This window comes from Ambystoma mexicanum, chromosome 5p (genome assembly GCF_040938575.1).
Source record: "Ambystoma mexicanum isolate Mex_15411 chromosome 5p, UKY_AmexF1_1, whole genome shotgun sequence".
Lineage (NCBI taxonomy): Eukaryota > Metazoa > Chordata > Amphibia > Caudata > Ambystomatidae > Ambystoma > Ambystoma mexicanum.
In genome coordinates this window covers 1,240,246,429-1,240,534,786 of record NC_090930.1, presented here as the reverse complement: position 1 = coordinate 1,240,534,786, position 288,358 = coordinate 1,240,246,429, and the positions used below count along the sequence as shown (strand labels likewise).

The following is a 288,358-nucleotide window of genomic DNA, read 5'->3' as shown; positions in this document are numbered from 1 at the left end:
GGCAACCAAAAGCAATTTCTTTAGACTAACAAGAAGCACAAGGTCATGGGTGACTAAAAGCGATTCGGAAGTAAATATAGTACAGGGGTTTTGCGTTTTAGAGAAAAATATGAGAGTCAAATGTGGCCAGGTTTTAAATACCCTAGACTCAAGTTCATACACTGACATTGCATCACGCATGCATACCTACAGCCAACCATATTTGGTAAGTGTCACCAATCATACTCAACCTAAAACCAATGTATTCCCACGCCCGACAGCTGAGCAGACTTTTCGGGATTACAATCAACCTGGTACTGCTAGCAAAATAGAGTCTGTGCTCTGTTGCAAGTTTTTTATTTTCTTCTTGAAATATTTTCTCCTGAGCACCACAGCCCAACAGCACTCAGCAGGGCATTCCTCATGTAAGCGCTATATAGGCGTCCATGTTGGTGGCATTGGAAGGGGCCTCTACCAGCTCAGTCAACGCAGCGTCCCCCACTCCCCCACCCCTACATCCTTATGGGTTGTACTTGTAAAGGAGTCCATCAAGACTTTATGGTGTTTTCCATTGCCCCTAGTGATGTTGGAGAGGTTCCAAGGCCAGAAGTGGCGGAGGGGCAGATGCAGTATCGTGGTACCAAGCCTCACTGAGCGCCTAGGACTATGGTAGTTATGCCAGAGGCCAGATTGCTCCAAGAACACTTCACTGTGATGCTATCATTAGTATACTCAGGTGGTCCGCCTATAGGGGGTCCCAGCACCAACCACACATCTGAAGGTCTGGACCCCTCAGGTTCAACCCAGAGATTGGCCTCATCAGCACTGCAAGCAGCGCTTCAGGGGAGACCAGTGGAAGTATCCACTACGTGAAAGGATATGTATGGGTCCTCAGCAGTTGCGCCACATCTACTGGCTGTACACACGTTGTTTTGCAGCAGGGAGATCAGTTCAGCCTTTCTATCATGGGCCACCTAAGAGCACGCACATTCCAGCCGCACGTGTGGCAGATTTAAGGTGATGGGTCTTTGGGCAGGAGTGACAGAGTGTCTACAGTGGATGGGTTATGGAGGCAGAGCTTAGGGTAAGCAGCGTTATGGCAGTCGCAAATGTGACAATTATCAACTTTAGGGACAACGGTTATGTTTTTTTTATGTTGCAGTTGTTTGTTTGTATCTCTGAATGGCTGGAAATAGTTGGGACGCTTCATGAAGTTCAGATAACAGTAGTGGTAATATCAGACCATCAAGCCTGAAAATAATGTTGTTTGTCACTCTCAAAGTCTTGTGGTGACCGAGGATAATACTTGCTCCCTACTGCTATCTGGCTGCACCAAAATTAAAAGCAGGGCTTCTGCAGCACACCACATTACCTGCCTACATTTTAAAAGCCAAAGCCCTGAAATTCTTTGTCATCTGCAAGACACATCCTAATATTTCCCCTATTAATATTGCTGTTTTGTTCACAATAAATAAAAACTATGTACACACATTTGTTCAGTCCAATTAGTAAAGAATCCTCGATTTGATGGCAAAACAGGACTTGAGTAGTTTGAATTAGAGCTTGTGCAGGTAAGGCACTGTGCCCAGGAACAAGTTGATCAATCAAGTGCCCAGGAAGAATTGAGCACCTCTTCCCATGTCTGGTTGGGACTAATCTAATGCGTTAATGTTTGGATTTGGAAAAAGTCAGATTTACAGAGATGATTTATAATGTACACAAACTAAAATAAAGGAACGTGGCAAATACATGAACCTTTAGGGAAATAATGTAAGCAAAAGGAGTATAATGTAACTTTGATCATCCTTCCCCCCATCGTGATTGGAGCTAATTCCAGGCAAAGTCATGCCTATCAGGTGACCAGTTTATGGTAGAAACAGGCATCCTTGGACACTGCTTTTTGGAATATTAAAGGCTGTGGTGGGGAGCGCGTGTGTATGAAAATCCCCCTCACCAAAATGTGCTCACAAGCCTTTATGTGGCAGCGGACAGCAGGCTGTTGGTGAGGGCAGTCATAAATGAGTGCTCCCAAGCAGGAGACAGCTTGGCCGCTCGAGCGCCCCTCAACATGCTGCGACACAAACCTCCTCCTCCCTGCGGAGGGGCAGGGTGAACAACATGCCTGAGTCGCCCTCGCCCCAAACACAGACACTACAATTACTTACCAGATATGGTGTGCATGCATCCACTCCACTCGCTCGGCGCTCCTGTTTTCGAATGGTGGGGGCTGACAACAACGCCAGCAGCCAGCACCAATCGCGCACATAGCCTGAGGGCACACGTGCGCCCATGGGCCTGGCTGGCGCCAGAGCCATGGAGCCCGTGGCGGGGGGAGGGGAAGTGAAAAGCAACCAACAAATGTTGCTAATTGCTAATATATTAATTGCTGCTGCCATGCCCCGCCTGAGGGCAGAGGCTGCAGCCTGAAGCAGTGCTCAGTATGCTCACTGCTCCATACGGCGTCAAAATCAAGGCCTGGCTGCTGGTGCGTGTGGCCCAGCCTGGCCTGGCTTGCAGCAGGACTCAGAGCACCGCTGTGCAGCGCCCCCTAGAGGCTGGCTGACACAATGACCGGCCCAGAATGGCTGCTATTACCTAGTGCACCCAAGACCTCAATCCGTCTCCCTCTTCTATAAACCGGGAGATACTTGGATATTTCTTCTCCATGCACTTTGTGATGTCAATGTCTTTTGCTAATAGATAACTGCTGAAAGTAAATGAATTGTCTCCTCAAAATGCAGATGGAATGACTTTGGAGATATATTTTTCTTATTGCAATATGCAAAGGAATGTGCACGTGAAATCATTCACAAGTGAAATAAATCAGCCTTTGCTTTCTAAGAACCCTGTTTTTAGTTTTTTTCTTAAAGATTCAGTCAGATATTTGAATAACCAAGTGTACAATCACAATTTCCGATCAGGAACCATCCATTGTTTTATGTAACCACTCACACCCATCAGCTGTCTGTGTACCTTACAGTGGATATGTGGGACATAAATGCAGCCAGCGTTCCCCCTTGTGGGGAGTATGTTGTTCATGTGGCCAGATATTCCTCAAAGATGCCCCAGCCACACCATCAGTTGTTTTCAGCCTTACAGTGGATATTTAAGAGACACAAGCAACCATCTTTCAACAATCTTAGCAGTGACATGGCCATATGACAGGTTGTCCCTCTGGACGACCCCCACACCTTTATTAGGGGACACATGCATTAGGTGTACTGCAGTGCTGATAGTGCCTTGGCCCTCTGACCAGATCGGACTCCCACCTGCTCCACCCTCCTCCATTTGTCAGTGTCGGGAGTGCCTTGGTCTCTAAACTTCCCCACCCACCTCCATTAGCTGTTTTCCTGTTTTACCCTAAATGCATGGGGGACATATGAAAACAGTGTTGGCAATGCTGGAAGTGCCTTTGACTCATGACCAGCTCTGTCTACTGCGTGCCCCACCAACATCCATCAGATGTCTCTCTACATAAACTCTTTGACCAGCCATTCCTAAACATCCCCCTGAACGGAAACCTCAGCTAAGGATGTAAACAAGGGAATGTCTGTTTTTTCTTTCTAGGATTGAAGGGCAAGAATTGCTGCATTTTCTTCGCTAGTAAGGCATCACCATGTGCCTTCTACAGCCACATGGCATACCACACTCACAAGAGCATGAGCTTACAAACACCCACCACTCCACCCACTGTGCTGTGAATCCTGTTAACCTCATTCACATCCCTCTGACCTTCACACCTCTTTGACCACTACTCCTTTTACACCACCTGATACTTATAGAATGCTCAGCCAGCTTTCCTCCATGTTGCTGACATCACCAACCTTATCTACAAAAGTTTGACTCTCTCTTTATTACAGGTACATGGCATCTCTCCCATCGCCTTCCATGTGCTAGACATGCTTATTCCTTCTAGGTGTAGCATCCAACACAGCAATCACATGGGGACATTAGCACAAGGCAAGGCAGCACAGTTATCAACAAATCTGACTGGCCACGTTCTGTACAGAACCATGTTACAATGGATGGCATCATTCTTTGCAGATGCCATAATTCACTATCTCAAAGAATGATCATAGCATTTCACCTTATCTCTCGCCTGCCTCACAGGTGTGGGACCTGTCTTAATAATATCACCTACCTAATCATATCAGCACCATTTTCAAAATCAATGACCATCTTCCTTTGAGAATTTGATTTACTAGGATCCTGCACCACTAAGTATACTGGGAACATTCTCCTTAACCACACCGTGTTAATAGACACAAACATGTTTATACTGAACATGGTTCATGTTACGGGCAACATACTCACCCTATCTTCTCTGCCTCTCCATTAGTTGAATGCCTCTATCCCCTCCCACTTTACTTAAAAATCCACACACACATCCCATCTATCTCATCCGCACATTCTCTACTAGTAAGGTACAGGGAACGCCCTCAATGTCCCCTTGCCACTCCTCCAAGAATGTTCTCATGGAAGCTCTCAAATAAGGTCTCAAAACAACGACCTCACTTTATCCAATTGACTCTGATGCTGGTATCATAATAACAACTTTTAACTGCACCAGGACTACACCCGATTGTATGCTATAGTCAGGAACTAAACAAGACACATATCATCAGAACACATTGACGTAAAACACACAACAAGAGGACCTAATTACAAAAATACCCTCTGCAGCACATGCCAGGCACTCATAATGTCCAAAATTGGCCACTACTCTACAACCATTGCATCAGCATCTAAGATGAGTAAGACCCTCTTATGACAGTCAAACACTGCTACAAAATTCTACCTGAACAAGTAATCGTAGGGTCCACAGAAAGAATGTAACACAATTAATAATGTAATCATTGGCAACACATCAAATGCAGGAAAACTGTGCTCTCTCCATTCACAATACTACCAAGCAAATGAAAGGGTTGGCAGCCTTTAAGTGCCTTGTTCCTAGCGACCTTGCTAAGATTCTAGGTTCACTAAAACCTCCCTCATACAAGGATGTCTTTGTATCTGTTGACATCACACAACCTATCAAGGGTGCTGCCTTCAGTCTCTCCTCCAAATAGTAAATGCCTTGCTCATCTTTACAAGAGGTTTGAGAACATCACCAATCTGCTCACTACTAGCAACATGACTAATCTGATCACTGCTCAAAATCCCACACTGGACCTGCACAACCTTGTCAACTACCGGTCAATATCCAACCTCCCATTCATTGGCAGCATCATTGGGAACACAGTGGCCAATAATCTCATGATTAGATCATCCAACAAGGTCAACTCTGTGACTAATGTTCAGTATTCAATCCCGGCTGCAGCATGTACTGCAGCATGTAGACCACTTGCATCCTGGTCATAGAGAAATATTCTCTAGCTAATGGACAAAATATGTTTTTGCATCCTGTTCTTCCTCAATGTCTCTGCAGTGTTTGTCATGACACATTATTCAGGCCTCTAACTAACAGAATGGGTTTCACAGTAACAGTTGTAAACTGGGCTAACTTTTACCTCCCTCAGAGACACTTAGCGGTCCAAGTATTCTACTACATGCCATACCATCGTAGGTCACCTATGGATTCCCACACGTCCCAATCCATTCGCCAGTGATCTTCAGTTTGTAAAGGGAGCCACTCAGTGCACTTCTCCCCAATCCACACCTCTTGCTTTGAAAATATGAAGAATATATACAGTTATACCTCAAAGTGAGCTATGCTTAAGACATCTCATGCCTCAGAAAGTGCCTTACTTCGATACAAGCATTGGTGACAAGCACCTACCTGAAGATCAATCCCACAAAGACACACAATTAAACAGAAGACCATTCAAAGGGAACTTAGTTAAATACTCCTGGATAGATTCACATCTCTACTGAGCCCAACCACCAACCCACTTTACTTGAATATGACAGGGACCTCACCTTCCAGGAAAAATTACCAAAAATGTAAAAAAATACCTGCCCTGTGTAAACTAGCTGCTCTGGAAGGTAACACCCATCCTTTAATCAGATGACGTCCCAACAGCAAATCTGCCATGTTTTGAAAAGTGTCAAAATGTATGTACATAAAATAGTCACATAACTTAGCCCCCACTTGACAAAATGCACTCAGACGTTGCCCAAACATTCAAGATTAGGTCTATAATCTTTCTGAAAACTTGTGTCCACATTTGTCAAACGGCAACACAGTTATAAGCCATCTAAAAATGTTGAGACCTCCCCCTTCGAATTTTGCCCACTCTTAACAAAACCCAACCAAACTTTACAAAAACAATCATGTGTAGTTCTAAAATCTGTTTGCTAACCTTTGTGTAGATTTCTGTCAAATGGCACCACAGTTATAAGCCTAGACATTTTTTGTGACCACCCTCTCTAATTTTTTTCCCTCTTGACAAAACAGCACCACACAGAGTCAGGTCTAGAATGAAATTCCAAAATGTCATTCAGTTTCATTGAGTGGTGCCAAAGATATAAGCCATCCAAAAACTGCTGTAATGCAGAAATAGGCATAGATGTCCCCGAACATCTAATATGTTTGCGAACTTCACAAGACTGTTCCGGACATCCGGACAGTTTGCGGATGTTGTAGTTGAAAAAATACCAATTTTGGGACTTGTTAAGGCCATATTTCATCCCATTGTCATCACCTCTCACCTCGCCAGAGATTGCTTCATAAGTTTTACAAGTGCAATGTTTGTTTTTTAATATGTTTTTACTATGCTGTTCACGGACACCGGTGGCTGTCCATGAATACAACGTGGCGGGCATTTCCCAAAAATATGACGCACCTTATGCTTTTCACCACACAATCAGCAGGCGCATCCGATGTCTGCGGACATCACACTGCCCTCTGGACCAATTGAAAGCACATCTGCGGACAGAACAGGGAAGTGAGTCCACGGACCGAATGCAGATATCATTAATTTCTTTTCACCTATTTTCTGACTGTTTTAAAAGGAAAATGCTGGACAGATTTACACCAAATTTACAAACGCATGCTTTTGGGACCAGGCCGCCGCTCCTGCCACAAATCTGGTGAAAATTTGTCCAGCGGTTTGGGCTGTAGGCATGAGCACATTTTTTTTATCCATTGCATCTATGGGAAAAACAGACATTTTGGGACCCCCCTCTAACTTTGCCCCCCCATAAACAAAACCTCACCAAACTTCACGGAATCATTCTGTCCGGGAAATGTACCAAATATGCAAGGTTTTGTGAGTATTTATCCAGGGAGGGCAAAGTTATAAGCTTCCAAAAAACTGCTCTGCCTATGGGTTGAGCAACTTAACCATAACCACAGGGCCGCTACTGCAGGCCCAGTAATGCAGCAAAATTGGATCAGAAATGATTTCATTTGCTCTGTTTGTGGCATCAGTGTGACATGTATGTCACTTAACCTCTAGTATTCCGTCTCCAATAAATAATTCTTATGGTTTCATTTGCAAAGTGGTGGCAACATTGAGTAAATCGGTTTTGAATGGTGTGTGTATACGCATGTCGCTTTGCTGGCAGAAGCATGGCTAACATGTCAGAGAGTGTGGTTGCAATGCCTCTCAGAGCGCATGTGTTAGGCAGAAACCTGTGCAGTTCCCTTGGGGAACACTGCAAAAGATTTAAGACTACAGGTATAGCAGTAAACCCACTTGGTAGCAGTCCGCACCACCCAGATTTACCTGGTAGCTGTGGCTGAGCAGTCAGACTTCCCTCAAGAAGAGTTAGGCAGTATGCAAAGTATACACAATATGTACTCAGACACAATAGCACAAGCAACACTGACCAGAGCTTGGTTTCAAAGGTATAAAGTTATTTATTTTTAAGAACACATAAGTTGAAAACACTCTAGCAAAGTATAGTAAAAACACTTCAAACACAGTTATAATAAAAGCAGTTTCAACCCTTACTCCTATCTAGCCAACTCTAAGTTAACATCACATAATTAAAACAGAGGTGAGTGCTTAACGTTAGATGACACTCTAGTAGGTTCAAGAAAGGGATAAAAAAGAAACAGAAACGGGTTAAACACACCACTCTAAGGTCCAGAGCACTTGCAATAGGCTCAAAGAAACACAAAGTCACAGGTGAGCAAAAGTCACTAGGCAGGGCCCACTCTTAGAGTAGCCGGAGCGAAAATGTGCCCAAGATCACACTGTTATTAGGGATTCAAAGTCTTGCAAAGAGTTAGAAAGAGTTTAGAGTGGTTTAGAAAGTTTAGCCAGGGTGTCCCAGGCACTCCCAGGGTCGAAAGCCGGGGGCTAAATCTACCCCGTACAGTCGGTAGCAAGGGAAGCCAGGCGGAACACGGTACCTTAAGCGGAAAGGATCCTCCAGCGGTGGCAGTTGTTCCAGGCAGTGGCAGCAAGGCTCGACGTCGGTCAGGGGAGAAGAAGTACTCGCTGAAGAGCAGAAGAAGAAGGTCGTTGCACTGCCCGGGAAGAAACCAGCCGCGGAGTCCTCCGGTTAAAGGGTTGTACCGACTTTCGTGGTTGGGGTAAAAGTGGTGGGGTTCCGGTTGCCGGGGTGCTTGGCACTGGCAAGGCGGCCACGAGATACCTCGAGAAGCGAAAAGAAGGCGAAAACTGGTTGTCCCCACCAGTCAAGGGAAGGAGCCACTCCGTTAAGAGTTCTCCTCGGTCGTCGGGAAAAGTGGTGAGACGGTTCAGCAGGGCTCCACCGGGTGGTGTCGTCGAAGCAGGTCGGCTCAGCTCTTCCCTCGTCGGATTCTTGGTCCTGTGGCGACTTCTGAAGTTCCAGTCCCCAAAGCCCTGCTTTTATGCAGCAAACCCCCATTCACCCAGCCTAGCTGTCACTCAAACATGCTAAGTGGTGAGCCGGCCGGCTCACCACTTGGGCCAATCAGGACGGAGTGCGACTTGAGTTACCAAGGTAACTCAGTCCAGGGTGCCTAAATCCCCCTCCACCCCTCCTAAGTACCCCAGACAGAGTGGCACCACTTTGGAGGGCTTCTGTGGAGAAGCCCGCCAAAAGTGGAACAAAGGGCTCCACTTTGGGTCAGAGTTACAGAGGCGAACACCAACGCCATTTTAGAATCAAGTTTTGGCAAAAAGTCCCAACCGGAGTTATAAAAATAAATATATAAACCGGCGGTATGTTTAAGGCTACCGTAAATAAATAATTAAATGTGTTAGCCTAAAACAATGGGAAATCCCATAGGAAAATATTCGCGGTCGAATATAAAACGTAGTTTCCACTGCCACCAGCCAAAACTCGATCAGGGGGGACGGAGACGTGCCCCCTCGACTAACAGACCCTGGGGCAATCGAATTGCCCCAGCCAGTACGTCCACAATATGATGGTTTGTACTGGTTCTGTTCAGGATTCAAGACTAGCAAAGTCTTTGGTGACTTTACATGCCCTGGGAGACAGTAGTCAGTCCCAGGGTATGGAGTCTATGTTGGGGAGTCCCTAGGACACCCCTGGGTCACGGCACAGAGGGTGCTGTGTAACCCACATCACAAAAATACATGAGGCCCTATGGAGTAAAAGACCCCATAGCCCATTCAACACAAGGTTTAACCAAGAAAACACACTTCAATATGTCCAAGAGTGAGGGTAAAAGAGTCTCACTCTTGGCAGGAGAAAAAAAGAAACCCCAGAAATCCAGCAAAGCTGCTGGGGGACTCACTAGGTAGGGAAATTCAGCCTAAACAGAGAATTCTCCCTAACACTCGCCCCCCCCAGACTAAGGGACAGGAGGATTTAATCCACTCCTGGATGAACCTCATACCTCTAGTCGATGATATACATCCTAGAGAGTCCATCAGCATTTTGATGGTGACACCTTGACCTTTGCTTAAGGGAGAACTCAAAGGTTTTCTTTTGCAAGCTAAAGGACCTACAAACCCTTTGAGGAACATCAGTCTTTTTGTTATAGGGGATCTGGTTGACCAGTCCCTCAGAAGTTGGTACAACTTCTGAACCTATGTTAGGCTTTTTGAAGGGGTCCTTATAAAGGATTCCCTTAGATCTAGAGGGGCCCCCAAGGTTCCTCACCACCTCTCTTGTGGGAGCAGGTTGGGTCTTAGGCCTCTTGGTTGGAGGGGTTGGGGTTAGGCAATGTACCTGCTTCCCCTTCCTCTTAGATCTACCCTTACCTATTTTAGGAGTTTCCCCCCTAATATTAGGATTTGAGTTGGGGTCTTCAGTAGAAGGTCCAACAGTCTGAAGGTTTTTGGCCTTAGACTTTTCTTTTCTGGTTTTCCACCAGCACTGAGAATTACCAGTTCTCTCAGGTCCAGATAGGGGCCTAGTTGGTCTATCCACCTCTTCCTCAGAAGCAGGGGGAGTCAGAGACTCTGAGACTAGGGGAACAATGATGGAGCTTGGTTGGGGCGCCCATGTTCCTAGCATACTATCCTGAAATGTGCCTGGGTTAGAGGTCAACTTACTAACACCAGGGCTTGTAGTGGGGTTCTCAGTAGAGGGTCCCACAGGCTTAGAAGGGTCCTTCAAGGTAGCCTTTCTAGCCAATTTGGTTAAGTTCTGCTTCTCCATACTGGGAGGCCTGGGGGTATGTGACACTACTCCTAGAGTTCTTAGGTCATTCCCTAACAGGACCTTCCCAGGTACCTCAGCCTGAACACTGACAGGGATCCTTACTGTCATGTTGTTACATTGAATGAGGGCTGGTAGAATAGGAACCATTTGGACAGGGCCTCCAGACATCTTAGTGGGACCTTTGGGTGCTTTGGCCACATCCTCAGGTTGAATGAAGCTTTCATCCACTACTGTTCTGCTGGCCCCAGTGTCTCTCCTGGCAGGAGTATCCTGGCCATTGACAAGAACACTGTCCACATAATACACCTTAGAGTTAACAGGTAGGGAGTTATACACAACCCTATTCTGGGGACTAACCAGACCCATAGGCTCTAAGTTTACAGTGGCTTGAAGACCCAAGGGTTCTTCAGCAAAGAGTTCAAAGTGGGCACTAGCCATCTGTACTTCATCCTCAGGAGTGAAGGCTAAGGAGACTGTGCTGATCCCTGCAGGTTTACCCTTGCACTTGGGATCTCCTTTGATATGGTCAGTACCCTGACAGACATAGCATTGTCCAAATGCTCTCTGGAAGGGTGGCTTGTTCTGACCTCCTTCTGGCTTGTGGCCAGAAGGTACAGTAACCTGAATAGGTTTCCCATGTGGCTTACCCTGGTTATTTTGTGGTTTGGGGCCCTCTTTGGGATAGGAATTATTAGAATTCTCTTTGGAGTCTGTTTTGGGCTGTTTCTCCCCATCCTTCTTCTGAGTTACCCCAGAATCCTTGTGAGTGGCCCTGTTGGCAACCCACAAGTCAGCAGCTTTAGCTAGTTTCCGGGAATCTAATTCCTTGGAATCAGCCAAGTGTTGTCTGAGCTCAGGAGAGCAGGCATCATAAATAGTCTCCAACATAAACAAATTCTTCATACCTTCATAAGTGTTCACCTTGTAACCCTTAATCCATCCCTCTAAGTTTTTCAAACATTCACTCACCCAGGTAGCCCAAGGGGTACCATCATGCTTTTTGAGGCTCCTAAACCTCTTAAGATACTGGGAAGGGGTCTTCCCAAACCTAGCTATCAAAGCTAGTTTCACACATTCATAGTCCTTCCTATCCTCCTCCCCCATCTCCATTACCACATCAGTTGCAACAGGGGGAAGCCTAGAGAACAACCAGGTGAGTAAGTCATTTCCTGTGATGTTCTGGAGCCCATGATTATATTCAAACAGAGACAACCAATCCAACACATCCAATTTAGGCTCATACATACCAACCAATTCTTTAGGCATCCGGGGTCTTTTAGGACTGGAACTTCTAGAGGAGCCAGAGAGAGAAGCATTCTCAACAGATAATTTCTTCATTTCTAAGTCATACTTGAGCTCCATTTCCCTTAGCCTTAGTTCTTTGTCAGTTTGAGCATTAAGTTTCTTATACTCCAATTCTAGTTTCATTTTCTCCAGTTCAAAGTATTGAGGACTAAATGGGGGACCTGGTAAAGGTCCAGTAGGTACAGCAGGTAGAGCAGGCAGAGGCCTAGGGGGGACAGTTACAACAGCCTCACCCTCCTCTTCTGACTCTTCCTCAGAATCATCAACATTTTGCTCCATGTTAACTTCAATACTGTCATCTACAGTTGCTGGAGTGGTAGGTTCCTCTGAACCATCACCCAGACTTTGGTTAGCCAACAATCTTTCAATCAGCTCCATTTTCTTGCCCTTAGTCAGGAGATCCTTATGTTTACAGAGCACTCTTAAACAATCAGCAGTTTTGGCTGCAAGGGACTCTTGACTATAGCTTTCTATAACTGACATGTTAGAGGATTACTTTTACAGTGCTAAGCTTTGTGGTTAGTTGCACTAAGGTATCTAAAGCACAATAAAATGTATACTCAATACAAATCCCACCGCTGTACACCAGTGTTAGGCAGAAACCTGTGCAGTTCCCTTGGGGAACACTGCAAAAGATTTAAGACTACAGGTATAGCAGTAAACCCACTTGGTAGCAGTCCGCACCACCCAGATTTACCTGGTAGCTGTGGCTGAGCAGTCAGACTTCCCTCAAGAAGAGTTAGGCAGTATGCAAAGTATACACAATATGTACTCAGACACAATAGCACAAGCAACACTGACCAGAGCTTGGTTTCAAAGGTATAAAGTTATTTATTTTTAAGAACACATAAGTTGAAAACACTCTAGCAAAGTATAGTAAAAACACTTCAAACACAGTTATAATAAAAGCAGTTTCAACCCTTACTCCTATCTAGCCAACTCTAAGTTAACATCACATAATTAAAACAGAGGTGAGTGCTTAACGTTAGATGACACTCTAGTAGGTTCAAGAAAGGGATAAAAAAGAAACAGAAACGGGTTAAACACACCACTCTAAGGTCCAGAGCACTTGCAATAGGCTCAAAGAAACACAAAGTCACAGGTGAGCAAAAGTCACTAGGCAGGGCCCACTCTTAAAGTAGCCGGAGCGAAAATGTGCCCAAGATCACACTGTTATTAGGGATTCAAAGTCTTGCAAAGAGTTAGAAAGAGTTTAGAGTGGTTTAGAAAGTTTAGCCAGGGTGTCCCAGGCACTCCCAGGGTCGAAAGCCGGGGGCTAAATCTACCCCGTACAGTCGGTAGCAAGGGAAGCCAGGCGGAACACGGTACCTTAAGCGGAAAGGATCCTCCAGCGGTGGCAGTTGTTCCAGGCAGTGGCAGCAAGGCTTGACGTCGGTCAGGGGAGAAGAAGTACTCGCTGAAGAGCAGAAGAAGAAGGTCGTTGCACTGCCCGGGAAGAAACCAGCCGCGGAGTCCTCCGGTTAAAGGGTTGTACCGACTTTCGTGGTTGGGGTAAAAGTGGTGGGGTTCCGGTTGCCGGGGTGCTTGGCACTGGCAAGGCGGCCACGAGATACCTCGAGAAGCGAAAAGAAGGCGAAAACTGGTTGTCCCCACCAGTCAAGGGAAGGAGCCACTCCGTTAAGAGTTCTCCTCGGTCGTCGGGAAAAGTGGTGAGACGGTTCAGCAGGGCTCCACCGGGTGGTGTCGTCGAAGCAGGTCGGCTCAGCTCTTCCCTCGTCGGATTCTTGGTCCTGTGGCGACTTCTGAAGTTCCAGTCCCCAAAGCCCTGCTTTTATGCAGCAAACCCCCATTCACCCAGCCTAGCTGTCACTCAAACATGCTAAGTGGTGAGCCGGCCGGCTCACCACTTGGGCCAATCAGGACGGAGTGCGACTTGAGTTACCAAGGTAACTCAGTCCAGGGTGCCTAAATCCCCCTCCACCCCTCCTAAGTACCCCAGACAGAGTGGCACCACTTTGGAGGGCTTCTGTGGAGAAGCCCGCCAAAAGTGGAACAAAGGGCTCCACTTTGGGTCAGAGTTACAGAGGCGAACACCAACGCCATTTTAGAATCAAGTTTTGGCAAAAAGTCCCAACCGGAGTTATAAAAATAAATATATAAACCGGCGGTATGTTTAAGGCTACCGTAAATAAATAATTAAATGTGTTAGCCTAAAACAATGGGAAATCCCATAGGAAAATATTCGCGGTCGAATATAAAACGTAGTTTCCACTGCCACCAGCCAAAACTCGATCAGGGGGGACGGAGACGTGCCCCCTCGACTAACAGACCCTGGGGCAATCGAATTGCCCCAGCCAGTACGTCCACAATATGATGGTTTGTACTGGTTCTGTTCAGGATTCAAGACTAGCAAAGTCTTTGGTGACTTTACATGCCCTGGGAGACAGTAGTCAGTCCCAGGGTATGGAGTCTATGTTGGGGAGTCCCTAGGACACCCCTGGGTCACGGCACAGAGGGTGCTGTGTAACCCACATCACAAAAATACATGAGGCCCTATGGAGTAAAAGACCCCATAGCCCATTCAACACAAGGTTTAACCAAGAAAACACACTTCAATATGTCCAAGAGTGAGGGTAAAAGAGTCTCACTCTTGGCAGGAGAAAAAAAGAAACCCCAGAAATCCAGCAAATCTGCTGGGGGACTCACTAGGTAGGGAAATTCAGCCTAAACAGAGAATTCTCCCTAACAGCATGTCTCTTCTGCATGATCCAATTAAGCACTGGCTAGGCAAAACCAATCAATTTCAGAATCTGTTGTGTTAGGGAAGGAGCCATGAACAAAATTTCAATTATTGCACATTAATATTTAACACATTATTCATTCGCATAACCTACATTTTATTAACAACATTAGATGATTTAGCCACCAGATTTTCTCTCCTCATAACTCCCCATTGACCATTTTGCTTTACTACAAAAATACAGTTCTATGCAATCAATAACTCTCCCTATGGAATTCAGCATAAGAGAGGGATTGCACTATAACTACTGCATTGTGTCTTCACTGGCTATCATATATGTTGTATCTAGTACACAGGTTCGCCTGCCCGGGCTTTTTAACTGGTCCATAATATCCTATGGCCTTCTGGAGTTCAACAATTTATTTGTGTTTACCAAATTCTAAAACATCGAACTGCATAATGAAATATTATAAAAACAAAAGATTAATACGGATCGTAGAAACGTAATGGAAAAACACCCCCCTACTAAATAGTTAACTAAAACATGTGGCAGAAACCCCCCAAAACACCAAACCAGCATCTAAGCAAACGTGTAAATGCTCCCAAAAAGCAAAAAAGAAAAGTGCCATGGCATTCCTCCAGCCATCTTTCGGTTGGGACAAAGGTTGTTTTTTGCATGTCTGTGTAGGCCACTGATTTACACTTTCTAGTGGTTGCTCTTATTTAACTTTCCTTTCTCAAGGACACATTGTATTCGCTTCAAAGATGCCTGGATCCGCCCTGAGGCAACTTGAGCCTCTCTAGATTATTTGAAAGAATACACACTCTATCACTCAACATTGTCGCTGCTGTGTAAGGCTGATGGGAATTGTAGGCTAACACATCTCATGAATCACAATGGTGCCTGCCATTCTCCTAAGCATCCGATTCCTAAATAGCATCAACCAGAAAACATGCCTCTTTTATCATTGTTACCACTATTATAAAACTTAAGTATCTCATCTAAACGTTAAGCTATTTCTGTTTTTCAATGTTTGTTCTACAGCTAATTTAATTATTCTTATTTGCAATGTACAACTGTGCCCCACACTCAATAGAAATCACCTTTCTAGCAGCACTCTACAAATGAAATAGGCAAGGAGTTCTCGTTGATGCTACTTTCTTTGTTGGTGTGGATGGTTATCTTTTCTCTTATCTTTAAAGTGTTGCCCACACAAAAAACGTCACTACAGTATGTATTTGTCTTCTCCCCAGGCCAGTGCCACACCAAGTTTGCTGATTTTAACCTGCTTGGGCTGGTATCAATGCTTCTCCTCTGGCTTATATTATTTCTGGTTTAGTGGCTAGGTCTCTCTTCCAACTTGCTCTTTCTCACTTTTCCCTGTGCCTGGCAAAGGGCTGAATCCTCTTTCTCTGCTTTTTCCGGGATCTACATCAGAGTCTTGTTGGTTTCTTCCTTCTTCCAAAGCCAGGTCTTGGTCTCTTTTTTCTCTCTTTGTGTACAGCTTCCAATCGCTCTTGACGTTTGTTCTCTTTCACCTGTGCCCGACTGCTAGCTTTTTTATCATGTTCCCAGTCTAGTGTTGCTCATAATTTTGGGTTTGCTGTCCCTCTCATATTTCCTACTCCCTCCTTACCTTCCTACGGCCCTCTCTCAATCCGTCGCTCCCTCCGTCCCTCCCAGTAAAGAGGTAATTTGTATTCCCATCTAGTTCCCTTGCTTCAGGATTGATTTTGCTTGTCAATCCTCTTTGACGGTCTATCTTCTTATCAGTATCCTCCACCTTTAATGAGTCCACTCCTAGGTTATGCTCTTTACTTTGACTTCTCTGAACTCTCATCCTTTTCTTGTGGGGTGGGTTTTTCAATGTCCTGCTTCCTCCTATCCTTTCACAGGATTTTGTATCATCCGCAACTATGCACTTTTCTATTTGTATGCTCCTGCTTTCCTTCCTTCTCTTTGCTCCACAATGCTCTTTTTTACTTCCTCTGTTTTCTCGATTGAAAAGTACAATTCTCCATCTTGTGCTTTTCTAATCTTATTGGTCCATTATGCTTTTCTTCTCCTTCTCCAACCCTGTTTTTTTTAATCTTGCACTTCCACCGAAGTCCACTCGTCTTTTGTTTCTTTGCTCCTTTAAGTTCTTCAGATATGGGGAAATACTACTCCCACTTTTCCTTTCCTCCTTATTATGTCTTTTATTTCCTTGTGTCCTTCTCTTTCCCTTTTCTGCATTGTCTTCATTTACTCTTGTTCTGTTCCCTTCCCTTTCTCCATTGAATGTGTTTTCTCCTCTGTATCCTACTTCTTGGTTTGCTGTTTTTTTTTCTTAACACACCATTTCCTGTCTTTTCCACTGATCCCCTTCCACATTTACGCTTGGCTCACTTCTGAGTTTCTCAAGCAAGTGTTAGGGCCATGTTCAGATGAAGTGGTCATTGCCCCCTGAATCATATATATATATATAAAGGAGCCAACCCCAGAGGATGCCATCAGATTGTTCCCCCTGTACGTATTCATGTTGGTGGTATAAGTGAATGCTGCATGGCTCTGTATAGATTGGTCAGGTGTTAGGTGCACAAATAGAATAAGTCACTTCAGAAGTTGCTCCCTGAGATGGTAATGGGGAGTGACTTAAATCCCTGTGTACATAGCATAACAGTATGAAATGACTTGCTTTGACAGGCCCTTTGCCAAGTCTCTTGACTCAGAAGGTGAGATATTCTATGGTTCTTGTTAGTGCCAAGGCTTGTCAATTGGTGTCTTCCAGGATAGAATTATATAGGTAAAATCAATGCCATAGTTCAAATGAGTGTTAGTTTTGCTTTTTTAGTGGCATGGTGTGGCGTTTATAATTTGAGTTTCATGTTTGGCTTTGCAGTGGTATAGAGTGAGTGTGTGTACATTATGATTATTTATTATTATTATTATTATTATTATTATTATTATTATTATTATTATTATTATTATTATTATTATTATTATTATTGTTGTATTTATTGAGCACAGACCTAGCTTGGAGAAGCAATGGCACTGTACAGATGTATACACTAATACAGATACTCAATGGAGTGCTTTAGAGAGGTATACAAGAGTACAGATGCATAACTGACCAATTTTCAGAGGTAACAACAGAACAGATATACAGCGGGGGTGGGATACGAGGGGCACAGAGGAGGGGTACAGCTGTACTGGGATGGCGGAGGAGAGGGGCGGATGGCATCTAGTGAGCCAGGTGGCGCAAGGGGCGATGTGATGGCATAGGTTTTGAGGCAGAGAGATTCCTTGAAGAGGTGACACTTGAGTTATTTTCTGAATTAAAGGAGTGTGCGGACGAGTGGTGACGGTGAGGAGGTTCCATAGTCTTGGGGCATAGGCAGAGAAGGCTTGTTTTCTGGTCCTTTCCTTGTTGCAGAAGCAGATTTCAAGTATGCACATGTACTGGCTTCTGTCGGTGTACTGTCCACCGGAGATGCTGACTTTCCCCGCAATGTAGCTGGTTGACTTGGTTTATAGTGATTCTTTCGAAAAAAAAACGTTTTGCATCACAAAACCCTCGAAAACAAAGTTTAAAAAAAAAAAAAAAACTTTGACAATCTATATTTAACATGCAAAAATGCATTTCTTTCTAAACCAATCCATCAACAATAGACATGGACTGGTTTCAATTGAAATGCACTTTCACATGTTACAAGTAGCATTTCAATGCTTTTTTTGTAACTTTAAAAAGTTACATGGAGCTGTCCAGTGCTAACATTTCAGCACTGGACAGTCCCTTGTAACGTTTTAAAGTTTTTGTGTATATTTTTGTGTATATTGGGGGCTTCACTCCCTCATCCCCCCAATACCCATGCTACCCCCATCCCCCAACCCTAACCCAAGCCCCAACTCTAACCCTAGCCCTGTCCCCAACCCTAACCCTAACCCTAATGTAACCCTTAAACTATGCCCAAACCCCAATCCTAACCCTATTTTAACACTTAAACTAACCTTAGCCCCAACCCTAACCCCAACCCAACCCTAACCCTAAACCCAACCCTAACCCTAACCCTAATTTAACCCCTAAACTAACCCAAGCCCCAACCCAAACTCTAACCCTGGCTCCAGCCCTGCACTAATACTTACCATTACATGTCGATGGCACCATCACATTTTTTTCAACAAAATGGCATGTCGACAAAAAAGATTCAAAGGTTTGCCATTCAAAACTTTTACATTCATTAGACTGACCGGATACCGTTGACTTGAGGGTGACTGTTTTATAGATGATGCGGTAAGACTTGAATGTGATTTGTGTTTGCAATGGGAGCCAATGAAGGTCAAAGAGGGCTTGGGAGATGTGGTCATATCTGCATAGACCCTTCATGAGGCATGTAGCCACGTGTGCAACACCTCTCAGGTTCACAAGGGAGGACATTCAGGTGGGAAAGGATCTGTGATTGAAAAGTGGAGCTAATGCTGGTTTGAGGGAGGAAGGGCTTTACTTTCAACAGGAGGGAGAGCTGATACCAAGCTGAGTTTTCTTAGATATCTGTGTCTTGAAGGAGAGATGTTTGTTGATGTGGAACCAGTGAGACTTGGCATAGGAGGAGAGATCAAGTGTGAAGCCCTCAGAGTTCATGGTTGATGGCTATGCCTTTATGTCTGGGTGTTTGGTGTTGTTGGTGAGGAGCAGGAATGTTTTCTTGGAAGGGTTGTGCTTAAAGTATGCACTGGACTTCCAAGACTGGATCAGCGAGAGGCAGGTTTTGATCCTATGGATGTCCTTGATAGAGTCGATCTTGAGGTATATCTGTGTGTTGTCAGCGTAGTGGTGGATGTGGATGTTGTGTGTGGCTAGGAGGGCTCCCAGTGGCTCCATGTATAATTTGAAGACCACTGGGGCGAGGATGGAACCCTGCAGGCCTCCAGAGGTGACACAAGACAGTTAGCATTTGCAATCTAGAGGAGTACATCTGAACACAATGCTGGTGATTGGTGAGGCAGGACTTGGCCAGCAAAGGACAAGTTTTCTGATCCCCATGTGCCACTGTAGGGTGTCTGTAAGTGTCTGGTGGTCTATTGTGTTCGAGAAGTCGAGCAGATCAAGGCGGCAGGCATTTCCGTCATCAAGGATGTTGAAGGCGTCATCGACCGCCTGTATGGTTGCTGTCTCGAAGCTGCATCTGGGTCTGAACCCCGATTGGTAGGTTTGGAGGAGATTGTTGGTGTTGATGTGTTGCTGCAGTTGTGTGGCTACCACTTTCTCGATGATCTTACCTAGGAAAGGAACTTGGGTGATGGGGCAATAGTTACCTAGGTTGTCGGGATCCAGGGTGGGTTTCTTTAGTAGAGGGAGGATTTGTCCTGTTTTTAAAGTCGATGGGGAGGTACCTTGAGTTTGGGAGCTGTTGATGGTCTCCAGGTAGGGAAGAAGAGCTTATGCATGGATGGTCTTGAGGATGGATGCTGGGAGAATGTTGTCTGTATACAATGTGGCTTTGAGTTTGGCCAGGGTTTCCACCAGGTCCTCTGTCGAAAATTTCCTGAATGTTGTCCAGGGTGTGAATATTTCGTGAGGAGGGATGTGAGGTGGGTCTGTGGATGCAGAGCTGGTGTCTATGTGCTGACGAATCTTGCTGATTTTGTCAATGAAGAATGTGTTGATGGCAGTGGATTTTTCGATGGAGTGTGGTATGGCTGGGGCGGTTAGCAGGTTGAGTTTGAGTTTTTCCGTGTAACAGGGTGCTGATGTTTTTGGTTTGCAGTTGTGTTGTTTCAGAGGTGCTTGTCAGTTGATAGAGGCTAAAAGGCTGGTGTTGAGTGCTTCCACTAGAGAGTCGCAGTTTGGATGAGGGTGTTCGACCATGTAAGGTGGAGGTTGCTGAGGTCTTCCATGAGGGCTTCCACTGGGAAGTTCTTGAACAACCTGAAGGTTTGTTGAATGTGTTTCTGCTTCGAATGGTTTACTGCGGCCTTTCTCAGTATACCACTTGGCTGAGTCATAGAAGTGACTTGTACAAGTTAAGCATCAGTTATCCCATTTGTAGATTCCATATAAATGTATGAATGAATACTTCAGCATGCTGCAGATGTAGACAATATAGCCACATTTGTTTTCCCCAGAGTTTTCATGCACGTTTTCAACCTACTCAATCCTAAAACTAATCATGAATCAAATTGCATGCACCATCAAATGTGGGATTCAATGGGCCTCATTAAGACTCTGGCGGCCGCGGAATGAACTCTGACAGTAAGGGACCGGCACCGTTCATTCTGGGCCGCCTCATTACGAGGTCTGCTGTGGGTCCCGCTCAAGATGCCTGGCCAGACCAGACGTCCTTAGCGTGTCCCGCTAGGAGACCAGGTGCTAACAACGGGCCTGTCATTAACGGGCCCATTGTTAGCATCCCCCCCATTCCCATTTGAGCCCTATGGGGCTCAACTAGGAATGGGGATTCATTTTTACCAGAGCCCAGAAAAGGGCAATTACCGGGTCCGGCAAGGTCGGCATGACCCGGTTATTGCCCTTTTCTGGGCTCTGGTAAAAAATCATTACCGGCGGCTGCCGTGCCCTTAATAAGGGCACGGCTACCACCAGGGTCGTAATGAGGCCCAATGTAAGAAAACAAGAGCATCTTCTACGATAATCACAATGTCACTCACCTTCACATTGTATACCCTCTGTGTATGTTGATACCATGATGTGCCTGAAACTTGCATTCCCAGGCTAAGATCACCCCTTTTAATTCTCCTTTCTTTGCAAGTTCTTCTTCTACCCCAAGCCCTATTCCAATTGTTTTCAGATAGAAGTAGTGTATTATTATTTGTAATGCCATGAGTTCTGAAAAGGATGTAAGAAGTTGAGCTCCTATCAGTTTCATTAGATTGTTTTCTTTAACTGATTGGACCCTATTAGCACACAGGGCTTGTTATTAACTTCTCAACCACTCAGAATATTTAGAGCACAGTCAGTGACTACTGGCAGTGACTACTGGCAGTGACTACATTTTGGGCATTTTGACTTTGAAAGCAAACATGGAAACTACAATGCAATTTCCAATTTCCAGGTGAGGTTTTTTCAACAAGACATTTCCTCTCTGGGAGGACCTTTTTTACGCAGCAACATACTATTTGACACACCGAAAAAAAAAGAAAAAAAACTTTGTAATATGTAATAGATTAGGGTCTGACTCATGGAATATTTTCCACGGTGCTAAATAATTTTCACTGTTGCAAAGTGACTTTGCACTGCCAAAAAATACCCTGATTCATGGAACAGTGCAAAGTGTCTTTTTGCCGTGCAAAGTCACTTTGCTCCTCAACAATACACTTTTCACTGCTATAACCTTATTTATGGAACAGTGCAAAGTGTCTTTTTGCACTGTTCCACGAATCAGGGTGTTTGTTGGCAGTGCAAAGTCACTTAATGAAAACAAGAGGGGTTATTTTTTGCTTGGCATAATTACCCTTACCATAACTTATAATAACTTGGTGACATGTCATTATCCTGCTATTATTACCCCTCCCACAGTCTATAAGGCTCTGCTAAAAAGTTTAGTTCCTTTGAATGCTGCTGTTTAGAACTACATAGATATTCCTAATTTTGCATTAATAAGCAACAATGTGGTGAATTGGGCTAAAGCCAGAAGAGTTCTAAAATTAAAGCCTTCCAATTGTGTTAGTTGCATTGTACGTACCATACAAGGCATTTGGTATCAATGTGGCTTTTTCTGACTTAGCGAAACGGGGTTACGGAACAGCCACCCTATGATTTATCAAAAAACATAATTATATGCAAAAGCCTCTGTACTTCTAAACAAGTTCCCCTTTGATGGGGAGACCGATTCAGTTGTTTTAAAATTTGGTTTGCCTCTTAAGTATTTGAATTCAGACACTGAAAAGGGCCATGAACAGATTTTTTGGGGGGTATTTCTGTACATTGCAGAGTTTTGTTTTTGAAATGTTCACTTCAAGCCAGTAAATTGTATCGAGTTTTGCAAAGCATGTAAAAATCATTGGAGCAGGATTTCAATAGTATACAGAAAGATTGTGTCATCAGTGTAAGCAAATCATGGGTGCAAAAATGACTCAATTTTTGGGGGGAAACGCTAACTTCCAAACATGTTGTAAGGGCTGCACTATATAATCTAAATTGTATGGTTGCTAAGTAAGACGCAGACAGCGTTATTTTAAGGCTCATTCAGTCACAGTTTCATTTGAAGTTGTCCCTGTTACACAGAGATTGACAGACTTGGGAGGATAGCTCAGCGCAACGTGCTCGCCTAAAAATCAAAACATCACAGAGCAACACAGGTTCGATCCCTAGGTCTCCCCTTATAAACCTCTGGGTATTAAGCACGTTATAAATAACCTATCATATCATATCAACTTTATCCCAATGAATCTACACCGAAGCTCGAGATGCACCATGAAATCACAGCATCTGCACCTTTTAGGGGACAGGATTTCACTTTATTTTATGCATTGATACAGTCAGCCCATTATGATTTCACCATGCATGTGTAAGGTGTTTCTGCCCTTTAATTAAATATGTATGAGGATTACCCGAGGGAATGAAAGAGGGAACAGCAACCTGTGGATAAACATGAGAAATGGGCCAACACCATAGTGCACACATGCACGTACCAGAGGATCCGGGGAACAGAATTAGAAAAAAAAACAAACACCAATGAATTTATCAGCCCTGGATTAGGGTAACCGTTATTTAAATATTAAATACATACATACAGTGAATTACATTACACCTGACAGCAGTGCTGCAAGTAATACATTCACAGCTTGGCGCACAGGCTTGGCTTAACTAGTAAACAACGGTGCACTGCCAGCCTACGTTTACAGTTTTGCAAGATCCTGGCTTTTCCCCACAACCTATTTGGACTGTGCAGCGAGAAACCGGACAGGATTACAGTGTCCATTACATTGGCTTTGGTTAAACCGTGCTATGGCAAAACAAAAACAGGTCCCAGCCTGAAATTCATTGGTTCAGCCACAAGTGTGAAGAAACAGTGCAGTGCATAACACTGGTTTCCAATTTGAAACTGTGACACAAATTCAGGAAGTTGGTGACACAATCCCTTTTTGTGAAAAAAGAAGCTCTATAAGAACATATGATATACCTACAGATAGGCCTGCATAAAATCCCGATTAGAAATTAAATGAATAACATTGCCTAATACGTTAAAAGTCACCGAGGGAACAATGATAAACTGCTCAACCCACTACTCGTGGGTCTTTAACCTGGAAATGCACATATATGCCCCACTTTCACATGTTGAAGCCACCCCGTTTTGTTTTCAGAAGGTTTGTTGCTAGTTAGCTGGTGTTGGTGCTGAGAGCTGCGGCTCTCCCTCTGTTAGACTCTAGGACAGGGGGAGGGAAAACCCACAGAGCACTTGTATTAACTGCCTAGTGGAGTTCAAGCACTTTAAACAGGCTAAATTTAATTCAGTTCACGTTGTGGCAAAAGCGACTTTTCTGTAACACGTGCTCTATTACTCCACTTGCGTCTGGCAGCCCAATGGACAGGAAATGTACACTTTGGGCAACCACCTGTACTTCACAATGACTTTGTGAAGTTAAACAAATCCCCAGGAAGGTGAAAACTCCGAGCTGTCTGATGCGCGAAAAGCAATGTCGAAGAGCAGTAACTGGGATAGGGGATTAGCCACAGCTTCCCCTGAACTTTGCTCACGAGCAGACATCGGTTTAAACAAAAACACTGCCTTGTCCAGAGCTAAAAAACAAATGTTCTGTCAAACGTTACATTGGCAGCTGAGTGAAGGTACCAGGCAGGTCCCATGTTTTGCTTGCAACGCAGCATGAAACAAACTTCAATTAATAGTCTCTCACTTTGTGTTTCAGAGATGCTGAGAAATAATTAAAACGTTTCTCGTGCTTTTACACCCTATACTGGACCATATTTATTTCCCCAGATGACAGACACCTTGAGCTTAAACTGTATAATACTGGAGAGAGAGAGGAGTAAAAGGGAATGCGATAATTTTTTTTTTTCTCTCTCTCTTACTTCCTGTTTCATTAACAAAAACTGGACTTGGTACACTCCGAGCTGGTTTCGGATACTTCCGACCACAGAATACTCTGAACTGCAGTCACTCCTCCGTCAAGGGTTTTTCCCTTCCTAACTCACACTAATAACAGGCCAGAGGGAAACCAGCCTCGCAAAGCTGCAACACTGCAAGGAACTCAGCTGTCAGTCCACCTTCTCATGTGTGTTAATGGGCTTCGACTGGCACTGCACCAACCTTCCCTAGCGGGGTGTGGGGAGGAGATAAAACAAACAGGACGGGCAGGGCTATCTGGAAAACTGACAGGAATTGGCAAAAAGTAAGAGCACCCTCTGCCTGTCAATCCCATCCTCTGAATTCCTGCACAGAGCGAAGCCTGGGCTCTGCAGCCAGAAGGGGTATACCAAATATCCAACCCCTGAAGTGGGAGTGTACCTTCAAATGCTGTAATTCTCCACAAGTGTCCTCAAGTTCCACCTGCTGGCGATGGCACCAATATCCTCCATTTCATGGCTTCCTAAACACAGGGATCTCCGTTATGAGATCGAACATGGAGAAAATAACTTAATTTGCACATAATATATATATATATTCAGGGAAAAAACGTTGTTAAAGGGACGTTATGGTTAAGTTGTGCTACTAAAAACCTATGAAATTCAATGAAAAAACGTTAATGGGACGTTATGGTTAAATTGCTCCAGTGAAAACCCATACCATTCAGTAAAAAAAACTTTTTTCAGTTTTACTTGTAACCATGATATGGATAGATTGGCATTAGTCCAAAGTCACTTTAACGTCCCTTTAACAACGTTTTTTCACTGAATTTGATAGGTTTTTACTAGCGCTATTTAACCATACCGTCCCATTAACAAAATGTGTTCACCGAATTTGATAGGTTTTTAGCAGTGTGACTTAACCATAACATCCCTTTAACAATGTTTTTTCACTGAATTCCATAGGTATTTACCAGGATAACCTTAGGTTGTCTAGATGTACCATACAACATACTGAATCCCCTGGCCCCATGCTGATGGCTACATGATCCGCGGACTATGCAACTGTCTGCGGACATTGGGTAAAATCCACACTGCCCAAAAGCTCAGGGGGTATCTCACATTGTTGTAGCATACATCAAAAAACCCTGAACATGTTCAAAGAACAGCACATAAATAAATTACAAACAAAAATATACTAGGTCTACATACTGTACACTTGAGAAACCAACAGTGCAATTCCCCTCTCCTTTCTTTTGTGTTGTCCCGTGAATCTCTGGTCCCGGTGTCTTTTCGTCGCGCCCTGATGCTTGTGAGCTTCGGCGCGTAGTAAATAAAAAAAATAAAAAAAATAAAAAAAGAATATACAACATAATGAAACACAAAAAACAAAAATAACCTATGCCTCCAGCAGAATTACCTCACTGCTGCTTTATATAGAAGCTGTAAACCAACTGTCATAACACACATTGCAAAGCACTAACAGCACAATTGAACATCAAACGGGTAACTTCAATACATTTATTCCTACAGCAAATCACTTTGTTCAGTATGCTACATTAAAAAATAATTTCAATTTTTTTACACAGAAATGGCTAGCACCCTGGAGTGGCTTGAAGAAAATGTTCCTCAGGATGAAATTAGTGAAGACAGTGATACTATTGGTACACAGTACAGTTTCCAAACTAAGCCAATTAATACAAATTGTTTCACATGTACCTGACATATTTTTTTTCTTTAACAGTACATACAGAAAATAATGCCAATGCACCAGAAATAATACATTAAGCACAACTCCAAGAGCATATGAACAGCAAAGTCACACTGTGTAAAATGATCTACTACATGTGGAAGAGAAAATTGATCAATTAATGAACACTTTTACTGATTTGAAAGACTTTGTACAAAGACATATCATGGAGAAAATTTAAAATCACTGCCCCTCCTTCTCCCTGTCCCAGCGAATCATCCCTACAAATTCCCTATCACCAAAACGTTACCATGAGACCTCAATCCCTTCCTCCCCTACCCAACCTCTAGAAAACCACAATTCCCCTGTATATGTCTCCATTTCTGCTTCCCCCTCTCTTTTTTTAATTTGTCTATGTATGTGTATAAAAAAATCTATATGTATAGGTTCCTGTTTGTGTCGTCGTTTTATTTTTTAAAAGCTCTGTTGGGAGTGCGCAGACAGTACGACTGTCCGGCATGTCCGTAATTAATCAAAATGGGGGTGTCCTACCGACACTTAACTTGTCCGCGCTGTCCGCAAAGTTGTGAGGCACCTTTAATTAGTTTGAGGAACCTAGCCCTGTCTGGCAGACACCTAGACACATGTGCATCCCACCTCGGGGACCTACTAACATTGTGCCTGTCTGGAACTGTATGCCTCATGTGTGTCGCACTTTTGATTAGTCCAGGGAGCCCAACCCTGTCTGTAGAACACCAATGCACGTGCGTACAACCAATCCTGCGCAATAGGTGTCCTACGGACACCCGTCTCATTTTCCAACAACCGAGACATCACCATGTGACTGCACCCACGCTCAGTTTAGGCCCTGGTCTGACACCAAAAAAGTACTTTTTTGAGCAATCCAAGATGCTTTACTATGTAACTTCACCCTTGCACAGATCCCAGACCATGCCCCTGGCAATCTGAACACTTTTTGGAGCCTTTTGAACCCTTGTTGGTGTTTTAAGTGTCCGCAGAGCGCACAGCTGTCCGCGGATTGCTCCTCAACACCCCTGTAAAAGGCCACACCCAGAGCTGCTCCTCAATTTGATTTGGGATTTCCAGGACATACATTGCTCCACATTGCTGGATTGCTGGACTACTTCTCCACATTGCTTCATTCCTGGATTTCTAAACTGCTGAGTTCCTGAATTAGACAATGGGATCCATGGCTAACTCTCCTGCTGCCTCTGCCTCAGCACCACCCCCACAGCCTCCAACACCACCAACTCTCCAAGGACCTGGAGAGGGGAACAGGCGTGGAGATGAAGAGAGGGGTGAAGAGGAAGACAAGGATGAGGTAGTGGAGGTCTTTACTTCTGCCAGCCAGCGTGAGTATTGGGTGTGGAGGCTCTTTACCACCGTTGGAGGGGTACCCAAGGCACATGCAGACAAGGTGTGCTGCACTGAGTGCAAAATGGTGTTCTATCATGGCAAACCGGGTCTGTACAGCTACAGGACCTCCTCCATGCAGCGAACCTGAGGTTGAACCACAAGGTGGCAGTTCGGAGGGTTGTCCCCTTTGCACAAAGTAGTAGGTTGCGTTCCTCTACAACATCCTCTGTATCTTTTCCTGCCATCACAAGAGACACTTCTGTGGGCCAGTGCATCCCTGATCCCGCCTCACAGGCCATACATGACGCAGCACGCAGCAGACCCTTACCTTTCAAGGGTCACTGTATTGTGCTTGTACTGTGCCACAGTACTCTGCAGGGTGGAACAATTTCGGAGTGCTTTAGAGGATTCGGTCTGGCAGTGTGAGAAAGAGTGCCCCCTACCCAAGTGAGGCCCACAAAAACATCTTCCTCTCTCCACTTGCCCTTTTGTATACCTGTGGTTGGTGCCAATTCCCTATCCTCCTGTGCCTTCCTTTCCTTATGTGTCATGTATAAAAAACAAAAATAATACAAAACAACAACCCCCCCCCAAAAAAAGGCTCTTTTCAGAGGCACCTTTCGCAGTTTAAACATAGAAGTGAAATGGTACAGGGCCCTGGGCATTCTGAGAAGTCTGCGAACTGTCCGTGGACTTCCAAGAAAATGATGGGGTAGGCACTTTGAAAAATATTGCACTCTTTTCCAGGGAAAAGTAGTGGTTCTGAAAAGAGCCTATTTGTGGTGATTGTTTGTTTTTAGAAGGGTAGAAGAAGCCGACACTGACTGGAAAAATGCTTCCTGTGCAATGTATTTTGAATATTTTGCAGAAAAAGCTGATTACCAGCATAAGTAAGATGACTCCATATCTGCGAAAAATGTCCGTTCTACAAAATGTAATATTTTCATTTTGGAAGGACGACATGCCAACATCTCTCAAAAAGGCACAGACAGCCTTGTTAACATTGCACTTCGCTTTCTCAAATTGGGGACCAAATAAAGAAGAGCGCAGCCACGTCTGTCTCTGAGCAATGCCAGAAATAATTACTCGGGAGCTTGGAAACATGTCCATGACTGTCCCAAGTGCCTCCTTCATCACAACCTGCAGTGAGAGGCCGGTTATAAGTCCTAAACTGTTCCCTCCACAATGAATATTAATAATGTCTGGAATAATGTGTCACCAAAGTGGCACAAAGAGGAACCAAATCCAGCCATTTCATTTCACGTACTCCATACCACTACACATCCACATGATGGAATCCAAAATGTGCAGCCGCTCCACAATGCTTTGCATACACCTGCACCAACGTACCCTAGAGTCTCCCAAAATCCAGACATACTGCCTCCTGAATGACACAGCCATAGCCATAGCCAACTGCACTCTTCTCAGCAAACAGAACTTCTGCCACAGTATTTCCTTGCACACCACACCCAGGAAAACTTATTGACCAATCCCCTGGCCTCCACAGTTAGGGCTGTAGGCTTGAGCAAAGTTTTTCCACTCAGTCTATGAAAAAGAAATGGTGACCCCCCTATAACTTTGCCCCCCTTTTACAAAACCTCATCAAACTTGCCAAAAGCATTCAGAGTGGGCCATATACTTTTTTTTGCAAAGTTTGGTGAGGAGTCATAGAGGGGGGCTGAAGTTATGAGCCGCCCAAAAAGTGGTCTTCCTATGAGATGAGCAACTTAACCATAACTACACGGACGCTACCGCAGGACCTGTAATAAAAATATAGAAACCTGGGCTGAAACCTCCTTGTCACCCCAGATGAATACATATATAAAAGTGAAACGCAGATGGAAAATATCCCAGATACAAATCCCCCACATAAAAGGGCAGCACATAACACCACGTTATAAATCCAGGCATTTTACAAAGGCATAGTTTACATATACAGTCAGCATTTCATTGTTCTCTGTTTTCTTTTTGTTTGTATTACCTATGCAATACAATGGTCTTTGCCAAACACAGATATAACGGGTTACACATGCATATGTGGGGTGGAAATCTGCAATGCCAATTATCATAGTGCCATTGATTTCTATGGGCTTTGTCTGAGGAACAGTGAGTATACAGTGCAGACTTGTAGCCGGTCCTTGGGTTTCCGAGTACTGATCCCTACAGATTAACATGAGTATTTCCTGCAGCATGTCAGTCAGCAGTGTAGGGCCTCCAGGTCAGAGACCTCAAAGAGGCTAGACCATCGTATCAGAATGGGTGAACATGATAGAAGGAGGTCAAACCATGTCTGCACACTTTTCCTCTCTGGAGGATAGCTCAGGGCAATGTGCTGGCCTTTCAAACAGAACGACACAGAGCATCACAGGTTCGATCCCCGGGTCCGCGCTTAGAAACCTCTGGGTATTAATCGTGTTATAAATAACCTATCATATCATTCACCCCAATCAGAATGAGTTCCTGATTGGGAATTATGTTTATACTAGGAACCCCTACACAGGAATGTTTGTTCTTTTAAAATATATATATATATATATATATATATATATATATATATATATATATATATATATATATATATATATATATATATATATTATGATGTAAGATGTCCTAACTTGTAAAAAAATGGTATGACAATTAAATCAAGAAAAAAAAATTCTAATAAAAAAGATGTCCTTTCAAAATAAATAATGATAAAAATCTTCAGAAACATGTGTACGAACATAATTTGCTATTTGTTTTTGGTTTGAGCATTCAAAGTAATGAATGGCTGCAAAAATGGAAGGTGTGAGGCATTATGTATGGCCCGTTAGTTTCCCACTGCCTGGTTAATGTTCTTGTACAGGTCTTGAGCTCTTGTATTCACTGTGTAACTGGAGAGAAAATGCATTGTGTGTCAACGTGGGGGCACATCCCTTGCGTTAGATGTCTTTGTCTTCGGACTTGATGTCTCTGTTCGGGAGTCTGTAATGGCGAATGAGACTTTCTCTCGCCCGTTCTGAAGCATAATCAGAGTCTATATATACGTGAAATATGGGCAGATATTGTTCAGCTGTAATTCTTCCAGTATATTAAAATGTCAAACTCCAAAGGAGTGAGCGATGTAGAATTTTACACTGCGCGCGGCGTTTATCACCAGCCTGAAATACGGTGTGTTTATCGTGCACGTGAAGCACGGCTCCAGAGCAGTCTGCACCCAAGTTCCCTCGTGGGAAAAGTTTGGAGAGAACATTTGTTCTGTGTGCTTTGATCGCCTGTCAACTTCCTTTAGACGGCCAAATATGTACTTTAAATGCATGCCACCATCACTCAGCAGAAACGCATAGATGAATACTAACATTGAACTCCTGTGGTTGTGTTCCTTCAAGACGCACGTGGTTAAGGCCGCATTTTGCATATATTTAGATAACGTGAATTTTATTATTGGCGTGCATGAGATAAATGGGACATCGTAGATTGCTCTTCAAAATGCTTGTCGAGTTGCGCATAACTGTGACAAAAATGATCTATTTGAAAAGTGAAGACTCATTTTTTCATTGGCGTGGTTCTCTCTTCTGTAAATGAAGGAGCGGAATAACAAATAACGCGATGCCTACAAAACGGAATGCCCAGTAGTATAGCAGTGTTTTCTTCAGCATGCCCGTGCCCAACTTGCGTGTTAACCAGGCCAGTAGAGCGAAGATTATTTGTTGCAAATTAGTTTTCAATTTGAGAGCAGCTAGTGGTGCGTGTATTGCATCATTGCCATTAATTATGCTCACCTGTAGGTGAAACAAATCTCCCGAAATGTGCCTGAAGTTCCAGGTGTTGTGCGTCCTCTTGAATATGTGGATGCGTCAATAGCGCAATGGAGCAGTAACGGTGACCATACTCATAAACCCACTGCTGATTTTTTTATTTTTTTTTATTTATTTTTTTAACTCAAAGCTTTCAAAATGGTTCTCACTTTGTGCAAATCAGACTTTCAAATCAAATATTACACAGGCCATGTCCTTTCTGACGTAGTCTGCCTGCTTTTAAATTAGTTTCACCTTTGACACCGCTCCCACCCAAGCCTGTCTCTTCTGGTAGATAGTCACCTTTTAAGGTGTAACTGCTTTCTTTGAAAGAGTCTAAGAATGAAAGGGCAGCCATCTTGTCTGCTCTTCAAAGCAGGAGCCGCTCAAATGGAAAGTCTAACAGAGTTAGGGAAAAGCAAAACGCTTATTTCGAAAATAGTTAATAAAACAATGAACGTACAACACACAGCACGTACACGGTCGTTTAAAATGATAGCACACAAACAGCTAATATCACTTTCATGCACTTAATCCCTGTAAACATAGATGTACAAAATGCGCAAGTAGAGAGCTCCGTATAAAATCGCGTTGACATTTTAAGACCTCTCAGCCTCCTACAAAATAAACACAGAGACAGCTCATCTTAAACAGGTTAGCATCGTAGAAGCTGTACCACCTAATACTACAGGGATGAAATGCACCAAACTCCAACATACTCTAAAATCCTTTGCGTGACCACAATACCACATCTGTCGGCTTATTATGTGGTGTAAGCTCTTGACTGAACACTGAATCAAAATAAGAATGCAATCGGCCAAGACCAGTGTGTAAACTACCAGCGGACGGTAGTCTTTCTTTCTTGTTAAAGAACAAGTTTTATTTACCATCAAGTATATGTGGATTTTGTCACTATGCCATGAAATACGGGTGCAGATCAGATTTAGAGCTTGAGGTTAATAGATGGGTTTGAAATCAGGCAATTGTCATGTTACTCCCATATTGTTTTCCCCCAGTATGGCAAGGGCAATGCGGTGGTCCACGTAGATGGTCTGAAAAACAAGCCTAGAAATGGATGCCAGGCATCAATGAAAATATATTATTGATCTCTCAGTTGTGTTGTGATTGTTTCTGTGGAAGCCATCTTACCAAAGCCCTCTGTCCACTCCTCAACTCTCAGTTGTCTCAAAGATTTCCAGTGCTGAAGGACACTTCTTCACGTTACTTTGAGCACCCTCCTCCTCCAGCGAACACCGGAATAGACATCTATCTTATGTTCACTACGCAATTAAGATATCTTGTGAAAAAAAGCATAACGTACAAAAGCTGTACTGTTTGACCATATTGTAATCAACATTAAAGTAATGGTATAGCTGTTCTCTAACAATTAGTATATATGGTGAGTGCTGTTAGATTATTCATTCATGCATTGATCGGTTCAGAGGACAATTTATCTGGTGTTGAATTAACGGTTTAACAGCGTAGTTGCTCACCTTGACTACCTTTTCATGAATTGTCCATCTACGCACTTTCACCGACAAGGGTTTTTATGGTTTATGTATAGACATATTATGTAGTCATTTATGAAATATAATAAAGATTTAGAACACAGGACTTGTAGCTAAAACCATATTTTTTTCACCAGGCTGATAGTCTCCATGACATTATCCCATGGCTGTGTCAACTTCTCACAGTTGCATAGCATGTGAAGCCATGACGGATGCAGTACTTGCCTATGACTTCCATTTTCATCTTAAACGTCTTTGCTTATGTCCAGTGAGCATCTAAAATGAACAAGATATGATTTTGCACGTGTGGTAGGTAGACATGTGTCATTATTATCAAAGGAACAATATACTATTCTTATTGCTTGCCCCTCTGCTGCACATTAAATCATTGTTACATGTGTTATCCCAACACTAAATATGTATTATGCCAAATCGCCAAATCGAGAGGATTAGCACCTTATGCTTGCCATGCCTCTTTCGGCTTTATTTTGAGCATAGAACTGCAGTTATTTAAATACATTCTTGGAGTGATTTCACCATTAGATGATTAGTATTGTTAGACTCCAGACAGCAATTAAGGATTGTTAATACTTAGCTTCTTCCTTAATTAGGTTAACATTTACAGAAATTAGAAGGTAGTTCTATGTCGATTTATCTTAAGTGATATGCTAAATTTGGAGGAAACGTGCAGGTGTAGATTTATTTATTTATCTATTTATTTATGCATTTATAGCAGTACACCAGACCCTCAGATATCAGGTGCGCTAGTTGTAGTAAGTGTAAATTGACACACTTGAAAGTGCAAGCCAGTACATATATTTACTACGTACAGGTGGTTCTTGAAAGGATAGTCAGCACAGCTACACCTCATGGTACAGGAACTGCAATAGGCATACAGGTACACGTCAATTCAGGGTAAATGCATAGTCTAGCGCACCTCATGGTATTGGGGGCTTCAATAGGCATACAAGTACAAACAAGTCAATTCATGATAAATGAAAAGTCCAGCACAGCCACACCTCATGGTACGGGGGTCTGCAATAGGGAAACAGCCAGAAACAAAGTCAATTCAGGGTAATACATAGACCAGCACAGCCATGCCTCATGGTACAGGGGGCTGCAATCATTCAGGGTAAATACATAGTCCAGCACAGCCATGCCTCATGGTATTGGGGCTGCAATAGGCATAAAAATAGACACAAGTCAATTCTGGGGAAATGCATAGTCCAGTTGTCGGAATAGAAAATATATTGTGCCTCCTATTTGGAAATTAACAAGGGGGGGTCCTGGGAGTCCCTCTGCCAGACATTAGTCCTGGTTACGAGAGACTTACTTTAATATTGGCCTACGCCAAGCTGCTTGAAAGTCGCTTGCGAGAAAATCTGCGTTGCAAGGTCTTGGCCTTTAATCCATGTAGGTCGCCATTTTAGGTCAAACCGCCATTTTAGGATCTGTGTGGAAAAGTCACCCTGTGAGCTAAAACGGTGGACGATGTCATTGTAAAATACAACATGGCCGTCTTGACCTCTGTACATCGCTAATGTGTAATCTGCCTGCAGGCTACTTGTTGAGGTCATGAATTGAGACCTCGTCCTACGTTGACCTATGTGTAAAAAGATTACTCGCGCAATGAAACCAATCCACGAGTATATATTATGATAATGTATTTACATGTTGAACAAAAAACATCTGTTTTACTACATTGTATTAATGTTTAAGAAGACCTGCAATGCAAAACTTTAGAATACACAGTTAATGCACACGCTTATTGTTACATGTAATAAAAATGAACCAGTTAGATGCGGTTATTTGGGATTCGGCAACAAACCCTAGAATTGGTGATGTATAAAGTGGAATATTAACCCGAAGTGGGGCTGGACATAGTGCCCACAAAATGTATAAAAGGCGAATGCATTCTAATGTACAGCGCCTCTCACTGAACACACTGAACCACGCTGGAGTTTGTTGTGTTGTACTGAGGGCCGATAGCTATCTGACCTTGCACTGTTTTTGTAATTGAATTCAGTAGAGAATAAAGTACTTTGTATGTTCTTTTGTAACCCGTGTTCGGTGTATTTCCTTTTGGGGTACTCAGCCTTGATATGTTGTTGCTGTTTTTACAGTTGGCGCCCGAATAGGGACCCTCAAGATTGAAGCCGGATTGTTGAAGGTTGACACACGCTATCGGACCGGGATCGGACGGTGTGACAAAAAGTAAGGGGCCCCTGGATGAGACGCGACACCTCAGCAGTGCTGCACCATCCGATCCCTGGACGACTAGCTTGTGGTCTGAGACAGCATCTTGACGAGGGTCTACTTATCGAGGTTGGCAGATTTGCCAAAATCACCATGCACGAGGTAAGATTAGTTGGGTAAGATTGTTAGAAGTACTGATCGGTCCTCCTTAGGTTTGGCCAGGTGAGTCGTGACCCGACTCTTGAATTTTGGCGCATTGTATCTGCAGACACAATTACTGGCCAGATAACACCAACAATTTGAGATATGCATGGGAAATTGTCCACATGTCGTAAATCTCCCCCCGTCTCACCTGGGATCGCTTCTTGCTCTGTTCCGCGGGAGGATTCCTCTTGTGGACGGATCCGGTGTTGTATAGACTCGCTCGAGTCTCGTCCGGCTGCAGAGCGCGTTCAGAGTTCCGGGAAGGCTGCTGTTCCAGGATGTCCAGGAAAGTAGGTAGCGGTCGCTAAGAATGGGGATTCCAGGAGTCGAAGAGAGGGAAAGGGAGAAGGAAGGAGGAAGGAAACCAGGATATTGGATAGAAGATTCGCCGAACAGCACACACACGTCAAGTCACTACCTAGTGATAGCGTTGAGACGCGCAGGGCCGCAGGGGCGTGGCCAATTTATAGGACGTGCCTTGTGCAACGTGAAAGCTGGTGTAAGGCAAGTCGCTTGTTGCGGCCATGTTGGGAGTAACAAGGAATACAAGCCCTGGCGCGATAAGGACCAGGAGGTCCAGAAAGGGCAGGTTCTATGGGTCATGACAGCATGCCTCCTCCGAAGACCTGTTCTACCCAGTTTGCCCGGGTGTTTGAGATGGAATCTTCTAAGCAGTTGAGGGGTATTTAAGTTAGAGACTGGTTCCCAGTTTCCCTCGCTAGGAGGGTATCCCTTCCATTCAACCAGGTATTGAAGTCGACCCCGTTTATACCTGGAATCGCACATTCGGGACAATTCATATTCTAGCTGATCATTCACAACAACAGGACTGGGTCTGCAGGATTTTTGGGAGGATTGGATGTAAGGTTTCAATAGGGAGGTGTGAAAGACTGGGTGTATCTTCTTCCAGGAATCGGGTAGCTTGAGTCGGAATGAGACAGGATTGACGACTTCCTTTATAGAAAATGGTCCATAGTACCGGGGAGACAATTTGTTTGGCCATAGATGTCGGGGTAATAGTTTCGAGGACAACCAGACTTGATCACCAACAGAATAAGAGGGCGCTGGTCTTCTCTTGGAATCCGCATAGAGCTTAGTGCGTGTTTGGGCCTCTTTTAATTGTTCTTTGGCTTCCTTGTGAATGTTGATGAGAGACTGTATCCAAGAGTCGAGAGTAGGTACTGTAAGAGGATTCAATTCAGCACTACAGCTAAGTTAACGCCTAGTCTAGAATACTGAATGAAAACCCTTATTGATATATCTTTAGGTCCAGTTCATGCGTTCTGGATGACTACCCCTGTATAACACCCCTCTCTTGGAATCCCCCTGACCCCACTGAGCCAAGAAGTAGTTCTGTTTTGCAAGTTTAAAAGGTTTATTTGATAATTTAAAATAGATATATATATCACGCTTTATAATAATTTAATAATTGAATAGCACACTTAATCTGATATGGTAAATATTAACAACGGAGAATCTGGCACTAGCACACTTCTTTAATCACTAATGAGTGGACATGAAATGGATAAGGTAGCACACTGGTAAATAGGAACAAAAGAAGAAGGTGGTACAAAATGCTTTATAGAGTTCAAATGGATGCAAGGTTGAATGAATGAAATGCAGTATAGAAAACAACTTGATATGATTTCAGCAAAACAATGTAATCACTTTTCTCTGGCAATTCACTCCCCCCCTCGATGCAAGGCAAGGAAATGGAAGGAAGCACACAGCTCTCAGAAATGCAATCAATGTAATCAGTTCAATCCCCCCCCAAGCTTAGACAACAGAAGTTTGAAAACACAGGCAAATGCTTTGATAGGTGCTAGCAATGAATGAGAAATATGCTGGAAACGCTCTTAATTCCCTTTTAGAGGTTCAGGATGAGTGGTATCTAGTTAATATTAGTCCAGGCTCACACTAGCAATGATGCAGGGATAGTTAGCAGGTTAAACGAATTTCTGGCAAATGAAATCAGGCAGCAGCAGTTTTTTTACATGTGAAGAAATTGCAAATCGCGGCAAAATTCGCGGATGCGCCGAGCGCTATTACAAAGGAACCGCAAGGACTATCTCTACCGTTTTGGGGTCCTAGGAAAGCCTGGGATCTCAGCTTCCAAATGAAAGTTATTGCAAGTCTAGCCCAAACGGTTGCGGAGATATGAGTAATTTAGTAAAGGTCGTTTTTGGTTTTGTAAATTTTAAACGCACACTTTTTCAAAATGACAAATTTTACTAGAAATGACAGGTGACAGATAGGAGGCAGTTCTACTTAGGTTAAATAGATTGAATTAGATGAATTTAAACTAAGAGATGTGTTCTGAGTTTTGCTAAGTACTCACAAGAGATTTTGAACAGGAAAGCGACTTGGTCACGATCTTCAGTCTGGTCAGGTCTTTCCGGATTCTGCTCACAGCGCCTGGTCTGGTCTCGGCTAGGCACAGCACTGCTTTCTCTCTGGTCTGGTCTCTGCTAGGCACAGCACTGCTTTCTCTCTGGTCTGGTCTCTGCTAGGCACAGCACTGCTTTCTCTCTGGTCTGGTCTCTGCTCTGGATAGATTGAAGTCTCTAGTTTGGCTTTCTGGAGTTTGATGGAGGTAAGTATGGATTTTTCCGGCAGGGCTTCCAGCGGCAGATGAAATTGAATGTCTCTATGTGTCCTGACTCTCTGCTTTTATCTGTTTCTTGAGAATGGGTGTGTGTGTTGCATCACTAGACTTGCCCCTCTCATTCGTCATTGGTCAGGCTTCCATTCCTCCGCTTGATTGGCAAACTGAACTGTGAGTCAGATTGATGTCATTTTATGATCTCTTGAAACAACCTCCCATATCATCTGTGCACCCAAATATATATATGATCAAAATCCATACTTCAGAGTTACACAGTTGTTTGAAATTACATATACATGGTGTGGCTGAATTTAGCCATGTCTATGTCCAAATCTGCTCATTCTCGGAGCTTGCATTCAAAGAGTGTACATAATTGACTTTTTAACTGCTTTTTCAATTTCCGACATGGACCCAACTTTACATACATGTGTGCAGGGGGTAGGGACATTAACTGATGAAGTTTCAGATTTTTAACATGCACACATTTAGAGTAATATCCACTTTTCCGCTAAAACCCCCCTGAACATACCACCGGTTCCTACCACGTCTTAAACTGTGGGCAGAAAAATCACAAGAATTATGGTATCATTTATAAAATTTTCACATGTCCGCTCTATGAGTTATTCATCTTTTTAAAGTTATGTTCTGGCTCCAAAGGGGTGTGGTTTACCCTCAGCACAAGGTTGAATTTCTGGTTCTTTCCAGTTCTGCCAAGCCAGCTTGCTCTCACAGGCAGTGCTCCTCCCAGCTCCTGCCAAGAGGAAGCTACAATTTACGACTGCGGTAATAAAAACCTTTGCCTGAGTGAAGAGGGCTTTGTTCACTCTCTTGCAGAGCACAGATAATTCAATTATCAGATAGATGGCATATCCTTAGCTTGGGCAGCAAAAGGAAGGTTGGCCTGGGAACACAGTGGTGACTCAAGTTTCACTCCTGATGGGTAGTTGCTAGGCAAAATCAAGTTCCTTAAGCCAGACCTTCAGCTAACTGGCAGGTTTTTTTTGTTGCTTTTTAACTTAACTTGCAATTTTACACATGCAGCTAGAATGCTGATTCTAAGTGCAAAACTATGACATTTCAACAGTTACAAAGGCATGTGACACCAAACATAGGTCACTCATTTAATCTAAACATTTTCGATTTTAGTGTCTTTAAATCCAGTGCAACTTAAACTGCTGCAATCCACAGCTCAGCCAGTCTTGTTATAAACCTTGTCTTATGATCTTCATTTCCCAGATTCTGTAGGCACACAAAACTCCATTCTGCCAATGTCTGCTGGTGTTCAGTAAATATTTTGCACATGTTGCACTGTTAGAAATAGGCATTTTGCTTGCCTTCAGAAAAACACACAGAGTGGTTTTAAAATGCCGGCTTTTGGATAGTGGTGAGTACTGGTACTGCACCCATTTTTGGGATTTTCTTGGATTAATGCATTCTAAACAGGAATGGTTCTTACATGGTAGTAAATCCTTGCTTAACATTGTTTTGATGGGGCTCCTTACAGTAAGATGGTTATGTGGAACCCCACAAAAAGGGTTGAATCTTTAAAGTGGTCCAATGAGTCACGATTTCAGCAACTTTTTGACATCAGTAAAAGTGGATTTTGTTAACAAAGACCTTTCTTTACCCTGGTGGGTGGCAAGTTAGGTAACCATTTTGGTGTGCGCACAACTGCGCAGCTTTCCTGGATTTCGGCGCACATGTGGGTTTTCCGCCATCTTGAATTTCCTAAGCCCACAGCACCAAATGTTGTAGCAGGGTAGCTTAAACGTGGGCCAGGACACCCTACAAGCCCCCCCACGTGACTGCACTTTGAGTTTGGGTCGATGGGGAGTCGCGTGCCCAAGGGTTTTGACCCACGCACCGGTCTGTCCGCATAATCTTCTTCCTCTTCTGTAGATGGCACAGTTCAGCATCTTCTTCTCCATCCGGTCAGATCGATCAGTTCTCCTCGCCGGTCCTGATGGGAAGATTGGGCGGTACCCCGGGCCCGTTGTGTCTTTGCTCCCGGTCTCCGGATCGTCCTTCTTGGTCATCCTTCATGGTTTCATCTCTCCTAGGATGATAAAGGAAGAGCGGCAATATCTACTCATAGACGATTTTTTTTTCCACCACTGTTGAGATAGTGGGGCAGCATATGCATTTCATCGTAACGAAATATTACATTCTTATTTTGAAAAAAAAAAACAGCATCACTAGAGACAGTTTCATGTAAATCACAATATTTTAGAGACTAGATGTGGTAGGTTTTATGATTGGAACTGAATTAGTCTGATACAGTACCCGCTAGGATTCCAGAGGATTCCTCCAGTTGTTGCAGAGTGTGCCTGGGATGGCAACATTTCAACTGGTTTATGTGGACCCACTTGTCTTCCCCCTCGGCCGAACCGCCTTTGGGGATGCGGATCTTGTAGGCCACAGGGGAGATCTTATCGACGATCTCAAAGGGTCCCTTCCATGTAGGCAAAAATTTGCGCTGCTTGGCCTGGTTCCTTTGGAAGTTGTATAGATAGACCCGGTCCCCCACCTGATATTCCTTCCTGGAAGTTTTCAGGTCATAGTGGGTCTTCATGCTATCAGCTGATCTTTCTAGATTCCGCTGAGCATAAGCAAAAGCATGTTGGAGGTGTTTCCTTAAATTCTCCACATACTCATGAGTAGTGGAGGCATTTATTAGTGTCTGCTCTTGGGTCCTGTAGAGTAAATGCTGCGGAAGCACCATCTTGCGCCCAGTCATCAACTCAAATGGTGACATTTTGGTTGCAGATGAAGGGGTAGATCTGATGGCCATTAGGACCAGAGGTAATCGGATATCCCAACTTGGCCCAGAATCTGCCACAAACTTCTTTAACATGCTCACAATTGTCCGGTTATATCTCTCTACTGCCCCAGAAGAAGCTGGTCTATAAGCAATATGCAGCTTTCTCTTGACCCCCAGTATCTCCCACATCTTTGTCATTACTTCACTGGTGAAGTGGCTACCTCTGTCTGACTCAATCCTTTGAGGTAGACCAAAACGGGAAAAGATGTGGTTAATCATCAAGGCAGCTGCAGTTTCTGCCTTGCAATTTGGGGCTGGGAGACATTCCACCCACTTGGTAAACAAGCATGTCACAGTCAACATGTACTTATTCCCCCTAGCCGAGCGAATCACAGGGCCTACAAAGTCGATTTGTAAATCTGACCATGGCAGTGTCATTCCCCTCTTTTGTAAAGGCGCCCGGTGTGTGAGGGATGTCGGCTGAAATTGTGCACACACAAGACAACCCTTCAAATATTGGTTGAGGTCCTGGCCCATGTGTGGCCAGTATGCAACCTCTCTTAAGATTTCCAGTGTTGTGTGAAACCCCCTATGACCGGCGGTGGCCGCATCATGGGCGTGACTTAACGTCAGGCTTCGGAATGAGGTAGGAACCACCCACTGATCGTGGCCAGCTTTGGATTTCCTTACCAGCAAACCGTCTTGGATCCGGAACATTTTTGGACATTTCATCAACACTCTCAGGTCCTCTTTCCCAATGTAATCGGTATCCGTCAGGGGAAAGTTCTCAGGGTCCTCAAGGTGCTGGTAAAATTTACCAATAATTGGATCCCCCTTCTGAGCAGTAATCAAATCAGCATCAGGGGTCTCCTTACTCCATTGTGCAATTGAAAGGTCGTTGTGAGCATTTGTCTGGGACCTAGTGATAGCAGTGACCTGGATTTCCCCCAACAGGGACTCAATCTCAATTAGATCCCCTTGGATGGCCCCGGTTTTGGCCAGCTGATCAGCTAAGTCATTTCCAGTTTTGTCTGGTCCCTCTACTTTGGAATGACCCTTGATCTTCTTCCAATAGATGGTCATCCCATTCGAGGTGACCAGATCATCAATGTTTTGGATCAACTTCCCATGTTTCAAGGGTTTGTTGTTGGCACATACCATGCCTCTGGTCTTCCAATTAACCAGGTGCTCCACGAACCCGTTCCGTACATAATCCGAATCTGTGATTATGACCAGTTCGTGGAGTTGATGCTGGACAGCAGTGAGGATGGCCTGATGCACAGCCATCAATTCTGCCACCTGACTACTTCGGGGACCAATTTTGTATCCAGCGGAGGGTTCTGGGGACTCATTCACCCATGCATTCCCTACGCCGGCCACCAGTTCTTTCTCCCCGTTGTTGTCGACATGGTAAGAGCATCCATCCACATACACAGTGGGCATTCCCTCACACTTGTCTTCTTCAAAGACTTTGTGGGGGGAATTAAGGTATGCCTCCATGTTGTCCTTTATTTTTAGACTTTCGTCCTCGAGACAGTTTTCTCTGGCACAATCATGCAAGTCAGCCAGACCTTGCGCGAGGGGACTCTTCTTGTTTTGGCCATATCTGACCTCCACAGGAAAGCCTTGCATTGACAGAATCCAGGAAGTAATTCGGGAATTACTCACATTTCCGGCCCGGATTCTGTCACTTTGGAGATATTGCAGAGGCTGGTGTGGAGTCTCCACTATGATGTGTTCCCCCTGGATAAACGGGCGGTAATTCTTCAATGCCCACACTGTTGCCAGGAGTGCCTTCTCACAATCGTTGAATTTTTCCTCCACAGAGGATAAAGTTTTGCTCGCATAGGAGATTACTTTATTGACCTTGTCATGCTTTTGATATAATACTGCCGTCAAGCACGTATTAGAGAACCCCGTCTCCAGGAAGAACTCCTTGTTTCTGACAGGGTAAGCTAGGCAAGGCGCTTGTGAGAGGCTTCTTTTGAGTTGTTTTACTGCCTCGGCTTGTTCTGGACCCCATTCCCACTTGACCCCCCCCTTCAGGAGATGAATCAGGGGTCTGGTGATCTCTGCGTAGCCCTCAATGAACTTTCTGCTGTAATTAGTCAGTCCAAGGAGGCTCCTTAGTTCCCGCAGAGTTGTGGGGTCTTTCAGTTTCTGAAGTGCTTCCACTTTCTTTTCCTGGGGACAGAGACCCTGAGGAGTAATCTCATGCCCCAAGAAATTAACACGGGTTCTACACCACTGTGCTTTCTGAAAGGAAAGTTTTGCTCCGGCGGCCCTCAACTGTGTCAGAACATAACGGATCTCCGCTATGTGTTCCTCAACAGTTGAGCTTTTGATGAGGACATCATCTACATAAGCCAGGTTACCCCTTGCACCCAAGTCGGGCATGGCCTTGTGTAGAAAAATGTTGAATTCATTGCCGGAGTTGAGGTATCCGAAGGGAGTCCGGGTCCATGTGTACTGCTGGCCCCCAAAGGTAAAAGCCAGCTTGTATTGGTCCTCCCTACTGACAGGCACAGTCCAGTATCCATTGGTCAGGTCTATTGCAGTGAATACCTGTGACCCCTGGATCTGGGCCAGCCCTTGGTCAATGTAGGGCAGAGGCCATCGGGAAGTATGGACCCGTTTGTTGAGCTCCCTAAGGTCAGCACAGAGTCTCCACTGGCCGTTTGGCTTCAATATTCCCAGCACCGGATTATTGAAGGTGCTGTGGACTGGACGGATTATTCCCCGGGACTCAAGGTTCTTAATTATTTCAGTAAGGGACTCCATTGATGCGAGAGGCAAGCGATATTGCTTCACAAACACTGGAGTCATGCCAGGGTCCGTGGGGATTGTTGTGGTGTGGATGTCGGTGCGACCACAGTCATATGAGTCTACCGCAAAGAGATCTTGGAAATCCAAGAAAACTTGTTTCAACTTTTGCTTTTGTTCCAGAGTCACACAGGCATCAGCTAGATTGACTCTCTCTTCCACCATCTGCCTGAAGCCTGGAAAGACTTCTGGTTTGGCTATCTCCGCGGCCTCCTCCAGCTGAGTGGAGAAGTCCCTGGTCAGAGTGCTGATTTGGACCGGAGGCTTCAGGTGGGAAAGGCAGCCCTCATGGACCTGGAAAATCACCTCATCCCTCCTGAAGTCACAGGTCACATCTTCCTTACCATAGGGGCAGGAAGTGTTCACCAGGAAGTTCCCCCCATGCCGGGTAAAAATCCTGTCTGGTGTTGCGTTGTCATCACTGTCACTGTCAAAACAGTCCTTGGGGATGAGTCCTAACAGTTCATTTACAAGATCAATGGAGAAATGTCGGTCATCAACCGCCATTCCAATAATGGTGCCTGCGGCTAGAGTAATACTCTTTAAGTCGCTGTTATCCACCTCTATTAGAATGGGGTCATGTTCTATGTTGACTAATGGAGTCGGGTTTACCCCCAACCCTTGCTGTTGGAGAGAAGCATTTAGATGTATGTAAGCATCAGGGTTTTTCAACTCTTGTCCCCTTTTAACTTTCACTTCCAGGGAGAATTGTCGGGTCCTTTCTGGGATGGTGACTTCCTCTTTAACCTGAATTTCAACTGCATAAGGTAGCAATTGAGCTGACCTAAATGCTTTTTCTGGATCATCAAAGCCCATGGGATTATCCGCTAATCGGGACCAAGCTTTGAAGTTTATTAGGTCCAAACTAATGGCAAAGCGATTGAGAATGTCACTGCCTAAGTAAAAGGCGGCAGTGACGTCTCGCACGACCCAACAATTATGGACTATGCTCTTGTTGCCAGTGGAGATTTTGAGCATACACCTGCTTGGCAGGAGATGTTTGGAGTCAGGTGCTTCCAGGTCCATTTCCCATTTGTCTATCAGTTTGAAGGTGGGAATGGCTGGATCTTTTGGGAGTTGGCGGAACATGGCTTCGCTGATGAAGCTCTTACCGTTGTTCACACACACTCGAGCGAGAACAGAGTCCTTCCCATCATTTAACTGAACAGGGATGAACAACTGCTCTCCAATTTGCTGAATATCAGCCAGGCTTTGAGCTGATTTCACATCTTTCTGGACTATAGGAGTGGGAGTTTCAGATTGTGGATTGGTATAGAATTTCAAAGTGTTTCCTTCCAGCGTGGAATACCACTTTAGACTGGAAGGAAGGTTGATTTTCAGAAATAGAGAGGACCCCCCATCACCAGTCTGTTGTCCTACTGCTATGACTGTCACGTCTGGAATTTGGTGGTTCTGGAAGTGAATTTCTACTTGGTCAGATTTTTGTTCCACCATGTGGCAGGTGCCGTTTAAACTAATATGGTTGACACTCTGTTTTAATTTTATTGGTCGGCTAGTCTGGGTCCAGAGGACCTTGTTTACGCAATCTATTAGGGGTGACAACCTTCTCAGGAGGTCATTCCCTAGTAAACAAGGGGTGCCCTCTGGGGTCACAACTATGACCGGGTGTTTCAACTTGTGTCGCCCGATCTTAAAGTCCAAGTCTGCAGTCCCCTCAACGGGAATTTCCTTCCCGTCAAAGTTCTGCAGTTGTCCAGGAAGAAAGGTGAGAGGAATTTGGTAATTCTCTCCCCTTCCTGCATTCAGTTTGTCAAAGGCCCTTCTGGACAGAAGGGTAGCTTGAGATCCAGTGTCCACCAGTGCTGAGATTGTACCCTGCCCCTGTACTTGTACCGGGGCATAATATCTTCCCTCCTTCTCCTCAAGGGGGCACAGATAATGTACATTTTTGGACAACTGGTGGGCTAATTTTCTGGTTTTGGACATCGCTAGCGAAGAGATTTGGGCAGAATTCTGTGGAGAGTCTTGGGAATCTGAAAGAAAAAGTTGGCAACTGGAGATCAGAGCCATTGTGGGTTCCCCTGGCTCCGGTTCTGGGCCGCCCCCCCCTTTTTGGAGGCAGTCACCAGGATGGGTTTGAACCAGGGGATTTTCTTGCTGTTGGTTCTGGGATGAGATGGTGGGCGGCGGTAGCTCAGTCTCCACATCTCCCCAGTCTGGATTTGCATCCCTAGGGACCCATTTTTCTTTGGGAGGAGTTCCCCCCTCTCTGAAGGAGAAGATCCTTTTCCCAGGATCCTCTGAGGATCCCTCTCCCTCAAATTGGAAGATCTGTACCTCCTCCTCAAACTGAGTCTGTTTGGGTCTTTTGTTTCTCCTACCCCCTCTCTGCTCCTTAGGAGGCAGACTTTCAGGGGCAAGAGATTTTGTTTCCGGTTCCTGGGTTTCCAGGGGCTGTTTACAAGTGAGGAAGGAAGCTTCCTCCAAGGCTTTACACCCCCCTTCCCTTTGTGCCTCCTCCCTGGGAACCGGTGATTTATCGGGGTGCTGCCCCCGTCATTGTTCTGGAGCACCAGGTCCAGAGTTGGGTGCGTTCTGCGCCGGCATGCTGATCTGAGGGTTCTGCTGTGCCCTCAGTATATGACCCATATCCCGCGCCATGTTTTGAACCTGGCGCTCTAACTGGGAAACCCGCTCAGGCTGATACGGGGCCCTGTTTTCTCCCCTGGGCTGATCCCGGGAAGGGTAGCTGTCCCTCCTCCGGTAGTACCCCTGGTTGGGAAGATTTTGGTACCCCTCCACCCTTGGCCTCCCCTCTCCCGGATTCAGTGGTCTGGGCTCAGGGAATTGAGGAAAGAAGGATGGATGATTTTGGGGTTGGAAGTCGGGTGGATATCTGGGGAAAAAGTTCTGCCCAGGGTTTGGTAAATTTCTGCCCTCCTGTGGGAAGTTTGGAGGGAAGTTCCCTGGGTTAGGTGCTTGGCTGGATCCCCCCCCTTGGGCTGGAGGAGTCCACACATAACCCAGGATGGGTCTGTTACCTTTGTAGCGAGGACTTACATAGTCAGGAGAGCGAGGGACCCCATTTGTGGGGCTGCCTCCCTGGCTCCCTGTCTGCGACTGGCCCGAGGACCTTCTGGGCCTAGCATTATTAGGTGCAGGTAGGTTTTTAGGCCCCCCCATCTCCAAATCCAAAACGGGGGTGACCTTTACCTCTGCCACCTTGGCAGCAGCAGGGGTGCTGTTGGCTTTGGGGTTTTTCTGGGCATTGCTTTTATTTTCTATGGGCTTCTGCACCTCATAGATGCGGGTAGCCTGTTCAATGACCCAGTCTAAAGATCTTTTCTCGTGAAAATCCCTCACGAGCTGGGTCATGATATATTTGGGCAAGGCATGGAAAAACGTGTTTATAAATTCACGGCTATCCGTGCGCACCCTTCTTGTGGTCTGTGCAAAAGCCCGCTTTAACTCCTGCACAAATTCTTGTGGGGCCTGATCCTCCCCACATTGCAAATTGTAGGCTGCCTTGCGAGCCTCTTGAGGATTTCTGTGAACAGAAAAATGTTTCAGGATGGCCGCCTTATAGGTGGACCATCTTAAATGATTTTGGTCCTCCAGCCCCGCAAAGAAACTGGAGTATTCCGGGGAGAAGGTCCACTTTACATATTGAATGCAGCTTTGGATGTCCTTCAAATGGAAAGTCTCCATCATTTGTTCAAACAACTCTAAGTGCTCCCAAACAGAATACTTAGCGTTCTTATGGTAAGGCGTGATGACGCTCCTGATCGCCTTAATCTGCTTTAAGGGGTCCTTGAGCAAGGCCCTTTTTGCCTTATTGGCCTTTTTGGTTCGGGTAACCCTTGTCCATTCTTCGTCGGACTCAGAGGCACTGCTCCCAGAGGTTCCCGTCTGTTCTTCCAGGTTTTCCCGGATTCTGCGAGCCTGGGAATGGCTGGCAGAATGTGGGGACCTGGTCTCCTGTGTCCTGCGCAGTTCAGAGGAGTCTTCAGATTCCTCCTTGCTGTCAGGATTTGATGGGTACCCCCTCCACTGACCTAACTGGGCAGAGGTTTTCAGGATGCCCTTAATGGGCCTACTCTCCTGGGGTTCCCCACTGAACTGTATTGTACTTGGGTGCCCATACCCGGATGCCCACCCCTCCATTCCTGGATGGTACTGGCCTATGAGCCCCATGCTTCTGGCTGGATAGTAATCTGCCATCCCTGTGGCCCTGTGCTCATGTGCGCCAGGGGACATGGGGGTGGCAGAGTCCAGGGACTGAGAGGTATGAGGGCCTCTGGTACTAGGGCTCCTGAGGTTATGCTCCGGAGTTTCCATTTCCCAGCGAACCTCATCTCTATCCGCCCCTGCTCCCTGTTGCAATGCAAGAGCCTGCATTTGTGCCTTCAGTTCCTCAGTTAAGGCCTTACTCGACTCTATCAGTCTCTCCTGCATCGCTACCTGCTGTTGGAGCCTATCATTGTGTTGACAGAGGGCCTCATTTTCCCTCTGTGCTTCCTGGTTGGTCCTGGAGAACTGGGCCAGTCTTTGCTGCAGGAGGGTTACCTCCTGAGCTGTGTCCCTATTGGCCTGCTCCTTTCTTGCTAGAGCATCCTCCACCCTCCTGGTGTGCTCTAGCAAGTTCTGGTTTTCTTTTTGGAGGTCACCCAGTCCCTGGTGGGCCAGGTGATTTTCTTCCATTTTCCTTTTTAAATGGCAGACTTCCTGGCCTAAGGCGTCTCTTTCCTGACTAAGAGCCTGCATTTGTGCCGCCAGGTCGTCCCTTTGCCTTTGGAAGGCACCAGCTTTCTGGCGCTCCTGATCAAACTCTGCCTGGGTATCCAGGTCTTTCAGGATCAGTTTATTGCTCTCCTCTTTCTCTCTGTCTAGTTGGATTTGCAGGGTGGCTACCTGCTCTGTGCATGCCCTGTTGAAATTGATCTGTTGCTCCAGCTTTTTCTGGCTCTGCAGTAAGGAGTCCAAACTGTCTTGGTGCTCCTTCTGCAGGGCCAGAAATCTAGTATCCTGTTCTGACTTTTCCTTTTGCAGCACATCCATATCCTCCTTTATTTTAGTAATGTACAGTCTGCTGTCATTTTCTGACTCCTGGCTCCTCTGCAGCCTCTGCTCAGAAGAGTCCAGATCAGATTGGACCTTCTGTAATGCCATCTGTTGCCTATTTGCCAGATTTTGGCTTTCAGCACATCTATCCTGCATGTCTCCCATATATAGGTACAGGTATGCTGCTATCCTGGCGATCTTATTGTGTTCCTCTTTGGCTTTAGGAGCCATATATAGTTCACTCAGGGCCACATGTAAGGGACCCTGATCTCTATATATATCTGACCCTGTTTCAGTGACCTGTTGTGTGATGGCCTGCAACCACACATCCTGGCCCTGTTCGGTCCATTCACCTCTCACAAATAGCTTATGCAAGAGGTGCTCTCTGGCTATTTTCATGTCTACTAAGGTCGTCATTCTAGAGATTGGTCTCTGTCCTGATTTACAGAAGTTAGTATTTTATTTTTGCAGAACAGAACTTTTCTTGGAGTGTCCCTTTTGAGGAATGCTTCACAGCGTAATGCAGCGTGGTGATCCGACCGGGTGTATGTATCCCGTCAGTTAGCACACTGTATTAAGCTGCACAACTGGTAAATCTAACCCAACGTCTCGGCTCGAGCCCCCACTTTGTAAGAGGATTCAATTCAGCACTACAGCTAAGTTAACGCCTAGTCTAGAATACTGAATGAAAACCCTTATTGATATATCTTTAGGTCCAGTTCATGCGTTCTGGATGACTACCCCTGTATAACACCCCTCTCTTGGAATCCCCCTGACCCCACTGAGCCAAGAAGTAGTTCTGTTTTGCAAGTTTAAAAGGTTTATTTGATAATTTAAAATAGATATATATATCACGCTTTATAATAATTTAATAATTGAATAGCACACTTAATCTGATATGGTAAATATTAACAACGGAGAATCTGGCACTAGCACACTTCTTTAATCACTAATGAGTGGACATGAAATGGATAAGGTAGCACACTGGTAAATAGGAACAAAAGAAGAAGGTGGTACAAAATGCTTTATAGAGTTCAAATGGATGCAAGGTTGAATGAATGAAATGCAGTATAGAAAACAACTTGATATGATTTCAGCAAAACAATGTAATCACTTTTCTCTGGCAATTCACTCCCCCCCTCGATGCAAGGCAAGGAAATGGAAGGAAGCACACAGCTCTCAGAAATGCAATCAATGTAATCAGTTCAATCCCCCCCCAAGCTTAGACAACAGAAGTTTGAAAACACAGGCAAATGCTTTGATAGGTGCTAGCAATGAATGAGAAATATGCTGGAAACGCTCTTAATTCCCTTTTAGAGGTTCAGGATGAGTGGTATCTAGTTAATATTAGTCCAGGCTCACACTAGCAATGATGCAGGGATAGTTAGCAGGTTAAACGAATTTCTGGCAAATGAAATCAGGCAGCAGCAGTTTTTTTACATGTGAAGAAATTGCAAATCGCGGCAAAATTCGCGGATGCGCCGAGCGCTATTACAAAGGAACCGCAAGGACTATCTCTACCGTGTTGGGGTCCTAGGAAAGCCTGGGATCTCAGCTTCCAAATGAAAGTTATTGCAAGTCTCTAGCCCAAACGGTTGCGGAGATATGAGTAATTTAGTAAAGGTCGTTTTTGGTTTTGTAAATTTTAAACGCACACTTTTTCAAAATGACAAATTTTACTAGAAATGACAGGTGACAGATAGGAGGCAGTTCTACTTAGGTTTAATAGATTGAATTAGATGAATTTAAACTAAGAGATGTGTTCTGAGTTTTGCTAAGTGCTCACAAGAGATTTTGAACAGGAAAGCGACTTGGTCACGATCTTCAGTCTGGTCAGGTCTTTCCGGATTCTGCTCACAGCGCCTGGTCTGGTCTCGGCTAGGCACAGCACTGCTTTCTCTCTGGTCTGGTCTCTGCTAGGCACAGCACTGCTTTCTCTCTGGTCTGGTCTCTGCTAGGCACAGCACTGCTTTCTCTCTGGTCTGGTCTCTGCTCTGGATAGATTGAAGTCTCTAGTTTGGCTTTCTGGAGTTTGATGGAGGTAAGTATGGATTTTTCCGGGAGGGCTTCCAGCGGCAGATGAAATTGAATGTCTCTATGTGTCCTGACTCTCTGCTTTTATCTGTTTCTTGAGAATGGGTGTGTGTGTTGCATCACTAGACTTGCCCCTCTCATTCGTCATTGGTCAGGCTTCCATTCCTCCGCTTGATTGGCAAACTGAACTGTGAGTCAGATTGATGTCATTTTATGATCTCTTGAAACAACCTCCCATATCATCTGTGCACCCAAATATATATATGATCAAAATCCATACTTCAGAGTTACACAGTTGTTTGAAATTACATATACATGGTGTGGCTGAATTTAGCCATGTCTATGTCCAAATCTGCTCATTCTCGGAGCTTGCATTCAAAGAGTGTACATAATTGACTTTTTAACTGCTTTTTCAATTTCCGACATGGACCCAACTTTACATACATGTGTGCAGGGGGTAGGGACATTAACTGATGAAGTTTCAGATTTTTAACATGCACACATTTAGAGTAATATCCACTTTTCCGCTAAAACCCCCCTGAACATACCACCGGTTCCTACCACGTCTTAAACTGTGGGCAGAAAAATCACAAGAATTATGGTATCATTTATAAAATTTTCACATGTCCGCTCTATGAGTTATTCATCTTTTTAAAGTTATGTTCTGGCTCCAAAGGGGTGTGGTTTACCCTCAGCACAAGGTTGAATTTCTGGTTCTTTCCAGTTCTGCCAAGCCAGCTTGCTCTCACAGGCAGTGCTCCTCCCAGCTCCTGCCAAGAGGAAGCTACAATTTACGACTGCGGTAATAAAAACCTTTGCCTGAGTGAAGAGGGCTTTGTTCACTCTCTTGCAGAGCACAGATAATTCAATTATCAGATAGATGGCATATCCTTAGCTTGGGCAGCAAAAGGAAGGTTGGCCTGGGAACACAGTGGTGACTCAAGTTTCACTCCTGATGGGTAGTTGCTAGGCAAAATCAAGTTCCTTAAGCCAGACCTTCAGCTAACTGGCAGGTTTTTTTTGTTGCTTTTTAACTTAACTTGCAATTTTACACATGCAGCTAGAATGCTGATTCTAAGTGCAAAACTATGACATTTCAACAGTTACAAAGGCATGTGACACCAAACATAGGTCACTCATTTAATCTAAACATTTTCGATTTTAGTGTCTTTAAATCCAGTGCAACTTAAACTGCTGCAATCCACAGCTCAGCCAGTCTTGTTATAAACCTTGTCTTATGATCTTCATTTCCCAGATTCTGTAGGCACACAAAACTCCATTCTGCCAATGTCTGCTGGTGTTCAGTAAATATTTTGCACATGTTGCACTGTTAGAAATAGGCATTTTGCTTGCCTTCAGAAAAACACACAGAGTGGTTTTAAAACGCCGGCTTTTGGATAGTGGTGAGTACTGGTACTGCACCCATTTTTGGGATTTTCTTGGATTAATGCATTCTAAACAGGAATGGTTCTTACATGGTAGTAAATCCTTGCTTAACATTGTTTTGATGGGGCTCCTTACAGTAAGATGGTTATGTGGAACCCCACAAAAAGGGTTGAATCTTTAAAGTGGTCCAATGAGTCACGATTTCAGCAACTTTTTGACATCAGTAAAAGTGGATTTTGTTAACAAAGACCTTTCTTTACCCTGGTGGGTGGCAAGTTAGGTAACCATTTTGGTGTGCGCACAACTGCGCAGCTTTCCTGGATTTCGGCGCACATGTGGGTTTTCCGCCATCTTGAATTTCCTAAGCCCACAGCTCCAAATGTTGTAGCAGGGTAGCTTAAACGTGGGCCAGGACACCCTACAGTACTGGAGTGGGATGTGGAAGAACAGAAGGTAAAACGGATGGGTGAAAACCTTGACTGCATTAGAAAGGGCTGACCTTGAGTGCTGAGTGATCGGAATTGTTGTAGGCAAACTCCGCCAGGGGTATGAGGAGAGACCAGTCATCCTGAACCTTGGTGGCAAAACAACGAAGATATTGCTCCAGAGTTTGATTTACACGTTCCGTGGCTCTGTTGGTTTGTGGGTGATAACTTGATGAGAGAGCGCGTTGGATTCCTAGAATACGACAGAGATGTTTCCAGAATTGTGAGACATATTGAGGTCCTCGGTCCGATATGATCTTGGAAGGAAGTCCATGGAGATGGAAAATATGTTCCAGGAACATTCCAACAAGTTCTGAGGAGGATGGTAGTTTATACAAAGGTGTTAAATGAGCCATATGGGTGAACAAGTCTATGGTTACCATGATGGTCGTGTACCCTCGGGAAGCTGGTAACTCCACAATGAAGTCTGTAACAATAAACTCCCATGGTCTTGTTGGCAGCGATGGTTGCAGTAGAAGACCGGCCGGTCTCTTGAGATCATGTTTGTTTTGACTGCAGACAGTACAAGCCTTGACGTACTGTTGTACGTAGGTCTTCATTTGAGGCCACCAAAACTGTCTTTGTATAAGACGGAGGGTCTTAGTTATACCACGATGACCGGAGTGAGGGGTATCATGGCAGAGGTTTATTACCTTGTGTTGTCATTTCTGCGTAGGAATGACCAGTGCATTGTCCTTGAATAGATATTCTTCCTTGACTCTTAGATTCCATGGATTCTTCCTTGTAATTTCCTTCCAGAGGTCAGAGGACTGGGTTTGCGCTCGGATTTCTTCCAGGAGGTTGATTGCTTGAGCTACAAAGATAGTTTTGGGAAACATCTTAGGATAGGCCTTGTCCTCAGTGGCTGCGTAGTCTGGACGTCAAAATAAGGCGTCAGCAATCATGTTTTGTGATCCAGGAACGTGAGTGATTTGAAACTGGTATTGGGCAAAGAAGTATGCCCAACGGGCCTGACGACTGTTCCTGCATTCCAAAGACTGTAGGATTTGGAGATTCCGATGATCTGTGCGGACCTGAACTGGATATCTAGCACCCAGAAGTAGGTGTCGCCATTCAGTGAAGGCTTGGTGGATGGCCAAGAGTTCCTTTTCCAGGACGGAATAGTGAGTCTCACTGGGGGTCAGGGTTCGTGAAAGGTAAGCAATGGGATGTTCCAGTCCATCCTCAAGTTCCTGTTTCAAGACCGCCCCAATGGCGTAGTTAGAGGCATCTGTTTCCACTAGAAATGGGGGATTTGTGTCGGGCTGGGTCAGGATGGGGGCTTGCGTGAACTCTGTCTTCAATCGTTGGAATGCTTTATCTTGCGATGTAGACCAGATAAAGAGGGTGTCCTTCTTCAATAGAGCTACGATCGACTGGACAATCTCGGAAAAGGTAGAAATAAACTCCCGGTAGAAGTTGGCGAGCCCCAGGAAGGATCGCACCTGTTTCACAGAAGTGGGAGCGGGCCAAGCCAGTATGGCCTTTACCTTCCAAGGGTCCATGCCAATTCCTTCTGGGCTAAGGATGAATCCTAGGTAGTGAACAGAAGTAACGTGGAACAAGCATTTTTCGGGTTTGGCAAACAGTTTGTTTTCACGAAGTCGTTGTAGCACTGCCTTTACATGTTCTTCATGTTTTAGAGGATCTTTGGAAAAAATCAATATGTCATCCAGATAGACATTGACGAAGAGGAACAACATATCAGAGAACACACTGTCCATAAAACGCTGAAAGACTGCGGGAGAACTGGCTAGTCCAAAAGGCATGACTAGGTATTCAAAGTGACCAAAGGGTGTTCTAAAGGCTGTCTTCCATTTGTCCCCTTCCCGGATTCGAATTAAATGGTAGGCACCCCGCAGATCCAGCTTCGTGAAAATTACGGCTCCTCTTACAGCTTGCCGGATATCCGAAATCAGGGGCAGTGGGTATCGATCTTTGAGGGTGCATTTAGTTTAAGCCTCGATAATCGAGGCAAGGTCTGAGTTCCTTGGTGTCCTTCTTGTGAACGAAGAACAACGAAGCACCCGCTGGAGATTTCGAGGGTCTTATGGTGCCGTTTTCAAGATTGGTGTCGAGATATTCCCGAAGGGCCTTTTTCTCAGGTTCGGAAAGGATGAACATTTGGCCGAAGGGAATTACAGCTGAGGGATCTGTATCTATGGCACAGTCTTCAGGACTGTGAGGGGGTAATGATTGGACTATGGCGGTAGACAATACATCAGCATACTCCTGATAGGACTCTGGAACTTGTATGATATTGGAAACCATGAGTGGTGTTTCTTGGTCTCTTGGAGGGCCTTCAGGAGTTATCGAGGAAGGGTCCAGGGATAGACAGTGGGACATACAGAACTCTGAGCCCAGGAATAATTATCCTGCTGACCAATTGATATATGGATTGTGCTTTTGTAACCAGGGCATACCCAAAACCATGGGGTAATGGGCTGACTTAATGATGTTGAATGTAATCCGCTCTTGATGATGATTTATGGAAAGTTGGATCTCTTTAGTCTGCAGGCTTATGGATCCTGAAGAGAGGGGTCTTCCGTCAATTGTTTCCACCGGCTGCATGGTGTTTCGTGTCTCGTACGGAATGTTATGACTAACAACCCAGTCTTGATCAATGAAAATTCCCATAGCTCCGCTGTCCACCAAGGCCAGAATGAGATAGGTCTTGTTTTTGGAGGGCGAGAGGAAGGCTTGTAGTATCACCAAACTATTCTGTCTAGGAGAGTTCAAGGATGGAATTGATGTGGAGCAAACATCTCTCTCCCGACACCTCGCTCCATCTAGGATCGGAAGTTGGCGTTTCCCGAATGCCGTGGAGGGGCTCTAACAAGATGTTTATCCGAGGCACAATACATGCACAGGCCTGTGTGGATCCTTCTTATCCTTTCTTGAGGGGAAATAGGCCCACGGAAGGCTTCGATTTGCATGGGTTCCGGATCTGTGTCAGGGGATGGGTCAGAATCGGTTTTAACAGAGGTCTCAAAGGAATTCTTTTGAAAAGGTGTCTTGGTATTCCTTCTTTCAGACTTTCTTTCCTGGATTTGAAAGTGTATCTGCAGGGCTAGATCCATAAGAGCCTGGAAGGAACTAGGACGAGCCACCTGGGCTAATTCATCCTTAATGTCCTCTTTTAGACCCCTGCAAAATAGAGTGAAACTTGCTTCAGAGGACCAATCCACTTCCTTGACCAGTTGTTTAAATCTAGTAATGTATGTTAGCATATCCTGGGTACCCTGTCGGAAATCAAGTAAGCGTTCTTGAGCACTAAAAACCTGTTCTGGACGGTCGAACATAGTCTTGAGTGCCTGAATGAATCCATCATAATCATCCAGGAGGGCGTCCCCTGAGTTGACTAAGGGCGTAGCCCAGGTTAACGCATTCCCTGTGAGGTGCGAGATAATGAAGGCCACCTTCGCCCTAGAGGTTGAAAAATAATAGGGCTTAAAGGTAAAATGCACCAAGCAGGAATCCAGGAATCCAAGTAAGGATTTTGCCGATCCATCATATTTGTCCACCACTCCACCAAGTAACACACTGTCCTTGTTAGCGGGGTCACAAGACAAAACTAGCTGCTTTAGCGCAGCATTCTCAGCCTTTATGTTCTGTACTTCAGTTGTGAGCTCTTGCATACCATGCATAAGGTCCTGGACTGCTTTCTCCATAGCAGTATCAGTGTCGGTCGTTTGGCGTCTCAAACTGTCGTAAATCTCCCCCGTCTCACCTGGGATCGCTTCTTGCTCTGTTCCGCGGGAGGATTCCTCTTGTGGATGGATCGGGTCTTGTATAGACTCGCTCGAGTCTCGTCCGGCTGCAGAGTGCGTTCAGAGTTCCGGGAAGGCCGCTGTTCCAGGATGTCCAGGAAAGTAGGTAGCGGTCGCTAAGAATGGGGATTCCAGGAGTCGAATAGAGGGAAAGGGAGAAGGAAGGAGGAAGGAAACCAGGATCTTGGATAGAAGATTCACGAACAGCACACACACGTCAAGTCACTACCTAGTGATAGCATTGAGATGCGCGGGGCCGCGGGGGTGTGGCACATTTATAGGACGTGCCATGTGCGACGTGAAAGCTGGTGTGAGGCAAGTCGCTTGTTGCGGCCATTTTGGGAGTAACAAGGAATACAAGCCCCGGCGCGATGAGGACCAGGAAGTCCAGAAAGGGCAGGTTCTATGGGTCATGACACTACATGCTTTAGGGCATTATTCTGCAGTGATATACAATCTTTGGAATTTAGCAGTCCACCACAGGAGGGGTCGCCGGCATGTACTATGTACTGTAAGCATGGCATTGGAAGTATAGTATTTAATGATATTTGGCACAGACAAACCAGACATGCCTCTGAGCTTCAGTGGCCAATCAATGGTAGTTTTGAGATCCCTCGCATTGAATATTTGGAGTCAGTATTGTTAAAGAAAAAGGCTAGACCTGCAGTATTTGATGTTTTGCAGAATTGGAAAAAAGAAATGTTAATACAGCTTAAGAGTAGAGAGAAACATGCCTGCCGTCATAAAACGATTGCAGAAAAAACATTATTATATGAACAGTCTGAATCGGCTAAAAATATGGAAAGGGCTTTCTCACTTGGTATTCAGAAAATCTTTCCTTCCAAAGATCTTCATGATTCTGATGAGTTTTTTGAGAAAAAATTAAATGAACGAAGGCCTGGTGCCTCTGCGCCACCTCCGTATGTTCCTCTTCCAGCTGCTGTACCTTTTCCTGTTGTTATTCCTGCTCTTCCTGCTCAATCTGTTGTTCCTACTCCTCCGGCTTTTGTCCCTCCACCTGCTCCTCCGCCTCTTTTTGTCACGCCAGTTATAGCCCCTCCATCGAATTTGCCTGCCCCCCCTCTTCCAAGTGGTCTTGGGCCGCTTGTAATCGATCATGGTGCAGGTTCAAAGGTTGTCACTCGCAGTACTGTACCACCGGAGAAGAAACGTGAGTTAATTGAATGGGCTAAGTATTGAATGGAGAAGGATGATCAGGCTAGTGTTTTTTCCACACTTTTTAATACGGATAATTTTCCTGAGAAAAATGCTTTTATTGAAGGTTTGGGGATTCAGTTATGTATAATGAGGGGAAGATTGAATAATGCGGATGTTCCTCAAGGGTTAAGGGATCTAAATACTTTAGCACTTTCCAGAGGCACTGTGGAGAAGGTAAATGAGCGTGTTGAGTGGTTATTTGTGTATAGAAAGGAGTTAGAAAGGATATGGAATGAGGATGATGAAGAGGAAAGTATGTATGTACAGAAAATGTACCTTCCGTGTCGTAAACCGATATCGGATGAAATGCGAATTTGTAAGAAAGATGCGATTAGATGGATTTCAGACATATTGATAACTCCAGTTGAGGTATATGACACATATAGTCAACATACGTTGGAAATGCAGAGGAAAGTGATACAGGTAATGGTAGAGTACCTGCAGGATGAATGTGTAAAGATGAAGATTAGTTGTCCAACAGAGTTATTGAATATTTATAAAAGAGCTTTTTCACTTGACACTTCTTCGACTGCTTTAGCGCTCGACTTGGCTCTGTTGCTTAGTAAGCGTTCAGAGTCGCCTACATCTCAGTTGCCTATGAGAGAGGTTCCTCCGACATTTGTCTCTAAGGTTGAGGTTGCGGCCAATGCTGCTCAAGGTATAGCCGCTGTGGACATTCCCGCACATTATGTATCGCAGTTTTTTCACGTCCCGTTTTCACGACAGGAAGTGAACACCATTAGACAGTCTATTCCTGATATTAGGAAAAATCCGACAGGGTTCTATGAAGAGATGGAATCTGTTTTGCAATCCTCAGTGTTCACCTTAGGTGACATTGATTTATTGTTTCCAGTACTCCTGCCCGTAGATTTATGGAAACAAGTTAGAACTATTAACGATATACCCGGGTTGGGAGATACATGGGCAAATTTAACAAGGCTCGATGGAGAAAGGCCAGCTGGCGAAAGACCACAACAGGTGATATTAACTCTGCCTGATAGAATTATTGTTAAATTAAAAACCATAATTCCCGAAAAAAGAATTATTTGGGACAAACTTACGGCCTCAGTCCAAGGAAAGTCTGAGGGTGCTACCAAGTTTTTTAATCGTTTCAAACAGGTATTTTCAGATTTCAGTGGACAAGACTTAGGCACAGAATCTGGGAAAAGATTATTTGTGGACAAATTTGTACGTGGATTGCTGCCTGACATCCTTTCACAGATTATGTCCTCTGAGAGCGCTTGGCAGGCGAAATCACAATAAGAAGTACTGCACATGGCTCAGTACTATGAGAATCGTGTCAATAATGAAAAAGGTAGGATTGAAAAACGGAAAGGTGATTTAAAAACTAAGGTGCTATTGCAGCAAATTGTCAGAGGCCCCAGAGGGAGTAACTCTCAGGGTAGAGGGCAGTATGTCCCACAGGGGAATGTGCCCTTGAGTCCTGTGAGTATTAATCAATGTGCTTATTGTCGATGAGAGGGTCATTGGCGAGCACAATGCCCCGTCCTTCAACAGAGGTCGAATAATAATATTGGTAGGTGATGCAGAGGTCACCCGGGCGTAGGGGGCCCTGGTAGAGGTCAGTTTACACAGGACCCTCAACAGCCTTTTTCACAGGACAATCAGACTCCGAGTGCGGACATTAGGAACATATTCGATCATCCTTTCGCTGCATATTTATCTGAAGAGCTTCCCGTTGATAATATTCTGTTTCATTAGGATTGCCCGAAGCAGGGTTTGGATCCTACACCTATTCCCGTCAATCAGAAAGGTCCCTACGTTGAAATGATAGTGGGAAATAGGAAAAATCAGTTTTTGATAGATACTGGAGCACATAAGTGTTCCATTGATCGTTCGCGGGTTCAAAACATTCCACTGTCAGGGCAAACCAATGTTTCTGTAGGGTTTTCTGGTACACCAGTTTTTTGTCCAGTCTCTATGCCGATACCTATTTCTATGGGTCCCTTTACGGACCAGTGTCCTTTTCTATTGACCTCAGATTACGGGGAAAACTTGCTGGGGTTGAATTTGTTAAAAGAATTGAATGCAGTGATTTATTGTTCTTCCGATGGAGTGCGCGTGACGATTTCACCGCAGCAATCTTCTGCCTTGCAATTTCTGACTAGACCTTTGCCTCCAGAATTCATTGATGTACCAGAGAACTTGTGGACTGTTCACGACAATGATGTTGGTGTTTTGCAGATTGAGTCTGTTAAGATAGTTTTGAAACATGGAATTGAGCTGCCACGCATTCCCCACTATAAGATTTCGGTTGAGGGCGAGCGAGCTTTGAAATTTATTGTTTCCGATTTTGTCCACCGCGGTGTGATTGAAGACATTTCAGGAAGTTTGTGTAATAGTCTGATTTTACCCGTTTACAAGAAAGGCGGTAATGTAATTCCATTTCGTTTTATGATTGATTTATGTGCCATTAATAAAGTTGTGGCAACGCAATTTCCAATTGTGCCTGATGTAATGACAATCCTAACCATGATTCCAGCTACAGCTACTTACTTTAGTGTTGTGGACCTAAAGAATGCGTTCTTTAGTATTCCTATACACAAGGATAGTAGATATTTGTTCGCGTTTACTTTAGGGGGACGCTCGTTTACATTTACTTGTGCACCTCAAGGATACACAGAGAGTCATAGTATTTATAGTAGGGCTTTGAAAGAACAACTTGATACCCTTGAATTGCCCTCTAGCTGTACTTTGCTTCAGTACGTTGACGATTTGCTTCTGGCTGCTGACTCCGAGAGTGCCTGTAAGGAGGGCACTGTGTTACTACCTATTCATCTAGCTAATCATGGTCACAAAGCTTTGCTTAAGAAATTTCAATATTGTTGTCAGGAGGACACCTATTTAGGCTATCTCCTGTCAAAGGAGGGAAGAAGATTGACACCTGAAAGAATAAAACACATTTCTGGCATGTCTGTCCCAAATACGCAGAAGGAAGTTAGGGCCTTGATAGGTATGGCTTCTTACTGTAGGTTGTGGATCCCACATTTTTCACTAGTGATAAAACCGATGTTGGCCTTGACGAAGAAGGGCATTTCTTTGCCGTTGCCATGGACCTCGGAACACCAGCAATCGTTTGACTTGCTTAAGACTGCATTATGCTCTGCACCAGTTTTGGGCACACCAAACTATGAAAAGGCCTTCGTATTGTTTGTGCATGAATGTGATGGATGTGCTTTGGCTGTATTAATGCAGGAGCATGGAGGGAAGAATAGGCTGTGCGGTTACTATTCCTCCGCCCTTGATCCTGTAGCATGCGCTTTGCCAAGATGTTTGCGCGCTGTCGCTGCTGCTGCTGCGCCTGTAAAGCAGAGTGAGGGAATGGTCCTAGGCCATGATTTGACCCTGATGGTGCCTCACTCTGTAGATGTTCTATTGAACCGAACTCAAACGCAACACCTCACTTCCGCACGGTTGACGAGATATGAATTGATCTTGTTTGCCCCTCACATTCAAATTAGGAGGTGTTGTGTCCTTAATCTGGCTGAACTCCTACCTTTCCTGTAAGATATTACTTGCGGCGATGAAGACTCACATGATTGTTAGTATACGACTGAACAAGAAACAAAGGGCAGGATTGATTTTGAAAAATACCCCTTTGGATAATCCGCAAGGAGAGCTGTTTTGTGATGGCTCCTGCTTTAAACTTCCGGATGGTACATCCACAGCCGCTTATGCAATCACTACCTTGAGCACGGTTGTGGAAACTAAGAGAATTACACATAATTCTGCGCAGGCCACAGAGATTATAGCATTAACCCGAGCTTGTGAACTTTCCGAAGGGCTTGTAGTAAATATATATACTGTTAGTCAGTATGCCTTTGGGGTGGTTCACAACTTTGGGAGACTTTGGTCGGAAAGAGGATTCCTAACCTCGCATGGCACCAAGATCCAACATGGCACCCTAATAGTGCAACTACTCTCAGCACTTGCGCTCCCTACTCAGTTAGCAGTTGTGAAATGTGCAGCACATCGCAAGATTGTAGATAACATTGGAAAAGGGAATGCTTTCACTGATCAAATAGCTAGAGAAACTGCCACTGATCTCTTTACGGAGATATATGTTTCCAGGGAGACTGAAAATGCTAATGTGATGAGGGTGTGGGCTCTGTACGGGATATCCAAGCCGATGCTACAGTAGAAGAAGCTAAGAGGTGGGCTGAGGGCTTGGGAAAACTTGATGATGATGGGTGTTGGGTGGACACGGTGGATGGAAAATGGTTACTTCCCGATGCTTACGTGATAATGATGGTTGTAATGGCACACGGTCCTACGCATGTGTGTGCCCAACAGATGACGAAAATGTTAGAAAAAGTTGGAGTAAACGACAAAATTTCAAAAATTGCTCAGCACTACGTCCAGAATTGTATGATTTGCTTACAACATAATGTGGGAAAGGGGACAGCAACCCGAGGGGAAGTTTTGGGCCACCCTCTGTCCCATTTGAAGTAATTCACTTTGTTTTCATTGAAATGGAGCGATGCAACAATTTAAAATATATATTGGTAGTCATTTGTGCCTTTAGTAAGTGGGTTGAGGCTTTCCCTGTTAAAGATGCTACAGCTATGACCACTGCGAAAACTATGTTAAAGGAGTACTTTCCCCGGTTCGGGTTGCCGAGAGTTATCTGGTCGGACAATGGTCCACACTTTGTCGCCGCTGTAATCCTACAGATATGTACAGCGTTACGAATTGACAAACGGTTCCATTCGGCGAGACATCCTCAGAGCACCGGACTAGTAGAAAAACAAAACGGTATCATCAAGAACAAGCTCGCTAAGACGTGTGCCGGCACCAAACTAAAATAGCCGGACGCCTTACCGATTGTGTTACTAGCTATGCGTACAACCCCTCAGACTGGGCTCTCTCCATTTGAGGTGGTAATGGGGAGACCTGCCAATATCTGGAATTTGCCAAAATGTCGAAATTTGAGAAATATTGAAAATGTACTACTTTCAGATTATTGTAGCCAATTGACTAAAAACCTGTATTTGATTGACCACCAGGTACGAGAGGCCTTACCTGTGCGGTACGAAGGCCCGGGCCACGGCATACGACCGGGGAGCTGGGTGCTCATTAAATCATTTGAGCGCACCTCCTGCCTCGTGCCTCTCTGGCGTGGGCCATTCCAAATACTGTTGGTCACCCAAACAGCGGTGCGGGTAGCTGGCCGAAAGAATTGGATCCACACATCACACATCAAGAAACTTCCTCACCCTGTGCCACACGTTACATAAGAAGCAGAACCCCTCGCTGATACTGCAACTGATGATCCCAAAGCAGTAAGCAGCACTGAGAGTGTGTCTGAGAATATCTCTAAGCCCGAGAGGCTTGGAGAAGCTGACATTTTGTTTCCACACTCTCCACAAATTTTGCACCCAGAAACGGCTGTTTTAAATTCAGCCTCTTCATCTGTTCCTGATACGTTGCTACCAACGGGAAGTGATGACACATTGTTTCCGGACCAATCAGTACCAGGAACAGCCAGATATCACTTGCGTCCGAGAAAATAGACATACATACGGCACGGTTTGGCTGTGCATACAAGGAAGGAAAAGAGTCATCGAGGGCTTGCTTTTGCTCAAATTTGAGAAAGGGGATTCTGTTGGCTAGGGTTTTGGAAGGACACAGAAATGACTGCAATGACTGCAATGCCTGCTACCGCCGCCGCTCGTATTGGACTTGTAAATAAGGGGGTGACCAACCGGGATGATGGACAAATTGCCTGGGACCCGAAAACGTATTGCTGTAATTTTGTAATAATATTTGGTTTTATAATAGGCACTGTTGTAGGCCTCTGGTATTTAGAAGAAGCTTATCCTTTAGAGTTCTCACTACCGACTAAAAATGTACCCACTGTCCATACACCATTTGTGCATTTGCATACTTTGTCCCCTAGAGATTCCCAGCACAGACAAAGGTATCATAATAATACACTGTTACTTATCATGAACGCTACACATGCCATTTTTAATAGGTCCAATTGGTGGGTCTGTTCACATTTACCCCAACACGGGGATAAGGGGCTAGGTTTGTATATTCATCCTTTACCATTGACAACTGCTTGCTATGCTTCTCTTAGAGCACTGTTCTTTGGCCGATGGAATGATAGCGTCTCAGGGAACTATGATGGCACCAATTTGAATAGTTTTGAGAAACGTGTTTTGACTCCCCTGGGATGCTCTCTTTTTGCAAATAGGAGTAAACCGAATGTTGCTTCTATTAGGCCTTCTGATAGACGGTCTCGCCCCTTTCAATCTTTGATTTCCTTTAAAATGGCTCCGATAGGCAATAAGGATGCCATGCCTCCTTCTTACACTGTTAACCATAGCCCCGATTCAGTTTCTTTCTGCATACAGAGGAATGGCACTCGGTCAATTGGAGTTTTTAAAGGTTGTGCCAACGTTGCATATTTGACTGGGGAAGACAGACCTTTGTATGTAGGTGAACCTGTCTATTTTGTTTGTGCTAATGTAGCGTTTCCATGGTTGCTCAGGGATTGGCAGGGAACCTGTTATTTAGGGATCCTGTTACCTAGGGGTGTTCATAGCAAGTACTATAGAAATTTCAAAAACTCGTCCACGACGGGACGAGAATGGTGACACCCCAGCATAAGTTTTGGGAGATATAGCGAAATCAATTGTGCCATTTTGGGGGCAGATAGGGAATTCAGAGGATATCAGGAGACTAGCGAGAGTACTGGAGAGAACCATCAACCGGACCACGGACATATTCTACAATATGGCATTAGAGCAGAAAGCAATAAGATTAGTAGCACTCCAAAATCGTATGGCATTAGATGTCATTTTAGCTGAGCGTGGTGCAGTATGCAAATTAGTGGTGTCCGCTTGCTGTGTTTTCGTACCAGATTCCTCCCCAACTATCTTCAAGGCAATACAGAATCTGCACATTCTTAGTTCCGTAGTGCATGTTCCCGGGCGAAATTGGGATCTCAGCGCTTGGTTCTGGGACTACTTGCGATCTTGGGGTTGGAAGGTACATTCGGTCTTATTAACCATTTTAGGAATTATGTTGTTCCTTTGTTGCTGTATTCAGAGTCTGCCTGGTTTGTGTTCGATGCTAGGGGGATGTTGCGCACAAGCAATAGATTCGATAGGACATAAGGTGTATGCCTCAGATAAGACTTCCAAAGAATATGTGTTAAAAGAGATATTAGTAAAAGACCAAATGGCAATAGATATTTCAGATAATGATTCAGGGTATATGGATACTGATGCATGGAATTATTTGCAAGGAGACCCAAAGGAGTTTTTAGCACTTGGCATAGGCCAAAAGGAGGGTTTGTCAGAATAGAAAATATATCATGCCTCCTATTTGGAAAATATATTTAATATTGGCCTACGCCAAGCTGCTTGAAAGTCGCTTTGCGAGAAAATCTGCGTTGCAAGGTCTTGACCTTTAATCCATGTAGGTCACCATTTTAGGTCAAACCGCCATTTTAGGATCTGTGTGGAAAAGTCACCCTGTGAGCTAAAATGGTGGACAATGTCATTGTAAAATACAACATGGCCGTCTTGACCTCTGTACATCGCTAATGTGTAATCTGCCTGCAGGCTACTTGTTGAGGTCATGAATTGAGATCTCGTCCTACGTTGACCTATGTGTAAAAAGATTACTCGCGCAATTAAACCAATCCACGAGTATATATTATGATAATGTATTTACATGTTGAACAAAGAACATCTGTTTTACTACATTGTTTTAATGTTTAAGAAGACCTGCAATGCGAAACTTTAGAATACACAGTTAATGCATACGCTTATTGTTACATGTAATAAAAACAAACCAGTTAGATGCGGTTATTTGGGATTCGGCAACGAACCCTAGAATTGGTGATGTATAAAGTGGAATATTAACCCGAAGTGGGGCTGGACATATTGCCCACAAAATGTATAAAAGGCGAATGCATTCTAATGTACGGCGTCTCTCACTGAACACACTGAACCACGCTGGAGTTTGTTGTGTTGTACTGAGGGCCGATAGCTATCTGACTTTGCACTGTTTTTGTAATTGAATTCGGTAGAGAATAAAGTACTTTGTATGTTCTTTTGTAACCCGTGTTTGGTGTATTTCCTTTTGGGGTACTCAGCCTCGATATTTTGTTTCTGTTTTTACAGTTGGTGCCCGAATAGGGACCCTCAAGATTGATGCCGGATTGTTGAAGGTTGACACACGCTATCGGACCGGGATCGGACGGTGTGACAAAAAGTAAGGGGCCCCTGGATGAGACGCGACACCTCAGCAGCACTGCACGATCCGATCCATGGACGACTAGCTTGTGGTCTGAGACGGCATCTTGACGAGGGTCCACTTATCGAAGCGGGCAGATTTGCCAAAATCACCATACACGAGGTAAGATTAGTTAGGTAAGATTCTTAGAAGTACAGATCGGTCCTCCTTAGGTTTGGCCAGGTGAGTCGTGACCCGACTCTTAATTTAACCCTGGCAATTTGAATTTTGGCACATTGTATCTGCAGACACAATTATTGACCAGGTAACACCAACAATTTGAGATATGCCTGGGAAATTGTCTACATGTCGTAAATCTCCCCGTCTCACCTGGGATCGCTTCTTGCTCTGTTCCGCGGGAGGATTCCTCTTGTGGACGGATCGGGTCTTGCATAGACTCGCTCGTGTCTCGTCTGGCTGCAGAGCGCGTTCAGAGTTCCGGGAAGGCCGCTGTTCCAGGATGTCCAGGAAAGTAGGTAGTGGTCGCTAAGAATGGGAATTCCAGGAGTCGAATAGAGGTAAAGGGAGAAGGAAGGAAACCAGGATCTTGGATAGAAGATTCGCCGAACAGCACACACAAGTCAAGTCACTACCTAGTGATAGTGTTGAGACGCGTGGGGCGTTGTGTTGTACTGAGTGCCGATAGCTATCTGACTTTGCACTGTTTTTGTAATTGAATTCAGTAGAGAATAAAGTACTTTGTATGTTCTTTTGTCACCCGTGTTCGGTGTATTTCCTTTTGGGGTACTCAGCCTCGACATTTTGTTTCTGTTTTTACACAGCACAGCCACACCTCATGGTACGGGGGTCTGCAATAGGGAAACGGCCAGAAACAAAGTCAATTCAGGGTAATACATAGTCCAGCACAGCTATGCCTCATGGTACAGGGGGCTGCAATCCTTCAGGGTAAATACATAGTCCAGCACAGCCATGCCTCATGGTATTGGGGGCTGCAATAGGCATAGAGGTACAAACCAGTCAATTCAGGGTAGATGCATAATCCTACAAAGTCACGCCTCATGGTACGGGGGTTAGATGGTTAAACTTTGTGGCGCTATTTGTAACAAGTATAGTTTTTTTCTATAGCTATGTCTTTAATGATCCTTTTAACATATATTTATCAGTAACATGTGGAATTAAGTCATTTCTATGGATAAAACTAAAAATATTCTATATGATGGACACACAATTAGAATAGGAGCATCTGTTCAATGCACACATATATAACCTAAGTAAGATTCTCATCTATTTCTAATTCTTAGCTCACACATGTTGAACATTTCATTGGCTGAAGGAACAGAATGAATGGAATGTGGACCTGGAATTGTTTTCTTATCTAAAAGGCCACAAGAACTTGTGGGAGTAGGGGACACAAGGGGATGAAAACAGTACACATTCTAAGAGTTGAATTTCACAGAAAAAAACGAAAAAAAAACATATTCTTTTCACATGTGACCATTAAGTTAGGTGCAAACAGTCTTGCGGTACACCCCTGTGTGGAAAAAATGTCAATTAAATAACATAAATAAGAGTCTTAGCCATCAAGTAGTTGTTATGGATTACAAGAGAATCCACTTTATATTCTATTTCAGGTTTACTGATAAAAGATATGTCTTCTTCTGTATCCCCACTTTCCTTCGTCGGTCAGCATGTCTTTCAAAGGTAAATTCAGGTAAGAGTTCTTTTTGTTTGTTAATGTCCTTTCTCTCTTCCTTAGTTCTTTCTTATTTTCTCTTCTCCAAGATCATTTCTTTCACCAAACTCTAATTCTGTTCTTAACCTCTCTTGTAACAGTCTTTATGTTCATTCCCCTGTTAACTCTGTTCTTCCTCTTATACACTTTAGCAAAACTTCCACACTTTTTAGGTGATGAATGCGTGCTTTACTATAATAGTGACTTACACGGGCCTTATGATAATTTAAAGTAGTTATGCAGTTTGCTTGCAAGAGTTGTTGGCAGTTGGTTCAGGATTTAATATAAAGCAAGAAGCCATCTTCTGAAATTGTGCTTATACTTTTCATGGCTCTGTTTACTCCCTTACACATATACGTGAGTTTGCTTACGAATTTTCGTTACAATTTACTTCGTATCAAACACGTTCTGCCTCTTCTCTTCTTAATAGAAGACAGCTGTTTATAATGTTTTCCTGTCAGGAGACTCGACTTCCCTGGTTTCTATCCCACTGACATGCCTCCACCTTCACGTTAGTTCGTAAGGTCCCCCTTCTCAATCACCCGTCCTTTAGATCTCTAGTTCAACACTGCATCCGCCTATCAGAGCAACGTCCCAATTTACTCACGGTCCGTTTTCAATGGTTGCAACAATCGACTGACTTCCCCAGTGTTCGTCTCTCTTCGTGCACCACGGTACCTCTTCACAGACTTTGCCGAAGGTGACAACGATCACCTCTCTCTGTACTCACGGCCCCTCACCAGCGCAACAGCGCCTCCTCACCAGCGCAACAGCGTCTCTTCACCAGCACAACGGCGCCTCCTCCCCAGCGCAACGGCACCTCCTCACCAGCGCACTTCTATAGTCCTTGAAAGGCTACAACGATCGCCTGAAACATTAACTGTTTTTTTTCTCCTTGAGCGCAACGGCGCTTACCTTGAGCGCAACGGCACTTAACCTATTATTGTCTTTTTACGGCGACAACGATCGCCTCAGTATTTCACTATAACAACTTCATCTTTAAGCGTAACGGCGTTATTACAATGTCAGCTGGAACTTGTCAAGCTCTTCCCCAGATCCTCTTCAGTACGCCCAACTGTAACCGTTGTTGTCTCAACCTCCTTCCGCCCCCCTCAGCTCCTAGGTAACATCAAGGACACAGAAAAACATTAGAGGAGAGTCCCTACATGTTTTACTTCCTGGATTATGCTACTTCAGTATTAATATGATTATCATCCCATCTGCTATATAGGAACCCACAACGTCACACCCTGCTAGTTTCCTAAAATTACTGATGTTATTTTAAAAGACTTATTGATGTGAGAGCTTTGAAAACGTATCATTGAGAAACATGTCGGAGCGTTTTACTGATTCCAATGCAGCAGCTAATGCTTCCTGGCTGGTATACAATTTGGCACTACAGAAATGTTCTCTACGGTTTAACTGATGCAGTCTCCAATGTCACCTCACCATGCCTGAAGCTTCACAATGGCTTTCCGGCTTGCATACAGTGTGGCAAATGAAAAATATGTTACCAAATTGTGGATGGTGCAGTGTCCGCTGTTATCTCAGCTTTGCTCCTGCTCTAAAATAGGTGCCAAACAGTTGAGCTTAGAAGCCCAAGATTTCAGTTGTGGGTGTCCTACAACCTACAACTTGTCTGATTTTAAGACTGGAATAACATGGCGTCTAACTTTTCTTTGAATTCATAGCTTATATTCTAGGAAACCGATTCCAAAGACAAACCTTGTTTCCAATCACCAATTAATTACTGGTAGCATATTTAGTTTGTCTAATTCCTATGATAACTGTTGTAAATGTGAGAAGTTTCCTTATGTAAACCATTGTGCACTTTCTTTATTCCCATCCTTTGTATGTTGCCCTTTATTAGAAATTCGTAGTTCTTTTTATTGAAAATGTGCACTGTAATCCCTGCCACCCATCAGTTACAGAGACTAGTGGTGTTTCAGAGGTATTCAGCCACTGCTATGCAGCTAAGGATGTGCTGGATTATTGGGAAATAGGATTTTAAACCTGAGAGTTGATTCACATTTTTAGAAGTATCTATTTATTAATATATTAGTTATATTTTGATTTACAATGATGTGTTATGTTTCCATGTGATTAATTGTATTGTTTTGCAATACCTTTTAGTCGAAATACATGTATTTACTACTAAAAGAAAAACAAGTTCTACTTAAACCTCTCTACTGGTATCCAGATGAACTGATAACATGTTTTATGGTGATTTAAACAATGATGAAAAATGACCTGCTGTTTCAATTGGGCTGCTTATTAAGCTTATTACAATATAGGGAAACGTAGTTGGTGCTGTCCTCTAGTTTTTTTTAATACTTTTGCTCACAACAGACTTCACATTTGGATGGTAATTGAAGAATACATCTTTCAGTGGTTGCACCTCTCATTTTGAGGTTGCTTTATCAAACTCACATATTTGATCAATTCACAATGGATTTCCTTCTGAGGCTTTGATCATGCAATATCTTGTTAAATATGGTTACTGTAATGGTTGGTTGCCACGCTGCGTCATTAGATTGTCACATATTCCAACCCAATTGAGATAGAGGACTGGCACTTGTCATTCTGAACTTCCTGTTACAAATGGATCATTACAGTGTGTTTTTTGGTGGTCATTGACATTGGTGTTTATGTGACTACCAACTCATATACAATGACATTCATTATCAGCAGGTGGACAAGTGTTTGAGATCAGCTACAGGTTTATCTATAATTCCACAAACCTGTTCCACCTCCAATGACGTGTGCATTAGGGAGCAGGCCTTGTATTGTACTCTTCACCATCTTACTATGTCTGTGGCTGTGTTGTATTGGATCTGCGTGATCCGACCCGGCTGCTTTTACCGCGACGGAAATGTTCGCATAAGAAATGCACAAACACAAAATGTTCGTACATTTCCCATGCGAACATGCAGGGATTTCCCCCACAACCCCCATTCCCTATATTGTGTAGTATAGCGAGCGGGATGTTCCAGGGGACATCCCTGCAGCCCCTGTTCTTTTTTTTTTCTTTCCCTGTTCTGTTGGGAGAGCTCAGTGGGGGTCGCCTACAACTCCCACTCACTGTAGTGAGTGGGTTGTTGCGGGGACACCCCCGCAGCCCCCCGCAGCCTTTTAAACATTTTTTTTTTTATAGCGACCACACCAAAAACTCCTAAACACATACCACGAAAAGTTCGAACTTTTGGTAATTAGAACTTTTCGTGGTGTGTGTTTTAGGTCTTTTGGTGGGGTCAGTCATTTTTTTACAGACATTTCGACCTAGTCCGTAAAACACTTATGACAACGATTGTCAATTTACAAATTCCATAGTTCTTCAACAATTGAATTAAATATACGTTACAAATGTCTTTAAAATAAGGGCACAGGAAAAAGAAATGCTGGCAACGTTCATTACTTCTTTTAAATGAAGGGCATAAATCATTGCAAGTTGAGTTGCATTTGTTTTGAGTCTCCTGACAGGTAGAATAACCAAGCACAACTTCATAACAAGGAGCCTAGTATGTGTATTTGGAACCAAATCCGAGTCCTGCTGAAAACCAATACTACCTTTGAAAAAGATCACTATTTGGAAACAAATGCAAATATGACTCATAACAGCAAGATGGATAATTCTCCTTGACAATTGTAACATTTATCTCGTCTATGCTACTTGGATTTTCCCAGAGTTCAGGTACCCCAATAGCTTGTAAAATAGTGCGTACATGTTTTAACTAAGGTATGGATAAAGACCATGTTTGGTTGAGTGCCTCATTTGTAGCTCCCCTATAGGCAGACTACGTCAAATATCTGTGTAACTTTTCCCAGTATAAAAGGGGCACAAGCCAAAACATTGATTCAGTAGAGGAAAACTGTAATTCAAAACGAACAGCCACATTTGACTATTTCAACGGGAGTCCAAAGAATTGCTATGACAAATATTTTAATTTCAGGACAACAAACTACTTTTTATAGGACTCTAGATTTCAGTCCCATATGTGCATGCCTGTCTAGCCTTTGTGTTAAATATGTTCAGCACTGGTGTAAATGCTCTGCCTGCTTGTTCCCATGCAGAGTTTAAGTCTGAAGCAAAACATTTAATGCTGATAAGATTAGATTTAGCAACGTGCTACTGCTGATAGTCTTTTTTTCTCTCTGATACCAAAGTAGTAATAGAAAGTTACTTCCTCAATATTTAAATCATTAATACAAAGATTTTAAATTTTAACTTTACTTCTATTTCCAGATCATACAATTGCTTTACCTTTCTGAATAATGTGTTCCAAATCCCTTCCTAGTATACAAGTCTGCACATAGTAACAACTGTTATTTCATCTTGAGGCTGATTTTGGTACCAGAACACTGTTGTTAACAAATATTAACATACATATTGCAGACCCATTGAGATCATGTGTGTCAGCTGATAAATTAGAAATGCCTTTGCAAAAGCATGAACGAAAAGATTGATAGGGGCCACAACACAGACCTGTCTTACTCCTTTCACAACAGCAAAAACATAGTGTTTCCAACCTACAGTGGACAGTTATAGTATTATCTGAATATAAAGGCATGATCACCCTAACAACTAGAACCAGTAGATTCAATTCTTGCAGTACAGACCATAAAATCCTAAGATCTTTAAACACATGTCAAGACACAACTTTCTAGGAATAACACAAATCCCTACACACAGTCTGCATATCAGATAGTATACTATTTGAGCTTGCCCATTCCTTTAAGTCTTTTAAAGTAATTTAAATCTTTTATCAGAATTTCTTCATATACCTTTCCGGCAGTAACCCAGGGATAAATCAGCAGATAATGTGTGGGACTATCTCTCCCTCCCAATCTGCCATGAACAAGGGAGTTTATTGAGTCAAGAAACAGCATTAACTAATTGTTATAAATATGGGGCCCAGATTACCACTTCATTAAAAAAAAAAATCCTGATGCTATTTCAACTGGATCATGCAATTTCCCATGTTTTTCAGTGCATATAGCTGATTGTGCTTCTACTATTGAGAACATCAAATTGCTTTTATAACCACTGTTTTTAAAATCTCAGACTATACTATTAGTATTACTATTATTACAATTACTATTATTCTTTGTTTCTGCTATCAGAGCAAACCATTTTTTTTCTGTGTAAAAACTGCCTGTTTTCCTTTGTTTTCAATAATCGAATTCTTATGTTCTCGTCTCACTCCTTCCTTCTAATCACTTTTCATTATTATTAGAAGCTTATATTTGACTTTTCTGAATTCCTTATCATCCCAGGATTCTCTGTTCAGCAATTTATAGCAATTCATGTTCATGGTTTTGCGACAAATGAGAAAATAATATCAGCGTTCAATTACAAACAATGAACCAATTATTTTACCTGGAGCCAGCAAGTCTGAGCCCAATTCTAGATTTAACATTAATATAATGTTTATGTAGATTCTTGGAAGAACTGTATTCAAATCTAACTTATCTCAAATGATTATTTCACATGTGTTTGTAGAATTCAAAGGCATTACGATGTCATTAGTTGACAGATTTGACAACTGTCTATCATTTATTCAATGTCAAAAGCAAAGGGTCATGATCACTCTCAGGCCATCTCAGCACATTAAACCATTTCAAATGATGCCAGCACACACAATTAATCAGTATGTTGTTAATATGACTAGAATGGTCAAAACCTCGAAATTCTGGGCTGGCTGTAAACCATTTCTAAATCAAAGGTTTAATGCTTGTAAACTTGCCCTGATACAAAGCTTCACAACTTCTAAAACAAGACTTTGTTCTCTTTTCAAATGAAGTGAAATTAGATCTAGATTATCTAGGGTTAAATATTCCTTAGCATAAATGTCATCAATAGAATCAAGAGGTTTTAATCTGTACAATTAAGACACTATCATGCACGTTACTTGCACTTTGTGTTCACATACTGATATCAACTTTTCCAAGAGAGTCTATAGCTTTAAAAGAATATTGTTACGAGAGGCTCTCCAAGGCCTATTATATACATTACAGATAACACAATCTGATTCCGGTGACGACTAGGTAACATCTAACAAAACAACAAAGTTTTTCAAAAGAATGTATCGAATCATTTGTCAACATTTATTTAAAAAAAGATAAATGAATGTAGTACCATTCTCCATCTAAGGTTCCAACTTTGTTGTTTTGTTAGATATTTGGCCCATAGGACCCTAGATAGCTGGGCAATTCAATTTGTTATTGAAACTGATAGGTAACATGTCAGGTCAAATATTTTTCAATATTTGAACACTGCAAGATAAATGTACTCCTATCGCTGTTATCCGTCATGCATTGGGTTGGCCCTTAACACCTATAATTGCTAGACAATAAAAGTCATGTAACATGTTATTGTTAGAGCTTATGTTTCCAATTATTCCTCGAAAGATGTTGTAAGTTCTTCTAAATTCAAATAAGGTGTATCTTTTTTTGTTGTTCACTAGACCTATGTTTCAGGGCAAACTCTCAAGCTCCATTCTTACAGTTGAAGGTTACAGTAAATAAGGGGAGATGCTGGCATCTTCAGGAGGGACTCCAGCATGTCTGTCTTAGATTGACAGTGTTATCAGACTGTGATAGTATTACACCATGGCTGAATAGTCTAATTGAAGCAGATTCTTCATTCTTCTTGACCTCTCTGCTGCTCTCTATGCTATTGCTCATACCATACTCCTGGACAGGCTACACTCTTCAAGGACACTGCTCTCACATGGATCTTCTCCTTCATCTCTTATCACTCATAAATCATGCTTCTCCACCTTTTCACTTCCACTTCTTGCCCAGTGCTGTTAGGGGTTCCAGTGGGAGCATCCCTATCTCACCTCCTATTTAATATAAATCTCAGCCCACACCAAACACTCATCCATTCCCACAATCTCACCTGCTATAACTACGCAGCTGATACCCAGATCATACCCAAAATCCCAAAATTGCCAGGCACCACCCGTCTAGATCTTTCATCATGCCTCTCTGATATTAACCACTGGATGATGACCAACCACCTAATCCTCAAGACTCGAACAATAGAAATCCTAGTTTGCATTAAAACCACTCTCCTTCCCCAACCATTCCCATGGCCCCACTCTCTAGCCCCCCCACCCATTCTCCCTGGAAATCTCTATCTCAGTACAATACACCAGATGCACACTGGACTAAAATCTATCCCTTTCCCAACACATCAACTCTGTATTCAGAATCTGCTTTTTCCACCTATGCAATCTGAGGCAAATCTTGCCATACCTAACCCACCCACACCAAATCTCTGCCATCCTCACCATCACCCTCTCCCGCTAAACTATGCAAACTGCCTTTATCTTGGCGCACAAGCGTTGATAGTGAGGAAACTCTAAAGAATCCAAAACGCCATGGCCCACCTTCTCATTGGCCTCCTACCTAGAGAAGACTTCAGCCCCACTCTAAGAGTCCCACACTGCCTCCCTATTGACCGATGGACTACCTTTAAAAGCAATGCACATTACTCACTGTGCCATCCACAACACCAGTCCCAAATTACTCCAAGATAAACTCACACACTACTCTGCCAACAGTGGTCTCAGATCCAGCACAGCACTTCTAGTTATCCCCCAATTTAACTGGACCAGACCAGGTGGATCCTTCTTCTCCATCCAAGCTCCCACCATTTGGAACTCACTCCCACCATCTCAAACTCGCTCCCTCTCCACATCTGCCACATTGACAACCACCTTGCATTCAGAAAGGCCCTCAAAACCTGTCTTTTTCCTCGCTCTTCTTGAAACCCTCTTCCACACTATGCGTTGATTGCTCCTTGCACCCAAGTACAGGCCTAGACCTAACAAAACACCAACAATTTCACATTTCAGCGGAAGCTGGCAGCTTCCTCAGCGGCACACCGTGATAAACTCATGCCTTTCCACTCCCACAGACAATCCTACATCAATCCACCCTGATCCTCCAAATCTCCAACTGGTGCAATCTGGTTACCAAACAATACCTGAAAATCTGATTGTACCTAGATCATTGCTACTTAAAAGTGTCTGGACAGAAGGCTCGATTAGATGGACCACTAGAGGTAGCAACTGTACTGCACCAAATTTGATTTGGGGTAGAGGACATGTTACATACTCAGTTGGGCTACCCTACTTAATTATCAAGGGGCTTGACCAAGCACTCAAAATGTTCAACTCATAGGTCTTTCAATGGAGGCAGAGAGGAAGTGCACCATTTGAACTTGGGGTATAGGACAGGGTGCGCACTTAGATGGATTTTGAGGGTAGGAATGGTGATGCACTAAGATGCTCCTGTGGGCCATAAAACACAACACCACCAGAAGATGCCCTGAAACGACAAGCCTGTCACCTTGGGAGACTTTGGAGTCAGAAATAAACAGACAGAGTGACATCGAAGATAAACTCTGTCTGAGTTTAAGGTATGCATGAACACACCATGGCCCTCATTACGACCCTGGCGGAAAGTGACTGACCGGACCGCCACAGCGTAAATAGCGTTTCCGCCATTGCACGAAGGAGCAAAGTGCGGCCCATTCCGACCCATCGGGCACGAGCACCACGGCATGGCGGAAGTGCAAAGTCCGCGATGGCGGAAATGACCCCAAAACGGCCCACACCGCCGCCGTACGGCGCCCTAGGTGCAATACCGCCACCCATCACAGCGGACACCGCAGTGTGCGCCTACCGGAAAGTACGGTGACCGGAAATATACGGAAACGGAAGTTAAAACATGGGCCCGGGACGGGAAACATCCCGCCGTACACCTATAAAACCACTAAAACCACACAACCACTAAAATCACTACCCTGAGACACACCCCAACCCGTCATCCACCCTAGCGAAACCAAGAAAAATGGGAAAAGTAGCGAAGAAAGCGTGCGACCGCAAGCGGCAGGTCCACTTCTCCCGTGAGGAACTCACCGTGCTAACAGAGACCCTCCAGGAGAATGCTGCCGTCGTCTTCTGCACGCAAATGACCAGGACGGCACTTGCAAACAAGAAGGCCATATGGGCTCTGGTGGCACAGCGGGTAAGTGCGGTGGGGACCGCACCCCGCACCCCACAGCAATGCCGTAAGCAATGGGACGACCTGCGGATACGCGTCCGCAGCATACTCTCTGCCAACCGCAACATTGCCACAGCCACCGGGGGAGGTCCTGAATCACCCATCAAGTTGACCCCCTGGGAAGAAATCTGTGCCTCCACCATCGGAATGGAGAGCATAGAGGGAGTCGGAGGGATGGAGAAAGGAGTGCAGACATCCGAAGATTCAGGTAGGTGGCCCAAATAAAACAATGCCAAATCCACAAAGTCCATCCATGTGAAGTACCATGCGTCCACATAGTGCAACAGAAACACATGTCCAGGAGAACGGCCACACACATCGGCCTGATAGCGCACGTTAAAACCCACAATAAATACATAAATAATTAAAAACCCCTAAAACACGCACTACACGTGCAGCAGGCACACCCTAACTGCAGGCTGCCAAACAACTGCACCCTCACTCCACACACAAATGAAAGCACCTCCAAGGCCCCGACCCAAATCACCCTCAGGTACCACCCCAATGCATGTGATACAATGCCATTCCAATTCCCACAGACCCATCAATAACCCTCGCCCTCCTTTACTCCACCACAGGGTCCGATCCAAACGACGAGCTTCAGGACACCCCTACCAGCACACCTGCAAAGAGGGCCAAGACCAACGGCCAAAGACCCTCCACCTCAGCTGCACGCATCAAGACACGGCAGCAGCACAAATCAGGTGGCAGCACAGAGGAGGGAACATCAACAGGCACCCCAGCAGCCAGCATGCCCACAACACCACCACCACAGGTCCCCCCAACGGATGCCACAGAAGGCACTGCCTCCGGTGGCAGCAGCACCATAGGTGACACCCCATTGATGGCAGCATGCTCCGACACAGAAGACGGGGATGTCGAAGTCAGATCCATCCATGACCTGTCCCAATCCCCCTGTCTGTCCCATCCCGTACAACATGAGGATACCACGCAGGGGCACCCACAAGACGACGACTGGCCATCCCCCACAAGCCCTGTGGCAGGGCAACATGAGGACAACAGCCCCTCTGTGACACCCCCGCAAATGGCCATGGCCCAGCAGAGGCAACAGTCCCTCGACCAGTTAATCGTGCAACAGCAGCAACTGGCCACGCTCCTCAAGGACCATGCCGATGAATGTGGGGGCACTAAGGCAGACATAGAAACATCAACTGAGACACTTAGGGCAGAAATGGAGAGGAGTACAGAGACACTAAGGGCACAAATGGAGAGTAGCACCGAGAGCTTGAGAGTCCAAATGGAGAGAAGCACCGAGAGCCTGAGGGGGGAACTGCATGCGACGTCCAAGGACGTATGTGCCGAACTTGCCGCAGTGTGCCGTGTGCTCACTGAGCTCTCGCAAACCCTTAGGGACATGCATGGACGTGAGCAGGCAGAGACATCATCCGTTGCAAGTTCCGTCCAGGGCAGCCCCCAACGTAGATCTGGGAGGAACCTGCGCTCCACAGGCAGGGGTGCCCCTGATACCCGCAGAGGGGGCTTGCAATAGCGACTGCCCACTGAAAATGAGCATCTTTGGACACTGGTGTTCGGGGGGGAGGTAGGAGGGTGGAGGGGGTGTGTTGGGCTCACTTGGGTGGCGGGTCGATAGGGTGTTCCACATGATATCACATATGCCATAAAAAGTGCACGATCAACCAATGAGATGTGTGGACATTGATCTTTGTGTACTAGGCCATCATAGGCGTACAGTCCATATTGTGCATGTCCCAGACACACAAGAGTCCCGTGTCCATGTATCAGCCACCAGGCGTGAGTGCTAGAAGCATACATCAATGAGATGCTGACGAATGTCACGGCCCTCCGGTGCCTCGCAGACTCCTTGAGGTGCTGCCACATCCCCACCCTCATCATGACCATCATCAGGTGCTTGCAGTTCTGCGTCAGGGGGCATGGGCACATTTCTACGTACGCGCATGTTGTGGAGCATGACACATGCCATCACCATCTTTGCAACCTTCTCATGGCGGTACAGGAGTGCCCCGCCAGACCTGCTGAGGCAGCGGAAACGACCCTTCAGTAGGCCGAATGCCTGTTCAATGACTACACGGGTACGTGAGTGGGCATGGTTGTAGTCCTCCTCATGCTGGTCCCGTGGGTTCCGGACTGGTGTGAGGAGCCATCTCTTCAGTGGATATCCAGCATCACCTGTATGTGGACGAGAAACGTATGATGTTGAATGCCATTGCTACGTACGCACACCCCCCACCCCCCTTCCTGCCAGGTCATTGCCGAATCACATACCCCACATTATCATGCATGCAATGAGACTCACCGAGTAGCCAGGATCTGTTCCCTGCGTGTCGCTCCATGTAGCGTGGTATTGTAGAGTTCCTCAAGACCATTGAATCATGGGTTGATCCAGGGAATCGGGCACAACAAATGATCCTGTTGGAGTCACACACCATTTGTACATTCAGAGAATGAAATTGTTTTCGGTTGCGGTACTGGGCCTCCATGGCATGTGGGACGACCAATTCCACATGGGTGCAGTCGATGGCACCAATGCAACCAGGTATGCCGGCAAGTGCATGGAATCCCACTTTTGTGTTGGTAATTTCCTGCTCCGAGCGTGGTAGGGAGATGTAGTCGTCTGCGTGCTGCAGGAGGGCATCGAGCACTTGCAATAGTGTCCGTGAGAACAGTGGCTGAGAAATGCCATGCAACTGTCCGACTGTGTGCTGGTAGGTGCCTGTGGCCAGGAAGTGGAGTACAGACACCACCTTCAGTAGGGGTGGGATGGCGGTTGGGCTGTCTATCATGCTGACAAGGTCAGCCTGTGTCATGTCCACAATGGCGGCTATGGTGTCCCGGTCCAGACGGTAGAGGGTGTGGATCTGCTCATCAGTGAGGTTGAACGGATGTGCTCGGAGGCGTGGGATTGCGGGCTGCCTGCGTGGTGGTAGTGGCTGTGCTGGCGGCCCTTGCTGGCCCTGCCTTGGCCTCCTCCTCCTCCTGCGTCTCCTCCGTGCGGCTGGTTGTAGTTGGTGTTCGTCTTCTTCTTGGAGTTGGAGTACTTGCAGTGCTATCAGGTCCCCCAGGGCCAACATCGCGAGTCCCGCCGGTAGCATTTCGGTGTGGTTGTGGGAGGAGACTGGCTGTGCAATTTATGTGTTTTCAGGCTGAATGGCCTCCACCTGTGGTGATTCATTCCACCTGTGCAAACTGCTCTCCCCTTTGGCCGAGCACGTCCCGCGCACAACGCTGCAATTCGTGGAATGGCATCTTGCTATTGCAATCATGTATTTGTACCCGATGGCCGTGTAACATTGGTTGATATGTTCATTCTGCTGTGGTCCCATTGTTTCACATACTATCTGTGCAGTCGCGAACAGAGTTGTGAAGGGTCAGTGGAACGTAGTACTCGAGTAACGGTGGACCCTCATGCATCACTGTACCGAGGTTCACCGACGGGCGGGGAGTGCCATTTGTGAGTGAAGGCAGTTGCCATTTTCACACACAGCCGCACTAGATTGATTAATTTGTGATTTCAAGCGGCCACAGATGCCTTTTCGACGTGATGTTGCAAATGAGGAATTCGGAGGGCGGCGCTTTCGGTTTTCAGCTAGCGGCGAGGAAATGCCCACAGGTCTGACTGCAAATATAACGTACTATTGTACAATGTCCTTGGGACAGGGGCCATGGCGAGAATGCAATGATTGATATGAATGGTTTGGGATGCGCAATAGCGACGTGGGCGATGAGGCCGGACGTTCCCAAATACATGTTACTTCACTACACTGGAATTACGGGCTGGGGCACTGTGGATTTTGCAGGCTGCATAACGCACAGACTCAATGGATATTTCTAATGTTATGTGAGTAAATATTCAGGCGTTTTTATACCGGGATGAGGGAATGATGAATGGATGCATGGGCAGATGATTTGATACAGAGTTTGCCATGTACAGGGCTTCTTGGAATCTGTCCGCCTCCCCTGCGCTATGTGATGCAGGGCTGCCATAGTGGGACCATCGTCTATCTGGCCTTGTTGAGCCCTCCCTGTCTCGACGCGCCTTCAGACACTTGTGTCCATGCACGTTAACAATCCCATCAGATGGATTCTGTATTCACAGACGCATGCACAGGTACACTCGTTTGTGATGGTGTTTACACCTCGATATAGATAGTTATGAGTCGCAAGTGGTTTTGGGGTGGTGATGATCCTTTGGAGTGGGCTAGCATGCATATGGCTGTGGATTTAGTGTGATCATTGCAGTGAGTTGTTGGAATGTAGTACTGATGGCCATTCTGTTCTTTTTCTTTTCTTTTGGTTGACAGGTATCTCCTCCCCTTTTGCCACTGCCATCTGTATGCCACTCCTGCAGATGGGTTTTACTCCCGACACCTGCTGCTTCGTGTTAATCAGTGGAGCAGCATTACGATCTTATGGGACGATCGCCAATGGGCCACATGCCCTTACGCAGTACTAGTGGCTCGGAGCAACATTTTGGCCTTTCAGCTGGACTAGTGCCTCCCCATTGGGACGGCCCTGCGGTTCTGTGCGCTTCCATGTTGCCTTTTCGTACGTGAATGTGGCTCTGTGTACCATGAGGGAACAGGGCGTCACACAAGTAGTGGCTGGTCATTTCTTGCGGATGCAGCCCACAATGGTGAAATGTGTTTTGGAGTTCATGGCCTGATGGCTGTATGGGCTTGGTGATTTTGATGTGCATTAAATTTCTATTCTGATTTGGCCCGTGTAGCGTTCTTCTTTTCAAGTGATGTGGCATATGCCTATTTGGGGGGCGATGTATTGTGAGGAGATCTGCACTGGGTTCCAGCTTCGGAGTTTAGTTGCGTGGTACTGTACTGGGCGCGTTTGCCTACGAAGCCCGTGAGGTCAGGGATGGGGGCTGCCAATATGACAGTTTGAATGTTGTCATGCTCAGGGGCGGGGGATTGGGTTTTGTGTAACAGATGCCGGTCAGCCAGGTGGACTGGTGGAATGATGTGATTTTCGGAATATTGCTGGTCACAGGTGCCTGTGTTTGCGTGCGTTTCTTTGTGGGGGACTGTGGTCATGTCCATTGGGATGGCTTCTGTATTCGTGCCATCTGTGCCCTGCAGCTCCCATTGGCCCCTGTTGTGTTTCTTTTGTTCGTTGGCATGCATGGGTGACTTGTACATTTCAATGGTTGCATTGTGACTTCATTGCACCTACGGGGAGTTGTACTTTGTGGGCAGGGAGCGGTGTACGGGCACTCAGTGGGGCCGTTTACGGTTGATTCGCGATGCCGTACTTCTCACCATGGCGGAATGGTGCATTCCGCCATGCTTGATGGCGTTAGGTACATGTCCGCTAGGGTCGGAATTGGCATACCCTTGCGCCATGGTGGTGTTTACGGTTTGGCATGGCGCGCGCGCGCGTGCTTGGTGCAGTTGGCGTTGGCGTTCACTACGGTGTCGCTAATGGCATCGTACTTTGCGGTGACGGGTCATAGTCGCACCGAGCGATATTCGATGGCGGTATTGCATTTCCGCCATCGTTTTCCGGATTCCGCCAGGGTCGTAATGAGGGCCCATGTCTGTCGACACATGCTGCAGGCGCGGCTCCCCATCCATGTACTCTAGAATGCAGCTTCGGCTATGTCAAATGCAGTCTAGCTGCTCACATAGTATTCGACACTAAAACCACTGATGTGCCTCACCACCGCTTCCATTAATATACAACAACAACCTATTACAAATTGGGTCTATCTAGGCACACATTGAGTCTCCTGCACTAGCATGCTGTCTTGACCACCAACAGCACTCGCCCACGTACCTGACCTCTTGTATTGCTTAGCACAGGCTAGCCAGACCTCCTAAGTCCTAATCCTGGCAGAATGCACACACATCTTAAAGTCCACTCTTAAACAATACAAATTTCGACTGACATTGGAAGATACCTAGGATCAAGGGGCCAATTGCTCAATTTACTGTTCTCTATATGATATTATATGATATTTTATTCCTATCGCGCTCATACACAGGTTTTTCAGAGCGTGACAAGGCAAGGGAGGGGAAACAGGGGAGAACAAAACAATGATCTTACTAGGCCCAGTGACATTTAGAACGCGCAAGTGCATGGGAGAGGGGGAGGAGAAAAGTGCATAGAAGGGGGGGAGGAGTGGAAAGTGCAAAGCAGAGGAGAAACAGATAAATAACAATAAATAAATAATAGAGGCAACAAACAGTGGTAGTGCAGCCAGCAATTTGCAAGTGCTAGGTTTAAGGGAGCAGACAGGGTGGGTCTGATAAGTACAGGAAGAAAAAGGGGGGCGGCTGTATGGGTACAGATACAGACCACAGTGCAAGGGGTGGCCAAGAGGCAGTGCGAGAGGGTGGCAGGGTGAGCACCTGGGCCTGAAGGACAGAGGGTGGCCAGGTGCACGCTGCCAAGAGGGAACAGATCAGCAGGGGAGAGGGGGAGCGAAGGCAGAAGAAAAGAGGAAGGTCTTGAGGTGCTTCCGGAACCAGAGATGGTTCTCCTCAAGTTTTAGAGTGGTAGGGAGGCTGTTCCAGAGGGAGGCCCCAGCCGAAGACATAGATCTACCCCCAGCTTGTTTCTTTCAAAAACGACTGACCCTGAGGGAGTTGGAGGTAGAGGAGCAAAGAGCTTGAGAGGGGAGGTATTTGCGGAGGGATAGTTGAAGGTATTTTGGACCCAGGTCCCAGAAAGCCTTGTGGACAATGCATAGGGTTTTGAATTTAATCCTTGCATCCACTGGGAGCAAATGGAGAGATTTCAGAGCTGGAGAGATACGATCCCAGGGCTTGAGGCCAAGGACAAGTCTCGCAATCCTGTTCTGGATTAGTTACAGAGGGTGGAGAGTAGAGACAAGTAGATTTAGAAAGAGGCTGTTACAATAGTCCAATGTAGAGAGAACCAGAGCTTGGGATAACATGAGCTTCTGGGGGAAGGAGAGGAAAGGCAGAGTACCTCTGAGGAGGAGCAGTCGGAAATGTGACTTTTTAGAGACCTCAGAGATGTGGGCGGAGAAGGAAAGGGTGGAGTCAAAGATGACCCTGAGGTTCTTAGCCTCGCAGGCGGGTAGGAGGAGGGCCAAGGGAGGCCACCCAGAGAGTGAGGGGAAAGGATGGTGACGGTGTGCCGATGAAGAGGATCTCTGTCTTGCTGGCATTCAGACAAAGATCATTGGCGGCACACCATTCTTGAATGGCAGTTAGGCAATCAGAGATGCGAGAGGGAGAGGAGGTGGCAGAGGGCAGCCTGAAAATGAGTTGAGTGTCGTCAGCGTAGCAGTGGAAATTTGAGCAGAAAGTGGCAATGCAGTGGGCGAGAGTTGGCAGGTATTGGTTGAAAAGCCAGGGCGAGAGGTTAGACCCCTGGGGAACACCACAGGTAGAGAGGAAGATAGATGAAAGGAAGGACCCAAGTTGGACCTGGGAGCGTTGATCTGAGAGGAAAGAGGGCAGCCAGGCCAGAGCCTGATCAATGATACCCAGGTTTTCACGGAGACGGTTGAGCCGGATGGTATGGTTGACCGTGTCAAAGGCAGAAGAGAGATCGAGGAGGATGAGGACAGAGGAAATGTTAGGGTCAAGGTTGGAGAGCAGATCTTCACGGATGTTCAGGAGAGCAGTTTCCGTGCTTCTGGCAGCTCTGAAGCCAGATTGGTGATTATGGAGACAGCCAACAGAATTGGAATGAAGGTTAAGCTGAGAGATGGCAAACATTTCCAGGAGTTTGCTAAGAAAGGGAGTAATAGTAATTGGGCGATAGTTAGCTGGACAAGAAGGATCAGCTGTGGGTTTCTTGAGAAGAGGATGCACAAAGGAGTGCTTCAGAGGGGAAGGATCCCAAGGCAAAGGAGTGGTTGGAAAAATCAGCAAGGGCCGGAGCGAGGGTGTCAATGTGGTCCTTGATGGTTTTAGAGGAACATGGATGAACCTGTTTTGACGATGCTTTCATAGATCGGACTTGTCTAGCGACCTTGCCAGGGGAGAAAAGAGGAAAGGACGAGAAGGATGGTGGGAGGGTTTCTAAAGGAGGGTCAGCAAGCACAGAGGAGAGGGGAGAGGAGGGGTGCGGGTGGAGAGGGTGGACAGGATGTCCTGCGTTTTTGAGATGAAGTAAGAGGCAAGGGCATTCCAAAGAGCCTGGGAGGCCAAGGACTTGATACTCACTCTTACAGCACAGGAATCAGGCAGCTTCTGCAGGATCAGTGGAAAAGCTTTAGGTTTAATAGAAGAACATTTAGGGGCATTGGTTATATAATACATTGCTAACTGGCCTTTTGTCAAATAACAATTTACTTGATGTAATACATCATGATGTGACAAGGATCTGGATCTCCAGATACACTAAGAATGTCATCCCTGTCAAGCACCAGGTTGCAATGTTTCTGCGTACCTGTACCTGGGTGGCTTGTATTGTACTCCACCCTTCCGTGGACGTCCAGAGTGAATGAAGGAAGTTGGCATGGGTACATAGGTGGCCACAGAGTGTCCTCCACACATAAACACAAAAAAAGACTCTGTGAGTCCAGCTCCCTGCCACATGAGAGAGCTCCCTGGATTTGCATGATGCAAGGACAGCTACAAGTGCTGGACCAGGGAGTCGAGCTGTAGATGGTGTAGACAGGTGATGAACCCAGAAATTGATCATGGCATTTGAAGATCCTCCAAAGTGATAGTGCCAATGGAGGGACAAAGCAATTCAGACAGGAAGGCAGAGATAGCAAGGCCAAGATGACAAGAGAAAGAGAAGGACCAGGAATGAATCAGGCAGGCAAGGCAACAAAGGAAGAGGGCAGGCAAAGATTCAGGCAAGCGGGACGAGGCCCAGAGACCATGGGCACAAGGAATACATTAAGACAAGTTAATATCAGAGCATTTATGAACTATGAATGGACCTGAACATCATTCAGATATTCCTCTGGGTGAGCAGGTCAGAGACAGGGTCAGTGTCCATGGTGTAAGCTGTAAGCAATGTTTGTTTCTGTGTACAATGTTCCTGTTTTTGAACTAGGGTATAATTGTAATGTAGTCTCACTTATGGTTGCTGTCATACATACATTGATTCTCAGTGAGTGTAATATACAAAATCTAAATGTACATGTATAAAAGCTGTTCCCAGAGCAACTATGCATGACCCTGGACACAATTTGGATTCCTCCTGCTGAAAAGCCCAGAGACAATGTCCGATTACACAGTTCAAGCAATACGCAGTGAATGTTTCTGCATGCACCTTTCATGTTTCTGGACTAGGGTATTATTGTATTCTAATTTCACGTATGATGACAGTCAAAAATACATTGAGTCTCAACATGTGTAATGTACATACTCCAAATGTACATGTACATTTTGTGTAGAAACTATGTGCTGAACAACTATGCATGGACCAGGATACCATGTGGATATTTGTGCTGCTGAGCAGGCCAGAGGCAAGGTAAGATTCCACAGTTCAAGCAATACACAATGTATGTTTCTGCAAATAGCTTTTATGGTTTTGTGAGTTTGCGTCCCAGGAGTGTGTGTGTCTTAAAAGCATGTGTCAGAAGGGTATGTGGCATAAATGAAATTAAATGATAATTATTTGATATTGCGCTCATACGCAAGTTTTGCAGAGTGCGACCAGGCAAAGGGAGGGGTAAAGGGGAGAAAAGAAAACTACAATCTTACTAGGCCCAGTGACATAAAGAACGTGCAAGTGCATGGGATAGGGAAGGAGGGGGAAAACGCATGAAAGAGGGGAGAAGTGGAAAGTGTGGGAAAACAGAGGAGAGAAAGGAATAAATAATAAGTAAAAGAAATAAAGGTGACAAACAGTGGAAGTGCAGCCAACAAGTGGCAAGTGCTAGGTTAGTCAGATAGAGTGTATCTGACAAGTGCAGAAGAAAAGTAGATGGGGGAACTGTATGGGGACCGATACAGATCCCAGTGCAAGGGGTGGCCTGGAGGCAGTGCACAAGGGTGGCAAGGTGAGCAGGTACCTGGGCCCGAATGGCAGAGGTTGGCCAGGTGCACAGTGCCGAGGGAGAAAACAGATCAGCAGGGGAGAAGAGCTGCAAAGGCAGAAGTGAAGAGGCAGGTCTTGAGGTGCCTCCGGAACCGGAGATGGTTCTCCTCCAGCTTCAAGGTGGTAGGGAGGTTGTTCCAAAGGGAGGCCCCAGCCAAAGAGAGAGATCTACCTACAGCTTCTTTCTTTGAAAAATGTCTGACCCTAAGGGAGTTAGAAGTAGAAGAGTGAAGGGCTCGAGAGTGAAGGTATTTTGGCCCCATCCCCCAGGAAACCTTGTGGACAATGCAGATGGTTTTAAATGTAATCCTTGCATCCACTGAGAGCCAATGAAGGGATTTAATATCTGGAGAGATACGATCCCAGGGCTTGAGGCCAAGGACAAGTCTTGCAGTCATGTTCTGGATTAGGTGTAAAGGGCAGAGAGTGGAGGTCGGTAGATTTAGAAGGAGGCTGTTATAGTAGCCCAACTTAGAGAGAACCAGAGCTTGGGAGACAGTGAGCTTCTGAGGACAGGAGAGAAACGGTAGAGTACCTCTAAGGAGGTGCAGTTAGAAATGTGACTTTTTAGAGATGTCAGAGATGTGTGCGGAGAAGGAAAGTGTGCAGTCAAAGATGACCCTGAGGTTAGCAGGTAGGGGTATGAGGGGGGCCAGGGGAAGCAGGCCAGATAGTGAAGGGAAAGGATAGTGAAGGTGTACCAATGAGGAGGATCTCAGTCCTGTTGGCATTTAGACAAAGATCGCTTGCAGCACACCAGTTTAAAATGGTGATTAGGCAATCAGAGATAAGGGAAGGAGAGGAGGTGGCTGAAGGAAGCCTGAAAATGAGTTGAGTATCCTCAGCATAGCACTGGAAGTTTGATCAGAAAATGGAAATGCAGTAGGCTAGAGTTGCCTTATATTGGTTAAAAAGCCAGGTCAAGAGGTTACACCCCTGGGGAACACCACAGGTAGAGAGGGAGATAGAAGAAAAGAAGGGCCCAAGTTGTACCTGGGAAGAACGATCAGAGAGGAAAGAGGTCTGCCAGGCAGAGCCTGATCAGTGACACCCAGGTTGTAACAGAGGTGATTGAGCAGGTTGGTATGGTTGACGGTGTCGAAAGCAGAGTAGAGATCAAGTAGGATGAGGACAGAGGGAATGTTAGAGTCAACTTTGAAGAGCAGGTCTTCACAGATGTTCAAGAAAGCATTTTTCGTGCTTCTGGAAGATCTGAAGCCAGATTGGTGGTCCAGGAGAGAGCCAACAGGGTCAGAATTAAGGTTAAGCTGAGAGATGGCCAGCTTTTCCAGAAGCTTAACCAAAAAGAGAGTAATGTAAATTGGGCGCTAGTTAGCCAGACAGGACGGATCAGCTGAAGGTTTCTTGAAGAGAGGATGCACAAGGGAGTGCTTCAGAGGGGAGGGCAAAGATCCAAAGGAAAAGGAGAGGTTGCAGAAATCAGCAAGGGCCGGGGCGAGGGTATTTATGTGGTCATAATGGTTTTATGGGAACAGGGATGGACCTGTTTTGATGAGGCTTTCATAGATCAGACTCGTCTAGCAACCTCATCCAAGGAGAAAAGGCAAGAGAAGGGATAGAGGCTGCAGCAGGGTTGTCCAGCTCCTTTCAGATTTTAAAGAATGTGGCCGAGTTGTTTGATGCCACAGAGATGCAGGCTTGAATTTGGGCTCTCTTCTCGGTGTGGACAGAGAGTCGGTATTGCCTTTGGAGCAGGTGGCAGGCCAGTTTGTTGGAGGATGAGCAGGAAGTCCTCCATTTACTCTCAACCACCCTGCACTTACGTTTTAGTGTGGTAAGGTCAGAGTCATACCAAGAATTACACTTGGCTTTGGACTTCAAACGGATCCTCATGACAGGGTCAAGACATTGAGGATAGCAGAAATAGAGGAGTAGAGCATGGACAGGGCTGTGTCAGGGTGTGAGTCAGCCCAATGTGCAGGGGGGGAGAAGGTGGCAGCGAAAGCCTCGACTGACACATGCTTCATGGGCTGGATGTCCGAAAAGTTAGGTGGCAGTCAAAGGGGTACTTGGTTTGAGGGGATGAGATGGAACGATGAGAGTCGAGGAGGCAGTGATCATTCCAGGAGAGAGGGGTGGTGAGGGGAGTAGAGAGGGGGAGGCCAGAGTAGATCAAGACATCAAGTGTGTGACCAGCTGAATTAGTTGTGCCGGAGGGGAGGATAGAGAGGGAGAGTGAATCACAGAGGTTGTGAAAGAGTGGAGATGAGGAACAGGGAGAATCTAAATGGATGTTGAGGTCATCACGGAGGAGGAGTTGAGTGGTAGAGGCCAGGAGGGAGGAGGAGAGGTCTGCCCACTTGGAGAGAAAATAGGTGATTTGACTAGGGGGCCAGTAGAGAGTAGCAACAGTAAGAGAGTGGCTAGGAGAGAGAGAGAACCTGCAGACAAGCCATTTGAAGGAGGATTAAGTCTGAGTAGGGATGATATAGGCAGGAATCCACTCAGGGAATATTATGGCTTCCCCCCTCCAGTCCGAGTGGATCTAGGGGTGGAGAGGATCTTGTGGCCGTCAGGGGGGAGAGTGTCAAAGCTTGTGACAGAGCTGGCTGTGAACCATGTCTCGGTAAGACCGAGGACATCAAGGGCAAGTTCTTCTAGGAGGTGGCAGATGTCAGATGAGTGTTTGACAGCAGAGCGAGGGCTGAGAGTGGAAAGTTGACTAATGTTTCCAGCCTTAAAGACCTTCTGGGGAGGGGTACAAACCAGAGGTACACCCTTCAGGGGTGAGGAGGGAGCGTGAGAAGGGGCAGAGGGGGAGGGAAAAAAGAGCAAGGTGGCCAAGGGCGGAGAGTATGGGATAGTTGGAGATGAGAGGAAGTTGATGGGGTGAGGGAAACATCTATCAAAGGGTCGTAGATTGGCCTGAGGGCCTTGCACCATGACAGTACCATTTAGGTAGACATTAACGATGACTCTGGATGAGTCAAAGAAATCCATGAGGACTTCCCAGCGGGTGCCACCATTAATGGGACAGGAGGAGACAGGACAGAGTACAGAGATCACATGAGGGGTCCATAGATCTGGCGAAGGATCAACAAAGTGGATGTCAATGAGGGTTTGTCTGGCAGAGGCGCTGGAATAGGTATAAGCAATAGGGAGACCTGGGTTGGAGGCCAGGATATGCTTTTTAAATTTCTTCTTACCAGACTTAGTGAAAAGGAAAGGATGGTTGATAGAGAAGCAGTTAGAATAGATAGGAGAAACAGATAATGCCATGGACAGGTAGAGAGAGGAGGAAATAGGAGAAATATGCAAATGCGGCGGAATGGAACAGTCACTGGGCTGGCAGGTTACAATTCAGGGCCAAAGTGAAAATGGAACCAAAAACACAAAAATTTAAATTAGAATAACACATCCAAATTTGACTTTAAATAACACACCCAGATTTGAATTACAAAAACAACCAACATTTGACTTAAAATATAACACCCAAAATTGACTTTCAATAACACACCCAGATTTGACTTTCAATAACACACCCACATTTGACTTTCAATAACACACTCAGATTTGAATTACAAAAACAATCCACATTTGACTTTCAAATGCAAATGCTAGGCACCATATGTAAAAAGAGTGAGTTATGAGTTAGAGGTAAATGCTGAAACAAGCACAAAGAGTGCATATCACGGAGAACAGTTGGCACAGGTGGAGGGGAGAGTGAAGGTCCATGAAGGGAAATGAAAGGGTAAAGAGAAGAAGGGAACTAACCCATGGGAGGGAAGTAAGAGAGTCATGGTAGTTCATTTTCATAGCTGAGTGAGCTGGCAGCTCCAGTATGGATCACTTAGCGGTAGTAGGTTCATGTAGCATCCCAGAAGTGGACAGGGAGCAGACAGGGGCCTTAGAAGTGGGCCTTTGAAAACAGGCCGGCTCCCGCCTCCCGGTCTCAATGATTGGTAGAAAAAAATCAGACATAGCCAATGATCAGGGGGCCAGGGCAGGCTACACAGGCTGCAGTAGCTTCAGGCAGCCATCTTGGAATGGGGTCAGGATACTGTAATGGTGGGCAAAGGCTTGCAGTTACTCCTTTTCAAGAGCACCCACAGCTGAATGCTGTGCGAAAAACATGAGTTCAATTACCATGTGCTTTTCAGAGAATAATGCTGCATTTGATTATGCTTGTGAAACCAAATCCGAAAAATATTGTATCTTGTCTTTTTATTTTAAATTTTTTTCCTTTACACAGACAAAGCCCAATGTGCTGATTAATCGTTGCAGAGAGGGGGCCTGTGACAAAGAGTGAAGTCCACAATGCTTACCTAGTGGAGGAGAGCTCCCAGCAGGAGTGAGGCCATGGAAAAGTAAAAACAAAGCAGGTCCGACTTTAGGAGCACGTGGAGAGCTCAGTTTCTACATGCAGAACAGCTGATACTGATTTAAAGTTGCATGCAGAGAGCACGTGGTTTCAGGTTTTGCACATCAGCTGAAAGATGATTTAGAGGTGCACACACGAGCGTGTGGTCCACTTCCTTGAAGGATCAGCTGATCCTGGTAATGAGGCACTCAGAGCTTGTGTCATAAGAGCTTGTCCCAATAACTTGTGTTGTAAGAGTAGGTGTTGTAGGAGAACATGTTGTAGGAATGTGTGGTGAGAGGGTACATCATAGGGACACATGTTGTACAATTTCGTGTCATACAAGTAAATGTCGTAGGTGCATGTGTCGCGGTACCATGTTTACTAAGAGTGTTTGTCGTGGAATTGTGTGTTGTGGGATCGTGTGTCATAGGTGCATTTGTTGTTGCTACATGTTTTGTAAGAGCACTTGTCATATGAGTGTGTGTTATAGGACCAGGTGTTGTAGGAGCATGTGCCATAGGAGTATGTGGTAAGAGGGTGTCATAGGAGTGTGTGTCACAGGAGCACATGTCGTAGCTTGTGTGGTACAGTAAAGGAAAAGCTGCCATCAACATGGCCACATGATTAATTGAGGGGAGTACCATATCTGGTACACTATGGGGTAACTTTGCAGTACATCTGCATTTGGGGTCTTTGGGACTCTGAAAGCAGAGTCAAAATACAGGGCCACTCTCTGCCTCAAAGTTCAGATTAAGCTTGTCTGAGAGAAAAAATACAGTTATGAATCCAGGAAATCCAGCAAAAAGTGGAGGGGAACCTCAACCTTAGGCACTAGAACTACTTACAAGGAGCATTGCCCTATAATGTGTGGCTAGAGATAGTTAAGCCATACCCTGTCTGAATATCAAATGTGATATTATCACCTTAGACCTGACTCGCAAAGTCTAAAACTAGACCAAATGTACATATGCATGGGGTTTCTCTGAGATCCTTTTGAGCAAACCTTTGACAATTACAGTTGAACATAATCATCTCAAAGATGCTCCAGACAGCTCCAGATTTGGTACATCTGTGTTTGGTGTTGATAGGTTGCAAAGTATCTGAATCAACTGTGAGATGCTCAAGGAATCTCATGATTTTTCCAGCACAAATATTTGTGAATTATGTACCATGTGCTTTGTAACCAAATGCATATTTGCTGGAAAGTATGTATCTTTGTATGTTTGGGATTTATAAAATGCAAATCTAGCTGGGAAGCAACTGAGCACTGCACATAGGGGACACATAGGAGACCCATGTAAGGGGGGACTATCGGTAAGATGCAGTGGTTACAGATGTATCTGGAATGGGTAGGGGAGCAGTGATGATGGAAGCTCTGGAAGGAGAGAAGTAGCATTGATCGAAGGGAACAGAAATTGGTGACATGTTCTTTCAAATCAGGACTTTCCGGTTCTTCAGGAAGGTAGGATGCAGGGATTCATCTTATCAGCAGTATAAACCTGCTCCTGAGACAGGTGAAAAGCAGAAAAGGGCTCTATCGTGTGGGCTTTTGGGGCAGGATGACGAAGTGCACATCGTCATTTGGTAAATGCCGTAATAAGACACACACACACACTGTGCCGTCGCTGCGGATCCAAGGCATACCATTTCCAGAAATGTACCTGTGGCAAGTGTGGCTATCCAGCTAAGTGTAAGCGATCGTATAACTGAAGTGCTAAGGATAAAAGGCATAACACCACTGGTATAGGCTGTATGAGTAACTTGAAGGTTGTCTACTATAGATTCAGGAATATACACTGTGATGTTACAACACCAAAACCGAAGAGAGCAGCAGTTGCAGCTTCCAGCTCATCCTAAGATTTTTTGTTAAATAAATGTTGTTGCACAACAAAAAAAAAAAAAAAGAAAAGCAGAAAAGGGCTGGTTCACTAGTTTTCCAAGCTTGCACTGTAGTCATACGGTGCATTGGCCACCGCAGACGTCACGTTTCTATGGCATTTAGTGTGGTTTTTTGGTTGTGACTATTTTGTAGGTGGCACAGGCTGTTTGAAGATCATGCCTTCTTGGTGGGGTTGTCAGTGTCAGTGGTTGAGGTTGGAGGTGATGTGTCTGGAATGTTCTTATTCCTCTGATGAGGCATTCTAATGTTTGCTTGATGGCTTTCAGTGCCTATGCTCAGTTGGAGTTGGGAGTAGACAGGTTGAAAAACACTAATACAGGGGAAGAAAGGCTTGACTTTGCAGGAATATGAGCTATTATAACAAGTCCTGCTTTGTAATATATGCCCTTCATTTCGCTGTCATGGGGTGGTTCTTCCCCAAACACGATACTTTGACTTCCCCTTCCTTCATTATTGCATTGAAACTTAACTCTGTCATTATTATTCTTATTCTTATTATTTTTATTATTATTATTATAATTTGAATTTGTGTAAAGTGCTACATGCTCGAGGCCTCAGAGCGCTGACACTAAACAAAAAAAAACAGACATAGAACAACACATGAAACAGGGTCAAGGCAGTCAGTAATCAAAAAAGACAGCAAACATTTTTCAAATGCACCTGTGCAAGCATTCAAAAAAAGTCTATTAATCCTCCTTCAAATCGACTACCAGTCTCAAGGACGAAGAACACTTCGGCAATGTTTGACACAAACTCAAAAAGCTGAGCAGGCTACTGAATTCGCATCCCACAAGAATACATTCCCAATCATCCAACTCAAACCTCAATGTGACCTTGTCAAAGATCCCCTCCTGATCCTCACCTGAGCCTTCCGCCGACGTATGGGGAGATTGTTCCGTAGGGATCCTCGCCTTGCCCTTCTTTTTCTTCTTACAGATCTTTCCTTCTTGGTAAAGATATGGCCTGCCACGAGAAGAAACCACTATGCCTGACTCATAAACTGCCTAGGCAAGGGACTCACGCCCCGGGACACCAAGTCAGGGGCAAAAACCACAATGCAAAGAAAAAACGCTGTAGGTAAGTTCAGTTGATACATGTGCTGCTGCAATGAAAATAGCACTTGGAATGTCAGGAGAATATGCAAGATATTTCTCTGTGAAGGACAGGAAAACTAACTCTGAATGTAGAATGAGGGCAGAGAGACTGCTCAGCCGAGGCAGAGGAGGCAGAAAGAGGAAAACAGAAGAGCAGGATAAAATGGGTCCAAGATACTGCTGGCTGACTGGAGCTGCACACGGAGGTAAGGAGGAGACCGAACCCTGGAAGGAAGCATTGAGGATGAAAGAGTGCTCCGCAAGACAGAGAGACAGAAAGCATGAACTAAGCGTCTTAATATAGACGAGAGATGTACATGGGTTGCAATGCACCACAACGGCATACTGACAGTTTTATTATACAAACAGGCAACGGCCATGATGGAAACAGGGTAGAGAGGGCAAAGACGTCCCTGGAACAATCTGATGGAGCATCAAAGTGAGTGCGTTCCCTTCCTCCACAAGCACCATAAGGGAGACACTGTGACAGTATGCCCCCTTCTATACCCAGAGGTGCCAGGCTTTCCTGGATGTAGACGTTGGAATTGCCGGACGAGTTGGGGTGCTTTGATATAACAGCTAGACTACCAGGAGTCCTCAGACTGAGGTTACCTCTTCCAAATCACCAAGTATTGAAGGGATCTTTTGCAATAGCGATAATCGTAGATGTAAGAAACTTCATATTTGTCTGGTGCAGTGTTGGTGCCAAAAGTCTTCTTCTGTCTGGAGTAGGGATCTAGAACCCAGGAACGTAGAAGGGAGGCCTGCAAAATTGGATGTAGCCTGTTCAAGGGCTTATGTAATTGTAGCCAAAATGCCACCAGATATATCTTGGCCTTGATCTCGTAAGATAACTTGGTGAGATAAGGGTACTTAACACGATAAGGATGAACCCATCTCGGTAAGTATCTGGTGGATAGCCAAACTTTGGAACCAAATCCCATCCTGGAGTCCTGCTTCAATGTTTGTCTGCCTGTATTTTGTTCCTCCTCTTGCTGTATTCTACACTTTGCTGGGCCAACTTGTGAGCTTTGTTGATGCTAGGTAACACAAAATCCACCAAAGGTATATTTGTGGATGGACAGACACTGATGGGCATAGAGCGAGGATAGAAACCCTAGGTACGATAAAAGGGGATCAACTAGGTGGAAGAATGAACAGTGTTATTGTAAGATAACTCGCCCGTAAATCAGAGAATCTACCCAGGTATCCTGTTGAACATTGATGAAACAACAGAGACATTGCTCCATTTCGGTGTTCATTCTCTCGGTTTGGCCATTGGTCTGTCGGTGGTAACCTGAGGATAGGGCCCTCTTTATGCACAGGAGTTTACATAGAGTACCCCAGAAAGCTGAAGAGTATTGTGAGCCTCTACCCAAAATTATGAGTTTGGGTAACACATGTAGTAAAAGAAACACTCTGAAGAAACACTCTGACATGTCAGCCGTGGTAGGTATAACAGGCTGGGGTGCAAAATGGACCAATTTAGAAAAGGAAACTATGATGACCATAATTGCAGTACACCCCTGTGAAGGATGCAGATCCACCATGAAATCAGTACACAGATGACTCCAAGGTTGGGTAGGTACTTGTGCTTGTTCCAAATAACCAATGGGTCTTCTTGTGCTTGATTTGCTTTGCGCATATATAATTGATAAAGGTCTTGACGTCGACTCACACATTAGGGAACCAAAAGTACCGTTGTATGAGATCCAGAGTTGCATTGAACAATTTATGACAAGCCCACCTATTTACATGACACCAAGTTAGGACTTGTATCTGTGTATCTTTAGAGATGTTTCCGAAACCACAAGACAGCCTTGGTAAAACAACATTGCTTCCTTCCTTTTGAAAGGTTGCATCCGATTACAGTACTGATTGAGAGGCATGCTAACACAGGCTTCCTTGACTTCTTGTAAAAAAGATGAAACCACGAAAAAAAATCTGTTACTGTGAAACATGGATTCAATAGGACTAGTAAGAGTAGTATCTACTTCCTGGTAGTGAGACAAGGGATCTGCAATTGTGTTTTAGGTACCAGGGATGTAGGTTATGGAGAAAACAAACTGCACGAAATAGTGAGCCCTTCTTGCTTGTCTGACACATTCCGTCTGTTGTAGGATTTTGGGGATCCGCTGGTCCGTCCAGACTTCAAATGGATTTTTGGCACCTTTCTACACATGCTAGTTTGATAGACAATAGCTCTCTCTCGATCCCTGAGTAATAGCACTTGCTGGTAGACAAGGTCTTAGATAATTAGGCTATGGGGTGTTCTTGTCCTTCCACCTTTTATTTATGTATGGGTCCCACTGCCCCAGCTGAGGCATCAGCTTCGATAATGAAGGGCATGTTCTGGTTGGGTTGCAGCAACATGGGTGCAGTACAGAACAACGAACAACATCTGTTTCCGCAGATGAACCCCATCGGAAAGGTATATTCTTCTTAAGGAGAGCCATGAGGGGGAGCACCAGCTCCAAAAATCCTACAATAAACTTGCGATAAAAATTCACAAGACCAAAAAAATGCAGTCTCTCCTTCACAGAAGCAGGATTTGGCCACTTGAGAATAGCTGAAACATTCCTTTGGTCCATTTTGTTGCCTAGATCGGTAAGTATAAAACCCAAATACAGTACAGAAGTTACCCCAAACAAACATTTCTCTGGCTTAACTAGGAGATGATGATTTTGCAGCCTCTGTAAGACCTCACAGAGGTGGTTATGATGTTGCTGTTGAGAGGCAGAGAAGACTAACATGTAATCAAAGTAGACAATCACAAAGTGAAACGGCATGTCAGAGAATAGTCCTTCCATGAAAAGTTGAAAAATGGATGGGGCATTTACCAGTACAAAGGGCATGACTTGGTATTCAAAAGGCCCAAAAGGCATTTGGAAGGCAGTTTTCATTTATCGCCAGACTTAATGCAAAGAAGATGCTAGGGCCCTCGTGAGTCCAATTTGGAGAAGATTACGGATCCTTGCACGGCTTCCAGTATGTCTTTTATTAAGGGCATCAGGTACCTATCCCTGATCATAACCTTGCTGAGACCCTGATAGTCTATACAAGGTCTTAGTTCATGGGTGTCTTTTTTCTGGTATGAAGAACAGAGATGACCCCGCTGGTGAGTGTGAGGGTCTAATAAGGATGTTTTTGCCAATTCGAGTTTAGGTACTCCCTGAGAGCTGTCTTTTCAGTTGGAGACAAAGGGTAGATATGGCCAAAAGGTACCAGTGCCTCTGGAACCATGTCTATAGAACAATTTTCTGTGCAATATGGTGGGAGTACTTTTGGGATCTTATCCTGGAATACGTCAGCATATTCACAGAGGTCTTTGTTAATACAGTTCATTCCGATGATAGAGGTGGGTTGAGCGGGTCTAGCTAACACAGTATTCTCCTGGACCTCCTCCAGGCATCAGTTAGAGTAGTAGTCTGATTTAAACAAAAGGATATTCTTCATCCAGTTGTTACTGGGATTATGTTCTCTCAACCAAGGTATCCCCATGATCACTGATAAGAGAGCAGCACAGATGATATTGCAACGCAAGGATTCATGATGGTTGAATGTTGTCATTTTCAAAAGATCTGTGGTATATGTGATAGGGCCTGAACATATGGGTGTACCGTCGACTCCTTCCACAAGTTGTTATTCCATTGGTTCCTGTAGTTGAATTCTTTCTTTATTTGCCCATAGTGTATCATCAAAATTGCCTGCTGCTCTGCTGTCGATGAGGGTCGGGTGCCGATGACCCTTTGTTTGATGGTAATCTGAATGCTTACTACCATATGTTTGGTGTCGGCTTGGGTGGTGCAGACTGTAAGTGAAGTTGAGGGACTGCCATCCTGACCCCGTTAGCTAGTGCCTCCTAGGACCGGGGTCTGTTGTTTCCCAAATGTTCGGGTGGTACCTCTGGGCAGTTGCACAGTAAATATCCTGTGGATCCACAGAACATACATAATCCCTTTTCCTTTCTTATCTTCCTTACAGCAGGAGAAAGAGGTCCTCTAGCAGAACCTATTTGCATGGTTCTTCTTTAGATGAATCAGGGGAGGCAGCACTAAGAAGTGAAGCTCCTGGGGGAGTAAATTGGGGTCCCCTATTCTTCTTCATTTGGACATCCTTTCTGTCCTACGATATTCAATTTGACGAGCGAGGGATATCTTCGCTGCCAAGGTATTCGGGCGATTGGTACAAGCTAGTTGATCCTTGATCTCCCCGTTCAAACCACACCTAACTATGCTATATTGAGCCTCTTCAAGCCATCGGACTTCTGAGACAGTATGTTGGAACAAGATCACATCCTACATTACATCAACAGGCCCTTGTTGCATGTCCAAGAGGGATTTGCAATCAGAAAACACCACTTCAGGCCTTTGAAACATATGTCCTAGTAAGGCAAGAAAACCCCATAGTCTTGTAACACTGGATTGGCTGGCCTAACCAACACAGTGGCCTGAGCAAGGGCATTCTAGAGATTATGAATCCAATCCTGCAGTGATCAGATGCATAAGTTCCAGTGCAAAATGTAAAGTGCACTACACTCATGTCTATGAATTCCTTGAGTTGTTTGGGTGAATCATCAAACTTCCCTTAAGCCAGACCCATAGTAGGAAGGTCTGTTGGGTGATGTTCTCTTGCGGTCACTAATTGTTGCAGTACTGTATTCTCAGGCTTCAGACTCTGTACCTTGAGAGTTAGTCCTTGCACCGTGGCCAGCAGTTTCTGTACTTGTTCAGTGGTTGCCTTCGTTTCTGGGCATTGCAAATTGTCAGAGATCCTCTCCCCATCCTCACCTGGGCCCTAACCAGACGTTTAGGGAGATTATTCCATAGAATAATGCCTGCCCTTATTTTAATTCTTAGAGGTCTTTCTTAGGAGAAATATGGCCTGCCACGAGAAGATGCCACTATGCCTGACTAATAAACAGTTTAGGGAAGGGACACACTCACTGGGGCACCCAGTCAGGGGAAAAAGCCACCAAGCACAAAGAAAACCTGTAGATAAGTTCAGCTGATACATGTGCTGCTGCGATGAAAATAGCACTTGGGATGTCAGGAGTACATTCATGTTTTTTTCTCCATGAAGAACAGGATAACTAACTCTGAATGTAGAACAAGGGCCCAGAGACCACCCAACACTGTCAATGCTGAGGCAGAAAGAGGAAAACAGAAGAGCTGGAGAAAAGGGTTCCACGATCCCGTCGGCCAACAGGAGCAGCACATAGGTGGCAGAACCCTGGCAGGACAGAGTGAGGATGAAAGAGCGCTCTGCAAGATAGAGAGACAGAATGCATGAACTAAGCGCCTTACTCTGAATTAGAGGTGTATACGAATTGCAATGCACCGCCACAGCATACTGACAGTGTTATCATATAAACAGGCAGCGACTATGATGGAAAAAGACTAGAGCAGGCAAAGACATTCCTGGAACAACGTGATGGAGCGTCAATGGCAGTGTGTTCCCTTCCTCCACAAGTGCCAAAAGGCAGACACCATGACAGATCTTCAGATCCAAAGTTTGATTAACCCCTGACCCTGTTCTCTGTCGCAGCCATGCCAGTACTTTATTATGAAGGGCCTCTCTGGGTTATTTCCTTACTGTTTTCTCTATGTTAGTAATGATGACATTTCTTTGATTCATAATGGGGTCTCTTACAGTCTTATCCCTTACTACCAGTATCTGGGATTTACCCTGCCTTACACTCAGAAATAGAATTAGTCTTACAATTATCCAGTCAGGGTGGACGCAAAGCCAATGCGGGTTTATAAGTGGCAGAGAGGAAGTTGAAATCACAACCTAAGGATGAACTCCGGTTGGTAATGATCAAGATGGCAACACTGCATGTGACTCAGGAGGCTCTTAAAGCTCCTGGCAGTCAATTTCTGTCTGCAATGTTTGGGAAAAATGGTCCACTCTTTCTGGTGTTTGGTCCATTTGACAAGAAATATCATTTTTCTCTGGATGAAATTGAAATGTAGACTTAGCCAGCTCGTCCAACCAGATGCAAACATCACAGACGTCATTACACAAGTTAAGTTTATGAATTATATGTACCTTAACTCCCAGCTTTTGTGCAGGAGTACGGTTCTCCTTCTGAACTAGAGACTCAACAGGAGTTTCCCCATACCTCAGCTGGGGCTGGTGAGAAGGGTGCTTCAGAGGCTCTTTAATACCCTTCACCACCCTTTCCTCAGAGAGTTGTTAAAGTATAGGAGAGGACAAAGTTATGCCATTGGTACTTCCCAGTCGAGTTTAGCAGTAATACCCCCCAAGTCTTCCTCATTAATTACCTCACGGATAAAGCCCATTGTTTCCATTTCCAAACGTGCCCTATAACTGCAAGAAACTCGGTCCACTTTTCTGTTTTTACTGTTAATTCTCCCTTCCCAATTTCTATCCTGTTGAACAGTTTCTGTTTCTGTTGTCATTGCGAGAAATGTGGCCCTTTTCATGTGACTTGTTTGTCTACGTATGTATCTCCTGCTTACTTTTTTCTTCATGCAGTTTTGTTATTTTAGATGGTTATGTTTTATTTTATTATTTATCTAAGATACTGGATGTAGCACAAACATCGCTTTTGTGACAATAAACACAGATACAAACATATCAATCAGAAACTCTGAAATGTGAACAAATAAAAAATGACAGCAGTTTGACTTGTGATAAAAGAAACATTTTCAATTCCTTCTGGAATGAATTAAGGGTTCGGATCAAGATGCAAAGAAATTGGAAGGGAATTCCAGATTTGGTGAAAAATGGAGGATAATAATTAGTTGACTGTGAAAGATTTCCAGTCTGGGAACAGACACTGCATTTTACAAGGGAACCCACTGGAAAATAATAAATAAGAAGGAAGATAAGAAGGGTGATTGCAGTAAATAAACCAAAGGGTAATACAGCACATGTTCACATGTATTGAAAGGTGAAGGGGGAACAGGTGAAAGAAGAATACAATCAGAGAAGAAGAATACAATCAGAGAAGAAGAATACAATCAGAGAAGAAGAATACAATCAGAGAAGAAGAATACAATCAGAGAGATTTGGTAAGATTTACAGCTGCCAAAAACAAGACAAGCACAAGTAGGAACAGCTGAAAGCAGGGATCTTTACACACATTTAAAGACACCAAAAATAAGGGCAATCCCCCAGCCAATGTGGGACAAAAACAATACTTGTAAAACTGAACAAAAACATCAGCGGGAATAAAGGATTTCATTTGATTCATAGGTGAAATTTGGTACATTGGCAATTGTACTTTCTTTTTCACATAGGTTCACAATGACAATTAGCTCTGCATCCTGAAGTGGCAGAGCAGAAAATACACGAAAGGGGAAATACTCTCTCTAGTTTGAATGTTAAGTCAATACTGACATTGGCCAGTAAATGTACCTGAAGAACAAAGAAGAACATCATTCTTGAAGTTATTGAACCTCAGATTGGCCACTGACATCCATGACTCAAACAAAGTGAAACAGTTGCTCAAACAGAGTACACCCACAGTCCATTTAAAGTATGATTGTGCACCATTGGCATGCTGATGTACATCAACCCCACAGTGAGCAATCACATCCCCCTGAGGCACCTCACAGCACACAGAGAATGGTGGAGATTTAAAGGTACCGACCTGGACAGATTGTAAACTGCCAGATTGGAAAGAATGGAAACAGCTAAGAACAATACCACTGGTACCCATGTGCTGTGATCATTTGGAAAGGAGTTCCACATGGTCCGCTGTGCTGAAGGCCATAGACAGAATGAGAAACAGCACACTGGAAATACCTCTGTAGGTGGCTGGTAAAATGTCATCAATAATCTGGAACGTTTCCGTTTCAGTGCTATGCTGGGCCCAAATCTGGAGTGATCTGAGCAGTTTTTTGAAGGAAACTACCAATAGGTCAATAATTGGCCAGTATAGATGGATCCAGAGAAGACTTCTTTAAAATGGGGGTGATCAGGCCTAACTTCATATTCTTGAGAATGATACACCCAGATAAGAGAAAACTATCAAAGTTGAACAGGAAGTCCAAGGGCCTTAGAAGAAATAGATTTTTTTTTTTAAAAAGAGCGGATACTAGCAAGAGCATAAGAAGTAGATCTCAAAAACAAAGGGAAGTATTTTTAGAAACTGAGGGAAAGCAACAACAAAGTGGATTATCTATATTACACATAACACTACTGAAATTACCAGATTCTTATCAGCAATTTTGTTTTGTATACGATTGATTTGATCAATATAAACTGTATTGATTAGACAGCATTTGTCAAGTGAATGACTAATAGAAGGGAAAGAAATAGTGAATAAACATCTCTAAACCACTTTGAGACGAGTCTTACAGCCTCATCACGAGTTTGGCGGTAACCTGAAAAGGCGGCGGTACCGCTATTACTGCTGCATTTAAGGGTCAGCCAAATCACGGGTGTAAATCTGCTAGGAATTTGCCGATTTCCGGTGCAATTGCCATGCGGTAATACCGCCTATAGTAGTTGCGCCGCAAATCCCCCATTGGGCCCAGTGTGGAATGGGGAATTCCTGAATGGGCCCAGTGGGGAATGGGGATTTACCGTTCTGCCAAACCCATGATCCAGCGCTAATAGCGCCAGGGGTTTGGTGGTAACGCTATTAGCCCTGGCCGTATCCCGCCGGTAATACCAGCAAAATTGTCAGCAGTTACATTGGAAGCATACAGATGTGATGTAGCATCTGTCAAATATTTTTGATGATGGATAGTTTGAGCTCTGATAAAAGTTGAGCAGGGGCCAAAAGCACTTAACTTCATAAAGTTGATACAATTCATGTTTTCTGAATTAAAGTCTGGGACAAGGTGCTGAAGAAGGCCTAAAGATTATATACAAGGTGAGTAGGGCACTTTGATTTATACAATATATTTCAAGTTCTTGATAGAACTAGAAATAACATTTACATCAGTCCAATGAGAAAAATGATGATGGACAGAAATCAAGTGAGATGCAACTGTGGTATTAATAGTTAGAATGTTTTTTTTTCTTCAAATGTATGATGCCCTGGTCTAATGGTCAGCCTTTGCTGACCCATCTGTTATTATTTCATGCTATTTTATGCGTTGTTTTGTTATGCAATTTCACAGTAATGTTATGGTGCTCACACGGCAGTCAAACACTTTGAAGTAATAGGAAAATGACATGTACACCCCACCAAAATACACAAATAAATAGGTAATAACCATAAGTGGCACTCACTCAATTCTTATGTCAGCCCTTCCATCAGCAACTGCGTGACCCAAAGGTGGTTTGATTCAGGGCCATCTTAAACACTTTTGGGGTCTGGGGCATGGACACCTTTGGGGGCCCCGCCCTCCATCGAGCCAAACAAATTAATATATCTAGAATAGCTGGCTGGGGTGTTGCTAGGTCTGGAAAAGTTCACGGGCTAAGCTCATGTTGGGACTGGCAGGACTCGGGGCTAGCTAGCATTTTGGTTGTAGCACCTAAGCTTCTATCCGTGGCTACAACCAAAAGACCTGGGAATATAGCCCCCTTAGCCGCCCCCTAGCAAGCCACTGATAGCTGGTCATAGCCCCCTCTTTGCAATCGCAACATATAGCTTGGCATGTTACCTCACAGCGATTAAAATAGCCAATGGTACTCTCTTTCAGTCCCCTTACACTCTTAATTCTTGCTGTGATAAATAAGTACCAGTTCAAGGCCAGCATCAGCAGTCCACCAAAAGGCTACTTGCATTCTATAATGCATACAGGACACTCATCATTAGCAACCACGAGGAAGGTACACCAGTCGTAGTATACATTTAGGACACAGATAGTATGAAAAAGATTCACATATTCAAGAATAGACAGATGACTCAGATTAGCTCCCTCACAAAATGCAAACATGCTGAAGCATGGATATGGGAGACCAATGAGGAATAAGGAAGGAATAAGATACACTTACCATAGAATAGATGGTGGATGAAGATTAGAAGATACCAGGAAGTTGCACACATCCAGACAGATTGAGATTAGAAGAGGGACATGGTTTTCAAGTAGGGTAGCCACTGGCGAGCAAAGAAACAAGTGGTTGTGGTGTGCAATATATCAATGCTCACTATTATTATAGATGAAGCAACACTATAGCTAGTCAAACCATGGTTGAAGTTGTTGTAAAGATCATACCCTGAGAACAACATCACTCAGAAGGGTGACACTTGTGAATGGTTTAGGGACTGTCAATTTTGACATATTAGCAATGCAAGATTAAATGAGATGGCCAGGATTACACATTGGTTAAAAGGTGCAGCTGGGATGTGCACCCACTCTACAATTTCTGCCCTTTACCATTTGCTTTTCTACTACGTACCATGAACTAAAATAATCCTATTTTTTAGATTTGACTTAGAAAGTAGACAATTCACACAACCTAACATGACATTTTTAAAAACAAAATGTAATACAAGCTTATTATGCAAAATGGCAATGATTCTAGCTTCATTGTCTTGATCATCAAGGGAAGTATATAGGTGCCAACATACTATTTGATGTGATCCTAAAAGATTACATCTGGGTTTCTCTTTCATATTCTAATGTTTTAAATTGGGCCAAAACACAGGCTTGTAAAATTGTATTCATAAACATACACATAAACCTTTCAGTTGTGCAAAAAAGCAAACTTTTTTTGTTCCAAATGAGCAGATCTTAAAATATGCTTGCCAGAGGCTTGCAATATCTGATCCGCTCCCTTCTGTCTAGGACCCCTTCTCCTGAAATGACCCACATAAAAAGTCATATCAGGTAATGAATGGGCTAAACAATGCCCCCAGCATGTGAGAAGACAACCTTTTAAAGGAAGACAGTACAGTAATGTCAATGAAATAAGTTTATTTGTCCAGGATCACTCTATCGTCTGCTGGGGAAGCCAGGAGAGAAGCATGAACGCTTTGGTTCCATAGTTTTGAATTTGCATACCTAATCACTTCTCAGACTAACACTTTATAGTCTTCATTTGAGGTGGCTTCCTAGGGTTTACAAGCTTCCATATGCAGAAAACAATTTCTAGACCTTCACCATACTGATGCTATATCCTTTTTTAATTTTTTTATTATAGCAAACTCAGGTACAGGTACACTGATGAAAATAGCACCTGTTGCACTATAAACAAAGTTCACATACCTGCAGATGTATCAACTTCAAACATAGGAAAGGCTCAGTTGGCCCTGCTGGAATTCAGTATTATATTGTTGCATATGAACACCAATTTCTGCAATTAGTGCGTAACACACTGAGCTATCTTCTGAACCAACGCAGCACTCACATTTATCAGTATGCATTTCAACTTTGGTTATTGCACATGATCAATATAATTCCCATAGAAAGGTGAGATTATCATAGTGAACACACAAACTATGTGTGGGATAGTGAACACAGAAAGCAATGCAGGATGAATTTGTCAGAGCAGAAAGTATTACAACAGGTTCAGAGACTCAGCAACATGCCATACAATATCTGGGCGTGTGCTATTTAAGTTTTGTAAGGAATGGTCACTAACTTCTTTATATTAGACACCCTTGTGTGGGTCCCCCTCCTAGTTGGAGGCCCGGGGAAAGTGCCCCTGTTGCACTCCCATAAAGACATCACTGGTTTGATTACATGGATGCAACTGTTTTGAATAGAACATTCAATTAAATGTACATTTGACCAACAATTTGAAAGTATTAAGTCCCAGAAAGTGGGAGAATTAATAAGAACAGATATGTGGCACACTAGCTAATGTCTAGTGGTATTCTCCCATGTAGGCCCTGAGAATCCTCTATTCAGGTGGCCAGGGAAGGGCAATTGCTTTCGGATCCTAACCCGAGGGGTGGACAAGCGAGGGAGGATCACCTGGGTAGGGGAAACCAGGGCTGCAATCAGCAAAATACCCTAGGGGAGATGTGGTATTCCAATGGGATGATAGGTGGAGAAGTCCCAGACACCTTTGTAGGTTATGCAGGCCCCATTACACCTAACCCAAGAAAGAAACAACCAAATTGTCCTGGAGTAACCCTAGGTTAAGGGAAAGGAGGAAGCCAGGTGAGACAAAAGAAGAGTCTCAATTCCAATTCAAACCTCTGTTGTCTTTTCGCCATTCAAATCCTAGGAGGAGTCATACAGGCCTGTGCTTGCATGTCCGGGTGGTTAACATAGAGAATAATTTAATACAAAGGGATTCATCTCTTGTTTACCAAGGTCGGGCCAAGGGGTTTTTCCCTATTCTTTATCAATCACCTTGTTATAACCTACCCCACTAATGTGCAGTCCCTTCTCACCCCATCTTCCCCTCCCCTTGTACAACAAATACTGAGGAAGAGGCAGCTAGGAACAATAAAGATTACCCATAGGAATCACATGGTAAAAGTAAGGGAAATCAGCCATAGAAAGAACCCAAGTTGTCCCACAAATAGAGTCAAGCAGGGTTAGGCATTCAATGGGAACCATTCACACCTGACTCCACTTGACATGTCTTTTCACTATAAAAGGTGTGGTTTGACACCAATTCATGATTGACTAGTTGAGCAATCAGGGGGACAAGTTAGGAGGAGAGCGAAGATGCCACAGCTGCCCAGGACCAGAGGCCAGACACTGGGATGCCGAGACACTGAGGAACTGCTGTGCGAACAGGCAGAAGGGTCAGAGAGGAAACGAGAGGCATGCCGATGCCCCGTAGAACCTGTGCATGTGAATGTTCATTCCCCTGGGCCAGGGAGACAGCACAGGAGTGTCTGAGGGGCAGGTGGTGAGACCTTTACCTCAGAATGAAAAGCTGGAGTGAAGTTGCAGTGTATAAGTCAACCCAGTGATTTCAGAAGTTTTGCAGAGTCGGGTTGTGAAGAGTGTGATAAAAGATAATGCCAGAAACGCTTAAGAAAGAGGACTGCGTTTTAATGGCATTCGTTTGAACCTGACGGGAAGTCTTCAACAAAAATACAAGTAACAGTGTAACAGTGTAAGCGCGAGACGTGTGTGTGTGTTGGAAAGTGAAACAATATGAATGAAAGAGGGCCAGAAGCCTGTGGAAGTTGTGCAAGAGGCACAAAGTAAATGACAGTATAAAAGAGGATGCCAGTGACCTGAAGGGGGACAGAAGGCCGTGGAAAAAGGTGCAAGAGGCTCAAAATGACATCATAAAAAAGAGTGTGAGTAGCCGAAGAGGAAGAAGCAAGTGCACAAGTGCACGAAAGCATGAAAGAAGCGTGTAAGAGGCACAATCTAAATAAGGAATAAAGGTCAGTGCAAGTGTGCACGGAAAAAGGGAAGGAACATAGAAAATGGTAAGGGAAGCACCTGAAGATAAGAAGTGCAAAAGGAAGTGAAAGTAACAAAACAAGGAGGGGGCAAAGGGTCAGAGTGGTCACACTGAGGAAAAGTAAAGAGCCTAGCATTTTTGAAAACCTCTGATTCTACCCTATAAAATCATGTGATGCAGGCAAGATTGGACATGAGAAAAGGCACATCGTCACCAGCTGATTTTGTGTTTGAAAGTTGGACGGTGCCTGAGCTTGGGAAAAGGAGCCCTGAGAGGCCTTTTGAAGAAATAGACTTTGTATTTTGTGTTTTGGAAAGTTGGCAGATGCCTTAGCTTGGGAAAGGAAACCCTGAGTTGCCTTTTGAAGAAACAGAATATTTGTTTTGTGTTATGGAAAGCTGGTAGAGGCCGGAGCTTGGGGAAGGGAACCCTGAGGGGCCTATTAAAGAAACTGACTTTGCTTTTTGCATTGAAAGCTGAAAGTGAACAAGTTAAAGCTTGGGGAAGGGAACCCCAAGGACCTCAAGGACATTGGAGGTGTTTGAGTTCACTGTAAGAACCCTGTGGAAAAGGTCATACACACAGCCCCCGTGAGTGAACCCATATCTGTGACATTGACCAAATTGCACCTGGTGAGAAGACCAAAACAATTTTGGTTTTGCCATTTTTGTTGAAACAGTAGTTTTCTTTGCAAAAGTCTCCCTATCACATGTTTGTAGAGAATGTGGGCAAGAGTAGGTTTAGACACCGACAGGGCCTCATTATGACCCTGGCGGTAGGGGGTTAACAGGGCTGGTAGAGCTGCTGGCCCCGTTACCCCCTATCACCTCATTACGAGGTCCGCTCGCGGGACCCGCTAAGGACGCCTGGTTTTACCAGACGTCCTTAGCGGGTCCAGCCAGCTGCCCAGCATGCTAACAACAGGCCCGGCATTAACAGGCCCGTTGTTAGCATGATCCCCATTCCCATTAAGCCCTTTGGGGGCTGAAATGGGAATGGGGATGGACCGGGTCTGGGTTCCTTGAATGGGGAAATACTGGGCCCTCCAAGGTCAGAATGGCCCGGTATTTCCAAATTCAGGGACCCCGGACCCGGTACCTGGAATGGGGGTAACCATGCTGCAAAAAGCGGCATGGTTACCTCCAGGGTCATAATGAGGCCCACAGACTTTTAGTTTGGACTAATAGAAGATGACCGCAGTTTGAAACTTCAGTTAAGGGAACCATCATTTTAGAGATAGGGCCAGTCAGGCATTCCACCACCCCAGGAAACTAAGTAAATAAATATTTTAAACCAAATACTTTTGAGTCTGTGGGCATCATTACACGGATGGCGGAGAACCATGGCGCTATTAGTGCCATGGTTCATGCCGGTAAAATACCGGCACCGCCTTGGCGGAAAGGGGAATTACCGCCCCATTCCAAGGTTGGCGATGCGGTAATTCCCCCTTCCACCATTGCCCTTCCCCATTCCCATTTTTGCCCCATAGGGCATAATGGGAATGGGGAAGGTGCTAATTACGGTACCGCAAATTGCGGTACCGTAATTAGCTCCCTGGGTCCCTTTGCGGGTTGGTTTTTAACGCCTGCAAAAAGCAGGCGTTAAATTCCCCAACCCGCAAAGGAACCTCGTAGTAAGGTGGTAAGGATTTACCGGTACCAGTAAACCCTTACCGCCATCCGTGTAATGAGGCCCTGTGTCTCTTTGATACCATGGCTGTCTCACAATGATTTTACTATTTTTATTGATTTTTACCAAAAATATAAAATGATAATTGGCTTCAGAATATTTATAACCATACTCTGATCTCTGAAAGAGACGCTCATGCCTCATGCAAAAAATATCATTGATCCAGGGACTGGTAGCACTGAGACCGATGAATGGGTGGGACCCAAAATGGTTCCCTTATATGCTTATGCAAATAAACTTGTTCAACACTTGCCTTTAATTATATGTGACATTGGTTCATGCACCCTTAAGTACCATACTTAATCTGACATTCCCACCAGATGTTCATTCATTAGACTATTTTATTACAAGATTTTGAAATTGGTGGCAAGAAGTAGACAAGAGAGGAGTTATAAAACAAGTGAACTATCATCATTCTTGGCTATTGAATTTTATGACCAGTTTGTGTAAACCGAAGTACGAGTATCAATGTATTTTTAATTTTACAGTGTCCGACTGTAGAAGCAGTGTGAAGTAGGACAACATTGAATCCAATTTACTTTTGGAAGACCTCATTAGAATAATGTTTGTGTCATTAAATGATTAAGTGTTTAATGTAGAAGTGAGGTGTATTGTAGCCAAGATGTTAACATCTTTTCTCCTTTGGAAGGTCTACCTAGTTTCATACCCCAGACAGGCCAAATTGGAGTAAGTGACAATGAAACAAAATATCATGTTCCCTACCCGAGCTGCCAGCACTGTAAATCAACGCAGGGTATTAGTATGACCAGGCATGATTTTTTTGCATGGAATAATTAATTTTACCTCTACAGGTTACAAGTTCCTGCTGGCAGAAAATATCTTTTTAATTAACTTGTTGTGGTTCTTATGATTTATTGTGTCCCTGATATTACAGAAACCAACACTCGTTGATATCATTGATTCCTCATTATGTCTTGGATATATGCTTTCTAGTTTCCTTGCATGGGACAAACAGGAGTTGTGATGATTTGTACAAGAGTTGGAATTCTCTCTCTAAATACATGCCACATGATGAGGCTTGTGATGATTTAAAAACCCTAAAAGGCTTTCTTGAGATCCAGCGGGTGAGAGAGCTTTATCAGCAAATCAGAAAACCCATCCAAAATACATATTTGGACTCTATTAATGTCTAGCTCACATCTCTTTTCTTAATGGGTTTTGCCATGATGTTGGAGATTGTATCAACAATTTGAACTCATGTGAGAGAGAGAGAGAGAGAGAGGCAAATTAGCAATTGCTGTCATAAGAGTGTTGCATTGTGCTTGGAATGCTTGGAACTCGGATGTTTTGCTTTATTTGCCAACACATATACACAATGTTCTGTTCCTTCCACCATGCCCCAGTGAAACAGTGAGATTGTGTATTACAATGTGTGGTTGAGCAAAATATGAGTAGAACTCCAGGGGTCTCCAGATGTGAATATTCAGGGTAGGGCAGCCGCAGTGAATATTCAAGTGGGCTACCACCTAGCCAACTTGGGTGATTGGCAGACTGTAGAATGCAGGCGTAGTGGGCATCAGGGGCATTTCACCCAGAGTTGCGTGCATTTTCCAGATGGGAATGTGCAGAATATTCTGGAAAAGGACGAAGAGATGAGAGTAGGGACACCCGTCTGTGTTCTTTTTAAGTGATCTTGGGCCAGGGACAGCATATACAATAACATATGTTAACATTGGTATGCATGGGTGCACCATTAGGATGTTGATGGTCTCTGGGGCTAATTCACGATGAGATAGTGATTGATTGAAAACAAGGTGTTGGAATGTTTAAGGAACACAAACACGAACTTGAACCTCCAAGCATATTGACATTGTGTGGAGGTGTCAAAATGCTGAATAATCTACATGGTACTTGTATTATTAAGGCAATCGCCAGACGGATTCAATTTTGGATTACGTGCATGCTGATGAAATTTTGCGGTAAACAGCGGGTTGACTGATTCTGCCAGCAGAGGTCCAAAGCAGATAGAAAACGTCATTAAAAAGGTCAGATACAGTCATGCTAGGTATTTCCAACAAAAAAAAGAAAGTGTGTAATTGACTAAGGGGTAATACCTCATTTAATATTTTAATGGTTTTCCAGAAAATGATGTCTTCTGGACATACCTAAGAATTAGATTTAATATGGTAAACAATTATGAGAGGTTTGGTGCATGGTTGTGAATTCCTCGACAGGAACGCTGCGGTAGACTTTGTGATGATCAGGTTCTGAAAAACCACAGCACATCGGCTGATTTAGTGTGAAAGTTGGAGGGGTGCATGCTATAAAAGGGATAGCGCCTATGGCAAGTTAGAAAAGAATAACTTGGACTCGGCTAGCAAGCACTGATTTTAATATGATTTACCCTATTACCAGATTGTGGATATATGGATGTGATGTTCTTGATGCACTAACTGATGTGTTATTTATAATTAATCAATTGTCATATTTGTTATTTGTTTACTGTGGATATTATTGCGTGTTACTATCTTGGGTACTCGTATTCTTGTATTGATAAAAAAAGTCTTTATGTGACAGAAATATCTAGTGAAACAATGTAAAAGAATATTTTATACAGAAACAAAAAAAAAAAACCTCTTTGTTTTCAGTTGACCAAAAAATAGCCTCATTACAGGTTTGGTAGAAACAGTAAAACAAGTCATATTTAGAAATACTGCCGGCATTACTGCTCTGCCAAACTTTTATTACTGACATTATTTTACCATCTGTTTTTGTGTGTGGGAAATGTCCGACTCGCAAAAGCAGCATCGCACTATTAATGCATGGTGAAACTCGCATGATGAAAGAAGACATTTCTCCAACGAGCTTTAACACATTATGCGACTACAAAACTGGGAATCATGTACGGGTCCGTATGATTCAGAATCATGCAGATGCTTCCTGTTATTGCAAGCTAACCGCATGCAGGAAATGTATTTGCATGTTGTGTTATTTCCAAATGAAATTGGGCAAGAATTACATGGAAGCCTTTACTTTAGGAATATGTTATGTGTTTGTCCCATGCACTGAGCTCCTACCATTTAAGACTGTAATCCAACCTTACTAAAACAACCAATGTATGCTTGTGCCTGGCCCACTGACCATTCTAAAGTAATTGTCCGGCAGCCTTGCATTCTCCCTGTTGCAGAATATTCAAACTCATTGTTGCTCATGGAAGGAAACTCAGTGGGAGGAAGTGCATGCCCACTTAATGCATGACTGACTCTTCACCAGCCCTAGACACTTCGATGAGGTCGATGCATGTTATGATTTCCCTACTTGTATAAACCCGAATATAATTCAAATCATTAAGCTGTGAATGATGAAATGAGAACACAGGCGCGTCTGAAACAAATTATGCTATTTTGACTTTAAATCCAACTACTGCCACTACATTTAATTTACTTCAGAAAGATGAGGGATTACATTTTTCGTGCCTAAATTGAAACCCGGAATTAAAAGGTTACACTTGGGTCTTTCTGGCATGTTCATTACCCTACTAAAATATCTTACTGAAGAGCGTGCATCCATGTCTTTAAAGCAGTCACAAAGAAATAGGATTCATTTCCCTCATAATCAGCATCATCATCATCACCATCATCATCATTATCAGTTTGCATTATTGTGGCATTCCACCATGCAAAGCATAAACATAAATAACAACAGTTTGTACAGCGCGCACCAGAAGCGAGTACCGACGAGTACTGTCTGCTGTTCTGCTTCCCACGCTGCCCGGATCACCACGGCAATACTGCAATGCAACTTTAACTTTGGGTATAACCAGCACCCTCTTCTATTCTGCCACTTGGAACACTAAGGCCCCTATGAACATTTATGAACTTTAAGAACTTAATAACAACCTAACAACAAGCTTCAACTGTTTATTTTCTTTTTGTCCACTAGCCACGCCTCTTACTCACATGACCCGCCTATAAAGCAACATCCCGCGCGCACCAGAAGCGAGTACCGACGAGTACTGTCTGCTGTTCTGCTTCCCACGCTGCCCGGATCACCACGACAATATTGCACTGCAACTTTAACTTTGGGTATAACCAGCACCCTCTTCTATTCTGCCACTTGGAACACTAAGGCCCCTATGAACATTTATGAACTTTAAGAACTTAATAAGAACCTAACAACAAGCTTCAACTGTTCATTTTATTTTTGTCCACTAGCCACGTCTCTTGCTCACGTGACCCACCTATAAATCAACATCCCATGCGCACCAGCGCGCACGCACCAGAAGCGAGTACCGACGAGTACTGTCAGCTGTCCGCTGTTTGCTTTCGTCTTTTGACTTTCTGTTTCTGCTTGTGACTATCTTCTGCCTATACTCTCCCCTGGCTTAGTCTGGGACTATCCTCTAAGCGTCTCCCTCCCCTTCTTGCTCCCCTGTGCTGTCCGTGCACCTCTCCACGCCCTTCTCCAAGACTTTGGTGCTGTGCGGCGTTCTTCCTTTTACACCTCTTTTTTTTGCTTTTCACCCGGTGTACAACGCCTTGTCTTGGCGTATCTATCCCTCTGCAAAAACAACTCTAGACAGCTGACCCGACTCCAGCTAAGTCAGTGTTCAAGGGTGTGCCCTCCCTGCTCCTTGGGGTCCAACGTTGTCATCCGTGCGGCTAACTATTACGAAAGTGCACCGCAGCTGATAAAGCTTGCGCACTCGTTCTTCCAAGAAATCAGCTGCCAGCCTCGGGGGATTGTTGAACCTGCCTTCACGCTACTTTTCAAGAGCTCTGTTCTAAGTCATCCCAGTGGCTATCAACCTCACCGTGGCCTGCAGTCCTGCTCAAATCATCTCTGTCTGCTCTCGTGCCAAGTGCTCATATAGAAGGCTTTGTTCTCATGACATTAGTTTGTGGGCAATTTAAACAAGCAATTCTAAATTTAAATAGTGTAATCTTTCAAACCTTTGATACTTGAGCCGTTCACTGCTCCATCAATCAGCGGAGCCTCACCAACGAAGGAGTCAAGCTTAGTTGCTTAACACATAATCATTAAAAACATTTATTTTTAAAACCATCTGTAATTGTACCATGATGGGGCTCACTGCTGGCATGCCTCCTCCTCCATTCTGTTATCAGCGGATGCCTTTAAACATACGCCCTGGTTTCCACTTAGCCTCTTTGGGCTCCCTCCCTGTTAGACCTCCTGCTTCCATGTTGCCAACTAGCCTCTACATGGCACGTGCAAGTCGCCCATTCACCTGCCAATCCTGCGAAATGTTGCACCGCTGATTCAATTTCTTTCTGACCACACTATGGCATCCTATGACACTGATCATATTCACAGAAATGAGGATCCCTGTGTAGTCATACCTGATTCTGGTCGGGACTTGGAGTTTGAGCATAACATCTCTCTCTCACAATCTATGATTTCACCCACTCTTCAACCCCTCTATTCGGAAATTCTCAGAGGACTGACAATTCAGGCTTAAGCTGCAGAATCTGAGGTTCAGTATGCGCATTCAATACCAACATTAAGTTTACCCTCTGATCCTATACGCCCTGTTGCGCACTCAACTCAAGCAACATCCATTAATCCTTCCTTAGGCTATGAGGAGGATGCTGAGGGGTCCGTCGATCACAGACTATCCATATCACCAGAATTATACCCCACTGATCGTCCAAATGACATCATTTCTTCACCCGAGTCCAACACGTCCCTTCCCCTCTCCTACGCCAAACCTCTACCAAGGCCCTCATTCGGGTTCCCGCCTGTTCCTAATCTTGTGCTTGACATACCACTAAATGCCATTAATACATCCATTTTAGCCCTAACCAATATTTATGGAATACTAGAAAAGAAGGCTATGACCCAAGAGAATCAAATGACGATGCTCATTAACAAGGTTGATTGGTTAGCTTGGAATCCGACAGCTATATCAAAAACGGCCCCTATTGATGCATCTCTAAATGCTGAACAACAAGAGATTCCAGTGTCCTATTCTGACGACGCGGTAGTAATTGAAGAGATTAATACCTCAATTGAGAATCCGAGGACAACTCCTTCTGATCTAGAACATAATGACAACAGCCCTATTGCTAAAAATCAAGCAAGCACAATTGAATCCTCTCCTCGTGCCAAGGTCGAGCCGCCGCTTTACGACGTCTTTTGTCGCCCAGCTCAAAAATTGGAGAGGAAAAAAAGACGAAATCGTAAGCGAACGACTGAGTGGAGATCGGTATTAAATTCCTCCAATGAGCCTAGCAATCTGAAAAAGTCAAAGAACATGCCTGTATCAAAGAAATTGTTGTTGCTAATCTTTCAACCCTGAGCAACAATGACAAAACCTCCGTCCCTGCGGTTGCCGAGTCTCCTGCGCTAGTGGCTCCGGCAGTTGCGCCTTCGGCTACATCCGACCAGGCTGACGTCCTAGGTAAGACACTTGAAGCTTTTGTTGTTCCTCCTGCTGACAAAACTGTTTCTGAACCCATTTTCCCCAATGTTGGGAGTTCGGCTACTCAAGATGAACTAATGAATATGTCTGTATACTCGCATAATAATGATGTAATCGCTGACGTTGTTCACCAAAGTTTGCACGATCCAAATTCAATTCAAACGAATCACAGCCCCAAGTTCTGTGTCAATCTAAATAACTTCAGTATACCCTTCAAAACCCTTGAGCAAAAACGTAATGAACTAATAAAAAGAACAACTTCTCCTACCTCTGTGTCAACTCGACAAGTGGACAAAATTAACCTTGCTCCACAAATGCCTACTTTATGTCTTCCGGCCCAAGAGCCTGTACACTTGCACTCATTGTCAACTGAGAATTTGGCCCCAGAGGAGAACTTTGATGAATCTAATATAAGAATAACAATGATTGATAGAATTCATTCTGACCCTTTTCCTAGCAGAGGCACTTTATTGACTGTGTTTTCCTGCCCTACGACACATCAACTCCGATGACATTCAACGAGTTTCTTATCCGAAACAAGCATACCAAGACACCGTTGATATTGATATACCCTCACTAATAATCAGGAACTACATCTGGCAACAGAGACACCTCCTTTATGACAAGGGCTTAGCTTTAGAAATAGTTAACCGACCAAAGTCAAGCCAAACAGACCCGTCCTCTGCTGTCACAAATATGGCATGGGGCGATAAAACTAGCGAAAATGGCAACAAGGGGGGACCGAACTCTGGCTGCAATTGTAAACAGTCAGTTGCATACGCAGCACCTGATCCAATCTCCAAATGGTTGTGGCTAGCCACTGCAAAAACAGTAAACAGCCATTAGCTGGCGGAGACAATAGACCTGTGTAATTGCTCAATGGCCTCGTAGAATACACAAGGTTTTTCACATTTACTGAACTCAAAAAACACTCAATTGGACAAATACGATCTAATCTTACTCCAAGAAACGTGGATGATTACTGCTCCAGTCTGGCCAGACCACCAGATCCGTGTTGTCCCTGCTTCCAAACAGGCCAAAGGTAGACCAGCTGCAGGTCTATTAATGGCAGTTCGCCTTGACTCCCAATTATACATGGAAGCTTTACCATCTCCTGATCACGGCATTCAACCTGTTACTATTTGAACCAAAAAAAAAAAAAATCACCCTTTCTTTCCTATAACAACAGTAATAAATATCTATTGGAACCCCTTGTCTCCTTCTGAACCACTCTTTTTCAATAAAATTTAAGAATTATAAGACAATATCCTTCTAAATACCAACAACGTCATAACTATTATTGCTGGAGACTTTAACATGGATCTAGTAAACTCTGCTAAGAGAGCTAAAAACGCTAGAGTGGATAAATGGAAGGCATTGAAGGACATAAGGCAGTTCTCTGTTTATAATGGCAACTCTAAACGCGATTCTCCGCCACAACCGACTTGCTCTAGAGTGTCCTCTTACTCTGTACTGGATTACATTTTAGTTTCAAGTAACTCAAATAGACTGGTCATTTCCACCAAAGCAAGTGATCACAATATACTCGAAGTATAGTGGCGCCCCTTTCAAACTAGACCAGAAAAATACTTTCCAGGAACCATCGAGATAAATTCAGCCAAGAATCGCATCAAATGGAACCAAAAATCCATTCAATCCTTGCAATCCAAAGTCAAATCTACAACTAATGCTGATCCTCAACACACACAGTTGTTTTATAATGATCATATTCAGATCATAGCTCAAAATAATGCAAAAAACTGGAAACCTAGGCTCGTATACAACATAGACCAAGTATTGAAATTACTAATTTAAAAAGAGAGCTCTGAAAAGCTATAAGAGTCTTACCTCGAAATGCCAACTCTGCCTTAAAAATATCACTAAAAACAAAATATAAAAATAAAATCAAACAGATTCTGCATACTCAAAAACAAAATGATGCAGAAACTATATTTAAAGCCTTACTGAACAAATCCGCAACACAGATATGGCAGACCTTAAACTCAACTTCTAGAAATGCACATAATTCTACTCAGTTGAATGCTAGCACCGAAGAATCATGGAAAATATTTTATCAAAATCTATTATTTAATGACATTTTTGGCCCACAACCTATCCAAGAGCCACCTCATTTATCAGAATTAAAATTTGATATCTTGGACATTGTCATTATAATAAAAAAACTAAGCTCATCTAGAGCTCCGCGCCCTGACATGCTCTCAAATGTTATCCTTAAAGCAAATCCTGAAGCATGGGCGGGACTGCTGAATACAATATTCCAAAACATCTTACAGTCTACCGTAATCCCTCCGTCGTGGCAACCGGCAATTGTCATTCCAATTTTTTAGCAAGGTGACAGGCTAGAACCATGCAACTATAGACCCATTGCACTATTGGATGTGCCTGGGAAAATCATAGCAAGGCTTATCATCCGTGATTTTACCAAATGTCTGATCCAGTATGACCTAATGGATCCATTTCAATCTGGTTTCGTCCCATGCATTGGAACGGTTCTTAACATGTTCATTATTGCGGCCATCAAGAACGATGCCATCAGGAAAAAATACCCGATTTTCATTGCCCTGGTTGACTTTAAACAAGCTTTTGATTTGGTTTCCAGAAATATACCATCGGAAAAACTAGATAAAGCCAACTGTCCTCGATACATTTTTTTATTTAATTCAACAATTTTATGTTAACACATCAATCAAAGTAAAATTAACAACTGATGATGCTCTTTCGGAACCCATCAAAACAAATATGGGTTTGAAACAGGGCTTCCCATTTGCTTCTATTTTATTTAAGTTTTACATTTCTGATTTTTACAAAGCCCTGACTAATATGCGATCCTTCTCTCTGTGACTTGGTAACCATCACATTCCGTACCTACTATATGCTGACGACCTAGTCCTGTTCGACAGAACCCCGATTGGCCTAAATAGAAAACTAGCTGCATTGACCATCTTTGCTCAAGATAACAATCTAAGCATAAACACCAAAAAATCCAATATTCTGGTGTTTAACCTAGTCAACAAAAAACACAAATTCAGTTTCAATTGGAAATTAGCCAACAAAAATCTGGTACAAATCACGTCGTACAAATATCTAGGAGTAAATTTGAATGTTCATCCCCAAGACAATCCTTATAAAGAAGAATTGATGACAAGAATGAGAATGATTGCGAATCAGGCTAAAGCCATCTATCGCAAATACGGAAGATTTTCTTTAATGCCAGTACGTATGTTCTATTTACAAAAGGCCATGCCCATTATAATTTACGGTGCACAGACAAAGTTACTGTTTAAGGAGGTAAAATGGGACTCCCTTGAAGGTACATTTTGGAAAACAATATTACCGGTACCGCAGAGCATTCCAATTGCTCTAATACGTCATGAAATGGGTCTCATCTCCCTGCAAAGTGCTGTAAATTGGTCAATGCACACCTTGTATAGAAAAGTGCTCCTTTCATCAGACGCCACAAAAAATGTATTTCCGGTAATAAAGCAACTACTAAAGAATCCAGCCACTAACTCCCTAACAAAGTGGAAGAATCAATGCTTAAATATTCTATTAGATGCTGCAATATCTGTAGACTTACTACTAGAAGCCCCGGACAAAGCAAAACTTAAATTGTATAGGAAAGATTGGATCGACACCAGAGAAACGTGTATGAATTATCAAGCGTTCAAATTAGGAGCATTTCTTGAGAAGCTCTTGAATGTGGTTCCAAACTACATCAAGCGTTCCCAGACAGAGCCTATGCTGACACATTTTTATGATTTAGACTAAACCTTTTACCAACCAATGTAAAAATGGCATCATGCAACAGGGGGCTCACTGTTTCTCCCATATGTAGATTCTGTAAATTGGAAACTCAACATGAAACCATGATGCATCTATTAAATGAATGTCAGTCTTTATCTGGATTAAGGGTAAATCATTTGTTCAAACATTTTAAGCACAGAATCACTTTGACAAAAGAACAGATGTGGCATTCAATTTTTAACGCTTCTAAGACCAGTTTAATAATTGACATATTTAAGTTTGTCGTCAAACTTAATCTCCAATCTGCTGATAACAAAGTGCCTGTTGAAACCTGTTTTACACCCTGTATCTGTTAGTTAATTGTATACAATTATATCTAGTGTTCGTGTTGGAAAGTTTTACAAACATATGTATATGTTTTAAATAATAGTTTATCTAATATGTCTGTTATCAACGATTGGATTCAGATAAGCTGATAACAACAATAATGTATTTAGGAACTTATGTATAATTGAAAAAGTTGATTGTCAACTAAATCAATTCTTAATTAAAACAAATTTACAAAAAATCAATAAAATATATCAAACGAAATACCAACATGTAAAATCATACGTATTACCGAAATTACACCTGCAAATCAGTAAAGATGAAGTACAGTACAATCCATCCCAAAATAAATGATAAATATAAAAAAAAATTATATTACAAAAAATAAGACTATCCTAAGACCTACAATGCCTGGTATGACATGCCCTCTTGCTAAGGAATGTATCCAAGCTCTGTCCTAACGCTCCCTTGCTCCTAGCTACCTTCTGGTAGCCTGTAGAATGATTATGTGTATGTTTTCCCCCAGTATTCATGCTCGAAGCAAAATCTGCAGGAAACGCACAAAAGTACCCAAAAATAACAGAGATATATACAGGACGTCACAATTACTTTTAAGAAAGTTCACAATTCAGCAGTCGTATGTCAAGTAGGACACTATATATGTCATAGAGAGGGAGAATCGCTAGGATTTAAATGACACGTGAACATCAAAAGAAGTTGTCTTAATTTTCTAAGATGGTTGAGCCAAATGACTGGTTAGTTTTCCTGCAAGACAAACGGACAGCATCCCATTCCCAACCAACTAAACTAAACCAGCCACCCTTATATCCTTTGTGGCATCTGACCTCTCAAAGTTTCAAGAAACACCTCACAGACCACCTTCCCGCCTCCCACCTAAAACAATAACACCCATTGCCCCAAACCATAGACTCTCATTAGTGTTCATGTTGAGAGAAAGTATGTGATATTACACTTCCAGGTAAGCATGGTGGCCAGGGGTGTTGCTAGGTCTTGAAACGATCCATGGTTACGCTAATGTCGGGACTGTTCTGATTCGGGGCTAGCTAACCTATTGGTTGTAGCCCCTAAGCTTCTATCCAGGGCTACAACCAAATTACTTGTTGCCATAGCCCCCTAAGCCCTGCCCCAACAACTCCTCCGATGGTGGCTCAGTTCCACTTCTGGTCTCGTCCTCCTCAGTCAAGGGGGTGTAGGACCTCCGCTCCCAGACAACTTCCTGTGTAGAACAATCTTATTGTTCCAGCCAGCTTGGGCCATGTTATCCATTGGCTTTAGTCAACGACCTTACTCCTGCATTACCTGGAGCCTATAGGGGCAAAGTGGATGCCCTAACCAAAGTATGCTAGGGGTTAAAATAAAAATAATAAACATTAAGGTGATAAAATGGGATGATGTAATGATCAGAGAGGTACATTATTTGTTGACATGGAAACAAAAACCCTTGTTCCCACCCCACTTTCAGTGTTGCCCACTTGATCAACAATTTGTGTGTTTGTTTTATTGACTCAATTCTGTGTTTTTTATCATTCTTTCACACACCTATTGGTGGTAAAATTCAGCCATAGGCCCATGAAAGATGTGCCTTGTACCAATGTGTTTACAGGGGCACTGTGTTGTTGCAAAATGCACAAACATAAAATATGCAGTAAGTATGCCAACACATCAATCTCAGAATGCTGGAATACCTTATAAGAAAACTAGAATGAATATAGAGCACAGCAGCAAGACTACTCCTTAGACTCACAACGAGAGAGCACACCACACCAGCTCTAAGAACACTACATTGACTACCAGTCAAAAAAACAAATATTCTTCAAAACACTGAGCATAACTTACAGAGCAATCCCCTGCCAAGGAGTGGAATTCATACAGGAAACAATCTCCATCTACAAACCAACACAAACACTTACGACCAGCAATGATACTTGTCTCACACCGAAACAATATGTGCAGCACAAATCCGGGGGTTCAGCATTCTCCTGCATAGCCGTGAGACTCTGTAACTCCCTCCGCAAGCAAATACACACACCAGAAGATCACCGAAAATACAGGAAACTGATCAAAAGTAGCTCTTTAACTCACAAAGCTGAAGAGGGAACACCAGGGAATGAAAACCACCAGCACAACCTAATTAGAAATCAGGAAAGCCGAAACTGTATCACCCAGAGAAATAAAACACCCTAGCCAACGTATCGACCCAACCCACAGGAAAAATCAGATGACCAAAGACTTAGGGCCTCATTACGACCCTGGCGTTAACCATGGCGCTATTAGCGCCATGGTTGACAACGGTATTTTACCAACTCCGCCATGGTGAATAGCAGAATTACCGCCCCATTCCAAGGTTGGTGGGGCGGTAATTCCCCATTCACCATTGGCCCTTCCCCATTTTTGCCCCCATAGGGCTCAATGGGAATGGGGAAGCCGGTAATTACGGTACCGCAAATTGCGGTACCGTAATTACCTCGAAAGTCCCTTTGCGGGCCCTTCCTTAACGGCTGGTAAAACCAGCTGTTAAGGTCGGGACCCGCAAAGGGACCTCGTAATTAGGAGGTAAGGGTTTAACGGCACCGACACCTTTTACGGCGCCGTTAACCCCTTACCGCCTGGGTCATAATGAGGCCCTAACTGTACTAAAACTTCTCTGACATTCTACATACCCACCCTTCTATACTTTAGAAACCAAACACATACCTCTGCCACAAAAACAAAAACACAACGAACTACAAGCACTTTACTGACTCTCCACAACACCACAAGATGCACATAAACCACCGGCATAAAACATACATCAAACACCAAACAACGGTCATCAACTAAAAACAAACCAGCACACAGTGACCGTTTTGACCGAAATGAAGCTACCAACAGCACATCAAAGCTCTCTTGTGCCTTTCCCTCTTGTCCGCAATAACTTACTAACCCATCTCAACCCCCTCTCTTTCATATCTGCCTAGGTGCCTGGAGACAATGAAAATGGCAGTGGTGTGTGGTACAAATAACAATAACATAATATAACATAGCATATTTCTTAGATTGATTAATACCCAACAACATTATATATGGTGCAAAATAGGGATGTTAAAATGTAACTCTTGTTCAAGTACACGTTCTCATAGGTTAGAACAGATAAATGAGTTTGAATCTCATTGTTTACTTGTGGTAGGATAACGAATGTTGTTCCATTCCTAGAATCTGACCAATGATGAAAAATGTGTAGATTGTTGCCCCTGTACAGTTGTCCCATGGATAGCTCTGCTTGGTTCCAAAGTGTTAGGCAGTTGTACCTTCTGGGCTCTCCCGTGGCAGTAGGTGGGAGATGTGGGAATTGCCTGTCACATCCTCTATGCACATAGTCATGCGTGCTGCCCTTAACCCAATGTTCTAAAAGTCGATTTCCTCTGCTTGTTCTTCCATTTGTAAGTATCACACTTCCACTACACATCAGCCTCAGGGTCCAATGTTCCCAATATCCCATACCCTATGCCACACACACACTGGGCCTCATTACGACCCGGGCGGTAAGTACCGGTCATTACCGGCATGGCACAATTACTGTGTCCGTGCTGGCAATAGACCGCTAAAAGCGGCCCATTACGAGTTCGCGGGCACGAGGTTTGTGCCATGCCGGTAATGACCTTACCGCCATGCCGTAAAAGTCAGAAAAATCCCCCTTTCCGGCACCGTCTGTAGTGGAAATAGCTCCTCCGGTATCCAAGCCATCGGCATTAGCGGTCACCTCTAATAGCGGTAACCGCTATTAGCGGTGACCGTAAATACACGGAACCGGAAGTAGCATCATCGCACAGGAACGGGAAAGAGCATGGCGGCCATCTTTAAAAACACAATCCATTGCCATCCACCACAACCAGGAGCCATCTGACCCCCAGAACTCCAACACACCTCCACCACTACCTGTTGCAATTTCGGATGCCAAAAGCAGTGAAAAAAATGGGTGATCGCCTGCTTCTCCAGAGAGGAGCTCACCATGTTAGCGGAGACACTGCAGGAACATGCATATGTGGTGTTCTCAAACAACATGTCCCGTCCAGCACTGCAGCGTAAAAAGCAGATTTGGGCAGAGGTCGCCCACAGAGTTAGTGCCGTTGGCACCACACCCCGCACACCCAAACAATGCCGTAAGCGCTGGGATTACCTATGTCTACTTGTGCGAAGAATACTCTCCGCCAACCGCAACCTTGGGATGGCGACAGGCAGAGGTGCGGAGTCGCCCATAAAACTACACCCATGGGAGGAGATATGCACCACCACCATAGGCACTGAGGCAATAGAGGGAGTCGGGGACATGGAGCGAGGAGGCTTGTCATCAGCCGATGCAGGTAGGTGTCTCAAATGAAACAATGCTAATACCACCACGATGATGTCCACCTGAACTGACAGTGCAATGATGTAGAGCAGGGTCCACCAGACACATAAGTACAAGACTGCCTACAGGCAGTTCAGAGCATCACCTTGTCCACATGCATAATGCACCCCATATGTGTTGCAATCCAGACGCCTCCATGCATCACCCACCCAAGAGTGAGGCAACCCGTATGTCACTCCCCCCAATGTTAATCATCTACCATTCCCTATCAATTCAGCCACCCCAATGCATGCCCGATGCCGCAGACCCATCACTAACCCTCTCCCTCCTTTGGTCCCCCACAGGCACACATTCTGACAGCGGTGATGAGGACACCAGTGCCACACCACAGAAGAAGGCCAGGGCCGAGGAGGGTGAACACCGCCCCTCAACCTCAAGGGGCAGAGGCCAACCTGCACCACCTCGGAAAGCCATGAAAACCACAGCGGACACAGCACCAATGTGCACCACGGCCCCCACAACAACACCCACAACGGCCATCATCACCCAGGAGGCATTGGCAGAGGACACACCATCGGCTGCCAGCAGCACAGTCAGTGAGACAGCTGCCACAGCAGCCATATCGGACGACAAGGACGTCGTACAGCTGCATGGCGCAACACCCGCCACAGGCCCCCTCCACTCATCACACATATCCCCATGCAGCGTGGTGGACGGCAGCATGCACAGGCTATCACCTGGAGATTCATGGCCTGCAAGTTTCAGCCCCACGCCAACTGTGCCTGATGACCAAATCATAATGGAAACGCCTCACACTTCCACCCCAGTGACAACCACCCAAGAGGGGATCATGGCTATACAGAGGCACCAGGAGGAACTCACAGGGCTGTTGACGCAGCATATTACCGAATGTACCCGTGCAAGGGATGACATCAGGGATTGTGCTGCATCCTTAAAAACAGCCATTGAGTCCACCTCAAAGGACATTTGCACAGAACTTGCTGCATTGCGCCACGTCCTCTCGGAAATGGTGGCAGCAATGCGGGACATGCATCCACCGCAGTTCCCACGACAATCTGGACCATCATCAAATGCCAGCTGTACTAGGACCAGCCTGTGCATCGGTCTAGCAGGAACCTGCACAGATTGGACAGGGGGGCACCTGGTGCTGGAAGAGGGGGAGGGAAGTAGGTACAGACATGCATACTGGTGCCATGTGGACTACTGGTGCGCGCTACTGCACAGCATGTGTTGGGAAGTCAAGGTGGGAGGGGGGAGAGGGTGTGTGGGGGAGTTGAGGGGGAAGGGGGAGAGGGTGTGTCGGGAAGTTGAGGGGGGAGATGGTATGTGGGGGAGTTGAGGGGGTAGGGGGGGAGAGGGTGTGTGGGGTGGAGGGCTTGTTCACTTTGTTATGGTTCTTTAATACACATTTTGGTGACTCATGATTCACATGTGTGGACATTGCTTATTGCGTATGTGTACTTTATTGGTGAACAGTCTACAGTGTCCATGACCCTGACACACCCAGTGCCCCGAGTGCCACATCCATGTCACACTCCATGTCCATGTGTGCTAGAAACATTGGTTGATCAGAGTCTGACGCATGTCACATCCCTCCTGTGCATCGCTGCCTCCCTCAGGTGCTGCCTCATCCCCACCCTCCTTATCCTCATCGTCAGGTGGTTGCAGTTCTGCATCAGGGGACAGGGGCACATTTCGTCTGATGCACATATTGTATAGCATGACATATGCCATGACGATCTTGGCCATCTTCTCATGGCGGTACAGGTGTGCCCCACCAGACCTGCTGAGGCAGCGAAACCGTGCCTTCAAGAGGCCAAATGTCTGCTCAATCACCACACGGGTACGTCTATGTGCACGATTGTAGTCCTCCTCGTGCCTGTTCTATGGGTTCCGGACTGGGGTAAGGAGCCACCTCCTCAAGGGATAGCCTGCATCACCTGCATATGGGCAACAATGTATAAGTGTAAGTCATCACATCATATGTGACCTTGACCAATGACACCATAGCATGCATTGATTTCCTGATTGCTACCACATTCCCATGCATGCATGGAGACACACAATGTGACTGCTATGTGTGTATTCCTCTTATGGACTGGTGTGCGTGCCATCGACTAGTGGGTGCAGGGGGGTCCAGTTCCTTGTAAGTGCTCATGCACTGTGTTAGTCCACGCCGGTTGTTTCCATGATCTGGCTGATGTGCAGTTATTTGCATGCTTTCATCCTGGCACTGTTGATGTCAGCCTCATGATGATGTCACTATGGAAAACAAATGGTGTAATGCTTTTTTGTTGGACCTCTGTGTCAGTGTAGTGGTGCATTAATGTATTTGGGCCTCATGTGACTCCCATGTACACAGTAATGGGGGACTGTCCTTTCAGTTGATGGTAGTTGGTGCTGTGTATTGGCTATAATAGTTGCTTGTAGCTGCATAGTGTTGAGGGGGTTATGGTCTGATTAGGTACAGTGCACATGTAGATGGCTATGGAATGGTTGTAACACTGCATCATTTACATGTTAGGGCAGCTTTCATCTTTCATTATGTGGTCAGTTGTCAGGTCCAGTCTGGGCTGCTTTGGGGTATGAGCATGGTCCATTCTCTCAGGCACTCGCAGCCAGGTGAAGTATGCATCTCTACCCCCCCATCTCAGCAAGGTGAAGTATGCATCTCTCCCCCCATCTCAGCCAGGTGAAGTATGCATCTCTACCCCCCCATCTCAGCCAGGTGAAGTATGCATTTCTACCCCCCCATCTCAGCCAGGTGAAGTATGCATCTCTACTCCCCCCATCTCAGCCAGGTGAAGTATGCATCTCTACCCCCCATATCAGCCAGGTGAAGTATACATCTCTACCCCCCATCTCAGCCAGGTGAATTTTGCATCTCTACGCCAACACCTACCCACATCACATTTCCGTGGGCCTAACATGCGACTCACAGAGAAGCCAGGATCTCTGCCCTGCATGTCGCTCCATGTAGCGTGGTATCGTGGAGTTCCGCAGGACAATTGAATCTTGGGTTGATCTGGGGTATCGGGCACAGCAATGTGTGATGATCTTGTTTGAGTCACATATCATTTGCTTGTTGATTGAGTGGTATAGCTTACGGTTGCGGTACGCTACCTCCATGGCATGTGGGACCACCAATTCCACATGGGTGCAGTCAATGGCGCCAATGAAACCAGGGATGCCGGCCAGTGAATGGAAACCAACATTGGTGTTTGAGATCTCCTGGGCAGACCGTGGTAAGTAAATGTGGCCGCCTGTGTGCTTCAGGAGGGCATCAAGTACTTAGTTCAGCATACGTGAGAATAGTGGTTGTTGCCATGCATGTGCCCCACTGTGTGCTGGTAGGTGCCTGTGGCCAGGAAGTGGAGCACAGACACTACCTTCAGTAGGGGTGGGATGGCAGTGCGTGACTCAATCAGGTTGACAATGTCGTCATGTATCATATCCACAATGGTGGCGATGGTGTCCCGGTCCAGACGGTACAGGGTGTGGATCTGCTCAGGGGTTAGGTTGAATGGACTGACTTGGATGCGAGGGATTGGGGGCTGCCTGCGTGGTGCCACTGGCTGCACTGGTGCGGCATGCTGGCCCTGCCTCGCCCTCCTTCTCCTCCTGCATCTCCTCTGTGCTGCCAGTTGTTGTTGTTGTTATTGTTATTGTTGTAGCAGTTCCACAGCAATCATATCCTCCTGCCCCAGCATTGCTAGTAGTATTGGAATCATTGTGGAGTGTGAATGGGTGTGGGAAGGGGTGGGGTGTGCTCCTTTTGTGCTGGCCCAGTCTGTATTGCCTCCACCTGTGCTGATTGTGTGCACCTGTGGCAGTTGGGAACACTGCACATGGCCGTTAACGGGTGGTCCGCGATGCTGGAATTAGCTCCATGCCGGTAAGGTACTTTTCGGGCTTCAGTAGGGTGTTGTTTGCATGTCCGCCTGACTTGTGATGTTGCCCTGTTTGCGCCATGCCGGTATTTGCGGCATGGTTGGTCGCGTGCCCGCGCTCCTGGCCCTATTAACGGCACCGTTAATTACGGTGCCGCTAATAGCGGCTAATCATGTCATAATCGGCCGAAGCGGTAAGCGATGGTGGTAATCCTTTACCGGCATCGTTGTTCACTTACCGCCCGGGTCGTAATGAGGCCCACTGTCACACAGACTAGCATTCTTAAAGTTGATGTAGTCTGATGGTTCCTTCTAAGCTCCTAATATACACTGCCCAGTGCTCCAGAATTTGGGAAATAACCTTCATAACCGTTGGTGTTCAATGCAATGTGCCCATGAAAGCTCATTAACCCTGTACTTCCCAGTAAAGAGTACTTATTATTTACGATGTCATAGAATTAGTATACTACCTAATATAATATCTGTGTAATAAAAAGAAACACACTGCCAATTAGTTTGATGTTACCAAACATATATTCTCCATTGACAAAACTATAATGATCTATCTGTGAAGATCAGCCCAAAACCAAATCCTGTTTTTCTACTTCATAGGTATATTATAGAAACAGGCAAATATGGCTACATACAAGTGTAGAATTCCAGTATTGATAACTTTTCTTATTTGTATTCATTGGATATTTGAAAGGTGTCCATACAACAAATGGTGTTTCAAGGTACCACAAGTCAAACAAGGGGGCGGGGGAGAAGGGAGAAGGATAACAATATCAGTCCTACTAGACCTTGTGAAATTCAGATTGTGTAACTGCAGTAACAAGAAGAGCATGGGAGAGGGGAGGGAGTGCAGGTCAGAGCAAAATGTGAAGTGCTAGAATGGGAAGGGAAGTGCAGGGTAAAGAGGAGAGAGTGAAAGTGAAAGGGTGAGTGGAGGAGGGGGGAGAGAGCCAAAGGGGCTAGGCGAGGGGTAAGGGAGGCCAGGAGGGCATGTGACAGGGATTGCATGGGATGCAGGGGTGAGGGTCCAAATGCTAAGTGTGAGGGGAGGAGTGGGCCGAGCAGGGGAGTCTGGTGCCCAGTAGAGCTCAGAGGAAACCAGGAAGCCAGTCACTGTGCAAGATGGGGGGTAATAGGGAAGGGGAGAGGGAAGGAAGAAGAGAAATGGAGGGTCTTTAGTAGTTTCTGGAACTTAAGGAGATCTGGCCCAAGCCTGAGAGGCACAGGGAGACAATTCTAGAGGGAGGCTCCTGCAGAGGAGAGAGATCTACCTCCCACTCTATAGAGAAGCATCTGATCTGCAGATAGTTCGAGCTAGAAGGCCAAAGAGCTCTTGCAGGGAGGTACATAGCATGGTCCCAAGCCCCAGAAAGCATTGTGGATGATGCAAAGGTTCTTGAACTTGATTCTAGCAGCAGCTGGGTGCCGGTGGAGAGATTTTAGGGCTGGAGAGATGCAATCCCTGGGTTTTAGGGCAAGGATAGGTCTCACAGTCATATTCTGCATTAGTTGATGGTTGCAAAGGGATGAAAAAGGAAGATTGAGGAAGAGGCTGTTGCAGTAGTCTAGCCTAGAGAGGACCAGAGCTCTGGAGGGATTGAGTTTCTGGAGGGAGGTGAGGAAAACGAGAATGCCTCTGAGAAGGTGCAGCTGATAGTGGGCCTTCTTGGCAAGGCCCATAATGTGAGGAGAGAAGAAGAGAGAGGAGTCAAAGATTGCATCAAGGTTGTTTTTTCTTCAGAAGAGGATGAGGGGAGAGGACCCATAGAGGGTGGCCAGATCTAGGAGGGACAGTGGGAACTGGGGTCCCAATGAGAAAGATCTCAGTCTCTCAAGCATTAAGGTAGTGATTATTGGCAGCACACCATGCCTGAAGAGCAGTCAAACAGTCAGGGATGAGAGAGGAGGAGGATGAGGCAAAAGAGGAATGCTTGAAGGAGAACTGTGTGTTGTCTGAATAACACTGGAAGTGAGTATATACGGAGGAAATCAGGTGGGCCAGAGAGGCAAAGTAGATGTTGAAGAGCCATGACAAGAGGATAGTGCCTTGAGGGATGCAGGAGGTGGAGATTGTGATAGGGGAGAGAAAAGGGCCCAGTTGAACCTGGGAAGTTCGGTCAGAAAGGAATGAGGTCAACCAGTCCAGTGTCCAGCCCATGATGAACAAACAGACGCTCCACTTTATAGCGATTTTGCGATACCGCAAAATGCCGCGAAAAACGGCCGTTTTTGCAAAAAAAGTGCAAAAACGGCCGTTTTTTGCAAACACACCCAAAAAAAAAACGTTTTAGAATTTTTTTTAATTTATTTCTTTAAACTCAAGGGGCTCAACTCTTATTTTTTGGGCTCATGAAATGAAATGCGCAAGCACATTTCATCACTTGAGCAATAAAAAAGAGCTGTCCAATCTACAAAGGACATCTGAATGGAAGCTTCTTATATGCGCCCATTTAAATGTCTTTTTTCACCCCTTTGTGCAAACCAGGGGGCGTTTCTGCGCATTTAAAAGTGCATCCCAAATTGACAAGGAAGATGCGCTTTTAAATGTGCAGAAATTGTAGGCCACTCTATGCGCCCACTTTAAATACGTGCACAAGGGGTACCACTGCTTTACAGGGTCTTTACTGACCCGGCTGACTCATGCAATACTTAACAAAACATTTTTTTTAAGTGTGACAGCTGCTGTCTCACTTGCATTTCTGTTCCCCAAATGGGATGGAAATGTGTTTTTTTGGGTTACATTTTACAGTGGCAGTACCCGTAAGGGCCAGTCACGGTGAAATTCACAAGGAGTCTGTAGACCATTGTCGGGAGAGCGTTTCTAACACAAACATATTCAAGGTGGCTGGCCAGCACATCATTTGCGCTACAGCTCTGCCCCGTGGAAATGCGCAGGTCACCTTTGAGATTAAGGTGGCCTTCTCATTTCCAAAAATGGCTTATCTAAAAACAGCACATCTTCAGCTCTATTTTTAGATGCCCCATTTTTTTAGGACAAAATCCGAGTTTTCTTCAAAAATTGAAAAATTGTCACAATATGTGAGAGGAAGGAGTGAGAGGGGAGTGATGGGTGAGCTGTGGCATGGTAGGCAAGAAAGCGAGGGGAGATCCGAGGGAGAGCAGTGTGTCAGAGGGGGAAGCAGTGGGCAAGAGAGAAGAATGGATGCAGTGGGGCTGTGGGCCAGAAATCAGAGAGAGTGGAGGTACAGAAAGTGGAAGGAATGTGGGTTCAGGGGTAGTAGTGGGCTGAAGATTGGGAGAAAGGATTAGGGAAGCGTGTGATAGAATGGGAGAAAGGATGAAAGATGCAGAAGTAGCACGCAAGAATGAAGGACTGTATACTGCGGGAGGAATTGGGGAGCGTACAGTGTGAGTTGGGAGTATGATTTGGAGTTTGGCAGGGACTAGAGAGCGCAAATTGTGACTTGGCAATGTGATAGAGCATGTGAGTAGGTGTACGACTGAGCGTGGCGTTCAAAATTACAAGTTGTAATGGGGAATTGGTGAGACGTGTGAGGTGTATTGGGTGAGAGAGTTGTGTGGGTGTTTGCGGGATTGGGGAGCATAGAAGGGGAACATTTTCAGCATTACAACGGATAATGATTACTAACGTTAATAATATTAAATAGGCATGCACATTGAACCAAAAACAAACACTGTTCTGCCAAGGCAGAGACATCTAGGACTTGTCCTATTTGATATAAAAGATACATATATTGACACCCTGGCTCTCTTGTAGCCTTGCACACAGCCTCTTTCCTGCAATGTACCAATCTTGCAACCTCCTGTCAATAAAAATTGTGCTGCAAAAATGCCACCATAAATAATGGTTTGTGCCGCAAAATTTGCCATTTCATGCCGCAAAATTTGCCATTTCATGCCGCAAAATCCTGGAGGGTCTGAACAAAGGTGTCATGGAGCTAATTTGTCAGGGTGGCATGATTGACTGTGTTGAAGGCAGAGGAAAAATCCAGAAGGATAAGAATGGATGGCAACTTGGAATCGAGATTTGAGAGCATCTCAGACAAAATCCCAGCATTTCCTTCCCTGGCAAGAAGATCTGCGACCACAGGCAGCCTGACTGGCAGAGAGACTGACATGCTGAGAAGGTCCGGGTACCAGAGCTGTGAAGATCTACACCACCTTGCCCTTGACGGACGGCAGGAATGATCGGAGGGCCCAAAACACTGCCCATAGCTCCAGAACATTGATGTGCAACGTCTTCTCCTGCGGGAGCCACAGGCCTCTGGCATGAAGACTTCCGATGTGGGCTCCCCATCCTTCCAGGGAAACGTCCTTCGTGACCGTCTCCTGGTGTGGTGGGGTCTGGCTATCCGCCCCTCCAGTCAGATATGAGCACACGGCCCACCACCTTATCGCCTGATTGAAAACCTCGTTGAGCACGATATTTTCTTGGAAGCTTCCAGAGACCTGGAACCAACAGGCGTCTAGGATTTCCTGCAGTGGGCACATTCATAACCTGCAGAGCCAGATGAGGTAAATGCATGGCAACATCATGCCGATCAACGACTAATGGCCCTCACCGTGACAATCTTCAGTGCTAGAAGCCGATGCACCTTGCCCAGGATGGCCACTATCCGCTCTTCCCACGGTGATGCCAGGCATGATACCGTGTTGACTCGTGATCCCAGGAACAGAGCGTCCTGCGATGGAGTCAATGAGGACTTTGCATAGTTCACTGAGAACCCCAGATCCGCCAGTAGTCAGATGGTCCTCGTCGTGTGGTCGCCGGCAATCTCCCTTGATCTGGCCCGGATGAGCCAGTCGTCCAAGTAAGGGTAGACGCGTATCCCTTGCGGACGTAGATGGGCCACTACTTGCGCTAGGCAATTGATGAAGACCCTGGGTGCCGACTTCAGTCCGAAGGAAAGGACCTTGAATTGATAATGCTTTACCTGAACGACAAAGTGCAGAAACTTGCAGTATCCTTTGTGAATGGAGATGTGGAAGTTCGCATCCTCCAGGTCCAACAATGACATAAAGTCTCCCTCTTCCAGCTGTCCGAGCACATGCTGAAGAGTGACCATGCAGAACTTTTGGGACTTTATGTATTTGTTCAGTCGTCGCAGGTCGAGGATAGGTCTCTAGCCCCCTGTCTTCTTTCGAATGAGGAAGTACCTTGAATAATCTTTGGATCCCCGAAATCTCTTTGGGACCAGCTCTATCGCCCCTTTCCTTAACATATGCCGCAGCTCCAGCAGCAGCTGAGGGATGTGGTTTTCCTGCCAGGCCACCGGTGGTATTCAAAGACACTTCCATTGGAACTCTAATGTGTGTCCGTGGGCAAGAGCGTCCAGCACCCTGGTTGGTGGGGATGGTCTCCCATACGCTGACAAAGTTCGCCAGCCGGCCTCATACTGTGGTACACGGGTGGGAGCCCCATGACTTGGACAGTTTATTCCTGATGGAGGTTGACGGACCGCCTTGCGGTCCCTGAAAACAATTATGTCATCCTCCACCAAAGGCCTTGGAACAGAAGAGGAGCCCCCACCAAAACTTCTTGAACATCGGGTAGACTTCCCTCCTGAGGACCGAAAGGACGGCCGTCTTTTCTGAAGCGTGCCTAGGGCACGTGCCGTCTCCGTGTCCACCTTGATGGCTTGAAGGGACTCATCCGCCGCCTTCCCAAAATGGTTGTCCCCGTTGAAGGGCAGGTCCATAACCCTGGTTTTGACCTCCAGCCAGAAGTTGGTGGCTTTGAGCCAGCCACGACGTAGAAGGCAAATGCTGTTGCCCATCTGATGGAAATCCCACGTCTGCGATGTCCGTGGACACAGTGATTGCGTGATCTGAAGCCACCTCTTCCTCCTGCAGAATCTCCAAAGCTTCTGACTACTTATCATCGGTGAGGAAATCCAGTAGAGAAGCGAGCTTGAACCACAGCTCCTGGTGGTAGCGTGCCACGATGGCGAGACCGTTGGCGGCCTTGATGGTCGTCGCTGCAGAATAGATAATTCTCCTTCCCATCATGTCTAACTTCTTACACTCGTTGTCAGGAGGGGTGGCCACTGCAGAAGATGCTAAGCCTGGTGACTTCTTCTTGGCCGCTGCAGAAACCACAGAGTCTGATGATGGCTGGGCCCGCAAGCACTTAGCAGCAGAGTCCGGCACCCTATACTTCTTCTGTAGGTGGTTCCTTTTTGCTGGGGATGTAGAAGGGTTCTTCATGAGCATCAGCCCTTCATCCCAAATGTCATCCAAGAGAGGGACTGAGAGGATGGTCTTTCTCTTCGCCTTGCGGCGCTGGTATAAGAATCCCTCCTTATTCTTCTCCTCTGGCGTGAGCTGGAACAGCTCCAGGGCCCCGGAGATCATCACGTGGAATGATCCAATGTTGTCCACACGGGAGGATCTGGGAGCAGGCGATGGGAGGTCCCCCATCCCGCCGTCATCATCCATGCCCGTCATCGTCACCATGTCTGACCTTGTCTCATCTGCACGGGGTGGAAGTGAAGGAGGTGAAGGGTGGAGGGAGGTAGTTGGTGCCTCTTCCTCTTCTTTGCCAGTGGTTCCCCCGCCAACCGCGGGGCGGACAGCACCAGGGCTCTGGGCTGTGTAGGTGGCAGTGCCACCGGCATCCTCCATTGTATCTCGGATACCAACATATGAAGAGTCGAAAGAATGTCCACAGAGAGGTCTCTAGGAGGAGCCTTAGGGCCAGGAGGCTGGGGGCACGAGGCTGAGGTGCAGGCACAGGCAGCTGGGGCACAGGAGCAGGGCTAGGGCACTCATTGTGCTGGGGTTCCTTGACGGTATCCTTGTCGTTGGCATCACCCTCGTCATTGCCCTTGTCACTGCCCTCGTCGCCTGTTACGCTCACCTGACTCCCACGGAGGCGCAGGCCTTGTTTCGAGTGCTGTTGCCTCTTCTATGGTGAAGCGCAGGATTCGGAAGATGGACAGGACCGGACCCTCAAATCTGGCTTGTCTGGCTCGCAGAAATATCCTTCTGTGTGTGAAAAGGGAGTATTAACAATCTGCGGGATAATGTGTAAGCCTCCCACTCCCTTCTCACCCTCCACAAAACCCTTCTGCGATTCCCAGTGAAGTCTCACCTTAGGGTCTGAAAGGACGAGCTCTCCATCCTGCTTCTGATGCAGGGGCACGTTGTAATCCAGTTACTTCACTGGATCTTGGATTGTAGAGAGTACAAGTTTGCTTGACCTTCCCGGTAAAATACTGTGAGAATTCAGTTTATAAGTATGAGCCCGAAATAATAATTGTCCGTTGTCTCTATTTCAGGTGCAGAACAAAGATTCCGAGATGAGCAATGGAACCGACGAAGGAAACTCATGTGAGTTGTTTGATGAGAGGTTCCTTTAGTGTCCTTGCATTAATGCACTAATCCTTGTGTCTTTTTTCCCCATAGGGGCCGGGGTTTGGAAATGCTGGAGATATGGCACCGACCCGAAGTGAGAGGTGCAGTTCCAGTAGATATCAGGTAAGTCTTTAATGAGCGTTCAGGTAATGTCTTAGCATTCGCTCACTAACGCTGATGTCTCTTTTTTCCCCTTAGGGGCCGGGGTCCGGAAATGCCAGGATGCGGCACCGACCCGAAATGAAGTGGGAATGACCCAACAGGTAAGTCTCATGATGGAAAATTAAGGTTTTCTTATTCTCTTCCCTAGCTCACCTTTGTTCTTGTCTTTTTCTCCCTAGGCGCTGAAATGTGGCTGCGGATCCAGATGGTCGCTGATGAACATGGAGGCGCCCAGTAAAGGTGAGTGGAATGCGGCGCTGCTGCGATCGATGCAATGTGCTTTTAAAATGAATGTCTTCCTTTTCAGGATCGTTGGCGAAATGTCTCTGGGATGCGGATTTAGCAGGTAAGGACTCTTCTTTCTTCTATTCTCTTCTCTTCTCCCTTTGCAGGTGTTCCAAGATGCTGGCGGGCGTGGCAGAAGTCAGGATGCAGGAGCAGACACGGTGAGTGTCCAGCTGCTAGATGCAGAACAACGCGAAGTGTGAGTTGTTGCTTGGGCGTGGCTTTAATAGCCTTCAAAGTAGTTCCAGGTATGTATCCTTCCTTTCAGGTATGTATTCTTCCTCCGGGCACACCCGTGTGGTTAAGTAGTCCCCAAAGATAAAGTAGTCCCATTCAAGCCTCTAGATGGCCTGGATGTTGCAGCATGGTCTGCATCAGGTAAGTTTACACCAAGCACCTTTCTACACAAAGTCTTCTTTTATGAGCCTGGCGCCTATGGCGCCAGGGCTGTTGTCCAATATGAGCCTGGCGCCAAAGGTGCCATGACTGAGTCCAAAGGGCCCCTATTTGGGGCTGCTGAGACTTCCCTCGGGGACATGATGTCTGCCTCTGGGGTAGCTGGGCCTGGTTGGCTCCTTGGAGGTAGGCATCATGACAGTACCCCCTCCCAAGGCCCCTCCCAAGGTTGTTCTCTCCGGGGGTTTTGGCTTGTTTGGGAATTTTCGGTGGAATTTTTGTATTAATCGCGGCGCATGTAAATGGTCACTTGGTTCCCAAGATCTCTCCTGAGGTCCATACCCCTTCCAATCAACTAGATAGAAGAGTTTTGACTTTAACACCTTGGAGTCCAATATGTCTTTAACTTCAAATTCTAATTCCCCATCAATCTGAATTGCTTCTGGTGGTTTGATCAGTCTGGTTCCTGGTTGCACCGGTTTCAACAGTGAGGCGTGAAAAACGGGATGAATTTGCATGTTCGCTGGTAGATCGAGTTTAAAGGCCACCGGGTTGATTATAGCTTTGATGGGATAGGGTCCTATGTATCTGGGGTTGAAAGTCTGCGGTCCTTTGAGAGGTAAATGTCTAGTTGCTAGCCACACCTGGTCCCCTATTTGGTACGGAGGTGCTTCACTTCAATGTAAATCAGCATTTTCTTTGTACTTTCTCTTGGCTTGCTGAAGATGAGTCGTAGCTTCTTTGAAAGCTCGGGTTATCGTGGAATGCAAATGATCTATCGCAGGCATTTCCAGGTTTTGAGGAGGGTCCAGGTCTGAGGTTCGAGGATGATGACCATACAAGGTGTAAAAAGGGGTTTGTCCTGTTCCAGAATTTACAGAATTGTTATATGCATATTCTGCGATCCAAAGAATGTCTTTCCAATTGCATTCAGATTGGTGCAACATACACCGAAGATATTGTTCAAGGGTTTGCTTAGTTCTCTCGGATTGGCCATCGGTCTGGGGATGGTGACTGGTGGATAGTCGTACATCAATTTGTGCCAGTTGACAACATTTCCTCCAAAAATGGGAAATAAACTGGCTTCCTCGATCTGAGACTAATATGGATGGAAAACCATGTATACGAACTATGTTCTCCAGAAATTCCTTGGCCAAGATGGAGGCTGAGGTAGCCCTTTTAAAGGGATAAAATGGGCCATTTTGGAGAAGAGATTCACAATCACCAAGATAGTGTTGTATCCATAGCAAGGAGGCAGGTCGGTAATAAAGTCCATCGACAAGGTGTGCCAAGGTGCCGGTGGAATATCCAAAGGTTGTAGAAGACCGGCTGGTCTTTTCTTTTGACCTTTATTTTGGGCGCAAACTCCGCAAGACAACACAAAAGATTTTGGGGTAATTCATAGAATTCAGCGCACAAGTGGCGCACGCGGCTGGCGCACAGTGTGCGCGTGCGAATCCCTGCGCCAGCCGCGTGCGCTAAAATACATTTCGGCGCACAGCGTATTCATGGATTCCAGCCACCAAAACCAGCCGTGGCGCACAGTGGCGCAGCGACCCTGCAGCAGCGCCAGTTACGCCCCCAAGAACGCCTCTCGCGCAGGGAAAAGCCATCAATATACCCAATCCAGCGCAAAGGGCTGCGCTAACCCTGTACCAGCACGGCAAGCGGGCTACGTGTATCACTGGGGTGCGCGGGAAGTACCTCACGCGACTGGCCCCGTGCGAGCAGGGTACGCGTATTTCAGGGGTGCGCGGGAAGTACCACACGCGATTTCCGCAGGGTACGCGTATCTCAGGGGTGCGCGGGAAGTGCCACACGCGATTTCAGCAGGGTACGTGTATTTCAGGGGTGCGCGTGAATTTCCACACGCGATTGGGCACGTGCGAGCAAGGCACGTGTATCTCAGGGGTGCGCGGGAAGTGCCACTTGGGATTTCAGCAGGGTACGTGTATTTCAGGGGTGCGCGGGAATTTCCACACGCGATTGGGGGTACGCGTATGGTGCGCGGGAAGTGCCACACGCGATTACAGCAGGGTACGTGTATTTCAGGGGTGCGGGGGAAGTTTCACACGCAACATCAGCAGGGCATGTGTATTTCAGGGGTGCGCGTGAATTTCCACACGCGATTGGGGGTACGCGTATCTCAGGGGTGCGCGGGAAATTCCACACGCGATTTCAGCAGGGTACGTGTATTTCAGGGGTGCGGGGGAAGTTTCACACGCGACATCAGCAGGGTACGTGTATTCCAGGGGTGCGCAGGAAGTTCCACACGCGATTGGGCCCGTGCGAGCAGGGTACGCGCATTTCAGGGGTGCGCGGGAAGTTCCACACGTGATTCCATCAGGGTACGTGTATTACAGGGGTGCGCGGGGAGCACCACACGTGAATTGCACGTGTGGGTCCTCCCAGGTGTTCCCTCTACACCCTCCATGGCCCCTGCAGGTGGCTCACACCACAGGGGCCTACCCTGCACATGTCCTGCAGGCACACCATCCACCATGGCCATGACCCCCAGCCAACCCACATGTCAACTTGCACTACTGCCCACCAACGCATGTCCCCCTGCACCCCCAGTCACCAGGGGCACCCTCCACCAGGCCCCCACCCATGTCCAACTCATGTTCCCCACCACCCCCACCCCCCAGCACTGTGGGGCACCTGCCAGCAGGCCCCCACCCATGTCCAACTCATGTTCCCCACCACCCCCACCCCCCAGAACTGTGGGGCACATGCCAGCAGGCCCCCACCCATGTCCAACTCATGTTCCCCACCACCCCCACCCCCCAGCACTGTGGGGCACCTGCCAGCAGGCCCCCACCCATGTCCAACTCATGTTCCCCACCACCCCCACCCCCCAGCACTGTGGGGCACCTGCCAGCAGGCCCCCACCCATGTCCAACACATGTTCCCCAGCACCCCCACCCGCCAGCAGTGCAGGGGCAGCCTCCACCAGGCTCCCACCCATGTCTCCCACCACCCCCACCCCCCAGCACTGTGGGGCACCTGCCAGCAGGCCCCCACCCATGTCCAACTCATGTTCCCCAGCACCCCCACCCCCCAGCAGTGCAGGGGCACCCACCACCAGGCCCCCACCCATGTCTCCCACCACCCCCACCCCCCAGCACTGGGGGGCACCTGCCAGCAGGCCCCCACCCATGTCCAACTCATGTTCCCCACCACCCCCACCCCCCAGCACTGTGGGGCACCTGCCAGCAGGCCCCCACCCATGTCCAACTCTTGTTCCCCACCACCCCCACCGCCCAGCACTGTGGGGCACCTGCCAGCAGGCCCCCACCCATGTCCAACTCATGTTCCCCAGCACCCCCACCCCCCAGCAGTGCAGGGGCACCCACCACCAGGCCCCCACCCATGTCTCCCACCACCCCCACCCCCCAGCCACCAGGGGCACCCACCACCAGGCCCCCACCCATGTCTCCCAGCACCCCCACCCCCCCAGTCACCAAGGGCAGCCTCCAGCAGGCCCCCACCCATGTTCCCCACCACCCCCACCCCCCAGCACTGTGGGGCACCTGCCAGCAGGGCCCCACCCATGTCCAACTCATGTTCCCCACCACCCCCACCCCCCAGCACTGTGGGGCACCTGCCAGCAGGCCCCCACCCATGTCCAACAAATGTTCCCCAGCACCCCCACCCCCCAGCAGTGCAGGGGCACCCACCACCAGGCCCCCACCCATTTCCCCCACCACCCCCACCCCCCAGCCACCAGGGGCACCCACCACCAGGCCCCCACCCATGACTCACAGCACCCCCACCCCCCCAGTCACCAGGGGCAGCCTCCAGCAGGCCCCCACCCATGTTCCCCACCACCCCTACCCCCCAGCACTGTGGGGCACCTGCCAGCAGGCCCCCACCCATGTCCAACTCATGTTCCCCACCACCCCCACCCCCCAGCACTGTGGGGCACCTGCCAGCAGGCCCCCACCCATGTGCAACTCATGTTCCCCAGCCAACATGTCATCACAATCTAGATCCCTGGTCCCTATGGTCAGCCTCCAAATGCAAAACACCCACCCGAGTATTGCATCCACCCACTCATAATTTGCAATTACATCACAGAACACCAATTGCAAGTTCTGAAACAAACACATCTCCCTCACATACACCCAATGGGTGTCAGTGAATCTCAAAACACATATCATGAAATGCATGAAAACAATGAGATACCACACATTGAAGTTCACCAAAAAAATATGTATTAAAGGAAACATTGATAGAATAAAAAATGAAGAAACAGAAATGTGAATGTACAAAAATTAAAAGAAGCATGTCCGTGAAAAAAAGCAAACCCAAAAATAAAATTCCAAAGTAATGTTGTCCAAAGTCAATGTCCACAAAACAAAATCCAATGGGAAATAAAAAATAAAGCCATTGCTCCATGGTTAAAAAGTGAAAAAAAAATACAATCCAACAGTGAACTATTTACATGGGAACAAGCCAGGGTCCATTATCCCAACAAAAGAAAGGAAACCTATCTAACTACACTAACTAATAAAATAAACTATATACAAAAATGTGGCCAATGTCCGAAAGGTCCAAATAAAATCAAAACAAAAATGAAACCTAACACTACCTACATAACTATGCACAAGGGCAGCGGGCTAGTTTCACGGCTCACTTGTGGATGTCCCGGGCCAGGGCATCATCGAACTCCTCCTCAATGTCCCGGAGGCGGTCCTCCTCCATGTCCCCGAGGGTCCGCAGGGCCGTCGACGTCTCCACCTCCAAACCCCTGCGGATTGCCTCGAGGCACTCGGCCCGCCTCAGGGCCCTCCACATGGAGTTCTTCGCCCTGTCCATTGTGAGCCGTGCCTCTTCCGCCCGCTGCCGCTCCGCAACTATGGCGTGGCCCAACCGCTGCCACACGGAAGACACTCTCTGTCCTGGGTCCTCCTGCCCTCCGGCCGATGCCTGCCATCCGATGTTGAAGGCCCCGAGCCTTCATGGCTCCCACCACGTTGCTGCTGCTGCTGTGCCTCTGCCCGTGCACTGCCTCCTGCTGCCTGCACATCCTCCGCCGGCTGGGGTGCAGTCGTAGATGTGGCCACCCCTGCTGGACGTCCGACTCCCGACTGTGGCAGGGATGCCTCCTCCACCAGCCTGGCCGCACCGTCAGAGGCAGCTCCACAGGGCACCCAGGGGACTGATGGGTGGGAAGATGGCACGGAGGACGACTGGCGCGTAGGGGGTCCAGTTGAGGAGGGGGTCGTAGCAAGCCCCATCAGACGGAGGAATCCGGCCTGGGTGACCTGTCCCAGCAGGCTGACGTGGTCAACGAGCCATTCGAGATGACGTGCAGTCTCCTCATGAAAAGACTGCAGGTCACCTCGTATGGCCCGTTGACGCAATGCCACACCAGCCAGGACAGGCTCAACCCAGACCCGGATAGCCACATCCGCAGGCAAGGGAAGGCCAGTTGACGTGAGCTCATCCCCTGCCTGAAAACGGGTCTGGACGTAGGCATCCCTGCAGGTGCAAGATGATGCAGGGACAGGTTCAGGGACAGGATTGCACACAGGCACCTCCGCGGCGGCCTGTGCTGCCTCCTGTCCCTGGTCCTGCACTGCACCACTAGCACCAGTGGGAGCCCCACCTCCAGACCCCGTCTCTGGTGCTTGCACGGCCTCCTCCTCCACCAAACCCCCCACCAACCTGGATGACTCCGTGCCATCTTCCCCTGTTGGGCCCTGTGGGGTCCCAGCTGCCCCTTCTGCTGCTGAGGAGTCCAACTCCAACCTCCGCCTCTTGGACCTCCCCCCGGCAGCTGCGGCCTGGGACGCAGCACCGGACTCCTCACTCCCCAACGAGATCACAACATGGGAGGGGAGCCGGGCCTTGCGTCTCCGGCTGGCGGTGGGATCCCCGCTGCTGTGCTCCACAGCACCTTCTCCGCCCTCTTCATCAGTTGACGCTGCAGACAGGGAGAAACAAAACACAGGCATCAGGGCACTGTACAATGGACACATACACACATGACAGTTGTACATGAGTGGCATTGGCAAACCTCAGACGTGTCATCACAATCCCCAACACACATGTCATTACAACTCGCACACATGAGCCATACCACAGCCATATTGCAACTGCCACCACCATCCATACACATACAACAGCATGAGCAGCCAAAGGTGAGCCAGACATCACATGCAACACAGGAAGTTCACCACCGTGTGGTGGTGTGTGTACACATGTACACACACCACCACTCTTGCATGCATGTGTACACCTCTGCCAAGTGTTGCAGTGTTCAGACGGGCATCCATGTCACATCTGCCAATCAGGCTTCCACATACCGCTGTCACATGCACCCATGTTGCATCACTGTTGCACCCTTGTCAAATACACACACATGCACATGTACACAGTGCCGATACATGCAGCCGGAAACAACATACATGCGTGACATCACGGACATGTCTACTTACATACACATTCATCCAAACATGTGTGCCCACACAACTGCATTTGGCATGCAAGCCTACACACACAAGCACCATCCATGTCTCACACATTCCAGCCCTCGCATGTGTCAGCCCCACGGCCCTGTACACCCCCACCCATACTCGAACCCATACAAACAGATGTGCAACCTGCACACTACTGAATAATCACCACACGCACTGCACACAATCAGGATGCATGTACACTCACCGCTCGACTCCAGACGGGTCTGCCTCTCAAGGACCTGGACGTGGAACGCTGGGGATATGCGTTCCAGGACCCTCATCTGTTCTTCCGACAAGTGGCCCCGGCGCCCCTTGGCATCCGCTGCCTCCAAGAGTCGCCGGGCCTTGTTCAGGGTCCTGGACCTGAAGTCCTCCCAGCGCTTCTTGACATGTTGTAAGTCGCGGACTGCCACCCCCTCCGCGTTGATGGCAGTCACGATGTCAGTCCAGATCCGAGTCCGTACTTCCTTGTCGGCGCGGGAACTCCGAAGAGGGCATCATACTGCCCCAGGACTTGCTCCACCAGGACACCAACTTCGGTGGCACATAAGTTGGTGCCCCTCTGCCTCTCTGGCCGGGGGTTGTCAGTGGTCTCAGATGGTGTTTGCCCCGACATGACAACCCCAGAGGCAGGAGTGGGTGGGCAACTGGGTCCTGGGGCTGGGCTGTGGAGCGATGGAATCCCAGTCGGGAGTCTTCGGTTCCAGCAGGGGTGGTCACAGCAACAGCGCAGCTGGCTGATGTGCAGGCAGCAAATGGCAGGGCACGTGGGCAGCAGGCAATCAGGCAGCAGCAGATGGCAGGTGGGAGCGTGCTCGGGGCTCTGGGGGGTAGTAGTTCGGCCTTCTGGGCAGGAGCGTGGTCTTCCATGTGCTTACGCGTGGCCAGCTTCATACGGAGTGATTTGGCACGTGAAAAATCTGCACATCAGCGTGTAATTCGAGGAAAGGCCCTTAGCGCGTAAGCGCGTCTGCACGCATACGCATTTTCATTGGACAGAAGGCCCCTCAAGCACAAGCGCCCCTGTGACGTGATGCGTACAGATGTGCATGGGCATTTCACCGCGCGTGGAAAACTGCACGTCCGCGTGCAATGCGGGGAAAGGGCCCATGCGCGTAAGCGCGCGTGAAAAACTGCACGTCCGCGTGCAATACGAGGAAAGGGCCCATGCGCGTAAGCGCGCATGAAAAACTGCACGTCCGCGTGTAATACGAGGAAAGGGCCCATGCGCGTAAGTGACGTGACGCGCACGTGCGTTTCCCTCAGCACGGGTTAAAGGTGAGCGGGCCCAGCAGTTCGCTGTACGTGCCTTTCGTGGAGACCAACGTGTGTTGCTGCTTCCTGTTGTTTCGCACGCCATCACAACTTCACAGCTATCAAGGACGTATCTCTTCTTTTGGCGGGGGTATTGGCTACGCGTGTTTTTCTGCATCGCGCTAGTTAGACGGTGAGTCGCACACGCTCTTTTTCCCACTGCGGGTGCCCCTGTGTATCGCACCCATTTTCGATGTCATAGTAGCCTGCGTGTCCCACGCGTACGCGTTATTCGTGTTACTGGGTGCCACCGCGTACTGCGGGAGTTTGAATCCACGCACGTAGGCTGCAGGGTTGCGTGCACGGTTTTACTGCAGTTTTGGGGTGCCTGAGCGTTGCGTGACCCGTCACCACATCACCGGGGTCACATACAGCCTTGCAGGTGCAGGGGGGCTGTTAACATCTTGCTTCCCACCCCCTTCATCCCAATTGCCCAGGTCAATTGTGGTGTACACCTCCCATTGGCACCACTCCATCTGTGCCAGCACTACTACATCTGTGCCATGGTTGGGAGGCCACCAAAGGTGAGGAGCGCCTCAGCTGGGCGTACTCCTCGTGGCGGGCGTGGTCGGGGACGTGGCCGTGGTGACCAGGGAGTAGGGGGACTCCAGGGTGTCCAGGGCAGCCACAGAGGGGGAAGAGGCAGGGGTGCGCCACTTGAGCACAATGTTGTGCCATGTGTCGGTGCAGCCATGCCACCACCCCCTGTGGTTCCGGGGGATGCAGCTCCTGCATCTGGCACTGGCACCCGTATGACCCGGCAGTCCGTTCCATCGACTGCCACGGGCCCAAGGGTAGTGGTAGCTGCAGGTGCAGCTGTGGACACCGCCACCCAGGCTCAGGGTCTGCCAGCGCAGGCTGCGTTGGCACTTGAAGAGCCCTTGGTAGATCTCCAACAGGCCAGGGGGGAAACCATAGGGGCACGCCGGGCTGCTCAGACCAAGACACGTGTCCCTGGGGCAGTCATGTCATCTGCTGCCCCGAACAGCAGGGTGTTGGCAAGTGCAGGGGCAGATGCACCCAACAGCACCCCGGTTGTGAGTCTGCCAACCAGGACCGTTGCGGTCAATGACCCTGCCACAGATGATGTTGCTGCGCAGGGTCCATTAGTGGGCACCCAGCTGCCACAGACACAAGTCAGGCCTTTGGTCATCCCTCCACCTGCCACTCCCTTGGCTCAATCCACCGAACCCACTGGCCAAACTGGTCAGGGCGGCATTAGCCAGCCAGGGTCTGCGCCACAGTCCAAGAGGAGGAAGATTGCACCTGCAGCACAGGCTGGGACCCCACACACAGCTACGACCTCCTGCACGTCGAGGAAGAAGCCTTTCTGTAAGGAGGAACTGGACTTCCTCGTGGACTTCGTGCGGGGCCACAGCCGTGACATGCTAGTGGGTGCCAATAGTCAGACTACGGCTGCCCAACGTGACACCCACTGGAAGCATGTTGCAGAACATGTCAGTTCATTCGGCCATGAGGTGCGCACGGCGCATGAGTGCAAAAAGTGTTGGAATGACATCAAGCGCAGCACTAAGGCCAAGCGTGCCTCAAATTACAACTTGACTCTGGTGACTGGCGGTGGGCCTGCACCAGAAGAGGAAGAACTCACTCCGCATGAGGCTCTCATTGCGGAGTTCATACCACCTGAATTGGTCGAAGGAGTGGGAGAGATGCTGGACTTTGATGCCCAGTCCAGTGAGTGTTGATGCGTGTTTGTTGAGGACGTGTGTGTTTCACTTGTGGGATGTGTTGTGCAAGATTGCTGCTACATGTGACGTGTACATGGTTCTGATGTGTAAGTAATGCAAAGCTACCGTCATGCATGTCTCCTCTGCTGCATGCGGCACTCCATGTGGGCATGCTCCCTTGCCCCTCCTCCACCACTCTGCACTCCAGTTCCACCTTTGCACTGGTCTGCTTCAATCTTGCCAATGTGTAGTTTCTTGTTCATGTGTCCTATGTAGATGCTAACTTCCAGCGTAGAAACTACCAGACATATGTCGTGTGGTACAGCCTTAGTACTCGATGCAGGGTATCTCACTTGTACTGTGCATGGGTCAGATGTCCCGCAGGGACATGAGTGCCCATTCATGCTCCATGTGCATTGCATGCATGCCCCTATGTGACCTTGACTGGATGATCACTGTAATATGAGTCCTTGGTCACATACATTGCCTGCCATCTCATCGGCCTCCCCATGTCAACTGTGGCTCAGTCCTGCGTTGCACACATGTTTAGGCCCTGACAATCTGTGTGGCTCACAGGCCTCAGCCTGTTCAATGGCCAATGACTCTGTCCAACTCTTGTGTCTTCTTCACACGTGGGCGTCCTCCAGAATTTTCATCATGTGTCCTGCCCACTGTCCCAGCATCATTTGCAGTGTTGTAATTTGTATCACATTAAGCTGTTGATGCCAGTCAACACTGCCTGTCAATACACAGGTGTATGGTCAGCCTTTTGATACCATGCTAGGCATCCCTGCTTTGGTACTGGGGTGGAGGGGTGCTTGGCTTCTAGACATGGTACACATTGAATGCACAATGCACGTGATGTCTGAATTTGACATTGCACTGCCTTCACATTTCCTGGCACACACCATGGAGTGCTTTACATGTAGGTAGTGAGTGGCGTACACATTTTCTGCACTGCATAGACCCACTTCCATGGGAACTGCCACCTTTCAACAGGTCTGATCACAGAAGCTATTCAAAGTAGACCCAGCATGCATGCCAGGTCATATGTTGTGTGTCACATGTCTGCCGGATGCCTTTGCTGTTGGTGTGTGTGTGTGTCGTGTGCTTCTGACATGTGTAGTGACTTTTTCTCTCTATTTTTCAGGTGATGACGCAATGGAGGCGGAGGATGGTGTTGTCATGCCAGACACAGGGTTGGTAACACCACATCAACCCGGCACTAGTGGGGGTCGTGGGGTGGTAGGCCACGAAAACCCCCAAGTGCTGCAGTCCATCTTGTCTCTGGCTGCCTATGAGTCCAGCCTTGATGACGACTCTGACGTCCATGTTGAGTTGGATGAGCATCAAGTCCATGTGTCAGGGGTGAGTGATTCTGATGTGGACACTCCTCTGTCTGCGACAACTGCACTGAGGGATCAGACAGTATTGGTTCCTCCGCCCGTGGTGGATCGGGACGCAGGGTCACCCTCCACACCAGTCACTGATGTGCCTGGGACATCACGTCGATGGGGGCATGTAGTCGTGCAGCCGCAGGCGGTGCCAACACAGCGAGGACCCCCGGTCCTTGGGTCCCGCAGGGGTCAAGCCCGACAACGCGGTCGCCGCGCGCAACCGCGGTATACTGAGTGGGAGCAAGACATGACTGCCAATTCCGAACGGCAGGGGGCAGCAATGGAGAACATCGCTGAGAGCATGGAGCGTGTGGCCCGATCTGTGCTCCCCCCTGCTAGGCAGGTGCTTCTCCAGCAGCAGGCGGCACGGTCCACGGCCCGCTCGCTCAGGCTGGGCATGGCGGCCTCAGACAGGGCACGCCAGGCTGAAATGTCGTCTCTGTGTCAAGCAATTGCTGCTCACGCAGAGACGCACATGGATGCCCTGAGGGAGGAGTATGCTTCCTTCAGATCCACTCTGGGTGTCCTTCTGTAGTCCAGGCTCAGAAGTGGTACGAACCAACCACCCCCTCTAGGGTTTTGGCGCCTGCAAGTTCGGGCCTTACACAGGCATCCACAACCCCATTGGGGAAAGAGGATCAGGGAACGTTGCTTGGATAGGCACGGGAAGCAGGAACACCGGGTAGAGGGTACAGGTTTCAAAATTGCATAGGATCACGGGTGATTAGGGAGAAAAAACATACCAAATTGAACCACACATACATCCATGCATCAGTACACTCCCCAGCAAGCCTATGCAGAGCAGTTCGAAAGAAAAACAACAAGACACTTAGCTCTGGTTTTGAGTGCTGGCCTCCTGCCTGCGCACTCTCAGGTCCGGTTACAGGAGCACTGCAATGCTGCAAAGAGAGCCACAGTCAACAACCTGTATGTGCCAATTACACAAAAACACAACACCAAACATGCCCCATAGCAACAAACTACTCTACAAACAGACAATCTGTGCTTGATGCTTCGTACCCATATATAACATCACCCCTGTGACGGGTCATACACAGTCAATGCAGTAGGTCAGCCGCTGGTGGGTGCGTGGCAAATGGAACACCAATGTGTCACAATTCACACAACATGCAATGTTCCCTGGGTAAGCCGACAGACCCATATATCAAGCCATGACTACAGAGCAAGTTGCGTACCACCATGACCGAAACAAAGTTGGCAGTGCATTTATCATGAAGTACGTGGAAAATACATGCACTGCACCCGAGTATGTCCCTTGCTGTATGTCCCTGTGAGCTGCCCCTTTCCATGTCTCGGAAGGCTACATGGTTGATACAATTGCCTCAATGGACCTTGGTGTACCGGAGGGTATGTGCCACTGCCCCTGCATGTGTCCCAGACAACCCTACTATTAACAGCCATCAGTCCACAAACACATCTGAGCTGCATTGTGTGCTTCAACACCAATATTTGTCTAAGCTCACCCTCAGTGCTGTGACTAAGCCTGCATGTGCAACTCGCCTGGTGCAAGCTTTGCTGTGTCGTGGCCCCCCTGTGATGCTCACCTTGCCTGGAGTTCCTTGGAACATGTCAGCAGTTCTAGGATGTGGGTCTGCAATCACTGTGCCTCTGCTTGTGCACACATGTGCATGTGGGCACCAACAAACGGGTCAGGAATTCCGTCGTCCAATGGGCCATGTCTGCTGGCAAAGGTGCTCTGGAGGCTCTCCCCCTGCAGAAAGGGCATGAAACACATGATTAATGCTTCAAAGTCATCTGTGTGTGTCTCCTCAGGCATCTCATTACTTGACCATGTCAGAGACTCACATCACAAATCACACCATCAGTCCGTCTTTCACCTCCAAAGTGTGGAACACTATCTACAGCATGAATTGCAACAAGCACGTGTACAGGAAAGATATGAAACATACTACACAATGAATAGCAATCAATGTCCACATTAATCATGACACACCCCATCTAGCAAAAGCTGAACAGTGGACAATGACACCTAAATCATCCCCACTAGGGGTGTCAACACAAGTCACACATCACCAGACATGCCACAGATATGACAGTCCAAAGCCCTTGTGTAATATTCTGTAACACTGAACCATCCTTGCGAGCCCATGGATAAGGGAGGCAGGAGTGGCATATGTGAGTCATGCAGACCTATGTAACATCGCCACACAGAACCAGGCTCACCCGTCCGGCAGACTTGCTGCCGACGAGGGGCAAGCTGCGGCTAGGCGTGGCCAGGCTACTGTGCCACGTCCTCCTTTACAGGATGAGCCAGACTCGGACGACCATCTATCTCCCACATAGGTCGTGCTGTGCAGGCGTTGAGCCCATGGAGGATTTTTTTTTTGGCTCAGCATCATCGCATGTGGATGTTGAGCAGCACCCTGTACCTCCCCCCTCCTGGGTGCCTCCCCTCCCCCCCGGGTCGTATGTGGCCATTTTTGATTTTTCTTTTAGTTTAGTTAGTTAAGTTTCTGTTTGATAGTTAGTTTAAATAGGTAATGAAGGTTTTCCATAGTTAGTGTAATTAGTTAATAGTTGAGTTAGTTTAAAATTGCTAGTCTATTGTGCTTTCATGTGACGGTGCGGTGCTTTGTGGCTTTTGAAGGCATCCACTGTCTGTTCCAGCTGGGCCCTTCATGGTTGTCTTGTGTATGTGTTTGCTGCTTGGGGACCTTGACTCACATATGCCACTCCTGCCTCCCTTATCCATGGGCTCGCAAGGATGGTTCGGTGTTACAGAATATTACACAAGGGCTTTGGACTGTCATATCTGTGGCATGTCTGGTGCTGTGTGACTTGTGTTGACACCCCTAGTGGGGATGATTTAGGTGTCATTGTCCACTGTTCAGCTTTTGCTAGATGGGGTGTGTCATGATTAATGTGGACATTGATTGCTATTCATTGTGTAGTATGTTTCATATCTTTCCTGTACACGTGCTTGTTGCAATTCATGCTGTAGATAGTGTTCCACACTTTGGAGGTGAAAGACGGACTGATGGTGTGATTTGTGATGTGAGTCTCTGACATGGTCAAGTAATGAGATGCCTGATGAGACACACACAGATGACTTTGAAGCATTAATCATGTGTTTCATGCCCTTTCTGCAGGGGGAGAGCCTCCAGAGCACCTTTGCCAGCAGACATAGCCCATTGGACGACGGAATTCCTGACCCGTTTGTTGGTGCCCACATGCACATGTGTGCACAAGCAGAGGCACAGTGATTGCAGACCCACATCCTAGAACTGCTGACATGTTCCAAGGAACTCCAGGCAAGGTGAGCATCACAGGGGGGCCACGACACAGCAAAGCTTGCACCAGGCGAGTTGCACATGCAGGCTTAGTCACAGCACTGAGGGTGAGCTTAGACAAATATTGGTGTTGAAGCACACAATGCAGCTCAGATGTGTTTGTGGACTGATGGCTGTTAATAGTAGGGTTGTCTGGGACACATGCAGGGGCAGTGGCACATACCCTCCGGTACACCAAGGTCCATTGAGGCACTTGTATCAACCATGTAGCCTTCCGAGACATGGAAAGGGGCAGCTCACAGGGACATACAGCAAGGGACATACTCGGGTGCAGTGCATGTCTTTTCCACGTACTTCATGATAAATGCACTGCCAACTTTGTTTCGGTCATGGTGGTACGCAACTTGCTCTGTAGTCATGGCTTGATATATGGGTCTGTCGGCTTACCCAGGGAACATTGCATGTTGTGTGAATTGTGACACATTGGTGTTCCATTTGCCACGCACCCACCAGCGGCTGACTTACTGCATTGACTGTGTATGACCCGTCACAGGGGTGATGTTATATATGGGTACGAAGCATCAAGCACAGATTGTCTGTTTGTAGAGTAGTTTGTTGCTATGGGGCATGTTTGGTGTTGTGTTTTTGTGTAATTGGCACATACAGGTTGTTGACTGTGGCTCTCTTTGCAGCATTGCAGTGCTCCTGTAACCGGACCTGAGAGTGCGCAGGCAGGAGGCCAGCACTCAAAACCAGAGCTAAGTGTCTTGTTGTTTTTCTTTCGAACTGCTCTGCATATGCTTGCTGGGGAGTGTACTGATGCATGGATGTATGTGTGGTTCAATTTGGTATGTTTTTTCTCCCTAATCACCCGTGATCCTATGCAATTTTGAAACCTGTACCCTCTACCCGGTGTTCCTGCTTCCCGTGCCTATCAAAGCAAAGTTCCCTGATCCTCTTTCCCCACTGGGGTTGCGGATGCCTGTGTAAGCCCCGAACTTGCAGGCGCCAAAACCCTAGAGGGGGTGGTTGGTTCGTACCACTTCTGAGCCTGGACTACAGAAGGCCATTACAATGATGTTCAAGTTTGTTTGGATTGTGTATGTGTTCATGCAGGTTGTACATTTTCGTGCATTCCCTAGTTTCATGTGTCATTCCTCCTCCCCTCTCCTGCCACTCATTCCAGTCATCCAGTGTGTCAACACCTGTCCCGACTGCATATCCCTGAACCTCATTCCCCACCAGGGTCTCAGGGGCCTGTGTGAGTTTGACCTTGCAGGCACCCGGGACATGGTGGGGGTGGTTGTTTCGTGACACTCCCATGCCTGTACAGGGGACCTGTGACAGTACACATCCATTCATGGTGCATCATCCTATGTCATGTACCACACATGTCTCACATCCTGTCGTGACATTGTTTTGCTGTGCTACCTTGGTTGTTGCATCATTGTGGTAGTACTTGGCCTTTGTGAGGTACTGCTACGTCAAGTCATCTACTGGAGGGTGTTCGGGTTCGTTTTTAAGCCTTGAATTTTGTGATTTTGGAAATGAGTGTGGATTCTGAGGGTTCAGGCATCTTTTTACACACAAGGTGGGAGATGGTGACAAAGGGTAAAGGTGATCCTGTGGCCAGGTGGAATTGAGGTTTGGAGGCTCCATGACCCAGGTGCAGTTGTTCAGTGGGTCATGGTCATTTGTGAGGGGGGGGGTTGTTGTTGATAGTTGCCTTGCCCTGCAGTGTGATGGGAACTCTGACATAGTAATGGTGGTATCCTATGTACATGTTGTGTTCTGCTGATCAATGCCTGTTCATGTGTTGTGTTTTCCTTTCAGGTGCGAGGGGATAGTTGTGGTTTGACATGCTGGGGTGTACACATGGTGGATGTTCACATGTGATGTGTAGGGAACACTGATGGTCACTTGAGTGCACATGCATATGTGGAGTGCATGTCCTTGCAGAACCACACACTTGCACTCGGATGCACTACATGTACTCCCACCCTTGCATATCCACGTGTACACTGTTTGCCTTCTGGTGCCCACTGTGTCCCGGCAGCACATGTTCTGTGACCGATTATGGATCCAGTACATGCCTAATTTGATGTTTGATGTGGTCTGTCACTTAGATGTGATGCTCAGGGTGTGCATCACACACAATGGCTGTTCACTGTGCTGTGCGCTGAGCAGTGTGATGCAGGAGTAGGACACTGCACACATGAGCTGCAGTGTTGATTTTGCAATGCATAATGTGCATGTAGACAGGCATTCATTGTGATGTTAGGTCTACGACTGTTGTAATGCATTTGGAAATGACTTATTTTGGGTGGGAGAATTTGTTGGTCTGTCATTTCATCTGATTCCGGGTCAGGCATCATTGTCCGATGCCACTGTACATTTAGGACATGGCAATGTGTACCTTATCGTTACTGCGTTGGTGTATGGGTATTGCTTGCCATGTCATGTTGATGTTTGGGAGGGTTTGAGTGACATGACAGTGATGGCCATGGCCTGTTTTGCAGGTGTGTGTGATGCACACCTTGCATGTCCGGGTCATCCGCGTCTCAGAGCAACTAGCTGGGGGTAGATTTCTCTCCGCAGAAGGGCCCTCCCCCTGGAACAGACTTCCTGCCTGACTTGAACTTGAGGGGAACCATCTCCAGTTCTGGAAGCACCTCAAGACCTTCCTCTTTGCTTCTGCTTACTCTCTGCCTCTCCCTTGCAGAATTCTTCACTGGAACTGCACAGGAGCTGCAACTGGCCCACTCTCACTGACCTCGGTCCCTGGCCCAGCCACTCTCCACTTGCACTGCCTCCCTGGCAACCCCTGCACTGCAGTACTGTCTCTCTATCCCTACAGCCCTCCCTTCCCAGCACTTGTCTGCACTTACCTTTGCAGTTGCCACCAGGCGACCTATGTATTATTTTTTTGGGCTACTTCCCCTGTACTGGACTCCCCCCCACCCTTCCCCTTGCACTTTTCCCTTCCCCCTACCCCTGCACTTGCACGATCTCAATGACACCTGGCCTAGTAGTACCGTTCTCTGTGTTCCCTTGTTCCCCCCTCCCTGCCTCATTTCGCCTTGGAATACTTGTGTATGGCCCATATCATGTCATATGTCATATGTGTGCCTTTTGGTCACACAGGATAGCTTGTGTTTACGTAGCTAGGGATGCAGACGATGTGGCACTTCCATGGCAACTATCTCAGGGTGGTGGGGTTGTGACAGTTGACTGTCTCTTTGTCATCATTGATTGTCACCTGGTATGTGCCAGGCCTGTGTGCACTCCGCAGGGGTGGGAGTTTAGGTGAAAAATGTGGCCACAAGCTGGGTGCGGGCTTCCTCGCCACGTGCCCTGTCCCCTCCCATGGGCAGCGCCTATGCCTGTGGTTGGGGATGTGGGGGCACCACCATGTCCACCGGGACGCCCTGCCGTGTTGCAACATTGTGCAGGACACATGCTGCCACAATGATCCTGCACACTACTGGTGGTGCAAAGAGTAGTTGCCCACCAGAGCGGTCAAGGGAGCGGAAACGTGACTTGAGCACTCCGAATGTGTGCTCCACTATGCCCCTGGTTGCAATATGGGCGGCGTTGTATCTTACCTGGGGTGGTGTGGTGGGGTTCCAGATTGGCGTCATCATGTGGTTGCTCAGAGGGTAGGCACTGTCCCCTGGGGAGGTGATAATAGTTGAGATTATTAGGGTTTGGATATTTGTCTGTGTGTGACTTGCATGCATGTGCAAGGGCATTTGTATTGACCTAGGAGCCATGTGTCGCCATGCTGCCCAGCTTCCAGGGCCCGGCTCAGGGTGGACATTCTGTATATGAAACTGTCATGGGTGGAGCCAGGGTAGTTTGCATAGACAGAGGTGATGATTCCCTTTGCATCACATACCACCTGTACATTGATGGAATGCCAGTGCTTGCGGTTTCGGTAGATGTGCTCAATGGCCCTAGGTGGACGTAGGGCCACATGGGTGCAATCTATGGCACCGAGCACTTTGGGGAAGTGTGCCACCCTGAAAAAATCCAGGACAACGGCCTGCCTTTCTGCGGGTGTTCTGGGCATGTATATGTGCCTGCGGACTGAGGGGCACGCTGTCATGATTGCCAGTACCTGGTGTAGGCAGCGTGACTGCGTGGCCTGTGAGACCCCCCCCCACTATGGCAGTGGTCCGCTGAAATGACCCAGTGGCCAAAAAATGCAGGACATTGAGCAGCTTCTCCAAGGGGCTCAATGCTTGGGAGCAAAGGGTGGGGGATGTGAGGTCATCTTCCCACTCCCTGACCAGGTCTAGGATGATATGGGGTGGAAACCTATACCTGCCGTAGACCTGGTCATCAGGCATCCCAAAAAGGCTTGTCCGTGGTGCGAAAATGCGAGCCCTGGCTATTCTCCTCCTCCTACGGTGTCCCACGATCAGTGCAGCGACAAATGGGGCATTCATCGTAGCTGTATATACGCGTTTGTTGTTTGCGCTCACTTTTATGCTGTGCGCGGGGACGCCTCCGCCTGCCTTCGTGTGGGCGGACGCGTTGACGCCTGTGCACGTCTTTTGCCGTGCGCGGGTTTCCCGTATTCGGATACGTGGTAAGACTGTAGGTCCGAGTGTCATCGCGTGTGATCGGAGGGGAGTGACCGTACACGCGATTGGCCTGGGTAGGTGTGTTCCGGGGTGCCGGGAACTTTCACACGCGATTGGTGGAAATCCACGTGTTTTCTGTCATCACGTGCAATGAGGGAAACACCCGCGCGCGTCACGTTACAGACGCGCTCACGCTCGAAGGGCCTTTGGTCCAATGAAATCGCATATGCGTGCTGCCGTGCATACGCGCTAAGGGCCTTTCCTCGTATTACACGCGGACGTGCAGTTTTCCACGCGCGCTTACGCGCATGGGCCCTTTCCTCGTATTACACGCGGACGTGCATTTTTTCGCGTGCTGAAATGCCCATGCACGTCTGTACGCGTCACGTCACAGGTGCGCTTGTGCTTGAGGGGCCTTCTGTCCAATGAAAATGCGTATGCGTGCAGACGCGCTTACGCGCTAGGGGCCTTTCCTCGAATCACACGCTGACGTGCAGATTTTTCACGTGCCAAATCACTCCGTATCAAGCTGGCCACGCGTAAGCTCACGGAAGACCACGCTCCTGCCCAGAAGGCCGAACTACTGCCCCCCAGAGCCCCGAGCACGCTCCCACCTGCCATCTGCTGCTGCCTGACTGCCTGCTGCCCACGTGCCCTGCCATTTGCTGCCTGCACATCAGCCAGGGGTGCTGTTGCTGTGACCACCCCTGCTGGAACCGAAGACTCCCGACTGGGATTCCATCGCTCCAGAGCCGAGCCCCAGGACCCAGTTGCCCACCCACTCCTGCCTCTGGTGTTGTCATTTCGGGGCAAACACCATCTGAGACCACTGACAACCCCCGGCCAGAGAGGCAGAGGGGCACCAGCTTCAGTGCCACTGAAGTTGGTGTCCTGGTGGAGCAAGTCCTGGGGCAGTATGATGCCCTCTTCAGAAGTTCCCGCGCCGACAAGGAAGGACGGACTTGGATCTGGACTGACATCGTGACTGCCATCAACGCGGAGGGGGTGGCAGTCCGCGACTTACAACATGTCAAGAAGCGCTGGGAGGACTTCAGGTCCAGGACCCTGAACAAGGCCCGGCGCCTCTTGAAGGCAGCGGATGCCAAGGGGCGCCGGGGCCACTTGTCGGAAGAACAGATGAGGGTCCTGGAACGCATATCCCCAGCGCTTCACGTCCAGGTCCTTGAGAGGCAGACCCGTCTGGAGTCGAGCGGTGAGTGTACATGCATCCTTATTGTGAGCAGTGCGTGTGGTGATTATTCAGTAGTGTGCAGGTTGCACATCTGTTTGTATGGGGTCGAGTATGGGTGGGGGTGTACAGGGCCGTGGGGCTGACACATGCGAGGGCTGGAATGTGTGAGACATGGATGGTGCTTGTGTGTGTAGGCTTGCATGCCAAATGCAGTTGTGTGGGCACACATGTTTGGATGAATGTGTTTGTAAGTAGACATGTCCGTGATGTCACACATGTATGTTGTTTTCGGCTGCATGTATCGGCACTGTGTACATGTGCATGTGTGTGTATTTGCAACAGTGATGCAACATGGATGCATGTGACAGCGGTATGTGGAAGCCTGATTGGCAGATGTGACATGGATGCCCGTCTGAACGCTGCGACACTTGGCAGAGATGTACACATGCATGCAAGTGTGGTGGTGTGTGTACATGTGTGGTGCACTTCCTGTGTTGCATGTGATGTCTGGCTCACCTTTGGCTGCTCATGCTGTTGTATGTGTATGGATGGTGGTGGCAGTTGCGATATGGCTGTGGTATGGCTCATGTGTGCGAGTTGTAATGACATGTGTGTTGGGGATTGTGATGACATGTCTGAGGTTTGCCAATGCCAGTCATGTACAACTGTCATGTGTGTATGTGTCCATTGTACAGTGCCCTGATGCCTGTGTTTTGTTTCTCCCTGTCTGCACGTCAACTGATGAAGAGGGCGGAGCTCCCCTCCCATGTTGTGATCTCGTTGGGGAGTGAGGAGTCCGGTGCCGTGTCCCAGGCCGCAGCTGCCTGGGGGAGGTCCAAGAGGCAGAGGTTGGAGTTGGACTCCTCGGCAGCAGAAGGGGCAGCTGGGACCCCACAGGGCCCAACAGGGGAAGATGGCACAGAGTCATCCAGGTTGGTGGGGGGTTTGGTGGAGGAGGTGGCCGTGCAAGCACCAGTGACGGGGTCTGGAGGTGGGGATCCCACTGGTGCTAGTGGTGCAGTGCAGGACCAGGGACAGGAGGCTGCACAGGCTGCCGCGGAGGTGCCTGTGTGCAATCCTGTCCCTGATCCTGTCCCTGCATCATCTTGCACCAGCAGGGATGCCTACGTCCAGACCCGTTTTCAGGCAGGGAATGAGCTCACGTCAACTGGCCTTCCTCTGCCTGCGGACGTGGCTATCCGGGTCCGGGTTGAGCCTGTCCTGGCTGGTGTGGCGTTGCATCAACGGGCCATGCGAGGTGACCTGCAGTCTTTTCATGAGGAGACTGCACGTCATCTCGAATGGCTCGTTGACCACGTCAGCCTACTGGGACAGGTCACCCAGGCCGGATTCCTCCGTCTGATGGGGCTTGCTACGACCCCCCTCCTCAACTGGACCCCCTACGCGCCAGTCGTCCTCCGTGCCATCTTCCCACCCATCAGTCACCTGGGTGCCCTGTGGAGCTGCCTCTGACGGTGCGGCCATGCTGGTGGAGGAGGCATCCCTGCCACAGTCGGGAGTCGGACGTCCAGCAGGGGTGGCCACATCTACGACTGCACCCCAGCTGGCGGAGGATGTGCAGGCAGCAGGAGGCAGTGCACGGGCAGAGGCACAGCAGCAGCAGCAACATGGTGGGAGCCATGAAGGCTCGGGGCCTTCAACATCGGAGGGGCAGGCATCGGCCGGAGGGCAGGAGGACCCAGGACAGAGAGTGTCTTCCATGTGGCAGAGGTTGGGCCACGCCATAGATGCGGAGCGGCAGCGGGCGGAAGAGGCACGCTCACAATGGTCAGGGCGGAGAACTCCATGCGGAGGCTCCTGAGGCGGGCCGAGTGCCTCGAGGCAATCCACAGGGGTTTGGAGGTGGATACGTCGACGGCCCTGTGGACCCTCGGGAACATGGAGGAGGACCGCCTCCGGGACATTGAGGAGGAGTTTGATGATGCCCTGGCCCGGGACATCCACAAGTGAGCCGTGAAACTAGCCCGCTGCCCTTGTACATAGTTATGTAGGTAGTGTTAGGTTTCATTTTTGTTTTGATTTTATTTGGACCTTTCGGACATTGGCCACATTTTTGTATATAGTTTATTTTATTAGTTAGTGTAGTTAGATAGGTTTCCTTTCTTTTGTTGGGATAATGGACCCTGGCTTGTTCCCATGTACATAGTTCACTGTTGGATTGTATTTTTTTCACATTTTAACCATGGAGCAATGGCTTTTTTTTTATTTCCCATTGGATTTTGTTTTGTGGACATTGACTTTGGACAACATTACTTTGGATTTTTATTTTTGGTTTTGCTTTTTTTCATGGACATGCTTCTTGCAATTTTTGTACATTCACATTTCTGTTTCTTCATTTTTTATTCTATTTATGTTTCCTTTAATACATATTTTTTTTGGTGAACTTCAATGTGTGGTATCTCATTGGTTTCATGCATTTCATGATATGTGTTTTGAGATTAACTGACACCAATTGGGTGTATGTGAGGGAAATGTGTTTGTTTCGGAACTTGCAATTGGTGTTCTGTGATGTAATTGCAAATTATGAGTGGGTGGATGCAATACTCGGGTGGGTGTTTTGCATTTGGAGGCTGACCATAGGGACCAGGGATCTAGATTGTGATGACATGTTGGCTGGGGAGCATGAGTTGCACATGGGTGGGGGCCTGCTGGCAGGTGCCCCACAGTGCTGGTGGGTGGGGGTGCTGGGGAACATGAGTTGGACATGGGTGGGGGCCTGCTGGCAGGTGCCCCACAGTGCTGGGGGGTGGGGGTGGTGGGAGACATGGGTGGGGGCCTGGTGGAGGCTGCCCCACAGTGCTGGGGGGTGGGGGTGGTGGGAGACATGGGTGGGGGCCTGGTAGAGGCTGCCCCTGGTGGCTGGGGGGTGGGGGTGGTGGGGAACATGAGTTGGACCTGGGTGGGGGCCTGCTGGCAGGTGCCCCACAGTGCTGGGGGGTGGGGGTGGTGGGGAACATGAGTTGGACATGGGTGGGGGCCTGCTGGCAGGTGCCCCACAGTGCTGGGGGGTGGGGGTGGTGGGAGACATGGGTGGGGGCCTGGTGGAGGCTGCAACTGGTGGCTGGGGGGTGGGGTGGTGGGGAACATAGGTTGGACATGGGTGGGGGCCTGCTGGCAGGTGGCCCACAGTGCTGGGGGGTGGGGGTGGTGGGAGACATGGGTGGGGGCCTGGTGGAGGCTGCCCCTGGTGGCTGGGGGGTGGGGGTGGTAGGAGACATGTGTGGGGGCCTGGTGGAGGCTGCCCCTGGTGACTGGGGGGTGGGGGTGCTGGGAGACATGGGTGGGGGCCTGGTGGAGGCTGCCCCTGGTGGCTGGGGGGTGGGGGTGCTGGGAGACATGGGTGGGGGCCTGGTGGAGGCTGCCCCTGGTTGCTGGGGGGTGGGGGTGGTGGGGAACATGAGTTGGACATGGGTGGGGGCCTGCTGGCAGGTGCCCCACAGTGCTGGGGGGTGGAAGTGGTGGGAGACATGGGTGGGGGCCTGGTGGAGGCTGCCCCACAGTGCTGGGGGGTGGGGGTGGTGGGAGACATGGGTGGGGGCCTGGTGGAGGCTGCCCCTGGTGGCTGGAGGGTGGGGGTGGTGGGGAACATGAGTTGGACATGGGTGGGGGCCTGCTGGCAGGTGCCCCACAGTGCTGGGGGGTGGCGGTGGTGGGGAACATGAGTTGGACATGGGTGGGGGCCTGCTGGCAGGTGCCCCACAGTGCTGGGGGCTGGGGGTGGTGGGAGACATGGGTGGGGGCCTGGTGGAGGCTGCCCCTGGTGGCTGGGGGGTGGGGGTGCTGGGAGACATGGGTGGGGGCCTGGTGGAGGCTGCCCCTGGTGGCTGGGGGGTGGGGGTGTTGGGGAACATGAGTTGGACATGGGTGGGGGCCTGCTGGCAGGTGCCCCACAGTGCTGGGGGGTGGGGGTGGTGGGAAACATGGGTGGGGGCCTGGTGGAGGCTGCCCCTGGTGGCTGGGGGGTGGGGGTGGTGGGGAACATGAGTTGGACATGGGTGTGGGCCTGCTGGCAGGTGCCCCACAGTGCTGGGGGGTGGGGGTGGTGGGAGACATGGGTGGGGGCCTGGTGGAGGCTGCCCATGGTGGCTGGGCGGTGGGGGTGCTGGGAGACATGGGTGGGGGCCTGGTGTAGGCTGCCCCTGGTGGCTGGGGGGTGGTGGGGAACATGAGTTGGACATGGGTGGGGTCCTGCTGGCAGGTGCCCCACAGTGCTTGGGGGTAGTGGGAGATATGGGTGGGGGCCTGGTGGAGGCTGCCCCACAGTGCTGGGGGGTGGGGGTGGTGGGAGACATGGGTGGGGGCCTGGTGGAGGCTGCCCCTGGTGGCTGGGGGGTGGGGGTGGTGGGGAACATGAGTTGGACATGGGTGGGGGCCTGCTGGCAGGTGGCCCACAGTGCTGGGGGGTGGGGGTGGTGGGAGACATGGGTGGGGGCCTGGTGGAGGCTGCCCCTGGTGGTTGGGGGGTGGGGGTGGTGGGAGACATGTGTGGGGGCCTGGTGGAGGCTGCCCCTGGTGACTGGGGGGTGGGGATGTTGGGAGACATGGGTGGGGGCCTGGTGGAGGCGGCCCCTGGTGGCTGGGGGGTGGGGGTTCTGGGAGACATGGGTGGGGGCCTGGTGGAGGCTGCCCCTGGTTGCTGGGGGGTGGGGGTGGTGGGGAACATGAGTTGGACATGGGTGGGGGCCTGCTGGCAGGTGCCCCACAGTGCAGGGGGGTGGGAGTGGTGGGAGACATGGGTGGGGGCCTGGTGGAGGCTGCCCCACAGTGCTGGGGGGTGGGGGTGGTGGGAGACATGGGTGGGGGCCTGGTGGAGGCTGCCCCTGGTGGCTGGGGGGTGGGGGTGGTGGGGAACATGAGTTGGACATGGGTGGGGGCCTGCTGGCAGGTGCCCCACAGTGCTGGGGGGTGGGGGTGGTGGGGAACATGAGTTGGACATGGGTGGGGGCCTGCTGGCAGGTGCCCCACAGTGCTGGGGGGTGGTGGAGACATGGGTGGGGGCCTGGTGGAGGCTGCCCCACAGTGCTGGGGGGTGGGGGTGGTGGGAGACATGGGTGGGGGCCTGGTGGAGGCTGCCCCTGGTGGCTGGGGGGTGGGGGTGGTGGGGAACATGAGTTGGACATGGGTGGGGGCCTGCTGGCAGGTGCCCCACAGTGCTGGGGGGTGGGGGTGGTGGGAGACATGGGTGGGGGCCTGGTGGAGGCTGCCCCTGGTGGCTGGGGGGTGGGGGTGCTGGGAGACATGGGTGGGGGCCTGGTGGAGGCTGCCCCTGGTGGCTGGGGGGTGAGGGTGGTGGGGAACATGAGTTGGACATGGGTGGGGGCCTGCTGGCAGGTGCCCCACAGTGCTGGGGGGTTGGGGTGGTGGGAGACATGGGTGGGGGCCTGGTGGAGGCTGCCCCTGGTGGCTGGGGGGTGGGGGTGGTGGGGAACATGAGTTGGACATGGGTGTGGGCCTGCTGGCAGGTGCCCCACAGTGCTGGGGGGTGGGGGTGGTGGGAGACATTGGTGGGGGCCTGGTGGAGGCTGCCCCTGGTGGCTGGGGGGTGGGGGTGGTGGGGAACATGAGTTGGACATGGGTGGGGGCCTGCTGGCAGGTGCCCCACAGTGCTGGGTGGTGGTGGGAGACATGGGTGGGGGCCTGGTGGAGGCTGCCCCACAGTGCTGGGGGGTGGGGGTGGTGGGAGACATTAGTGGGGGCCTGGTGGAGGCTGCCCCTGGTGGCTGGGGGGTGGGGGTGGTGGGGAACATGAGTTGGACATGGGTGGGTGCCTGCTGGCAGGTGCCCCACAGTGCTGGGGTGTGGGGGTGGTGGGAGACATGGGTGGGGGCCTGGTGGAGGCTGCCCCTGGTGGCTGGGGGGTGGGGGTGGTGGGAGACATGGGTGGGGGCCTGGTGGATGCTGCCCCTGGTGGCTGGGGGGTGGGGGTGGTGGGGAACATGAGTTGGACATGGGTGTGGGCCTGCTGGCAGGTGCCCCACAGTGCTGGGGGGTGGGGGTGGTGGGAGACATGGGTGGGGGCCTGGTGGAGGCTGCCCCTGGTGGCTGGGGGGTGGGGGTGGTGGGGAACATGAGTTGGACATGGGTGGGGGCCTGCTGGCTGGTGGCCCACAGTGCTGGGGGGTGGGGGTGCTGGGAGACATGGGTGGGGGCCTTGTGGAGGCTGCCCCTGGTGGCTGGCGGTGGTGGGGAACATGAGTTTGACATGGGTGGGGGCCTGCTGGCAGGTGCCCCACAGTGCTGGGAGGTGGGGGTGGTGGGGAACATGAGTTGGACATGGGTGGGGGCCTGCTGGTAGGTGCCCCACAGTGCTGGAGGGTGGGGGTGGTGGGGAACATGTGTTGGACATGGGTGGGGGCCTGCTGGCAGGTGCCCCACAGTGCTGGGGGGTGGGGGTGCTGGGAGACATGGGTGGGGGCCTGGTGGAGGGTGCCCCTGGTGGCTGGGGGTGCAGGGGGACATGCGTTGGTGGGCAGTAGTGCAAGTTGACATGTGGGTTGGCTGGTGGGCATGGCCATGGTGGATGGGGTGCCTGCAGGACATGTGCTGGGTAGGCCCCTGTGGTGTGAGCCACCTGCAGGGGCCATAGAGGGTGTAGAGGGAACACCTGGGAGGACCCACACGTGCAATTCACGTGTGCTGCTCCCCGCGCACCTCTGTAATACACGTTCCCTGATGAGATCGCATGTGGAACTTCCCGCGCACCCCTGTAATACACGTACCCTGATGGAATTGCGTGTGGAACTTCCCGCGCACCCCTGGAATACACGTACCCTGCTGATGTTGCGTGGGATACTTCCCCCGCACCCCGAAATACACGTACCCTGATGATATCGCGTGTCTGACTTCCCGCGCACCCCCGAAATACACGTACCCCGCTCAATCGCGTGTGTAACTTCCCGCGCACCCCGAAATACACGTACCTCGCTCAATCGCGTGTGTAACTTCCCGCGCACCCCCGAAATACACGTACCCCGCTCAATCGCGTATCTAACTTCCCGCGCACCCCCGAAATACATGTACCCCGCTCAATCGCGTATCTATCTTCCCGCGCACCCCTGAAATACACGTACCCCGCTCAATCGCGTATCTAACTTCCCGCCCACCCCCGAAATACACGTACCCCGCTCAATCGCGTGTGTAACTTCCCGCGCACCCCCGAAATACACGTACCCCGCTCAATCGCGTGTGTAACTTCCCACGCACCCCCGAAATACACATACCCCGCTCAATCGCGTGTGTAACTTCCCGCGAACCCCTGAAATACACGTACCTCGCTCAATCGCGTGTGTAACTTCCCGCGCACCCCCGAAATACAAGTTCCCCGCTCAATCGCGTATTTAACTTCCCGTGCAACCCCGAAATACACGTACCCCGCTCAATCGCGTATGTAACTTCCCGCGCACCCCCGAAATACACATACCCCGCTCAATCGCGTGTGTAACTTCCCGTGCGCCCCCGAAATACACGTACCCCGCTCGATCGCGTGTGTTGCTTCCCGCGCACCCCCGCAATACACGTGCCCCGCTCGCACAGGCCCAATTGCTGTATGTTGCCACTTTTGTGATGCGCTGGGACTCTACCGCCTGCCTTCGTGTGGCGGACGTGTTTCAGCTTGTGCGTGTCTTTAGCAGTGCGTGGCTTTGCCCTATTCGATTCCATGAATACGTGTGGTTCGAGTGCGTGTGGGCGTTCCGTCTGCTTCCCTGCAGTACATCCCCAGTTACGCCCTTATTTTCGTGCGTTGTTCCCCATTCAGCGCGTTACGCCCCGTGTCCCGCCCACTTTCTGGTGTATGCGCCGAGGTTGTGCGCTTTCACTGTGCGCGTCGCGCACGCCTTTCGGGATGTTGCAGTGACTTGTGCGCCATGCACGGGTTTGGCGCACATCCCGAGGTGAACACGCGCAGGGACTTCCATGAATCGCACGCGTGCGCGTGCGCCTGTTTTTTTCCGCTTGCGCCTGCTTGCGCCTGCTTGCGCGAAGATTTTCGGCGCACGTTTGTTCCATGAATCGGCCCCTTTATGTCTTTTCTCCAGGATGGCCACCAGAATTGTCGTTTGATCTTTTCCTCAGTTTTAGCGATACCAGGATGTCCTTCCATTAATGTATCATGATGATGGGCAATAACGAGTTCTTGCAGTTCTTTGTTAGGCAGAAATAATCGCCCCTGGAAGTACGGTAAATCGTTATTAACGGAAAAGTGTGACCCATTTTGGCTCCATTCTTGTAAGGCTGTGGAGTCTATTAGTTCTTTAACTCGAGTTTGAACGTCCTCAATAGTTTGTAAAGAGGTCAAACCCAAAATTATCTGTTCAGGTATAATCGGTACTGGTTCTAAGCTCAAATTTGTTTCTTCCATCCCAATCCGAGATAAAGCGTCCGCTTTGCCATTCTTGCAACCAGGGCGATATGTGATTACAAAATCAAATTCGGCAAAGAATAAGGCCCACCGGAGTTGACGTGATGATTGGGCTTTGGCCATCTTTAAATATTGCAAATTTCTGTGATCTGTAATCACCGTGATGGTGTGTCTTGCGCCAAGGAGGTAATGACGCCAAGCATTGAAGGCGGACTTAATAGCTAGTAACTCCTTGTCGGTGATTGCGTAATTAATTTCAGGAGCCGAGAATTTTCTGGACCAAAAGGCTACAGGGTGTAGTTGGTTAGTTATTGGATCCCTTTGAGACAGGACAGCTCCCATGGCTAAGCTGGATGCGTCGGTTTCAACAATGTAAGGGAGAGCTGGGCGTGGATGCTTCAACACAGGTGCGGAGGTGAATTTAGTCTTTAGGTCTTGAAAGGCCTGTTCTGCCTCATGAGTCCATTCGAAGCGTTTATTCTTCCGTAGGAGAGCTGTGATGGGTTGGACCACTCGAGAAAATTCCGGGATGAATCTTCGATAAAAATTGGCAAAACCAAGCATGCTCTGAACCCCCTTCCCAGAGCTAGGAGATGGCCATTTGAGGATGGTGTCCGACTTTCGCAAGTCCATTCGGACTCCTTTAGGTGTCAGGATGAATCCGAGAAACTCGACTTCTGTGGTATGAAAAACGCATTTTTCGAGTTTTGCAAACAGTTTGTGCTGGCGCAAATTTTCAAGAACTGCCCTGACATGTTTTCTGTGGTCGGATTCCGAAGAGGAGTACACCAGAATGTCGTCGATATATACAATGACACAAACATCGATAAGTTCCCGAAGAACATCATTCATAGTGCGTTACACAATCCGAAGGGCATCACCTGATATTCAAAGAGCCCATATTTGGTGCGGAATGCAGTCTTCCATTTGTCGCCTTCTTTTATACGCACCAGGTGATAAGCTCCCCGGAGATCTAACTTGGTGTATATACAAGCATCTTTTACCTGGTCGAGAAGTTCAGGGATCGGAGGCAGAGGATAACGATTCTTAATCGTTATTTGATTTAGGGCGCGGTAGTCAATACATGTTCTAAGGTCACCTTCTTTTTTCGGCACGAAGAACAGAGCTGAGGAAACAGGAGACTTTGACGGGCAAATAAAACCATTGGCAAGGTACTGATCTAAATACTGATGTAAGTGAAGGTTCTCAGGTTCAGTAAGAGCATAAATCCTACTACAAGGCGGTTGAGCATTGGGTACCAGATCGATTTGACAATCGTACGACCGGTGGGGCGGTAACGTGTTGGCCTGTTCTTTTTGGAAAACATCTTGGAATTCTTGGTACTCAGCCGGTAGTTGTATAGTGGCCCAAGTTACTGAGGCCAGGCCCATATTTGGATTTCTTGGATAACAAGTTTGTTCACAATCAGGAAAGGTTATTCTCTTTGCTCGCCAGTCTATTCGAGGATTATGTGTTTCTAACCAAGGAATTTCTAGAATTACTTGAAACTGCGGGGCCTTGATTACGTCAAACACAATGGCTTCCCGATGTCCATCCTGACCCACTAGTGTCACTTCTGTAGTGGAATGAGTTACCGGCCCTGAGGCTATTTCGGTTCCATCAACTGTAGTAATGACATCCTTGTTAGTTTTCGGACGGAGAGGGAGATTAATCCTGGAGGCCAATTCACGATCTACATAGTTTCCAATAGCTGCACTGTCGATGTATGCCTTTATAGCATGCAACCGCCGAGGCTGTTTCTGATCCACGAGGACCATTGGCATGATGAAATGCGAGGTCAAAGAGCTTGTTTTCAAGCTCGGCAAGAGGACCTCTACGCTTGTCGGGCTTGGTCGTTTCCCGAATCAGGTTCTGTTAAATTGTTGTCAGTGGCTCCAACCACCTTCTTAGGTGGTTTTATCGGACAGTCTCGTAGAAAGTGACCAGAAGCCCCGCAATAGAGACATAATTGCTTTTTCCGCCTTCTCTCCCGTTCCTTCTGCGTTAACGGTCCTTTAACTCCACCGATTTGCATAGGTTCTGAAACGTCGGTACTCTTGGGGTTAGCGTGAGTTTTGATCAACACTCTGGTTTCAAACTTGGATCGATCTGCTTTTCTATTCTGATGTCTGTGATCAAGTTGGACCACAAGGTCTATGTGGATTTACTATTTGGGCTAGCACGTCTTTAAGTTCTCCGCGCAGACCTCGATGGAATAATGTGATCCTTTTATTCTCTGGCCACCCAGTTTCCACAACCAACCTATTAAAGGTGGCAATGTAAGATAAGAGATCCTGGTTACCTTGTCGTAAGGAAAGCAGTTCGTTGTCTAGGGCCTGTCCCTGAGAGTGTCGAGCGAATAATCTTTCCATGCTTGCCTGGAAACCTTGAAAATCCTGGAGAATTGGGTCATCTTGATTTACCAAAGGAACTGACCAATCGGCAGCACTGCTGCTGAGATAAGATAATACAAAAGCTACCTTGGTCTGGTCATTACGGAAGGCCCTGGGTCTGCATAGGAAGTGTAAGCGACATTGGTTCATAAAAACGGCATATTTCTTGGGGTCCCCAGCAAAACGTTCAGGCAGGGCCAAAGGCATGTTTCCAGGTAAATTGATTTGTATCGGGTTATTCGAAATCATAGAAATGGGATTACCCTCGGAACTAGGTAAAGGAGTTTGTCCTGCCTGACCCTGCAACAACCGTTTGGCCAGGTCATCAGTTCTTTCCTTAGATAGGATCAGTTCTCTTTTGAGAGCGTTAGTCTCCTGGCGCGCGGAGTGTACTTCTGTCCGTAGTTCCCCCAAAAGCTGGGCCAGCTGGTCTGTCTCGGAAGTTTCCATAGCGCCCGGGTGGGAAATTGTAGGTAGGCTTTGCGTTCTGTTACGCTCACCTGACTCCCACTGAGGCGCAGGCCTGGTTTGGAGTGCTGTTGCCTCTTCTATGGTGAAGCGCAGGACTCGGAAGATGGACAGGACCGGACCCTCAAATCTGGCTTGTCTGGCTCGCAGAAATATCCTTCTGTGTGTGAAAAGGGAGTATTAACAATCTGCGGGATAATGTGTAAGCCTCCCACTCCCTTCTCACCCTCCACAAAACCCTTCTGCGATTCCCAGTGAAGTCTCACCTTAGGGTCTGAAAGGACGAGCTCTCCATCCTGCTTCTGATGCAGGGGTGCGTTGTAATCCAGTTACTTCCCTGGATCTTGGATTGTAGAGAGTTCAAGTTTGCTTGTCCTTCCCGGTAAAATACTGTGAGAATTCAGTTTATAAGTATGAGCCGGAAATAATAATTGTCTGTTGTCTCTATTTCAGGTGCAGAACAAAGATTCCGAGATGAGCAATGGAACCGACGAAGGAAACTCAGGTGAGTTGTTTGATGAGAGGTTCCTTTAGTGTCCTTGCATTAATGCACTAATCCTTGTGTCTTTTTCCCCATAGGGGCCGGGGTTCGGAAATGCCGGAGATATGGCACTGACCCGAAGTGAGAGGTGCAGTTCCAGTAGATATCAGGTAAGTCTTTAATGAGCGTTCAGGTAATGTCTTAGCATTCGCTCACTAACGCTGATGTCTCTTTTTTCCCCTTAGGGGCCGGGGTCCGGAAATGCCAGGATGCGGCACCGACCCGAAATGAAGTGGGAATGACCCAACAGGTAGGTCTTATGATGGAAAATTAAGGTTTTCTTATTCTCTTCCCTAGCTCACCTTTGTTCTTGTCTTTTTCTCCCTAGGCGCTGAAATGTGGCTGCGGATCAAGATGGTCGCTGATGAACATGGAGGCGCCCAGTAAAGGTGAGTGGAATGCGGCGCTGCTGCGATCGATGCGATGTGCTTTTAAAATGAATGTCTTCCTTTTCAGGATCGTCGGCGAAATGTCTTTGGGATGCGGATTTTAGCAGGTAAGGACTCTTCTTTCTTCTATTCTCTTCTCTTCTCCCTTTGCAGGTGTTCCAGGATGCTGGTGGGCGTGGCAGAAGTCAGGATGCAGGAGCAGACACAGTGAGCGTCCAGCTGCTAGATGCAGAACAACGCGAAGCGTGAGTTGTTGCTTGGGCGTGGCTTAAATAGCCTTCAAAGTAGTTCCAGGTATGTATCCTTCCTCTCAGGTATGTAGTCTTCCTCCGGCCACACCCGTGTGGTTAAGTAGTCCCCAAAGATAAAGTAGTCCCATTCAGGCCTCTAGATGGCCTGGATGTTGCAGCATGGTCTGCATCAGGTAAGTTTACACCAAGCACCTTTCTACACAAAGTCATCTTTTATGAGCCTGGCGCCTATGGCGCCAGGACTGTTGTCCAATATGAGCCTGGCACCAAAGGCGCCAGGACTGAGTCCAAAGGGCCCCTATTTGGGGCTGCTGAGACTTCCCTCGGGGACATGATGTCTGCCTCTGGGGTAGCTGGGCCTGGTCTGGCTCCTTGGAGGTAGGCATCATGACATCGCCCTCATCGTAGGGTGTGGCTCCATTGTCCCCCTCGTCGCCAACTTCCTCCTGGATGGTTTGGAGATAAACAGGCTTATCCTCCTCGGCCAACGAGATGTCCCTGCCCTGGAGGCCCTCAAAGCCCCCCCTTTCTTTGTGCCCAGCGGAGACGGCCTCAGGGAGATGATTGGCATCTTCTTCGCCGGGGTCTTCTCAATGGGTATGAACAAGGTCTCCCTCCTCGGAGGAAGGGATATCCTTGCCAACGGAGGGGCACTCTGCGGGTCCTCACCTACATCCGTCGAAAGGGACACTACCACCACCTTGATGGAAGGCGCTGCCTTTGTCTGGTGTACCTGGAACTTCACTGACAGGCCAGGTCTTTTGTCCTGCTTGGTCTTCGTGGTCCTCTCCAGCTTGGCCTTCTCCTCAGGGGATGCATCAAGCCCATGCTCCCTTTTGGCCTTATCCATCACAGGCAGGTCAGACGCCGTACCCTGTTTGGAATTTTGCTTGCTTGCCTGGGTGATCTGACTTCCTCTTGGATGACGATCCAGATTGATGCAACAGGAGATGTTGAGCATGCCCTGCCCGCCGAGGAGCCCACCGCAACGGCGCTCCCGATGGTACTGGACTTGGAGTGCTTGGCCTTTTGGTGGACCCCCATGGGAGGGGTGACCTCAAATGACTTAGAAGCTGCTCATCTTTCCTGGATCCGGGAGAGGCATGCCACTGTGAACCACCCCGTGCAGAGGCCTTGGCCTGAAGCCACTCTTCCAGCCGTTTACGCCAATCCTTCAACATGTGTTTCAAGAGCTCATGGCAAAACATACAATCCTCATCCTTGTGTGCTGGGTACAGGCAGTACAGGCACTGTGAATGTTTATCATTCATGTAAACATTCCACAAACCACTGGCGGAGAACAGCTTGATCAAGAAAGGGGAATCCTTCTTTTCCTCTGACATGATCCACGCGGTGTAGGCCCGAACAGATCTTCTGGAAGTTTCCACGAAGAAATTTGACAAAATCCGCACTTGAGGGGTGCTGAAGAATCAGAGAAATGGCTCCCCGTTAATCGGAAGGAAGATTGATGAAGCACAAGGGCTCTATTGACCAAAAAATAGAGTAAAACTCTTCCAAAAAGCAAAATACGCAGAAAAAACTGGAGAGCTAAGCACGAGGACTCTCAACACTTGAACGTGCAGTAAAAATCTGTAGATGGTTGCCCGGGGAGGGGTTTAGGTAGAGGGCAGTCATTGGTTGGGGGCAGTATGACCCAGAGACAAGTTAATGGTTGTTAGGAGAAACACAGTTCAGAAATTAAACTGAAATAGATTTTTCTTTTACCAAGGATTCCCAGCCTGACGACGGGGAATATTCATGAACATGTGAATCCATGTCAGACCCATGCTAGAGAATAACAGATACAGGTAAATAACTTGTTCCATCATTCACTGTGGGGTGTGGATTTTCATTTGATCACCAAGCTTTCTACTGTTTCATGTTTATTTGCCTTAATTTAACCTCAATCACCAGCATGGCAGTGACCGACAACAGGCCGATTATATCCATTAACACTTGCAGATGTGTTTTGTTTTTTAAATAGTCTAAGGGTCTATTACACACACACACACACACACACACACACACACACACACACACACACACACACACACACACACACACACACACACACACACACACACACACACACACACACACACACACACACACACACACACACACACACACACACACACACACACACACACACACACACACACACACACGTGAAATTGTAATGTGCCTTTGCTCTGATTTAGGGAGGGAGAAGCATAGTGGGAGAGTGTCATTAAATGGATTCTGCTCCCCAGGAGTACAATTATAGCAGGGGTAAAATGGCCCATTCTGCCCTCACACTTCTATAAAGCAAAACCCAACACAGCCATAAAGGTAAAACAGGGATAGTTAAGAGATATACCTCCTTTGCCTTTTCTGGTAACCTGTGCCAAGGGAAGGCTATGCTCTTAAGAGGAGTGTGAAGGTGAACTGGTAGTGACCAAACAGCACAGACACACTGTGCAAAATAAAGGGAATGTCCAGTCAAGGTTCTATATAAATATATATATATATATTCAATAAAAAACGTTGTTAAAGGGACGTCATGTTTAAGTTGCACTAATAAAAACCTATGACATTCAGTCGAAAAACGTTGTTAAAAGGACGTTATGGTTCCAAGTAAAATCTAAAAACCCCTGAAATTCGCCAATTATGGTAAACTAAGCAAATATAACTTGCACCACCACCGTGCCCTGCTAAGACTAACACCCAGGACATCAATGATAACATGACAAATATCATTGATCCTAGTAAACCTTTACTAGGTGTACCAGGTTTCCCTTACTTTATATACATGTAACATAGAACATACTGAACCCCCCCGCTAATGATTTTTGAAGGCAATGGACTGTCGTATGTCCGCAGATGGGCGTGGACGACATCAACACTACCCAAACACTCAGGGGGTATCTGAAATCGTTCTATCATACCGTATATAAACTGCAAAAGTTTAAAAAGCAGCACATAAATACATTATAAGTAATAATAAATAAGCAGTGGAATCTACACGTCTAACACATCAACCATCCATTTAAATACCATGTGTAATAAAATGGATTATACCATAACAAAAAAGATATGCCTCAAACATAATTACCTCACAGAAACTGCAGAGCTAGGAGCGACAGTAGACAAACACAACACAACGAATACAATACAAATTACCAGAAACTAGTAACTAAACTTCATTTTTCTTATATATTTGTATACTTTTTGTATAAGGCACAGAACAATTAATGTATTTGTGTTTTTCACGCAGAAATGTGCAGTACTTTGGAGTGGCTTGAGGAGAATTTTACGCGTGACGAAATGTCGGAAGATAGCGATAATAATGGTACACACTTCTCTGCATAAGCACATTAGTAGTCAGTACTTTATGTGTACTTAACATTTATATATTTATTTTTAACAGACCATGCAAAAATTTAAGAAATTCCACCAAAAGACACAATGCACAAGACCTTGCAATGCATAGAACAGAAAGTTGACATGCTGAAAGATAATTTCAATGGTTTAAAGCAATTTGTGGAGGACCACGTCAAAGGAAAAATTAGATACCACTGTACTACCTGTACCTGTCCCCCCTCTCCATGTCCCAGTGAACTATCCCCAAACCCTCACCAACAACATAAACATTTCGATGAAACTTCCATTCCTTCATCCCCTCACAACCATCCTCTGCAAACCCCTAATTCCCCTATATTTGTTTCAATTTCTGCTTCCCCCCTCTTTCTTAATTGCTGTATATGTGTATAATAAAAAAATTATGATATTAGTTTTAATGAAATTGTTTGTGTCTATTTCTTTTAAAAAACAGTTAAAATGGCCGCGGACAGCGCGCCTGTCCAGCCTGTCCGTAATTAACAAAATATGGATGCCCTAAGGACAGTACACCTCTCGAAAACATTCACAACCAACATGTTATTGTTCTTAGAACACACCAGCTGTCTGGGATGTCCATAAATGTACAAAAAGGGGGTGTCCTAGGACACTATACTTTTCCGTACCATCCGCAACCAAGATGTAATTGTTCTTAGAACACACCAGCTGTCGGGGATGTCCGTAAATGTACAAAAAGGGGGTGTCCTAAGGAAAGTGTACCTGTCCATACAGTTTGCAACCAAGATGCAACTGTTTGTAGAACATGCGCGGTGTCTGGGATGTCCGTAGTGAAACAAAATGGAGGTGTCCAAAGAACACTGTACCTGGCCGTACACTTTGCACACCATCAACGCACATGCGCACCATACCCGTAAGTCCTGCGAACATCGCGCCTGTCCGTAACTGTCCATCTCACTTGTGGCGCACTTTTAATTAGTTTGAGGACCCGAACACTGTCCGGAGAACACCCGCGCACATGCGCATGACCGTTCCTGTGCATTTGGTGTCCTGCGGACACCCATTCCCTTTGTGGACGTGTTTACAACGTCATCATGTGACCGCATCCACGATGAGCGTGTGTCCTGATTTGCGCACTTTGTCCGCTTCACCAACATTTTAAAAGAACTTATGCAGACAATCCAAATTATTTGACAGTAAAAAATCACCATTTCACATGTCCCAGACAATGGCCCTAGCTTTCCACATATTTCTGGGAACTTTTTGATCGCTTTTGAGTGATTGATATGGCCACGAGGCACACCCCTCCACCCCTATAAAAGGCCACACCCCAGAGCTCATCTTCATTGTACTTCTGGCTATTGGAGATTGACTTTTGCTGCCTTTAGTGCTCTAGCAGAGATTACCTCAACAACCCTAATGGCATCCATAGCTGTTGTTGCTACATCAGCCTCAGCACCACCCCCAAACTCTCCACCACCACCTCCCCAAGGGCCTGCAGAGGGGAATACGCGTGAGGATGTAGAGAACGAGGATGAAGAGGATGAAGAGAATGAGGTCGAGGAACTCCCTACTACCAGCACTCGCCGGGAGTCGTTTGTGTTTACCGTTCATGGTAACGTACCGAAAGCACGTGCGAACATGGTCACCTGAAACCAGTGCAATTTGGTGGTGAGTCGTGGGAGACATGGTTCGTACAGCTTTGGTACGCCATCTATGAAGCGACACCTAACTTCGTTCCACGGTGCGGTCATTCGCAATGTTGTACCATGTAAAGAACGTAGTAGGTTGAGTTCCTCCGCAGCATCTTCTGTTTCTGATCCTCTCACCACAAGAGACAGTCCTGTGGGAGAGCGCATCCCTCCAGCTCTTCACAGGCCATTTGCGATGCTGTTGAGCCTTACCTTTCGAGGGTCACAATATTTTGTATGTACTGTGAAGCAGTACTCTGCAGGGGGAGAGTCTTCGAAGTGCTTTTCGAGACTACGGTCACGGAGCACCAGAAGAGCTGCTACCTACCTAAATAAGGCCCACCCTACATCTTCCTCTCTCCACGTGGCCTTTGTTATCCCCGTGGTTGGTGTCCCTTCCTTACCCTCATTTCCCCTCCTCTCCTAGTGTGTCGGGTGTAGAAAAAGGCAAACAAATATATAAAACAACAAAAAGTAAAAAAAAAACAGGCTCTTTTCAGAGCCTCCTTTCTCAGTTTAAAAATAGAACTATCAAATAAACGGTGCAGGCCCCTGTGCATTTTTTTAAAAGGCCGCGGTTAGTCCTAGGACAGATAAAATTTTGGGGTGCAACCCCAGCAACACCAATACACTTTTCTCTGGGAATAAGTGGTGGCTCTGAAAAGAGCCTTTTGGTGGTATTTTTGTGTTTGAAAATAGATGACTATACTTCCAAAAAAGGTCGCAATGCATTTTGTACAATTCGAATAAAAATGTGATTGCCAGCATATGTAAGATGGACGCCATCTCTGCGAAAAATGAATGTGCTACGAAACATAATATTTTCATTGTGGAAAGAGGACATGCCAACATATCTTAGAAAGGCACAAACAGCCTTATTAAGATTGCGCCTCGCTTTCTCCATTTATGGACCAAATGAAGAAGAACGCAGCCGCATTTGTCTTTGCGCAATACGAGAAAAAATTACTTGGCAATTTGGAAACATGTCCATGACCTTCTCAAGTCCTTCCTTCATTGCAAATTGCAAAGAAATTCCAGACACATGTCCTAAACTGTTCCCTCCACAATTAATTATAATTATGTCAGGATGACGCTCTGTCTGTAAAGTAGCACAGAGAGGTACCAAGTCCAGCCACTTCATTCCACGCACTCCATGCCAATACACTTCCACATGAGGGAATTCAAGATCTGCAGATATACCACAACGTTCTGCATGCACCTTCAACCAATGTATCCATGAGTCTCCCAAAATACAGATAATCTGTTTTCGAGCACACACAGCCATAGCTGCCTGTTCTCCTATCAGGAAAAAGACGTCCTCACTAAGGGGCCGATTCATGGAACAAACGTGCACCGAAAATCCCAGCGCAAGCAGGTGCAAGGAGGCGCAAGCGTGAGAAAGCAAGCTTATGCGCATGCGTGCGATTCAAGGAAGGCGCTGCGCCACTTTCCCACTGGTTGTACACCAAATCCGTGCATTGTGCACGCTGGCACACACGTCATCAAACGGCGTGCGCTTCGCACATAGCGCAGCGCACACAACAAAAGTGGGCGGAACAGTGGGCGGAACATGCAGAATGGGGAACAACACGTGAAAAAGAAGGCGTAACTGGGGAAGTACTGCAGGGAACTACACGGAACGCCCACACGCACGCGAACAACCCGTATTCATGGATTCAAATACAGGAAACCCAAGCACGGCAAAAGACGCACACAGGCGTCAACGCGTCCGCCACACGAAGGCAGGCAGAAGCGTCCCCGCACACAGCATAAAAGTGCGCGCAAACAACAAACACATATATACAGCTACGATGAATGCCCCATTTGTCGCAGCACTGATCATGGGACACCGCAGGAGGAGGAAAATAGCCAGGGCACACATTTTTTCACCACGGACAAGCCTTTTTGGGATGCCTGACGACCAGGTCTATGACAGGTATAGGTTTCCACCCCATTTCATCCTAGACCTGGTCAGGGAGTGGGAAGATGACCTAACATCCCCCACCCTCTGCTCCCAAGCATTGAGCCCCTTAGAGTTAGTGCTCAATGTCCTGCATTTTTTGGCCACTGGGTCTTTTCAGCGTACTGCCATAGTGGGTGGGGTCCCACAGGCCACACAGTCACGCTGCCTACACCGGGTATTTGCATTCATGACAGTGCGCGCCTCAGTCCGCAGGCACACATACATACCCAGAACACCCGCAGAAAGGCAGACCGTTGTCCAGGACTTTTACAGGGTGGCACAAAGTGCTTGGTGCCATAGATTGCACCCATGTGGCCCTACGTCCACCTAGGGCCACTGAGCACATCTACCGAAACCACAAGCACTGGCATTCCATCAACGTACAGGTGGTATGCGATGCAAAGGGAATCATCACCTCTGTCTATGCAAACTACCATGGCTCGACCCATGACAGTTTCATATACAGAATGTCTGCCCAGAGCCGGGCCCTGGAAGCTGGGTAGCATGGCATCAGATGGCTCCTAGGTGAGTACAAATGCCCGTGCACATGCATGCATGTCACACACACACACAAATACACAAACCCCAACAATCACAACCATTATCACCTCTCCAGGGGACAGTGCCTACCCTCTGAGCAACCACATGATGACGCCAATCCGGAACCCCACCACATCACCCCAGGTAAGATACAACGTGGCCCATATTGCAACCAGGGCCATAGTGGAGCGCAAATTCGGAGTGCTAAAGTCACGCTTCCGCTCCCTTGACCGCTCTGTCGGGCAGCTACTCTATGCACCCCCAGTAGTGTTAAGGATCATTGTGGCAGCATGTGTCCTACACAATGTTGCAACACAGCAGAGCTTACCGGTGGAAATGGTGGTGCCCCCACATCCCCAACCACAGGCACAGGCGGTGCCCATGGGAGGGGATAGGGCACGTGGCGAGGAAGCCCAGTCCTAGCTTGTGGCCAGATTTTTTACCTAAACTCCCAACCCTGCGGAGTGCACACAGGCCTGGCACAACCTTACCACCCTGAGATTGTTGCCATGGAATTGCCACTTTGTGTGCATCCCTAGTTACTTAAACACAAGCAATCCTGTGTGACCAAAAGGTACACATGCAAGGTAGAATCACACAGACCTTCAAAACAGGCCATGACTATCACTGTTATTTCACTTAAACGCTCCCAAACCACAACATGACATGGCTGACGGTTACCAGTCAAATGGTCGAAAACATTTGGTCGACAGACAATTTGGTCGACACCATTTGGTCGAATGCCAAATGGTCGAATTTTTTTTTTTTTTTTTTTTACCCATTTTTTGTTTTTTTTTGGGGGGGTCCCCCCCCAACCCCCTTTTTTTTCTTTTTTATTTTTTTTCCCCACACGAAAACCCACAAAACACATATATATATATAAAAAAAAAAAAAATTCGACCATTTGGCATTCGACCAAATTCAGTCGACCAATTGTCTGTCGACCAAATCACTGTCGACCATTTGACTGGACACCATGGCCAGACAATAGCCATACACCAACTCAGTACCAATAAGGTACACATTGCCATGTGAAAAATGTAAATGGGCATCAGACAATGATGCCTGACATGGAATCAGATGAAATGACTGACCAACAACCTCCCACCCAAAATAAGTCATACCCAAATGCATTCCAAAAGTCATATTTGAAACATAACAATGAATGCCTGTCCACGTGCACAATGTGCATTGCATAATCAACACTGCCGCTACTGTGTGCCATGTCCACCTCCTGCAACACACTGCTCAGCGCACAGCACAGTGAACAGCCATTGTGTGTGATGCACACCCTGAGCATCACATCTAAGCGACAAACTTTATAAAATAACAAAATTAGGCATGTACAGGATCCACAAATGGTCATAGAACATTCGCTGCAGGGACACAGTGGGCACCAGAAGGCAAACAGAGTGTACACGTGGACATGTAAGGGTGGTTTTACATGTAGTGGATCATAGTGCGAGTGTGTGGGTCAGTAGGGACATGCACTCAACATATGCATGTGAAATCAAGTTACCATCACTGTCCTCTACACATCACATGTGAACATTCACCATGTATTTTAAACCACAACTATCCCCTCACACCTGAAAGGTAAACACAACACATGAACAGGCATTGATGAGCAGAATACATCATGTACATAGTAAAGCACAATTACAATTTCAGGGTGCCCATCACACTCCAGGGCAAGGCAACTATCAACAACACAACACCCCCCTCCCTCACAAATCACCACGACCCACTGAACAACTGCATCTGGGTTATTCATCCGACATCCTTGAATTCCACCTGGCCACAGGATCACCCTTCCCCTTTGTCACCATCTCCCACCTTGTGTGTAAAAAGTTGCCAGCACCCTCAGAGTCCACCTAGATTTGCAAAAGCACAAAATCCAAGACAACTCAAAGCAGGACAACAAAGAAGCCAAGCAAATACCCTGCAGGCAGTAAAACAAACCAGAACAGCCTCCAGTAGATGACTTCAAGTAGCAGTACACCAGAAAGGCCAAGTACTACCACAATGATGTTAACAACCAAGGTAGCACAGTAAAACAATGTCACAACAGGATCTGTTTTTAACTGTACACTTCATTGGAGTGCGCTTCCGGTATTCCTTTTCTGAACTTTTAAATCATACAAAGATACATCTTTGATTGGTTATGCACATCTTTGTTTTTTATTTCCTTTCAATCATAAACTTTCTTCTTCAAATAACCATATCCCTTTTGTCTCTCAACACGTGTTTCTCCACGTTTAACGCACGTGGTTCATAAGGAGAGTTTTCTAATATAAAACAAGAAAATTTTTTTGCTTAGCTATATCAACTCAAATACATTGTTTATGTACAACACATTAGGTGGTAGAGGCAAACCGATCTGAACCATGTGTGGTACATAACATAGAATGATGCAACACAAACGGATGTCTACTGTCAGAGCTCCCGTGTCCAGGTGCAGGAGTGGCACAAAACAACCACCCCTACCGTGGTCTGGGTGCCTACAAGGTCTAACTCACACAGGCCTCTGAGACCCTGGTGGGGAAGGAGGGTCAGGGATATGCAGTTGGCACAGGCATTGGCATACTGGATAACCGGAATGAGGGGCAGAAGAGGGTGTAGGATTGACACGGGGAAGTAGGGAATGCAGCAAAATGTAGTACCCTCATTAACACATTCACAAATAGACCAAACTTGTTCACATGCACATAGCAGCAAATTACTCAAATGGAAGTCAAAGAGAAACTTATCTCTGGGGTGAGTGCTGGCCTCCTGTCTGCGCACTCTCCGGTCCGGTAACAGGAGCAGTTTAATGCTGCAAAGAGAGCCGCAGTTAATAATCTGTGCGTGCCCAAAACACACAAACACACCACCAAATATGCTCCAAAGTAACAAAATATTCTACAAACAGACAATCTTGTGTGGATGCTTCATACCCATACCTAACATTACCCCTGTGATGGTTCATACACAGTCAATGCATTAAGTCAGGCACCGGTGGGAGCGTGGCAAATGGAACACCAGTGTGTCATGATTCACACAACATGCAATGTTCCCTGGGTAAGCAGACAGACGCATATAGCAAGGTCTGACTACAGAATAAATCCTGTACCACCATGACCAAAATAAAGTAGCCAGTGCATGTATCAAATTCTACTTGGAAATGAAATGCACTGCACCCGAGTCTGTCCCTTGCTGTCTGTCCCTGTGGGCTCCTTCATTCCATGTCTTGCAACGCTACATGGCTAATACAAGTGCCTCAATGGACCATGGTGGAACGGAGGGTATGTGCCACTGCCCATGCAGGTGCCCCAGACAACTTCCCCATCAACTAGCCATCAGTCCACCAACACATCTGAGCTGTATTGTGCGCTTCAACACCAATATTTGTCCAAGCTCACCGTCAGTGCTGCTACTAAGCATGCATGTTCAACTGGCCTGGTGGAAGGTTTGCTGTGTTGTGACCCCGCTGTGCTGCTCACCTTGCCTGGAGTCCTTAGAAACATGTCATCATTTACTGGATGTATGATCGCAATCCCTGTGCCTCTGCTTGCGCACACATGTGCATGTCGGCACCACCAAACGTGTCCAGATTCCAGATGTCCAATGGCTCATGTCTGCTGGCAAAGGTGGTCTTGAGGCTCATCCCCATGCAGAAAGTCCATGAACCACATGATTAATGCTTAATATTCATCTGTGTGTGTCTCTTCAGGCATTACATGAGTGGACCATGTCAGAGACGTACATCAGAAATCACACCATCAGTCCGTCTTTCACAGCAACAGTGTGGAACACACTATCTACGGCATGATTTTCAACAAGCACATGTTAATTAAACATAAGAAACATACTACACAATGCATAGCAATGAATGTACACATGAATCATTAAACACCCCATCTAGCAAAAGAAGAACAGTGGTCAATTACACCCCAATCATCCCCACTAGGGGTGTTAACACAAGTTCCACAGCAGCAGATATGCCACAGATATGACAGTCCATTGCCCTTGTGTAATAAGCTGTTACACCGAACCATCCTTGCGAGCCCATGGATAAGGGAAGCAGGAGTGGCATATGTGAGTCAAGGGCCCCAAGCAGCAAACACATACACAAAACAAGCTTGAAGGGCCCAGCTGGAACAGACAGTGGATGCTTTCAAAAGCCACAAAGCACCACACAGTCACATGAAAGCACAATAGACTAGCAATTTTAAACTATATTAACTAATTACACTAACTATGAAAAACCTACTTTACCTATTTAAACTAACAATCAAACAGAAACGTAACTAACTAAACTAAAAGAAAAATCAAAAATGGCCACATACTACCCGCAGGGGGGCACCCATGAGGGGGGAGGTACAGGGTGCTGCTCAACACCCACATGCGATGATGCTGAGGAAAAAAAAAACTCCATGGGCTCAACGCCTGCACAGCCCGACCTATGTGGGAGCTACATTGTCGTCCAAATCTGGCTCTTCCTGGAAAGGAGGACGTGGCACAGGAGTATGACCACGCCTAGCCGCAGCTTGCCCCTCGTCGGCTGCAGAAGGCAGGACGGGTGAGCCTGTTTCTGTGTGGCGATGACATGTAGGACTGCATGCAGAACCTCCTGTGATACACGTGCTTCCTCTTGCAAGGTAGCACGTGTAACACAGAGTTCCTCCTGCAAGGCCTGGCTGGACAACCGTTGCACCTCCTGGCAAGCATGTAGCTCAGCCGAGATGGTACGCTCAAGCTGGGCAAACCTCTCCTCTGCCCGCTCCCTCTGGGACATCAGAAGGACACCCAGAGTGGATCTGAGGGAAGCATGCTCTTCCCTCAAGGCCTTCATGTGTGCCTCTGCATGAGCAGATATTGCTTAACGCAGAGACATTTCAGCCTGGTGTGCCCTGTCTGAAGCTGCCATGCCCAGCCTGAGCGAGTGGGCCGTGGACCATGCTGCCTGCTGCTGGAGAAGCACCTGCCTAGCAGGGGGGAGCACAGATTGGGCCACACGCTCCATGCTCTCAGCGATGTTCTCCATTGCTGCCCCCTGCCGTTCAGAATTGGCAGTCATGACTTGCTCCCACTCAGTATACTGTGGTTGCACGCAGCGACCATGTTGCTGGGCTTGACCTCTGCGGGACCCAATGACTGTGTGTCCTCGTTGTGTTGGCACTGCCCGCGGCTGCACGACTACATGCCCCCGTCGACAGGATGTCCCGGGCACATCAGTGACTGGTGTGGAGGGTGACCCTGTGTCCCGATCCACCACGGGCGGAAGTTCCAAGACTGTCTGACCCCTCAGTGCAGGTGATGCGGACAGAGGAGTGTCCACATCAGAATCACTCACCCCTGACATATGGACCTGATGCTCATCATGACATGGTCGCCAGAGTGTTCTTCAGGGCTGGACTCATAGGCAGCCAGAGACAAGATGGACTGTAGCACTTGGGGGTTTTCGTGGCCTACCACCACACTACCCCCACTTGTGCTGGGTTGATGTAGTGATAACAACCCTGTGCCTGGCATGAAAACACCATCCTCCGGCTCCATTGCGTCATCATCTGAAAAATAGAGAGAAAAAAGTTCACTACACATGTTAGAAGCACACAACACACACACACACACACACACCGACAACAAACACATCAGGCAGACATGTTACACACAAAATAGAACCTGGCATGCATGCTGGGTCAACTTGGAATTGCTTCTGTGATCATACCTGTTGAAAGGTGCCAGTCTGCATTGAAGTGGGTATATGCAGTGCAGCAAATATGTATGTTACTCACTACCTATACAAGGACTCCATGGTGTGCGTCAGAAAATGTGAAGGCAGTGCAAGGTTAACTTCAGGCATCACGTGCAATGTGCATTCAATGGGTAGCATATCCACAAGCAAAGCAACCCTCCACCCAAGTGCAAAAGCAGGGATGCCTAGCATGGTATCAAAAGGCTGAGCATAGACCTGTGATTTGACAGACAGTGTTGACTAGCATAAACAGCTTCATGTGAGTCAAGTGACAACACTGCAAATGATGATGGCACAGTAAGCAGGACACATGATGGAACATCTGGAGTCCACCCACGTGTGAAGAAGACACTACACCAGTTGGACAGAGTCATTGGCCGTTAAACAGGCTGAGGCCTGTGACCCTCACAGATTGTCAGACCCTAAACATGTGTGCATCGCAGTACTGAGCCACAGTTGACATGGGAAGGCAGATGAAATGCCATGCAATTTGGGTCATCATGGACATGTGTAACAGTGATCATCCAGTCATGGACACATATGGGCATGCGTGGAATGCACATGGAGCATGAATGGGCACTCATGTCCCTGCGGGGCATCTGAACTCTGCACAGTCCAAGTGAGACACCCTGCATCAAGTACTAAGGATGTACCACAATGGATATGTCTGGCAGATTGGCCACTGGATGTTAGAATGTACACAGGAGGCATGACCAGGGAAGTAACCAACAGCAATATTGTAGCAGACCAGTGCTAAAATGGAATTGGGGCGCAGAGCAGGGGGTTGAGGGGCAAGGGAGCATGCCTACACTGGCTACCCCCTTGCAGGCAGAGGACACATGAACGTCAGTCATGCTATGCATAGTTCCTGGGCTGAGAGGAAGCTCACCCAGCTGGAACAGACAGTGGATGCTTTCAAAAGGCACAAAGCACCACACCGTCACAATAGACTAGCAATTTTAAACATTATTAACTAATTACACTACCTACTTTACCTATTTAAACTAACAATCAAACAGAAACGTAACTAACTAAACTAAAAGAAAAATAAAAAATGGCCACATACTACCTGCGGGAGGGGCACCTATGAGGGGGGAGGTACAGGGTGCTGCTCAACACCCACATGCGATGATGCTGAGGAAAAAAAAAACTCCATGGGCTCAACGCCTGCACAGCCCGACCTATGTGGGAGATAGATTGTCGTCCAAGTCTGGCTCTTCCTGGAAAGGAGGACGTGGCACAGGAGTATGACCACGCCTAGCCGCAGCTTGCCCCTCGTCGGCAGCAGGTCTGCAGGACGGGTGAGCCTGGTTCTGTGTGGTGATGACATGTAGGTCTGCATGCAGAACCTCCCGTTATACACGTGCTTCCTCTTGCAAGGTAGCACGTGTAATACAGAGTTCCTCCTGCAAGGCCTGGCTGGACAACCGCAGCACCTCCTGGCAAGTATGTAGCTCAGCCGAGATGGTACGCTCAAGCTGTGCAAACCTCTCCTCTGCCCGCTCCCTCTGGGACATCAGAAGGACACCCAGAGTGGATCTGAGGGAAGCATGCTCTTCCCTCAGGGCCTTCATGTGTGCCTCTGCATGAGCAGCAATTGCTTAATGCAGAGACGACATTTCAGCCTGGCGTGCCCTGTCTGAGGCTGTGATGCCCAGCCTGAGCGAGCGGGCCGTGGACCGTGCTGCCTGCTGCTGGAGAAGCACCTGCCTAGCAGGGGGGAGCACAGATTGGGCCACACGCTCCATGCTCTCAGCGATGTTCTCCATTGCTGCCCCCTGCCGTTCAGATTTGGCAGTCATGACTTGCTCCCACTCAGTATAATGTGGTTGCGCGCAGCGACCATGTTGCTGGGCTTGACCCCTGCGGGACCCAAGGACTGTGTGTCCTCGTTGTGTTGGCACCACCTGCGGCTGCACGACTACATGCCCCCGTCGACATGATGTCCCAGGCACATCAGTGACTGGTGTGGAGGGTGACCCTGTGTCCCGATCCACCACGGGCGGAAGTTCCAAGACTGTCTGACCCCTCAGTGCAGGTGACACGGACAGAGGAGTGTCCACATCAGAATCACTCACCCCTGACATATGGACCTGATGCTCAACAAACTCGACATGGTCGTCAGAGTGTTCTTCAGGGCTGGACTCATAGGCAGCCAGAGACAAGATGGACTGTAGCACTTGGGGGTTTTCGTGGCCTACCACCCCACTACCCCCACTTGTGCTGGGTTGATGTAGTGATAACAACCCTGTGCCTGGCATGACAACACCATCCTCCGGCTCCATTGCGTCATCATCTGAAAAATAGAGAGAAAAAAGGTCACTACACATGTTAGAAGCACACAACACACACACACACCGACAACAAACACATCAGGCAGACATGTGACACACAAAATAGAACCTGGCATGCATGCTGGGTCAACTTGGAATTGCTTCTGTGATCAGACCTGTTGAAAGGTGCCAGTCTGCATTGAAGTGGGTCTATGCAGTGCAGCAAATATGTATGTTACTCACTACCTATATGTACAAGGACTCCATGGTGTGTGTCAGAAAATGTGAAGGCAGTGCAAGGTCAACTTCAGGCATCACGTGCAATGTGCATTCAATGGGTAGCATATCCACAAGCAAAGCAACCCTCCACCCAAATGCAAAAGCAGGGATGCCTAGCATGGTATCAAAAGGCTGAGCATAGACCTGTGTATTGACAGACAGTGTTGACTAGCATCAACAGCTTCATGTGAGTCAAGTGACAACACAGCAAATGATGATGGCACAGTAAGCAGGACACATGATGAAACCTCTGGGGTCCACCCACGTGTGAAGAAGACACTACACCAGTTGGACAGAGTCATTGGCCGTTAAACAGGCTGAGGCCTGTGACCCTCACAGATTGTCAGACCCTAAACATGTGTGCAACGCAGTACTGAGCCACAGTTGACATGGGAAGGCAGATGAAATGCCATGCAATTTGGGTCATCATGGACATGTGTAACAGTGATCATCCAGTCATGGACACATATGGGCATGCGTGGAATGCACATGGAGCATGAATGGGCACTCATGTCCCTGCGGGGCATCTGACCTCTGCACAGTCCAAGTGAGACACCCTGCATCAAGTACTAAGGATGTACCACAAAGGATATGTCTGGCAGATTGGCCGCTGGATGTTAGAATGTACACAGGAGGCGTGACCAGGGAAGTAACCAATGGCAATATTGTAGCAGACCAGTGCTAAGATGGAATTGGGGTGCAGAGCAGGGGGTTGAGGAGCAAGGGAGCATGCCTACACTGGCTACCCCCTTGCAGGCAGAGGACACATGCACGTCAGTCATGCTATGCATAGTTCCTGGGCTGAGAGGAAGCTCACCCCACGCTACGTGCATAAGTGCCAGTGAGCCGGAACATGGACCGGAGGGGCATACTGGTAACCAGCATGTGACTACGGTGCAAAAGTGGTGATGTGGACAGTCCCCGTCTGCTCCACATGTCCACCATCCAGCAGAGTAGACATGCATCAGGGAAGCATTGCATTACTCACACATCATAACCATGTACACGTGACATGTAGTGGCAGTCATGCACAACACATCACACAAGTAAAACACACACATCCTCGACAAGCACTCATCAACACTCACCGGACTGGACATCAAAGTCCGGCATCTCTCCCACTCCTTTGACCGATTCAGATGGTATGAACTCTGCAACAAATGACTCATGCAGAGTGAGGTCTTCCTCCTACGGTGCAGGCCCACCGCCAGTCACCAGAGTCAAGTTGTAATTTGAGGCACGCTTAGCCTTAGCGCTGCGTTTGAGGTCATTCCAACGCTTTTTGCACTCTAGCGCCGTGCGCACCTCATGGCCGAATGCACTCACATGTTCTGCAACTTGCTTCTAGTGGGTATCACGGTGGGCAGCCGTAGTCTGACAATTAGCACCCACTAGCATGTCACGGCTGTGTTTCCGCACGTAGCCCACGAGGAAGTCCAATTCCTGGTTGCAGAAAGGCTTCTTCCTCGACGTGCAGGAGGTCGTGGCTGTGTGTGGGGTCCCAGCCTGTGCTGCAGGTGCAACCTTCCTCCTCTTGGATTGTGGCGTAGACCCTGGCTGGCTGATGCCGCCCTGATCAGTATGGCCAGTGGGACTGGTGGATTGAGCCAAGGGAGTGGCAGGTGGAGGGACGACCAAAGGGCTGATTTTTCTCAGTGGCAGCTGGGTGCCCTCTAATGGACCCTGGGCATCAACATCCGCTGTGGCAGGGTCATTGACCGCAACTGTCCTGGTTGGCAAACTCACAACCGGGGTTTTGTTGGCTGAATCTGCCCCTGCACTTGCCAACACCTGGCTGTTCGGGGCAGCAGATGACATTACTGCCCCAGGGACATGTCTTTTGGTCAGGGCAGCCCTGCGTGCCCCTACGGTTTCCCTACGGTCCTGTTGGAAATCTTCCAAGGGCTCTTCAATCACCAACGCAGCCTGCAATGGCAGACCCTGAGCCTGGGTGGTGGTGTCCACAGCTGCACCTGCAGCTACCACTACCCTTGGCTGCCGGGTCACACGGGCACCAGTGCCAGATGCAGAAGCTGCATCTCCCGGAACCACAGGGGGTGGTGGCATGACTGTACCAACACATGGCACAACATCATGCTCAAGTGGCGCACCCCTGCCTCTTCCCCCTCTGCGGCCACCCTGGACACCCTGGAGTCCCCCGACTCCCTGGTCACCCCGGCCACGTCCCTGACCATGCCTGCCACGAGGAGTACACCCAGCCGAGGCGCCCCTCACCTTTGGTGGCCTCCCAACCATGGCACAGATGGAGTAGTGCCGGCACATATGGAGTAGTGCCAATGGGAGGTGTACACCACAATTGACCTGGGCAATTGGGTGAAGGGGGTGGGATGCAAGATGTTAACAGCCCCCCTGCACCTGCAAGGCTGTATGTGACCCCGGAGATGTAGTGACGGGTCACGCTATGCTCAGACTCCCCAAAACTGCAGTAAAACAGTGCACGCAACCCTGCCGCCTACGTGCGTGGAATCAATCTTTCGCAGTACGCAGTGGCACCCAGTAACACGAAAAACGCATACGCGTGGGACACAGAGGCTAATATGACCTTGAAAACGGGTGCGATACACAGGGGCACCTGCAGTGGGAAAAATAGCGTGCGCGACTCACCGTCTGACTAGCGTGATAATGAAAAACACGCGTAGCCAATACCCCGCCAAAAGAAGAGATACTTCCTCGATCGCTGTAAGGATGTGATGGGGCGCGAAACAACACAGAGCAGCTACACACGTCGGTCTCCACGAAAGGCACGTACTGCGAACTGCATTTAACCCGTGCTGAGGGAAACGCCTGCGCGCGTCACGTCACTTACTCATGTAGGCCCTTTCCTTTGATTACACGCATTCACACACGGACATGCAGCTGAACCACTATGCCCACGTCACGAGGGAAACTCCCCCGCGCGTAATGTCAGACAAGCGCTTATGCGCTAAGGATCTTTGGTCCAATGAAAATGCGTACGTGTGCTGACGCGCTTACGCGCCAAGGGCCTTTCCTCCAATTACACGCTGACGTGCAATTTTTTTACGTGCCAAATCATTCCGTATCAAGCTGGCCACGCGAAAACACACGGAAGAACACGCTCCTGCCCAGAAGGCCGAATTACTGCCCCCCAGAGCCCCGAGCACGCTCCCACCTGCAATCTGCTGCTGTCTGACTGCCTGCTACCCACGTGCCCTGTCATTTGCTGCCTGCACATCAGCCAGGGGTGCAGTTGCTGTGACCACCCCTGCTGGAACCGAAGACTCTCGACTGGGATTCCATCGCTCCACAGCCCAGCCCCAGGACCCAGTAGCCCACCCACTCCTGCCTCTGGGGTTGCCATGTCCAGCACAATACCATCTGGCAGCACTGGCAACCCCCAGTCAGAGAGGCAGAGGGCCACCAGCTTCAGTGCCAGACAAGTTGATGTCCTGGTGGAGCAAGTCCTGGGGCAGTATGATGCCTTCCTTGAAAGTTTGCACGCCGACAATGAAGGACGGACCAGGATCTGGATGGACATTGTGTCTGCCATCAACACGGAGGGGGTGGCAGTCCGCGACTTACATCATGTCAAGAAGCGCTGGGAGGACTTCAGGTCCAGGACCCTCAACAAGGCCCGGCGCCTCGCGAAGGCAGAGGAAGCTGAGGGGCGCCGGGGCCAGCTGTCGGACCACCAAATGAGGGTCCAGGAACGCATTTGCCCAGCGCTCTACGTCCAGATCCTTGAGAGACAGACCCGTCTGGAGTCAAGTGGTAAGTGTACATGCAGGGTGATTGGACGCTGTGCGTGTCGTGGTGTGCCAGTAGTGTGCAGGTTCCACATGTGTTTTTGTAGGGCCATGTAGGGATGTGCATGAACATGGGCGTGAGGCTGCCACATGTGTGTCCTCTCAGGTGTGAGACACATTGATCGTGTATGTGTTGGTAAGACAAATGCAGGTGTGGGAGCACACATGTTTGAATTTCTGTGTATGTACATTGGCATGGTTGTGGCATGGATGGTGGTTCCTAATGCATGTATCTGCACTGTGTACATGTGCATGTGTGTGTATTTGACAAGTGTGCAACTGTGATGCAACATGGATGCATGTGACACTGATATGTAGAAGGCTGAATGGCAGATCTGACATGTATGGCGATCTCATCACTGCAACAGTTGGAGGAGATCTAGACATGCATGAAAGTGTGGTGGCGTGTGTGCATGTCTACTGCACTCCCTGTGTTTCATGTGATGTCTGGCTCACCTTTGGATGCTCATGCTGTTGTATGTGTATGGATGGTGCTGGCTGTTGTGATATGGCTGTGGAATTGCTCATGTGTGTGAGTTGAAATGACATGTGTGTTGTGGATTGTGATGCCATGTCTGAAGTTTGACACTGCCACTCATGTGCAACGTCATGTGTGTATCAGTCCATTGTATAGTGCCCTGATGCCTGTGTCCTATCGCTCCCTGTCTGCAGCGTCAACTGATGAAGAGGGCATAGAGGGTGCTGTGGAGCACAGCGGCAGGGATCGCACCGCCAGCCGGAGACGCAAGGCCCGGCTCCCCTCCCAGGTTGTCATCTCGTCAGGGAGTGAGGAGTCCGGTGCCGCGTCCCAGGCCGCAGCTGCCGAGGGTAGGTCCAAGAGGCAGAGGTCGGAGTTGGACTCCTTGGCAGCAGAAGGGGCAGCTGAGATCCCACAGGGTCCTATGGAGGAAGATGGCACAGAGTCATCCAGGTTGGTGGGGGGTTTGGTGGAGGAGGAGGCTGTGCAAGGGACAGACACGGGGTCTGGAGGTGGGGATTCCACTGGTGCTAGTGGTGCAGTGCAGGGGCAGGGACAGGAGGCAGCAAAAGGCAACCACGGAGGTGCCTGTGTGTAATCCTGTCCCCGATCCTGTGACTGCATCATCCTGCACCAGCAGAGATGCCTACGACCAGACCCGTTTTCAGGGAGGGGATCCACTTACAACAACTGGCCTTCCTCTCCCTGCGGACGTGGCTATCTGGGAACGGGTTGAGTCTGTCCTGGGTGGGGTGGCATTGCGTCAACGGGCCATGCGAGGTGACCTGCAGTCTTTTCATGAGGAGACTGCATGTCATCTCGAATGGCTCGTTGACCGCGTTGACCTATTGGGACAGGTCACCAGGGCCAATTTCCTCCATTTGCTGGACCTTGTTATGACCCCCTTCTCACCTGAACCCCCTATGCGCCAGTCGTCCTCCATGCCATCTTCCCACCCATGTATCATCTGGGTACCCTGTGGAGCTGCCTCTGACCCTGCGGCCAGGCTGGTGGAGGACACATGCCTGCAACAGTCTTGAGTCGAACGTCCAGCAGGGGTGGCCACCTCAACAACTGCACCCCAGCCAGAGGAGGATGTGCAGGCAGCAAGAGCCAGGGCACAGGCAGAGGCACAGCAGCAGCAGCAACAAGGTGGTAGCCATGATGGCTCGGGGCCTTCAACATCGGAGGGGCAGGCATCGGCCAGAGGGCAGGAGGACCCAGGACTGGAAGTGTCTTCCGTGTGGCAGCGGTTAGGCCATGCTATAGATCCGGAGCGGCAGCGAGCAGAAGAGGCACGGCTCACAATGGTCAGGGCGGAGAACTCCATGCGTAGGGCTCTGAGGTGGGCCGAGCGCCTTGAGGCAATTCGCAGGGACCTGGAGGTCCACATGTCATCGTCCCTGCAAACCCTCTGGGACATGGAAGAGGACCGCCTCCGGGACATCGAGCAGGAGTTCGATGATGCCCTGGCCCGGGAAATCGGGAAGTGAGCCGTCAGACTAGCCTGCTGCCATTGTAAATAGTTTTTAGAGTTAGGTTTCCTTTTCCTTTTATTTGTGGTCAATGGACAATGCCACACACATTTGTATATAGTTTTATTTTTATGTCGTTTCTTAGGTAGGTTTCATTTGTTTGGTTGGGCTCATGGACCCTTGGACAATGAATTGATTTGATTTATTTTTTGGATTTTGCACATGGATTCACGGATTTTTCTTTTGGACAATGGATTGTGAATAGTTTGATCATGGATTAATTAGAATATTTTTTTTCATTATGGACATGGAGTAATGGATTTTTTTGGGACAATGTATTGTAAATAGTTGGACTATGGAATAATTGGAATTTTCTTTTTTATTATGAACATGAAGCAATGGATTTTTTTTTTACCTTTCCTTTGGATTTGCGTTGGTGGAGGGAGAGTTTGGACTGTTTTTCTTTCAATTTTTTTTGGATTGGTTATAATTTTCATTCACTCATCTTTTGCACATGCTTTTCATTTCATGTTTGCTATTTTTGTATGATTTCATTTCATTTATTTATTTTTGTACATAATACATATTCATATTTTATTTCCATGTGTGGGATTCGCTCATTGGGTTGATGCCTGTGAAAATGTGTGTTTACACAATCAATGCCAACCAGTGTATCTGTGTGACAGACATGTGTTGATGTACATAGTTGACTTTTGGTATGTGTCTTGAGATAGGCATGTCAGTGTGGGGTGGATTGGGAAATCATTGCGTCTCAAGAATGGGGTGGCGTGATGTGGTTTTTTGGTGTAGAAGTGGCCCATGATTGTGCTTCTTTATTTTGTGTAGGGGGGACATGAGTGGGGGCCTGCTGGCAGGTGCCCCTCACTGCTGGGGGTGGGGGTGCAGGGGGACATGAGTGGGGGCCTGCTGGCAGGTGCCTGTCACTGCTGGGGGGTGGGGGTGCAGGGGGACATGAGTGGGACGTGAGTGGGGGCCTTCTGGCAGATGCCCTTCCTGCTGAGGGGTGGGGGTGCAGGGGGACATGAGTGGGGGCCTGCTGGCAGGTGCCCCTCACTGCTGGGGGTGGGGGTGCACGGGGACATGAGTGGGGGCCTGCTGGCAGGTGCCTGTCACTGCTGGGGGGTGGGGGTGCAGGGGGATATGTGTGGGACATGAGAATGGGCCTGCTGGCAGGTGCCCCTCACTGCTGGGGGGTGGGGGTTCAGGGGGACATGAGTGGGGGCCTGCTGGCAGGTGCCTGTCACTGCTGGGGGGTGGGGGTGCAGGGGGACATGAATGGGACATGAGTGGTGGCCTGCTGGCAGGTGCCCCTCACTGCTGGGGGGTGGGGGTGCAGGGGGACATGAGTGGGACACGAGTGGGGGCCTGCTGGCAGGTGCCCCTCACTGCTGGGGGGCGGGGGTCCAGGGGGACATGAGTGGGACACGAGTGGGGGCCTGCTGGCAGGTTCCCCTCACTGCTGGGGGGTAGGATGCAGGGGGACATGAGTGGGACATGAGTGGGTGCCTGCTGGCACGTGCCCCAAACTGCTGGGGGGTGGAGGTGCAGGGGGACATGAGTGGCACATGAGTGGGGGCCTGCTGGCAGGTGCCTCTCACTGCTGGGGGGTGGGGGTGCAGGGGGACATGAGTGGGACATGAGTGGGGGCCTGCTGGCAGGTGCCCCCACTGCTGGGGGTGGGTGTGCAGGGGGACATGAGTTGGTGATCACTAGTGGAAGGTGACATGTGTGCTGGCTGGGGGGAATGCCCAGGGGTGCAGGGTAGTCCCCTGTGTTGTGGGTTGCCTGCAGGGGCCGTGGATGGGGTGGAGGGCACACCTGGGAGGATCTACACTGCCAATTCACGTGTGGGACTCCCCGTGGACCCCACTAGATTCACGTACCCGCTCTGACAGCGAAATCGCGTGTGAAACTTCCCGCGAATCCCAGTAATACATGTACCCCACTAGCACAGGGCAAATCGCGTGTGAAACTTCCCGCGAACTCCAGTAATACACGTACCCCACTCGCACAGGGCCAATCACCTGTGAAATTTCCGGCGAACCCCAGTAATACACGTACCCCACTCGCACAGGCCCTTTCGCCTGTGAAACTTCCCGCAAACCCTAGTAATGCACGTACCTCACTCGCACAGGGCCTATCGCGTGTGAAACTTCCCGTGAATCCCAGTAATACACGTACCCCACTTGCACAGGCCCTTTCGCGTGTGAAACTTCCCGCGAATCCCAGTAATACACGCTCCCCACTCGCACAGGGCCAATCACGTGTGAAACTTCCTGTGAACTCCAGTAATACACGTACCCCACTCACACAGGGCCAATCGCGTTTGAAACTTCCCGCGAATCCCAGTAATACATGTACCCCACTCGCACAGGGGCAATCGCGTGTGAAACTTCCCAAGAACCCCAGTAATACACGTACCCCACTTGCACAGGGCCAATCGCATGTGAAACTTTCCGCGAACCCCAGTAATACACGTACCCCACTCGCACAGGGCCAATCGCATGTGAAACTTCCAGGGAACCCCAGTAATACACGTACCCCACTCGCACAGGCCCTTTCGCCTGTGAAACTTCCCACGAATCCCAGTAATACACGTACCCCACTCGCACAGGCCCTTTCGCGTGTGAAACTTCCCGCAAACCCCAGTAATACACGTACCCAACTCGCACAGGCCCTTTCGCGTGTGAAACTTCCCGAGAACCCCAGTAATACACGTACCCCACTTGCACAGGGCCAATCGCGTGTGAAACTTTCCGCGAACCCCAGTAATACACGTTCCCCACTCGCACAGGGCCAATCGCATGTGAAACTTCCAGGGAACCCCAGTAATACATGTACCCCATTCGCACAGGTCCTTTCACATGTGAAACTTGCCGCAAACCCCAGTAATACACGTACCCAACTCGCACAGGGCCAATCTATGAATTACCCCCTAAATCTCTCTGTACACAACACATAAACTTTACTGACCAATCCCTAGCTCCACTCATTCTCATTTGCATGCCTCTCCACCCTAGAATCACTGTATGTAATACGCATTGTCTGCAGACTACCGCCATGTCCGCGAACATGTAGACGATGTGAGCATGGCGAATGTACATTTAAATAGTGTTCCCCATTTCCCCTTAAGGTGGGCTCTGAAAAGAGACATTTTTTTTTTGCAGATGCCTGACAGACACCTGTTATTTTGTATTTTTTTTTTCTTCTTTCTAAACTTCTTCTTTGTTTACTCCAAAAATGGTCACATAACCTGTTCCAAAGAAACCTTTACATTCTAAAAGAACATGGCATTTCCAGAAAAAGATAAAGCAACACCATCTGCTTCAAAATACGCCACATTTCTCGAAACAATGTTCTCGCAGATACAGAAAAACATACCACTTCTTAGCATGAAAACATGCATACCACGATTGATTGCACACCTAGCAATGCTTTGATCAGGACAAAAAACAGAACTGTTGTCCCATTTTGCTCTAGGAAGTAATCTAGAAAAAATTACTTTCGCATTTGGAAGGATGTTGATTACTGTTTGAACCAACTGTTCCAAATCTCCCAACAAAGTAGGGGAACTCACATAGCCCAAATGGAGAGCACCATAGTGCAAAACGACCACACGGGGACTGTTCATCCCACGCATATCTCTGCAAACTTGGAGAAATGCCTCTACATTGCAATCAGTTGCAGTGCTCCACACAACCTCCTCTCCTCTAACATTGAAATTGTTTGCCACATGCCTGCATTGAGAATAGTGCTGTAAACCATGGACAAACATATCTCCGAGCACCAACACCCTGAATGTCTCCACCTTTGCCATCTTCACTGCACAAACTCTCTTTCTACACAAATCAACAATGTCAACATCTGATTGGCTGACCCCTATAGTCCCCTTTCCATGCTGGATTTGCTGTAAAACCCCTTATGTGGCACGCCCTACCCACGTACAGGCGTGGTATCCGCGCGGCACGTAACTCTTAGTCAGCCCTTCTACCCTTTCCACATCACTCGAGAATCCATTTCCTCATTGGACACAGCGAAGCACTCACACAGCCATCCACCAATCACATCCAAGATGTCTACATCTAACTCCATCATCAGAGATCCGCACTTCAAATGTACTGTTGATCACTCTGAATACAAGTCTAATATCATTGGAAAGCACCTACTACAAAAACTACTGTGCAAGTCTCGAAGATTTCTACTTACAGCTCCATGCATATCCACTTGCATGATTACAAAGTACAGGTATGCATATTTTATTCAGAGCACATGTACAACTCTTATGATTCCATATAAACAAAGAAATGCCACTAAATCTGCATAGCCAATACATACATGCCAACGCTCCTGCTTTAAGCGTGAGACTCACGATTTTTCATGGAAAAATCGCACAACTTTTTACTATCTCCTGCATAACCTATACATACATGCCAACCTTCCTGATTTACGTGTGAAACTCGATTTTTCATTAAAAAATGTTACAATTATTTACTGTCTCCCGCCTAAATTAATGCTAATCCCAAAGCGATCGTATGAGAAAAATAAAAGTTCCCAATTGCTGTGGCGAAATCTCCGTCTCAGGTGCTCCCGATTTTTCGCATGTCTAGTTATAATATGAAATTATTAAAATGTTTCCCATCTACTATAATGAACTATCACTTCCAAACCTCTCTGCTATCTAGAACACAGCTGCAAAAAACAAGGGAATTTCATGAACTTAAAATTCTACTCATTTGCGAAGCAGGTTGAACTAACATACTGCAAATAACATATAAAGGCTGCACATAGTCAAATGAAATGCATGCATACACTAGGTTCAGATATCAAACGAGATTACTACCATGAAAACATAAAAATCAACGTGTCCATTAACATCAGTGCTATAAACACAGAAAATTACCAACTTCTTCCTTTTACAATTGCAGTGAAGACCACTCTCCTGAAAATCAACAGCATCTAAACTACAAACAACATATCTGAAGAAACTTCCTCATTCCACAAAAAATGTAAGTAAAATACTACCTTTATATCCTTACTGTTCCTCAAAGAGAGTGTGTGGTTAATTCATGTAATTTGCGCACCAAAAATAACATTGATTTTTTAACCATTCTGCTCACAAATCACCTTTTATTAAACAGGGATTAACAAGCAGAATGGCACACAAATCCCCGTTTTTTTGGAACACAAATAACATACTGAAGCCTTAGAATGTTAGTACTACAAAACAAATAACTGTTTTAATTTTATACAATTACGTTTACTATTAATACTTCTCCTCACCACTAGCTCACTTTCTACTCTCATCTGAACCACAGTGTAGTAACATACAAACAGAAAAATAGCCTTCCCAACTCATTGTAACTGCCCAATGCACATTCACACACCACCACAATCATCTTCCCCATAAAACTGATACATGCATGCACACAGCACACATACATTTCAACAGACCCCAAAGAATGCCCACCAAAAAGCAAGTCTGTGGAAAGCAACGCAGAAATAGAGCAAATGAAAATAAAAGTGTCCAAAATAAGCTTTCATCTCTACCAGAGTTTGTAAAAAACGTTCAAACAAAAGAGCTAATGCAGTCATTTAGCGAAACAAAAGAAGCTTCAACTACAGAAACTGTCAAAATTGAAATGAAACAGAAAATGCTTAACAATAATTTGGCTACCACTACTGCTAACACTGCTCCTATAAATCCTCATATACTAGCAAGTAACCATACTAAAAAAAGGATTTTAGCAAAAATGTTCCGCCACAGAGTCCTTCAGAATCTAATAAGAACAGGAGCAAAATCATCTACAACCCTTAAAACCTACCGTAGAAAATTAATCCTAGAAACTCTCGTAGACATTGCAATCCTTCTCAAAAGGAAGTTATTTATTTTAGTTTTAAACAGGATGAAACCACTAACAAAACTAAGTACTAAACTACAAAAAAAACTTCTCAATAAACGGAATGTCAACAAAAATAACTTCTTAAATATCTGTGGAGGTGAATGGAGTCACACCACGACCAGAGACCCATTTTTTAATGAAGAAGCATACAAACAAAACCAAACAAACACAATTGCCATCCATAGCAGGGGACGAGGAAATGAATAAATTAATACTACCATCATGGAACAAGAAATACTGCTTACAAAAATATCCCCAGACAACTCAGAATTACCTCTCCATTCGACTGAACCAGAACGTCCAGTATACAAAAGGCCGTGCATGTCAATGTGTAACATTCCCAATAAATCTTTCAAATTTTTACGCCAGTTCCTCAATCAGTGTGTGAAAGGTAAAGACAAAATCAAAATGAAAGTGCTGCAAAATATGGATACCTGTCCAGTGCACAAATACACAGGATTACAAGGACATTCATTAGCCTGCATTTCAGGACCTATTTGCAAAAGCACCTTTCATGATATCAAAATGATATCCGCACATCATTCAAATGTATGAAATCTAGTGTATAAAATGTAATATGCTAAAAGTCCAGCTTTAGAACTAGTCAATTTAAATAACAGTCTTCTGCATGGTACACCCAAATACCTACAAGAAGAAATCGACCGTATCCTATCCAGAGAAATTATTTTGGAAGTGAAAGCCACTTACAAAATGCAATAGCTTTAGAACGGACTAGCAAAAATTCTGCAAAGGCAACCTTCTATTACACAAATGCAAAAAAGAAATACTAACATTTAAAAGTACATCCACTGAATTACCAAACCATGTGTGTGTGTGTTGCCACATAACTTTTTACAAAAGAAAAAACAGAGCTTCAAGACCTCTGGAATGACCGATCACCAGACAAAACACTATCTCAGAAATTGTACAGCCTAGGCATAAAAATGCTCTCTCATAGAGAATGTGGCACCTATGAAGCAGCAGATCTTTTAACCGGTGCTGCTTTGTATGGGAAATCTGAAAATATAGTGTGGCTAAGTCTTAGTCCTGCGCAATCTAGAAAAAGAGTTCTCAAATTATATGAGGGCATAGAAACAATAGCCAAAAATGATCCCAACAGCCAAGACATTTTGAAAAATAATTCACTAGACACATACTACCCGAACAGGAGTACCACTTTGGAAACCATGTGTCTATACCACATAGCCCAAAACTTTGCATACAAAAATAATATAAAACCAGATGAAAACAAAGGTAGATATAGAGTGACAGATTGTGAAGGCAGCTTAGTGAAACTTACCAAACAAAGCTTAATTAATCATGTCAAATTAACATTAAAAACTCCTCAACAGAAAGAACTATATTACATGTCCCTGCTACAACTTTTAAAACCATGGAGAAAAGAAGAAGAGATACTAGATAACTATGACTGCTATGAAGACGCTTTCAAAGCAAATGAAAGCACTATCACTGATGTGAACTATACACAGTACAAAACAATGTTACACAATCAACAGCAACACGAAGAACTCCAGGCCCAACTAGATAAGGACACTTACGACAGTAGGCAACCTTCTGTAACAGGAAACCAAGAACCACTGGGACAGCCACTAATAGCAAATGAGGCAGAACTAGCTATGACAGACGTAGAAAACACCATGTGTCACTATGAAAAAGATACAGAAGACTTAACTGTACTACAATCAAAACTTAACAAAGACCAGCACACCATTTTTGAAGAAGTAGCAAAAGAAATTGCACATGGTGTACAACACGAAAATAAAGAATGTACCTGCCAAAATTACAAACCTATATTGCTGTACATCAGTGGTGAAGCTAGTTCAGGTAAAACATTCTTAATCAAAATCATCAGCAAGTTCCTTCAACAATTGACAAACAACAAACTGTCAGCTGTTGTAACTGCCCCCACAGGAGTAGCTGCCTACAATATAGGCAGTGTCACTTTACACCAATTACTACGCCTTCCAGTAGAACACCAAAACAAATTAGACTATTACAAACTTTCTACAGAAGCTGCAATGGACCAACACAGAGTATTAAAACAAATCAAAATGATACTAATAGATGAAGTGAGCATGGTCTCCAACCTAATGTTGGCTTTGATTCACCTCAGATTACAAGAAGTACTCAAAACAAACTACGAAGAGCTCGTTGCAGGAAATCACATTATTGTTTTCGGAGATCTTCTTCAATTGACACCAGTGAAAGGTGAGCCTATTTTTAAAACCTTAGGACACAAACTCTGCCGTAAAACTGTTGGCAGCATAGGAAATGTCAACCTTTGGCAACATTTCCAATACAGAGAATTAACAGAAAACATGCAGCAATCTGCAGATCTCACTTATGCCAACATCTTAAAAAGTATTAGAGTTGGTATACCTTCACAAGAAGCACAATCAATATTGAAAACCCAGCACCTTCATGCACTTTATGGCGATAATGCATGTGCTACAGATGTTATGGAACAATTAGCCCAAAAAAATGTCAATTGTATGGCCTTAATGCCAACTCTTGCAAGCTGATTCAAATTCAATGAAACAATGTTAAAAAAGAAATGCAACCAATAATGGAAATTAGCACCACAGACAAACTAGATGTACATGGTATGACAATACCCATGATAGAACAAGCAACAACAAGACTAAATAGTTTAGAAAATTCAATCTCCAACACAGCTGTATTGGAAAAAATATTAAAATTATCCTTAAATTATATAGTAATGCTTAAACGTAACCTTGACGTGGAGCAAGAATTAGTTAATGGAGCACTGGGTACAGTTGTTGGCTTTCAAACATACCCACGTGACAACAACATTCAGTTTATCAATATTCTCTTTGACAAACTTTCATAAGTAAAAAGGATAGGGCGCTCAACAGCTCGATTCCTTCTCTTCAAAGACATGTATGTATGTAGAAAACAATTTTCTCTAACTCTTGCATATGCAGTCACCATTCATAAATCCCAAGGTCTTACCCTAGACAAAGCATTGATAGATATTGGGAACACAGTCTTTAAAGAAGGCATGAGCTACGTAGCACTATCACGCTTACGTACACTTGACAGTCTTTTTCTAATCAACTTTGATGCAAGTAAAGTAAACGCTGATATTCCTTGCATTTTAGAATACAATAGACTACGTTCACTGTACACCCCCATCTGAAATCATATCCTGTTCCACAAAAAGGAAAACGTTGTAAAAGAAAACTAATTCAAACAGAAATGTAACAGGCTCTGACTGCAAATCTTTCAAAGAGAGTAAAAGAAGCTAATACTTCATCAAGTACCACAACCAAAGAAGAACCTATTAGTGAAAGTAACTCAGGTACTTCTTCAAAGAAGCAACACAAACTCTGAAAAAATGACTCAGACACAGAACTATCTGGTTCATTCAAATTTTCAAATGTAACTGGTGTAAATTGCTACACAAATGTAGCAATGAATATTCTATTTCAATTGCCACCAATTGTTAACAACATTTATTTACACAGTACAGACCAATTGTGTTTGCAAATGTTAGTCCTTCATAGAAACACAACAAACAATCCTGACAACACATATAGTCTTCACGGAATAAGACAAGAATTGGACTACTGTGCTGGAATGGTGAGGTTCACTATAAACTCACAAGAAGATCCATAAGAATTTCTAATGTACTTACTACAAGTACTGGAAAACAAAAACATACCTATAAATGAAATCTTCCAGATTTCATACATGTGGAAACATACATGCACTCTCTACAACAATGTGACACAGGAACAAATCCCTAAGGAGCGCTTTAGGTATGTATACCTAATTGTGAATCCATTCCATTTCAGCAACTTGTACAAAATGCAAACCAGTGCAGATTATGTACTATCTGCAATTCAGATAATCGATCCACCTTACTAATACAAACACATAGTAACTACGTAATACTAATGCTTCTACGTTACAATGCCGATGGTACCAAAAACAACTGCAAGCTGACTGGATTCACACTCGGTCAAGTATCACTTGGTAAGAAAACCTTCACAACAATAGGTATAATCTACCACGCAGGATCTTCTTATGAGTTTATAGTGAATTTGACGATTCCAGCACAGTAGTCCAATTCTTGTCTTATTCCATGAACACTGTAAGTATTGTCAGGATTATTGGTTGCATTTCTATGAAGGACTAACATTTGCCAACACAATTGGTCTGCACTGTGTTAGTAAATGTTTTCAATATTTGGTTGCAATTGGAATAGAATATTTATTGCTACATTTGCGTAGCAATTAACAGCAGTTATATTAGAAAATTTGAATGGACCTGATAGTTCTGTGTCAAAGTCGTTTGTTCGGAGCGTGTGTTGCTTCTTTGAAGAAGTAGTTAAGTTACTTTGACTATTAGATTCTTCTTTGGTTGTGGTACTTTATGAAGTATTAGTTTCTTTTTTTTGGAGGAATTGCAGTGACATCCTGTATCGTTTGAAGTAGTTTTCATTTAGAACATTTTGCTTTTTGTGGAACAGGATATGTTTTTAGATGGGGGTGTGGGGTGAATGCAGCCTGTTGTATTCTAGAATGCAAGGAATATCTGCATTTACTTTACTTGCATCAAAGTTGATTGGAAATATCCCGTCAAGTGTACATACAGGTGATAGTGCTACATAGCTCATGCCTTCTTTAAAGACTGTGCTACCAATATCTATTAATGCTTTATCTAGGGTAAGACCTTGTGATTTGTGAATGGTAACTTTGTATTCTAGAGTTAGTGAAAATTGTTATCTGCGTACATACATGTCTTTGAAAAGAAGGAAGCGGGCTGTTGAGCCTCCTATCCTTTTAACTTCTGATAGTTTGTCAAAGAGAATATTGACAAATTGAATGTTGTTGTCACGTGTGTATGTTTGAAAGCCAACAACTGCACGAAGTCCTCCATTAACTAGTCCTTGCTCCACGTCAAGGTTACGTTTAAGCATTACTCTACAGTTTAAAGATAATTTTACTATTTTCTCCAAACCATTTGTGTTGGAAATAGAGTTTCCTAGGATATTTAGTCGTGTTGTGGCTTGTTGACACATGGGTAGTGTCATACCATGTATGTCCAGTTGACCTGTGGAGCAAATTTCAATAATTGGTTGCATTTCTTTTTTCAACATTTTTCATTGAATTTTGAACCGCTTGCAAGAGTTGGCATCAAGGACATACAATGGACATTTTTGTGTGCTAATTGTTCCATGACATCAGTAGCACATGAATTATGGCCATAGAGTGCATGGATGTGCCTGGTTTTTAATATTGATTGTGTACACCAACTCTAATGCTTTTTAAAATGTTGGTTTATGTGAGGTTTCCAGACTGGCGCATATTTTCTGTTTATTCTCTGTATTGGAAATGTTGCCAAACGTTGACATTTCCTATGCTGCCACAGGTTTTATGGCACAGTTTGTGCCCTAAGGTTTTAAAAATAGGTTCAGCTTTTACTTTTGTCAATTGAAGGTCTCCTCAAACAATAATGTGTTTTCCTCCAAAGAGCTCTTTGTAGTTTGTTTTGAGGACCTCTTGTAATCTGAGGTGAATCAAAGCCAACATTAGGTTGGAGACCATGCTCACCTCATCTATTAGCAGCATTTTCATTTTTTTAAAAACTCTGCATAGTTCCATTGCAGATTCTGTGGAAAGTTTGTAATAGTCTAATTTGTTTTGGGGTTCTACTGGAAGGAGTAGTAATCGGCATCGGTGTAAAGTAACACTGCCTATGTTGTAGGCAGCTAAGCCTGTGGGGGCAGTTACAACATCTGACAATTTGCTGTTTGTCAATTGTTGAAGGAACTTGCTGATGATTTTGATTAAGAATGTTTTGCCTGAACCAGCTTCACCACTCACGTATAGCAGTATAGGTTTGTATTCTTGGCAGGTAGTTTTTATTTTCATTTTCCACACCATGTTCAATTTGTTTTGTTATATTCTGGTAAATGCTACGCTGCTCATTCTTCAGTTGTGATTTCAGTACAGCAAAGTCTTCTGTAGCTTGTTCATACTGACACATGGTGTTTTCTACTTCTATCATGGCTAATTCTGCCTCATTTGCTATTAGTGGCTGTCCAAGTGGTTCTTGGCTTCCTGTTACAGAAGGTTGACTGCGGTCGGGATTGTCCACTTGTAGTTGGGCCTGGAGTTCTTTTTCATGTTGCTGTTCATTGTGCAACATTGTCTGGTACTGTGTAAAGTTTACATCTGTTATAGAGCTTTCATTTGCTTTGAAAGTGTCTTCATTGGAGTCATACATATCCAGTAACTCTTCTTCTTTTCTCCATGGTTTAAAAAGTTGTAGCAGGGACATGAAATACAGTTCTTAATGTTGAGGAGTTTTTAATGATAATTTGATATGATTAATTAAGCTGCGTTTGGTAAATTTCACAAAGCTGCCTTCACAATTTACAACTCTGTATCTACCTTTCTTTTAATCTGGTTTAGCATTATTTTTGTCTGTGAAGTTTTGGGCTATGTGGTAGAGACACATGGTTTCCAAAGTGGTACTCCTGTTTGGACAGTATGTGTCTAGTAAATTGTTTTTTAAAATATCTTGGCTGTTGGGATCATTTTTGGCTATTGTTTCTATGTCCTCATATGATTTGAGAACTCCTTTTCTAGATTTAGCAGGACCAAGACTTAGCCATTCTATATTGTCAGATTTTCCATCCCAGGCAGTACCGGTTTAACCGTCTGCCGCTTCATAGCAGCCACATTCTCTATGAGAGAGCATTTGTATGCCTAAACTGTACAATTTCTGTGATAGTGTTTTGTCAGATGATATGTCATCCCAGTGGTCCTGAAGCTCTGTTTTCTCTGCTTTGGTTAAGTAGGCTGTGACATATTGTGCAAATGCAGTGGAATTGTCTGCAATGTACTGCACATCTATGTTTGCATTCCATAGGAGGGCAATGATTGCATTGCATTGATGTATTTTGATTCTTCTGTTCTTTTTATGTAATATGTGTTCTTAGGTGATTTATCTTTGACACTATGGGCCCCATTACGATTTTGGCGGCAGCCATGCTGCTATTGGTGGCATGGTTGCCGCCATAATCGTGTCCGGGTTCCCAGAATGGGGAATTACGGGGCCATTCCGAATTCGGAGGTCCCGGTAATTCCTCCCTCTAGGAACCCGGGCCCGGACCTTCCCCATTCCCATTTCAGCCCCCATAGCGCTGAATGGGAATGGGGGAGGGAGCAAACAACAGGCCGATTATGAGCGGCCGTTTTTTGCTCCCTCTTCCCCTAGCGGGAACCGGTAAGCACGCGAGGGGAGCTTGTAATGAGGTGGAACGGGTTTAACGGGTCTGCCTCCTTTAGCGGGTACCGTTAACCCGTTCACCCTCACTTGTAATGAGGCCCTATGTTTGACTGAAGACATGAAGTTGTTTAAGTGACCTGTTGCTAAAACTGGTCTAGGGAAACCAAAATGGCATTTGATCTACTGTTTCCCTTTTTTTATATGTGCAACAACAATATTTCCCACATTTGTGTCTTTGAAATTGTAAAATGTGTGCATGAAGGTCACTATGTGTTGTTTGTGAAGGGATTTCACAAGTGAGATATTTTTGGATGAACTGCAAAACAGTGGCATCACTGTCCTGACCAAATTTAGGAGCATCTTTAATCCATAATAGCATGTGGATGTGTGCTGATCCTCTGGCTTGGTATTCTTTTCTCCAAAAGAAGTGTTGAACTTCTCCGAGGGGAAGACCAGTCTTATTACAAATAAAGTGTAACATAGCAATGAAGCGATGATGGAAATATCTTGATACATTTACAGGATCTAGAGAGCAGAGTTCTCGTGGTGTTTTTATATCTATGCTTGTTCTGGTTTTTTTTGCTATGCGTAGGAAATCGTGTAAATCTTCCCATGCATATTCTGCACAACTTAATGTAACAAGCCAAGATGTTGGGCCAAAGTTTCTTATCATACAGCATACATCTTTGTGACGTCGTAACCAGTATTCTTTTGTACCACGCAGGTTTGCTAAAATATTTGTAATACTTCACTGTTAAACGTCATCTTTTTCTTGCACTTTTTGTAATAATTGCATAGCTGACATATTTTGAAAATGTGTCCCTGATTTTAGTGTGTGTGCAACTCTGTAGCATATAGTTGCTAGTTCACTTTCAAACAGAAGGTGGAATATGTATTCCAGTTTTGTCTGAATCTGGGGTCGTCAGAATACATTCGTAAAGAGCGAAATTCTGATGCTGTTATGTGTGTGGGTCTATCATCGTACCTTCCTCCTTTTCCAGTAGGAAAGAGTAGAGGAAAGGCCCGTGCTTCTATACTTTTTTCCTATATGCTGATTGGAGAACCTTTGGCTTGTCGCATTTGGTACGTTTCCAGTGCATCATCTATAGAACCTTTAGAGTGTAAAGGATGAATTTTATAATGGTCTAAAATATTGGATTCTGTAGCAGGATTTAGAAATTCAAATTGACCAGTTTCTGGTGACTCTTGAATAATTGCAATGGTTTCTCTCAGGTTTTCTTCAATATTAATTTATTGGGGTAGTATTCATTGTTGTTTTTTATATATTGCAGGGCTTGTCTAACTTTATGTAAGTCCACGAGTTGTTGCTAATTTTCTTTGTGTTTTGTAGGTACGCCATTTACTAAGACAATTAAAGATTGATCTATTGGCCGTTGCACTCCTAGAGTGTGTACATTTTCTTTGAGATCTAATGGTAAAAAAACTACTTTGCCACAAATGCCTTTCACTAATTCAGAGGGAGGTAATTTTGCTGTTTTTGGTTGGAGGCGCATTATTGCTTGAAATGGGTGCACTGTTTGAATTATGATGCTCTCATATAAATTTAGTTATTGCAGTCTCATGAATGTCCTTGTAGTATGTGTGTTTGTGCACTGGACAGGCATCCATATTTTGTAGTAATTTCATTTTGAATTTGGCTTTGCTTTTTACATACTGATTGAGGAACTGGCATACACATTGATGTGCACAGCCATTTGTAGACTAGATGTGTTGGTTCAGTAGAATGGGGAGGTGATACTGAGTTTTTTGGGGATATTTTTGTGTGCAGAGTTTCTTGTTCCATAATGGTGCTATTAAGTTTTTCATACCCTTATCCACTGCTATGTATGGCAATTGGGTTTGTTTGCTTTTGTTTATATGCTTCTTCATTAAAATATGGTTCTGTGGTCGTCGTGTGACCCCATTCACCTCCACAGATGTTTAAGAAGATATTTTTGTTGATATTCCGTTTATTGAGAAGTCTTTTTTGTAGTTTAGTAGTTAGTTTTGTTAGTGGTTTCATTCTGTTTAAAACTAAAATAAGTAACTTCCTTTTGAGAAGGATTGCACTATCTATGAGAGCTTCTAGGATTAATTTTCTACGGTAGGTTTTAAGGGTTGTGCATAATATTGCTCTTGTTTTTATAAGGTTCTAAAGGACTCTGTGGCAGAACATTTTTTGTCAAATATTTTTTTTTAGGTATGGTTACTTGCCACTACATCAAGATTTATAGGTGCAGCGTTAGCAGTAGTGGTAGCTGAAGTCTTGTTAATTACTTTCTGTTTTGTTTTACATTTTGATAGAGGAGGGAAAGTTTCTGTACTGGAAGCTTGTTTTGTTTCGCTTAATGACTGTATTAGCTGTTTTGTTTGAACTTTTGTACAAAATCTGATAGAGATGGATGCTTATTTTGGACACTTTTATTTTGATTTGCTCTACTTCTGCGTTCTTTTCTACGGAGTTGCTTTTTGGTAGGCATTCTTTGGGGTCAGTTGGAGAAAAAAAAGAAGGTGTGGGTTGGGTTGTTGTGCAGTGTATGCATGCTTTGTGCATGAGTGTCTGATTATGATGGTAAGGGTGATTGTGGAGGTTTGTAATTGTGCAATGGGCAGCTACATCAAGTTGGGAAGGCTACTCTTGTATTTGTGTGTTGCCATACTGGTTTCAGATGACAATATAAAGTATGGACTTTTAAGGGCAAGCACTAATACTACATCTAATGGTAACGGGTTAATACACTTGCTTGTTCTACAATGCTAAATTGCTAGTGTGTTTGAGTAACAGTTAGAACATTATGTTAGTATTGTACTTACATTTTGTATGGAAAGAGTAGGTTTCTTCTAAGTCCTTGTTCGTACTTCAGACGCTGCTGCTTTTCAGGAGAGTGGTCTTCACTGCAATTGTAAAAGGAAGAAGTTAGTGAATATGTGTGTTTATAGCACTTTTGTTAATGTAGATATTGTTATTTTTTCTTTTCATAATTGTTGTTCTCTCATCTTATAATATGAAATAATATTTTTTAGATAAGTGTGTGTGTAAATACAAATTTGGAGAGCAGAAAGGTTTGCAATTGACACTTCATCATAGCAGATGGGAGAAATGACAGTAAGTTAATTTTACAGTTTTTACAGGGTAAGTGGCAGTTACTCTGTTTATATTTTTATTTATTTTATTTTACATTTTTAAAGCCCTCACACAGCCCACGGGGATCAATGTGCTGTTACAGGAATTGTTTGTTATTTAGTTGCGTAATTATTTTGTCTTAGTTGCGTATTTGTAACGCGCTTAAACACCCACAGGTTTCTATGTGAGGACCCAGGGATCAAACCTGTGTTGCTTCTTGTCATCTTGCTTACAAGGCGTGCACGTTGCCGCTGAGATATGCTCCCGGGATGTATTGTATTCCTAGAAGAGCTGTACATGTACTGTGTAGAAAATATTTATACCTGTATTCTGTGTTCATGCATGTGGATGTGGATGAATCTGCAAGTAGAAGTCTTGGGGAGTTTTATAGTAGTTGTTGCTGTAGGTCCTTTGCAGTTGCAGCCAAATTGTACCGAGAGTAATCAATCGTACATCTAAAGTGATGTGATGATAGAGTTAGATGTAGAGTTCTTGGATGTGATTGTTCGATGATTGTGTGACTGCTTAACAGTAGCCAATGAGGGAATGGTGAAGAGATTGAAGTGGAAAGAGTAGAAGGGCTGCCCCAGTGTTATATGCTCCACGATGACCGCGGTTGTCCGCAGACAGAGCGTGACACAACCAGGGTTTCCCAGCAAATCCAGCATGGAAAAGGGACTGTAGGGATCAGCCAATCAGATGTTGAGGTTGCAGTTTGTGTTTAATGAGGCTGTGTGTAGTGAAGATGGTAGAGGTGAAGAAAGTCAGGGTGTTGGTGCTCGGAGATATGTTTTTTGATAGTTTGGAGCTGCATGCTAAATGTAGGAATGTGGTAAATAATTTTGATGTATAAGGAGTGAAGGTGGTGTGGAGTACTGTGCCTGGTTTTCATCTCTGGGCAATTTTGGACGTTTGTCAGGATATGGCTAGGTTCAATAGTCCAGATGCTGTTGTCCTGCACTGTGGTGCTGTGCATTTGGGCTATGTCAGTGCCCCTACTTTGTTGCAAGATCTACAAAATTTGGTTCAGGCAATCATGAAAGTCCTTCCAAATGCCAAGGTTATTTTTTCTGCTTTGTTACCAGGGCAATATGGGACAATAGTTTTGCTAGGTGTGCAACCAACCGAGGAATGTTTGCTTTCATGCTTAGAGCTGGTATGTTCTTTTGTAATAATGAGACATTGATTCTGATAATGTTGTTTATTTTAAAGAAGATGGCATTTCTTTATCTTTTATGGGAAATGCCATGCTGTTTTGGAACATAAGGGTTGCTTTGGAGAAGCTAATGTGAAGATTTTTGGAGGAAAATAATAAGAAAAAAAAACAAACAAAATACAAAATAAAAGGTGTTTTTGAAGCATCTGAAAAAAACAAAAAAAATGTTCTTTTCAGAGACAACTCAAAGGGGAAATGGGGCACACTATTTAAATTTTCATTCCGCACATTCAGATTTTCGATCTGTCCGCGGACACCGTGGTTGTCCGCGGACAACGCATATTACATGCAGGGATTTTGGGGTTGAGAGGTATGCAAATTAGAATGAGCAGAGCAAGGGATTGGTTAAGAAGGTTTACTTGGTGTGTTCTGTAAGAAGAGAGTTAGGCAGTAGGTCTTTTTCCTGAGAGAAGAGCAGATAGCTATGTCTGTGTGTTTCAGAAAGCAGATTGTCTGGATTTTGGGAGATTCTTGGATAAATTGGTTGGAGGTACATGCATATTGCTGAGGAGTGGCTGCTAATCTTGGATTCTCTCATGTGGAGGTGCACTGGCATGGAGTGTGTGGAATGAAGTGGGTAGATTTGGTACCTCTCTGTGCTTCTTTGGTGACACAGCGTCATCCAGACATTATTATTATTCATTGTGGAGGGAACAGTTTTGGACATGTCTCTGGAATCTCTTTGCAATTTGCAATGAAAGAAGGAATTGGGAAAGTCATGGACATGTATCCAAACTCCACAGTAATTTTTTCCTGTATTGCGCAGAGACAAATGTGGTTGTGGTCTTTTTTATTTGGTCCACAAATGGAGAAAGCAAGGCACAATGTTACCAAGGCTGTTTGTGCCTTTTTGAGAGATGTTGGTATGTCCTCTTTACAGAATGAAAACATTATGTTTTGTAGCAGACATATTTTTCGCAGAGATGGTGTACATCTTATGCCGGCAATCAGATTTTTCTGCGAAATATACAAAATGCATTGCAATCTTTTTGGAATTATAGCAATCCATTTTGCAGTAGGTGTTGACCATTTGATGTTTTTGAGACACATGGAAACACCACAAAAATGCTCTTTTCAGAGCCACCACTTCCCCCTATAGAAAAGTGCAATTGTTCTGATAGGGCAGTATCCCCAAAAATAAATGCCAACGGACTGTCCGCGGACTTCTAAAAATACACAGGGCCCTGCCGTATTTATTTGTCACTTTTATTTTTAAACTGTGAAAGTCGGCTCTAAAAAGAACCTTTGTTTTTTTTTTTTGTTGTTTTATATTTTTTGGGGTTTTTTAAACAGGACACACAAGGAAAGGAGGGAGAAGGAGGGTAAGGAAGGGACACCAACCACAGTGATAAGAAAGGACAGGTGGAGATAGGAAGATGTAGATTGGGCCTTATTGAGGTAGGTCGCAGACCTGATGTTCCTTCACCGCAGACTCGAAAGCACTCCGAACATTCTCAACCTTGCAGAGTACCACGTCACAGTACATGCACAATATTGTGACCTTTGAAAGGTAAGGGTCAATAGCATCAGGGAAGGCCTCTGAGGCAGCTGGAGGGATGCGCTGTCCCACAGGAGTGTCTTTTGTGGTGAGAGGAGCGGAAACAGAGGATGCTGCAGAGGAACTCAACCTACTACCTTTATCGCAAGGTACAACCTTACGAATAGCCCCATCGCGGAGCGACTTTAGGTGTTGATTCATTGATGTAGTACCATAGCTATACGAATCAGAATTGCCACGACAGAGCACCATGCGGCACTGAGTGCAGATCACCTTGCTCGCATCAGCTTTTGACTTTCCATCAACAGTGGTAAATAACCACCGCACCCAAGTAGTAGGGACTTCCACTACCCCATCCACTTCATCCTCTTCATCACTTTCCTCTGCATTCTCACGCCTGTTCCCCTCTGCAGGCCCTTGAGGATGTGGTGGCGGTGGAGGGGTTGGGGGTGCTGATGCCAAGGCATTAGCAGCAGAAGCAATTTGGGATGCCATCTGGTAGATTAATAACCAGGAACCTGGAACCAAGAACAGCAACATGTACAATTGTGCTGTTGTAAATCTTGGAAATCCAAAAGCAGAATGAGGATCGGCTCTGGGGTGTGGCCTTTTATAGGGGTGCTAGGGCATGCTTCGCGGACACCCGCGCTGTCCCTGAACAATTCGAACGCTAAGAAAGGGCTCAAAATGTTCCAAAAAGTATGTAGATTGGGAGAAAGATTGTCTGGGACATCTGCAATGGTGAACCTTTACTGTAAGATAATTTGGAGTGCTCAAAAAATCATGTTTTAAATGTTGGGGGCAAAACAAAAGAGGTGATGGCTGGATGGTTTAGAAGGAATCTTAACCTCTGGCATCGCTCTGGGCAACCCTCCAGACCATCGTTCTTCGCCTGCCAAGCCATTACAAAAGGGAAAGGCCATATGCAAATCAGGTTTGGTCCCACCCCCAAAGGGGTAGTCCAGCCCGAACTGCTAGGTCACATCCCTTCTGCACGAGACCACAAGCATCCCTAGACATGTTTCAGCCTTGTTGGGCATCATCAGTGAGGAGTAGCTTGGGTCTCTAGGCCCAGCAGGCACGGGACTCACGTCTGGGCATACCCGTCCCACTCGGGGTGACAATAGCAAAACAAATGAAGTGATGGCTGGAAGGTTTAGAATGAATCTTATCCTCTGGCATCACTTTGGGCGACCCTCCAGACCATCGTTCTTCGCCTGCCAAGCCATTACAAAAGGGGAAAGATCATATGCAAATCAGGCTTGGTCCCACCCCCAAAGGGGAAGTTCAGCCCGAACTGCTAGGTCACATCCCTTCTGCACGAGACCACAAGCATCCCCAGACATGTTTCAGCCTTGTTGGGCATCATCCGTGAGGAGTAGCTTGGGTCTCTAGGCCCAGCGGGCACGGGACCCTCGTCTGGGCATACCCGTTCCACTCGGGGTGACAATAACAAAACAAAAGAGGTGATGGCTGGAAGTTTTAGAATGAATCTTTACCTCTGGCATCGCTCTGGCCAACCCTCCAGACCATCGTTCTTCGCCTGCCAAGCCATTACAAAAGGGGAAAGGCCACATGCAAATCAGGCTTGGTCTCACCCCCAAAGGGGTAGTCCAGCCCGAACTGCTAGGTCACATCCCTTCTGCACGAGACCGCAAGCATCCACAGACATGTTTCAGCCTTGTTGGACATCATCAGTGAGGAGTAGCTTGGGTCTCTAGGCCCAGCAGGCACGGGACCCACGTCTGGGCATACCCGTCCCACTCGGGGTGACAATAGCAAAACAAACGAGGTGATGGCTGGAAGGTTTAGAATGAGTCTTACCTCTGGCATTGCTCTGGGCAACCCTCCAGACCATCGTTCTTCACCTGCCAAGCCATTACAAAAGGGGAAAGACCATATGCAAATCAGGCTTGGTCCCACCCGCAAAGGGGTAGTCCAGCCCGAACTGCTAGGTCACATCTCTTCTGCACGAGACCACACGCTTCCCCAGACATGTTTCAGCCTTGTTGGGCATCATCAGTGAGGAGTAGCTTGGGTCTCTAGGCCCAGCAGGCATGGGACCCACGTTTGGGCATACCCGTCCCACTCGGGGTGACAATAGCAAAACAAAAAAGGTGATGGCTGGAAGGTTTAGAATGAATCTTAACCTCTGGCATCGCTCTGGGCAACCCTCCAGACCATCGTTCTTCGCCTGCCAAGCCATTACAAAAGGGGAAAGACCATATGAAAATCAGGCTTGGTCCCACCCCCAAAAGGGTAGTCCAGCCCAAACTGCTAGGCTCATCCCTTCTGCACGAGACCACAAGCATCCCCAGACATGTTTCAGCCTCGTTAGGCATCATCAGTGAGGAGTAGCTTGGGTCTCTAGGCCCAGAAGGCACGGGACCCACGTCTGGGCATACCCGTCCCATACCCATCCCACTTTGGATAGTTTTTGGATAGTGTTGATGGTGACCGCGCCCGTCCATGGACATGCTCGCGGACCGCAGGCATCAAAATTACTTGCGGGGCTGGGGGTTCAGTATTTTCTATGTTATATTTATGTAAGCTAAGGGAGTGTTAGTAAACATCACCAATGACATCACATGTGTATTTACTTTTCATGAAAAGTCTGTACAAGGGATTCTTATAGTAATGTTGGAATACATATCATAAGGTACGTTGTGCATTAGGTAATACATTGATACGAATACCATTCTATTATCAGGTTGTTTCCAGTATACTAAGCTACTCATGTAGAAACATAGGCATTGTGTGTAGCATACATGATGAATGTACAATATTATTAATCTTACCATGTTGAATAGTAAAATGACAAATGCTTTTTATTACAGTTTTGTCTACTGTGCAACATTTAATAACTAGGTAATAAAACCCACTTACTACATAATTGCATTATTCGAAACAAAACACAAATAACAACAACACATACAAATATGAGCATATACAGGGAAAATTAAATAAACAACAGTATTACCAGCCAATCTTCATACCCACACTGATTAACTTTATACACAGAAATGATTGCTGTGCTTCAAAGCTACTACTAAAGCTACTACTAAAGCTATGTATCACTATCATATAATGTGAGTGGATCCTAAGGAGAGATGTCTGCATACAATGTATACAAATATGAGCATATCCAGGAAAGTAAAGTAATTTTGAAAAGGCAGAACTATAAGAAAGTGTTGATAACCTTAATGATTATCTTTATACACACAAAGCATTGCTGTCCAAATCTGTGTTCTCCCTTATGTATATGGTTCATATGTTGTGAGTGAGTCCCAAGTGAATTACTGTAAGAACATATTTGAAGTATACCTCTAAAAATATAGTCTTGAATATGAATTATGAGTATACACATTTTCAATTCCTGACTGTTACTGGCCTAGATATGTCAGTAAAGGAAAAAAGAGGGAGCCAGACATGTGATGTCATCAGTGATGTCATCTTTGATGTCCTGGGTGTTAGTCTTAGCAGTGCACGGTGGTGGCGTAAGTTATGGTTGCTTAGCTTACCATAACTGGCGAATTTCAGGGGTTTTTCAATTTAACTTGGAACCATAACGTCCCTTTAACAAGGTTTTTTTACTGAATTTCATAGGTTTTTAGTAGCGCAACTTAACCATAATGTTGCTTTAAGAGAGTTTTTTTCACTGAATTTCATAGGTATTTTGTAGCTCAACTTAACCATAATGTCCCTTTAACAAGGTCAGTGGCCTCAATGCAGGGTGTAAAGCCACTCTGCGATTGATCAGTAGTGTGTGGTGAAATTCTTTCCCAGGCACAGAATGAGAAAGCATGATTTAATCAGATGTTGCAACCATCAGCAGACCCCATCAGGGGAAGAAGTAAAGGCTGCATAGGGATTGCTTACAAATAGGAAGGTGCAGCAAGGTCCCACACATCTAACAAATGAAACAAAAAAACAATGAAGTTCCTACCCATGTTCTCAGAAACAAACAAATGCAATGCCACCATTTGATTGGAATGAGGCAATGTGCAGAGGCGTGCACAAGACAAAGTAACTCAAACATAAGACACTCATTGCCCCCTTTAGGAACATATTCACTCAGGAGTCAAGCTAAGGCATTAGATAGTATATGCAGCTATCATCAAGGATACACAGAGATGGTCAACATCAGATTGTAGAAATCAAGGAATATAGAGTTTTCTTAATATTCATTAATGTACACCTGCATTTAGATATACAAACCACACAAACCCATCCATTCATGGGTGTTAAGGGTCACAAATGAGACACAAAATTGTAATGTTTTCAACATTAGACATTTTATTAAAGTAAAAAGTGTTTGGATAAGGCCTTTCTGCCCCTATCATAAAGAGTGGTTCCCTGCATAAGAAATCAAGATAAGGATCAGCCAGTGGCTTGTTGTTCAACTTAAGCAAGCTGTCCTTGTGTCCAAAAAGTATCTGACCCTCACACTAAAAATGAACAACACAAAAGTCAAAGGTAAATGTCTCTGCTTTAAACCCAGCAAAATGGGTGCTTAAACTAATATGAAAATCCAACAAAGCAATCCTTGTATCCAGGGGCTGATTCTATTCTGCTGAACTGTTTCATGTAGAATGTTGAGAAAGTTCGGTGCAAATAGGAATTCTTTAAGAGTAGTAAAGGTGATAAAATATGTCTTTCCCAAGCAATGGTGTTTTCAAGGATGGCAAAAGTGTCTCTTCTACACAGCACCTTTATTATTAATATGGTCTCCTTTTAGGTCCTTTCTTCTAATCATGAGCTGACAGCTGCAAGCTATCGTGCTATCCTGTGACCCTTATAAAAAACAAAGCCAGATTATGACAGCGCCGTTCTTGCAACTGTGATTTTTTTACTGCATGGATCCACTTCTACAGCCACATTCAAGTATTTAGCTAGTTGCTTAGTTTAGTATATTGCCATTTACATCGTCCAAGACCAGTATTAATGGTAAGTCTCCAATGTTTTCTATGTTAACTTGTCCACACCTAAGAGTTGTTTGGAATGTAGACCTAATATTAGACCTCTCCTCTTTTCCCAAATCAGCACCAGTCTTGTTGTCTACACAGAAGGGGGGTGTCCAGTAGCACTCCTGCTTGGGGGAGAGAACTCATTTCTGTAGTATATATGTGCCAAAGGGGATTTTCCTCTTAGGTTGGAGGGTACATTCTTCCAGAGACCCTGAGAGTTCTGCATTTTGTCATGCTGCAACCTAAAGACCCCTCAGATGTGACAACGTCCCCATATTGACATCTCATAATGCAGATTTGTACAGTTCATGCCTTTCAATTGCTTCATTAATGTTCACTTGTTTATGACAGCATTTACTTCAGCTTTCCCCATATCAACATCTCCTATATACATATTTAATATTTCTATTTTACTTGGTTGACATTCAAAATACGTTTTCATTTGATTGAGCACCTGTTGGTATGCCCTGGGCCTCCCAATACTCCTGGACAGATGCACCAGTGCTTTCTGACATCTCCGACCTGTGGCATCGAGATGCGATGAAGTTCATGCCGTGGGAAAATGCTCCCCACTCTGCAGACCCTCCTGTCGTTCTCCCGCTGGCTTCTCCTTCACTTACCCGTGGAATTGCTGCTTCCCAATGTGACTGTGTGCTTGACAGCCTTTCCATTGCTGCCGGCTCCTCAGCAGTCCCCCTTCGGCACCTGCTAAGCTGTTACTGGACTCTCTCCTGTCTGGTAGGAAGCACCTGCCTCCTTCAGCATAGCCCGCTCACATGTCTCTGCCTTTGGTTCTGCCTTCTGTTCTGCCTTCTGCTGCATCTGCTCTGCATATCTCTTCTCCTCCTTCTCTACTTCAATTGGAAAAGACACACAATGTTTTAATGTCCCCTAGAGCAAATTGGCGTTAAAACAACCAGTCTGCAAATTCAGCCTGGTGTGTTTCCTGTGCCACATTAACTCATTTCTCCTCTTCCTCGTCCCAGTACCTTAGGTTTTATGGGAGCTGTAGCTGATTTCTGAAATTACTCTTTTATCACTTGTTTTTCCCCCTCCCACCTTAAATGATCACTTGTGTGCCCACTCCTGAAAAAACCTTCCTCTGACCCTAGCTGCCCTGCCAGCTATCGCCCTATCTCCATCACCCCCTTCCTGGGGAAGCTACTTGCGAAGCTGCCCTTGCTCCAAATGAACTCTCACACTGAACTTGTTGGTGTCATCCACGGCTATTACTTTGGATTCTGAGCATCCAGAGGCATGGAAGATGCTCTTCTGAACACCTGTGAAGAAATGCTTGCATCATTGGACTCCAACTCACCAGCTGTCCTCATCCTTCTCGATCTCCCCTCTGCATTCGACACAGTTAACCATTCCATTCTCATACAAAGGCTCCACGATACACTTGGTACCTTGGAACGGGCGCTGGATTGGATCTCTTCCTTTCTCACAAACCATTCTTCTCAAGTAATCATGGGCCCCTTCTCCTCTCCCACCTCCTTCTCCTCCTGTGGTGTCTCCAAGGGTTCCACACTCTCTCCTTCTCTTTAACTATCTACCTTGCTCTCCTTGCATGCCTCATCTCCACCTTCTCCTCCAACTACTAGTGTTATGCAAACAACACACAGCTCTTCTTCAGACTCCCTGCTGATCCCCTTGCACCCTCCATCATCCCTGACTGCCAATCTGCCATCCAGTCCTGGTGCACCTCCAATGATCTCTGCCTCAATGCCTGTAAAACTGAGATCCTTCCCTTTGGGACACCTTCTCCCTCCTTCTTCCCCTCACTCTGGCTTTCCTCCTTGGACTCTCCCCCTGCACCTTCAACTGAAGCCAGAAACCTTGGCGTCATCTTCGACTCCTATCTCTCTCCATCCTCCCTCACACTCAGGACATTGCCAAGAAGACCAACCATCAGCTCTTCCATCTCAAAGTAATTCTACCTTTTCTCTCTTTCCCTCAGAGGCTCAATGTGACTCAAGCCCTAGTTCTCTCTATTCTTTACTACTGTAACAGCCCCCTCCTGAATCTGCCTTTTTCCACTCTGCGACCCCGTCAGTTTATCCAGAATAGGGCAGACAGACTTATCATTGGCCTTATTCCTATGGACTGCATCTCTCCTGAACTATAAAGTCTGCACCGGTTCCTGGTTGCTGCATGAATGAAATTCAACTCCCTCTGCATCATCCACAAGGTTGTCTGGTCCAAAGGGCCATGCTATCTTCAACTTATCTCATTAAATATTCGCCCTCTAGAGCACTTCACTCCTCTGGCACCAAATCTTTGTGTGTAAAGCATTTTGGAAAACAGAGGGCACGGGTCGCTCACTTCCTCTACGGGCTCCCTCCTTTGGAGTAGCCTCCCTCTCTCCCTGCACCTTGAGGAGGATCTTTTCAAATTCCAGAAGTTCGTTAAGACTTTCCTATTGTCCTCCTCCTTCCCTCCTTTTCCCCTCTGCTAATACCACAGTTCAAGAATCGGTGTCCTTGACCCTTATGCATCTTTGGGGCCTTGACCTCCCACACCAATTCTTCCCAGCTCCTATCTATCCACAGGACTTGCATCTGCACACCCTTCTCTCTGGCGACTCGCACTTACACCTCCCATGGCCCAAGCCATGTAGCACTCAACATTCCTAGCACTTTGTCCATGGCTCACCCTCGAGCTCGGACTTGCAAGCACTTACCCCCTTGCTCTTCCTTTCTGCACTTGCACGTTCTGAATACTCACAAGGCATAGTAGCTGTGTCCCTCTCTCTCTCCCTCCTCTGCTCTTCATATTGTGTTGTAATGTATTTCCCACCCTCCCTCCCTACCTTGAAGGCGCTGTGAAAGAGTATATTTGTATTGTGTAATTGCCTAGCAAGAAAACAATAAATAAATACATACATATGAGTTTTAGACTTTGCAAAGCTGTATTGCTTTGGATCTTTGTTCAATTTAAAATTGTCAGAAGTGGATGTTAAGTGAGCATTATATATAATGGTATTTTGCTCATATGTACAATATACCATCAGTATTTTAGAGGTTATAGTTACAGGGGGGTGGGAAGAATACTGCATCTCTTTAAATGCACTCATCTCTTCCTCTCCATAGTCATCCCCTCCCACATAATCCTCCCTTATAATACCACTCCCAGGGTCAGAATCATGTATTGGATAACTTCCCCTAGCTATGTGGAGGCAATCATCTCTGGGGCATCAGTGATGATTCTGCAGTAGCCATCAGATGGGATGCAAAATGTACTCATAAAAATGTTCTCAGAACAAGAGGTGAATAAGTATGCCTCATGAAGTCATGTAGGCACATCATGAGAAAGGGAATAGAAGGGAATCATGTTTCCAACAGGAAATAGCAACATTAACATTTGATATTTTTGCTCCTGTGCACTTTGTATTGGCTCATTGAATTACTTTTATTATATTGATTTTTGGGCTTTCCCTACTGACTCACCAGTGATTTGGTTTGGGTCCCGGCATTAAGCAGTCCCATCAGGCCTTGCAGGTGAAGAACTTAGCTAGGGCACAATGCAACATCAAGTTGGTTCAAAAGGCAAGCAATAGTTTGGTGCAGTAGAACAGGGAGGTTTGGATTATATGGCCCTCTGGTTGCTGTGAGGCCCACTCAGGGGGCCTGGAGGATAGGAAGGTTTCATTCAAGGTCTGCTCTTCCAGCTCTAGGTGCTTCAAGTGGAGAGTGGTAGGTACTGGTCCACAAAAGAGGTCACTCTCAATGTGTCCTGGGAGTGCGTAGACGACAGATCATCTTTAATCCTTGGACTTTCCTTCTTCACCTCAGGCTGAGGGTTTGGGAAAGTCCAACTTACTCCAAGGAAGTCCAGTGAGTTCTTCAGAGTGAAACTGCAGCCTTAAGAGGATCTGAGAGAATCTGCTGAAGGGTTGGGAGACACCTTCTTTGAAAGACAACGTTCCCCAGGCATTTGGACTAATGCTAGCCTACCTTAGTGGTCCAATCTCTGTTTTTGGACAGAGTGGACTTTGTCTTTCTGATGTCACACTTAAATTGTTTTTCACCAGAGGATGTGGAGGAGATAGGAAAGGGAAAGAGGGATGGAGAGAAACAAAATGTGGAAATTGACCAGATTACTGCTGCTTACTCTAACCCTTCCCTCTCGCCCTCCCCATCTCACTAAGAACAAAAGCTTTTTGATATGCAGCACTCTGGTGTGAGTTTACTCCTTTTGAATGGGTGTGCTCCTTTGATGCCTGGGCCCAGGACAGCTGCCTGCTCTGCAGCTGTCTTTGGAAGAGTGTGCTACCTGCCCTCACAAATAAATCAACATAGAGGCCCGGTCCTCCACATTCCCCTCCTGCCGTTTGGCAGTCTCCACCAGGCTGTCCACATCACCTTCCACCACAGTGCAGACTGTCTCAAAGGAGTTGACATATATGCAATATCTATTGGGATGTGGCGGCCATAATCATAAATAGCGACATACAGTATGCCTAAACATAGCTTTATTTTTAGAGTTTATCCTGCCACCATCATGGGCTATTTATGACCATCATAGTTATGGTACAGGGGTGCATATCGTAAAGGCAGCCCCTGTGCTGCAGAGTTGTGGCTGCCAGTGCAGCTGGCAAATGTACAGCTATGACCTCTGAACCTGCTCAGTGCCACTGGTGGAGCATGTGCTGCAAATCTAGATTCCAGGTGCAGCAGGACACAGATAAATACTATGCTTTTGGCATGGAGTTAGTGAAAGGGGAATCTGATCAGCAGATGACCATTTCAGAGATGGAATTACCTGTGCCATTTTATTTATTTAATACAAATCAAAATAGCCAGGACATTGCACCCTTGCCAGATAGCAATTCCTCACAGGGATATTGACAGCTCTTTTAGTTCTTTTTGAATGGTATTTAGGTTTAAATATTGTGTTCTTTGGGAAATTACACTACAACATACACAATCTACAGCCATCCTTGTGTTTGTAAGGGTTTTATAGGAGGAAGCAAGGAAAGTACCCACACTCTCTCTACTTGTTAATACTTGTCAGACATTCCTGATTGTCAGACCTGTTTGTGGCCTGCTCACGTACAGTATACATATTTGTATAACTTGTACATCCATACATCTAATTTATTTAATTTGGGAAATTGTAGAGTGCCCTCTATTTTGCCCAAATGTACAATTGAAATACACTAATATTTTGAACATTCGACAGGTGAGAGATTGAGCAATTGTACATTGTAAAATGAAGGTTATCTACAAACCTCTGCAGTGGTTTGAATTTGAATGTTCTTGAATTTCTCATCACTGGCCTGGAGGTTATATACAGAGCTCTACCACAGGTGTTGTTTCCACCCAAAATTATCCACATGTTTTGTGCTCATTGGACCTCATCAGTGAGGAGTAGCTTGGGTCTATAGCACCAGCAGGCAAATACCTACCTTTGGGCATACCTGTCCCACTCAGGGTGACTATAGCAAAACAAAAGAGGATATACGTATGGTCCCGTTCAGAAGGAATGTGACATAGAGGTTTGGGCTGGAGTGCCCCTGTCTGGGTGGGATCACGCCTGATTGCATATGGTAATTCTCCTTTCTGTAATGGTTTGACAGGCTAAGGAACAATGATTTGGGGGGTTGCCCAGAGCTGTGCCAGAGATTAAGATGTATTGTAAACCTTACAGCCATCCCCTTTTGTTTTGCTATAGCCCAGACTGAGCGTGGCCTGACCACCCCGCTGGTGTCTGCAAAGTGTTTTTTTCTTTCTTTTTTGTATCCCATTGGTCTATTTTCTGTCATATTGGGCTCGGTGAAAGTTCTCAAAAGTGTTCCCTTGCAATAGATAGGGCATTCCTGTAGATGATTTTTGGAATCAAGCTATGAGAGTGTTTAGAAACTAAACATATATTAGCTCAGATACCACAGTGCAGTATAGAGAGGGTTATGGTCCATTATGGAATTGAAGCAAAGGACAACACTGAATATATTTACTCAGATGTAGATTGGGAAGCAAATAGTAGTTATCACACTGACGCTAGAGATAAAATATATAGAATTGGACGCTCAAGTGAGTGAAGACGTTTGGCTGCTGCATGAATCTGGCTTTAAGTGCTCTTGAGAGTCCTCACAGGTTGCGTGATCAAAACACGATTTCTGGAGCTGAAATGAAGGCGAGAAAGTGGAACCTAGCTATCCTTTGTCTGCATATATCTTTAGGCTGTAAACACTGGGTGAGTGTGCTTACTTGCCAGCTCTGATTGTGCCATCTGCAGAACTGTGATTAAAGGATGATCCATGCTTGACCTCTCTGCAATTTGATGCGGCTCTTTCCAAATATGGGTACTGCACCACTGAAGTGACAGTGGAGCCTTACACTGCTTAGGAATACATACCTTTTTTTTTATTACAGGGCAGGTTGCTCAGTGGCTGTTCAAAAGCAGACGCACCACTGAATAGTGCCATCACGTACGTTAGCATCCTGCCATCAGCTCTTCAGTTCTCCTATCTCAGATGACTCCATTTAAGGGTACTGTATGTACAGGCCAATGTATGTGGGCTTGCAGATCAGTCTCTATGTCAGAATACCACATCATAGGACGTTGGCTGACCTACGACGGAATATGTGATGAACAGGTAGCCATTGTGTGTCTTTTTACCCAGGCAGTAATGCTCTGTATTAAACATTGTTTGGCCTCCTATTTTTTTTATGTGCAATTGTGTGCTATACATTTTACTGCTCAGTGCACCACTTAACATTTTTCTTTTCTCCACACATGTCTTGACATAGTGGACCCTTTGGAAGTTATAAACAGCTGTTTTCTAGGGTTGAATCTTGGGGCTTCCATTACTTGAAGTGGAGGAAAAGGCAATGACAACTGAACTTCCTCATTGGAGGTCTGCATTGATCCTGGAGCCAACGATAGCTCAGGTAGTCTAGGCAGATGGATGGATGAGAGTTGAGCCCCGAACAAAAGGAGTAACAACATCTGTAAGGATTTAAATAACCCGTAACAAAGATAACCTCACATCTTAATGAGTCTATACACACTGAGCAGAGTGCAAGATTGGGAGGGAGTAGAAGGAGTGGTGTAGGGGATCACGGTATCTTCTGGCAAGATAGAAAGGGAATGGGGAATGTTAAGCTACCTCATCACTTTCCTCACAGTCTAGGAAAAGAATGGATAAAATAGAACAGGAACATTGATAAGAGAAAAGTCAGCCATTCAAATGAGAATGCCACTTGGCTTTAAATAATTCAGAATTTAGATACCAGTAGGGAAGTTAAAAAAGCATAATTTCGAAGTATTCACAGAAGCATGCCTCGCAGACTCCCATCAAATGCTCTAATTTACCTGCTCCAAACTACTCTCCCCTCTCCTTCCCACTGTAATCTCCTCTTCACTCTACTCTCATACATTCCTTACACTCTCTCAGTCATACTTCTTGCTCTCATTAAATCAATGTTCTACTTTAGATCTATCTATTGTCACATATTTACTAAGGACTCACTCAATCACAGCCCCACTCTCCCAATCAGGTACCATTCTCTCTCACCTTCAACAGGCTCCAACAAAATAAGTTCTGCTCCACCACCCGCCCTTCCTCCGCCTGGTCTCTCAGTCTGTCTCCACTCCACCTGAGCTCACCCGAACACATGTTACACATTCTGGATCTCGCAAGCTTGTTGTACCACTGGCTTTATTTTCCTTCGTTTTCCACCCTCCCCCCCTTCCATTGGTTACCCGGCTCCCTTGACTCTGAGGGCAAATTGGGGCTTACCTGTCCCCGCTGGCATAAGACACTGTTGTTGGGTTGGTATCATGGAGGTGAGGTAAGTCAATTTTATTGTTTGGATGTACCGGTTGGCAGATGCTTTTAAATTCTTTGTGTAGCCCCTGCCTCCATTCTGCAGAACACAGTGACTTTCAGCTTGCTCTATGGCCTTCTGAGACTGGCAGTTCCTGTAATGAAACACAATGAATTCTGGCCAGAATAAGGTTTGACAGGTCTTGGGTGATTGACAGTGGTACCACTGTCAACAAGAATGGCATATGTGGGGCATAAAGATAAAGGCCCTCCCAACCAAAGAAAGTCTAGCTCTCAGATTAGCCGGACTCTAACCCTGCTATCGTGCGAATCCCTCACTGCCAAACTCCCTATAAATAACACCCAATCCCTCACCATCCACCTGGTCTACAGACCACCTGGTCCACTCGGGACCTTCGAGGAAGATTTGCATAGCCTACTATCCAATAATGTGAAAACCACCTCACAACTACTGCTACTAAGGGACTTCAACCTAGGGTTTAACGATCCAGCAGACATGCATGCCTCCACCATAGCCAACACTATTTCATCACTCGGACTCTCACAAAAAGTCAACTTACCCACTCACCTGAAGGGAAGAACCCTAGACTGGGTCGCCGATGCTAATTGCTCAGCGGTTATCTCCTCTACCACACTATTACCTTGGACCGACCATTCCCTGGTCTCATTTAACCTACTGACCTCCAGACCACCTACCACAACTGTATCACCACTGGCACCACCCTGCCTAACAAGAAATAGGAAAAATATAACAGTAGAAAGAATCATCCCAGCCATCCTCCCAACGCTGAACGCATTGCCAGACAATCTAGATCCCAACACACTAGTTCAAGAATATAATAAAATTATGTTAACTACCATGGACAAAATTGCCCCACTTAAACTTTGCACCAGCAAGCCCAAAACCCATTTAAATAAATGGTACACACCCGAACTCAAAGCCCTCCGTCTAAAAAAGACAAAATGTGAATCTGCCTGGAAACTATGCCCCTCCAGTGAAAAGAAAGCCATTCTTGATATGATTTCTCGTCAATACAAAGCTGAAATCTGTTTAGCTAAACGGAACTCCTACAACAATCGCATTGCTAATTCCAACTCAAGTATGAAGGAGCTCTTCTCCATATTGAAGGAACTTGAGTCATCCATTGCCACACCCGACACCTGCACCAAGGACCAGACTTGGTGCGCAAACATCCAACATGTTCTAGCAAATAAAATAAACACCCTACAAAACAAAATTAAACTAAAAAAAGACTCCTTAAACCTCACCAACCCTCCCACACCTCCGCCTAATGCCCTACCAAGCACACACTAATTAATTCTCCTTCTCTAAAACCAAAATCCTGGAGGTCGAGAAAATTATACTTTCTCTCAAACCCTCAAACTGCAAAGGCGACATCTGCCCTGCACACATAATCAAGGACGCAGCAAGAGACCTGTCTCCCTTCATTTCCAAACTTATAAACACATCTTTTTCCTCAGGTAGTATCCCTTCCAACTTAAAACAATCCTGGGTGCTCCCCCTCCTTAAAAAGCAGACACTTGATCCTCTCATCCCCACCAACTACCGCCCCATCACCACGGTACCCTTTCTACTGAAAATCTTGGACAAAGTGGCCTACGTCCAGATTCAAAAATACCTAGAACTAAACAAATTACTAGGCTCCAGACAATCAGGTTTCCGCCCATTACACGGCACGTAAACAGCCCTCATTGACTTGAAGACCCGAATTGATGACCTGAGGGACAAGGGAAAGACAGCACTCCTCCTCCTACTTGACCTCTCCGCGGCATTCGACCTTGTCGACCACAAGGTCCTCTGCAGACACCTGGATTCAGCTGCTCATTTCTCCCCAGAAGCCATTAGATGGATTGAATCCTTTCTGAGCGAGAGAACAATGAGAGTCTTCTCCCCATCAGCAGCAGCAGACCTCTCTCCTATTACTTGCGGAGTCCCGCAGGGCTCATGCGTCTCCCCCACATTATACAACATCTTCACCAAACCTCTGTTCGACGATCTGGATCATCTGGGTGCCACCTACACCAACTACGCAGATGACACTCAGATTCTCCTCCCACTTTCATGGGATCACAGAAAGGACAGAGAGTTGGTGAATAGGGTGTATCTCACCATTCAGGCATGGATGGCATCTCATGGCCTATGCCTGAATGATGACAAGACAAAGCTCATCATCCTGGGTACCCCTGCTAATATCAATAAAATAGGCCTTGAATATGCCAAATTCAACATAGATGGCAACATTATCAAAGTATCCAGGGAGGTAAAAACCCTCGGCTTTTATCTGGATGCCACTATGTCATTCACTAAACAGGTCAACTCACTAGCATCCGTCACTGCGTATACCTGCAAATTAATAAGAGCAGGCAGACCATTCCTATCCAATGATAGCTGTATGATCTTGGCAAGAGCACTTATACTCTCCAGGCTCGATTATTGTAATGCCCTATATAGCGAAGCTAACAAAGCCATTACCCGTAGGCTACAAATCCTACAAAATAATGCCTTGAGAGCTGCTCTCGGCATTAATAAAAGAGAACACATCTCCACTACCAGACGCCAACACAAATGGCTCTCCACCGACAATAAAATCAAACTAAAGTTAGCCTCCCTAACCCATAAAGCCCTCAACAATGCTGCCCCTAGTTACCTGATGGACAAAGTAAAGAGAAAGTCATCCATCAGACAAACAAGAACTATCAATTCCAACTGTCTGATAATTCCCAGATTCAAACTCTCCACCATTGGAGGTAACAGCTTCCCTGTGAAAGCTGCTACATTTTGGAATTCCTTGCCACACAACCTGAGAGCCAATCAACCCTACTTGCACTTTAGAAGGAATCTCATCAGTCATTTGAACTCCAACAACCACCGCATTTAATTGTACATTTTATACCTCTGTATAGATACTGATACTTTCTGTTTTAGGCCTTTGCCCTCGCCACAAACAGCCCCTGTACATATCTGTATATTTCACTCCTTGTATAGATATTATTATTTTTTATGTGTGAAGATTTGTATTTTTCTCATTCCTGTAACCCTTAATTGCATATGTCTATAATTTTATCTGAACTGTATATGTCTGCAACATTGTAAGCTTTGCATATTCTTTCTGCCTGCGCCCTGCTGCCCCTGGGTATGGTGCGCCATATAAATAAATAAACAAACAAACAAACAAAACTCACTCACCCCACCTATGTGGTAGAGCTGGCTTCGCTGAAAACCCTGATAGGCCTATTGCCCCAGGTCAGAAGGGTCCCTGTTCCCCCTGACAGGGTCATTGCCCTGACCCTATCACAGAAGTTATTCCCGAAAGCAGATATCTCTGGTTGCGGTTTGATTGATGGATCTTCAAATCCAAAATGTGTGCGAAGGCCTTCATATCCCCCAATCAGCCATTTTCCTTTCTGACCAAGATCATGTATCACCACTCAAACTCTGAATATCTGCTCATTTTCAGCTCTACTCACAGCCTCTAGGTTTCCAAGGGCTTAGTGGACCAGTAGGAGGAAATCCACAAGTCTGTATCTCTGGTGAAACAGGGACATAATGAAACCATTTGCTTAGCAACTTCCACACATGGTGTTTGCAAAGAAGACCTGGGCACCCTACAGCGTAAACGAACCAAACCCAGGTGTAATCCTTCAGCCTCAGTGGTTGATTCCTATTTGATTCCTCTGTACTGCTTTGAAGACTGAGCAGGGAAAAGCTCAGCGGATAGATGGCTCACAGCATCAAGGTATCATGTGGATCATGGGTCAGTTACAGGATGTGGGGCATGAACAGTTGTATTCTATACTGGCAACTAATGACACCATGGTGTTCATGGATATGGATGGGAAGGAGCATTCTGGGTATGCCACGATCTGCACATTGGGAAACAGAGGAGTCCTCTAGTTCATGTCCCTGGAGTGGCACCTCTACAAAGCCACAGGAGGCAATACAGATTTCACAAAGATGACATCTCTCTGTGAAGTCTTCATAATCCGTGTACTTTCAGAAGATAACTCCATTCAGTCTGTGATCCCATTTGACCGGGATGGAGAGTGGAACCTTCATAGGCCGCATGGCGAAAATCAGAGTGAATCTACCAACACGAATGAGCATGAGTGCTCTCTTCATAGTCATGATTCATACAGTATCTCTCAAAAGCTCAGTGTCCCAATGCCTTCCTTCTCAAACAGCAGGGCTGTTAGGATTTTTATAGCTCATGGCAGCATTGGTGATGCCATCTCCGTAATTAAACCTACATGTACATCTCAGGTGACACGAGGTTATACGTGGAGAAAAACACTGTTCCGGGCTGAATTATATCACCATCCGAGGCTGTGGTGTAATCCTTGTAGCCACTGGGTAGACCATCAAGCTGATTAGTGTGACTAAGCTCTTTATGGAACAGGGCCAGTGTTTATCTAACTACACCTTCTCCAAGTAATCAGTCTATTTCACAGGCCTGTCAGCTGAGCTAGTATTCAAAGCCAGTCTTCAAATGGCAGTTGGTATCTTATACCATTGACTACAAAGACCCTGTCACCAGGCCCTGTGTGCATCGTGAGTACATGCAAGGCTCTCTCCAATGACCACACAGATCCATTGCATGGCTATTGCTGCATTCTGGGATACTAGGAGTAATGTCTGAATATTTATAATCCTACTTCTTTCAGAATGGTCAGGATTACACAGTACAAAACTAGAAAAAAAAGCAGTGCTCTACAAACCTTTAACTCTTTTCATAAGATAGCATGCCGATTACATACATCCTCCTGTCTCGTTATTACTTCAAATGACATATTTCTAGGTTCTAATTGCAAAAGATATTTCAATCTTCACATGTACCACAATCCTGAATGTGCTCTGAAATAAAAGGTAGCATACATATTTAGTGCCGTGTATCAAGTGGAATTGCTTGTCATCTGGTCTTGTGATCGCCCGCTCGCAAATGTCACAAAAGCATTAGTACTGTTTTAAGACCCGTCCAGCAGTGGTTCTGATTCCACTCCCTATGCAATTGCATCTTGAAAATATTTTTGGCTGATTTATTTCTTAATTAGAAATGTTTTCAATGTACCTTTTGCCAAACTGGTTATTTAAAAATATCAAGAGATTGAACGAAATTGGAATAACAGTTTGGGCTGCGTATGATTGGTGGGAGGAGGCAACACCAATAAAAACACTTTTAATAAACAGAACATTCCTAAAAGAGTTTTCAACCCTCTATCTGTATTCAAACAGCATACTTACAAGGAGACACTGTTATGAGAAATGACTTAGGCAGTGGAACTGTAATCCTGGCTTCAAGACATTGACAGAAGGACTTTGGAATGAGCCGAACAAAATAGACTAAATATATTATCAAGAAGAATGACTCGCTAAGTACAAGTCATTGAAGGGATGAGGACAGGCTTACACCATTCCAAGGCCAATATATCCAAGTGCCAAAAACATAAGCAGTCATTATCATCAATCTAAAGTCAAAAAATAACACAAGATGAATAAAAAGAAGCGGTTTGAACAGTACAGAACATCTTCGAGAGGCGATGTCTGGGAAAATAACTTTAACAAAAGGAACATTCAACCGTGATGAAAACAACTACCAATTTATCAATCAAGGGGGATATAGTTTAATACTTTGTCTTTGATGCAGAGGATAATGTAGAAAACACACAGTACCATCAATGACTTTGAAGTGATATTCTACCGTTGGCTACACACATTTTATCATGAATCTTTGTATGTGCCATTAGTGCTCATATATTTAATTAGCCAATCCAACTATGTGAGCGAAGCTGGCAACATTCCATAGTGCCTTCAACAGTTCATGTGGACTCAAACTTACATTATTATTTCCCGTACTAACTGACCACAATGAACTCCTTTGCGCAGAGAATAGTTTTTGACTACAATGCAACTCTTTATGACCTCGTGTAATTCTCTTACATGTAACCAAATGGCACATTAATACCACTCTGCTTTGAGCAAACAGCCTTCGTTGTGCTGTGGTAGCTACCCATGTCTCTGTAATCGAAAATAAGTGGCATAGATTTGAGGAACAAACAATAACAGACCACCTGGATGCTAAGGAGGGGTAACAGTGCTTAATTTGTGGGGGTGGTTGCCGGTGGACAACACCTGCACTCTTTTTTGGGCACCGGAACTCATTTGGGGCCAGCGCACGTGCAATTGATTTCTTTGTTCTTCCACTTCGCTTTGCGTCGATTATAAATCATTGGGATTTGTCATCGTGATCTCGATCTCTCTCGTGCTTGCAGGTTGCAGGCCATGGCTGGCTGGGCCTGGGAGGGGCCAGCAGTAGCAATGAACACCAAACTGTTACAAACAACAGCCAATGAAAACAACCATTCTGTTGTTACTATGCAGTATTTGATACATTCTGTATAGTAACACAGAATGTGAAGTTTTCATTTGCTGTTCTTTTGAGCCCGTGAAATTAAATGGTGATGTGTTGTTGTTGCCACAGGAGGCAGCGCGGCACCACCTTCATTTCATGAGTTACTGTGAAGTAAAGGTGTCGAGGCATGGCGTCGTCGGTCCTGACTTGTGAGAGAGAGAGCCTGCCCTGCGTGGTGCGGCCTAGTTGCTTCCTGGGGACCCCTCTGCCTGCTTTTTTATGTGTTCGAGTGCCAGTGTGCGCACCCCCCCCACCCCCCCACCTTGAAGCCCCGACAGGAGACCAAGTCCCAACTGGAAAAGCAGGTCAGTCTCTTGTTGCGTGCGGTGCAGCCTGAGCCTTTCACAGTCAAGTGATCAGGCAAGGCCCAGGTCAGGGCCTGGGTGGCGGCACGGTCCCCTGGTGGTGTCCTGACCACCCAGGAGTCAAGACCCCACCAGAGGCCCGTCCGTGCCCGGGCTTCTGTCTGTGTGACCTGTGTGCAGTGTGCCAGGCCCAGGCCAATTTCTGTGACCAGCGGCTTCCGGATGCCGGATTGAGCCCTATGGGGCGAAAATGGGAACTGGGAAGGGCCATGGTGAAATGGGGAAATACCGCCCCGCCAACCTTGGAATGGGGCGGTATTTCCCCATTTCACCATGGTGGACTCGTTACAACACCGGCACCAACCATGGTGCTAATAGCGCCATGGTTTAGCGCTGGGGTTGTAATGAGGGCCAATGTCTTGCAGAAATGACTTTTTCCAAGTTATTCAACACCATGCTCATGCTTGAAGGAAGGGTGAAGGGGGATGCATTTATGAGATGTGATGACTCATAAGGGCTTGAGAGTAAATTGATCACACAAAACACCTGGATGAGGTGACTGAGGAACGGGCTGAGGGGAGGGTGCTCTTCCTGAGGTAACCAATTAATACTTGGTTTACTTAAACAGACTGTCAGATGGGGCAGAAGGGGTCGAGACAAATACAGTGCAACAGTGACGGAAACAGAATGCTTTTTTATTTATTTGCATTCTTAAAGCTCTCACACAGCCCGGGGGCATCGAGGCGCAGTTGCAGGAGGAGCATGTCTCCGTGCGTATTTATAATGCGCTTAATACTCAGAGGTTTCTAAGCGAAGAGTTGAAGATGGAACCTATGTTGCTTTGTGTCGTCTTGCTTCCAATCGAGCACATTGCTGCTGAGCTATTCTGAGTCCCGGGACAATGATTGCAATGCAGCTCCACTTAGAGGCATTTTGGAAACTGGCTGGTGGGAGGGGGGGGCCGGGCGGTGTGGGGGTCATTCTACAAAATTGACAAGTAAGATAACATCCACAGGTTTGCAATAATTTTATCAAATGCATTATCACTTCGCGGACAGCAAGTATGGTCCAGACGTCTAACAAGTGTGGTCTAGAACTTAGAAGTGCGTTCAAATGCACTCTTTTGCTTCTGGGTTTGCCAGAATGCTGGAGCCACTACACCTACCATAACAAGCGTTTTCAAACTTTAAAGCATTATACTTTCTCAACCCATGTGTGCCCTTCCCCATCCATCCCACTACTAGCCTGTGCCAGCAGTTGCTTCAGCGCCAAACATGTGACATGGAGCAGCAGCAGTGTGATGGGCTGGTGGTGGGGCGATCTGGGTAGGTCTAGCACTGAACTGGCACGGCCAGCGCGCCAGTGCTGAAGGCGGCGCTGCGCCCACACTGTGGGCGGTGCCACAACCGGCATTATTGGGTCAATATTGTTGGGGCACTGGCACTTATTTTTTTACAAATTAAGCACTGGGGGTACAGCTCTACCTGTCCTTGCTCCTGGCTCAAACCACATATTCACCTTGAATTTCCAGGTTCCAGACAAAATCATGTGAGATTCGCTAGCAGACAATACTGAAACCTGGAGAGTCGGTTTGGTCAAACAAAGTGCTGTTTATGTGGTCAATCACTTCACTAAACCACTGAACAATATCTGCTGCGCGTTCTGAGTAGAGTGGGTACAAAAGGACGAAACCACTCTCACTTTCTATTTGCAGATTCTCAATTGTTGCAGTAGTCTAAGCTTCTCGAGCAAGCACCGCTTTGATGTATTAGATAGGTTTTAGTCGATGCTGAATGCGTTATGCTCATTCGAGCAGTGCATTACATTTCAGTGATTTGTGCCATCTGTGTGTTCCCTTTTGTCTGTTTGTCAGTTTAATGGGTTAACTTTATTTTCTTTCCTTCTGTGTCATTTTCATTTTGTTGTCCTAATCCCATTTGGTTGTGTTTTTGTCCTACAGGCCCTTGTGTGACTCGATTTGCCTGTTAATCTTTGACTTTAACCCCCAAAGAAAAAAGAGTTCCATTTTGGATGCATGTTTATTTGTGAAATCTAAAGTCCCTTCCGGTGTGTACATTCTTCTGGTTTAAGTCAACTTACTTTGTGTGTCTGAGAACCATGCTTGAATACATTTGTTTGCACTTTTCACTCACTCGTCTTCACTTTTGTATGTTAGTTCTAAGAAGAAGAGAATTTAAAAAACGAAATCGGGAAGGTATTTTAAAGGGGTACATTTGGAGTAGGAAAAGGAATTTGTTTGATTATTATGATATTTATTGAGCGACGACCTAGCTTCAAGAAGCAACAGAGTACTTTACAGAGGTATAATAAAATGGGTGTACTGTTCTTTTGCCACGGGATTTTTCGTCGCAAGACTTTTCATCACCGTTTTTTTTATCGAAAAAAAATCATCTTTTTTTTTTTGGGTGGGCGTTTAAAAATTAAATAAATATTTGTGGGTGAAAGGGAATAATTTAAAAAAAAAAAGGTGGGGTTTGGGTGGTAAACCCCCACCAAAAAAAAAAGAGTTTTTTTCGATAAAAAAAGTGATGAAAACTCCCGCGATGAAAAATCCTGCAGCAAAATAACATATAACGCATAACAGAGCGCTTTTTAGAGGAAACAACAGAACAAATATTCAGCGGGGGGATACATATGGGAACAGAGGAGGGGTACAGCTGTACCTGTTGGCAGGGAGGAGAGTGGCGGGCAGTGTCTAGTGAGTCAGGGGGCATGAGGGGTGATGTGATGGCCTAGGTGTTGAGGTGGAGAGAGTCCTTGAAGAGGTGGTTTTGAGTTTTTTTCTGAATTGTAGGAGCATAAGGGGGAGGAGTCTGATGCTGACGGTGAGGAATTTACATAGTCTTGGGGCTTAGGCAGAGAAGGCTTGTTTTCTGGTCCTTTCCTTTTTGCAGCGGCGGATTTCAAGTCTGCATGTGTCCTGGCTTTTGTTGGTGTGCTGTCCACCGGAGATGAGGAGCTTCTCCGAAAGGTAGCTGGGTGACTTGAGCGAGACCACCTTATAGATGATGAAGCAAGACTTGAAGGTGAGTCGTGCCTGCAGTGGGATCAAGTGAAAGTCAATGAATGCTGTGGTGATGTGGTTTTATCTGTGTAGACCCTTCATGAGGCGTGCAGCCATGTGTAGGACACTACTTAGGGGCACAAGGGAGGATGACGGGAGGTCTTCAAGGAGAGCATTGCCCCCATCCAGGTGCTATAGTACCAGTGCTTGAACAATTGACCTAAAGCTGTCTGGAGTTGACCTAAAGCTGTCTGGAAGGAGGAAGGGCTTGTCTTTCTGCAGGAGGGAGAGCTGATACCAAGCTGTCTGAGTTTTCTTAGCTATGTGTGTCTTAAAGGAGGATGACAGGTTTAAAACTGCTACTAGGGGGGAGGCATGGCAGCAACATTAGAAGGTTTCAATCTTCCACAGAAGGAGACAGTGAAGGGAGAGGTGAAGTGGGTAAGGCCATGGAAGGGATTTCTTACACATGGAAGAGCAAACAAATAGACAGGAACGTCAGGCACCATTTGAATGAATGCATCCAATAATATAATTCCTATATCATTCTCAAACAAACACTGGAGCTCTAGAGGAAATAGGGGTTGGTGCAGAAAAGTTGTTTGGCTGTTGGAGCCATTCAGAGAAAGGGAGTTAAGTGGGGTGAATGTAGCTAGTCCAGACGTTAGTGAAATGAATGGATCAAATGGGGACCAATATAGTTGTAATCTGCAAACTTAATTTGATGAGAACCTGTAATAAAATCCTGAAATGCGGAAATCTAATGAATGGTGTTCGAAATGTTCATTGCCCATCTCAGAATGGGCATTTTGCATCATTCAGATGTATGCAAAGAATGGAAAAAAAGACAATGCATATTTAACATGGTTCGGAGGTAAGGAAAATCCATCCAGCAGACACTGATTTTAATATCAATAATAGTCCTCGGACAGAATAATGTAGAACCCAAACATGCAAGACTATAAAAATGATAAGAGGTGATATTACACAGACATCTAGTTAGACCGGCTAGCTTTGGAACAGCCTACTTGATAAGTGTTTCACATTTGGCATATTGTTGTCATTGATAGCCTTGGGATAATGGCGTGTTGTCTAAATCGACTGTTTAAATAGTTTGCAATCAGAAGAAGGCAATTAGAGTAATGTATAGAAGATGAAAATGTGCCGCAGCAGAGCATTGCTGTAGAAATGTGCAACATTTCCTTCCAGATATGTTGCACTCATGACGGTCAATGAATGGATTAGACAAAACATGCACCCCTTTTTCAAGAAAATCTGAAAAAATCATGTGGTTCTACTGTGTCCTTTTGGAAGGTGTCTCCACATGCATTGCTGTGGTTATAAAACAGCAGGATAAGGACTGAAGAGTATAATAGTAGAAGAAGATATGCTAATGATATCTGTAAGTATTCGGTCAGCCGCACCATAATACGTCACTAAAGGTATGGCACAATAGGAGCAATATTTTCTGGGGTAAAATGCTAGATGGTTACTGTGGTTGGAGTTCTACTGTTAGGCAGAATTATATGCAGTACCCTTTGGGAACACCACACACAATTAAGACTACAAGTGACAGTACAAATTCACCTTTGGTACAAGCCTGTACTACACAGTAAAGTGGTAGCGATGGCTGAGCAGCCAGACTTATCTCAAAAGCAAGTGAGCAGTATCAATAGTTATAAAAAAGACAGCAATTACGATGATTCAAACAAACACTGACTCAAGGTTTCTGGGTAAAAGAATATACATTTATTCACACATCAGTTGTAAAATATTTCACTAAAGTAAAGCAATTGAAACATCACACTCTTACTACACCACACCACTCCCATTAGATTTTGGACAACTTAAACTCAAAAATGAAGTGTGAGTCAAATGGCACTCCAATAATTCAAAAGGGAGGGAAAGACAAAGTTCAGCAGAAATTGAGCAGCACCAACAGGTAAGCCAATCAAATCAAAAAGGCTTAGGGCCACAGTCAACAGGACAAAAGTATTTTGCTCAAGATCACACAGTTCAGGGTAGTTTGCGGTTATGTCTTTGCCAAGAGTTCTTGACGGAGTTGGTCAGCAGAAAAGTTAGTTTAAAGAATAGAGAAGGATAAACCCTCGGATTGGCGAAAGGTTTCACACACTTTCACCACGGCTGGATGAAACAAACAACCGGATTTGAACAGTACCTTAAAATGGAGAAGCAGCTGTAGCTGAGGCGGACGTTCCTGGCAGGTCCTTCAGGCTCACGGTTCCTGAAGCAACTGTTGGACTGACACGAAGTAGGAAGACTGGAGGGTCCTGCACCACCCAGGGAAGAAACCAGCAGCAGAGCAACGAATAAAAGGTGTGCTCCTTAAAACCCAAGCAGGGTCTGACCTCCCTGGCTATCCGGTTCACTGTAGCTCTGTACAGCAAATTCGACCAGAGGAGGGAGACCTGATTTGCAGTTTGGGTGAACTGGTTGGTCCCACCAGCTCAAGGGGAGAAGATTCCTTGAAGATCTTCCCTGTCATTGGAGTATGATGATTCGGGCCTGTTGCAGGTCTTCACCGTGCGGTTCAGTCATTGTAGGGGTCCTCTTCTGTCAGCAGCTCCTCTTCGGTTCTTTCATTCTAGTGTTCACTCTGCCTTTCGAGCCCCAGAGACCTTCTTTTTATGCAGTTTTCCCCAATTCACACAGCCTGGCTGTCAATCACACAGCAGGGTGGCTGTCCTGGTGGGACAGTCACCTAGCCAATCAAACAGGAGTGTGACTTGGTTACCGAGGGAACCCATGGCAGGGATCCTAAAACCCCTCTCTCACATCCTGTCTACCCAGACTTTCAGTCGCCTAAGGGAAGTGAATAAAAACATAGTGGTGGACATTTATCCATTACCCATCATCTGAGATATGCTAAATTACATCAAAGGTGCAAATGTATTCGCTACTTTAGACTTATCAAATGCATATTATCAGATCAGCCTTACAGAAGATTGTAGAAGTTTCACTGCATTCATCACACCGTTTGGTTTGTATTGTATAGATACAAGAAGATGCCGTTTGGCTTGGCCTCTGTGGTTGCTGTGTTCCAGAGAGTGATGACACAAGTTCTTAAAGGTTTAAAGGGGACATTGGTATATCAATATGACATCATAGTATTTGGTAAAGGAGAAAGTGAACATGATGAGAGGTTGCGAAGTGTTTTATCCAGATTGAGTGAAAAAGGGTTGAAAGTAGAGCAGAGTAAGTGCAAGTTTAAGAAAGCAGAAGTGGAATATTTGAGGCATGTAGTTAGTGGAAATGGGTACAGGCCGAAAGTGGAGGCTATGAAGGCCATCAGAGAAGCACCCAGTCCCAAGAGTAAAGAAGACCTTAGATCATTTGTAGGTCTATGTGTATATTATAATAAGTTTGTGCAAAATTTTGCTAGCCTGACGGAACCTTTGAGGAGATTGCTGAAGAGAGATGTAAAGTTTGTGTGGGACAGCGCATTTGAAGAATCGGCGGAATGCATTAAAAAGTGTATATGTGAGTCAGTTGAGTTAGGAGGATTCATGTTTGGTAGGCAGACCAGAGTGACTGTAGATGCCAATTGTGTGGGTTTAGGGGCAGTTCTCTCACTAATTCCTCAAAGTGGAAATGAGAAAGCCATATGTTATTTGTCAAGGGCTATAACTGAGAATGAAAGCAGGTACTCAGTGATTGAAAGAGAGATGCTAGCATGTGCATGGGTGGTGAACTATTTCAGGAGGTATCGGTGGGGGACCAAGTTTGTGGTTTGCACTGACCATAAACCATTGGTGGAGTATTGTCAGTGTGAGGGATATGTAGGGCATCTCCCAGGTTAGCCAGGTTGAGTTTAAAGCTACAGGAAAAATCATTTTGATGTAATGTATGTTTCAGGAAAAAAAAAAATCAAGTAGCTGATTTTCTTTCGAGGTTGCCATTGGAAACGGAAGAAGTGGATCGGATTGATGATGTGGAAGGTGTAGCTGTGGTAGTAGAGGTGACCTCGAGACAGAAATGGATTGAGGAGGTTCAGGGGGATGAATTGTTAGGCAAGGTCATCGAGTATACCAGGAAAGGTTGGCCTGTAAAAAAAATGTTGGATGAAGATTGCCTTCAATTTTGGGAGATTAGAGATGAATGTTTGTTGGAGGATGGGCTGTTACTTAGCGGAGATATGTTGATACCGCTTCAAAGTTTACGTGAAGAGTTGATTGAGAAAGCTTATCAGGGACATCCAGGTTCCTCGGGCATGAAATGTAATGTTCGTGCCAAGTATTGGTGGCCCGGAATGGATATCATGATAGAAAGGATTTTGAGATGTTGTTGGCCCTGCCAAAATTGTGATAAGAGCTGCAAACTGTTGAAGACGGCACCCATTAAGATACATAGGCCTGAACAGCCGTGGGAACAGATTGTCATCGATATTGTAGGTCCTTATAACTACTTATCGGAATAAAGGACATTTTTGATTGTGATGGTGGATTATTGCTCCAAGTGGTTGGAAAACAAGGTGGCGAATAGAACAAACTCTTCGAAGTCATCAAGTTCATGCAAAAAATATTCAGGAGAGAGGGATTTCCCAAGGTGATTATCAGTGATATGGGGCACAGTTCAGGAGCAGAAAGATGGATGAATTTGCCAAACAGGTAGGCATTGAGTGGAAATTCTCAGCGAATTATCATCCTCAAACCAACGGATTAGTTGAAAGATGTAACAGAGTAATAGTGGAAATGGTGGAACAAGAGTTGAACAATAACATGTCTGTTAAGACCGCGTTGCAGGAAAAATTGTGAAGTAGTAGGACGTCGGTTAGAAGTGACACTGGCAAATCACCATTTCAGTTAATGAGGGTTAGAAAGCCTAATACTATGTTGAATCCAGTGTGGGTAAACCATAGGAGATGGAGGATGAATGATGACAAGGTTGTGGGTCACGAGAACACTATTAAAACGAAAGTTAAGTCTGGTGACTTGGTCAGGATTAAGAAAAGGAGGATGGTAAGGAAAGGGGAGTCTAAATATTCCAAGCCCATTAGAGTCCAGGAGGTGTTTATGAATGCAGTCAGTGTTCAGGATGGTTCCAGACGGAATTTAGATCATGTGAGCAAGTGGAGGTGGCAAGGTGAGTCTGTTACATGTGAGGAAAGTAAAAGAAATGCGGGTGAGTTATTCGAAGAAGATGGTGAAAGAGAGATGATGCTGAGGAGAGTAGAACAAGGTGGTGTGTTCATGGGTGTGTGTGTGAATGATGTTGAAAATGGTATGGGCCGGACTCTGGGTAGGATTTTGAAACCTCCTGCATGGTCCAGGGACTATGTGATGAATTAGACTATAACACTTTGAAGTTTATCAGATTTGGTGGCATGCTAGATATTCCGTTTTGAATGTTTTCCTAAAGTCACTTATTGCACCTAGATATTAATTCTGTTGTCATTTTATTATGGTTCAATTGCTCTTTGTATATAGTTGCTTTGTTCATTTTGTTTTGTTAAAAGAAAAAAGTCAGGGATATGTTGTATTCTTTAATCTCTCACATGTATATTGCACATGCCATGCTGTCATGCTGGTGCTCCTTTCACGGCGTGTATGTTGAGAATGTTTGCGTTTGGAATGTATGCCGAATGGTAGGAACGTGGCTGTTGGGGCTGGTCAGTTGGAGAGTGAGAGAGTTGGTGTGTGGATGGTAAGGGAGCGCTGGAGAGTCCTAAAATAAAGACCCTTAAACACATGAGGATTGCCCTTATTTCTTTACTGAGTTACCATAGTTTGCACCCTGATTCAGATGGATCACCAATGTTAACTTCCATGTCATAATCATCGTCATTGTCGTCTTCATCATCACCATCATGGTCATCTTCACTCAACATCAATATCCCCAGTCTCATCAGCAGGCATTGAGGGTGGAAGAGACTAAGAATATCTCATAACGTGAATGCTGCAATTTCCCCCTGCCATGCACGAATAAAGTCTGCAGTCTGTACCTCTCATCCTCATTCTGCCCCAGTGACTTGGGGGGGGGGGGCAATCCTCCACATGCCTTACTAACCCACTTGAACTGGTGAATACTCTCAGCATCTTGGCACCACAACAATGAACTTCTCCAAAGCCAAAAGTAAATGGCACTTTGTGGACTTAGGTGCAGCCAATGAATATAACTACCTCTAACCTACCAAGTGTGACTTTTTCGCTTCGACTATTAATGGTCCGAAGTGAAAAAATGTATTGCTTATAATCATGTGTGTCTTGGGGGATCAACCTCCCCCCCCCCCGAATTTAAAGAACGTACCCAGGCATGTGCTCATTTGGCTTTTTGAGGGCTGCACAAAATGGACCGAAATAAATCAGTCTTTTCTATGTGTGCCCTTCCAAAAGTGTACATTTTCCCCCCTGACCCCGGAATAGTGTCATTAATATCATTTTATATATATATATATATATATATATATATATATATATATATATATATATATATATATATATATATATATATATATGAATTAATCTATAGACAAACTCAACAAAGCAAACACACAGAATTCTTACCACTCATCAACCTGCAGGGTGGTCTATTTAATGCAATCAGTGTCTTCCATGGAAACAACTGCCTAAAAGTATGTTTAGCCCAGGTGGCTAGCATCAGAAACACAGGTTAAGCAAGGAATCCAGCCGGACTGCATTTTGGAATGAGGCATGTGTAACCTTCTCCTAACCAGCTTAGTTGAGAAGCTGAAGGAAGTCAGGGAAAAAAAAAACAAAATATAATGGCACTGCTGATCCACTTGTGCTCCCTGCAGATGATGCAATTTTTCTATCACTAATCATAGTTACCCTCACAACGCTTCTTCACAGGATGGGGCACTGTGTAAGGATATGTGGCTTCTTATTAACATGATAAAACATAAATGAATGACTGTATGTGCAAAGGAACAAGCACCATTGAATAAAGTAACCCATTCCCCTGACCACCAAGCCATTAGGTTCAACTTGGAAATGACATGGAATGAACAAATGGCCCAAAATATAATTACACTAGCCGGGGGAATTAATGAGGTGAGCTGATGTTACATTACATTTGGAACACTGTACCAGTTAAATAGAGACAGACCGTGTTAAAAACTTGTCAGAGACCTTATATGCAGAAGATATTTGTTTCTATATGGCTGTAAACATTTTTTACACATGATATATACCCACAACCTGTGCCAAATTTAGGCAAAGTGTCTTTATTCTGGTTTTTGCGTCTGTGGGATATCGATTGAAGCGTACTTTATGTTTTTTCACTCTCTATCCCAGGCTCAGAAGACTACAGGTAATATCTCTTCTTGAACCATTGAAGCAGCTGAGAACTGTTAAGGCATCATGCATTGCCTGTTGTTCAACCAGCCCAGAGTTAATACAATTTGCATTTACAAAATATGTATCATCAGCATGGTAAAAACACAAGAACGCACTTTCCACAAGTACAAGATAAAAATGTCTACCCCAAATATTTTCTCTCTAAATCCAAGACAGCTTTAATTTTATTGATCATGGCATTGCTTCTAACATTAACTGCACAAACTTGTATTTTGGATGACTAAGCTGTAGGTAGAGCCTGTATCAAACCCAAACTGCTACCACCAGTGTGACAAAAGTACTACTGCTCTACACGAGTACAAGAGTGAATAGCGGCTAAACCATCTACTCAATCCCCACACCACTACAAGCCAACAGTGATCAAATCATATAGGAAATACAGCCATAGCCAAGAGACATACCTCCTTTGCCTTTTGTGGGAATGTGAGCAGAGCTAAGGGTATAATGTAAGAAGGGGTATGAATATGAGCCTGTAGCAACCCAAACAGCAGTAGCTCAATGATTCCAAAATAAATGAACACCCAATCAAGGTTCTATGTAAACAATATATTTACTTCAATTTAGCAAATCAATCCTACAACAAACTAAGCACTCTGGTTACATTGTCCTGGAGTAAACAGGTATGAAATGAAACATTGTTTTGGTGCATAAAGCTGCAACATGGTTTTAACCATTTTCTCTAGGGCCCCAAGGTTTGGATCATGGGGGCAGGATCACTTGTAAGTACCTGATTCCTACGATATGCGACTGGATTGTGAGGAAACAGGTTTCAAGCAGTTGTGCTTTCGGGTCAAACCAGATTTGAAAGCACCATTTTGCGATTGTCCCAGATGAGGAGTTTGCATTAAGATGGATTCAAGCAGTTGCTCCGTGCAATTTGAGGAAGAGTCAAGTGATGCAGCTGGAATGAATCACCAGGACAGGTTTGGTCATTGCGGGTAGTTCAAATGGATGAATACTGCTTGTTTGGGTTGATGAGTGATAAGATGTTGCAGCAGTTCGAGTTGAGCTTTGATGCAAAGAACTGGTGGGTCGATGCTTGGTTCGATGTGGTGGTTCAAAACCGTCTAACAGGACAGGTGATGAGGCTCTGCTGATGTGATGCCGCATCGAGCCAGTTCGATGAGCAAGCCTAGGGGTCTTAGTTCGAGTGAGTGCCATTGAAAGCACCGGTGGGTCCGAATGGTTTGAACATGTCAAACATGATTCAAAGATGGCTCGAATCAGTTTGAATGGCAATAACAGGGATCCTGGCTGTTCTCACTCTCAGGATGCTGTGAGGACCAATTCAGTAACTTAGATGGGTCACTATTCTCTTCACTCCCAACACCTTCCCAAGTGACCCAGGTGCTAGTGCAGATGGTGGAGAGAAGTAGGACTGGCTCACAACAGCAATGCAGCCCTGTTTTGCCCTGGAAGTGGCTAGGGTGCATAGCTTGCCTCATCCTTAGAGCATTCCTTCTTCACTTAAATCATTGAGGGCTTGGGAAAGATCGCATTTGCTATAATAGGTCCAAATCAATTCTTTATTTATTCTGGTTTGGTCCAAAAGTGAATCAAAGACGTGGTGGGAAACCCCCATTTTTCTTGCAAAAATTCTGCTTTAAGGGCTCCGATCCATGTCCTTGTAACAAGTGCCCCATGTCCTGTGATGTAATTCCCAGTGTCAAGTTCTGCAGGAAGTGGATGGGACAAGACGGAAAGAACAACCCACCAAAAAGTAAAATGGTGGAATCCTTTGTATAGAACTGGCAGGGAGTAAAAGGGGAGAAACTAAAACAGAAAGGATTTGAGGGAATGTCAAAAGAGCAAATGATCTTGAATCGTACGAAGTGACACCGGAATAGAGGTCCATAGAAGAGCTGTGACAGCAAACGCACAACCCTCGGTACAGGGGTGTCTCAAATGAAGAACAGTGATGCACAGTGCAGTTGCATAGCGCAACGGGTGACGAGGCACATAGGGATAGAATTTGGTCTGTAGGAACTCAGGGGCGGTGCCATAAAAGTCCCGATGACCTATGCATAGGGCTATGAACTTCACATGTTGTGATACAGGAAGCCAGTGAAGAGACACAAGAACAGAAGAAATAGAAGCATTAAATGGATTGCCGGTAGCTACCCTCGCAGCAGAGTTTTGAAGGATCTGCAGCCTTTGAAGAAGATAAGCAGGCTGCCCCAAATAGAGAGAGTTGCAATAGTCAAGGGACCCTGACACCATAGAAGAAACCATAAGAGGACGCAAATGAGGTGGCAGGTACGGAAGTACCTTGCAGAGAATTCTGAGCTTAAGGTGAACAGTCTGACTGACTGAGCTAACTTGGGCCTCAAAGGAAAGTGAGGCAGAAAGCTTATCTCCAGATTCCTGACACCTGAGGCAGACTTAGGTCGTGGGCCAAGAACTTGGACAAAAAGCGGGAGACCATAGATTGGCTGAGGTACCGGGCCTACTAATAAAACTTCGGTTTTATCACTGTTAAGGTGAAGCCAATTATCACTCATTCGTGTATGCACAGAAAGTATAAAGGAGTGGCCATGTCCCCCAGAATCTGGCCCCTGGCCTCAACCACCACAATGCATTTAACAATGTAAGAAGTACATACCATAGACCATCAAGTTATGAAACCCACCCTGGCCCCCCCTGCAATCGAAATGGTGTCCGCGAACACTGAAAATGACAGCGGACCGGCAGCATTTCCAAAACCTTTTTTCACCTATAAAACAGTTCCACATTACCTTCATTCCACTTACCTACTATTTCTGTGCCCCCTTCCCGCCATCAAATAACTCCAAATGTCGTTTCCAAGCTGTCTGTTCACAGCTCTGTGCACAAACTACTGAGGTGTCCGCGGACAGCCACAACACAGGCCCAGCCTTTTCAAACCGACAAAAATAGCCCCATATCATATTTTTTCCACTAACCCTCCCTACCCAGCCCCTCTTTCCACCACCAAATAACCCAAAATGTGATTTCCAGACTTTTTCCCCACCTTGCTGTCTGTGATATACCCACGGCTGTCTGCGGATCCAACATGGTGGGTGTTTCCAAAAATATGATGCACATCACTCTCTTCACCATCCAATCAACAGGTGGGTCTGATGTCCGTGGACCTCACATCGGCCCCTGGATGAATCGGAGGCCTGTCCGTGGACCAAAGAGGGAAGTGAGTCCATGGACCAAACCCAGATATCACTATTTTATTTTTAACCTACTTTTTGGTTGTTTTAAAATAAACGACTGGACGGATTTAGACCAAATTTACAATCATGCATGCGGGACCAATCCGCCGCTTCAGAAAATACACCCAGTGGTTTGGCCTGCAGTCATGATCAAAGTTTTGTTTTCCTTTGTGTCTATGGGAAAAACCACACATTTTGGGACCCCCTATAACTTTGCCCCCCCTGCATGAAACCTCACCAAACTTCGCAGTATCAATCTGACGGGGCCATATACTTGTTTCGCAAAGATTCGTCTGGTGGGGCGAAGTTATAGGCTGCCCAGAAAGTGCTCTTTCTATGGGTTGAGCAACTTAACCATAACTACATGCCCGCTACCTTAGGCCCTGTAATATATTCCCACCATGAGTTTCCCTAGTATTTATACCAGTGGTCGAAGTGTGCGGAAAGTAGAGGAACTATGTTTCGTGCTGGAACGCCCCCACTTCCCACACACCCCATCACCCTGCCACCTCCCGTGTGCAAAACTAACCCCATCCCTGAGACCGGCCTTACCGCCATTCCACCGCCACCACTGTGTAAAGGCTTTACGCACTGTCCCCTTTCTAATGACCCACCGTTCGGACCTCTTAAAAGGCATGCTAAAGATTAAAGTCACCCCTCCCACCTACCCATAACTGCATGTACAGCTGTGCCTGCAGTATTTTAGGCTTATGTTGCTTAGATGCAAAAGACTTATTCTGATTGCTGAAGGAGCAGGGCTGTGCCTAGGCTTGGGAATGGACTTTGTCATAATCAGGCTACTAAAAAAAGTAACACAACCCATCAGTTTTACTATAGCTCACTGCGGTCTGAGGTTGGAATGGATCCAGCATGCCCCAGGTTCGAAACCCCAAATAGGCGAACATAAAAACAAACATGTCTGCTGTTTAAGGGAATGTTGTAGTTCTGGCATATGACCCCTCCCAGAGGTCGAAGTGTACGAAAAGAAGTAGTGGAACTATGTTCCCTGCTGGACTGCACCTGTTCCCCACAAACCCCATTACGACACCCCCTCCCACACACAATACAAACCCCCAAACACATGCATCTGCTGTTTATGGGAACGTTCAGCGTAGTGCACTGAAAGTGCAAGTTTCAACTTCTTCCTCCACTTTTATTTTAAAACGAAACCATTACGGAACGATTTATTTTTAAAATGAAAGTATAGGAACAGTAAAATTTATTTTTAAAAAGTAGAGGAGCACCACTCCCAACCGCTCCCGCTCAGTTTGACCACTGACCCCACCTCAATTTCTTCCTACGCTTTTATTTTAAACCAAAACCATTCTGGAACGGTTTCTTTTTTCAAATAAAACTATGGGAACATTAAAACATAAGTAAAAAAAAAAGTAGAGCAGCACCACTCCCAACCGCTCCCACCCATTGATTGATACATAGGCAGTAATTCACATATCTCAATGGTATACCTTTATCTTACATTATCCTTCATTGTGGGATGTCGATGTAAGACCCTCAGGTGCTTAACGTAATGGACGTCAACCCATAGCAAAAGCATCAGAGGCCCGCATGTTACTCAGACTAGTATTTCTTAATTGTCTCATGTGTGCTTTTCAAAGCAGGAAGCAGTTTATGAACCTTATAATTATCACTGAACTGTTACAGAATGCTCAGTTGTGGTAGGAGTACGTATATCATTAATTGCTCGGTGACTAGCAAGACATTATCTACATTTTTAAGTATTCAGCTGGGGGTTCGTGTCCTTCTGCCAACAAATCATGTATCACAGTGAGCAGTCTCAAATGACTGCTTGCTTGTAGAGGTTACCTGTTAAAAGAAATGCGTGTTTTATAAGCGGAACTGTACAGTTTACCAAGAGAACATCTGTTTGAATTAACTGGTGATCGCCACGTCATATTTTAGCTTGATTTATGCAAAAGTGTTGATTTTTTGCATGCTTAATCGTATTAAGAAGCAAAGGGAATACATATATAAAAGAAAATGTAGTAAAATCAAAGCTGTGGTGGTTCAGTAAACAAATAAAGTAAATTGTAAATACATGTTGTTTCATTGTGTAATACTTAAATAGCAAGATTGTCTTAATAATGTTAGCAATTTAATTGCAAACTTGGTAAATCTGGAGCAGATTTAACATGAGCATTCATTAGATGTTATGTAAAAGTAAAACATGTTTCTATACCGAAGTGAAAGCACCTTCCCATAGTTTAGCTCTCTCTTTAAAGTGTTAAAATAACGTTCTGCATTCAAAAATAAAATTTAAAAATACCATTGAACAAGGAAGTGCCTTGTTGAAATATTGCCTGGAAATTGCATTGTTGTTTCCCTATCTGCTTTTGAAGACAGAATGTTCAGAATGCAGGAAGTACCAGCAGTTATTGGCTGCTTTCTAAACATTCTAATTTTCTGAGAGGAGATTGATAACGATTTCCAAATGCTAATAAACATAATGGACTCCAATTACTAAACAATATGGCAGTTCAACTTCCACTCGCATTAATTGCACTTGCACTTGGTGGAAAAAGTTGCTTCCCCGTTGACATCATGGAACTAAAAATGGGAAATACCCTCCTAGGCCCATTTCACAATACATGGGGTGGACTCTTTGCCAATGTGATTGTCGGTGTGTTTATTCTCACATGAGAGACACACAATGCAGCCATGATGTACTGAGTTCATTGAGTGTGTTACTGCACTACCATTAATGCACACATAGATTACATTGGATCCATTTGCAGCAGTTTTATTTTAGAGATTGGATACAATGTTCCTATTTAACAAAAAAAAAACATGAACAAGTTAGTGTGAGCAAGAACATTGTGTGGACGAAATGTATAGCACTTGGGGGTGATTCATGGAATCAAATGCGCACAGAAAGCTCCAGGGCAAAATAAAAACGGGTAGCTCTTGGAAAACCCACAACATGCCCAATGGCAAACAGAACATAGCACATTTGAACCCATTTTGCGCTCGATCCATGAAAAAAAGTTATCAAGGATTACTTACCATCAATCACCATTACTTCCACTCATCTCCTGCCGCCGACAAGGCCTTGTCCCGGTACCAGCACACATCTGCGTCCAACCCCCTTAATTTAAGGCAGCACCCACAAGTCCACCCTCGTCCCAGTACCCACACCTATCTCTGCCCCAACCCCCAACCTGAAGGCAGCACCCACAAGACTGACCTCGTCCCAGTACCCCCACTAATCTGCGCCACAATTCCCATACTTAAGGAAGCACCCACAAGTCCACCCTCATCCCTGTGCCATCACCTCAACCCCTCAACTTAAGACAGCACCCACAAGTCCGTCATCGTTCAAGTAGCCCCACTCATCTGTGCCCCAAGCCCCTAATTTAAGACAGCACAGACAAGTCCACCCTTGTTCAAGTAGCCCCACTTATCTGTGCCACAACCCCCTAACTCAAGACAGCACAACAAAGCAACCCATGACCTAGTTTAATGTGGAGCACTAACCTAACTCACCCCCTCTGGCCTGTGTCTACCATGAAGTACACCTGCTAGAAATCATGATCCAACATGCTGACTTGGAAGCAATGCCATTGAAGCCAGGACAGTCACCTCTTCCATGGTTCTCCGTTGGATCACACTCAGCTGCACAACAACAGCCACATATATTGTTACTGCAGATACACTTTGGCACCATGATGTACAGGTGACCTAGTCCACATGTGATGTGTGTTAAATGTTAAAGGTATTTGTACCGCGCACCATCACCAACATAATTGGTCTCCAGGCGCTCATGTGTGCAGCACAGTGATCCAGAGTGAGGCAACATCCCTCCTTCTTGCCCTCCCCAATGCCAATAAATCATATCTGTTTTAAAAGTGTGAGCACATCCACAAGGACAAGAAAGTGCCAAAGGGACACAGAAACATCAGTGGTAGCAGTAAGTATATACTGAACCTCGATAATAGAATGAGCAGAGGTGAATGAGCTGTCACCAGATACCTCAAATATCAATACTCTGTGGAACATCTGTCAGGACACATGAAGATATGGGTAATGTGAAGAATCCTATGGATCGCACAGTGAAACCTTGCTCAAAGTCTCCTCCCACGTAGCCAGGGGAAAGCAGACACTTTCTGATCCCAACCCTAGGGGTGGTATACTGCAGGAGGATCAACTGGGGGAAACAGGGCCCAGGGTGTTGAATAAATTCCGTGTAATGCGACATCGTATTTTTCCTCTGGAAAAAACAATCTTCCCATAGTACCTAAAGAGGCAATGTCGTATTGCCATTTTAATGTCCCTACACCTTATATTAAATCTATGACTATGGATCATAAGCTTGTCAAATCTGAGCAAACTTTACCAGAAGAAAGAACGTTTTGGGTATCCCAAACTAAACACCTTCCTCAATCCCAAGGGTACAATGTAAAATAATATAGAAATGTTGTCTTCTATAAACTACCTTTGTCTCTAACAGCTAATTTCCATACTCCATCTCTTAATGACTTTAAAGGAAAGTAACTTAAATGTTGAAAAACTTAACTTTGTTGAAGAAAACTACAAGTCCCAGAATTCCAGAAGGACCGAGGTGAGGAAGAGGGCTGAAGAGGCTTGCAGTTGTACTAGTCAGGCAAATAAGTCTAATGGCCATTGTGTCAGGCAATTGGGTCTATCAGCCCACACCTGAAGGAACTTAGAAGGCATGAAAGGCCCTCTCAAGTGCAGGCTGAAGGAAGGAGTGGAAGGACCTGGAACATTAGCTTGAGTGTAGGATGTAGCAGTGGAAGCAGAAGCAAGGCACAAGGCTGATAAACCAAGCACACGTGGGAGAACAAGAGGCATGATGTAATGTGGAGACAGCAGATTTCACCCCTCACATATGGTGTCAGAAGTGTGGTCTTAATCAGATGATACAAACTGGGGATCCACAATGTATTTGGCAGACTCTGATCAAACTGAAGATAACACAGAAAACGGTTGGTGTAAGCCTATTCCTCCAACTCGTGCCACTTGTACTTCCCATTCAAAACCTTGTTCTCATACCTTCCTTGCTAGGGAGGAAAAGAGTTTTGATTCCTTTTCCATTCAGTGGCCTCTAAAGATTAATGTAGGCATAACATGTTTTGAAGTCTCAGGCCAGTCTATCCTTCCAAAGAGAAAATGTTTTCAAAAAGGCGATTCCAGGAAAGGACACATTAATAGTGTCTTTACTAGAGGTAGAATTTCCCATTCATACATCTGCCTATGGTCTACCTGATCAAGGGCCCAGATTTAAGATCTATCCTCTTATTTCTAGTGGAAAGGGATTGAGACTCATGGTTCTCAATTTGTCATCAACTACCCATGAAATACACAGAGCATGTATATTGGGCAGGTTGATGTATGATGTAGCCTGGGGATTATGGCATCAAGAGAAGATTCCACATGCAAATGCTTTGAATGATCCTAGACATTTTATTTCTGCCTGTGAACTTTATGACACTTTTTGCAGTAAGATCAAAAAGGAACATAGTCAGAACATGTTACTTTCAATTGAGAAGGAGAGTTGTCACACCGACCTTGAACCCCTTTATAAGACAAAAGGGGACAATTCTCAGACTACTATGTTATACTTTTTTGAGAAAAAGAAATGTTGCTCTGAACTTGAACCTCTTTATCAAGATCAAGCAAGTGTTTCATATGTCGAGGAGTGAAGCACAGTATTCTAAAACATTGTGTAAGCCTTGTCAGTAACAGTAACCAGCTCTTTAGTCACTCGTGTAAGATCTGAAGCGAATAGAAGTTGATTTCTGTATTGAAAAGCCTTTTAGCAATGGAATTGTAACACACACCTATAAAAGTAAAAGCTTCTTGCTCGTGTAAGAACCTAACGCTACTAAAATCCAATGTTATACTACCAAAAGACTATAACTGTTCCAAGAATGGCTGTGTGTCCCTAATTAAGGGGAGGGAACTCTGATATGACAATTTCCAAACATTTCACTTTAACAAGACAAGAGTTAAAATCTTTAGCAAGGGGAATCTACATTATTTCAATTCCACAAAGAGGCATGATCTCTATCCCTTTTCTTGTATGGTAGTATAATTACAAATCAACCTTTTAAGCTGTTAAACTACCACAAAGAGTGGTTGCGTGTGCATAATTGTAGTTTTTTACCAGGAGACTGAATCTTATACTTTGTATAAACATGACATTACTTGCATTACATGATAGAAGAAAACAGTAAGCCAAGAGCTTGAGTTTAGACCAATCCACCTGCATTGTAAGGTCAATAACAAACAAAAGGCCTAAAATACAAGTGTACAAGTATTACCTGTAGCAAAGAAAGTGTCACCAAGGCTTTTGGGTAATTGTTTGGCTGATAGCTGGGAAAAAGGTGAAGGTAAAGTTGGGGAATGAGAACTGGCTGCTTGTAAAGAGACTATTTTGAAGCATACTCATCCTGTGAAGACTAAGACTGTGGAGGTTCGAGAGAATGGAGCCTTAAAGTCAAACACAGGTTGTCATTGTGGCAGTTAGACAAGAGAGGCTAAGAAGCTACCCCCTTGAAGAAAGCTATTCAAAGGAAGAGTGCCTAGCCTACCCAAGGAGGTTAAAGTATTTTGAAATTATATCTTGTTGAAGTCTGTCTGAAAGTCTCTTGAATCTGAAGCTGTGGCAGTAGTTTAAAGCATTTGAACATGAAAGGTATATTTGGTTGTCAGTAGATGCTATATTACATTTGTCAAAGGTGAAATACTGTGGGGAAAATGGTAAATGTTTTCATGGTAAAACAAGTAAGAATATAGTTGTTGAAACAGAAGCAGCAGTACTAAGTAGTAACCCTGACAAATATACCATTTTGAAAGTTGAAGCTATAATTCGAGGACTCCTAACTGTTAACCAAGAACTGTGCATCACTGATGTTGTGGATATTGCATTTTCTTTTGAACTGTGGCAAATCTTTCTATTGCAGCTCGGATTGCCATTGGGGCTATTTTGCTAGAAAAGTGGATAACTTCGACTAGAAGAGGCGATGTATTGCAAGTGAAACCTTTGTTGATTAACTTTTACTTTGACCTTTCAAGAACTGAGTTAAGACATTTTCTGTCTGTGCCTGAACATTTGCAAAAGTGACTTTGAATCCTGGGGTAGGGAAATCTCCCAGGTCATTAGAAGATAATCTTGGAAATGTGGATACTTTTCATTATAGGTTGAATTTCCATAGCTTTTCTTTATGTGTTTGTTGTTTAGTGTGAGGGCCAGGTTTTCTGTGTTAGAGTTTATTCCCTTAATGTCTAGAGAAGGCATACAGTTCCTCAGCAGAGTAGGGACAGTGAGGCATTTTGAAATATTTTATTTTACAACAAAATGGCATATTTTGGAAGATCTTCAAACAGTTGCACGCCTCGCACTACTGACCCCTCAGAGTACCCATTCCAGATAAGACACCCAACACACCATCATAAACCAGCTCACTCCTCACCAAACATATCCCTACATTGACACTATTAGAAACACAATCAAAAACATTCTCAACCAACACTGAGACACCGACACCAAATATGCAGTGGCCCTGCACAAGGGATGCCACCAGACAGCTAGCCCTTGCCACCCCCTGCCTTGCAATGGTCCCTCCCCTACATGTGAAACACATGTCCACATGGCCATATGGACATGTCAATCAAAGTAGTGCCACCATGCCTACCTCAAATAACACCCAACATTACTCAACGCCCATGAACATATTCATAAATTAAGTTCCTTGTCATACATGTATCACACACCCATGCACACCATGTACATTATTGAAAACAAGCCTGTAGTGCAAAATACAGAAGTAGGCAAACTACAGGTGCTTATGACAAAGAAGTGAAACAAGTGATTCTCAGCTTCCCACATTGACAATGCCCCACATACGTACAATGACCATGAATGCATCATACTAAACATCCCCCATACATGTCCCCCAGCAAACACCACAGTACCAACATGAGCCACTGAGTGTGCCCTAAACCCACATGACAGCCATTGGACATACTTACATGGAGATCTTGTTAAAGAAAAAGGTGCACATGGACATAGAGATGGCAAACGGTGTGGTTGAATCATGAAAGAAAATGTATTAAAGACAAACTATGTATAAACATGGTAAGAGAATAATTCTCTATGAAAAAGAAGTAGTAACAGAAACCTCCAATGAGTGAACTATATACATAAGTCAGCAGGCTAGTCCATGGACAACTCTAACAATGCCTTGGCCAAGGCCGAGTGACCCTCCACTTTTGACTCTTACAGTCGGGCACCTGTTGTTTCCTGGAGGGCTTGGAGGGACTCACTAATCTGATACTCAATCTCCTCTACTGCCCTGCTAGAACCCTCCAAGATGCAGCCATCGCCTGTGCCAACCTGTCTGCCACTTAAGCCCTGGCAATTGTCACCTCACTTGCCTGCTGCCTCTACTCATCCTGCTGCCTCACAAATGACACCTCCAATGACACCATTGCCTGCAGGAGCCATAGTGCTCCTGCTACACTTGCATCATGTTTTCACCTGCTTGTCTATTCCTGGATGCAATGCCATCCATGATTTGCCTTCTCAACATTAAATTCTTCTGCTGCCTGGTAATGTGTCTGCAGCACCTGTACTCCCTCCAACTGAATGACAGTCTGCATCAGGGGAGTACAACACCTGCGCCACCATCAAGTGCCTTCTGTTCCTTCACAGCCTGTTCTCCTGTATGTTCCTTGACTGACTCAGTGACCAACTCATCTGCCATAGTACAAACTTGCACATCAACAAGAGGCAAGGGCACATCAAGACTGGCTGACGGACGGACAGTAGCACAGGAGGCCATGGTGCTAGGTGGCATGAGGCCTCACTTAGGATTTGACTGGGGCACAGATGAGGAGCAGGAGGAAGCCATTGCAGTGGCTTGTCCAATGTGGCCACTGGAAAGCAGTGTTGAGGCAAGTTGGGGCAAGACGCAGCCCATCTTCCCATGATGCAAATAGCTCATGAGTAACTTGCACATAATCATGCATGCTGCCTCAAGCCACAGATTAGCACTGGAAGCATTGCATTCCAGATAGCCACATTAGCAGGAAGTGCAGGCCCTGTGAAAGTGAGCAGTGCTGCAGCACATGGCCCTGGGACAGCAGGTTGTGCTGACCCCTCCATGGTTGACTGCACAGCTCCTGTCTCAAGGCCAAGTGTGGAGTGACCACACCCCCCTTTGTACCCTCACCTGACACTGTGGTCTGGTCTGGAATTGCCTCCTCCTGCTTCTCCTCCTCCATCAACCCTACTCCTGCAGTGAGGTATCCATGTCTTGGGACACCTGTGTGGTAACATCACCACCACCACCCTGTCATTCTACTGCTTAGGTGCCCACCACGATGATTGAATCCTGGGCCTCTTTGGCAGCCTTGTCATTGGAATGAGACTCTGCCCCAGGCACATCATCCTCAGAGGAGGTGGATACAACTGAGCATACCTGGGGTCTGAGCCTGCATCAGTAGACCTTGCCCCTGGGGAGTAGCTCCACGGAACAGCTCACACTGTCTTCTCCAGCAGCTGCAACTTTGGAAAAGGGAACAAAGAACATTGGGATCAATCATACGTTCCAAAGCATGGGCCCTCTCCCCAAGTGCATAAGTAGCATGATGTCAGCATAAGTCAACAAGCAACTACCTCAAACACACAGACCCATGCTCAGAAATCTGACATATCCAGTCTCACAACTGAAGGCAAAATAACAAGTTACAATGATGAGACATGCACATGTGAACATAGCACATTGATGACTGGCCACATATACATGACAAGTAATTTCACATCACAATCACAATGAATCAGTGACTCAAGTTTATCCTGCAGTCATGGGCATGAAAAGGGCACCCAGACACATGTGTCCATAGCACCATAGACACATCGCCACCTAACCATATCTACCAACATGCACCCCTGATAGTCCAACATGAAAGCCAGTAACACGTACATGCACCTGTTGTGAGGATCAAGCAGCAATGCTCTTGCTCCCAAAATGAACATATGTCATGATGACATAGCATGTATTCCCCCTCATTCAGTGGACTGACAGGTCACAAAGTAGATCCCGATACTCAAATGCAGGAAATTGCCATGACCTCACCTCTATACACATGTGTCAGTCTCAGCTACTGAGTGGAGATGATGCAATCATCATACACAATCGAACAACCCATTGAGGAGCATGCATGAATGTACCTCACATTCCCCCAATATCTAAATCTGGCAAATTAACTCATGCCGACAACTTTCCACTTCACGGATGTGTACCATTACATACTTCCAGCATCAGCATGAGGCTGCATGCCATTTAAGGATTGTGCAACACACATGCCATGGAAAGCACTAACTTGATCTAGTCATGCATACCCATGCAGGTCATACAAAATATCAAAATCTGTGGAAATGTACACCCTGTGAGTACTTACAAGCAGCCTTACCACATGGCTGCAGGTCAGGGACCTGGGCATGGACCGCTGGGTTGATCCTATGCAGGATTCACAGCTGAAGGGTGGCACTCAATGGCAGCCTGCATAGTGCACCTCCACAGACACAAATGTCTCAAAGGCCGCCTTTGCCTGGCTCTACATTTTAGATTGTTCCAGTGCTTCTTTGCATGGTCCCTTGTACGGAGTGGCACCGCCTCTGCATTGATGGCAGCCATGATGTCCACCCAGATCTTATGACGGTCACATGTCCCAAGCTGCTCCTGTGGTATAAAGAGGGCATCATAATGGAACAGGACCTGGTCACCCAGGATGCCAACTTCTGCAGTAGAGAAGTTGACAGCCCTCAGTCTCGTCTTGGGGATGCTAGTCGATGTTCCAAAAATGGTACACCTGGGGCTAGTCGGGCGAGGCTGGGCCATAACTACGCATGCTGTGGAACTCTGGTGGTGGTATTGATCAATGGAAGTCCTTATGTGGCAGATGAGGTGGTGAAAGAGCCTGACAGGAGGGAAACAGAGGAACAGGCGCATTAGGAATACCAGGCACTCCAAGGCCATGCCAGTGGTCAGCAGGCAGTGACACACTACCCAGTAGCAGGAGAGGTTGAGGTATGAAGGCAAAATAAGACTGGAAGAGGCAAGAAGTCGACACTTCATGCACAGGGCCGCAGTGACAAAATCAGAAGAAGGTCCCTATGTGTATAATTTTCAAATATGGATTTTACAGAACTTATTATTGTATACAGAATTCTTTTGTGACGCCAATGTACCTATATGTGGAAATGACCTGCAAGACACATGTCATTGGACACACATATTTTGACTAACATGGAATAACACCAAGCAGTGGACGATGTCAGAGTTACCCATTCACTGCCCATGGCGACCAGTGGACATGAATGAGTGAAAATGTCAGTGAGACATTGGATGAGGGTGTGCTCCAGACAGAAGTTGCAATGGTTGGCCAAACAATGTTTGAGTAATGTTCATTCCACATGTGTAGTGTCATTTATTCACTGGTCATGCAAGCGCACACTGGTCATATCCAGGTGGCGCTCTCCCCACACATAGTTGAGATGCGTGGGTAACCACAACATGGCCAATGTGACGAAGGGGTTGATGGGGATTTTCGCAGCACAAATGCCTGCATGCAGGTTTGGTCAGTCGGAGAAAATGTGATACTTCCACAAGTTGCAAGTAGGCAGGGTTGAAGTAGAGAAGGAGCTCAGCAATGAAGTGCAGACCTCCATCCCTCTTTTGTTAGACCTTCCACTCTCATACATGTATGTATGTACGTATGGTTTCCTACTCGACCAATCAATGGCTTGATGCAGGGAAAAATGATTGCACCAAGCACTTAATGTTAGTCACCTATTCCTTACACGTTTCAGATTGCCTAGTTTCAATGTGTGATGTATGTGTTGCTGGCCCTATTCTGCCTGTATGTATTAGAATTCAGATATGCATGTTGAGCCAGGTAGGAAGGCCTCTGAATATTGTTGTCTGACTTTGAGCAGGTGTAGATGCAGCAGATGAGGGGAAGGAGGAGGAGGAGTTACAACCACCCACCAGTGCAGCTCAGGGTGCTCTGCTTAGTGAAAATACCATTATGTTGCAGGCTTGATCAGCATGCCTGACGACTCTTCCGATGATGCAGCCGAATCTAATATGAAGGGCATACTGAGGGACATGGTGGAGGGTACACCACTGAGTAGTCCTAATGCCATGGAGCTCCTTGAGTTCCTTTAGACTGGTGAGTTGGAGGAGGAGAGCCAGAAGACCCTGAACCTGGCATTGGGAAGCCCTGCATCAATGGTCGCTTCAGTGTCTGCAAGATTACCTTTGCCCATCATGGAGGCAGCAACAGAGGCTGGGGCTAGTTGGAGGGTTGTATACTACCAGCCAATGACAGTGCACCCACTGTGATGTACCCAGGCTTTGGCATCCCGACTTGGTAAACCCTGCACATGTGATGGACGTGAGCCTGCCAGATCCTCAGAGAAGGAGGATGAGTTGCTGTGTGTAAGTGCCCAGCAGGCGAGGTCCTGCAGGAGACAGCCAATGAATTCCATTGCCTGGCCAAAAATGTAATTTCCTCAAATTCAGCACACACTGCTGAAGTCTGCCTATTGAGGCACGGGAGGAGAGAGGACATGCAACAACTGAGGCAGGTTGATTCACGCTGATGGTTCAGCTTTTAGACAACCCCTGCATTATGAGTTATTGGCCTCAAGGGACTACCAGTGGCAGCAAAGTGACACCTTGAGGGAAACCCTGCATTTGGAGATGTTGGCCTCAAGGGAATGCCAATGTCAAGATACAGATTCCTTGAGATCATGCCTCCCCATGAAATGTTGGCCTTAAGGGAATCCCGCCTTCATTACATGGATTACTTGAGGCAATCTCTGCATGATTAAATGCTTGCCATGAAGGACATCCACCGCTTTCCAGGGAGTACTCATATTTTGTTTGATTTGTTTTATGCCGTCCAATGTGGACTGTATCCTTTTGTTGGTCCTCATGTCAGGGCCATTGTTCTGCCAAGGGCAGTAAGTCAACTGCTCCTGGTACTGGGCACATTTTTGAGCTGGGGGACTGGGCATGGGGCCATGCACAGTTGAGTCAGCTGATGTGGTCTTGGGACTGCTACAGCCTTCCACATACACATGAAAATTCCATTCAACATTGAAGTTGATAAGTGCACTCCTTTAGCTGGTCCAAACAAATATCCAATGTAATTTCAGGTTTCTTGCCTCATCCAGTGCCCACACTCCCTGAGATGGCTCCCCAGCACCCTATTTCCACCCAAGTCCCCACTCCCTCTGCTGGACAATGACCCACCTAGCACAAATGCAGAGGCCCAGTGTTAGGAGGAAGTCATAAGGGATTCACAGCACAACAGCTGAACCACCAGGTAAGGTTGTGAACTGTCATTCTTTTTAATGACTAGTGACATATGCATCCCAGTGGTGGCATTCTGTGGCACATGTAGGGTTTGCATGATTAATGTGATATGTTTCATATGCCATAATGTGACATGGTGATGATTTGGTGATGGTCACTGTCACTGAAGATGTGAGTTGTCCTACATAATTGTGTGTGTTCATGTTTGCTTGATCAGCTACGCATGTGCTTAGTGTCCCTGGTTACACCTCCACAACGTGATGCTTGGAATCAATCTGCTTGGGTTTTTTCCTGTGCAAATGTTTTTGATGAGTGCTGATGCAGTAGATTCTGTTTTTCACTGCTGTCATGTCAAGCAGCCACTCCATGATCAGGGGAGGACTGGCCTACATGGAAGTTTGGTTATTTCCTGGTAGGCCTCTGCACTCTGGGCCTCGTTTGTATGGTATTTCCACATTGTCTCACAGGGAAAGGGTTGGGCTTGTTGTACATGTGTGATATGGGGCCACTTGGAGAATTATATCCTAGGCCTCTTTAGGTTCACAGACCATCCCTGTCCATGATACATAGGCATACAAAACATCAGACTCTCACAATCCACGTAGGTGATTTATCCAGATGACAAGAATGCATGTGGGTGATATGTGAAGTATGCAGTGCATTGTTAATGAGGTGCCAGAAGCCTCAGAATGGTTGATACTGCAGGGGTGTATGACTGGGGCTGTTGGGACTGCACCTATGAGAGAAGACAGATATTACCTTCAGAGCCTCTGTAACTTCCCACTCCCTCCCTGGCCTCATCATGGCTCCCCTCAGTGTCCCAATGGGTGCTCAGCTCACCTGAGGGTGTGTGATGATGGGTTCTCCATCCTGCTGTTTGTCGCAGGGGCGCCAATTTTCTCTGTTAATGTGCACCACCAGTTTCCTCACTGGTACACCTTCATTGTCTTTTAGTGTCTATGGCCTTGTAGAGTGGCCTGCTAGAGTCTGGTGGCTGGAAGCGGCCTGATTAATGTTCCGATGATCTGTCCGCACAGTTCTGTGCTATTCCCAGAGACCCTGGGCACTGGTAGTGTCTTTGGAAGGACACGTGTGCTGCTTATTGTGGTATGCTGAGCACTGCTTGCTTCCTGGTTAGGAGTTAGCTGCTTGCGGTATGCAATGAATGAGTAAGTAAGTACAGCTGCTTGCGTGTTGTCAGTGCGCTGCATGCTTGCCTGCTGTCTGCTTACACAAGTTGTCTTCTCCCTCTTTACAGGTGCAGAGCCATGCCAGGAGCTCTGGAGCGAATGATACACGAGCCGGATGAGGGATGGTGTGCCGGCGCTGCTGAGGGATGAATCAGAGTTTCAGGGGCAAAGGATCGCAATTCGGGTGAGGGATGGAATGCTGCAGATTGTGAGGGAAGTAGCCAAAGTTGTCAAAGGATCACTGGAGACCTGTGCGACATCACTGGCAAGTCTTGAATAATTAAAAGTCAACAATACAGAGCTTCACCTCTCATGATCCTTTTCTTCTTTATTACAGGTCAGGTGCTCACCGGTAAGCGTTACTCTGCTGCTGCAGAATAAAGCGAAGCACGGCTGCAAGTCTTGGCATGGTTTATATAGCCAGCCACTCCCAGCAACGAGATGAGCATGCACAGGGAGTTACATGGCCTGCTTGTTAGCCATCTTAGGAAAACCAGGATTTCCATAGTAACCCTGACCTAAACAGTGTCTGTGATTGCAATAAGTGCCAGGTGCACCGGGAATGGCTTCAACTTGCTCTTACACCAGTTTTCATGGGTCCGAGACCACCATATGTATGGGAATACACAGACAACCTACCGCCTCTAGATGGTGAGGAGGTGTTTACCTGCGGGGTGCTTCTGTTGATGGGAATGATAGCGTCATGTGTAATGTTGTCGCTGTGTTCCCATTGATATGATCAAGAAAGGGTAATAGGCAGGGGTGTGTAACCATGCATCATTTCTTTTTTATTATTGTGTATCCAGTGAGTGGCTAGATAGCTTTCTTGGAGATTTGGAGTGGATCTTCATGATGGGACAAGGTACATATTGAGGGTATCAAAGACAAACATGCGGAGGGGGTGGCTGGGCAGTTGTTGATTTTCCCCATTACAGGAGCACACACATGCCAATGGTGAGTGATGCTCAGTAGGACCAGCTGTAATGAGGGCCAAACCTCAAGAAGGAACTCAGGTGAGACTTTTCTTTTCTTCACTCAATGCATAGGACTCAGCAGGACACATCTGATGGAGCCACCGTGCCAGGGTCTGTCTTTGCAATATCAAGTATTTTGGGTGTGTGACAGGGACACTTTTCTTCCAACTTGACTTGAGGCTGGACGTGGTTTGTGCATTTCATGTCAAGGATATACATGAGGTTGCAGTGTACTATTAATGTTATGGGGCACACACAGTTTGGTAAATGAAGATGTGCATTCTCAGAGTGTTGTCATGGGCATGCTTAATTAGCCCGATTGCATCATTGAAGGTCATCAGGGATGAGGTTTTGCTGTATGTGCCACAGGCCTCGTATTCATGTGAAGTAGGCTTGTACTGCCTTGTTGCTTGTGTGTTCTGCCCTTTGGCCTGCATTGGTGATACCAGTGGTTGAGGGTAGAAGCACTCCTGCAGCTCTACTGCTATGCCATGACGTGTGGCAATATTATGCAGGACACAACATGCCACAATGATTTTGCATAATATAGGGTGTGCATATTGCTTTACGCTACCTGACTGGTGAAGGGAGTGGCAGCGTGGCTTAAGCACTCTGAATGTGTCCTCCACAATGCCACTTATGGCTATGTGTGTTGCATTCTAGAGCGCTTCACCTGGGGTGGCTGTATTCCGGATGGTTGTCAACAGGAATTGTGACACTGGGTAGGCACTGTCCCCTTCAAAGGAGTAAATGGTTATTTCTTGTGTGTGCTGTCATGTCTTGTGTTTCCGTGTGTCATGTGACTGCTTGTGTGTGCATGGTAGTTGATAATCTCCCCTGAGCCAGCTGTTTCCAAATGTTCCTGATGCAAATGCCTGGTATATGGGGTAATGGCAGAAGATGTAGCTATCATGCTTGCATCCTGGGTAATTGACATTGACATGCATGATGTGTCCCTGGGTATATAAGAGCATATGCACATTGATGGAATGCCAATGTTTTCTATTGCAAACTGTTTCTCTGTGTCGGGGTGGTGGGGTGCTGTCAATGGCTACCAAGATCCGGGAAATGTGTGCAAATGCATAGAATTCCTGGCACAGTCTCTACCTTGATTGCAGTGTGTGTGGCGTGTGGATGTTCCTATTCACACTGTTAGGAGTGTGTTTACTAGGAGCACCATTAGAGATACACCATTATCCTTGTTAGCAGTTATTTTATATATTGTACATAGAGTGCGTTGGATATACACCATTATCTCTGTTACCAGTTATGTTATGCATTGTAAATAGTTTATTCAGTGTACTGTGTTCAGCATCCATAGAACCTGGAATCTCTCAGGGAGGAGTGGAGTGTGCAGTGCTTGGTCCAAACTACTCGAATGACAGAAAGGAGTCATTGTTGTTCCACTGCTAAGGGTCTGATGGACAAGAAGTACTTAAAAAGCTTGTAGAGCCTGTAGGACTGGATGATGTGGGATTATATGAGAGGAGCAATGTGAAACTAGATAAACACTAGGAAGTGCAGGAAAATATAATCCTTGCACGTTACAACTTTGCCACCAGGGAACAAAAAATGTAGGAAACCATTGAAGAATGTGTTACATTTTTGAGGGGCCTAGCTATAAAATGTCCCCTTTACACACTGTCAGTAAGAACATATCTGTGACCAGTTAATGATTAAATGCATAAATGATCAAATCAGGGGGGACATGTGGAGGGAATGCAATCCAACCCTGGATGGGACAATTGAGATTGCAAACAGTATTGAACATACCAAATTGTTATCAAAGAAAAACACTCGGAGAAGGGGGATGATGGACACAAAGGAGGGTATGGTCAATAAAATGACCAAGACAGCCCAATATCAATAGTCTGGGAATAGAAAGAAAAGAGAAAGTAAGGTGATGGACATACCCAGAGACAGTGATATGGTGCCCAGAGGTGCCAAGAGTTATGGTCATCCATGGGGTCCCCCCAAGGGTGAACCTAGATGCGCACAAGGCAGGAGATGCTACAGATGTGGAAGGGGCAACAATCTAGCAAATTACAAGGAATGTTTAGCCGTACACACAACCTGTCAAGAGTGTGGTCGCAAGGGACATTCAGCCCAATGTTGCAAAAAAATCCAAGTCATTTGGACAAGTTAGGGAGGTTAATGAGGAGGGTGACACTGATGACTATGAGTACAATGGAAAAGAAGTTGTCAACTCTGTGCAAGCAATTTCTGGGAAGGTAAAAAGGAAGAAGCCCCATGCCATAGTTGCTGTAAACGGGGTGCAATTAAAAATGTTGATAGACAGTGGGGCAGACTACACTCTTGTCAGTGAACTAGTGTGGAAAAATTAGCACAAGTGCAACTCTAACGAGGACTAGGACTAGAGAAAACGCATACAGAGAAATTCCTATTGATATAATAGGACAGTTTTCAGCTGAGTCACAGTTCAAAGGGAGGAAAGCAGCCAGCATGGTATATGTGACAAAAAAAGGAGGAGAGCTACTTTCTTAGGATGATCAAGCCCAATTAGCCATCAGACTCCTGTTATCTAGAGCAAGTGTTGTCAGTGCAAAGACGAGGAGCAGTTCCAGTGTCTGTTAAGTGGTGCCCTTAGCTTTATGCCAAGAGGTAGAGGTGGAAAATGAAGAGATTATTGAGAAAGTTGATGCCCCTGAATGGGTCAGTCCAATTGTAGCAAGGAAGCCAAATGGATATGTAAAACTCCGGGCCTCATTACAAGGGAGGCGGTCCAGACACAAGGGTGCTGGTATGAGTTTGCCTGCCGGGGCCACTGAGCTCGACAGGTCTGACCCTGCTGGGGGCAGCAACCCTGGTAGGGAGACGCATGACGGAAGCATCAGCACTTTTAGTAATGGTGCCTGTGCTTCTGTGAACCCATTCCCGTGGAGACCTATCGGACTCCACAGGAATGGGGACTTACATTTTACCAGCACCTAGCTCACGGTCCGCCGGGACTTGTAATGTCCTGGTGGCACCAGGAAGTCTGGCGGCAACCCGCGGGAAGCACCGGCAGACTCGTAAAGAGGTCCATATATTGATATGATATGATATGATATGGCATTTGTAACGCGCCTATACACAAGTGTTTCAAGGCGCGACGAGGCAGGGAGGGGGAAACAAAGGGAAGACAGACAACGATCCTACTAGGCCAGCTGTCATTCAGATCGCGCAAGTGCAGGGGTGGAGGGAAAGGGAAAAGTGCAAGGGGAAAGGGAGGATGAAAGTGCAATACAGGGTAAGTAGAAGAACAAATAAATAATAGGGCCAGCTGGTGGCAAGTGCAGGGTAAGTGCAGACAGGTGCTGGGAAGGGGGGCTGTAGGGATACAGAGACAGTCCCACAGTGCAGGGGTTGCCAGGGAGGCAGTACAAGTGGAGAGTGGCTGGGCCAGAAACCGAGATCGGTGAGGGTGGCCCAGTTGCAGATTCAGTGCAGTTTCAGTCAAGAATTTAGCAGAGGAGAGGGGGAGAGAAAGCAGAAGCAAAGAGGAAGGTTTTGAGGTGCTTCCGGAACCGGAGATGGTTTTCCTCAAGTTTCAGGGGGCAGGAAGGCTGTTCCAGAGGGATGCCCCTTCCGAGGAACCCAACCCGTTGCTTGGAGAAGCGGCTGACCCTGAGGGAGTTGGAGCCGGATAAGTGAAGAGCTCGAGAAGGAAGATATTTAGGAAGAGAGAGTTGAAGGTATTTAGGCTCCAGGCCCCAGAAGGCCTTGTGGACAATGCAGATGGTTTTGAACTTAATCCTCACAGCCACTGGGAGCCAGTGTAGAGATTTCAGTCCTGGAGAGATACGGTCCCTGGGCTTGAGGCCAAGGACAAGTCTTGCAGTCCTGTTCTGGATAAGTTGCAGAGGGCGGAGAGTAGAGGCAGGCAGATTTAGATAGAGGCTGTTACAGTAGTCCAGATATTGATCTTAGGAACCTAAAATAGTAATGTAGTGGCAGAGAAATTCCCTCTACTCAGAATATATGATTTGTTATCTGGTGTGGCTGGTGCGCAAATGTTTTCCATCTTAGACTTAATAGCAGCTTACCCCTACATTGAACTCCATGAATACTCAATGGATTTGACAGGTTTCATAACTCCCATTGGTTGTTCAGATTCAGAATGATGACATTTGGACTGGTATCGGCGGTGTGTGTATTCCAGTATGTGATGCATAGGTTGCTGGGGAACAAAAAGGTGGTTCTATTTTATCAGGATGATGTTCTCTTATGTTCTCTTATGTGGTGTGTCAATGGAAGAACATGGTATTTGTTTGGGAAGAGTGCTTGAAATTTTAAAAGAAGCCGATTTGACAAAAGCCACGGAGAAATGTATTTTCAGGGCAGACAAGATGACTTATCTTGGTCATGAAATCACAGGGCATGGAGTGAAGCCAAAGCATGACATGGTGGAGGCAATTAACAAATGCCAGAAACGAGGAGCAAGAATGCTATTGCCTTATTTTTGAGGTAGGTGGAGTGTTATAGTACGTTTGTGGAAAGACTTGCAGCAAAGACAAAAAACATTAGGGGACTTTGAGGGTGTCAAGCAGAGTATAGCTCAAGCACAGTTGTTGGATGGGTTTGTAGAGGAACGGAAGACAGTAATGTACATGGATGCAAGCGATTGTGGCCTTGGTGCAGTATTGATGCAGGAGTGCAATAGAGAACTACTGACTATTGCATTTGCCTCAAGGACACTGAAGGAGGCGTTAAAAGAAGCCTTGACTTGCGTGTGGCCAATTACCAAGCTTAGAATGTAACTCTGGGGTTGAGAGTTTGGAGAAAGGACTGATCATAAACCCCTGGTAACAAGGGTGGATTGGAAAGTGTGTTGAGAAGGATCATGAAATGGGTGAGCAGTTTGCAGGGCTTACAATTTCCAGTTGAGCATGTCTAGGAAAGAAACAATATTGGTAGCAGATGCTAAGTCCAGATCGGCGATGAAGTACCCATTGGTTGAGGAGGAGGATGATGATGGTGAAGAAGACATAGAAGGCATTTTTCAGGTGCAGAGCAGCATCAAACAGAGAGATTGGAATGAAGCATGTGCAAAGGAGGAGACTTATCAGGTGGTGTTGGATCTGGAGTGAATGAACTACAATGCATGTGACGATGATAAGGTTAAAGAGTACAGGAGAGTAAAAGATGAATTGTGCGTGAGAGATTCCTATTTGTGCAGAGCTCATAGATAGGTTGTTCCTTAAGAGATAATGGGAGTTGTTATGAATTTGGGCCACCAAGGTGATTTAGACTTGGCAATGACAAATGTGATGAACAGGGCAGATTTGTTGTGGCCTGGAGTGATAAAGAGGTAGAGGTCATTGTGAAGGTGTATGCAGATTGCATAGATGGTGACAAAGGACTCAGGTTTTGTAAACCCCCCATGAAGGTGCAAGAGAGTCCCAAGGTGCCATGGGACAAGATTGCCCTAGACTAGTTGGGTCCGTTCAATATTAGAGGAGTCAAGGATACTTATGTGTTATTGGAGATGGACATGTCATCAAAGTGGCCAGAGGTTTGTGTCTTGAAAGATGTGGCATCCAGTAACACCTTCATATTTTTGGAACCGTTGTTTTGGCAAGAAGCATCTCCTCACTGGTGTCTGTTGGACAATTGTCCACAGTTGGTGTCAAGAGAATTCAGAGCATTTTGGAAAAGTATGGTAATGAGAAGGTGACCACGGCTTTGTATCATCCCCAGGGCAACAGGTACATTGGAAAGATTCAATCGTATGCTGAAGGATGTCATTAGGATTGTGTTAGCTACCAATGGGGACTGGATAAGGGCAGTCATGGAAATAACTTTTCAATATAGATGGCTCCTCACACTGTCACAAAGGGTGGCACTATTTGAGGTCTTGAGAGGCAGGAGGCCCAATATTCATTTATGGCTTGGTTGGATGGGCAGTTCAAGATGTGAGAGAGTTGATTTAGGACTGATAAGAGATAAGTAGCATGTGAGTCAAGAGAGGGAAAAGGAGAGATTTGATGTAAAGAAGTGTTGCAGGTCTGTTCTGGTATGCCCAGGTCTTGCCTCAAGTCTAAGCTGCCAATCATGGTAAAGAAAGGAGACTCCAGATTTTCGAAGGAGATGGAAGTGGTCAAGGATTTTGGTGAATCAGTCATGGTTAGAGTTTGGAGCAAGGAGAGCATGGCAGTAATCAGGAGAGGAGATGTGAAGGATGTATGGTGGACAGAGACAGGTGTTAGGAGTTTACTAGGAGCACAATTTGAGATACACCATTATCTCTGTTACTAGTTATGTTATACATTTGACATAAAATGACATTGGCTATACAACATTATCTCTGTTAACATTTATATTACGCATTGTACATAGTGTATACAATGTTCTATATTCATCATCCATAGAACTTGGAACCTCTAAGTGAAGGTTGGGGTGTGCAGAGGTTCCAGGTGAGGCAATTGATGGACGGAGAGCCGAGAGGTCGCTGCTCAGGACCTTGCTGAATAAACAAAGGTTTTTTTTCATATTCATGACTCCTGAAGTTCTTACCTTAACACACACATGCAAGAATGCACTGCAAGATCTGGTGGAGGCACTTTCATTGTGTGGGCTGTGATATACCTCCCACAATTGCTCTGGTATACTGGAATTATCCTGTGGCCAGGAAGTGCAAGGCTGATAGCCCTTTCACCAGAGGTACCATAGTCTGTGAGCACATGATGGTCGATACCAGGTAATTCTCCCAATCCCTCACCCAGACTAGAATTACATGGGGAGGGAAGCAGCATCCTCCATGCACTGCCTCATCTGGCATCCCAAATAATGTTGTTTGTGGGGGGAATATTCTGGCCCTGCTCCACCTTCTCCTTTCCATGTAGTTAAATCACTGCTAGCAATGTAGGATCCGGCAATGTGGCAATCATATATATTAATTGGGGTTGTATTGTGCTTTTATGTATGAGCTTTCATTGCACATTTTGCTTTGCGATGAGTGGTGACAAGATGGTTGATTCGCGGGTCGATTGATTTGCGGGTTGATTGTTCTCCTTTGGGATCATCAGGATTATGCAATCACTTCTGTGAATAGGGTTTACTAATGTATTTATTTATTTTTACATTTATAGAGCACATTAAGCCCTGGGGCATCAAGGTGCTGGTTACAAATTATGCGTATATGATAGTGGATACAGTTGTATTGAGCAGTTCAGACAAGGATAGATTCAGTATTAGTTCTGGACCTAGCTGTGGTTGCATCCTGGGTGAACAAGAGAGCCTTAAGTTGCTTACAGAAAGTAGGATTGCTCTGCTCTTAGTTCGTAAGGTAGGGATTTTCAATTCTTGGCACCAATGACAGGAAAACTCTGACCTCCTGCTCTCTGGATCCTGAATCTTGGAACAGGCAGGCGATGGGTGTAGGGGGTATGAGTGGGTCCGGTTGATCGAACGTAAGTGAGTTTATTTTAAATGTATTTAGATGCAGTGTTCACAAGACATTTGTGTGTGAAGGCACAGGTTTCGAATATGATCCGCTCATGGATAGGAAGCCAGTGTGCCTTTCTTCTGGACTGGTGATGTGATTGTGTCTAGGTATGGTGAGAGCCGCCCTGATGGCATTGCTTTGTATGACCTGCAACTTGCTGATGTTGTGGGCAGAGGACCCTGCAAAAAAGTCCAGTCTGAATCCAATAAGTGCCCTGGCGATGGTCAAGCAGCTGTCAGAGGAGAGAAATTCTCTATAGACATTAATTAGCTTGATGGTGTAGGAGGACGATGAAGAGATTGTGTTGACTTGCCTGGATATGGAGAGGGTAGAATTTAGGCATACGCCCAGGGCCCGTTTCATGAAATGTTTTGCATGGTTCAAAGTGACTTTGCACTGCGGAAAAGTGAATTTGCACTGCTGACACAAGCCCTGATTCATAGACCTTTGCAAAGTGTATTTTTGCAGCGCAAAGTCAGTGTCAAGTCATTTTTCCAGTACAAAATCAAATTTGCACTGAATTTGCTAAGTCACTTTTAACCATGCCAAAAATTCCATGAATCGGGCCCCTTGTAGCTTGACATCCCTAGAGACCAGGATGGAATGACCACCAACGACAAAGGGTTTGTATGCAGCATCTTTTAGTTTATTGAGGTTTCAGATCTGATTAGAAGAATCTCTGTCTTCCAATCATTGAGACATAACAGGTGCGTAAAGCATTTTGCTAAACTGGAAGCAGGAGGTCAATTGCTTTCCTCAGCTGGATACCTTCTTTGGAACATACTTCCCCTCCCTCTTTGTGTTGAGCAGGACGTCCTTAAACTCCGGAAGCTCCTCAAAACTTTCCACTTTACGTGCTCCCCTCACCCTACTCTCCTTTGCTAATCTCACAGTTGCCTGTTTGGTGTGCAGGACCTTATGCAACCTCTGGGCCCTGACCTCCCACACCGAATCGCCCCCAGCTTCTGACCATCCTCAGCACTTTCCTCAGCTCACCCTCCTCCGTGGACGCACATAATTACCCTTCATTGCAATTCACCTGTTGCACAGCCATGCGCACCACAGCACCTTTTCTATTCCCCATCCCTTCTGCACTTGCACATTCTGAACACGCAAAGGCATAGTAGGTTTGTCCTTTCCTCCCACCCACTCTATTTAATTTTTCTTTATGTATTATTTGTATTAATTATTTAAATGTTTCACACCCCCGTATCCCCTCCCTGTTGCCCTGTGGGCACTTTGAAACAGTATTTACTTCCTGTATATGCGCCTGACAAGTAAACAGTAAATAAATACATAAATAGTAATTAACATTACAAGGAAATCTGGTCAGAATATTCCCTTCCATTGAGTAATAAGAGTATTAAGATTAAGTGATTATGTCTCTTTTCTTTGCATCTTTTCTTCAAATATATGCAGAATGGCATCCAGCTAATTGCAGTTTTGCTAAAGATGAGTGAATTTTGCTCCTCCGGGCTGTGGTTTATCTGCACGTTTTTTAACATGAACACTTGTCAGTCCTAAAGAAAACACACAAGTTCATCATGTTCTGCCACACTGAAATGTTGAGTACATTTTGAAAGGTGTGTCAATGAGTTGACCATATTTCTCTTATATTGTACAAGAAGATAGTTTCAATTAGTTTGTTGAAGTTTTTTATTCATGGTTAGTAATTTTATACCACGCAGGCCAAGTGCACTGTGTTGTGTGATGCAGGAGTGCAGGAGACACTGGCCGTTTGATATCTAGCACGTTGCGCTCCATAAACACTTCAGATCCTTTAAGAGATGAGGATAGGACCGTCTGCGCAAAAGCCCACACAGGCAAAGGGCATGGTGTTGTGTGACACAGGACCGCAGGACATGCTGGCCATTTAATACCTAGCAAGTTGTGCTACGTCCATACTTTGGATCCTTTAACAGATGAGGATGGGAACCTCTGTGGCAAAACCCGTGCAGGAAAGGGCATGGTGTTGTGCAACACAGGACTGCAGGACATGCTGGCCATTTGATACAAAGCACATTGTGCTACGTCGATGCTTCAGATCCTTTAAGAGCTGTGGATCAGACACTCTGCGGCAAAGCCTGCGCAGGCCATGGGTGAGGTACTGTGTGACACTGGACCGCAGGACATGCTGGCCATTTGATACATAGCATGTTGCGCTCCATTCACACTTCAGATCCTTTAAGAGACGAGGATAGGACCCTCTGTGCCAAAGCCCATGTAGGCCAAGGGCACCGCGTTGTGTGACACAGGAGTGCTGGAGACGCTGGCCATTTGATACATAGCATGTTACGCTCCATACACACATTAGATCTTTTAAGAGAGGAGAATAGGACCCTCTGCGGCAAAACCCATGCAGGGAAAGAGCATGGTGTTGTGCGACGCAGTACAGGATGACACTCTGGTCATTTGATACGTAGCACGTTACGCTATGTACACCCTTCAGATCCTTTAAGAGCTGAGGATGGGACCCTCTGCGACAAAGCCTGTGCAGGTCAAGGCCATGTTGTGCGACACATGTGTTTGGCAATGAAGGGGTGCAGCACAAAGTGCAACTATGATTTGCAGCCGTCGAACATCAGTGTCAGAAACATAATAAAGGTGCATGGAAGTGGGAGCAGCCACTACTGTTCCCAACTAAACTACCAGGCCTTTGTGCCTACTTTCACCTCACTGTCTGACATAACTTACTTTGTCTCTGTGCAATCTTAGGCTCTCCTCTCTAGCGGTTAACCATACTTTGTGTTTTGGACCCCTCTCACGGTCCCCTCAATTTTGGTTACTGTTTACTGTGAAGTGTGCCCCTCTAGGCTCTCTCCCACTCTCTAGGTCCCACCCCTGTGGTTACTGTTGCACTGTTATCTGTGTCCAACCAGACTCTCTCCCACTCTCTAGGTCATACCCACTGTGGTTACTGCTGTACTGTTATCTGTGTCCCACTAGGCTCTCTCCCACTCTCTTGATCCCATCCACTGTGATTACTGTTGTACTGTTATGTGTCACCTGTCTGCTCCACCGTATGGTTCCTACTGTGTGACCCTCAGCCCCCCTCTGCACATCCTGCATTGTGCAGTGCATGGGCTGTGCGTCTCTCCTTCTCTTTTTCGCTCCCTCCTCCTACTTTCCTTTTCACACCCTCTATGGTGCTTTCCGTTTCTGACATCTTCTCTAACTGCTATTATATCTCCTATCCCATCCCTCTAACTACATCTGGAAGGAAAACGTTCAAGAGGGACATCCTGGTCTTCAACCCAGGCCTCCCTATCGCTAATACATACACCAGTGCTTCCTCCAGGCAGACTATCATGACACCCTCTTTGTCAAACCATCAGCAGACCTATGCACCCCTCATATGGTCTTGACTCTCTCTCCTATTTCTTCCTCTCCAATTAATGGTGGCACTTGGTCAGAGGTTCTCTTGGCCTCCTTCTACTACTCCAAGACAATCATTTATGTCCATCTGAATGGCACCATCTTGGTCCATGGTCCTCAGCCCAATCTCCTATTCGATGGGCGTCTCCCGTGCCATATCAACTTCCTTCCTTCTCCTGTTACTCCTACTAGCACCTCTCTGGCTCCTCCACCACCTCCTCCTTCTGCTGCCTCTCTGGCACCTTCCTACGTTTCCTTGGCTACCATGCCACTTCCTCCTACCACCTCTGCCCATTCGTGGGCCCCTCTACCAGTTCCGCTGGGAAGTTTTTCAAATGTGGCAAACTGCTCCACATCGCTACTCTCAAACATTCCTCTGACATCTGCCACCTCCTGGAAGAACTTGACCTTGATGTCCTCGTTTTCACCGAGACATGGTTAATGGCCAGGTCTGTCAGGAATTTTGGCACTCTCCTCCCTGATGACTACAAGATCCTCTTTGAGCCAGGAAACAAAGGGCTCAAGGGTGGAGTAGCTCTGATATTTCCGTAGTGGATCCGTGCTTCTGTCATTCCTACGCAGGCCTACACCTACTTTGAATGCCCGGTCTGCAAGCTCTCTATCTCTCCTGGCCTTTTTCTAACTGTTGCAACCATCTACAGGCCACCTGACCTCCTCTAAGTGTGGGCTGTCCTCTGCTCTTCTCTCCTTACCTCTACCTCTCAACTCCTCCTCCTTGGGGACCTCAACATGCATCTGCATGCTTCTAATTCCTCCTCTGGGCACTTCCTCAACCTCTGCAACACTCTCTCTCTCTCTCTCTTAATTCTACCCTCTGGTCCGACCCACTCTGCCGGACATAACTTAGATGTTCTCATCTCCTTAGACATCACCCTTTCTAACCCTCTCACCACTCCTCTCTCTTGGATTGACCACTTTCTGCTATCCTCTAACCTGAAACTCTCTGTCTCACAGGCAAAGCCCACCCCAGCACTGCCACCTACTAATTTGGTCATTCGTCCCATGAAGCGTGTATCAGTGTATGCCTTTGCCTCTACTTTCTCTGCTCCTCCTACTCCTGCAGCTGACTCACACACTGACACAGCCCTCTCTAACCTTCATCTTTCTATCTCCAACACTGGGGACATCCTTGCCCCTGTCATGAGAATCTGTCTCAATCCTACCTCCAAGTGCAATTCTTGGTATGACTCCGACTTTGCTGCCCTGAAAAGCAAGTGCAGTGTGGCTGAGAGGAAGTGGAGGGCCTCAGGCTCATCCTCTGACAAACTAGCATGCTGCCTGCTCCAGGGGCAATACCGACTCTCTGCCCTGTCCAAGAAAATAACCTACATCCAGTCCCATGTCTCTGGGGCCTCTTGCAACTTGGCTGAACTCTTAAAAATCTGCAAGGATCTGGTAATCCTTCTGCAGTCTCCACCACACCTGTTCCCTCTCAGGCCCTCTGTATGGCTCTGGCTTCTCACTTTACCACTAAAACTCAGGACAATGTGTCCTTGCTCTCCTCTTCTCTCCCTCTTCCTCTCGTGCCCACCTCTGGCCGTGTCTTCTTCTCCTGCTCCTTTTTCATCTTTCTCTCCAAAAACACCTGATGATATTTCTAGACATGTCCGATATATGAAAGTGTCATCCAAACACGTGCTCGACTGTACCTCCAGAACAATCAAAGACCACATTAACCCTCCCACTCCATTCTTGACCAATTTCTGCAATCCCTCTTTCACCACTGGACCTCTCCCCTCTCTCCTCAAGCAATCCCTTGTGCACCCCATCCTTAGAAAACCTTCTGCTGATCCTACCTGTCCAGCAAACTACTGCCCGATCTCTATCACTCCTTTCCTGGCAATTTCCTGAAAAGCCTGGCCATCTCCCAGCTTACTTTCCACACTGAGTCGGTTGGCTGTCTCAGGAGGATAGCTCAGGGGCACCACATTTGCCTTGGAAGCAAGACGACATGGTGCAACATAGGTTCGATCCCAGGGTCCGCACTTAGAAACCTCTGGGTATTACGCACATTCAAAATTACCAATTACAATTACAATTGGCTATCTCCATGACCATCAGTCTGTCTTCAGAGCAGCCAGATGAACAGACACTGCTCTCCTGAACACTTGTTTAGGTCTGCTCTCTAATCTGGACTGCAGCCTTGCTTCTGTCCTCCTTCCTTTTCTTTTGACACAGTCAACCCCTCCATCCTGATCAAGCAACTCTGTGAGAACCTATGCATCACGGATCAGACTCTGGAGTGTCTGACCTCCTGCCTCCAGGACCAACACTCCCAGGTACAACTTGGGTCCTTTCTCTCCACCACCTCTCGCCACATGTGGTGTTCCCTAGTGCTCTAACCACTCATCCTGGCTCTTCAATGTCTACTTGGCTCCCTTGGCCCACCTGATCTCTACCTTCTCCTCTAACTTTCAGTATTATTCTGTTACATTCAACACTCTGTCTGGCTCCCCTCATCCTCCTATCCTCTCTAGTTCATTCCTGACTGTCTATACGTGATTCTGGATTATTGTGCCTCCACAACCTCTGCCGTAATGCCAGTAAGATGGAGATCCTTCTCATTGGGACCACTTCTCCATCTTTCCCTCTTTCACTCTGGCCGCCCTCCCTGGGCCCTCTTCCTTCACCTTTGTATGAGGCAAAAAACCTTGATGTCATCTTTGACTGCACCCTCTCCTTTTCTCTGCACATCACAGACCTTGCTAAGGAGGCCCACTACCAGCTGCACCTCCTCATAATATTCTTCCTTTTTTCACTTTCCCCCTAAAGTTCATTGTCTCGAGAGCCCTGGTTCTCTCTAGGCTGGACTACTGCAACATACTCTTTCTCAACCTTCCTTCCTCTACTCTCCGCCCTCTGCAACTAATCAGAACAGGGCTGCATGCTTGGCCTCAAGACCAAGGTCTGTATCTATCCAGCCCTGAAATCTCTCCACTGGATCCCTGTGGCTGTAAGGATCAAGTTCATGACCCTCTGCTTCGTCCACCAGGCTTTCTTGGGCTGGGGCCCGCAGTACATCTAACTCTCTCTTCCAAAATACCTTCCTTCTTGAGTCCTCTGCTCAGCTACCTCCAATGCTCTGAGGGTCAGAAGGTTCTCCAGGCAGAGAGTGGGGGGCGGTAGATCTCTCTGCTCTGCAGGTGCCTTCCTCTAGAATGGCCTGCCTGCCCCTCTCAAACTTGTGCCAAACTACCCAAAGTTCCGGAAGCAGCTCAAGACCTTCTTTTTCTTCTCTGCTTTCTCTCTCTCTCCCTCCCCTGCTGACCCCCTTGTCTGTGGTGCCGGCTGATTGCTTGGTCACCATCAGAGTCTCACTGGGTACCAGGTTCCTCCATGATCAGTCTTCCCTGCACTGCCTCCAGGCCTACCGCACATTTAGGGGCTGTGACTGTAACCTCTACAGTCTCTTGCCGCTTTGCACTAACCCAAAGCTGTGCTGCCCTGGCTGCACTTACTCAGAGCAATACTGCCCTGATTGCACTTCCTCCTTCCCGCTCTCTGGAACTTCCCCTTCTCCCTTTCCCCTGCACTTTGCGGTGTCGCACTTGCACAATCTCAATGACACTAGGTCTAGTAAGATCATTTGTCTTGTCCTCCCTCTGTCTTCCCTTCCTTGACTTGTCATGCCTAGAAACACTTGTGCAACGGTGCATTATAAATGGCTTATCATATCATATCAGCTAGACAAATGTGATGCTTCCTATGTTATTATTAACTGTGTGTGGTAGATCTTCACATTGTCACTCATATAACCAGTGTGCTTTGTTGGTCCACACAGGACACTTGTATTTTTATGATTTGTCCTTCTGATTGATTTTAATAAACAATTGAAATTTGAAGAAGATCTGTTCCAAGTATCCTAATATGTTGATTTATTTGGAACATCTCCAGATCTCCTGGGAGCCTGCCTCACACCAGGGTGCAGCACTGCAGTGGAACTTTGAAGTAAGCAGGCTTGGCATATGGGTGGAGTTAGAGAGGAGTTAGAGAGGCCAGAGAGGGAAAGTTCGACTTGAGAAGGTGTTCCACCATATTGCTTTTCTGTTGATGTTCTTTCCCTTCCATCAATTCCAAGCAAGACATGATTCTCTTGATAAAATATAATATAGCAGGTGTTTCATATTACAGCATCAATGATTTGACCCTTCACAGCAGGCTTGCCTTTCTCCCCCACCCAGTGATAGTTTGCCTTTATAAGTAGGTTGTCTCCCACTCCTTCCTTCGTTCATCTTTGGAGTATCAAGAACATAAGAAGAGATCACTGGACCTCTATTGGGAGAGCAGTACATTTAAAAGACCTCCAACAGAGAGGTGAAGATAGTAGGCATCCAACACAGTGGATAGTTCTGTCCCATAGCCTTCCCCTAGGGAACAGTGTGGGTGACTGCTGGACCCAGGCTCCTCACCGGAGGTGAAGTATCCCCTACAGCTAACCTCCGTGGAGTGGAAATACATAGCACAATGACTTGCTGTGTCCTGGAGACCCTGAATTGGGACTCCCAGCGATCAGAAATACAAGATCAAATGGAATACAGTTTGTATAACTTCAAACAGCATGCAACTGTATTTAAAGTGCTTTGAGCAGAAACAGAAACTCAAACACTGGCACACAGATGCATATGCCTTCAACTCACTGCTATTTTGAGCACCTCATCAAACCAAACAGGACCTCGCCTCAACCTCAGCCCAACATGGACACTGATTTCAACAACTGGAAGCCAGCATGCTGAATTGGCCCAGCTGTAACATCATCTCAAACTGGCTTGACCACTGATCCAAACCTTTTGGACACTTCTATCGGCATCACTTCGACTGCTGACTCAAACTGAACGGAGTCCTAGCTTGAAACTGACTCACTGCTGGAACAACGCTACTAGCCACATCTTGATCCCAGTTGACTGATAAGACCAGTTTCATACTCGGACCAAGAATACGTTACTGTCAAGAGGCCCTGTCCCAAGGTTCACGTTTAGGACCATATTATATCATTCTTTTTCTTGAGCACTGGCATTGCTGCAATTGCTTGCCTGAGCACAACCGCTCAAATACCAGGAGTGTTATTGTATACCATCCCTGCATCTTCAGTGTTCTTCAGTGTTTTTGTTAGTGTTTGCAGTTAGTCGTTTTGATTGTTTATTAAATGTTTAAATGTTTTATATGATCGTGATTGGATATTCTTTAGTTTTGGAGTCATTGTGGTGATATTGCTGTTTGTTTTGCATTGGTTATCACTTCACATGCCTACTAATAGTATAGTCTGTCCTCTACCCACATTACAACAAATGTCAAAAGAGATAATCACATTGGGCTGTATCCGTTTTAACATGATTATTGCAATCACTGCTGGTTTAGGTGTAGTGTGAAGGTGAATAGGTGGTTAAGCCACTACCTAATTCTGTAATCCTGCAATGTGGTAGTAATTTCATCACAGCGCCCCATTGAAATGTGTAGGTCACCTTTGGAAATAAAGTGACCTGTATATTTTTAAAGTGAATGCAAATAAAAAAGTGCATTCTCTGTGCTTCTTAAATTTGTGTTTACTTTTGAGAAGGTTTTTATAATCATGCGTGAGCAAATCAATACGTAATCCAAGCATACAATTACAAACTGATTTCAAAATGGTTCTTGACCCCGGACAAATATTGTATTTACACAAAATAGTTTAACGTTTAATTTTTCAGTGTCTATATTTGTACTCCCACAGCTTCTTTTTTCCCCTCCTTCTAACCTACTGTTTGAATAAGACATGCAGTGACAGCAATACATGTATGTTACACTGTTTGTCAATGAAAGTATTTATCACTGTTCAGGTGCTATTCTGAGCAATTATAGCCAATTTTGAGCCTTTTTATGTGACTCAGAACTCAAGCACCCCAACAAATAATTGCATCTCATAATTTGCCACAATTCCTCAAAATTACCCTAAACTAGTGGCAAATACATGTTTTCAGCTAAATAAGCAGGTAACATAGATTTTGCAGCATACGTATTTGTGCACCAAGGCTGTCTTTGTGGCTATTCCAATATACGTCGTGTTACAATAAGACACGTCATAGCACTGCAAAATCACTGTCATATTTTTTGGGTAAAATAACATATTTGACAGTGGACAGGGGCTGCTTTGAGAAACTGTAGACAACTATTACCCGTTTTTGTGATAATGCATTCATTTGGCCCCACAAATAAAAATGTACCTGAAAACAGCCCCCTACAACTGACAAATATTTTTATTTTATTTTGTAAATATAAACAATGTAACATTTTATTTTCAGTACAATGTTCTGTTCCTACACACATGTTTAGATAAGGGAAGCAATAGGTGAGAGGGAGGTGGGCCCCTAAGGAGACAGTGACAAGGTGCATTGTTGCACAGTATTGTTACACTTTTGAGGCCCTTCATACTCAAGTGCATTGAGGCCTTGTCAACCCCCCCTAGTATCCACACAAATGCCTGTGTATAACTATGAATAAATCAGATGACATAAACATATTTTGTTACACTCAAGTCTTAAAAATACATTTACAAAAGTAATTATTTAGGCTCACACTGCTTTGCATTCTGATACATTCTCTGTTCAATGTCACGAAAATAAAGCTACTATTATCCGTGTTCTGCTTAACATACTTCATCAATGATGTATATGTTTGTCAGAGTACTCTTGAAAAGCAAAAACAAATATGTCTGCCAACTAGAGCCTGGAAGATATATGTGCTCAAAAATCCCACCATTTTACAATTAATTTTGGGAAAACTGAAGTTCTCTTTTTCGCTCCTCCGCCTCCCTCTCCCCCTTCCTTCATCTCTTTTCGTCCATCACAGCTTCCAATCTCACTCATGGCCCAAAATCTTGGCTTCTATTTTGACTTGTCTTTCCTTCTCTTACCACATTTCTTTAACTTTGCATGCAGTGTCTCACTTATATATTTTGCCGTCCTTCTCAGCAGAAGCGTGTTGCCCCAATATACTCTTCATTGAGAACGTTGTACATGTCATGACATTTCTACTCCAAAAATTATTTTTTAATAAACATGTTTTTCATACACACTGGAAAATCACTGCAGCACCCCATTAATTCCCACAGAAGAAATGTATGAACACAGATATACAAAGATTTTAAAATGTTGTCAAAACATTGGAAAAACACCACTGACATTGGCAAAACATTAACACTGAAAACCAGGAACCATAGATACAAAGCACACATTGCCAAAACAGTCTACTTAGGTTAGACATTGTTGTGAGTTTCTGAACTGTAAAGGAGCAATGGCCATTGGCAGACGTAGATGGACCATTGATCGAAAAACCAATCCAGCATTTTCCTCCTTTATGGGCCACATATATTTTTAAGTATCAGAATCCATCAACGCAATAGAGTCAGACTACAAAAGAATACCTTCAGCATCAACAAAATCCATCACAACAGTCGAAATTGCTAAGCTTCACAAGGTTATAAAGGGCAAAATCATCATTCAAAATGTCTTCATAAAAATACTAGTCAACGTCAGAGGTCAAAATATCATAGTTGCTTAAATTCGTCTGTGGTTAGCATTTAAGGGATCTCGTGGAAAGTCAAAAAGGGAATAAAGGCAACTTATCAAGATGTATTTTTCGCTTTTTTAAGATTTCATATTTTCTGCTGGATGGAATTTCTGTAAACCCAAAATAGATTTTAAAGATAAAGCTAATTCCAGCCAATATTCTTGGTTTAGGCAAAATGTAATCAGCTGTTGCTGCCATAACTGAGAGTAAAAATTCTAAGTGAATTTGTCATGCTCTTCCTATATTTGTTGCCCTAGTGATGGCTTGGTACAAAACAATTCAATCAAATTCAGATATATTTATTTCTTTATTTCATTTATTGGGCATTATACAAAATTGGTGGGGGGGCATGAGAAGTAAGTGGAACAACAAAAACAGTTATATTGGCTTTGAGACAATCCTACCATGCAAGTGCAAGACAAGGTGGTAAAAGCAGGGGTTCGTGGTAGAGGGGGAAGTGCAGGAGTGGGGTGCACAAGGGGAGGGGGGAAGGCAAGTGCTGGTGGGGCAAAATGGCAAGTGCCATGGGAAAGAGTGGGGGAAGGGAGGATGATGCAGTGGATAGGCTGGACCAGGTTAGGCCTAGTCCGGGGGAAGGGAGCCCGTGGGCAAGTGCTGGCAAAAGATGCTATGGGGGACTGGTAGGTGAGTGGTCTGGCCCCTGTAGGACCCTGAAGGGACCAGGCCCCAGTCTCAGAAGTAGAGGGAGATTTAGCAGGGGAGGGGTAGAGGGAAGGAATAGGAGAATAGAAAAGTCTTGAGAAGTTTCTGTAATTTAAGAAGATCCGGCTCCAGTCTGAGGGCAACAGGGAGGCGATTTCAGAGGAAGGAACTTGCTGAGGAAAGGGGTCTACCTCCCACTCTCTGCTTGGTGAAAAGTTTGACCTGAAGAGAGCTGGAATCAGAGGACCGAAAGGACTCTGGCAGGGAGGTTTTTAGGGAGGGAAAGCTGGATGTAGACAGGACCCAGGCTACAGGCAGTCTTGTGGATGATGCAAAGTGTCTTGAATTTGATTCTTGTGGGTCACTGGGATACAGTGGAGAGATTTTAGGGCTGGAGAGATGCAGTCCCTGCACTTGAGGCCAAGGATAAGTCTTGCTGTCCTATTCTGGATTAGTTGAAGGGGGCGACGGGGGGAAAGACCCTCCTTGAGGAAGAGGCTATTGCAGTAGTCCGGCCTAGAGACAACCAGGGCTCTGGAGACATTGAGCTTCTGGTGGAAGGTAAGGAAAGTTAAAATGCCCTGCAGAAGGTGGAGCTGGGAGTTGGTTTTCTTGGCAAGGTCTGTGATGTGTGGAGAGAAAGAGAGAGAGGAGTCAAAGATGATACCAAGGTTTTTTGCCTCACAAGTGAATGAGGGTAGATAACTCAATAGGCTGGCCAGGGAATGGGTGGGGGACGAGGAACAGGTATTCCATTGATAAGGATCTCCTACTTAAAGGCATTAAGGCAGAGATCATTGACAATGCACCGTGCCCAAATAGCAGTCATGCGGTCATGTATGAGAGAGGAGGAGGAGGAGGTGGAAGATTGCAGCTTGAAGGAGAGCTTTGTAAGGATATTTGGCGTGTTACAGTACAGAGTACAGCACTACTACACAGGTAGCAAACAGCACAGAGTACAGCACTACTGCACAGGTAGCAATTTGTTTTCGCAGCACCACCACAAGGGTGCGGTGCATTGCTATATGGGTTACCAGATTAACAAGGAAAGACAGGCTATTCAGTCAAAAACGATTTTAACATATAAGATGCAAATCTATTTTTACAGTTAAAAGCACACGTGCTCATTTAAAAATACACACTATTTTTCACCTGAAATGCCTATGGTGCGAGAGACACATTTGAAAATTAACAGCTAACCTATTAACCATTAACCTGACTAATAAAACCTTATTTAACATAACCCACTAATAAAATGTGTTCTCCACTGCAGAATTAGGCATACTCTGAAAGCCATTTAAATGTGTGTGCAGATTTTTTTTCTTCTCTTCTCTGCCTGATTCTCCGTGTTTTTGTGCACAGTAACTGCAGGAAGAAGGAAGTCAGATTTGCAACAATTGCAAATGTATAAGCAAAGCTATTGTTGAGAGTAGGAGGATGAGAGATGATGGATTTCATTGGGACACGTCATACAGAGGGCTGAGATGAAAGTTTTAGTGGGCAGTATCGGGGAAAAAGACAGGCAGACATTTTTCTGCACTACTGGGGAGAAGACCTGGCTGTGGGACTCCTGACTGAATGCAGATTCCTGCGTCCTGCTGCAGTCGAGATTGGGGAGAGCTGAAAGAAGGACCTTTCCACTGGCTGAGGCATTCCTATCTGCAAAAGCTGAGAATTCCAGGCAATGACCCCGGTTTGAGAAGGCAAGCGTTCCTTTTTGCTGGAGTTAATCTTCAAGGGAGTCACATTCACAAAGAGAACAGCCAAAGAGAACAACTAAAAAGATAAGGTAATGAGAAGTGTGGGAGCTGAGTGTGTACGGTAATATGCAGTCAGTGTAGGATTCCTGTGCGTGTCTTAATCAAATACCAATGTTGCAATTTGAGTTCTGTTCTCCGCCACTCTCTTTGCAGTGTGTCATAGACAATGCTTTTACTGTACCATTTTATTTATTTCTGTAAAGAGTGAGATCGTGTTTAAATGCAACTTTTATAATACAGAAAAATATTTGAAAACAGACGGGTGGTGTATTTACTATTTACCATTACAATGCCGATGATGTGGGGAGATTTTTAAACAGTGCAATGGTCATTTTAAGACAGATGTGTGCATGTCAGAATCAGTATGAACAGTTGTGAGTGACTGTAGCATAGCTTGTTGGAGGTACATGAGCCAACGGGAAGAGAGACTCTCTGAACATAGCTCCCTACCGTATATAAGGTAGTGGAAATTACCACAAGACTACCATATATAGCTCTCTGTCGTAAATAAGTCAGTGAGTTCGCCCATGGTGGCACACCAACACTATCACTGAAAAATGTGGTATTCCTAAAATGTAGGTCTGAGGTCTCTCTAGTGATCACACGAAAAATCTAAGCAAAGATAAGGGATTCTGGACATTGGGGCCACAAATAGAACAAGGGAATTATGCTCACCAAAATACCACCAACCGCGCCTACCACCCACGCATACCAAATATGCATGCCTGGGTGCTGAAATAATGCATGTTCACTGTATTATTGTTGTACATGGCCCAATCTGAATACAAGGAGTGATTATTGCTAAGTTATATTTCGGCGGTAAGAAAATACCGTCAGGCCCCAAATCTCCACAAAATACCCTACATATTTATGGTGCGTTGCAGGCCGGGAAAGTGATCCTAGAGTACCTACTGGGCGTGGCAAGCGTGTCTCACACTGCCATTTGCACATTAAAGGGAACCCATTTTATAATAGCAGTGTGCCACTAAAAACGAATTTCAGAATGTCACAAAGGGAAACCACATTCTCAGATCTAGTGCAATATTTAGAGGCAAAGTTATTTGCACATGGGAATTGGTCTTCGAATAGCACGTTAGAATGGAGTAACCGCATTCAGGGTGAGGTGCAGAAAGAAAAACTAGACAATATTTTTGCAGAAGGCAGCATAATTCAGGTCTGCCTTAAAGATTATTGAATGCAGCCGATAAAAGTGCAGAGAAAGACTGTTTAATACGGCTATGCGGCAAAATATGGTTTATTTTAAACAAGTCCCTGCGAATGCAAGAGAATGATACTCAGCTAATTAACAGGTTAAAGACTGAATTAGAGGGGGCAAGTAAGAATCAGGAAATGTTGAGAGCAGAATTGGATGTATGCCAAAAAGACATGCAATTAAAATGCAGAGACTTTGATACTCAGTTATCCAAAAGCAAGAAACAATTTGAAGATAGTGAGCAAGAATTGGCACACTTAAAAGCCTTAGTGGATCACATTAGGCAGGATAAAGATGAGGTTGTTTCAGAAATGCAGATTTTACAAAAAGAACATTGTGAAAAAGAAGGTGATCTCCAGAGTGCAGAACAAGAAATGATTAAAATGATCCAAGAAAGAGACAAGAGAAATAAAGAGTTCAATGAATGCCAAATGCAAATGTGCGAAATGCAGGAGGTGATTAATAAAATGAGTGATGAAAATAATTATTTGCATGATGAAGCCAACAGACTCCTTAAAAAGTGTAAGGACTGAGAACAGCAAATGTGCATTCCCAGGTCCCAGGAGAGGCGGCAGGGTACCACATTCAATGGAGTGGAGGTGAATTCTAGCTCTGCCCAAAGAGCTAGTGCCCCAGTGACTGGGCCGGTGACTGAACTTGGTTGCAGCGCCCTTGGGGGATTTGATACTCCCATTGGGGGCAGTCACAAATCTCATACACCTGAAAACAGGATTGACTCACAAAATAGTGCAATTCCATGTATTGCAACAAGTAGCCCCATAAAAATAATGAAATCCATTAAAGCCCTGATCAAACCATTTAAAAAGGGAGGTGAATGCTGCATTGAGGATCACTTAGAAGCGGTGCATGACATTTTTAAAGCACTCCAGATACCTAGAACAGTACAGACAATATTTTCATTTAACTTTAGATGCCCCGACGGCCAGCATCATAAGGGGATTAAATGAACAGCAGAATATGACATGGCTGGAGTTTGAAAAAGAAATTAGGCGTCATTTTTCTCCTTTTCAGTCATTGCAGGAGGCAAAGAAAGTCGCGTACACAATTACTGCTGGACCTAATACATCCCCTCGCCAATTTTTACAAGACTTAAAAAGAGCATTCTCTCGCTTTGATGTATCTTTTGACTCAAATTCCAATGAGTTTAAAACTGCATACTTCTATGGGCTACAGAAAGACATCATATCCCAATTGGTCCGTGAATTTGACAGTGACAAGTCCCTTGAATGGATTGTACATCAAAGCACAAAGCTATATGAGGTACTCTATTGTCAGGGTAGAGAAAGTGATAAAATGAAAGATACCAGGCCTAAATCTAAAGAACCCTCAGCCACAGTAATGGAAATCAGGTCAGTCAAAATGTCCCTTGAGTCTGCTCAAAGCCAAGGTAAAAATAATGTGACACCTGAACAAAGGGGTAATCAACAAAGATTGCCATTTCCTGTACCAATGTTCCAAACACATGATCCTAGTAATAGAGAGAGCTACATCAGCCCTAGATATTTAGGGGATAGACCCCGGGTAGGATATCGGCCTGATATGGCAGGTATGAACAATAACCAGAGACAAAATCAAGATCAAAGAAATGATGGTCCCTACCAGTCATTGGGGACACAGAGTAGGTTTGATCCCAACACCATGATATATGGTAATCAGGATAGGCCCCGATATGTGGATCGATTTACTGATAATGGAAATCAACATAGGGGCCAGTACCCACAATCTGAGAGACAGGACATGAGGCAAAACGTGAACTACAATCCACGCCAGTACAATGATTCCCCACCAGGGGACTATAATCAAAGGATGGGTGCAACCCGCTCCCCTCCACAAATGAATCAAGAGTTCAGAAACCATCCCAACCGACATCAATCACCTGAGAGGTATCAGAATAGATCCAATCAGGGGGAAAACAACCAATATCGACCTAGGCCACAGAAAGAGGATCCTAGAGAGATGGAAAGGTTCCAGTGCCTTGAGGCCCAAGTGAAAATGTTAGCTGAGCAAATAGGAAAGCTCTATACAGCGCAAAAACAACCTTCCAAAGAGGGGGCTGATGGCCATAGCAATGACCGGGGGGCTTCCGAAAAGTGACTAAGTACTCATGATAACTGCAGTGCCAAAATGACAGATTGCTCTGATATAATTTTGCATAACGACTCTGAGATGCCTAATGGATTAAAAATGAAAGTACCAGTAAATGAAATTGTGATAGAAAGTGCAAATACTTCTAAAAAAGAGGTACGGTTTAACTTAGAGCTAAATAAAACAGTAAAGATTTGCACAAATGAAAAAGAAACATTAGGAATTCCAAAAGAACAAAGGAACAGATTTAAGAAAAATGACTCATGAATGGGGAATACCAGTGAACAGGGAGTAAGTGGGGATGCCATAGCTCCTTCCCTGGGCAAGCAAAACAATGACCAAACACAGACAGAAAAAGGAAATACTCACAAGGAGGGTACAAGTCAATCACCTGAAGAATTCTTTGAGCCACATATTTTTGAAGAGGCTGAAAGGGCTGGTATTACACTAAATGATCACAAATGCACAGAATTAAAAAATGACAAATTGCTGAATGATGTTGTTACACATGTTCAGTTGGAAGGTTGTAATGTGGTCTCTGATGTTACCCAGATGGATGGGCGAACAGTGGCCACACTCCAAAAAACCTCTGAACATGGAGAAATGAATAAAATATCTCGCACAGAAATGGGTAAAAAGGAGGGAAAAATGTCTTTTCATTTACCAATGTGCTTAGCCAAAAGTGAAAAAGATCTGAGAAAGGTGAGCCCTGAAATCAGTAAGAATTCACATTTCTTATGTGTATTAGAGGAAGTTGAGGACAGATATTATGCACCCATCACTGTAGAAGAAAAATGCCACACCTTCGCTATGATTGACACTGGCGCACAGGCCACAATTATGTCCAAGGAGCTGGTAAAGAGTATCAATGAAGGGAGGCCTCCACAGAGTCAGATCACAGTGAAGGCAAATCAAGGCCCAGTGCATAACTTTAATGGGGAGGAGGTGCCCATCATAGGTGTAACTGAGGTTGACATAAAAATAGGAAAGCACAGAATGAAACAAGAGGTATTGATCACATCTATTTGTGAAATTCCATTTCTGATGGGGACAGATTGCCTGAAAAGATTGTCTCCTCTCATAGATGGGGTGAATGGAGTGCTGTGGTCCTTAACCAAAAAAACCATTGAGGCCTAAGAAACTAAAATCACAAAACAGCAATATAAATGAATGTCACACCGTTGCCAAAACAAATGATGCTGTGGAGGTATATCTCCAGAATAGCTGCATACCTAGTGTCACTGTTATATTAATGTGTCAAGACAAAATGCAGAGCGACAATGAAAAACTACCTGTACAAATATACTTGGACCCAAGGAAAGATTGGCAGACTGCCATAGATGAGCACACATTACGTTTCTATTTAAAAGAGAAAACATGCAAACAGAATATTATTCCTAAAACAGATTCAGAAAAACACATTACCACTCTGGCAGAAATACACATGGAAGATGAGCAACCATGGGTTCATGTTGGTATAAATGATTATCTTAAAACAATAAAAGCCACTTTAGCACTTGAACATGAAAGGAGTTTCATTAATGAGAAATTGTTGCAAAAAATTATGGAGAGGGAAGAAATCCCGAAATTTAGGATTAAAAACCAATATGTTTCTGGGTTGGACAGTCCAGACTTTGAAAACCGAATTGCAGGCAGATGCATGCTTAAAATTAGCATTGGGCAGAAAACAATTTACCATAATGTATGGATAGTGAGTGGAGCACAAAATGAATTTTACATGGGCAATGACATCATGCACAGAATGTGTATGGTGTTAGATTTCCTTAATCAAAAAATATGGTCACGCCTAGGTGGTCCGGCACCTGAATTTGAAGACAAAAGAAGGGCTTATCATTGTGCACAACTGGTTCCTTATGCAGTCGAATTACAAATAAGGAAAGATACTATTATTCCTGCATTTACAAAACAGTTTGCAATAACACTGAAATGCAAAAATGGGCAGCAGATGAAAGGCTCTGATGCATTTGTATGCCTGAATGAATCCATAAAACAGCAAGGCCTGGATTATGAATACATTCCATTGGTAGACATTGGTGAGGGATCTGTAAAAATCATGGTAAATAATAAAGGTTATCAGGATATTCATTTAGAGGAAAACTCCCCATTAGGAATGGCCATACAAAAGTCACATTATACGGCAGATTTAAATAACATGGTGATTGGGAATATTCCTGAAAAATATGTAGATGCCAAGGGCGAGTTGCCAGAACACCTGGACTCTCAGCCCAAAGGAATATTTAAAATTCATTCTGTGTATCCTTATGATTCAAATGAGACAGTGCGCTGCCATCAAGAGGATTGCATAATATTTAATTTAAATGAAAATGAAACAGGAAATCAGCCCATTGAAGTGGAAGCTGATATGCCAAAATATTTAAAAGTGGCAGCTCTACAAAAAGACACAGCCACACAGTTAGAGGAAAGCACTGAGATTCCTTTACCAGAAGAGTTTCCAGAATTTTCCAGAATGGTAGAAGAGCAGATCTTAGCGGATGCATGTGACAGCGATAAGGATAGAGACGACCTGAGGGAAATATTTATGGAGTTTAAGGATGTATTTGCAAAAGATGCTTATGATTGTGGTTTAACTGATTTACATGTGGCCACACTACCAGAAGGTTGTAGCAGAAATCCAGTGTTTGTACGCCAGTATAGACTACCGCTGGCATGTTTAGAATCATTGGCAGAGATTATTAAAAATTTGGAATCACGGGGAATAATCAGGCCCATTCATAGCACATCCAATACGCCTATTTTAGGTGTGTTAAAGCCAAATGGTCAATGGCGGCTGTGTGCAGACTTAAGAGAGTTAAATAAAAGAGTACCAGTATCTAGATGGCCACTACCATTCATTGATCAGGGCCTAGCTCAGATACATGGTTCAAATGTATTTACCACATTAGATCTCACATCTGGATATTGGTGTGTGCCATTGGCAGAGGAGATACAACACTTATTTTCCTTTACATTTGACAGGACTCAATATGCCTGGCTTAGAGCTCCGTTCGGGTACATCAATAGTGGGAGTGAATTTGGCATATTTTTGAGAAAGGCCATGCCGGATGCAGCGGAAAGAGGAACAATAGTTTATGTGGATGATGTCCTGATAAAAAATGAAAGCCTGAAAAGCCATTTTGATGAAATAAGACATGTACTTGGCCAATTGCAGAAAGCAGGCGCCAAAGTATCTTTGCAAAAAGCACAATGGTGCAAGAAAAAGTGAACTTTCTAGGGCATGAAGTGACTGAACATGGGCTAAATCCACAAAGGAAGAAAATAGAGGCCATACAAAGATTAAAAGATCCTAAAAATGTGAAAGGAGTAAAAAGTTTATTAGGGATGACAGGCTATAACAGAAAGTTCATTGAGAATTATGCAGAAATCACTCAACCATTGACTAAACTGCTTAAACTAGATACTCCCTGGAGATGGGAAAGAGAGCAGTCTGATGCAGTGGCTAGATTGAAGGAATGTCTTGTAAAGGCACCATGTTTAGCATACCCCATAAAGGACAGGGATTTCTTTATAGAAATAGGTTTTTCTGAACATTGTATGTCAGCAGTATTATCACAAAAACACGATTTGAATCACAAAACCATTGCATATGCAAGTAAGGCATTTTCCCAAGCTGAAATGAAATTGAATGAATGTGAAAAGGCCCTATTAACCACTGTGTGGGCGCTACAACATTTCCGCCCCATTGTTCAGGGAGAAAAGGTGATTATTGATACAAATCATCAACCTTTGCCATTTTTAGAGAGTAAAAGAATTAGATCAGGCAATCTAGCGCAATCCAGAATCACTTCATGGACGCTGGCATTACAAGGTTTTCCCATAGAAGTGAGATATGGACAAAATAAAAAGAGCCCAATTGCTCAAGGGTTAGCTGACTTACATGATTGTGCAGCTGAACAAATACCAAATGAAATGGGAGTGGAAACTAGTTTGCAGGAATTTGAACAATCATCACACAAAGCTTTTGATGAAAAAACATGCAAGGATTTGCCAACTGTATATGTGGATGGTTGTGCTTTTCACATTGAAAATGACAGTAATAAACAGTTAGTGGCAGGAATAGGAAATGTCTGGTTGAAATGTGAAGGCGTCCCCAGTATAGGGATGAGGATTGGGGGTAGGAGCAGTCAAGTGGCGGAATTGGCAGCCATTTATAAAGCAATTGCTACTGCAGTTGATAAAAAGTTCAGTGAAATTGTCCTGGTGACTGATTCTGACTATGCACGGAATAGCTTTGTGGAGTATTTGCCTGGTTGGAAAGCAAGAGGCATGGTTACATACAACAAAAAGCCACTTAAACATGGAAAAATGATACAAGCCATAGACAAATTGGTGTCAGAAAATAATTTAACAATATACTGGAGAAAAATTCGTGGGCATTTAAAAACACCAGGAGAGGATAAGGAGGGAAATGATAAGGCAGACCATCTGGCTAAGATTGGGGCTGTGATGGGAGAATTGCTACATATTGATTATTTAATGGGTGAAATACAAATTGATGCAGTGACACGTTCTAAAGCACCAAAGGAGGTAGATCAACCGGTGGTGCAGTGGAGTCATGACACGCCAGACCAAGATTTGATTGAGGCACAAAAGAATGATCACATTTTGGGAATCTATTATAATCATTTGATAGATCCTGAACAAAATCCTTTAACAGAAAATGATTGTATGGGAAAAGAAGAGTTGAGGGTGTTATTAAAGAACAAAGCACGAATCAGATTACAGGATGGACTCATGATTAGAGAGTCCATAACAGGACAAATACAGTGGGTAGTACCCCTTTCATTCAGAGGACTGATGCTACACCATGCACATGATACCATAACTGCGGGCCATAGAGGTTCACAAAAAACATTAGAAATATTAAAAGATTATGCTTACTGGCCACATATGTCCCAAGATGTGGAATTATATACTAGAGGATGTCTAGTATGCGCCCAATTTAAACCTGCTTCACCAATGCATAGAGCACCATTGATGAAAAGAGGCCTAACTCTCCCATGGTCAGATTTGCAAATAGACTATGTAGGTCCTTTAAAAAGGTCGAGCAGGGGACACCGTTATATTTTGAGTGTGGTATGTTTGATGTCAAAGTGGATTGAATGCATTCCTGCACCAGATTGTAGTGCGCAAACAGCAGCCACATTGCTGGTGAACCATGTGTTCTCAAGGTTTGGGTTGCCACAAAGAATTGAGTCAGACAGAGGAAGTCATTTCACAAGTACTCTAATGAGTAAAGTATGGCAAATACTAGGTGTGAAAAGGAAACTACATATCGCATATCGGGCGGCGTCTTCAGGTACAGTTGAAAGAAGCAATAGGTCTGTTGTGGATATTTTAAAGAAATTTGTGGCAGAAGCAGGTTCCAGCTGGGATTTACGTTTACCGTTGGTTCTGATGGCAATCAGGTCGACTCCTGCCAAAGCAACAGGTGTTAGCCCCCATGAGGTCTTAACAGGTAGGAAAATGGTGTTACCACAACACCTACTATACAGAACACATGAGCAAACTCTAGTGAGTGCATCCACAGTTCATGAATATATTGATGAACTGAGGAGGCATTTGCGACATGCATTTGCTTTTGTGCAGAGAAATCTGGAAAGAGCTGCTGACAGTGCAAAGTCATATTATGATAAAAGGACATCAGCAAAGGAATACAGTGTAGGGGATCAGGTGTACAAGTTTCATTTTGGAAAAAGTAAACAGAAAAATTCTAAATTTCTAGCAGCCTGGCAGGGGCCATTTCGGATTATAGATAAGGTCTCTCCTGTAGTGTATAAAATTTTGAAAAATGAAGGTGAAACTGCAATAGAGCAGTTTGTCCATGTAAATCAAATCAAACCATGCCATCCCAGACATGAGATCAGGCGGCTTGAGCATGTAGAAACAGATAAAATCCCTTGAACACAAAAAGAGAAAATAAATGGGTACAATCAGGAGGCAGTGACAAAGAAGTTAAAAAGTTGATTGTTATGATGGCACATAAACACTGTAGTATATGTAAAATATAATATAAAATAAATATAAATAAATAAATAAATAAATAAATGCACATATAATGGAAGCTCATGGTTGGTGTGCAGAGAGAAAGTGTGTTAAATATTGAATATCTGCTTGTTTTCTTTTAACTTGTGTTTAATTTCAGAAAAAAAAAAAAATGAAATATTTTTAAAAAGCATGTTTTATTTTTGGCAAAAGGATGAAGTTAGTATTGTGCTATGTACTTAATCTGTTTATTTTCTATTTTGATTTAGACAATTAACATTATTTGGTCGGAGGTTCCGGGATCAGAGGCCACGGGAGACGATGGAGTCCTGGAGTCCCCTGGATGAAGACCAAAAGATGCCTGCCTCCAGGTGGAGGTGAAGACAAAATAACCGGAATGCCAAAAGAGATGAATACTGTGGATTCAAGATTGCCAAGATGAAAGAGTACTCGAATGAACCGAATAATATCGCTGGTCGGGACATACCAAAAGAGACAAAACAAAAGTTCCGGCATATGAAGTTCCACGTATTTATTATTTTAATTATTTATTTTAATTTGTTATATTAATTATTTGTTTTAGTTAGTTGTTTTATTTCGTTGTTTTTAATTGACTTGGAAAATTTAAACTTAAAGTAATGCCACTTCCACTGAGAAGGCAAATGTGGAACATTTTATGAACTGATGGACTCAGATGAAATGTTGATTGCAAATTTTCATTGATGCACATGAATATTCATTTTGTTGGATTGCTATATTGTAAAAAAAAAAAAAGAACAAGTTGTTTTTAGGAATTGGCTTGGATTATAGCCAAGTTCTAAAAACAAAAGGAGGGTATATGTAAGGATATTTGGCGTGTTACAGTACAGAGTACAGCACTACTACACAGGTAGCAAACAGCACAGAGTACAGCACTACTGCACAGGTAGCAATTTTTTTTCGCAGCACCACCACAAGGGTGCGGTGCATTGCTATATGGGTTACCAGATTAACAAGGAAAGACAGGCTATTCAGTCAAAAACGATTTTAACATATAAGATGCAAATCTATTTTTACAGTTAAAAGCACACGTGCTCATTTAAAAATGC

The 288,358-nt window shown here is 45.9% G+C and overlaps 1 pseudogene; it reads left to right on the top strand.

The window, feature by feature from the left end:
• The first annotated feature begins 92,286 nt into the window (after window positions 1-92,286).
• LOC138481775 (large ribosomal subunit protein eL37 pseudogene) lies at window positions 92,287-92,584 on the top strand (annotated as a pseudogene).
• The last annotated feature ends 195,774 nt before the right edge of the window (window positions 92,585-288,358 follow it).